The sequence below is a fragment of the Sus scrofa genome, chromosome 3 (assembly GCF_000003025.6).
Source record: "Sus scrofa isolate TJ Tabasco breed Duroc chromosome 3, Sscrofa11.1, whole genome shotgun sequence".
Taxonomy (NCBI): Eukaryota; Metazoa; Chordata; class Mammalia; order Artiodactyla; family Suidae; genus Sus; species Sus scrofa.
In genome coordinates, this window is record NC_010445.4 from 108,625,350 (window position 1) to 108,913,707 (window position 288,358).

At 41.4% G+C, this 288,358-nt stretch overlaps 1 protein-coding gene and 1 pseudogene across 1 annotated transcript; one reads left to right on the forward strand and one right to left on the reverse strand.

Annotated features, from left to right (window-relative positions):
- On the reverse strand, nucleotides 69,024-188,276 carry LCLAT1 (lysocardiolipin acyltransferase 1; the record flags this gene model as incomplete). The annotated part of the gene is given in 5 exon segments (NM_001142845.1): nucleotides 69,024-69,545; nucleotides 138,999-139,115; nucleotides 144,462-144,608; nucleotides 172,351-172,549; nucleotides 188,105-188,276. Coding segments are annotated over 5 exon segments (1,131 nt in total). The 3' UTR covers nucleotides 69,024-69,042.
- On the forward strand, nucleotides 238,415-243,936 carry LOC100515775 (annotated as a pseudogene).

The following is a 288,358-nucleotide window of genomic DNA, read 5'->3' on the forward strand; positions in this document are numbered from 1 at the left end:
CTCAAAGATGGAAGAACTTGGATGAGATTCAGACTACTTTGGAGAGAATGTGGCTGCAGCCCACTGGATGGTGGAAAAGTTCACTGGGGCTCCAGCCCACAGGTGCCCCTGGAGAAAGCACCCCTGGGTGAGACAGCCTAGGTGCTGCTGGCAGTCACGCTATAGGAAGAAAAAAAGCACACTGGAGCCAGGAAGGGGAGCCTGTCCTCTGTTAAGTCTTGCAGTGTCCCTCTAGCACCCTCTACTGACGAAGCCCGACATTACACCAGCTGGCAAAAGAGAAACGTTGACAGGGTCCGGCTCCACTATTACAAAACAGGGCAAAGAAGGGTGAATTGGAAGTTGAGAGGCAACAAATTGATAACAGGCACAGCTACTCCATGGCAGGTGTTTCTCTCACCAATCTCATATACTCTCAAGCATCATTCCTTCAAATAGGTAATAGAATTCCCATCTTAATGTTAAGAAGACACTGCAAGTGAGAAGGAAATTGAAAAAGACATGCAGCTAATACAAGTGGCTGAGCTGGTGTTTAAATGGCTGTGTGACTCTAGAGTCTGGGCTCATACTCCCAGGGGAACAGTGGCTCCATCTCTAAAGGAGGAAGGACAGTAAGATCCCGCTTTCCACACTCCTCCTCCATGAACTCACATAAACCTTCCAGACACTGCTTCTTGGCCACTGAGGCAGATGCCCTAGGGCTGCTCTAAGACAGTGATTCCCAAACCAGAATCATTGGAAGAGCTTGGAGAAAACAGAGGCTCCTAGGTTTCTCTGCAGGTCCCAATTCAATAGATTGTAGAGGAGCAGGATTCTGCCTTGAATGAGCTCCCCAGGAGTCCAGCTGCACCCCAAGAAAGGAGCAGCAGCCTCCACTGGGCTAGAGGTGAAACATGAGGTGCTGCTTGGCCTTTGCAAAAAGGAGGGGGACTTCATGCTAACAAGCTCCTCTCAGCTCCAGCACCCCCACAGAAAGGTCAGTATTGATATCTGGCTTCTGAAATGAAAATCAAATAGGGCACGTGGATCTGCTTCATGGGTGATGAAGCTGTGATGACTCTAACAGAGGCTGAATTGATTCCTACTTGTCAGTGGGAAAATGGGAAAATGGGAAGATGGGCTCAGGACCTCTGGCCCCCTGGCCTGGCAGCCCTTTAGGACAGGAGGTATTTCAGAGCTACAACATGCCAGACAGGCCCACTTGGCTCAGGAATAAGAGCCACCAGCTTTCAAGTACCTACCACGTGCCAGGAACTATGCCCAACTCTTGCCAATCCTTAACCCCACCTGCAAGGACTAACACTACAGTTGGGGGCACGGAAACTGGGGGTCTGCCCAACACCACACAGGCACAAGGGGCAGAGCTGAAATTCAGGCACCCCTGGGCCTCACTCCAAAGTCAGGTTCATGGCCTGGGGAGCGGAACCAGCTCCTGGTTTGGAGCCCCTGTGTGGGGTGAGGGGCTGAGCGTTCGCTGCCCCGGGGAGGCTGGTTCAGCAGAGCCAGCGGAAGGGCCAGAACTCAGGCCAGGAAACCCTAGGAGGGCCCCGGAGGGGAGAAGGGGCTGCCGAGGCCATGCCCTGGGCCTGCCAGACATGGGATCGGAGGTGAGAGGGGTTGTGAGGGAGCCTGGGACGGGGCCTTCCTAAGGAACAGGAATCCAGTTCAGCAGTTATTGGATTATGAATGTTACAATATCTGACCAATTCTCCCGAGTCACTGTGGAAATAGCCCCCTGTAACATCACATCTCAGAAGGGGAGGTGTTTAGAAAAGTCTTAAGTGCCAGCCTGTTTAATCCCATAAAAGGGTGAGAGGTGCTTAACTTCTTCCCCATCACAGTGCCCAAGATGTGAGAAAACTCAGTATCGCCTGCCTTAGGCCTGGTGAGCACAAAGCAAAAACTTAAAAAAAAAAAAAAAAAAATGGAGTTCCCTTCATGGCTCAGCAGAAACTAATCTGACTAGCATCCATGAGGACGCAGGTGTGATCCTTGGCCTCGCTCTGGGGTTAAGGATCTGGCATTGCCGTGAGTTGTGGTGTAGGTCACAGACACGGCTTGGATCTTGTGTTGCTGTGGCTGTGGTGTAGGCCAGCAGCTGTAGCTCCACTTTGACCCCTAGCCTGAGACTCTCCATATGCAGCAAGTGCGGCCCTAAAAAGCAAAAAAAAAAAACTAGCCCAGATGCATCTGTGATGCCCACTAGCTCTGCCTTCTCGGGTTTCTCTCCAAATGTGGGCCCACACAGGAAACTCTGTGGCCCCGTGTAGAGTCAGAAAGATCCAGGCTCAGACCCTCTGCCACCTCTGGGCTCGCGGCCCTACCCCTCCAGCCCAGCTGCCTTCCTCTGTAAACAAGCATTTAAAAATACCACCTCTTGTGCCGTATTTCAGATTCCACATATAAGTGATATCATATGATATTTATCTTTCTCTTTCTGACTTACTTTGCTTAGCATGACAATCTCTAGTTGCATCCATGTTGCCACAAATGGCATTATTTTGTCCTTTTTTATGGCTGAGTAATTTTCTGTTGTATGTTTGACACAAATGACCCTATCTACAAAACAGAAACAGACCATGGACATGGAGCACAGACTTTGTGTTGCAGGGGGAAGGAGGGAGGATGTGGGATGGACAGGGAGTTTGGGATGGGTTGATGCAAACTATTATGTTTAGGATGGATAAGCAATGGGTCCTACTGTACAGCACAGGGAACTATGTCCAGTCTCTTGAGATGGACCATGATGGAAGACAGTATGAGAAAAAGAAGGTATATACATGTATTACTGGGTCACTATGCTGAAGAGCAGGAATTGACACAACTCTGTAAATCAAGTATACTCTAATAAAAAAAATACCACCTTCTTGTCCAAATGTTATGGAACCAAGCTTGGGTCCCTGGGTCCGCTTGACCACAAGCAGTTAAGCCAATCTACTGACACCGGGTTGTGGTGAAGGAAAGTGCAGCGTTTATTGCAGACCCCAAGCAAGGAGTCCAGGGTAGCTAGTGCTCAAAAAGCCCAAATTCCTTGGAGGGTTTCAGCACAACGTTTTTAAAGGTCAAGTTGGGTGGGGGTACGGGTGGTCACAGGGTGTGTGGTCAGCTCAGGCACATCCTCTGACTGACTGATCATGAGGGAACAGGGTGGAGACACAGGAGTGAACTTGATCAATCTGAGGCTCCAGGAGGCCTGGGGACTGTGGGCTTGTGGTCTTCAAGTAGTTAACATCTTCCATTTGGTGGGGGTTTAGCATCTGTAAAACAACTTAGGAAATGTGCATTGGAGACTGTTTTCTAGGTACTCAGAGAGGAGCTAAAGCAGAGGATGTAGGGGAGGGGTCGGTCCCAGGAGGGCCCACAGGGTCCTGCTCTGTCACACAAACCCGCAGAACTGTAATAACCAAGACTGAATCCTAATACAAACTGCGGCCTTTGGGTAATGATGACATGTTGGTGTAGTTCATTGATTGTGGCATGTGTACCACTCTGGTGGGGAGATTGATGGTGGGTGATGTTGATGGTGGGGATGTAGATGGTGGGGGATGTTGAGGGGGGGATGTTGATGGTGGGGATGTTGATGGGGGGATGTTGATGGCGGGGATGTTGAGGGGGGATGTTGATGGTGGGGATGTTGAGGGGGGATGTTGAGGGGGGATGTTGATGGTGGGGATATTGAGGGGGGATGTTGATGGTGGGGGATGTTGAGGGGGGATGTTGATGGTGGGGATATTGATGGTGGGGAGGTTGATGGGGACGTTGATGGGGGGATGTTGATGGTGGGGGATGTTGATGGGGGATATTGACGGTGGAGAGGTTGATGGGGGAATGTTGATGGGGGGATGTTGACGGTGAGGCAGGCTATGGGCGGGCAGATAGGAATGTGTGGTCAAGGGGTATACGCGATCTCTATACTTGCCGCTCAATTTTTCTTTAAACCTAAAACTGCTCTAAAAACTAGTCTATTTAAAAGAGAACAAAAAACTGCTGCCTCTTAATATTGTGAGATTTGTTAAATAAGATGAGGTTGGGAAAAGGCCTATCCCATACTCGGTACACGGCAGGGTCCCTGGCAGCTGACGGAGGGACTGGTCACTGGGTGCAGAGCCAGCCGGACCCCGGCAGTGGAAGAAACGTGATGCTCATCTCTGTCATCTCATCTCCCTCAGGGAGCCCTCTGGGGTGCAGGCAGGTGTAAGAACAGAGGACCAGACCGGGCCAAGTGTTATTAAATCAGAAGACTGGGTGGCACGTACGGCCCAGGAGTGGATATGATCACAGGACCAGGTGTAGGATTTGTAAGATCAGTCCCCCCGCCCCCAGGTAAACCTTCTTGTGGCCAACAGAAGGAACCAGAGGGGCTGGCTGTTTGGGAAAAGCATAAATCTGGCTGGCCATCCCCTGCTCTAAAGCCCTCAATTGCTCCCCAGTGCCTTCGTCTGGCACATGGGCCCTCCCGCTCCTTCCAGCCAGTCTGGGCACCATTCAGTGGAGTAGAAAGAGAACAGGGGGGGTGTCCAGGGCTCCCAAATTTAGACACAGCTCTGGCAGCTGTGTGACCTTGGGAGCACCTCTGCCCACTCTGTGCCTCATTTTCCCCAGACCGGATCCCTTCCTTTCTTCTTTCTCTGCATACCCGACAGAGTGCCTACTGCAAGCATGACAGTCGTGACAGTCCTTGCTATTGTGATATATTATGTTTTCTTCCGTGTAGTTCCACTGCCTTGGGAGAAATATAAAACGCAAAGTATAAAGATGAAAATGAAGAGGTTCCCTTGATCAAGGTTCCCAGAGGTGTGCACCTGCTCCCAGCCTCTGCCTTTTAAGTCCCCACGTCTGCGCCCACCACGTGGGAAGGGAGCACTTGTTTGCAAAGTGCTTAGATGACTTCCCAGACTCCAGGGCTGTGCAGGACAAAAGGGGATACTCCTGACCAAACGTTTGATTCCCTTTGAGCCCCGCTTGGTGGTCACACGTGTTCTCCCTGCCAAATGCCCTCCCCAGGAAAGCGTCCAGAGTTTCCCTGGGGGGAGCACGGGGTGCTCAAATGAGCATGAGCTTGGCTCCAAACAGATAGTGTTCCAATTCCAGCTCTGACATTTCCTTGCTGTGTGACCTGGGAAAGCTACTTAACATCTCTGACACTTGCGGTCCTCTATCTGGTGGAGAAAATAAATCTCTCCCTGAAAAGGAGTTGTAAGATTAAGTAAAATGACACAAGTAGCGTTTCTGGCCACATAAACAGCAGTCCCACTTTACTGAATATGAGCTATTAGAGACCCTGTCCTTAGATGCGAGAGAATCCAGGTAAAGCGCCTGGATGAAACCCCCACATCCTTGTCTTCCTCGCCCTCTTCAATCGGGTTTCATTTCCTTCCCTGTGACCACCAGGTGGCAGCATGGGGCCGTGGGCGGGAGCCATCTTTCCCAGACTGTCACTTCACAGAAGGTGAGTGCTGGCAGGGACCCTTGAGTGACAATAGCCATAGACTGTATATCGAGCTTTTCCCACGCTGGGCACGCGCGGGAAACACCTTCCTTTAAGCCTTGTAAGATCATATGGAAGGAGGTTCAGTACCTGAGTGATGGGCTCAGGCAGGAGGATCCGTGATAGGGCAGAGACTAGAATCAAATGCTCCCTGGCAGGCAGCCCGGCTTCCTGGTGGGTTACGGGTTACAGGAGCCTCGCTCAGTGGGTGGGGACTGCAGGGCCCGAGGAGGGAAGAAGGGACCGGAAGCCAGGGCCCATGCCCCCAGGAGAGCACCCTTGCCTGCGGGGCCGCGTCTCCCAGGAGGATCCCATGGGCCAAGGCCCCCACTGCCATGAAGCGCAGCCTGGGCTCTCTTGAGGGTGCTGGGAGCCCCAGGAAAGTGAGCGCTTGATGTCCTGCTGTCTCGTTCTGCTCATCCGACAGGACCTCATCCGATCCCCAAGTAATCTTCACCTCCGGGAGCCACAGTGATTTGGAGAAAACTTCCTCTAAATCCCCGGCTAATCCTCTTTGGACTGAACTCTTTAGCGATTGCATTTGCAGCTGGTGGCCTCTAATCCCTGGGGGCCCAAATACCCCTGGGAAGGCACATGTGCAGACCTGTGTCCTGCTGGGGCCCCGCGGCCAGCGGGTCTGCCCTGGGCACACTGGGGACCACAGCCTTGTCCCTCAGAGTCTGCCTTCCTTCCGCCTTCCAGCGAGTCTCCCTGGACAGCAGGGCGGGAGAAGCCTAGGTGTGTGCATGGCAGGGGCCTAGACAGGCAGGTGGCAGCCAGCAGCCGAGAAGCCAGGGCCCTCCCCGCCCTCCCCACTTCACGATTCTCAGAGTGGTGCTCTTGTTTGAAGTCAGGGCTTCAGTTTCCTCCTCTTGTCAATGGGGATAAAAATAGGGAGCTTCCTGATGCTCTAGGGTTTAGGACCTGGTACTTTCACTGCTGCAGCCAGGGTTCAATCCCTGGACTGGGAATTAAGATCCCACATCAAGGCATGGCACGCTATAGCCAAAAAAGAAAGAAAAAAGTCTTGCCTTGTAGAGATGCATATGAGGATTTAAGAAGGTAACATATTTAAAGAGCTTAAGGCAGCGCCTAGACTCTAATGAGATCTAACGAGCCATCAGAGCTGGTTAGCTGTGGTTAACCTAGTGTCTCCCTGCCACCCCCACCCCTCAGTGACGACCACGCGCTCCTCTCTCTCCCACCTCTGGAGCCCTGGGCCCCAGGGCAGCAGTTCCTCTCACTGATGGAACGATACAAGAGTGGGAGAGCCGCTGCAGGCTGTGCGTGCGGGTCTGGGGGCTCCTGGCGCAGCCGCAGTTCAGGTATGGGGGAGGGGCTGAGCACCTGCGCCTCTGAGAAGGTGAGCCCCCTGCCGGAGAGATGCCAGGGCGGCCACTGTCAGGTTCGGAGCTGGAGAGACCAAGGAGCTATGGAAGCAGGCGGGCTGGGTCAGGCAGCCCTGCATCCCTGGAAGGGATGGACCAGCCCAGCGGGACAGACAGGGTGCTCCCAGATGCGCCCAGGCAGGGGAGTTGACAGAGAGAGGCTGCAGGTGTCAGTTCCATGAACCGGGATAAATGATTTCATCTTTGAGGCACAGTTGCAGTATTTTTGGTGACCCACGAGTCAGCGGGCACCGTGCCCCTGAGGAGGTAAGATGGGCTCCCCCTCCCTGGGCGAGCTGAGCTTCCTCCTGGAGATGTAAGCGCAGGGCCTGACTCCCTGCCTCTGCATGATCCAGCGCCACTCTGGGCTCACAGCTGTGCCCTTAGTGCCCCCCGGTGCTGGCTCATCACCAGAATCTTGTTTCGTTCCCTCTGTCTGTGACATACTGACAAATAAAAACACAAACTAAACTCTCTTGCACTCTTCAGGATGAAGGGTTCCAGACCTTCCCTGGGGTCCTGCCTGCTTAGCCCAAAGCACGGAAGCTCGCCCTGGGCCAGCAGGGAGTTGCCTCCTAGCAGGGAGACCCCAGTCCTGCAACACAGTCCTTCCACCACAGCCCAGAGGCTGGAGCCTGAGCCGCTGTCTCCTGGCAGCTCTTGTGTGAGATACAGAGGCCGAGGCTCACATTCCTAGAAGTGAGTTTTATTGACAGTGTCTGAAATCTCACTCATCCCTTGGCCTAGAAGTCCTCACCACTGTTCACTGGAGTTGTTCCGAGGAGCCTGGTGTCTGAGGAGACAAAAAGAATAGAATAGAGGGTCTTTATTCCTATGATTAAATTACATGGCATTTGATCAATAGTTTTCTAACTTTTTGAACATAACAGAAACATTTTACTCACAATACAATTTCATGAGGATGGAGTTCCCTCTGTGGCACAATGGGATCGGTGGCCTCTCGGGAGCGCTGGGACTCAGGCTCAATGCCCAGCCCAGCACAATGGGTTAAGGATCTGGCATTGCCGTAGTGCAGCTGAGATCACAACTGCAGCTCAGATTTGATCTCTGGCCCGGGACCTCCACATGCCATGGGGTGGCCAAAGAGGGAAAAAAAAAAATTCATGCAGGAACCCCTTTACACATAAAATAATGACAACAGAACTGTTGGGCTGACTCTGGAGGAAGCAGAGCGGAAGAGCCCTCCTGATCCGGACCCAATTCCACATCCCCCCCACCCACACAGGGGGCACAGAAAGGGAAATGAAAAGGTCTCTGTCACCAGTGTAAGGGCATCCAGCTTAACGCTTATGAAGATAGATGCAAATTAAAACTGCACTGAGATACTGCTTTTGCTCAATCAGATTGGCAGAGATCCAAAAGGATGGGAATGCTCTGTTTTGGCAAAAGTGTAGGAAGCCGGCCCTCCTTTGCTTTGTGAGTAAGAATCTGAATTGATGTCGAGGGCTGTTTGGCAAGACCTGTAATCCAAATACACCCAGAAATCCCACAAACAGAAATGCTTGCTGCAGGGAATCTCAGCACAGAAGGGAAATGACCTTACAGCCTTGTTTGTAAACAGTGTAAGAGGCAGGAAAAGACTAAATGGCCATCGGTGGGGAGTGACCAGAGATGGTAGCTCAACAGTGGGGTCCCTTATAGCCACAAAAATGAGAAAAGATCAGAAAATATTCTCCAGCACTGGTGTTGCTAGGGGGGAAAAGCAAGGCAATAGGACAGTGGGTAAAATACATGTGAAAGTAAGTGGGGAAAGAATAGTGGTATATTCTTGTAATTGCATCAGATATTTCTGGAAGGATAACAAGAAATGTGTATCACTGGCTTCCTGGTGAGAACTGGGTGGGGGAGCCGAGGAGGGGGAGCAGAACTTTTTATTGCTTAGCCGTTTGAATGTTGAACCATGTGAGAGCATAGAGACTATCCACAACTTAAATTTAAAAATACACAGAAGAACAAAGAACAAAAAGGAAACAGTGGCATGAGACAAAAATGAAGACGTGTATCCGTCTCTTGCTGTAACTATGTGGCGTGATGTGTACTCTCAAAGAATCCAAAGTCAAAATACAGATGCTATTTTTAAAGATTTTCTTACATTGCTGGATAAAGTAAGCCTCCAGACTTTGAAACGCAAAAGGCTGTTGGATTTCTGGTTCCCACTTAGGGTGCAGAACTCTGCGAAGAGCGGTGCTGTCACCCTAACCCAAAGCAAATACCAAATAATTTACAAGATGACACCTTTTCTTTTCTTTTCTTTTTCTTTTTTTCTTTTTTTTCTTTTTTTTTTTTTTTTTTTTTGGCTTTTCTATGGCCACACTCACGGCATATGGAGGTTCCCAGGTTAGGGATCTAATCAGAGCTGTAGCTGCCAGTCTACGCCAGAGCCACAGCAACGCAGGATCCGAGCTGCGGCTGTAACCTACACCACAGCTCAAGGCAATGCCGGATCGTTAACCCACTGAGCAAGGCCAGGGATCGAACCCGAAACTTCATGGTTCCTAGTCGGATTCATTAACCACTCCGCCACAACAGGATCCTTAACCCACTGAGCAAGGCCAGGGATCGAACCCGAAACTTCATGGTTCCTAGTCGGATTCGTTAACCACTCCGCCACAACAGGAACTCCAACACCTTTTCTTGAACGCATCAGAGAACTGAGATGGAAGGCAATAAACTAAGCTGAAATCTAAGGGAAAACAGGCACCTCCAAAGAGAGATGTGACACAGCTCCTTGCTTACCTGTTGAAGATGTTGGATGCCACACAAGCTGGAAAAAATGATCCAGTCAGATTTTTTTTTTTTTTTGAATTGCTAAAGCCACTTGTGGAGCCTGCATGAATGCATAGTGTCCTTGCAAGCTGCAGACTTCAGAGAAATGCACAGCCACCTGCAGGCTCTTCTCCATGGATGGGGGGAGGGGAAGAGACCCTGAAGACCTGTCTCGGTTCAGGTCTGGGGGGGCGGGGGGATGAGTGCTTCCAGAAAAGCATGAAGTTCCACACAGACCCTTCTCCCTGTGTCCCTTATGGGAAAAATATACAAACACTGGGAAAAGGGCAGCAAATGGCATCCTTAGGGCACAGGTGACAATCCGTGGCCACAGAGAGAAGGGAAGAGAGATGATCCATCACCGAAGATCCCTCTACCCTGGTGTGAAGGGAGAAATCCACACAGACCCCTGCGCCCCCAACAGATGTGGGAAGGGCAGGATCACTGCAATAGGACCCCTCCAAGACATTGCACCTGCCGGAGACGGAAACCAGAGCAGAACAGCAGAGGCTGCCCCCACCACCACCCCAGCCTAGCAAGTGTTGAGTAACAACTAACAGCAAACCATTGCCAGGGGAGGATCAAGAGCATGAAGAGAAATTTTCCCTGAGAGACAAGGGCCCAGGGAAGCCCCAGAGTGAGGGCTTGTTACTCTGAATTGAGTATGGCGGCTCAACCCAAGTTGATCTGTATGGTTGGTGCAATTCCAGTAAAACTCCCAGCAAAAATTGCTAATAGAAATTTAGTATAGATGGAACAAAGACTCTCATACTAAACGAAGCGAGTCAGAAAGGGAAAGACAAATACCATATGATATCACTTACATGTGGAACACAATATACCTCACACATGTACCTTTCCACAGAAAAGAAACTCATGGACTTGGAGAACAGACCTGTGGTTGCCAAGGCAGAGGGGGAGTGAGTAGGATGGATTGGGAATTTGGGGTTAATAGATGCAAACTATTGCCTTTGGAATGGATAAGCAATGAGATCCTGCTGTGTAGCCCTGGGAACTATGTCTAGTCACTTATGACGGAGCATGATTATGTGAGAAAAAAAATGTATATATGTGTGTGTGACTGGGTCACCTTGCTGTGCAATAGAAAATTGACAGAAGACTATAAACCAGCTATAATGGAAAAAATAAAAATGATTATAAAAAGTAAAAGAAAAAAACTCATAGAGGACACATAATAGATGCTTAACAAATATTTTTGAATGAATGAAAATGAATATAGCACTGAGAACTGTATCTAGTCACTTACGATGGAGCATGATGATGTGAGAAAAAAGAATGTGTACATCTATGTGTGACTGGGTCATCTTTCTGGGCTGTGGAGAGTTGACAGAACACTGTAAACCAGCTATAATGGAAAAAATAAAAATCGTAAAAAAAAAAAAGAAATTGACAAGTTAATGTTAATATATATATGGAAAGGCAGAGGAATTTGAATAGCCAAACCAATTTTGTAAAGGAAGAGGCAAATTGGAGGCACCACATTATTTGATTTCAAGAATTACTAGATTTTCTATAAAGCTATGATAAAGAGGTCAGTGTGGGAGTTCCCGTTGTGGTGCAGTGGTTAACGAATCCAACTAGGAACCATGAGGTTGCAGGTTTGATCCCTGGCCTTGCCTAGTGGGTTAAGGATCCGGCATTGCCATGAGCTGTGGTGTAGGTTGCAGACGCAGCTCGGATCCTATGTTGCTGTGACTCTGGTGTAGGCTGGCGGCTACAGCTCTAATTAGACCCCTAGCCTGGGAACCTCCATACGCCATGAAAGCAGCCCAAGAAATGGCAAGAAGACAAAAAAAAAAAAAAAAAAAAAAAAAAAAAAAAAAAAAAAAAAGAAGTCAGTTTGGTTTGGGAGGAAATATATATGTAAATAAATGCAAATAATACTCATGTATAATAATAATACATTAATATTTGAATGTATGGGTATACATACATAAAATATAAAAATAAATTACCTTATATATATTTTATGTATGTATACTTTTGCAGAAAATTTGCTATATATATTTATATAATATAAAGATACATTTTATATGTAACTCTCAGTGGAACAGAATCCAGAAGTCAATCCACATATTTAGTCCACTGATTTTTCACAAAAGTGCAAAGGCAATTCAATGGAGAAAGGAGGTTCTTTTTCATAAATGATGCTGAAACCGTTGACTATCCTTATGCAAAAAAAAAAACTTAAAAGCAAACCTTAAGCCATACTTCCCACCCTATACAAAAATGACCTCGAAGTGGACCAAAATGGACCTAAATGTGATGCCTAAAATTATAAAGCTTCTAGAAGGAACATAGAAGAAAATCTCTGTGACCCCAGCTGCCTGGACCTCTCACACCCTGAATCAATGCATCATGAGGTTGCAGATGCCCCAAGTCGTGTTTCCACATCTCCTAGCCGCCCCCTCCGAGTTACTTCCTGGAGACATCTGCAGGTTATTTATTTTTGCTGAAATGCAGAAACGAAAGTGTCCATCCTTGTCACGGTTCATCTTATTGTTTCTCAAGCTTGCCCTGCCCTCCGGAACCTTGCTTCGGGTTTTTCACCCCTGCACTCCGCTTCGGGTCAGTTCCAAGTCTGGTTTGTCTGCTTGGCTACTTCATTGAAGCCAGGGAGCAAAGTGCTTATCCCAGCCCCGGGACCCCGGACCCCAGACCCCAGACCCCGGCCCTGGCAGGTGCCTCTTGAGCCTTCTCTCCCGCTCTCAGCCGATTTCCATTCAACTAAGTGTGTCTTCAGTAAAGTTAGAAGGGGGAAAAAATAAATATCCAAACCCACAATTTCTCCACTGTGGGTTTGGTTACTTAATCTAATTTCTCTCTGTTCCCTCTGTCTATCTGTCTTTCTCTTATCCATCACGTTAACTGGGTCTAAGTCAACCACGGAGTCTCAGAATAGTTACTTGTTGAACCAAGGGTCTGTCTTTCTGCGTGCTTGTGTACGTGTGTGCTTGTGTGCGCGCATGGATGTGTTTGTGCAAAGGGAGTGTGTGAGAGGCAGGAGCAGAGGCAGGAAGAAATGAATAGGAATGAGAAACTTTTTTTTTTTTTTTTGGAGGGAAAGAGCCATAAATTATATTCGTTTAAAAATATCCTGCCTCTCTCATAGATAAATATAGTGACATGGGTACGTGTGTCACTGAGTGAAACTTTCAAAACAAATCTGGAAAAAATGACTTGAAGAGGCTGCCCCTGCTGGCTCTCCCCTGCTGTTCCTCTGTCCCCTGTGCTCCTGACAACCATCAGGAGGAAGAGTGAGGACCGAGAGCTGCTGGCCAGAGGGGCCGAGTCACCAGATGTCACCCCCCGCCCCAGGAAAGAGGCTGAGAGACCACTTCTCTGTGTTACCGGAGAATGAAAGCTCAGAACAGGAGCGCAGTCCCACAGAGTTGTATTGACCAGGTGGCATGACTGGAGCAGGCACTTGGAGCTAAGGACCCATGACTTGGACTCAAGAGTGCCATTAAAATTGCTTGGCAACTGGGCCACTTTGCCATACAGCAGAAATTGACACAACATTGCAAATCTACTATAATTTTAAAAAATCTAAACAATTTTAAAAAGGAGATAAAAAGAAAAAATTTCTTTGGCCACCAATACAGCAGAGGCACCTAACAGCCACAATGGACCCCAACATTTGACAAAGGGGGAGGTATGGTCATCACAGCACTGCGTGCCAGCTGAGACTCAGCTCTCTTAAACCCACATGCCATCAGTCATCCAACAGCCTGGTGAGTAGGCATTGCCAGCCCATTTTTCAGGTGGGGAGACTGAGGACAGGAGTGACTCAGTGATTGATCCAGGGTCCCATGGTTGGTCATGGCAGAGTCAGGCATTGTCTCTTCCAAGAGTGTCTGGGAAGGCCACCCCACCACCCCATGGAGGAGGGTAGAGGTTCTGTCAGCACCCAGACCAGCTCTGCCCATTAGCAGATGCCTTGGCCAGCTGTGGTCCCTAAGCCCTGTAGGAACCAAAGGTTGTCAGATCATTGCAGGTCCTCTAGGAGGAGAGATGGTGTCATTTTGCAGGTATGAGCTTCACTGCAGCCAGCACCCCCCTCACCTCCTGACTCAGCCTGGAGCCCCCATCCAGGGCCTCAAGCATCTGTCCCTCCAACTCTGCTGCAGGCTGGGGACACCTCTCACCTGGCCAAGGAAGAACATCTTCAGCTCATGGGCTCTGAGCCCCGACAAAAACTTTCTTAACATCTCTTGGACCCATAGAGTCAGATCAAACCCAGATTTAAACCTGGGTTCAAATCCCACCTCAGCCACTCCCCAGCCCTGTGGCCTTGGGAAAAGTAGTGCCTTGTATCTTAGTTTCTTACTGCTGCCGGAATGAAAGGCCACCAGCTAAGTTCCTTAAACAACACAAATGCATCATCCTACAGTTCTGGAGGAAAGGTGCCAAAATCAGTCTCCCTGGGTTAAAACCAAGGTGTCCAAAGGGCTTGCTCCTTTTGGCTCATGGGGAGAATTCATTTCCTTGCCTTTTCCAGCTTCTAGATGCTGCCTGCAATCCTTGGCCTCCAGCCCTGCATCACTTGGACCCCTGCCCTATCACTACATCTCTGTCTCCGACTCTGGCCCTCCTGCCTCCATCTAAGAAGACTCCTTGTGGTTTCACTGGGTCCCTCTGGATAATCCAGGACAATCTCCGCATCCCCACATCCTCAATCACATCTGCAAAGCCCTTTGCCTTGGATGGGAACCTGCTCCCAGGCTCTGAGAATTAGGACACGGGCAGCTCAGGCAGGGACAGGGGACACTCCCCAGCCTCCAACACCTCCGTTTCCTCATTTGTAAAATGAGGATGTTAGCCTATATGTCACAGGTCTGCTGGGAGGACCAGTGACATTACACAGTGCCCAGCCCGGTACCTGGCGCAAAGTTTAAAATGAGGTCCGGTAAGAGGCATCTCTGCTTGCCTCCCCTCTGGCTGACTTTGTCTGGAATCACAGGTACCTGTCCCCAGGCCAGGCTCTCAGCAGGGACTTCAAGAATCCCTACTGAAATAAAACGCTGGAGGTAGAGACGGATGGCTCTAACCTCCCCAGCGCGGCCAAGGAAGGGCTATTTGCAAAGTTAAAGGCTCCTGGGCAGCAGGGAGAAGAATTTGAGCAGAAACGTGGAACATGGAAACGATATGTTCAGGGACATAAAATTCCAAGTGGTTTCTGTTGGGAAAACTGAACAGAAAATCATTCCATCTGCTTTCCCAGCATTGGAACTGCTTCCCAGGTTGGCTGGGCTGAGACCCATTCCAGCACTTCTCCCCAGAGGCAGGGCTGAGACCCTCTGCTGGGGGTAGCAGGGCGTACAGGGCAGCCTGAGTGCCTCGCTCGCTGGATGCCCAGGCCTGGGGGGTGATGGCTCGGAGTGACAGGGACTAGAGCAGCAGGTAGCTGGTTCAGGAGCACAGATGGGCGGAAAGGAAGTGAGAGCACTGAGGGGACTGTGTCCCTTGTGGGGAGGCAGGGGATGAGGGGGCAGGGCAGACCCCCAGGCGGCGCTCCTGATTCTCCTGCCAGAGGCTCTCACCCAGCACAGTTTAAACCAACCCTCTTATCAGTAAAACAGCTTTCGGCATGCCCTCCAATAAATGCACATTTATTTTGGAATTAAATGGCATAAATGACTGTACAAATAGACTGTGCACATTAATTTCTTTTTTTTTTTTCTTTTTAGGACCACACCCATGGCATCTGGAAGTTCCCAGGCTAGGGGTCAAATCGGAGCTGCAGACACCAGCCTACGCCATAGCCACAGCCACAGCCACACCAGATCCGAGCCGTGTCTGTGACCTCTGCCACAGCTCACGGCAACGCCGGATCCCCAACTCACTGAGCGAGGCCAGGGATAGAACTTGCATCTTCATGGATCCTAGTCAGGTTCTCAACCTACTGAGCCACAGCGGGAACCCCTATGATGTACATTAAGGCTTTTGAAAAATATAAACATAACAAAGTAAAAGGCTAAAAATAAATTGAAATAGAAAACCAACATTTTGGTCCCGCATTGGAACAAATGAGCTGGTGGCATGCCTCCCTCTGGAGGTGATATAAACCACACTCAAATTCTGTTTTTCTTCTGTTTTCTTGAGTCTTGCTCGTTGGTGTGTCCAGTTCAGGGAGTACCTCTCCTTCCAGGCAGGGTCGGCCTCTTGCTTCCCCTCCTGGCTTATGAAGTTGTCTTATGCTCTGGATGGTGCAGAGGGCTTGGTACACAGCTGGTGCCTAAGTCGTTCAGTAAAGATTTTTCTGGGGTGTTTCTGCCGTGGCTCAGTGGTTAATGAACCCGACTAGTATCCGTGAGGACGCGGGTTCGATCCCTGGTCTCGCTCAGTGGGTTAAGGATGTGGCGTTGCCGTGAGCTGTGGAGTAGGTTGCAGATGCGGTTTGGATCCCCTGTTGCTGTAGGCCGGCAGCTGTAACTCCGATTCAACCACTAGCCTGGGAACCTCCACGTGCTACAGGTGCGGCCCTATAAAGACAACAGACAAAAAAATAAAGATGATTTTCTGAACACGTCCTTTGAGCCCAGCTTTGTGGCTGGTACTGGAGGTTCAAAGAGCAAGACACGGTCAGGCCCTCGTGGAGGGAGCTGTGCCGAGTGGCTGGTGTTTGAACTGGGCTTGGGGGTGGCTAAGCCATGCGAGGCCACGTGCAAAGGCCTGCAGAAGCCTGCCGTGTTTGGGTGTCACTGGGCAGTTCTGGCTGGAACTCAGGAAGGGACGGAAGGGAATGGTGAGAGAGAAGGTGGGCACTGGGCAGGCTGAGAAGGTTCTAGGTGGGGAAGGTGTGTGCGGAGCTTCACCTCTGTAGCTCTTCCCACCCCGGCCACACTCGGAGCACTCTTTGCTCCATGCAGCTTCAGCACAAGGGGACAAAAGGGACCAGAGAGCTGGGGAGGAGGCCCCCCAAACTGCGTAGGAACAGAGAGCTTCTCTTAGGCCTGCCCACTCTCCTGTGTGAAGGGAGCAGCAGGCCCAGGTCGAAGCCAGAGGGTCTGGAGGTCTGGGTTTTATTGGCCCACTGGCCCACCCCCACAGAGCCTCCGCTACCTGCTCTGTGAGCCCCCGCGTCTCCTGGCCCAAACAAGGGCCTTCGAGTGGCTTTCTTTTAGGACGTGCACCAGCTTCCCTCACGGCTCCACATGCAAGGCCCGCTTCAGGGCCTGTGTCACCACCCTCAGCCTCCAGGGAGGCCACAGCTCTGAACCCCTTTCCCACTCCCTGACTTGGGAGATGGGGAGCTGCTGCTCTTCCAGCTTAAGGCTCAGATCCTGGGCAACCTTCCAGAGCAGGGAGAGCTCTGGGCATGTCTGCTTGGGGTGAAGGAGCTTACAGGCTTTCATGAGAAAGAATCTCACAGGCCGGAGTTCCTGTCATGGCGCAGTGGAAACGAATCTGACTAGGAACCATGAAGTGGCGGGTTCGGTCCCTGGCCTCACTCAATGGGTTAAGAATCCAGCATTGCCTTGAGCTGTGGTGTAGGTTGCAGATGCTGCTCGGATCCCATGTTGCTGTGGCTGTGGCACAGGCAGGAGGCTACAGCTCAGATTGGACCCCTGGCTTGGGAACCTCCATATGCCGCAGGTGCAGCCCTAAAAAAAAAAAAAAAGAAAAGAAAAATAGACAAAAGACAAAAAAATAAAAGAATCTCACAGGCCAGGGAGGAGAGCCGGGAGGATGGGACCCCTGGAGCCAAGGCTGGGGGCTGCCCACAGGGAAAGAGACAGAAAGAGGGAGTCAAGGGCCCCACACCATCCTCCCTCCTGCACCGCATGAAGAACTCCTGTGCTCAGCCCTCTGCCCAGCAGAGTCTGAAGGAGCCTGAGAAAGCCGGAGAGAAGGCCCAGAGGGAGTGGCTGGGCTGCATCAGAATGGGGAGTTTGCCCCTGTCTTCAGAGACGTGGCAGGGCACAGATCTGCAGACATTTGCAGGTGACCCATGGCAGAGGGTTGGAGGAGGCGTCTCGTGTTGGAGAAATTTGAGGCAAGGGTCAAGATGAACCATATAAGCTTGGAAAACACAGGCTGGTCCCCTCAGGACTCGCCAACCCATAAAGCCCTGGGGCAAGGTCACCATCAGGAGCAGCCCTTTCCCCTGGACCAGCTCTGGGTGGTGCTGTGGCAGGGGTGGCGCACCTCCAGCGCCAAGGCGGGAAGATGCGTCAGTGCAGCACAGCAGGGGCAGACAAGCAGGGAGAGTCCCGCAGGTGGGGGAGCTACAGTCCATTTGTTTAGACCCTTGGTGGCAGGAGCTACTACACAGACCAGAGGGCTCGCTGAGCCCTTGAGGGTGAGGCCCGTGGAGAGGGGCGCAGGGCTGCTGGTGTTGGCTCTGGGCATACGGTCTAGGCTCTTCATCTGGGCACTGAGGGGGGGTGGGCTGCATGCCTTCTGGGGTCCCTTCTGGCTCTGACATCCTTGGCTCTGTCTGGGCTCATCCAGACCCAGCTCTGCCATTTGCCATCTTCCTGCCTGAGCTACGAGCCCACCAAACAGGGGGCTGCCCCAAAGGTGACTGGGCACCGCTATGGGGTTTCTGAAAAATTGTAAACACCTATCTATTCCGTCCTGAGAAGGAGGGGAGGCATGCTGAGCCCTGCTCTGAGCCCTGGTTTCCCCACCCCGCCCCTGGCGCGGGGAGAAAACCCCACCCTCTCCTCGGCTCCCTTGACCTCTGTGGCATTCTGTGAATGAGTCTGAACACCAGCCATCAGAGGGAGGAAAAGAAACCATTCGTCCCGAAATAGCTCTCTGTAGTCTGCCTAATCTCATGCTTTTGCAGCAGAGATGTTCTGTTCTTTCAACAGGGCAGAGTGAGCCACCTGATGGATGATTCTGGAGTCTCCTTCTTGAGGAGTGAGCTTGCAGCGTGCATATGGGGAAAGGCTGGGACGGGAGTGAGTGTCTGATCTTGGGGCAGAGGGTGAGGCCCATGGACCCAGAGCTGCAGGCCTCTTTTGCAGCTTTCCTTGGTAGAGAGACAGTTAAAGACAGTCTTGGGGCCAGGGGCAGCTGATCACAAGCTAGTGGGAAAAGATGCTGAGAAGCACGCCCCCTCGCTGGTTACCGGGAATGAGCACAGCATGGCCGAGCTGGGCCATTGTGCCAGCTGCTCCAGAAAAACATACCAACATTGGCATTAGGGATACGAATTTGGTTGGCAGATATGCACCATCCTGATGGATTTCCGTTAGGGGCTGCGGGGCCCACGGACAGAGTTCAAAGAATCTGAACACTTGAATGGGAAAAAATATGACATCTTTATTTTCACCAACCTTCAGCCAACATTTAACACTTCCTTCTATTACGGATGTAGGCAAGGGACCTCAGATGTTTTAGCAGCATCTGTGATTTGTCCCCAGTAGAAATCCCAGAAACTCTTTCTATCACAGGGCACTGGCTGCAGATATCCTCAATTACTGGGGAAGCTCATCTTGGCTGAGGAATTAGGGTGGTGGTTAGACCTGTCTCTAGATCTCATTAATGTGTTAACAAAGAAGCACTTGCCATACTCTATCATAGATGTGAGGTCTTAAAAAATATTTTGATAACTGTATTTCAGTGTGATTGGTTTCCTTTGTAGTCTCATGTCTTCTAATGCATTTGCAAATACTGCTCAGAGGAGGGGATAAGCTTCACCAGATTGCCTTAACAGAGAAGTTCACGGTCTGCTGGCCCCGAAGAACCTGGTGTCATCCTCCCCCTACAAAGGCAGTCTGGTGGGTGCAGGCCTGGGAGGACCCACGTGGTCCCATGACATTTGGGGGTGCAGGTCCCTGGGTCCAAATACAAAGTTTATCAGGAAGCCCAGCCCAGCCCATCAGATGAAGGTGGAGCTGCCCCGGCTGGATTTGGGAAAGGGGGTTTCTAGCAGCTGCCTGACCTCCCCCCCTTCACCCCACCCCATCAGATGCCCTGCCTCCCTCCCCGCTTCCCAGAAATCTCCAGGGAGAGCCCAGGTTTCCAGCGTGCATCTGCAAATCATCCACCCCATGTAAGGGCTCTCTGGGGACCAGAGGGGCCGTGCTACTGTGTCACCTTGTGGGCAGCATGACTTTTCATACTGCCCTGCCCGTGGGAAGTCCTGACCACGGGCAGGTCTTGGGGGCAGGTGGGGGTGTTATTTAAAAATGCAGTGTAAGGCGTTCCCATTGTGGCTCAGCAGGTTAAGAAACCAACTAGTATCCATGAGGATGTGGGTTCAATCCCTAGCCTCACCTAGTGGGTTAAGAATCCAGTGTTGCCACGTTGCTGTGGCTGTGGTGTAGGCCAGCAGCTGCAGCTCCAATTTGACCCATAGCCTGAACTTCTATATGACACAGGTGCAGCCCTAAAAAGGAAAAAAATATTACTAAAAATTCAAGGTAAGGTGTGTGAATAAAACGAGAGAGGTGGAGTTCCTGCCATGGTGCAGCGGAAACGAATCCAACTAGGAACCATGAGGTTGTGGGTTCGATCCCTGGCCTCCCTCAGTGGGTTAGGGATCCGGCATTGCCATGAGCTCTGGTCTAGGCTGCGGACCTGGCTCAGATCCTGCGTTGCTGTGGCTGTGGTGTAGGCTGGCAACTGTAGCTCCAATTCGACCCCTAGCCTGGGAATCTCTGTATGATGCGGGTGCAGCCCTAAAAAAAAAAAAAAAAAAGACAGAGAGAGAGAGGCATCTTAGCCCAGGACACTCTTCACATGAGTTCTGGGTTCAAATACTAGTTCTTCCACTTACTAGCTGGGTGGCCTTAATTCATATTTTATTTTATTTTATTTTATTTTATTTTATTTATTTTTGGCTGCTCCAAGGCATGTGGAAGTTCCTGGACCAGGGATCAAATTCATACCACAGGAGTGACTTGAGCCTCTGCAGTGACAACGCCAAATCCTTAACCTGTGGCACCACAAGAGAACTCCTTTTCTGCTAGGATATCTTATTTTATTTGTTTTATTTCTTTTTATTTATTTATTTATTTATTTTTTGTCTTTTTGTTGTTGTTGTTATTGTTGCTATTTCTTGGGCCGCTCCCGCGGCATATGGAGGTTCCCAGGCTAGGGGTCGAATCGGAGCTATAGCCACCGGCCTACGCCAGAGCCACAGCAACACGGGATCCGAGCCGCGTCTGCAACCTACACCACAGCTCACGGCAACGCCGGATCATTAACCCACTGAGCAAGGGCAGGGACCGAACCCGTAACCCCATGTTTCCTAGTCGGATTTGTTAACCACTGCGCCACGACGGGAACTCCTGTTTTATTTCTTAATGAATAATACTAATAGCCCCCACCTTAAAAGCCTGGTTGGGAGATTAAAAGAAATAATGCAGGTAAAGACCTTAGCTGGTTCAGGAAATTCTGCTGCTACCCTTTCCCTGAGCAAGAGACTTGCACCTGCAACAGCCTTGTCCCGCCACACACGCCCTGCCCATCCTCTGCCTCCGAGATGTTGCCCTGACAAAGGGGACCAGGGAGCTTCTTTTCAGCATCCAGGCCTGAAGCACTTAGTCCTTCCCATCTTTGCAGATGTGTCACTCAGCGTCCGCGGGGTATTTTGGTAGCAGCTGCAGCAGCTGACCCAGACGGCACACACTGTAGCTATTATCTAATCATCTAATAATTAGCTCGACATTTAGAAAAGGGCCTCGAGGGCCTTGGGATGACACTGCCTTTTTCAGATGCAAAGATACTGTGATTTTGCACTTGTGCCGAGCAAGATGAGAGCAGAAGGGAAAAATGACCCCAGGTTTTGCACGCCCTCATCAGCCCTGAGCAGAGGCAGATGATTGGGGAGCTAATGGAGCGTCATCTTCAGGGCCCCTCAACTGCACAGCCCTGAGTGTTCTGTGAAATTTCCGTAAGTAGTATGTTTCTTCTTCTTTTTCCTTCCAAAGATGCTTTCCAAAATTGTACAAACGTCAAGCTTCGCAAAACCGAATCCACCCCTGGGTTTAAAGCAAATTTTTTTGTTTTTTTCCCTGCCTGGGAACCACCCCCACCCCCCGCCCCGCCACCTGTCATTATATTAAGGGCCAGCAGGTGGGTTGAGGGGTGCAGATCGTAGAAAGGGTTGCACTATGAGCTAAAGAATTTGGTGATTCATTGGATCACAAAGAACACCAGGACCTAGGTCCTCGGGGCATCGCAGTGCCCTGCTCGCCACCTACTGGCCGGAAGACTTGAATGCAGCCTAGGAGCTTCTGAGCCTGGGATGTACTGTAAAATGCAAATGAGAAGCCTGACCTGCCCACAGCTAAGATTGCTATAAAGAGCAAATGGGTCAGAGTGCCCATTGTGGCTCAACAGCTAAGGAGCCCAACTAGTATCCATGACGGTGCGGGTTCAATCCCTGGCCTCACTCAATGAGTCAAGGATCCAGCGTTGACGGCAGCTGTGGCATAGGTTGCAGATGCAGCTTGAATGTGGTGTGCCTGTGGCATAGGCTAGCAGCTACAACTCCCATTCAACCCCCACCCCAGCTGGGAACTTACATATGCCATGGGTGTGGTCCTAAAGAAACAAACAACAACAAAAAAAGCAAATGGGTCATGTCAGTGTGCTGAGATGACTGCGTCAGTGGTGATTTCAAAAAACACAGAAAACAATGATTTAGGGATGAAAAAGTCCAGCGAAAAACCCTCTACCTCAGCCCCTGGCAGGTCATGGCACAAGGTACCTGGCTTATGTGTGCCATATTTGATTAAGAAATAAAAGGGGAAGCACCTATTTTATTCTCCATCATTCTCCATCATTGGCAGGAGTGAAGAGGCTGTGGAGGAGAAAGCAGCCTTCTGCCCCAACACCTGGAGCACTGCTGTCCTTCAGTTTCCCTCGATAGCCCCTGGAACAGATGACCAGGGAAAAGCATGTGATTTCAGCCAGGACACGGAGGAGAGAGGTGAGAAGGAACAGCTCTGCAGCAACAAGTCTAGGTTCTGTCCTTGCCCTGTCCGAGGCCCCACCTCCCAGCTGGGCTCAGACCCCACAGCCCTCTGAGGCCTTCTCTTCTATTTTCCCCCCAGCCAATCAGCTGTTAAGTCTAAAATTCCCACCTTCAACATCTGCTGCTTCATCTCCACCTCTCTGTTCCCGCAGGCCATTATTCCTTTCTTACCTGGATGAGAGCAACAGACATCTAGGCAGGACTCCAGACACACAGAGGGAACAGGGGGGCAGAGCATTCCATCTCCTCAGCCCTCAGGGCAGCTGGACCAGGCTTGTGGAGGCTGGAGCCTCTTAGACCAGCATCTTGCAGCCTTGGGACACCTCATCTGTTCATCTCAGGGTACACTTTGAATGTCATCATTTTTAATGTTGCTTCCATGTGGGAAATGAGGGGGGAGCACCAATCTCCTAAGTGTCGCCTTCTGCCTGCTCAGCCTCATCCTAGGCTGAATTGGTCTCTGCAGAGTCCAACTCAGCTAGTGCAGCTTGCCTTCAGAATGGCCATCAGATGCTGCCCGATATGAAATTTACCGAAGGCTACCAGGGCAGGTGAGAAGACCCAGCACGGGGTCCTTCCTACAGCGTGGGTTCCCTGGATTGAGATGTGCACAGAGACACGGCCTCTGAGGACATCTGGGAGGCTCACTCCTCCTGCTCCTTCCACTGGGATGGTGGTTCCCACACTTTACAGTGTACCCGTATCACCTGCTGCAATTGCAGAAAATGCAGATCCCAGGGCCTTGTCCTGCCCCACCCAGATTTGTAATCAGTGTGTGTTTGCATCCAGATTCAGCAGTCTACATTTTTGGGGAGAACACTGATGGGGGACACGGACCTGAATTTTCAAAATGCTTGCTCTGATGATCTCAGCTAATGCGCAGATTTCATTCAGTCCCCTCAAACCATGAAGCCATGGCACATGGGCAAGAATTTGCAGTAAAAAGCAATGATGTAGCCTCGAATCTCAAACACATTTCTTCTTCTCCTTTTTTTTTTTGTTTTTTTGTTTTTTTGTTTTTTGTTTTTTGTCTTTTTAGGGTTGCACCTGCAGCATATGGAGGTTCCCAGGCTAGGGGTTGAATCAGAGCTGTAGCCGCTGGCCTATACCACAGCCACAGTAATGAGGGATCTGAGCTGAGTCTGCAACCTACTCCACAGTTCACAGTAATGCCGCATCCTTAACCCGCTGAGTAAGGCCAGGGATTGAACCTGCATCCTCATGGATGCTAGTTGGTTTCTCCAACCACTGAACCACGACGGGAACTGCCTCAAAAATATATATAAGCATAAGGCATCTTTAAAATGTGGAAAGTGGGAGTTCCCATCATTGCTCAGTGGTTAACAAATCCGACAAGGAACCATGAGGTTGCGGGTTCAATCCCTGGCCTCGCTCAGTGGGTTAAGGATCCGGTGTTGCCATGAGCTGTGGTGTAGGTTGCAGACGCGGCTTGGATCTGGCGTGGCTGTGGCTGTGGCTAGGTCGGCAGCTGCAGCTCTGATAGCCTGGGAACCTCCATATGCCAAGGGTGCAGCCCTAGAAAAGACAAAAATAAATAAATAAATAAATAAATAAATAAAATAAAAATAAAAATAAAAATAAAATATGGAAAGTGGTTGAAAGGAAGTCCATCTGGGCAAACCAAAGTTACTCATCCCCAAGAACATTCTCCCAGAAAGGCAAAGGGCGTGGAAAGGGTAAAATGTAATCCCAAAGAAAAAAGGAAGCTTTACAACTCTCACAAGAAATTATGTATAACCTATAACCAAGGCAGCCCACTGGGCAAACACAGTAAACTGCCCTCTAAACTGTGACAAGCTGGAAGTCAGTGAAGGCAGGAATATGCTTGTGACCAGATTCTGAATGGCCCGAGGGTACACATACATATTCCTGTAGGAGCTTCCCAGCGTGGAGAGAATGCATCGATGGCATCACAGTTCCAGCCAGTTCCGGGACCTGTGTCCTTCCCCAGCGAGGTGACTCTGCTGGCTGTTGTGACTTTTTCTGATCCCCACATGGAGAAGTGGTCTAGCTCACCGGAGTGCCATGTGACTCATCCGGCAAGTGGCACAACGCTGGACATCCAGGCTGACTTGAAAATACGGTTCGCCTGTTCACTGTGATTCTATGGGGATGCTGGGCTCTTCCAGCTGCAGATATTTGCCACCAGGGTGGGGTGTTGCTGCTGCCCTCTCCACTGCCTCCTTGCACACACCACTCAGACCATTCCACACCAGTGCCAAACTCCATCCGGAGCGTGGAGTAAGGTGGAGGGCTCCGGATCAGCTCTGCATGTTAACAGGCATGGCTAAATAGAGACCCGAGAGTGCCTGGCTTCCTGAAACCAGGCAAAAGCTGCGGTCCTTCCTTTTTGCTTGAGGAAGACTCGGGGCGGGGTGGGGGGGGGGTGCGGGTTCTGGGAGGGCTAACACCTTCTGGTTGAATAGCACCTGACTTGGGCTGGGTCATCACCAGTGGGGCGGGCACCGGCTGACACTGCCTCCCCAGGGGAAATGTGGGATTTCTTGGCTTGCATCTCCAAGAGATCTCAGTGAACGGGCTTCACAACCATGATTTCGTGAGGAGGCTGAGAACCAGCATGAGGAAGTGGTTGGAGAAGAAACCTGTTTTCAGCTCTGGTGTGAGGCGCTGTTTTTAACCAGGGTAAAATATCTGTGGAGGAAAGAAATGCAAAAGACTCAACAGGGTCCTTTCACGGGTGCACGGAATACTCATCTTGGCCAAAGGTAGAGTGGCCACATGTTAATCATTGAGCTGAAGCCAAATATTGCCATTATAGATACCCTTTTGGATACAAGAAATAAAAGTTGTAAGTGTGTAATTAGTGCTACACTTTTTTATTTGTCTTTTTTTTTTTTTTTTTTTTTTTTGTCTTTTTGCCTTTTCTAGGGCAGCTCCCGAGGCATATGGAGGTTCCCAGGCTAGGGGTCAAATCGGAGCTGTAGCTGCCAGCCTATGCCAGAGCCACAGCAACACGGGATCTGAGCCACGTCTGTGACCTACACCACAGCTCACGGCAACGCCAGATCCTTAACCCCCTGAGCGAGGCCAGGGATCGAACCCGCAACCTCATGGTTCCTCGTCCGATTTGTTAACCACTGAGCCACGACAGGAACTCCCATGTTATACTTTTCTTATGAAAATATGGAATGTTCAGACTTTCAGTTTGACTCCCTAGGGGAGGAACATTATAAGGTCCAATGTGAAATGGCTCCAGCCGTCTCACTGTCACGCACGCAGATAATACTCATTGGACGCTCTTTCTTCTGCCCATCCAGGCTACTCCTGATGGCCAGGGCCCCAGGCTATCTTGAACTATCAAGGACTAAAGATAATCCCCCTTGGACTCCTGCCTGTAAAGAAATCTCCACCAGGACCTCTTGAAAGACTCATGGCACATGTTTAAATTAAATAAGAATCTGAAAGAGGACGGATATGTATATATGGATGACTGAGTCACTTTGTTGGACAGCAGAAATTATCACAACTTTGTAAATCAACTCCAATAAAACTTAAAAAAATTAAATGTAGCTTGTATGGGTTAATCTGTTTCTTACTGTGAATGCTTACCAAAGAAGTCTATCAAGATTACAACTGTAATCTTATCTCTCTCATTCTGCCTTGTGTTATCAATTTAATTGCTATAAACAGCCCTACAGGTGGCCACCATCAGAGCCCCCATTTAAGGTCATTTCCCCAGGTGGAGCCTTAGGGAGGGGCCCTGGGTCAAGACTTGGACTCAGAGTTCAGTGAGTTCTTGGAGCACAGAGGGAGCGAGACCTCCAGCCACTGCCACGGAGCAGAGCTTCTGCATGCATTTGCTGGATGATGAGTAGCTAAGTGGATGAATAAATGAATAAAGATGGAAGCCAGAGCCAAGCAAAGCAGAGTCGGCACCTGAAGGCTATTTCTGCACCAGGTAAGGTGAGGTTTGAGGAGGCAGAGGAGGGTAAGCAATCCCTTTGGGAAGCCAGAGGACACACAGAGAAGATGGGACGGGCAGGAGGCTATGACAGGCCAGAGGTGGGGAGTGGGTCTCCTGGCAGGCAAGTCAGTAGGGATCCCAAGAGCAGGAGACACGTGGAGGTCACACAGGGGACACAGAGCCTCAGGAGCAAGACTTCAGGCCACATTCAGTGGCCACTAGCACAGGAGCTGGTGGCAGGACATGGCCACCAGAATAAAGCTGGTTAGAAGACCTGAGATCAAGGCCAGAGAAAGACGAGGCAGGAAGGGATTTGGCCTTGAGCCACTGAACTTTAACTTCTCCCCGCCTTAGGAAAGCGTCCACCCAGAGCCGGCAGCAGTGGTGGTCCTGCAGGGAGATGATCAAATAGCCCCAGAGATGGAGTCGGGAGGCTTTGAAAGCAAACAGGCTGTGGCTCTCAGCAGAGGAGGTAAGCCTGCGGCTACGGATTATTTCAGGCTTTGATGTGAATTGGTAACCAGGTGTCCTGAGCCTTGAGTACCTTGCTAATCGACTGACTGATAATGATTTGGCGAGGCCTGTGACGTGCCTCGAATTGTGCTTCACCTGTTGGGAGTTGGAGGTATGAAACGGTCACCTAACAGTTGGGTTTATACTAAGTACACACAATGGGTCACAGTTTGCAGAGAAGAAGACAAGAGTGTGAAGAGTTCCCATCGTGGCTCAGTGGTTAACAAATCCGACTAGGAACCATGAGGTTGTGGGTTCGATCCCTGGCCTTGCTCAGTGGGTTAAGGATCTGGCGTTGCCGTGAACTGTGATGTAGGTTGCAGATGTGGCTGAGATCCCATGTTGCTGTGGCTCTGGTGTAGGCCAGCAGCTACAGCTCTGATTCGACCCCTAGCCTGGGAACCTCCATATGCCTCGGGAGTGGCCCAAGAAATGGCAAAAAGACAAAAAACAAAACAAAACAAAACAAAAAAAACAAGTGTGTGAAAGGCCTTGGCCAGAAAGTACTGCAGATGAGCATGGGTGGCAGAAGTCAGGGAGGGCTTTCTGGAGGAGGTGGGAGGCACCAGGGACCTGCAGGACGTGGGACAGCAGACTAGAGAGGGGAGAATATTTACCACTGATTCCTTTGTGATTCCTGACTGCTCAGAACATACCCCTCCGAGCTAAACAAGACAATTTACCAAACTGCAAAAAAGCTGCAGGAAGAAGAGAGGTCCCCCTTGCCTGGTCCATCTCCATCTCCCAGGGGAAAGCCCTGAGGCACGGCCAGGTCCAGGCTAGTTCCTGGTCAAGTCAGATAAGCGAGTCCACTAGGGCCAAGGCCCTGCCATCTCTCCTAACATAAAACTGCTGCCCTCCTTCCTCCTGCTAATGGGAGAGCTGGTTGGTTTTATGGTGAAGGTTTTGGCTAGTTTGGTTTGTTTGGGCTTTGTTTTGTCTTGTTTTGAAAGGGCCACTGAAGAAGGCAAAGGAATGGCTTTTCCTTTTTCTCTCATGATAATGCCAGTTCTGCCCTTAGATGCAGGTGAGAAGGCCCCTCTCCGGGCCACACACCAATCGGCAGGACCCACTGTGCCCCCCGGCCCCTGCCCGTGTCCCTCCCCATGGACATCATGGTGTGACTGTTGTGTTCGTTTCCTATTACTACTGAAGCAAGGTACCTCAACCTCAGTGGCTTACATCCACATAGATTTATCATCTTAGTGTTTGTTGGTCTGATGTCTCACTGAATGTCACCATCCCTCTCTGGAGACTCTAAGGGAAACTATCCGCTTGCTTTTTCCAGCTCCTAGAGGTCACCAGCTTTCCTTGGCTTGTGGCCTCTTCCATCTCCCAAGCCAATAATTGTTGGTCAAGTCTTTCTCACATCTCATCACTCTGACCTCCTCTTCTGCCCCCTCTTGGACTTTCAAGGACCCTCATGACTACCCTGGGCCAACAGAGATAATCTGGGACATAATGTGTAATCCTAAACTCGGCTGATTGGCAACTTTAATTCCATCTACAACCTTAATGCAATGTGGCATATTTACAGGTTTCCCAACTAGGATATGGAGATCTTTGGGGAGCCAGTATTCTGCCTGCTACAACTGCTAAAGTCAGAGGACAGAATATATTTTATTTAACAATCTGTTGACTTGGCTTATAATTTTAAGTACTTAAAGGCATGGCGTGTGGCCTCTATTTGTGCTCTTGCCCCAGGACCCACAAATACCAGGACCACTCTGGTGGGAGCTGTGACTGTCCACAGTGAAAGGTCTGCAGTACCCTGTAGTGGAGTGGGGAGGTTGCATACTTCTTGGTTATTAGTGTCGCCCTCTGGACACAGTTTCCAAGGTTCTTCCAGCCGGAACAGGTCACCTTCATCATCTTACCTTTGATTCAATCCCAGTTATGCCCCCTCAACACTTTGCTCTCCTTACAAAAGCTTTCCTCCCAAAGAAAGTACATTTCCAGTTCTCTTTGCTTTTTCACTTTTACATAAAAAGGCTAGAAGTGAGGGAAGAAACCTCCTACTCATCCCAGCCCCAGCAGTACAGACACATCAAAGGATACCAAGCGCCTCGGGAGACCAGAGCATGGCTGACATCACGCTGCAGCACATCGCTAAGCAACTGTGAGATCAACATCTGTTTCCATGGAGATGTCGCTTCATCACCATTCTCCAGGCAGAGCAGAGAAGTGCATCTGGGAGGAATGGATATGCTGGGCTGTGCCAGAGAATAACAAAATCTGGTGCCCTGAGCAACAAAACTATAATCAAGGTGAAAGGCTGATGAGAGATGAGAGAGAGCATTAGAATGAGAAAGAGGGAGAATGGGCGCTGGAGGGGGTCTGGGGAGAAACTGGCCACAGTCTGTGCACGTCGCTTGGCCCTCCTCTCTCCATAAGAAGAGCAGGTCTCCAGCTCCTGCCAAATATTGTACAAGGGTTCACAGAGCCCAAGCCTTGTACCTGTCTGCCCAGGATGGGTTCCAGTGGAAGGCAGACACTAAGGAGCAAGAGGCCTTTCTTCTGTTGCTTCCAGTCAAGCAAAGCTGGCTCTGGTTCCTCTAGCTCCATATCTTGCCTGGCCTGCCCAGAACTGTGACTTCCAGGGACAGCGCCCCTGCTCACCCAAACAAACCCTGTGGCTCCAAGACGTGGCTTTCTGAAGTGACCTAGCGGAAGGAAGCCGAGGGGATGGGAGGGAACTAGCATCGACTGAGTGCTCCCTCTGGGCCAGGCATCGCCCTATCTCAGCTGATTCTCAGATCCCACCCATGACCTGTTAGGGTCTCACTTTACACCAGGAACTACAGCTCAGAGGGGCAAGGTGGCTGATTCAATGTGATGAGATGAACAGCATACTTTTAAGATTTACTTTGTGAATGAATCAGACAAGCTGGAGGTGCCCAGGGGTCTACATCACCCAGGAGCACTGGGGTTAGCAGAGCGGGAGCAGTGGGGGCAGCTGGGACACGTGGTGGAGCTGTGACCCCAAGCAGGGTTTGTGGGTGTGCTTAGCTGGCAGGCAGACCCCTCAGTGGGGTTTGGGACCTAGTTACGGAAAGGACTGTGGGAGCCGACCACGAGCCCCATCTCTGCAGAGACACCACCTCATCAGCACCACCAACACTGGCCAGAACCACCTGGAACCCAATGGAAGCCAGGGACCACCCCTCTCCACCACTGAAGATGGGCCATTCCTGTGTCCAGAATCTCCTTGCCATCCTGGGGGGCCCTATGGCGGGAGGGCAGAGAGTAAGTCTTGGGGGGTTTAGGGTCTGAAGGAGGAGGCGGAAGGGAACACAGAGCAAGAACAGAAGGCAGAGTGTATGAGGAGCAGGTGCTTCCCCGCCTTCCAACCAGCTGCACCAAGGCACCATCCCCTACATGGCGGTGGGGGCTTGAGCTCTGAGTTAAGCCTGATTTGAAGGTTTAAAATAAATACAAGTGAGTCTAAAATACTGAAACGAGACTGCGCTGGTTATCAAAGGTGCCAGAAGAAATGACGTCTGGCCAAGTTATCACCAAGAGTCACTAGTTACCCAATGGGAATGGGGGGATATATAGCCCAGGGATGGGCAAACATAGTTTTCAGCCTAAGGATGATTTCAATCTCTTAAAGGGTTGAAGGGAGAAGGAGAGAGAGGGAGAGAGAGAGGACTATGTGTGGTCTGCACCACTTAAAATATTTCAATCTGCCCTTTACAGGAAAGATTCTGACCCTATTTGCGACCTAACTGGGGAGGCGGGTGCAACTATTTTAAAAAGTAAGATTTTCATATTTTCAATTCTGTATAAATCCTTTTGACAGTTGCTTCCTTCACTCAACATTGTGTTGTTAAGTCTTACCCTTAAAGAGTGGTGTCGTTGATTCATTTTCACTGCTGTGAGTTAATCATTGCAGTTAGTTGAGCTGTTCTGGTGATGAGCATTGAGATTCGTTCCAGGTATTTGCCCATTGCTGGGAACATTCTTGTTCTTATTTCCTCGTGTCCACATGCAAAGTTTCTTTGGGATGCGCACTCAGAAACAGACTCTCTGGGTCAGGACATTTGCCACATTGCTCTCCAAAAGTGTTGTATCATTTTATACCTTTACCATTAGTGTTTCTGAGTTGTCTTTCCTTCATCTCCTCTCCCATACTTGGTGTTGGCAGAATTTTTTAAATTTGCTAATCTGATGATACAAAAGAATATCCCCTGGTTCTAATTTGCTTGTGTCTAAACACATAGAGGCTGTGTATTTTTAGCACATGTTTGGCAATTTGTGTTTCCTCTTCTGCACACTAAGGGGTTGTATTTTTCTTATTGATTTGTGGATGTTCTTTATATATTCTGGATATTCATTCATTCTTAGTTTTATGAGTGGTAGTTATCCTCTCTGATATGTAATGTGTTTTGCTTTGGTTTTGGTGTTTTTTGAGCAGCAGAAACATTGGCTTTTAATGTAGTCGAAATTCTCAACTTTTAAGTTAGTGCCGTCTTATTTGATTTAATATAAAATTATACCACTTTTTAAGTACTGCTTTTTCTATTAGGATCTTAAATCCATCTGGAAATTATTTTTTGTGTAGGAAGGAGTAAATTTTTGTTTGTTTCATTCTGATAACTGAATATTTTCATCTTTTTGCCACTGATTTTGATAGGCTTTTGTGGTATCTCAGGTTCTCACTTGACTCTGGCTCTAACCATGAGCCAATGCCATGCTGCTGTAATTACTATGATTTTAGAGCTCTTGATATTTGGGCTGTAGATTTCACCTTTTCCTCTTCCAAGTACCTTTGCAATGTCGGGTTTTTTTGTTCACCCATTAGATTCTACAACTGGTTATCAGGTTCCACAGAAATAAAAAACGGGGGTGAATTTTTATTAGGACTGTATTGAAAACATAGATTAATTTGGAGATAATTAACGTGGTTAGGATATTGGCTTCTCCCCCATTGAGCATGGTGTTTCTCTCCATGTATGTCCTCTTTGGTGCCTTTCAATAACATTTTTTAAAAATAAAAGTCTTGGAGTTTCTGTTGTGTCTCAGTGGCTAACGAACCTGACAAGGATCCATGAGGTTGCGGGTTCAATCTCGGGCCTCACTCAGTGGGTTAAGGATCCAGCATTGCCATGAGCTGTGGTGTAGGTCTCAGATGCGGTTCAGATCCCACGTTGCTGTGGCTGTGGCATAGGCTGGCAGCTATAGCTCTGATTGGACCCCTAGCCTGGGAACCTGCATATGCCACGGGTGCAGCCCTAAAAAGACAAAAGACAATAAATAAGTAAATAAATAAATAAATAGAAGTCTTGTACAACTTTGATTAGGTTTATTTCTAGATACCTCTTTTCATTTTTAATACCACGTGTAACAGACAGGGGATTGCTGTGCTCCACAAGTTTGCAGTCTCCTTCCTTTATGTGAAGTTGTCGCAGAGGCGGCCACATAGCCAGAGGCTGAATGTCTCAGCCCTCTTGGTGTCCAAGTGCAGCCCTGGGAACAGGTGCTCCCTCTGGGACCTGATCAGACAAATGAATGTGTCCTCCCACTGTCCCCTTCCCTGGCTGCCAGCTGGATGCAGGGGACTTTGAGATGCTATGGGAGGGTGGACCTAGAAGTCAGAAGGAGAGGAGCCTAGGTCTTGAATCTCCAACCACCACTTTGAACTAAGACATGAACCAGAGAGAAACTTCTATCATGTTGTCACTGACAGACTGAAGTTTGTTACAGCAATTGCCTTTACCCTCCTTAATACTCAGTAATTTGAGTAAGGTTGAACCTTTTTTTTTTTTTTTTTTTTTGGCTGCCCTACAGCATATAGAGTTCTCTGGCCAGGGTTTAGATCTAAGCTGCAGTTGTAACCTACGCCACAGCTGCAACAGTGCCAGAACCTTAACCCACTGCACTGGGCTGGGAGTCAAACCTGCATCCCAGTGCTGCAGAGATGCTGCTGATCTCATTGTGCCACAGTGGGAACTCCAGGTTGAGCTCTTTCTTAATATTATCTGTTCCACTCAGTGTTGCAGATGAATATAAATGTGACATTGTGTGTCCTTTTATGTGTTGATTTCATAATTGAGAAACCATGCTAAATGTCAAATAATTTCTATTCTCAAATTCTATATACAGAGTCATGGAGTCATATTATCCATAAAAATGACATCTTTGTTTCTTCCTGTTCACTCTTTATATTTTTATTTCTTAGCTCTTCTCTGGGCAGGACCTGGCACTTTTACCTCCCCTCTGATTGTAACAAGGATCAATATTTTTTAAAGACTTTTGAAATTGAAGTGTAGTTGATTTACAATGTGTCAGGTTCAGGTATACAACAGAGTGATGCAGTCATTCAGTGTGTGTGTGTGTGTGTTTTCATATTCTTTTCCATTATGGTTTATCACAGCATGTTGAATATAATTCCCTGTGCTGTACAGTAGAACCTTATTGTTTATCCAAATAACAAGAATCGTTCGTGTGTTTTTCCATTAAGTGTGAAGTTGGCTTAAGATGAGGGATGGATACTGTTCATTGGCTTAAGGATGTTTCTTTTACTCCGAGGTAGCCAGTAATTTTTTTTATAAATGGGTGTTGAATCACAGTATGTATATTTTATGCATCTGTTGAGATAAGTCTTTCTCTCTTTTATACGTTCCTATAGCGAATTACATTGATTATCTAATATCAACTCATTTTCTAAATCCTGGGCTAAACTTGGTCATGCAGTATAATTTCTTTTATACATTAATGAATTTCTTAATTTTTTTCCAAGATTTTTGTACCTGTGTTCATAAGTGATGTTGAATGGTAATTTTCCACTCTTTTCTTCTTTCCTTGTCTTGAGGGCAGTGTTTACCAGCTTCGCTAATGAGTGAAAGAACTTATCTCTACCAGAGATAAGTTGTATTTTAAAGATGGGCCTATCTGGTCATGGGATTTTGTGTGTGTGTAGGATGGGCAAGGACTTGACTGTTAAGCCACCTGGTGAGGGATTCTTCTTTTATTTAGATCATTATTAAGTCATCAGTTTAGTTTATTTATACACTCAGGTTTTATATTTATATTAAACAATATTTATATTTTCACTAGAGTGTTTTGTGTAAAAATTTACATTTATTCACACCAAATTATTCACAATACTGATTGTTTTTCACCTGTATTTTTTGTGTTTTTTAATAATGTTTATTTGTGCCTGCCTCTTTTTTTTCTTAGTAAATCTTCAAGCGATTTTTTTTATTCCTCTGTTCAAAGAACCAGATATGGGCTTGATGAGTTCTCTCTGCATGTGTGCTCTACTGTATTAATTTCTGCTATTAATTCTATTGATCCTTTCCCACTCCTCTCTATTGGAGGACTTATTCTATTGTTCTTTTTCTTAAGCTGGATATTAGCTCATTAATTTTCAGTCTTCCTAATATATATATAATTCCCTCCAATTTCTACCTTATCTGCCTTCTAAGCATTTTTGATGGTGATATTTTTACTATCATTCAGTCATTAGAGTTTTCTAATATTCATTATGATTCTTTTACCCGTGATTTATTTTGAAGTGTGTGTGTGTGAGCACGCGTGCATGTGTGTGTGCGTATTTGAATTTCTAGGTTCATGAGAGGTTTTATGTTATCTTTTCATCCCTGATTTCTAAACTGTGCTATAATCAGATAGTATGGTTGGTATGAAATGGATCCTTTGAAAGTAGTTGAGACTTAATTGGCTCCTACATAATCTTTTTTTTTTTTTTTTGAAACACTCTCTACAGATGGATGAATGAGTGAATAGATAGATAGAAACCGAGAACAATTAATCTGTTCTAAGTGTATTTGAAAAGAATATGTACTCTCTAATTGGCCAGTGCAGAACTCTACATCTATCCATTTAAATCAAGTTTATTACTAGTACTGTTCAAATCCTCTGTATCCTTACTGTTTATCTTCATGATCTAACAGTGATGAGGGAAATGCACTAAAGTAACTCACTCTGATTACAGATTTGTCAATTCCTCTTTTGCAAGCTCTCAGGCTACATCTATTTTGGGGGGTAGTACTACAGCTGTGTAAGGTTGCTCTTTACTGCTGTTTCATTAGTATATAGTTTTCCATCCTCTCACTTTTATTTTTTGGAATACTTTTTTTTTAAAAATACGTCTCTTGGAGCCCTTATGTTTTTACATATTTCTTGTCAACAGAATATAGTGGAATATTGTTTGTTTCAATCCAACAATTTCTATTTAAATCTGTAAGTTTAAGCCATTGAAATTTAGTGACATGATTGATAACCTCAGATTGAGTTCCATAATATATACTGATATATATATATATAGTTTCTTAATTTAATTTTGTTTTTAAGTTTTATTGTATATAATTGACATATAATTAACAGCATAGATTTAAGGCGTAAAAGTGATAAGGTTTACCTATGTGTCACCCATGAGACTATCACCACAATCAAGGTAATGAACATAATCTATCACCGCTCCTCAAAGCTTCCTCATTTCACTCAGGAATTCATCCTTCTTGCCCTCTGCAATTCTCACTTACCTGTTTTCTGTCACTATAAATTGGTTTGCATTTTCTATAATTTTATTATATGTAATCATAAATTACATACTTGATATTGCTGAGCTTCCTTCAATCAACATAATTATTTTGAGATTCATTCATGCTCATTCATTTTTTATTGCTGAGTAGTATATTCCATTGTACGGATATACCTTCATTTGTTTATCCACTTACCTGTTGATGGCCATTTATTACAAATAAAGCTGCTACGCACATTTGTGTGCAGGTCTTCATTGTAGACATATATTTTCATTTCTTTTGGTAAACACCTAGGAGTGAAATGGTTGAATCATTTAGTGGATTTATGTTTAACATGGATGGATGGAATTTTTAAGAAATTGCCAAATAGTTTTCCAAAGTGGTTGTACTATTTTATATTCCCATTGGCATTGTACTTTGTTCATATTTTCACCAAAACTTGATACGGTCAGTCTTTTCAATTTTAGCCATTCTATTAGATGTGTAGTGGTATCTTACTGTAGTTGTTTTAATTAGCATCTTTAAGGCAGTTGTTTTAATTTGCATTTACCTAATGACTTATGAGGCTGAACATCTTTTCATGTGCTTATTGGCCATCTGTGTATCTTCTCTGGTGAAGTGTCTGTTCAAGTCTTTTGCCCATTTCTTAATCAAGTCATTTGATTTCTTATTATTTCTTATTATTTGGCTATCTTATTATTGGCTTTACATTTTCTGTACACAAGTCCTTTACCAGATCTATGCTTTGCAAATATTTTCTTCCAGTCTTTGGTTTGTCTTTAGGCTCTTAACAGAAAATTTTGAAGAACAGAGATTTTTAATTTTGATGAAATCAAATTTATCAATTCTTTTTCTTATGGATTGTGCTTTTAGTTTATTTTTAACAATCTTTGCCTAAGCCAAACTTAATAAAGATTTTCTAAATTTTCTTCTAGAAATTTTATAGTTTTAGATTTTATACTTATATCTGTGATGTTTTTAGTTAATTTGCTGATATGGTGCAAGGTACAGATTGAATTTTATTTATTTTATTTCTGCATATGGATATTCAATTGTTCCAGCTTAATTGAAAAGTAGAGTCTTTATTCTCACTTATTTAATTTTAGATAGTTTCTATTGCTAAGTCTTGAAGCACTCAGATACTCCTTACCATGACCCTCCACCAAGTATTTTCAAGAAACATTGGTGAAAATAGGCATGAAACCCATGTAGTCAGCTGCCACTGAAACAGCAGTAAAGAGCAACCTTACACAGCTGTAGGGCAGGCACAAAACCCCACCCACATCCTGGATCCTTCTCTTTTACCAAGAAAAAGCATTAAACCACTAGAAGGACAGGAAACAGGGCATAGGCAAAAATTCTTTACCCCTGAAGAAGATAGAAACAAAAGCCATCTGACATTGGAAGAAGGATAATAACACTTTCTTTCCCTGTGCTCTGCTAGTGAATGGCAAGAAATTAACTCAGGACCAGGGTCCTGCACTGACTGATACAAAGCAGAGGTCTACTATCACTGGAATTGGGGTGGGGGATACATGTTTGACTTCCATAAAAGTGAGAGGAATAATGAGGGCCAGGTGCATGGGACCTGGCCAAGATGAAGGCTAGAACAGAAAACCTGAGGACTCTATTTGCCCCAACATGAGTCTCACACCTAGGAGTGAGCAATAGCAGTCTACAGCTGGGAAGAATATAGATAGAGCATCCCCCTCTGTGGTACAGGCATGCAGGGTCCCTGGTAAATGGGAGAAGAACACTAAAAAAAAAAAAAAAAAAAAAAAAAAAAAAACAACCTCCTGGCACCCCATACCCCATACAAAGTGCAAGGCAGCAGCAATCCAGTATTGGAGGAATTTGAAGTCTATGCAACAATGAAGTAAACTATGACAATTACAAAACTAAAACAGCACAGCTGTTGATTGTAATTGATTCAGCCATAGATACAGCCTCATAGAAGAGGGATATTCACTTCTGGGCATATATACTATTTTCTTCAGTATTTACTGTTATTCTACTCATAATGTTTGGAACACAGTAAGATATTACAAACACACACACACACTATAAGACATGAAAACGCCAGAGAAAAAAACTTCAAAACCTATTGTGAAGAGATAAAACAATGCACAGAACCAGAGTCAGAGATGACACAATGTTGAAACTATCAGAGGCCTTAAAATAATTATGATTATTTTGTGGAAAAAAATATCTAGTGGAGAAGGTGGACAATATAGGTGAGCAAATGGAGGATTCTCAGCAGAGAGATGAAAATTATAAAGAGAGTCAAATAGGAATCCAAAATAAGAAAGATAATGAATTCCTTTGATGGCTAATAAGTAGACTGTATATTATAGAGGAAAGAAGCAGTGAACTTAAAGATTGATAAATCAATAGAAATTATTCAGACTGAAATACAAAGGGGCAAAATAATGGAAACAACAACAACATGAGATAATCCAAGAGCTATGGCCAATAGCAACATCAATGAAATAACACTGGTGTTTAGAAGGGGGAGAGATAGAGAATGGGGATGAAGAAGTATCTGAATATATCATGTGCAAGAATTTTCCAAAACTAATTAAAAGCAACAAACTATAATTCCATGAAACTAAAAGAACTCCAATAAAAATAAATTAAAACAAAAAATGAAGATCAAAAAAAACTATGTACATCACGCTCAAACTGCTAAAACCCAAAGATAAAGAGAAAATGTTGAAGGCAACCAAATGGAAGAAAAGTGACATAGGAGAAAAATATTAGACTTAAATAGACTTCTTCATAAATTCTGCAAAACCTGGAGCTAATAAAACATCTTTAAAGTACTGCTGCTGGGGGAGGAAACCTGTCAATTCATAATTTTATACCCAGTAAAAATGTCTATTGAAAACAAAGGCAAAATACTTTTTCAGATAAGCAAAACTAAGTGACTTGATTACCCGAAGATCTGCACTATAAAAAATGTTAAAGGAAGTTTTGCGGATGGAAGGAATATATCAGATGGAAATTTGTATCTCAACAAAGAAATAAAGATTACAGGAAATAATAAAGGTAGATAGGAAAGAATTTTTGTTCTTATTTTTAATCTCTTTACAAGTATGTATGACAATAGCCCAAAGGATGGGAGGAAGGAAATGGAAGTATGTGGCGACTTTCTTACATGATACATCGAATAGTATAGTATTTTGAGAGCTCTTTATGGTAAACCCTAGAACAATCTCTCCTTTTTTTTTTTTTTTTGTCTTTTCTAGGGCTGCACCCATGGCATATGGATGTTCCCAGGCGAGGGGTCGAATCGGAGCTGTAGCCACTGGCCTACACCACAGCCATAGCCACGTGGGATCTGAGCCACATCTATGACCTACACCACAGCTCATGGAAATGCCAGATCCTTAACCCACTGAGTGAGGCCAGGGATTGAACCCGCCACCTTATGGTTCCTACTCAGATTCACTAACCACTGCACCACGATGGGAACTCCCAACAATCTCTACTTTTTAACAGTGGGGATTTGAACAAATCAAAATTTAAATAATATATCCCCTGACAATATTTGGTGGATACAATTATTTTAAATAAGGGGAAGGATAAAAAAGATCAGAGGTAAGTTGCTAACTGCCTGGATGGTAACATGTGGTAATGAAAAGCTGACAAATCAAGCAAAAGAAGCCTGTGCATATTAACATGGTAAAGATAAATACAAAATGATGCTTTTATGAACCAAAATAAAATGGTAGAGGAAAGGGAGGAGAAGAGCAAGGAAGAGGAGGGTGTTAGTTCTGTCTCATCTATTGAAGGGAAATAACACATCCTATCTAGACAAAGCTAAGGATATTATATAAAGTTAATCATAAACACTAGAAAAACAAACAAAAATCTCCTAACAGGAGAAGAACCATCTAGAAGAAAACAAGGCCAAGAAGAAAAAAAGAAAGTCACAGGGTAAAAGAAGTATAAATAAGAATAAAAAGTCAAAACAAGAAACATGACATAAAAGTGTATGATAAAACTCAGAACAAATGTATTGTCCTTTCAATGTGCTACATTCAACCCTTAAGAATATTTTCAGATTGGCTCACAATGCAAAACCCAACTCTGCTGTATACAAAGACACACCTAAAACAAAATGTTTCGGGAAGGCTGGAGATAAAAGAACGGGCAAAGTTATGCCAGGCAAATGGCAGTGAGAAATTAAGAGCCATGAGGCTAATAGAAGGAACGAAGCATTCAGGCCTAAGAAATCTTTAAACAAGTCAAAAAAAAAAAAAAAGACACCTTATAAGGCCAATGCTTGTAATTCACATCTCAGAAGCATGAATCATGACTATTTGTTTTGAATCATGAATATTTATATGCCCAACATAGTTGCAAATTTCAGACTGCAGAAATGATGGGAAATAGGAGAAATTGAAAAGGCACAGCAGGATATTTTAATTTGTCTCCCAGTCCAGGGCAGATCAAGAAAATGAACAAAAAGAAGTAGATCCAGTTGTAGTCAACCTCAGTAAGATAACAAGGCAAACCCTGTACCCTAATAGCAGAGGGCACAGCTTCTGTCCGGTGCCCAAGTGTGTATGAACATCTGTGAGATCCTTAAATAGTCTACATGATATTCTCTGTGTAATAAAATTAAGAATTAGTAACAATATCAGAAAATATCCCCTTCATCTGGAAATTCATACACTCCCTTTAAAACTACTCTTAGGCTAGGAGATCCCGTCGTGGCACAGTGGTTAACGAATCTGACTAGGAACCACGAAGTGGCGGATTCGATCCCTGGCCTTGCTCAGTGGGTTAGGGATCTGGCGCTGCCGTGAACTGTGGTGTAGGTTGCAGATGCAGCTCAGAACCCACATTGCTGTGGCTGTGGCGTAGGCCGGTAGCAACAGCTCTGATTAAACTCCTAGCCTGGGAACCTCCATGTGCCACGGGAGCAGCCCTAGAAAAGACAAAAAGACCAAAAAAAAAAAAAAAAAACTACTCTTAGGCTAAAGACAAAAATGCAAACCAATAAAACTTCCAGAGAATAATGAAAAAGGGCACATATTAGATCCAGTGGGGGTACAAATATAGAAAATAATAAGCCAGAGGACAATTAATAATCATCAGTAGATATATCGGTTTAAAAAAAAGATTAAAGCAGATGAATTATGATCCAACTCGGAAAAATATTAACCTAGCTAACCTAACTGAAAAATTGTAAGGGAGAAAACACTGAAAAACAAGAAATTGGGAATAAACACAGAAGAGAAAATTCAAGCAACCATATGAAAGAGCTTTATGCAACTATTCAGTAAGTGTATCTTAAAACCTCATGAACTGGAAGCCAGTTCAGGCTCAAAGGGGCTGAGGAGTAATTGGTAGACTTGAGACTGTGCCCCAGTCTTGTAACCAGCGAGCCAAGGCTTTTCCAACAGGTGCACGGCCTCCTTCTTCCTGCCCTGAGCCTTCGTGGCCAAAGGCTGGACAGTCTAGGTCCTGCCCAGCACCTGCAGTGGGAGACTGGCAGGAAGAAGTGGTTCTGAATTTGTAGAGCCAGTGAAATAAATCATCCATCATTGTCACAGGGGAACACTGAGCCCCGCTGTTTATGGAAGCCCCAGCCCTGCCCTCCAGGAGAAAGCAGCATCCTGGCAATAAAATAAGACCCCACAGTTCACACTGTACCCCAGACCACAGCACTCTGGTCCAACTAGACTCTGACATCCCCTGCCCCACTCAGCCCTGACTGCATCCTCCTTCTGCCTGGGGTCCTCGGTAAGGCACTGGCTTCTGCCCCTTCCCCCTACCTCTTCCACATCTAAGGGTTAGAACCCAGCCCAGCCACCAAGCAGGTCTCTGTCCCTTCCAGACACAACAGCAAGAGGCAAGAGATCACACCAGGATCCCCAAACCCAAGTGTGGAGTTCCCCCAACAGAGAGCAGACTCTGAGAGATCCAGGGTGAGAACAGCGGCCCCACAGGGTACAGATCCATGCAGACAGACAAAAAAGATGTCCTCCATGTGTCACCAGCAGGAGAGAGAGGGGTGGAACAGTGTGGCTGGCATGAGCCCCTGTGTAAACTTTGGTTACGCATTGTAAGAGCAGAATGGCAAGAGAGAGAGATAAAAATATAAAGTAAAAATAGGAGTTCCCATTGTGGCTCAGTGGAAACGAATCTGACTAGTATCCATGAGGATGCAGGTTTGATCCCTGGCCTTGCTCAGTGGGTTGAGGATCCAGCGTTGCCGTGAGCTGTGGTGTAGGTCACAGACGCGGCTCAGATCTCACATGGCCGTGGCTATGGCTGTGGCGCAGGCCAGTGGCTAAGGCTCCAATTCAACCCCTAGCCTGAGGAACCTCCATATGCCACAGGTGTGGCCCTAAAAATGCCAAAAAAAAAAAAAAAAAAAAGAAGGAAAGAAAAGAAAAAAAAAAAAAAAAGAAAGAAAGCAAGAAAAGAAAATTTCCTATCACCTCAGACTCCTATCCCAGGCCTCTTGTGTCCAGGAAGCAGGCTCTGTTATGTGTCTTATGAGTTCACATTCTTCCAAAGTCAGTCCACATGTAAATAGCCTATGTGTGTATGTAACAGGTTACACAGACACACCTGCGTGGTGTGCTAAATGTTAACACCAGCCGGAGCCATTCAGTCATTTGATCATTCATTTTTATCCCACGGGCTCAATGCTCAAGACCCAGTCCCTGCTTCCACAGAGTCCGGAGGCGGGTGCAAACAGTCACGAATGAAGGAGGTTTAGAAAGAGATTCAGGGAGGAAGTAGGTGTGAATGTCTGAACTGAGGGGTCTGCAGGTGACAGCCACGTCTGACAAGGTTTGAGGGAGTCGCCAGCAAGCTGGGCGCACCCCGCCCTGGCCATGGACACATGCTCTGTGAGTCTCTAACATGCTTCTGATTACAACCCAGAGCTGTGACTCACTGCCCTCCACCACCTGCCACACGGGGCTCACATGACTCATGGCCACCGCCCCCCACCCGTCCCCCAGGAGTGCTTCAGAGGAACAGGAGACAAAATTATTCCCTGTGACTCAGGCAGAGAGAGACACAGCCTGGCCTGTTCACGCCCACTGCTCCCTTCCTGCCTGAAAGACGGAGGTGGGCATGGCTCTGGCCTCTGAGGGGCACAGCTTTCCAAAGATGCGCTGATGGAGGTTTGGTCCCCTCCTGGCAGGGGTCCTCGGAACCGAAGTTGAGCTTAATTTCCCAGCACAGGAGCTGAGCTCGCCAGGGAGGAAAGGAGGAAGCATGGCTCAGTTCCGCCTCCTGCCTGTGCAGAGCCCTCCCTGACCACATCCGTCTGCAGAGCATCCCAAATCGGGGTCTCCAGTTCTCCAGCGTGCCAATCCCAGGCTGGTATGCCCACACGGTGGCACGGGGCTGCCCTGCCCCAGGGCTTCAATCTCCAAACACCCAGGCAGAACTCAGCATCTTCTCCTGAAGTCCAACTCTGCCCCCCACATCTGCCTCCTTGAATGGCTCCATCTTTGCCCCGAATCCTGCTCCTGCGTCACCCTCATCACTTACGGCAGCCCAGCCTGCCCTTTGCTTCCTGCCTCTGCCCCAGTTAGTGCCCTGTCCCCAAGAAGCACTCTTTCAGGAAATGCCTCACTGACTCTGGGCTGCAGACTTCTCAGCCCCCTCAACGGATTTTCCTAAAGACCTCTGGGTGGCAATTCCCCACCCTCCCCTGGCATCTCCTTGAGGTCTCCGGCTAAGACCATGAACTCATAGGCCCACAGAGGGCAATCAGGTGACACAAAGGAAGGAAGCAGGCTGAGGGGGACTTGCTAATGGGCCACAAAAGAGAGTGGGGAGGACCAGGGCAGATTGGGGAATGCTTGTCCTGCTTAGGACCGGCCACCAGCCAGTCACAGCTAAGTGCCACCTAAACAGAGCCAAAGCTTGAAATGGCCAGACCTTCCAGACTTTCCCGAGCACACAGTTTTGTTTCTGCAATCTCTTAATTTATAAAAGTTGGTCACGAAGCCACATCTGAAACACTGCATAATTTCCTTGTTCCTGCACTGTGGACCTTCCTTGGCCCCAATCCCACCTCTGCTTCTAGCACCATCTCCCACAGCAGCTGTCCGCTCTGCTTGTGGCCAAAGCCGTACCGTGCTCCAGGCGCTGGGCTATTTGCCATTTCCCGACATGCCTTGTCTGTCACACAGATGCTGGTCCTGCATTGCGCTCTGCTTGCCTTTCAACATCTCCAAACCCCACCCACCTACGAACGGTCACCTTGCTGCCTCCCTCTCTTGGCCCCTAGGCTGACGACTCTGTCCCCCTGCACGTTGCCCCTTGATCCTGGTACAGGACACTCTCTGACTTGTGTCACCAGCTGTGTGTAGCCCCATCGTCCTTGCACGATCAGAGACCCTTGGGGTCCAACACTGTATCTTACTGACAGCACCTGCACGTGGTAGATGCCCCAGAGGTGTTTTAGGAAGTGTGTTCACTGGAAATGAAGGAAGCGGATGGACAGCACAACGCAACGTGGGTTGCGGAACTGGGGGGCTCCAGGTCCCAAACCCATAGCACTCCAGGTCTGCGTGCTTGCTGGCTTCCTGCGCTGCCTGCCCCCTTCCCTGGGGCTCTGGCCCTCAGCCCCTGCCCAACGTGTCACGCGAGGAGAGCAGCACCTGAGGATGCTCTGAGTCACCAACTGAGCTGCAGCCTAATGCGCTGTCGTCAGTAACCTGGACCACTTCTTGCTTCGTACTGCCCACCCCCCAGTATGTGGCTAAAAACATCTGTATGAAAATGGGCCCTGCCAAAGCGTGTGTGGCTAGACCCCCGCCCCCCAGCCCCCCACCTCCTCCTCTTGCACCTGAAGTCCTGGGCCTTTCCCCCTGTTTACGACTCTTTGCTGTGGAAACGGCTGGCTTCCCAGCCCAGGAGGGAGCAGGTGCGGGGACCCGGGAGAGCACCCGCGTTCACGGAGCCCGGGGCCTGTTTCTCATTCTGACCCTGAGCAGCCCAGAGAGGACGTGGAACGCAGTAAAACACAGGCTGCTTTTCCGGGAGGAGGGAGCTGGATGGGAAATGGGCTCCAGATGTGGGCCTGGGCGTTTAGGAGCTTGAGAGGCCCTCAGGAAGAGGGGGCTTGTCTGCCTCTTTGCTCACAGGCCTGGGCCTGTGGTCTCTCCCGCTGTGTGCAGCCAGTGGGCCCTGGGCCCCGCACGTTCCCGTGGGCCTTGGGCCCTGAGACGTGAGCATCTAGAAGGACACAGAGCCACCCTGCTGGGTCAGCTCCGCTGTGAGGGCCCCTTGCACCCCTGTGCTTGGTTCACGTTTAGATGAGAAGGGCTGTTGGGAGGACCAAGGGAAAGGCTTGATGGGCACTGGTAGGAGGGCCGCTAGCTCTGATTGGTGGTCCCACACCAAAGGGTCACCAAGGAGAGAGTTACAGCCCGCTAAGAGACAGGCCCCACCAGCAGATGCTCTTATTCCAAGCCTCTGTTCAGATCTCTCATTCCACAAGCTCTTCTTAAGCTCCTCCTATATGCAGAGCGTGGTGGTCAGCTCTGTAGGTAACCAGGTGCAGGCGTCCTTTGCAGAAGGTGTTGCAATCCATTAGGGGAGATACAACCTAAAGATCGCTTCAAGTGCTACAGGCCATGAGAAAGGAGGGTACCTGGGGTAGAATGGATGAGTTTGAGCTTGACATGCAGATACGGGGAGGAGTGTGGTAAGCAGGAGGGGGATGGGGAAACACCGTGGGCTGAGTTTGAGCACATGAGGAAGGTTCCAGAAGGCCACCCTATCTAGCACACCAGGCCGATGGCTTTGTGCCTTCAGGAGCTGGTGTGAGTCCTGCTCTGTGGGATTCCCAAGCCACAGACAGGAGCTGGTGGTCAGTAAAGTGGTGGGATCATGAAAATGGGATCTCCTCCTTTGGGGCCAAGAGGGTGTTTAATTTCTTACATGGAATCACAACCCAGACACAGACTAATGCAGGACCCAGAGCCCATCTGCACTACCTGCTTTGGAACTCCAGCAGTGCAAGTCCCTCAAGACCAGGGTGCTGACCCTAAAGTCAAAGTAAGGCCCGGTAGTGTCCTCCTTCAAGAGATGGTCAACTGCCAGGATCCTCCTCCATGACTTTGGCCTTGACATTGCCTGCTCTTCCTGCTCCAAGAGGAAGATTATTCCTCTAAGCAATCATCTGCTCCCCATAGAGACTCCATAACCTCACAACAAGTCATGGCTTTTTTGTTCAACAGCCAAGCATCTGCCTAAATTGTCCTAAAATCCTTCTACTCAAGGTCCAGGCCCTTCCTACCCCAAAGGAACTTACACAGTTTTTCTTTGATAGTTGAGAATTATCATCTTGGGTGAGGTGAGGTATGTCTCCCTCTCTACCCATACCCTCCCCAACACACTCATGATGAGTTCTGTCTTCTCTGGACTACTCCCTCTCCACAAGTTAAAGGGCTGGCTTTTGTTGGAACCAAAAAGGGATCCTTAATCCTGGCATTGGAAGGTTCATTATTGCTTCAAAGACTCTTTATCATGAGTTCCCATAAGGCCTAGGAGGTTTATGCAAATTCAATTCTCCTCCAATTCCTCATCCCTCACCTCCTGCCAGAGCTCTTGGGCAGGTTGGCAAAGACCAGGAGCGACTTTGACCCAGGGCCACACATCTAATGAGGAGCAGCTTCACATGTCGAATGGCATCCGTGTTCTTTTCCTTAATAAGCCTCTCAGTTCTACTAAAAAAGCTGTACCCAAAGGGAAGCCGCATGTGTCCTCACCCAGCACAATAGCTGACAGGCCAAAGAAGGCCTGTATTCTTTCCACACAGATTTCTTACTTGAAGCTAAGACTATTTTAGATCTTGTTTGGCTGCTTTGGTGATCAACAGCATACTTTTCCACAACACCTCAGCTGAGCTGATTAACCCCTTGGAACATTCACATCAGTGGGATGCCTTGCGCTTCTCATCCTGATCCCCAGCACCCTCAGAGATGCGAGTGACCCTGGGTTTGTTCCCCAGGTGGAGTCGTGTGTGACCAAGATTCGGGGAGGGTTTGCGCACTGTCGTGGTCGTTGCGTGAGCCAGAGGAGCCATGGACGCCGTCAGCCAGCCGTCCCCACCTTCCTGCCCTTCACACAGTCTTTGCCAGGTACCCCTTTTCAAGTCTGGGACTGTCCTACAATTCCATGTAAAACAGACCACAAATTAATACGGCAAAGTGGGCTGGACCTTTTTCTAGAATGACACCAAGGGATGATTGTCAAACAAGTTGAAGACCTCAAGTGAAAGGAGCCATCTCTTCTTTCTTTCCACAGTGAGCCAATACTCACTTTCTGGGAACATTCCATGTTTGAGCCTGGTTGACCATATGGCATAATGGGCTCCACAGTTTTATTCTCCATCATGGCAAGGAGCCTTCTATTTTCTATCCTTCTTTCCTTTTCAGGTTCTACTGGTGGACACGTTCACGCCCTCCTGAGCCAATCATATCTCACATGACTTTCTCTTACTCTGACCGTCTTCTCCCTTGTCCTTCACCTTCTCATCACCAAGGCCCTAACTTCTCTAGTTGAGAAGGTAGCAGTCAGAAATTCTCTGAGTATGTGCATCCCTAGTGGCCTTCAAAAATCTCCCTTCATCCTGTATCCACTATTCCATCTGTAACATGTTTGGGATGGGAGCAGGCAATGTCCCAGCAAGAGGTGGCATGACATGTCCAAGGTGCAGGGTGCCTGGCACACAGTAGGAGCTCAATAAAAGTCACTGCTGTGTGCTCCTAGACAAGTCTCCTCCCCTCTCTGGGCAAAGGAGTATCATCAGCTCTGGCTTCTGCTAATAATGATGAGGGAGGATGTAGAAGAAGACAAAGAAGAGAAGGATGAGAACACTAAGAGATGTAAGAAAGAAGAGAAAGTGCTGGAAGCCTTGGAAAAGGGAGGAAGTAGAGGGGGTGGGGGGGGACCAACCTTGAAATGGAAGAACATAATGAAGAGGAAGATAAGGCAGTGGCTCCCTTGATGCAGGGCCAGAGGAGCTCCGTGGGCACAGCACACCAGTGGGTTCCCTGAATTCTGTGTGTTTGCTGATTGGGAAGGAAAATCCTCCGTGCTTTCCTTCCTTTAGACCAGCAATGGACCCTACCTCCTACCCCCAGAAATGTGAGCAGTCCTGCCTCCGTGCTCTCCCTTCCTGCTCAGAGAGTGATTTTGAGATTCATGGTGCGAGAAGCTGGCCTGGGAGAGCAGCGAGAGCTCAGACATCCTCCAGGGCCCGCCCTCACCCCTTCCGTGGTCCGGGTCTCAAGGTCACACTTGTGGCGAGAGGCAGGACAACCCCAGACACCAAGGATCCTGACCCCTAGGCCGGTTCCTGAACATCTCTCCATGTGCTTTGTATCCACAAAGGACTCATGGTCAGCCCTCCCACGTGTAGAGGGCGCCCAGGCTGTGCCCACATTTACTGTCTTCACTGGTCCACCCTGGGGAATGGGAAAATGAGTCTCACCCCATTATGCAGGTGAGGACGCTGCAGTTCGGTGGGATCGATGGGTGGCTCAAGTCTGAAATTCTGCCTGGACCAGTTTTCCTACCCTGCCTCCCTAGTGCATAGCTGACCGCTTCTCCGCGGCAAACTCGGCCGTGACCAGGGCATGCTGTACTCTAAGCGGCTAAATTAGGTCTTGGCTCTACAGCAGGATGCAATTGATGCCTTCCTGTCATCAAGGCCTAACTGACTCTTCCCAGGTTTCTGGAAGTCCTCCAGCTCCAAGGAGACATTGGCTGCCGTCTTCTGGCTCTGTGCCTTGTCCCTGCCTGGAGGGCTATGAAGGAACCCAGGGCTGCGTGTTCACGCCAGTCTGACCTTGGGGAAGCAGGATGTTCCTAGGCTACAGGTTTGGGGAGCCCCTTCAGCCCTTAGTGTGCCTTCTCCCTGAATCCTGTCTCCACCCCTTCAGATCTGCCTCCTCACACCACTGCTCCCCTGGAATATGCCTCCTCGCCTCTCAGGATACAGCTGGAACCTGCCACCATGTCTCCTTTCACCTCCAGAGCCACTGCAAGCGCAAATCACGTCTGCCCCTCTGGAACCCCATGCTCACCCTCTCCAGGAGTCCTTCCCATGGATTGACAGACGTGGGTGGCAGCTGAGCTCCAAAGATGACCCCAAATAATTCTACCTCTTCCTGGACATGCTTTCTTTCACTCCCTCAAAAATTAGAACCTGTATTGTCTCTCCTTGAATAGTGGGACAAGTCAGAGTTTACTGGGAAATCCGTGTTGCCAAGCAAGCCCAGCCCCAGGAGTGGATGGACAGGAGACGCAGAGCAAGGTCTAATGTCTGCCTACCACCTCTGTGGGCTCACTGTCCACCTTCTGGCTGAGAGCATCGGAAGTCAGAGTGACGAGCTAGATATGAAGCAGAGGAGAATGAGGACAAGCTGTGACCTGCTAAATAATTTATATCCATCCAACACCATATGCAACCATGAGAGCCTTCAGAGAATAATGATGCTCCACTTCCGCCTTCTGAATCTCCTATAACCCGGAGCCAGGGAGGGAAGGGAATTCTGGGAGTGTAGCTCCCAGCTTAAGCAGTTTGACACAGTCCCATCTAGCACAATGGCCTTTAGCAAATTACTTTCCTCTGTTTTCCTTATCAGTAAAATAGGGAAAATAATACTTAGCAAACTCAGATTGCTGGAAAGATTCAATGAGAAATACATGCATAGTTGTCATACTCTAAATTCTCAATGCAGGCTAGTTATGTTCCTTGTTATAGAAGGAGCCCATTCATACTTGTTGGCTGAAAGAATTAAAACTCTTTGAGAAGCATAAAGGAGGCAGCAAGTGTCATGCCCTTGAATTTCAGGGCCAAGCTGGAGCAATGCGGATCTCTTATGGGAAGCCTGAGGTCAGAATGAATCTAGAAAATGCCTGTGCGACGTCACCTAGGCCATCCAGCTTTAAGACTCAGAGACCAGGCTCCTGCGTTTAGTCCCACTTCACATGAACCCAGCACTTTGGCTCCTCCAAGGCCAGGTAAAGGATGTCCAAGGATCAGAAGCCCTGAGTTCTAGTCCAGCTCCACCACTATTTACTATAGAAACTTAGGCTAGTCCTTTATCTGCCACAGGTCTCTGCTTTCCCATCTGTGCATGAAGCAGCTGGACCAGATGACCAGGGGGTCTTCATAAGCTCTCCTTCCACAGGGACCACTGAATGGAGATGACATTCAGTTTTCCAAACAGGCCACTCTCAAAGGGCCAATAATTCCACTTCATGGTCAAAATCAGACCACTGCATATGTGCAATTCAAATGGACCTCTGCAATGTACCCATTCCAAATTGTAACTGTAGGAATAAATCTCAAATGCAAGATGGTAGATCCAGAGCCCACGTTAGCTACCAAGGATGGAGGCAGGAAGTGATGTGGTTTCCTCACCTACCATGTATCATGCGTTTGGCAGCCATCGTTTGATCATCCTTATGATGGCCTCGAGCTCTGCATTATCATCCCTGAGTGCCAGTTGAGGAAACTGAACTCAGCAAGTTTAGGCAGCCCCTGAGCTCTGCCCAGGTTTAAGCAGTGGGGCTGTGATGACATTGAAGCTGAACCCAGATTGGCCAGTGCCCAGGGCTGGTGTGCTCTCCCCACAGCACCAGGCAGCCCTCGGAAATGTCCGAAGTTCCACCCACAGACTGGAATGAACTCAAGTCTCTGCTAAAAAGGGACAACTCAAGCTTGAGCTTTACTGACCAGGCAGAAGAAACAGCTGTTGGTCACCAGAGGTCAAGTTGTGGTGCATGTCAAGGGTACATTGACAGGGCAGGGATGCTGAGCCAGGCTTAGCTCATGACACGCTGTTGGCTAATTAGTGAACAACCAGAGTTAGGGCTCCGAGGGGAGCAGAGGGCTCTTCACCTTCTGTCTTTAGAGGCTTGAGGAAGGAAAGGGGGGAAGAAGCCAACACTGAAGCCGGCTCTGTCCAAGATAGAAGGCTTTGTCTCTCATAGGAAGTTTTGCAAATGTGGACGTTTTCTGCCCCTTTAATTCTCCAAAGCTGCCCAGAATTTTAGAGAGACCAACCAGAGCCTGCGTCCCCAAGATATATACCAACTAGTGAGTGCCATGGAGACCAGATGTGGGTGCGAGGGCAAGACCTGGGGCCTGAGAGCACATGCCTTTGCCCGGGTCTGTACCAAGCAGATATTTGACATACAGCAGAATGCTGGTTGGATTGCTGGGAGGAGGGGTGAAGTCACCAGGCTGCAGAACAATTTAGGAGAGATTGCAGAGGTTTGGCAGGGGCTGGGAGGATGTGGGCCTCTGGTGCTCCCCTTTGTAGGACAAACAGACACCTTCATCCAGTGGCGGCCCTGACTTGATAAGCTGGTCCCTCCAGTTCCACTCTTAACCCCTGCATACAGCACTAGTGTGATCTGTTCACTTACCACATAACTCAGATCCTGTGACAAAGTTCCAGGAGACATGCCACATGCAATGCGCATCTTATGCTGCGGTCGCAAGGCCCAGCCTCCACGCTGCTCTCCCCTCCACCGCTCTGCACCCCAGTACACTTGCTGCAGAATCACTGCCCCCGAACCCTCCCCATGCACATCCCAGCCCAGGGTAGATGCAGTAAATGCTGGGCGACTGCGTGTGTAGGCCACAAGCCAGATCGAGGCTGCCCCTCGATTTTTTCTCCAAATTTATGGAGCTATTGTTGACATATAACATGTGCAAGTTTAAGGTGTACAACATGAGATGTACACATGGCCAAATGATTACCTCAAGAAGGTTAGTTATGGAGTTCCTGTTGTGGCTCAGCAGGAAAGAATCTAACATCCATGAGGACGCAGGTTCGATCCCTGGCCTCGTTCAGAGTGTTAAGGATCCGGGGTTGCCAAGAGCGGTGGTGTAGGTCGCAGCCATGGCTTGGATCTGATGCTATGGTGGCTGTGGTATAGGCCAGTGGCTACAGCTCCGTTCGACCCCTAGCCTGGGAATCTCCATATGCTGCGGGGGGGGCCCTAAAAATTGAAATAATAATAGTAATCATAAGGTTAGTCAGTACCTCCATCCCTTCACATAACTTTGATTGTGTGTGGTGATAGCGTTTTCAATCTACTCTCTTTCAAATAGAAAACTCCATAAACTACAGTCACCATGCTGGGTCCTTGCTCCCCAAACACCCTTTGTCTTGCAGGTGTGTGTTTGTGCCCTTTGTACCAACTATTTCCACCCAGTCCCAGGCAACCACCATTCTCGTCTCTATTTCTATGAGTTCAGCTCTTTCAGATCCTGCATATAAGTGAGAACATACAGTATTTGTCTTTTTGGACTTATTTCACTTAGCATGATGCCCCAAAGTTCTATCCATGTCGTTGCAAATGGCAGGATTTACTTTTTATTGGCTGAGTGATATTCTGCTGCCTGTATACATCACCTTTTCTTTTCTTTTCCTTTTTTTTTTTTTTTTTGGTCTTTTTCTTTCTGGGGCAGCACCCGCGGCATATGGAGGTTCCCAGGTTAGGGGCTGAATCGGAGCTGTAGCCACTGGCCTACAGAAGAGCCACAGCAAAGTGGGATCCAAGCTGCATCTGAGACCTAGACTACAGCTCATGGCAACGCCGGATCCTTAACCCACTGGGGGGTACCAGGGATCGAACCCACATCCTCATGGATGCTTGTCAGGTTCGTTGATCACTGAGCCACAACAAGAACTCCGTTTTTTGTTTTTTTGTTTTTGTTTGTTTTTTTTTTAACGACACCTTTTCTCTATCCATTCATCCACTGATGGATAGTTAGGTTTTTCCTTGTCTGGGTTATTGTAAATGATGTTGCAATGAACATAGGAATGCTGGTATTTAAGATAGCATTTTCATTTCTTTCGGATCAATACTTAGGAGTGGAATTGCTGGATCATACGGTCGTTGTGTTTTTAACTTTTGGAGAGAATTGCATACTGTTTTCCATAGCAGCTGCACCAATGTGCATTCCCATCAATAGTACACGAAGATTCCCTTTTCTCCTCATCCTCGCCCGCATTTGTCTCTGTCTTCTGGATGATAGCCACTCAATAGGTGTGAGGAGACATCTCGTTGTGGTTTTGAGTTTCCCCTAATGATGGATGATGTTGAGCATCTTCTCATGTGCCTGTGGGCCATTGGTATGTTTTGTCTGGAAAAATGCCCATTTTTTAATCAGATTGGTTCTTTGCTATTATATGACTTCATTTTGCTATTATATAGTGCTTTTTAGGGCTGCACTCATGGCAGATGGAGGTTCCCAGGCTAGGGGTTGAATGGGAGCTGCAGCTGCCGGCCTACACCAGAGCCACAGCAATGCGGGATCTGAGCCGTGTCTGTGACCTACACCACAGCTCATGGCAATGCCGGATCCTTAACCCACTGAGCCAGGCCAGGGATCGAACCCGCAACCTCACGGTTCCTGGTCAGATTCAGTTCCTCTGCGCCATGACAGGAACTCCTGATATGATTTCTTATATATTTTAGACATTAACTCCTTATCAGAGAGAGGGTTTTCAACTATTTTCTCCCATTCTGTAGGTTGCCTTTTAATTTTGCTGATAGTTCCATTTGCTGTGCTGAAGCCCCTCAGTCTTTTCCAATTTCCTCTTTCTGAGCAAATGGGTCTCACTCTGGAGACACCCAGTTTTCCACTTTTCTTCAACAAGCTTTGACCAAATTCCTACTCACTCCCCTCAGCATGTAGAGGAAATTCTTTTTAAAATTTTTTCATGGACACACTGGTGGCATATGAACGTTCCCAGGCCAGGGATCTAATCTGAGCTGCAGCTGTGACCTATGCCACAGCTGTGCAAATGCCACATTTTAAACCCACTGCTTCAGGCCAGGGATCAAAACTATGCCACCACAGAGACAATGTCGAATCCCTAACCTGTTCAGACACAGTGGGAACTCCTCAAGGAAGTTCTCAAAGAAACTTATTCAGCCCAGCCTTTATCATGAAGCAGTGATCGCTGGAGCCCTGGGAGGGAAAGCAACTCGGCCAAGATTAGGGAGAGACAGAGCAGGACCTGCCACCAGTTGCCTCCTGGGCTGCAGGACCTGGGCTGCAAAATCAGGAAGAAAACTCCAGGACTCTCAGCAGCCATGAGGGCCTCCAGAGGGAGCCAGTGGCCGCCTCATTCCTCTGGACCCCTGCCAGGGGGATGCAGTCCAGCCTCTGCGTGCCCTGGTCACTCCCCAGCCACTTCTTGGCTGAACCTGAACCCCTGCTGCTCCATGGGCCTCTGAAAACATCTTAATTACGTCATGCCTTGCAATTCAAATCAAAGTATGTGTGGAAAAGGAAAATGGGTTTTCAGTAGTTTTCTGCAAAATTCTTTGACAGGGTCTGGGCTCTTCCCATCCCCACAGTGGCCATGCACCCTGCACAGGATAATGAGAGGCACACAATAGGTCCGTATGCCCTGCCCTCCGATCACATGGTGGCGGGGAACATCTGACACCCAGTGGTGACAGGGGAAGGGTGCCACTGGCCTGATTCTGGAGGAGCAGTGGACCGAAGCTGCCCTCGTTCCCCTAACAACACCCGCCTTTGGACAGCCATAGGCCCCACGCTCAGCTCCTATCCCCTGACCTTCTTTTCATCTAACGAAGAAAGATGACGCACTAGCCCGGCTGCTCCCACCCTTAATATTTGCCTTCTCGGTTTCAATGAAAAGATTGTGGGGATGTTTCCAGAAAAGAGAAGGCGGGGCACGTGGCTTGGTTGAATGACAGTCTCCAGCAGTGGAAAAACTGATGACATCATTGCAGGCCTCAGGGTGTCTGAATAAAGGCAGGAAGGGAACGAACAAACAAGTCCTGTGTTATCTGGGAAAGAGCATCTCAGCAGAAGGACCCCCGGGGCAAAGAATCTCGATACATAGACTTCATCCAGTTGCCTGAGACCTGCCCTCTTACGCCGGAGCACAGTCTTCCAACCCAAGAAAGGAACACGGAGATAGTGATATTAGCTAATCGATCGAGCATATTCAGAGAAATCCAATCCGGGGGTCCCCCTTTATGCAGAGTTGCCACATCTCCCTGGCCTTCCCGGTCCCCCGTCTGCCACGATTCCTCAGTCTTTCTTTGTTTTTCATGACCTTGATGCTTTTAAAAAGTACGAGCAGTTCATTTGCAAAATGCCTCTCCACTGGGGATCCTTGTAATGAGTAGATTAAGGTCATGCATTTTTGGCCAAATGCTGTGGTGCCTTCTCAGGGGTCCCCGGATGATGTCAACATGTCTTAGGCCAGATGAGGGTCACCTGGATCACTGGGTTAAGGTGGGGTGCGCCAGATGTCACTATAAAGTTACTATTTTTCCTTGTGTATGGAATTGCTATCTTATGGAGGGAGACTGCGAGGCTCCGTGGAGCCCTGTCTCTCATGCAATATGTTACACACTGCATTTCGTATCCATCAGGGATGCTCACCTGCTATGGTTATTACTGTGCCGTCTGCCAAAGGGTGATGTGTTCTTCCCGGCATTTCTTCTACGTTTATTAATTGGGATGTTACTGTAAAGAGAATGATTCCCTCTCCTCTATTTATTTATGGGTTCGATTATTTATATCAGTATGAGCTCTTGGATAGTTTACTCCATGGGTTATAACCCTTTCCTATCAGTTTATTTATTTGGTGGTTTGAATTGTCCCAGCTTTGATGTTTGGTGCCGTTATGTTGACTCCTGTGTCTTTTCTCGTGACACGTGGGAGCTACTTTCAGAAGCTGACCCCCGGACTCCCTGGGCAGAAGTCCTGGTGGAATTGTTCTGGAGTGGAGCCTGGTTTTCGGATGTTCTTGCAGCTCTTCAGGAACTTCTGTCATGAGGCCTGGGTTGAGGTCCATCACTGTAGCTCAAAGTCATCAATTTACAAGTGAGGAAACGAAGGCTCGGACTTGTTCAGTTATAGCTGTGGAGTCAGGCGGGGCTGGGACCATAGCCCTGTCTCCTGATTTCCAGGCCTGGGTCTCCCTTCTTTCACCGTCCCAGCTGCCAAATCACATGCCAGAGAAAATGGACATTCTGGACATTGGGTCTTACATCTGGGACCTTTCAGAGGTCCTTCCATTCACAGCTGTGTCATTCCCTATATGTTTGCCCTCTGATTGGGTGGTGTCTGAGGACGACATTAAAGGTGCTATTTGCCTTTTTAATTCTCCGTCTTTCACAAATGGACAACGGAGTTTTCCATAAGCTGTGTGATGGGTGATACGCAATAGACTGACCACAGAAGCAGCTATGGGAATACAGCTGTCCTATCAAACCAGACACTAAAGCAACTGGAAAGATAAAACAATGCCATGCTTCTCGCTAATTTTTTTTCTTAAAAAATATAGTGATTTGTCATAAGAAATGCATTGTATATGTTAACACATAATAGGCTTATTATTTTAAAGAATTGATAAATGTACATTTTAAGTATTTGTCGTGATGAGTATTAGATAGAATCCATACAAAGTACTTTGGGCTTCTCTTTAAGAGTTGTAAAGAAGTCTCAGAACCAAAACATTTTTCCTAGAATGTAGGAGAAAGGGTTTTCTGCTTTTCTAGAATATTCCGATCAAAGGGGATATAACAACCTAAAAAAAAAAGCCCTACCCTCTGCCACCTTCAAATTCTTTGAACACTGCTGGGGTCTTGGAAGTTCCAGCACCCCCTGCCTCACCACAGTGCTCCTAACCTCTGATTTCCACAGAAAGAAACACGAAGGAACTTCCCAGGATCCACACAGGCAAAAATTGTGTGCCTCACACATCGTGAAAATAGTAGATTTGTGTTTTTCTAAGTTTATGAGAAATAAAAGAATAATTATAATCTCTGATTACACAATTGCTCTTTAAAGGGGTCTGATACAAACGTAATTCTCCAGAGCAGCTGGGTCTCAGGAGAGCAGAATCAACGAGCCAGGAGATGAGTCCTGCTTTTTCATCCCGTCCCCCCCTGGTGCCTGGCAGGTAGGAGCAGTGCACGCTGGTGAATCCGGATTGAGTTTTAGTCCCAAGGTATGAAAAGGCAGTGATTACAATGTAGAGTCCATCTTGGTTTTTAGTTCAAATGAGTTAGGAAAAAAGTTTCCTGAGCACCAGCTCTGTGTCAGGTGCAGGGATGGACGAGGTCTGGTCCCTGACCTCAGGTATACGCCGTCTCCCTGGAGACAGAGGACTGAGGGCTGCAGAGCAGCCACGTGAGGGCCTCCCTGGAGAGGAGATGCCCACACCTTGGCCAGGACTTCCTGGAGGCTAGAGCCTGGGAGAACCGGGCCTGGTGAGCTGTGCTGGAATCACCTGGGGACGACTGACCCAACATTGTGCCATCTCTTTTCTGGAGGGCTGGGGAGGGCTGTAGTTTTAAAAAGCATCCAGGTGATTTTCATGGGCAGTCAGGGCTGAGGACCACAATTCTAAACCTAACTTTCCAGGGCATCCAGCAAGGACAGGTGGCATGGCTCACGCGGCCCCATACAAAGGGAGACTATGGGCTCCTTGTTTAAAGCACTAAGAGCTTCAAGCTGGCGACAACAGAGTGTTGAACCAAGTGTGGGATCCTTCTGACCGCCGGACCTGTGTGAGGGGTGCACACCCGTGAGGCCAAGGAGGCCCCACCTGTTTTTTCCCGGCAACCTCCTTGAAAGGACCCAGAGTGGGCTTCTCATCCTCCATGACTCTCCTGAGTAGAATCACGGCAGCCTCAAAGCAGCTGGCTCCAGTCCTGTGGGTCCCCGGATGCAGTGAAGTCCTCTCCAAAGCGGAGAGCAGGTGGGGGAGAGCTGGCCCTTTGCAGGCCTCGCTCCACCTGGAAATGACCTCATGCCTCCTCACAGCCGCGTGTGGCTGGCATCTCGCTCTGTCCCTGTGTACTCACCTCTGAGTGGCCGGTCCCCTTCCTTGCTCGCTCCCCGCCCCCACAGTGACCAAAAGGGAAACTGCTGCTGGGTCGCCCAGCTAGGGCTGGTCACTAACAGCGATTTCCCGGCTGGAGTTGGGATCATACAGGATGGAAAGTCGAAGAGAGTCGCTTCGTCCAGCCCCCGCCGTGGAATGGAAGATTCCCCTGTGGGTTGTGGTCCTTTGTCCTTTTACAGTGGTTCCAGAGGTTGCTGTACCAGCTACTGTCTGCACTGGCTGCTGAGCCCCGTGCAGTGGACAAAGTGGCCACAGGGCTGGTGCCCCTGCTTGTGTGAGGGACCCTCCAGCCCTGCCTGCCCCCAGCCTTTGGCACCAGTTACAGGCCTGGGCCTTGGACGGGACGCCCTCTCTTGCTGATCCTCTTTTCTGTCTGGTTGGCTTCTCACCTGGAAAGGAGCCCCTCATAAACAGTAGTTCTTTTTTTTTTTTTTTTTTTATTATTTGCAAGGTGGGAAAGCTTGCATGTGGGCAGGAGGGGCAGAGGATAAAGCTTCCTCATCTTTTCTCCCTCCTTAGCCCAGGGCTCCACTGGCAGTGAGTAGTTAATCAATTTACTAAATTAAATCCCCTCCTCAATCACCCAGAACATCTAAAGCCAAGTGCTCATTTTACAGACGAGGGCGTGGGGGCCTAGGGAGGGGACACTTCTATCTGGGCCTGAGAAGTAGATACACTGACTGCTTATTAGAATTAACTGGGAGGAGTTCCCGTTGTGGCTCAGCAGTAATGAACCCAACTAGTATCCATAAGGATGAGGGTTCAATACCTGGCCGCTCAGTGGGTTAAAGGATCTGGCGTTGCCATGAGCTGTGGTGTTAGTCGCAGACTCGGCTCAGATTCCACATTGCTGTGGCTTTGGTGTAGACCAGCAGCTGCAGCTCCGATTTGACCCCTAGCCTGGGAATGTCCTTATGCCACAGGTGCAGCCCTAAGAAGACCAAAAAAAGAAGCAACTGGGAGCCTTGATGGCACCTAACGCTCAGACTGTGCACCTGACCAATTAAGTCAGAATCCTGGGGTGGGACCGGGCGCAGTGTAGAAGCTCTGCAGGTGATTCAGGCCACCTGGATGGAGAGCTCTGGCCTCCAGGGGAAGTAGAGGCAGAGACTATGCCCAAGGACCAGGCCAGAGAGAGCACTGTCCATGCTCCTGTCCGCCCGCCATGAGCAGGGGGGCTGGGTGGTCACGGCTAGTGCTTGGGGGGAGAGTCTGCAGAGGGGCATTTTTGGGGAGATGTGTTGGGGGTAGAGCTCTGAGCACCTCAGTGCACGTGCATCTTGTGTCTACCTGGCCCTGCTGAGAACAGGCACTTTGGCTGGACGGCCCAGGATGGGCAGGGCAGCAACTTGCCTGAGATGACCCTGAGTCCAGACCTAGAGAGAAAGGACGAGCTCAGAGCCCCACTGTCTCCGGGGGAGCTGGGACCAGACAGCCCCTGCTCTCCACGCCCATCTTTCTCCACATTCCTGCTGCCTTCTTGTAATCAGCGCGGGAGCTGAAACATGTGTGGATCTTAAAATCTCTCGAGGCAGCAATTTCTTTTGACATTTTATTATGCCAAGTGCACACATTAGGGAGACTAGAAAAATGCAGGCTCCAGTCCTGTCAGGAGACACAGGGCCACTCCCCAGCAGCAGACATCATACCATTTCCATCAGACTCTAAAGGATAAGACCTCTTCAAAATCATAATCACAGTGCCATGTCACACCTAGAAAGTTAATTCCTTCATATCATTAAATATCCAGTTAGTGTAGCTCGTGATTTATTTTTATAGTTTATTTACTCAAATGAGGACCCAAAGAAGATTTACTCATTGCATTGGGTTGATGTGACTCCGAAGTCATTTTCAGTCTGTAATTTCATTGTTTATAAGCTGGAATACTTTTCTAGAGAGAAACTTTCCCTCGTCACTATTTAGCTTGAAACACCCTTCCTATAGGAAAAGAAGGTTAGATGCTAAATTCTTTTCCTGTAGATCCCACTTTTCAGAATAATGAATTGGTTCATTCTAGCATCCTCCACATGTAGCAATGTGTGTTTTACTTATTTATGTGTTAGTAACTCTTAGCTGTTATGTACTTGGCATGTTTCCCTCTGTTTCAGTCTTCATTCTTCCTAATGCTCCAGTTGTCCCTCTTTGGCCCGTGGGAGGTTTTTTAAGTTGGGTCCTGAGTCCTTCTGACATGACCTCCGAGGTCTTTGAAAGCTTCCTTGCTTTCTGGTATCTCAAGATGTTCAGACTCACCTTCCAGCTGTTCTGGGCCATTTGTCCAAGAATCCCTTGTTCTTTTTAGTGGGAAATTGGCTTCCATTATCTGGGTTGCTCCTTGCTATCGGTTGGCCATTATTTCTAGCATTTTCACTGGATAGGCCTACCAGTAGCTCTCTTCTTTTGTTTTGCTTTTTTTTTTTTTTTTTTAACAAATGCATCGTAAATTCATACTGATTATTTCCATTTTTTTTTTTTTTTTTAGGACCACATCCACAGCATATGGAAATTCCCAGGCTAGGGGTCCATTTGGAGCTATAGCTGGCAGTCCATGCCACAGCCACAGCCACCGCCACGCCAGATCTGAGCTGTGCCTGTGACCTACACCACAGCTCACGGCAATGCCAGATCTTTTAACCCACTGAGCGGGGCCAGGGATGGAACCTGAATCCTCATGGATACTGATGGGTTTCACTACATCTGGGCCACAACGGGAGCTCCAAGACTGATAATTTTTGGATCAAATTTAGGATTAGGGGATTAAGTTGTTACCAGTATTTTATTCTTACCAGTAGAGCAACAATGGAGAGTTTTGTGTATGCATCTTACAATTTTTTGGCCAGTGTATTTTGGAAGATAGGTCTCTCAGAATGGGACTGTGGGTCAAATTACCTTTGGCCCACAATCCATTTTACAATGCATAAGTCCACGTTTACCATGCGTAAGAATTTTGGTAGGTATTGGCAAATTCTTCTCCATTGGTGTAGCTGGGGGAAGGTGAGATTAGTTGGACAAGCCTTCAAGATGCACATTTTGAGCCAAGTTTCTACTTTTGAGAGTTCAGACATTTTGGTAAATCATATCATCAATCAAAAATGATTTGATTCCTGTCAAAAAGAAAAAAAAAAAAAAAACCTAATCATTTCCCAGAAGCAGATGAGTTTGCATTTCAAAGTTTTGTCTTCGTTATGTTGAAATGTTCAATTTCTGCAGCCAGCTTGAGTTTAGGATACTTTCTGAATGACTTCCAAGGAATCACCATTTAGAATTTATTGTGCAAGTGGAATTTGTAAGATGCTGGGCTAAACGCTGTTTGGGATCCGAGAAATAGGAGATATTCTTATCTTGGCTTTCCAGAAGCTTATAATCCAGCTGAGGCGATAAGACTGAAAAATAACTATAACGTTAAGATAGTGCATAATTCAGTCAAGCAAAAGTTGCAGAGAATATCACCACGACAGGAGGACAGTTCAAGCTAGATCGATCAGGAAATGGTGCAGAGAAAAAGTGGGATGTGACTGGGTGGGGGCTGTGAAGGAAGCACCTTTATGAGCGATGGTGAGAAAGGACTGGGGGGGCGGGGCACAGTTGAGTTTTAGGCCACCAATTGTGTTGCTGTGGAAAGGTCCACCGCTGGGGACAATCCCAGGCCCAGTGATAGGCTGGGTTGGGAAGACCTGGGATAGAGAGGGTCTGGGCTGCCTGACATCCGCAGGGTGAGGGTGGTAAGAAGGGGGTTCCGTGACTCAACTGGAGTCGTGGGGAGATCAGCACGGTCCAGTGGACAAAGAGTGGCATCAGTCTTACGGAACAGGAGAGCTGGTAAGCAGGGTCCAGACCTGCCAGATCCAATGCAACGGGAAGTGCTGCCCACTGCCCCCAGGAGGAAGGCACAGGTGGGGGTGGTGACTATCCTGGCGGGCGGGCGAGGGAGGGATGATGGCCCTGGAAGATTCCGATCCTCAGTGCTGGGAGGAAGTCACGCGCCCACCAGCAGGGGGACGAGAGAGCTGCAGGGTTTATCCTTCAGATTTTCCATGGAAAGAAAAACATGGTGCCTACTGCCTGGCTTAAGTCTGGGTGATCTGGGTGGAGGTTATGACAGAATTCAGAGGGACCAACTGCTGCTGAGATCGTCTGTGTATAGCTCTGGAGAACCCTTGGGTCCCCAAATGATACGGGAATCCTGGTTCTTGTTCACGGCAGTCCAAGAATGAACTCTGTGAACACACGAACCCACGGGGAGCAAGCCAGCAAAGTCTTTATCAAAGGAAAGCAAATAGCTCCCAGGGCTGCTGGGAGGGGGGAGAAGAGCCCCCTTCTCTATTGTCCTACGGGGATTTTTATCTCTTCAAGGTGGGGAGGGGCACCAACGTGGGGTCCAGAAAGACATGGTTTTTCTCCCATTGGCATTGCTCAATTACCGATATCAGTCCTTGTCCAATAGGGGTTTTAGGGTTGGAAATGTCCTGTAAGTTTTAGGGTTTCTTTGTCCTTTTCTTTCCTTAGACTAAGTCACCATTCTTCTCATTCCTTTTCTGTCAGTTGAGGAGTGGGCTAGAGATCCGCATTTCCTGAGTTAACACAGACTGTGGGGAAGGTGCATTTCCTATAACAAAACAAGGCCTGTGGGGAGGTTACTCCCTCGAGCCCCCCCCCCCCTTTTTTTTGCTATTTCTTGGGCTGCTCCCGCAACATACGGAGGTTCCTAGGCTAAGGGTCCAATCGGAGCTGTAGCCACCCGCCTACGCCAGAGCCACAGCAACGCGGGATCCGAGCCGCATCTGCAACCTACACCACAGCTCATGGCAACGCTGGATCCCTAACCCACTGAGCAAGGCCAGGGATCGAACCTGCAACCTCATGGATCGTAGTTGGATTCGTTAACCACTGCGCCACGATGGGAACTCCTCCCTCGAGCCCCTAAGCCACAAATGTTACTCAATAGCCATATCAAAGTAGGTATGGGAGCCCAGGCTCCTCCACGGACTACCTGAGTTAATATTCTGCCTCACAATCATCCCCTGGTGTTGATGGAGGAGGCAGCCCCTCTGTGTCACTGTGCAGGGTCAGTGAGTGACACTCTCTGGAAACCAGGCTGATTTGCTCCCCGCTTCCCTGGGAGGTTTGGAGGTTTCAGAGTTGAGGGGGACGTCTGGTGAGCCAGCACCATTTTATCCTCTTCTCAACAGCTGTCCTCTTCAAGCTCACCCCTCCCCACCACTTGGTCCCTGTGGTCCAGGGCAACAAACTCCAGCCCTGCTCCAGGGAGTGCTGCGTAACCCACCTAACGTTTCTGGGAAGTATGTGGTTCGGGAACGAGCAGTGCAATCCAGCTGAGGATTTGTGTTGAGCCCCTGGGGAAGCCATCTTCCTGGCTCTTTCCCAGTGGATTTGAACCTGAGGACATAGGGCCGAAGTGACTGTAGACCCTGGGAATCAAGTCAACAGAGCCAGGAGAGCAGAGCTTGTCTTTTAGGAATTTACTTAAAAAGCCTTTAGCATGGAGAGTGCATTGCCTGAGTGTAGGTTCTGGGATATCCTAGGGTTTATTGGCTGGCATTTCAAGTACCCTCTTCAGAAACCCATCCTCCACAGGGAGTGGATGAAGCCCTTTATATAATTTATCAGTGAAATGGGGGATGTGGAAGCACGTGGGTGGCTAGAAAGACTATGGTCTCCTCGTTCCCCTTTGCCTGAACAGAATATAGAAATCCCACCAGCTCGATGGCTCCGTCCTTGAAACCCGCTCTTCTGGTCCTTCATGCTCCTTTCCCAGAGAGTGACATTGGAAGCTCCCCTCAGAGTGAAACTTTCAAGCAAATACTCATTGGAGTCTGAAGACAGAGTGGAGCAATGCGGAGCTTAGGTTCTATAGGGACAGAACATCATTTTCTGATATTATAGCCAATAGCTACCCTTCTGAGTTCTTCGCTATAATATCAGACATTAACCAGAGAACAATCAAAACTTTATTAGCATGTATTCCTTATGTATTCATGGAGATGCCCAGGGAAAAATGAGTAACTCGCGAAGGGGCTTAGAATCCAGGCTTTAATACCATCTTAGTGAAGAAAGGGGAGGGGGCAGTAGCCCTCTTAGGGGAGAGTGAATGAGTTTCAGGAAGAATGGGTGGGGGAGGGGTAATGGCCTTTTGTGACAAAGCGTGTGAGTGTGGGGTAGACTTCTAGTCTCCTCTCTTGTGACAATGGTCAATAGCCTCTGGTTGCAGGAACTCCCAGGGAGGGAATTTATGGCAGTTGAGTTCCTTTTGGAAGCTCTGTTTTTTTGTTTTTGTTTTTTTAATTTAATTGGAGTGTAGTTGACTAACAATGTTGTATTAGTTTCAGATGTACAGCAAATTGAATCAGTTATACATGTACATATATCCATTCTTTAACTACAGAATATTGGATAGATTTCCCTGTACTACATGCTGGGTCTTTTGCCAGTTATCAGTTTTACGTATAGTAGTATGTATATGTTAACCCCATCCTCCTAATTTATCCCCCCCCCAGGTTCCCCTTGGTAACTATAAGTTTGATTTCAAAATGGTTAAGTTTTGTAAATAAGTTCTTTTGCATTATTTTAAAATTACATTTCACACGTGATATCATATTTGCCTTTCTCTGACTGACTTCACTTAGTGTGATAGCCTCTAGGTCCATCCATGTTGCTGCAGATGGCGTTCTTTCATTCTTTTTTATAGCTGTGTAATATTTCATTGTATGTATGTACCACATCTCCTTTACCTGTTCCTCTGCCCAAGGACATTTAGGTTGCTTCCACGTCCTGACTATTGTAAATAGTGCTGCAGTGAATCTTGGGGTGCTTGTTATCTTTTCAAATTACGGTCTTCTCTTGATATATGTCCAGGAGTCGGATTGCTGGATCATATGGCAGTTCTCTGTTTAGTTGTTTAAGGAATCCGCATAGTGTTTTCCATAGTGGTTGCACCAACTTATATTCCTACCAACAGCATAGGAAGGTTCCCTTTTCTCGACACCCTCCCCAGCATTTACTGTTTGTAGACTTTTTGATGATGGCCATTCTGCCTGGTGTTTTGATTTGCACTTGTCTATTATCAATGTTGAGCATCTCTTCATGAGAATCTTGGCCATCTGTCTTTGGAGAAATGTCTATTTTGAACTTCTGCCCATTTTTTGATTTTTTTTTTTAACATACAGCTGCATGAAATGTGTGTATATTTTAGAGATCAACCCCTTGTCAGTTTTTTGTTTGCAAAGATTTTCTCCCACGCTGTGGGTTGTCTTCTCATTTTTTTTTTTTTTTTTTTTTTTGCTGTGCAAAAGCATTTAATTAGGTCCCATTTGTTTGTTTTTATTTTCATTACTCTAGAAGGTAGATAAAAAAAGACATTGCTGCAATTTATGTCAAAGATCACCTATGTTATCTTGTAGGAGTTTTATAGCATCTGGCATTACGTTTAGGTCTTTATGGAAGATTTGTCTTTACGCAGATAAGGGGAGCTCAGAGATGGCTCTTCCCTGCATTTGCTATTTTTCAAGTGCCTATAACTCAAAATAATTAATATATGAATGTGGCATATTTGTGGTGGCATATTCTGCTACCCTTCATACAATTTTCATATATATCTGTTTGCTATGTATTTTTTATGTATTTGTCAGGCTTTGGTCCAAGATCTGCTTTCATAGACAAATCTTCCCTGACAGTGGGGGAGGGGTGCATAGTGGCCCATTTACCTCTGATGCTGATATTTGGCATAAGGCCTCTACCCTGTGGAATGACCACACTGGCCAGAGCAATGAGGAAAAGCAAGTTCTGATGACATTCGCTGAGCACTGAATTCTGTCACAGCCCCTGGACTTTTCCAATGATGAAGGCAGTGTATTCCCTTTTTGCTTTGGCACTTTTTTTTAACAACTATGAAAAAGAGTCCTAACTGGTCAGCTCTTCCTCAGTACAACACGTCTTAAGGCTGTGACGACATGGGCAAAGTAGCGTCCAATCACTCCTGCAAAAATGGAAGCATAACACATGTGTAAACTCTGTTTTATTCACTCCACTTTATTCTGGGATGTATACTACAGAGAATACAACTCACAAACATACCAGTGGACATTGAAAACTAAGGCCATTCTGTGAGTTATTTTTAAAACTTAGTGTTTTGCACGTAATGATCTTTTAAAAATATGAATACTAAAACCAAGATTCTCTCCTGAAATAAGAATGTAAGGTCAGCACAAAACAGCTTTAGGGCCATATCTAATCTGAAGCGCATCGTGTGACAAGACCATTTTCGTTCCCTACAGCATAACAACAGCCCTGAGCAGCCACGACCTCAGCAGCAAGCTCTCTTCCCCAGGTGTCATCACGAAGTAGCATTTACCACAGTGACCAGTGTGTTAGAAATCATTTTTCTCCCAGTGAATAGCAAAAAGAGACTTTTACCTAAGAGACACCTTGCAGAATTCTCGGAACAAGTAAAAGAAAGGGACCCGTAACTAAGGCACTGAAAGCACATTATTTATATAAAGAAATGTAAACAATTTGATACCAACAGGCTCCCTCCATTAGTCTCTATTATAAAAGTGCACGAGGGCAGCGTGGTCCGGCCAGAGCTTGGAGTCCGGGTGAGCTGGGAACGCCTCCCTTCTGAGAATTCAGTCTCAGCCGTCAATACACGACACCTGATGTAGGGCCGTGGAAGTAACATTTCAAAGCGACTCAGGTAGAAGCGGTGACTTCTCCCAGTGTTTTAGTAGCATTACAAGCACGGAAGGATTTTATTACGAGTTTTAAATTACAGGCCCTGACATTTATTTATTTCTGTATCTGCCACGGTCTACTGATTTCTACAACTACTTTGGCTTGTTTCATCAAAGACACCTGGGGGGAAAACTTGTGACTTCATCAGTAACCCTCCTTGCAGGTTCCAATTTTAAGGGTCCATGTCCCATAGAAACCACATTCATTTTATTTAAAAGGTTTCCAAACGGTAAAGACGTAACAATTGGACTTACAGCCCTGTAAACATTTCAAAGTCCACTGAGTTCACATTTGATGGACTGAAAGGGCATTAAGCCTTGGTAGGAGGTGGGTGTCCACATGCACCAAGACAAGCAGCTGCCGTGCCCAGAGTGACAGAATCAGAAGGGGTGGGCAATAATCACTCCTGAAGCAAATTATTGAAGCTGCATTAGTCTCTCCTCGACACTTGGATATTTAATTTTTTTCAATAAGAGAAGTTGTCTTGGAAAACATAATTTTAAAAGAGGCCCTACTGCAAAAAACAAAAACATACCGAAAAACAAAAACGGCAACCTTTTTCTTTTTGAAGGCATACTTCTAATTCTTAGAGCAAGTACACTGTCTCAGTTTCAGTGCTTATGAATTCTGGTGGGTAAAAAAGTTTGCATTTTATCTTAAACGTTTTTTTTAGATCAAAATAAAATGAGCTTTTAAAGGGGAAAAAAAAATATTTCCCCTTTTACAGGTTTCAGAGAGTTAAGGGCACGCTGTTAAAGTCAGACCGTGAATGAAAGGGCCATGGGTGCTGGAGGAGGGCCGAGGGGCTGCATTGCAGACACCTGCGGGGGGGAAGACACAGCCTCTCCCTCTTCCCTGGGCAAATGCAATCCTGATCCTTAAACCGTTTCTTGTTTCCAAATATAACCAAAGAAGTCTGAGCGAGATTTAAATTAGAAACCACTTTTATTAAGGGGGGAAAAAAAGGTTAAAAAAATAACCACCTTAAAAACCATGGAAGTTAAACAGCTGCGTTTAGAGCAGATGTGCATAATAACTAATTAGTAGCTCCCAGCAGGATTAAAAACAGCCTAGAGGGAGGAGTTAAATATAGGCTGGTGCTGCTCAGCACAGGCACTAGTTAGTTCTCCTCCAACAAAAAAAGATGTGCCGACACAGTGCTGCTGTTACCAGGACTTTGTGCAAGAGTCTGCTCGGTGAGTCCAGCACCCAGCACTGCGTGCTTGCCTTTCATGGCGATGCCCGTGCCCACTCTTGGGTGGAAGTCATCATCCAGCAGAAATGAGATGTAAATAAGGAGAAGGCACTCTGGCCAACGAGTATGGAAAGCAAGAAACAGCAGTTGAGGCTGGTTCAAGGCAGGAAAAAGTTTGGTTTGCTAACAGCTAAAGACTTTTAATTGCCCCATATTTTCTGCTGCTCTGACCAGCATCCCCATTACGACCAAAAAAAAAGTAGTTGCAGGGCTCCAGTGGAGTGGAAACAATGACCACACATTTCTTTCACCTCGGAAGGAGACGGGTGCTGTTGGTTTGCTGGATTTTCCATTGATTCCAAATGACAGGAATCCTTAGGCGAACAACTGGTCAAAAGTGGGTTTACATTTTACTAATGAAAGAGGCGGCCTGGGACTGAAAAAGAGAGAGAGAGCCTTCACTCTCATTAAAAAAGGATTAATTTTTGTGTGACCATTTTGGTTTTAAGAATGAAGTTTGTCAAGGCTACAAAGGTTGAATAATTTAGGTTAAACCAATATGGCCCCACCTGAAAGTGTTGCTGTTGTTTTAATGGCAGAAGTTAAGACACTACACACACACAGAAAATACAATAACCGTCCTTTTTCATGGCAGGTTTTAAGGAAATATTTCAACCAGGACACAACTGCGAAAGAGTCTCTGATGGCAATAACAGAGCGTTTGTCTACGCTTTCCTTTAAAAAGGTAAGTGACTTGCTGATACCATTTTTAATTGAGAAAAGTGACACCTGCCAACCAGCACGAAACATGCAAGGTTCCAGAAGGGGAGAACTAAACCATGTGAGTTTCTAGCTTTAAAAGTTCCAGCTGCGGTTTCTGAGTGGAGAGCCTGTGGTCGCTCCCTGAGACTCAACCAGGTCGCATTTTCCGCGTAAGAAAAGGGCACCGCGGTCTTCTGAAGTGTAGGTTGGCGCAAGGCGAAAGGCCAAGACTTCATGAATAATGAAGGGCTTCCTATCAAAGTGTTTGGTTGGCCTAAGGACAAGGGGTTTCCATTTTCTGGCCTTAAGGAAGGATGCAAGGGTTTGACTTGGCGTAGAAATGGGCCGGGACATTGTCGAGAGGAAGGGCCGGGAGGAAGGGTCCTCGCCTCCATGGTCAAGTGCCAGCACTTGATCCGGGCCAGTGCTCAGGAGCCCCAGATCAGCCTTCTGTCTGGGGAGTTTGTTAGGAAGGAGGATGGGGCCTTGAGGAAAATCTTGTGTGTGTGTGTGTTGTCTGCAAACGGCCTGATGATTGTTTAATAAACACTCTGGCCTGAGTTATTTCACAGCGACTGCTCCCTGCCACACAGTGTTGAAATTACATTCAGAGATTTAAAAAAAAAAAAAAAAAAAAAAAGAAAAAAAAATCATGTGTGTAGCAATCTTTCCCCACAAAACCAAGTGCAAATATCTTCAACAAATAAGGATGGGAGTAAGAAATATTTGACGTAGTCATGCAAAAATGCATCTCAGTTTACAAAAGCTTAGAATATTTTCAAAATATCCCCTTGTTTTTTTTTTTTTTAAACACCATGAATCTTAGAATCTTACTCATTTTTCTTCGCATTTAAATGTGGCTGTTTGTGTAAAAACCGGTAACATGCAAGTTCGATGAGCTCCAGTCCACCAAATAGTCTCTCCTGCAGCACGAGGATGACAATGATGATTATAAAATACCACCGAGCGAGACTGTAGAAATAGATGAGCAGGCACATTGCAGGGCTGAACAGGGTCCAGTACAGTATAGACAGCCACTTGACCACAAGGACCCTGAGCTCAGACTTGCAAGGTGGAATCACAGTCTGTCCCGTAAAGGCAAAATTCTTCTCCCCTCGATAGAAGGAGCGCAGCCTCGCTTCCTTCTCCTCCCACCGCTTGTGGCACCAGAGCTGGAGGTCCTCCTTGGACGCGGGGAGGGAGGCCACTGGGTATCGGTGGACGTGGAAGTGGATCTCCTTGGGAAAGTCCCCGAGGAGGAGGTGCCTCTCTGTTTGAGGAATGTTGTGAGGGTATGCCACCGTGATGTCGTGGACAGCATCCAGGTTCTTACCTAGGTTTTGGAAAAGATAAAGGTACAGGTGGAGTAATGCTCAATCTGGGCAGCAGTGCTGATTCACACCGCAAGGCAGGAGAGAAATCAGGACAGAGTGAACCACGATGAGCAAACAAGGGCTATAACTACTTGCGTTCCTGGACCCTTGAGTCAATATTTACCAGTCATTTTTAGTATTTTTATCTGCTTGCCAATTACCACAAAGACCTTTAGAAACTATCTTCATTCACAGAAACAGTAATCTGCCATTCTAGAACTAAATGAATAAACACATTAAGTCAGATTTGAGATAGGAATTAAAGAGCACAGACCAGCTCTTTTACACCAAGACTCACTGCTTTGAGACCTCCTATGAATACACCCTTCTCTATAAAAAAAAAACTTTCTCACCTTTAACCCATTATTACCATGAAAGCTACTGGAAAGACTCTGAGTCAGACTGGATAAAGTGGCCAGACATGGTTGGAAACTTCCATACGATTTTTTTATTTTTAGAAACATCAATTTGAAGTCTGAGTGAGACCCTGACCCAGTGTACCATCATCCTCATAAATCTCATGATTTAATTACTTCGGGGTTAAGTGTTTTCAGCAAAGTCATATGCCAGATGCTGGAGATAGAGACCTGACTAAAACATGGTCCTTCACCTCATGCAAGAGTGTCCAACAGAATCAGGGAGACAGGCAGGCCCAGTCCCCTGACAGGGGCGTGTATAGGAAGGCAGATAAAGGGGCAGGAGCTGGCAGGCGGAGGGAGCCTCTGGTAGAGCACTGCAGGCTGAGGGCCCTGAAGGTGGGCTTGGAGGCATTCAGAGAAGGCCCACAGCTCAAACTTTAGCACCTGCACTCAGTTCTCTATGCCACAGAGAAGCACCTTAAATGGTAAGGCACCACTTAAGGATTTTAAATAGAAAAGGGACCCGAATATGTTTGATTTTAGCTGGGGAGTGTCTTGGGGGTGGTAACAAGAAAAGTCTTGACAGAACTAGGAGCAGGAGAGGTCGGAAGAGCAGTTTGAAGGTCATTACAAGGCAAGAAGGAGAGAGGAAGCAGGGACTAAAGGAAGTAAAATGCCCAAAGAAATCACAAACAAGAACAGGCGTGACGGAGGTGAACGGGAGCGGGCGCCGAGCCCAGGCTGGATCTGCTCAGGGCTCTGAACAGGGGTGGGTCTTTAAGATTAGAAATATGAGTGGTGTGCAACCTTGAAGGGATCCGAGGATCACCTGTGGAGCCCTGTAACGAGGCCCAGGGAGGTTATGTTTTTTGCCCAAGGGCACACAGCGTGTTGATGTGGCGTCTCTGAAAGTTGCTTTCTTCCCTATCAAGTTATTTCAGCGAGAGGCTTTTGATGTGAATTTTGATTCATTACAACTGTACCATTCGGGCCAAATTCATCTGTGGTGGTGGCAATCAGAACGGTAGTTGTGTGGGAGGGTGGGAACGGACTGGAAGGGAGCATGAGGAAACTGTCTGGACGGCAGGAATATTCTATATCTTGATGAGGGTGTGGATCATATCAGAGTGTACCTGTTGCATTTCACATTTTGTTCTTTAAATCTTGCCTCAATATTTAGTAACGATAAAGATATTTCCCACCTTATCTCACCAAGTTTACCCTTCCTACTCAACGTATTAGGTTGTGTTTATTTTTTAAAAAAATGATTCTTGTGAGTCTTCTGTAAATGTTTACTGTCAATCTCCATTACTCCGTAATTTACTTTAGGGGTAAGGGCCAGGTTTCAATTTGGTTTCACAACTGTCTTATAAAATACCCGGCCCTTAATGAGACCTATGCTATAAAAGCTGAGGGTACCTATATAAACAAGGGTTAGATTTCAAGCTGGATGGAAGGACAGTCCTTTAGGGGTGCTGTACACTGTTTACATGGGAGCAGAGGAGGCGCAGTGAAAGGCTGGCAGAGGCAAGATCCAGCGCACTTGGGTGGGAAGGTCTAGACGAGGGATGAGCTCTGACCTGTTTGGCTCCAGAGGAGAACTGGGTCCTGTGGTTAGAAGCCACAGGGAAAAGCTTTTCAACAGCTGTCAAGAGGTGATGTTTTATTCACCATTTGAGAAAAGGCTCCCTGACTACTGCCTGGTTTGCTACAGCGGGAATTTACACACTGGAAGGTGGACTGTGATCAAGCATCCAAACTAAGACCTATTCTTTCACTGGTATGCTGAGCATGACACCTCAACTAAGATGGTCATATAATATGTCTTAACCTGTTAACTCACCCGCATTAAAACTTGAGCAGCCTGGTGTCAATTTAGCATTAATCATGACTATTCTACTCCATTATCGATCAAATTTTTCCTCGATAAACTAGTTTGATATTTTATTGTGCCCTCTGCCTGCAGACCTTGGAGCCCACCAACCATACCCCCAAATCCTTGTTCTACTTCTATACCTTGATCTACCCGTGCCCCACGTTCCCTCTCAATGGAGGAAAAGAGATCTTTACCCCCTGTCACTTGTCAGGCCATTTAGCCTCTGATTCAGAACTGAGGTCACATTTACTTTTAGAACGCTTCTGCTGTCAGCATTTCTGCTTCTGCCTTCTGCCCCAGCCCTTCTCCTCAGTCAGGGGCACTGTCTCATCAGCCTCACTTGTCCACAGCCTTGGACCACCTCCTTCTCTGTGCACCAACTCCCCATCTTCCTACTCAGTCTCGTCACCCACTGCTGCTCAGTCACTTCCTGCAGCTCATCTCGAGAGCTGCCCATCTGTGCCAGCCTTTCTCCTGCAGGTGGTTCTTAATGCTTCTGAGCAAATACAGGCATGTATCATTATGATGTGGTTGTAAAATGGTATATACTCTACTAGTAAGAAACTAAACTTCCTCTTTTTGCTTTCTTCTTGACAACCTGTACGGTAGGGGTATGTGTGTACATGCACACACATATCTGTTCAATATATAAAGACCACATTTTGAGACAGAGATGGTACCATTTACAGAAATGTTCCTCAGAGAAAAATTCTAGATTCACTGCACTGCAGAGTATGAGGGCTGCTGAAGCAAATGCATAGGTTCAAATCATAGCTCTGCCTCTTACTAAACGAGTGAATTAATCCCTCTGTGGCTTATTTTGTTCCTGTATCTATAAACCACCTCACTGGGTTGTTTTGAGGATCAAATGAGATCATACATATAAAACACAAAACAAGATCTGATGCATAGTAAGTGCTCAATAAATGTTAGTTTCTGCTGCTCCTGTTATTATTTCCTCACGTTAGCATGATAGGCTCTAGCCTATCTAGCTTTATTAGTCCACAGATACCAGCACGGTCAGTGGGGAGAAAACTGCATTCAAATATCGTGTCTGTATCACTGCCCAGGGCACTACTCTCCTGGGCCTGGAAGCCACCACTTGCGGACCTCTTGTCTGTTACTCAGGACAAATGTTCAAACTAGTATTTCACAAAATGGCCAAGAACATTCCTCTGCCTCAAATATTTCAGCCTCTTTCTCAGAAACATTTCATCTCCACTCTCTTCAAAGACCAGCTCAAATTCCAAGGGTTCTTAGAAGAGTTTTCCTTAAGTATCCAGGCACAGTGGCCTTGCCCTCTACGAGTGCTTCAGGCATATGCACTGACTGATGTGTGGGTTTCGGCGCTCAAGCCGTCCTGCACTGCATCATGAGACGCTCTACATCACAGGTGCTCACCTGCCCTCAAAATACACGAGGGAATTGTACTGCCTTCTATATGAGGTTGTTACAACAATTTAGTGAACGAATGTATACAGGTTCTTTGCCTGGTAGTGGCACACAGAAAGTTCTTAAATGCTAGCACCTACTACAACTTCTGTGTTCAGTTAATGAAACTGACTTGCTCCACCAGATTTTTTTCATCTTGGTTCCAGGAATTTTTGGTTCTGAAAAAATAACAACAGTCTTGGGTGGAGGTGGTGGACAAAAGGCAGTAAGTGATGATAGATGATGATGTGGACATTCAAAAGTTGAGATGTGCCTTTACTTCATTTACCAATTTATAACAGGGCAAAAGTAATGTGTAATAGATTAAGCAAAGATTCAATTACAAAGGAGTTATATTATTTTTAAATTTTTTGGTATAAAATAAAACTTTTAAATATGCAGATTAAGATGGCTGCTATCACTAAAAGTCATTTTTAAAAGGTCTCAGGGTTTTTTTTGATAGTTTAATTTACAAATCTAGATGCTATTTAGCTACTTGTCACCTGCCTATATGGACCTTAGAAAATGGATCTGTTCTGTTTCTGATACTATGTCTGTCGCTAAGTTTCATCTTCGGTATCATTTTGCAAAGCTACCATTCTGTTAGAACCAGCACACTCGGGCCCAGAGATGTTTGTTCCCTAGAAGAACAGAAAAAGCACTACCTTAGTATTTCAAATCCTACTTTTTAGTCTCAGGCTGAGACCGAGGGAATTTTTAATACTTTAGTCATGTTTAACCCACAGAAATGTAAAAGCCATGACTAGACTTTATAAATGCAGAAGGGGTTGGGGGGGGGTGTCTCCCAGCAAAGCAAGTGGGGTACGTGATTATTAGTAGAGTCCTACTCACCTGGAATGGGGGAGGGCCAAGTCTTTACACATTTTTATGTTTATTTATTTTTCTTTTTAGGGCTGCACCGGCAGGATATGGAAGTTCCCAAACTAGGGGTTGAACTGGAGCTCGTGGCCTATGCCATAGCCACGTGGGATATGAGCTGCATACGCGGCCTACACCACAGCTCACGGCAATGCCAGATCCTTAACCCACTGAGCCAGGCCAAGGATTGAACCTGCGTCCTCATGGATGCTAGTCAGATTCATTTCTGCTGAGCCACAAAGACAACTTCCATTTGTATGTTTAAAATGAAAGACTCGAGTGAAGAAATCCTGGTTTGCCCAGATCTAATGATTTAGTTCAGTGGTAAAACAACAGAAAAATAAGCTTTTTTTGTTTCTTTTAACCCAAAGTGATCTTAAATGGAGTTGATGACAACTGAAATGTCTTTTCTTTCCCCATTCCATAATCAAACACACCTAGAATATATACAAATATAATTTATTTTGGATTTCTTCCATTTTAACACCTGCATTTAAAAAATTACACATTAAGGAGTTCCCGTCATGGCGCAGTGGTTAACGAATCCGACTAGGAACCATGAGGTTGCGGGTTCGGTCCCTGCCCTTGCTCAGTGGGTTAATGATCCGGCGTTGCCGTGAGCTGTGGTGTAGGTTGCAGACGCGGCTCGGATCCTGCATTGCTGTGCCTCTGGTGTAGGCCGGTGGCTACAGCTCTGATTCGACCCCTAGCCTGGGAACCTCCATATGTCGCGGGAGCGGCCCAAGAAATAGCAACAACAACAACAACAACAAAAGACAAAAAAAGACAAAAGACAAAAAAAAAAAAAATTACACATTAAGTTTACTTTCTATTAACCAGCTCTAAATCCATACATCTAACTGTATATATTAGAGAGTTTTAGATAAAGTAGCTTGTCATCTAAGATGTTTGTGTTAAAAGATGCTGAAACTGCTGGTTTTGTGCAATATTTTTCAGATTAAAAAAAAAAAAAAAACCCAAACACCAAGAGAGTAAAAGTTGGATGTAGTAACTAAACCTTCATTCACCATGCCACTTTGACAATGACATATAATGGGTACGTGGCTGATAATAAGCATGACAAATTGGCACCAGTCAGTACACCTGAAGCACAGCTTGGAGGGAACAGATCTGGATATATTTAGACTAAAAATACCAATAAAGAAGACCCCTCTCAGCTTTAAAATAGTAAGGCATGCATAAGCCTTATTAAAATCAACTGATACTGAGGCTGAGTACCATTCTCTTTGTTAGAGAAAGTACCACTGTGTCCTACTAGGAACATTCTTCATTGCTCCTTCTGTATAAGTTAGTTGGATGCTTATGGACAAGAGGTAGAGTCACAGGTTTCCAGCCCTGCCTTTTATCAGCTCCGTGACCTTGGCAGGTTCACCAGAAGCCTCCTCTGTAAATGCAGATGGTCACAGAACGTCCTCTCATAGGGTTGGTGAAGATGAGGTGGAAAAGGCCTGCGGATGCTTAGAGGAGGGCCTGGCAGGTGGTGAGCGCTCAGACCCTCACTACTGCTCTTCCTCCGGGTGGGAGGTCACGTACGACACTTCAACTGAGGTGAGACTCAGGCTGCTACCCTTTACCTCCTCCTTGCTCCAGAGTTCCTTTTCCCCGGGGAGAGAGACAAGTCTACTGTCTAACATGCCATCCAGTCCTCTCCCGCGGTGTGGCAGCAGAGCTGTTTACAGGGGACTGACCTTGGCTCTGGGAGTAGGACCCAATTTACTTCCTGATATATATTCTTCTCCAACCCCACTAACTCATTCCTTAGACTTTTAAGCTATGCATAGATACTAAATGCTCTGATGACATTCAGAATTAGAAGCTGATTTGTGCTCCAGCATCACCGGCCTCCTTTCCCATCCTGGTTTTTGCTTTGTTTTTTAATAAGTCAAAGTCAGTGCCTACTTTTTCTAAGAAAGAAACATCTGGAGTCCCTGTCGTGGCTCAGTGGTAATGAGCCACTAGTCAGTAACAAGCCGACTAGTATCCATGAGGACACTGGTTCAATTCCTGGTCTTGCTCAGTGGGTTAAGGATCTGGCATTGCTGTGAGCTGTGGGGTAGGTCACAGACATGGCTCAGATCCTGTGTTGCTGTGACTGTGGCGTAGGCTGGCTGCTGTGGCTCCGATTTGACCCCTAGCCTGAGAACCTCCATATGACGCCAATGCAGCCCTAAAAAGACAAAACAAACAAACAAAAAGTATTCTGGGCTTCAAAAGCAAACTTCAGCTAGAAGGTAAAATAAAAAATGTTATCCTTGTGAACAACCTAAATTCAGGTCTTAGAGATAATTTTAGGGATGTATATTTTCACATTCCTACCCTAAATCTGTTGAACTTTTTTGTGTTTTGTGTAAATGCATGAGTCTTTTCAGTTATGGATATCTCTCTTCTGGTGGGGTTCTTTGGATCTTCAAAACAAGTTATATTTTCTAGTTAGAATGGAAACATGTTGACATTTTCCACAATTTGATAATACTAGTGCATTAACAGGTCAAAGGCAAGATGTGAATAACAATATGTACTTGTTAAGGCCAGATACACATATATACACATGCATATAAAACATATGCCTTGAGGAAAAAATCCATACATTTTCAAAAATGAGTTCATATTGTACATGCTGTTCTATAACTATTTTCAAGCCTTTCCCATTCATGCCATTAAAGATTTTCTAAAATAATCTTTTTTAAAAGTGTAATTTTATTGGAGTATAGCTGACTTACAATGTTGCATTTGTTTTAGGTGTATAGCAAAGTGAATCAGTCATACACATAACTATCCATTCTTTTTTCACATATAGGTTATTATTTTCCTGTGTATACAGTAGGTTCTCATTAACTATCTATTTTATACAATAGTGTTTATATATTATTCCCACCCTCCCAATTTTTCCCTCCCCCAAATGGTTTCTCCTACAGTAACCATAAGATTGGGTTTGAAATCTGAGTTTGTTTCTAGTTTATAAATGAGTTCTTTTGTGTTAAAGTATCATTTTAAAGATGTATAATATTTGATTTTCTATGTACATTAAAAATTACTTTGTTTTCAGATATTTAAGTTGTTTCCACATAAACAATATTTAAATCGATATCCTTACAATTAACGATAAGGATTTTCTGGGATAAATTCTAGTAAGTTGAATTGCTAGATCAAAGAATATGAATACTTCAATAGGCTTTTGCTACACAGGGGAAACTGACCCTGGAAACATCAATTTAATAAATGCACACACAAAAAATGTATGATGGTCCCCCTCCCTGCACACACACTTGTACAAATGCTTGCGACTGCAATTTTTAGAAGGCCACCAAAGTGTGTCATTTTTGTTTTAACTTGTACGTCTTTGATTAGATCAAACCAGTTCGTTGCATATATACACTGGGACTATCACTACCTGTTTTGGGAATTCAGTTACTTGTCATCTTATAGATGTGTAAGAGCGCTTTAACTCTTTCATACTAATTTTGTCATCTCGCCACTAGTAAGTTTATTTTGTTGGATTCGCTGCTTTGTGAATGTAGCTTCACCGTCCTTCATCCAGTTCCTATGGGATGTTTGTCTCTTCAAAGTCAATTTCCAAAGCTCCTTCTTTATCATGGATTATTAATCCCCTGTATGCTTTGTTGCAAATATTTTTACAAACTCATTATCTGTTGCCTTTTTTTTTTTTTTTTTTTTTTTGTCTTTTTGCCATTTCTTGGGCCGCTCCCACAGCATATAGAGGTTCCCAGGGTAGGAGTCTAATCAGAGCTATAACCACTGGCCTACACCAGAGCCACAGTAACTCGGGATCGGAGCTGCGTCTGAAATCTACACCACAGCTCAAGGCAACGTCGGATCCTTAACCCACTGAGCAAGGCCAGGGGATCGAACCCGCAACCTCATGGATTCGTTAACCATTGAGCCCCACGGGACCTCCTCTGTCGTCTTTATTTATGGCATCTTTCCAATACATGTGTGTGAATGCACGCATGCGTGTGTGCATATGCACGTGTTTGTATGTGTCTCTGCGTCTGTACAAGTTCATTTCTTTGTTATATCTTTTGGATTCCTACCTTTGCCTTCCCTGCCCCTATACTATATATATTTTATATTTTTCTACAAGATGAATAACATTTTTTCATTTAATTTTATAATATAGCTTTACTTTCTTTCAAAAACATCCATTTTTTTCTTGCATCATTTATTATATAATGCCTCTTTTTCTACTATTTGGAAATACCAACTTGGTCATATATTACATTCTTAAATGTAAAGATATCCAGTCTCCCTTCTGTCTTCTGCTCCACTGATTTATATGTACTCGTGCTTTCTTTAGTGACTTAATAGCTGATATAGCAAGGCTGATTATTTTGTTTTTCACAATATATTTGGCTCCTGCTGGCAACTATTTTGCAGTATAAATTAAGAGTATTCAGTTCTAAAACAAAACCCAACTCCCCCTCAGCTTAACTAGAAATTACATTTGTATTATATTTATACTTTTGAAAGAAATGACACTTTCATATTGTCTTTTCAATAAAAAAGTAGTTTTTCCATGCGCTCAAATTTTTCATCTTACAATAAGATCACATAACTTCTGTGACTTTCTTTCAAAATTTATTCCTAAATAATTTCATAATTTTTTTCATTATTGTGAATGCAATATGTGTTCCTACTTACACTTTTAGAGAATCACTGCTTAGAATATAGAAAATACATTGTTTGTTGTATTTTTATCTCATACGTAACCATCTTAACAAATTTTCTTAAGTCTGGTTGATTTTTTACTAGATTCTTTTTGACTTTTTAGATTTCCTATCAGCAGCAAAAAGACAGTTTACATTTATTTTTCTCATCTTTATGGTAAGTTTTAGTACTTTGACTAGCATTTATTTAATAATAAAAAGCACAGTTTTGACTTTAACCAAAATACAAGTTTTAATGCTTCAGCATATGAGATACTGTGGAGTTTTGGTAACATAGTATTATATTTAAATAGTTAACTTCTGGAGTTCCCACCAATCTGACTAGGAACCATGAGGTTGCTGGTTCAATTCCCGGCCTTGCTCAGTGGGCTAAGGATCCGGCGTTGCCGTGAGCTGTGGTGTAGGTCGCACTCGCAGCTCAAATCTGGCATGGCTGTAGTATAGGCCAGTGGCTACAGCTCCAATTAGACCCTAGCCTGAGAACCTCCATATGCTGCAGGTGCGGCACTAAAAAGACAAAAATAAATAATAAATAGTTAACTTCTATTTTGTTCTAATTTTTATTAGTAATAGCTTAAGTCTATCAAGTATCGTTTTAGTATCTATGGATAGGCTCAAATACATATGTATGTATATATATATTTTAAAAAGAAAATGATCAAACACCTGTATATACCAAAGTAGTAGCTAAATTTAAAAGGAAAAATTCTGAAATGAGAAGAGAAATTGAAAAATAATACAATTACAGTGTAGGCTTAAGTATCTTTCATAACAGGACAACTCCAATAGATAAAAATTAGTTAAATGAATTGAACAACTATTAAAAGTTATTCAATTTATTCTATATATTCAAAATAATTATTAAAAATATATCCAAAATATGGAGTTCCTGTCATGGTACAGCGGAAACGAATCTGACCAGGAACCATGAGGTTGCAGGTTCGATCCCTGGCCTCACTGAGTGGGTTAAGGATCCGGCGTTGCTGTGAGCTGTGGTATAGGTTGCAGATGCAACTTGGATCTGGCATTGCTGTGGCTCTGGCGTAGGCCGGAAGCAACAGCTTCGATTTGGACCCCTAGCCTGGGAACCTCCATATTGTCATAGGTGTGGCCCTAGAAAGACAAATGACAAATATACATATATATTCAAAATATTATTTAAAATAATAGACTTACACAGACCCATATGTCCCTAGAAAATATTTTAAATGGGTAATGTCCCTGGACCACTTTGATATTTGATCATTTATATAGTGGCAAGAAGATTTTATAAAAACCACATAGGCCACATTCTCACATCAAAATTCCATAAAAATAGAAATAAATAAAATACAATAACCACTCTAACAGAACATTTGGTTGACTCTGGTATGAGAGATGAAATCAGAGCATTATGAACTACTTGAAAAGGAATGAAAAAGAATCAATGGAATATAGTAAAGGCTATACTCACTAATAAATGCTTCATTATTAAAGAGGAAAAATAAAGAAAAATTACTTATGGCAACTGGGGAAAAAAAGAATCCAAAGGGAAATGGGAAAAACACTAAAGATAAACAGCAATCATTAATGAAACAAAACTAAGAAACAGTGAAAGACAAATGCAAAAGCTAATTATTCAACAAGATGAATAAAATCTTAAACTCCATGAAGGTGATTAAGGGGGGAAAAAAGCATACATATTTAAGACCACAGCAAAGGAAACAAAGTCACAGATATGGAAGAAGAATGATGAGAATGAAAATCTATACCTGTGATGATACTGGGCAGAAGATGTGCACACCACACATACACAGATCACAGTAGGAGATCCATGTGCGCATACGTTATATATAATACCGCAGATTTGCTTGGTGAAAATTTGTGTTCACTTCAAAAATCATCAAATATTATTCTTCAGTCTATTTTTAATAGAAACGCAAGCTCTTATGATATTGCTATGTAATAACAACAAAGAACACCCGTGCCAGAGTTCCTGTTGTGGCTCAGAGGGTAACGAACCCAACTAGGATCCTTGAGGACGCGGGTTCGATCCTTGGCCTCCCTCGGTGGGTTAAGGATCCAGTGTTGCTGTGAGCTGTGGTGTAGGCTGGCAGCTGTAGCTCTGATTTGACCCCTAGCCTGGGAACTTCCATATGCCGTGAATGTGGCCCTAAAATAACAAAAACAAAGCCACAGCGCTGGAGTTCCCTTCGTGGCGCAGTGGTTAATTAACGAATCCGACTAGGAACCATGAGGTTGCGGGTTCGGTCCCTGGCCTTGCTCAGTGGGTTAATGATCTGGCGTTGCCGTGAGCTGTGGTGTAGGTTACAGACGCGGCTCGGATCCCGCGTTGCTGTGGCTCTGGCGTAGGCCGGCGGCTACAGCTCTGATTCGACCCCTAGCCTGGGAACCTCCATATGCTGCGGGAACGGCCCAAGAAATAGCTAAGAAATAAAGAAAAAAAAAAAAAAAAAAAAGAAAAGAAAAACCATAGTGCTAATTTTACAGGAAGGCCAACAGAGCTCATGTGCCATGTCTCCTCAACCCCCGGGCTTTTCGTGTAGAATTTACAAAGCAAAAAATAAACAGCAATGAATAGAATAACATAATATGCTATGAAGGGAAAGGGACAAGGGTTCTAGTTCCAAACTGTTCTCATTCCCAGGACCTACTAAACATAATTGCTGCTTGAGCATCTGCAGACTGTTAATGATGACAGGAACTTATTTTGCCTATTTGTTCAAAAATTCATACTCTTTATTTTCACTATTCTTTAAAAGAAAAATGTGCTAAAATGATGTTTAGAGAAGACATTCAAAATTCAGTGTAAAAAAAACCAGAGCAATAGCAAAATATGATTCAAGTACCTGTTGCATTCAACAAATTTGTTTAGATGTTTCAAAACCCTTGACACGAATCAATACCACATTAAAAGATTAGAAGTGTCAGCATATGCACTCTAATTTGCTGGTCTTTGAATTAAATGAGTTTGGATGTCATCATCACACAATCATTACAGTCTCCATGCTCTGAGGTTAGGATTGAAGATGACTAATGATGCACTTGGACATAACCACGTATTGAGTGCCTTCCTAACTGCTAGGCATTATTAATTCAACAAGTTCTCGATGGGAGTGTGTACTCACTGTGCCAGACAGAGCTACAGGCATTTGGGGTACACTGGTAGACAAAAGGAAGATCCCTCCCTTGTGGAGTTGTCAGGACACTGTCATTTTTGATCTTTAACCACCCTTGTGATGGTATCCCTTTTTTGCAGTTGTAGGAACGGAGGCACAGAGAAGTTGCCAGCTGCTGAAAAATCATAGTTGGTTAGCAGTCTGTTGTGTCTGATTCCAACGTCTTTCCACCGTGCTGCTCTACCTTCTAAGAGCTACATGCTAAGGTCAGGAGCTGCAGAGTCACACTGACCTGGTTTGTGTCCAGGCACAGTTTATTAGCTGTGTGATCTTGAACAAGTTATTTAACCTCCCTTAGCCTCAGGCTCCTCATCAGCAATCAGGGAATAATGCTTCCTTGGAGGGCTAGAAAACAAAAGGCGTCTGTCCATCTGTAAAGGCAGTCTCCTGTGCCTTTGTAAGGGCATCAATTCTATGCAATTGAAAGATCCTGGTGTTTGTATTCAAGTTTCTTTTAATTTTGCACTATATTATTCTCATATGTTAAGTATATCATGCACATGTTCTGAGTAACAGAGTTTTGTTATAGTTTTATACAAAGTATAAACTAATAGACGTTATATAAATTTCTGTTATCTACTCCTGGGATGAGCTTAATCCATTAGTCCACCAAATCACAAGCCAGGCCCTGCCGTCTACTTTGTGGCAGCCATGTAAACTGCAGTGGAATGTCGAAGTTACAATCTTGTACATCTAAAAAACTGATGGAGTAACAATACAGTTTAAACTTGTAAAAAGTTTAAAGCCTACCCTCTCTATAGCTTTATGGTGTATGTGATTTTTGCACATAATACAGAGAGTTCTCTGTAAATGTGGTGGGTTGAATAACATGTCCGCCAACATTTACATCCACCCAAACTTCAGAATATGACTTCAGTTGGAAATAGAGTCTTTGCAGATGTACTTAAGGTCAGGATTGAGAGGGGATCACAGTGGATTAAGGACAAGGGGGCTGTCCTTACAAGACAGAAAAGGGACACGCAGTGATAGAGGGAAAGATCAGAGTGATGCAGCTTCAAGCTAAGGAATGTTAGGAGCTAACAAGCTGTCAGAGGCCAGGAAGGATTCTCCCTCAGAGCTTTGTGAGAGGGCGTGGTCCTGCCAGTACCTTGTTTACAGACTTCCGGCCACCAAAACTATGAGATTTTATATATATATATATATATGTATTTTTTTAGCCATCAAGTTTATGCTGATTTTTAATGGGAGCCTAGGAAACTAAGAGAATATACATTGAGAAATATCAAATGTCAAGGATTGCTCTTTTTTTGAAGCTTTGTTTTGGGGAAGGACGTTTCTTCTTTTCTATACTTTTTGAGTTTATAAAGTGTCATTTTGAGACTGAAGAGCAAGGGCACCTGTTAGAGCTGTATGGAAAATGAAGACTTCAGTTTCTAAATTTACCTAAAGAGGCTGATTACAGGTTCTTAGGAAGAAAGCAGAATTACCATTTCATGGCAGTTCCTATAGAATGCTGAGAGCCATTCCTCAGTTCAGAAGGAGAGGCTATGACAGTGGCTCTCAGCTTTCAGTGGCCTCAGATCTACCTGGGGAACCAGCTGAAAATGAGTTGTGGACCTCACTCCCAGAGATTCTCATTTAGACTGAGTGGGTGGGATCAAGAACTGCACTGTAACAGGTACCCCAGGAGATTGTGATCTGATGTAGAGGGCTAGAGGGCCACACTTTGGGAAATGTTAGGTTAGAGGAACAGCTCTAAGCAGAGGAGGCCATGGAGAGTTACATTTAAGAGCTGGGTTCTTAGAATCAGATGAGACTGTGGGTTCTTCGTCTTAATTCCACTCCTTCCTAATGAGTGGCCTTGGGAAACATATGCACCTCTGGGAGCATTATTTGAGACCATCCTAGCAAGTGATCAATGAATGTTGCCTATTAAAATTATTTTAAAATTTAAGGTAAAAACAACTTCCTCTAGTTCACATTATATAGTGACTGACTTAATCAGAACAGTAACTGCCACAGCTGTGCTCACATAGTGGGAGATTTCATTAGGGTGTATTAAAAAGAGTTTATCGCCCCTTTGGGACACTGGAAGAGAGATCTTGCTGGATATGATATCAGATAGCCGTTTGGAAACAAGATAGTTCAAAATGATTAGGATTGAGAAAAGAAAATTTAAAAAGGAGAAGGCAGAACCTAGCTCTTCCAACACTGCAATTTTGCCTAAAAACCCTGGTGGCTTCTAAGTTCACCACTAAAATCATTTCTTGCGTATTTGGCATGTTCAGTGTCATAGCTATATGCTTGGGCTGGAATGGAAGGAGTTGCCTTCTTGACCTCTAAATTCAGCCTGGTTTCTCACTCAGGCTTAGTTCTTTATATACTAGGAAAAGAATAGAAAAGAAAAAAGAAAAAAAGGTGCTTGAGTAAAGTCCCCTTTTTATTAGTACTAGAATACTTAAGTACAGTTTCATATGTGTAGAAAACTTCATCAGTGGGACTGGCAGGCAAGGTGGGGAGGGGGACTGAACGTGAGCAAGACTGCAGACACCTAATAGAAGTTCACTGACAGATGCCAGGGGGCAGAAAGCCTAGTGGTCTGAACCCTGAAGGTGAAAGACAGCTATGGCCTGAATCCTAGAACCATGTGGGACAGTAAATTGCATATTACCACTTTTCCATGCCAGTAGTCACCCAGCTGAGGCTATACTTAATAGCATGTTTCTGTTTTTTAAAAAAATTTTCCAATGTTTAAAGCAGTGTATAAAGACATAAGGTTAATTATGATTAAAAAAAAAAAAACAGTGGTTCTCATCTTTCTTCCTATTCTAAGCAGCTCAGTAGAGCAGAGATGCTCAATAAGAGGTTAGGAAGGAGATGTATTTGAAAAATTAACCCAAGTCATTAGATGGACTATCTCTGGTCTCTCAATTCCACATACCTAAAATAACACTAAGTAGCATATATCTGTACTACATTAATATGACAGCATTTATTACCCTCAGGTGGTATTAGAGGTCCTAGTAATTACAACAGGCAAGAAAAAGAAACAAAAATCATACAGGTTGAAAAGGAAGAGGTAAAACTGTGGCTCAGCAAGTTAAGGATCCAGTGTTGTCACTGCTATAGCATGAGCTTCATCCTGGGCCCTGGAACTTCTGCATACCCTGAGTTGGGTGGGGGGGGGTGCGTGGTGGGGAAGGCTACTGGAATAACAAGTGGATTTAGCAAGGTTGCAAGATATAAGTTCAATATAAAAAATAAAATAATTTCCATTTATTGAACTGGAAATTCAAATTTTAAAGAATATTATTTACATTATCATCAAAAATATAAAACCTTGGGGATAAATTTAACAAAATAATGCGTAAGACTGCAAACTACAAACCATTACTGAGAGAAATTTAAAAGATCCAAATAATTGGAGAGATTAAAGGCAGACCCTGGAGATTGTGGGTTCGGTTTCAGACCACTGCAATGAAGGGGATATCATGATAAAGTGAGTCACAAATTTGGGGGGGTTCTAAGTGCATATGAAAGTTATGTTTACACTATACTGTTGCCTCTTCTTAAGTGTGCAACAGCATTATGTCTTAAACCAAAGCGTATACCTTAATGAAAAAATACTTTATTGCTATAAAATGCCAACCACCATCTGCTAACACAAGGTTTCCACAACCCTCAACTTGTAAAAAGTACAGCATTTACAAAATGCAGTAAAGCAAAGCACAATGAAAACAAGGTATGCCTGTGCCATGCTCATAGATTGGAGGATTCAGTATTGTTAAGCTGACATCTGTCCTCTAAACTGATCTACAGATTCAAAGCAATCACAATCAAAACTAGTCTGCAGTGTATAAACTGATCCTAAATTTTATACAGATATGCAGAGGATCTAAAATAACAAAACAACTGTGAAAAAGAATAACAAAGTTGGAGGCCTTACACTAGCGAATTTAAGGACTTACTCTAAAGGTTCAAGTAATCAAAACAGTGTGGTGCTGGAGGAAGGAACAGAATAGAGTCCAGGGACAATTCACGCTTGTGCTGCCAAATTTCAACAAAGTTGCCTGGGTGACTCAATGGCGAAAAGATGGTCTTTTCAACAAATGGTACTAGAACAATTGGATATCTACAGGCAAAGAAAGGCAAAGAAACAAATCCAATGCTTATCGCATACCATATATAAATTTTAACTCAAAGTGGATAATAGGCCTAAATGTAAAAGCTAAAACTATAAAATCTTTGTGACCAGGGCTAGGCAATAATTTCTTAGATACGTCACAGAGAATAAAAACAAGAAAACAAACAATGGAGAAATTGTACACCATCAAAGTAAAGCACCTTGACTCTCCATAAGATAATATTAAGGAAATGAAAAGGTAAGCCACAGATTGGGATAATAATTGCAAACCATTCATACAATAAAGGATTTGCATCCAAAATATTGGATCCAACAACTCAATAAGAAGACAGCCTTTTTTTTTTTTTTTTTTTTTTGTAGCATACAGAAGTTCCTGGGCCTTGGATCGAACCCATGCCATAGTTGTAACCAGAGCCACAGCAGTGACAACACTGGATCCTTAACCCGCTGGGCCACGAGGGAAATCCAACACCCAGTTTTTAAGAACAAGTGGAAGAAGAGAATTGACATCACCAAAGAAGGTGTATGATAGACAAGTAAATTTAGGAAAAGATGCTTAACATCTTTAGTTTTAGATAAATACAAACTGAGACCGCACTAAGATAACACTGCATATTTAACAGAATGTCTAGGAGTTCCTGTCCTGGCTCAGTGGTTAACGAATCTGACTAGGAACCAGGAGGTTGCGGGTTCGATCCCTGCCCTTGCTCAGTGGGTTAAGGATTGGCATTGCCATAAACTGAGTTGTAGGTCACAGACTCGGCTTGGATCTGGTGTTGCTGTGGCTCTGGTGTAGGCTGGTGGCTACAGCTCCAATTCAACCCCAGCTTGGGAACCTCCATGTGCTGCGGGTGCAGCCCTAGAAAAGACAAAAAAACAAAACAAACAAATGAAAAAAACAAAACAAAACAGAATGTCTAGAATTAACAAGGCTGACAATATCAGGTTTTGGTGAGGATGCTGAACAACTGGAACACTCCAAAGCAGGTGATGGAAACATTATATTTCAAGACAGCACAGTGGCTCAGCAATCACATTCTTAGGTGACTGCTCCAAGAAGACATAAGCCCACAAAAATTCTTGCATGCAAATGTTCATGACAATTTTATACATATATTCTAAAGCAACTGGAAGAAACCTCAATGTCTATTAATCCAAGAATGGGTAAACAAATTGTGGTATATTCCAGACAATGGAATACTACTCAGCCATAAAAAGGAATAAACTGATACACACATGGATGAAACATAAAAGCATTATACTAAGTGAAAGAAGCCAGATACAGCCAATTACGTACCATTTAATTTCACTGATATGAAAATCTAGAAAAGGCAAAACTACAGGTTTGACAGAAAGCAGATCAGTAGTTTTCTAGGGACTAGGAGTTCAGGGAAGAGGTCTCACTGTAAATGGAGTCATACAAAGGATCTTTGGGGGGTGGGTGATGGAACGGGCAGTATTTTGACTATAATAACAGTTATATGACTATGTATTTATCAAAACACATCTAGTTGTACACTTAAAATGTACCTGCATTTTTAGGCAAGTAAATTGTACCTCTAAAAGTTGTAATTTTTTTTTTTTTTTTTTTGGTCTTTTTGCTATTTCTTTGGGCCGCTCCCGCGGCATATGGAGGTTCCCAGGCCAGGGGTCCAATCGGAGCTGTAGCCACCGGCCTACGCCAGAGTCACAGCAACGCGGGATCCGAGCCGCGTCTGCAACCTACACCACAGCTCACGGCAATGCCAGATCCTTAACCCACTGAGCAAGGGCAGGGACCGAACCCGCAACCTCATGGTTCCTAGTTGGATTCGTTAAGCACTGCGCCATGACGGGAACTCCAAAAAGTTGTAATTTTTTAAAGCTTCTCAAATGTTCACTCTAAAATATTTAAGTGATATAACATTTATATTATCTGCTGCAGTCTAAACAGAGCTTTATTTAGGCTGGTTGGAGTCTCATGAAAGTAAAGTGTTAGAAAACATAGTAATTAAAGTTTGAAACAAGTCCAAAATTTATTCGCATGCACTAATTTTTAATGATTTTTTGATATTAGCATTTTATTGGAAATAGAACATTTTCCTAATCACTCAAATAAACACTGACATACTCATAAGCTTTGTATTATTGTTTTGCACTATTTTTTCCTTTCTTGGCTAATACAATTCCCTAATTAAGAAATTATTAAGCACAACCTGACACTAAAATTTCTACCACCCTTATTTCTTTCAGGGTCACAGATAATATCTAAAATGTTTTCTTGCTGCTATCTAGAAAGGAAAAGGATTGAATCAACATACTTCTGAAACAGTTACGAATAATTCGATTAGGATTGACAGAGAAAAGAATAAAGACAAGACAAATGGGAGACAATGTGTCTTGAGATCAGTATTTTTAAGGCAGATCTAATTTATTAGATTACCACAGTGGGAGCAGGGCTTCAGGTATATCAAACAAAGCACACACACACAGTTTTATCCCCTTCAGTATTACAGTAACTGTATAGCATCTAATCTGTTTAATAGTTCAGATTTTGGAGGATATATTTCTGCTTTTAATCAACACTGTGACATAGAAACTTATAAGACATTTGGGAGCCAGTTTAACACACCCATTGTAACCTTTCCCCCCACCAAACACTTGCTCTACCACCACCCAAAGCAGAGCCATGATCCCCTAAGGACCGGCAATTCAACAGCAGCATTCTTTTGAGGGACAGGAGATGTGACACCTGTGTCAAAATTGCCTTGCATGGCTTCGAATCACTCCCCCATAGCGGCAGTAGATGAGGCCAGGCCTGGACAGAACTGTGCAGAAGGCTGACAGGGAGGGGTCACTACTCTCCCTCTGCTTGTCCAGACACTCCTGCTCTGTCATCTAGTGCCATGTCCCCCTTTCCTGCACAAGGAAGGGTCTCATTTCAGTACTTTACACAAGCTGCTCAACTGACTGTTTATACTTTGATATAAATAGATTTCAAGAAATCTTAACCATTCAACCTGTCTTAAACATAACCAGAAAGAAATCTGATTTGGTCCTCCTGACAAAGAATTTTACTTTTCCTGGTAAGAATTCTCCACCAGAGCTCAAAAATCCAAGAAAGGAAAGTGCATTCAAATGCTCAGTTCCTAAGGTTTTATACTCCCTTTCACTTTACCCCTTTACAAAACCCTCTGGCTGCTGGAGGTTTTTCAGTTTGCAGTCTCTCTCTTGCTCAGAAACTCACTTGAGTCTACTGGATGGGTACAGGTGGTGCTGTGGGTACTGTATGGGTACAGTGGGAGAATTAGCTGTTTTGCCTGGGAATGGAGGCTAGCGGGAGACCTTGATAAACAGGTGATTACTACCTAAAAGTTGGCCCTTCGTACTGCTTGGCAATCATACAGATTTCTTTAGTCCATTCTGTACCCCAACCGCCCAGATTCAAATATCTCATGCCTTTGTTTTTCTTTCAAACCCTCCCTACTTCATCATCCCTCACTCTCATCCCGTTTCTCTGAGAAAATAAATCATAAGAAACTTCCGTAAGCTCTTATGACCCATCTACCCACCTAACCTGGATGTAAGTCAGTCCATCCACTTTGTCTTCTTTAATATGGATGACCTGCCCCTATGCGATTTGAGGGCCAATTCCTCCATCTATGAGCTCTATCTTCTTGTCTACTCCAGTGATATTTGATGATGGTATGACTCCAGCAATAACCAATCATTCCTGTCTTGCCTTTCAACATACATATAATCCCTCCCATCGTTCCCTCTGGCCACATGTCCTCCCAGCTACCGCTCGGTCCTCTGCTCACCTACAACAAAGCTAAATGTCTTGAGCTGTCTATACTCACCATCTCAATCATCCTCTCTCATCTCCCTCATGGACCCATGCCCGTTAAGCTTAGCCCTCACTACTCCACCAAAACTGTTCTTATCAAAGTCATCAGTGACCTTCGTAAAACCAAATCCAACGACTCTCTCCCTCCTTGAAAAACCACGTTACCTTGTTTCTTGCCCATATTAATCTCTTGGTGCTTTTCCAGCCTCACTGGCCACTCTCAAGTCTCCTGTGTGGGCTGATATCTAAATACTGGGGCACCTCAGGCTCTTCTTTATCTGCACTCATTCCCTAGGTGATCTCTTCCAGTTCTAAAGCTTTAAACACCAATCATGCACTGATGCCTCCCCAATCAGCACCTCCAGCCTGCCTCTCTCTCCTTGCAGACTCAAGTATCTGATTACTAACTTCACATTTCTTCTTGGGTGTCTAATTTGTATCTCAAGTTTACCATGGCCTCAGAGGAAATTTTTGTTGGCCTCCACCTCAAAACCTGTGCTTCCCACAGTCTCTGTCTCAGTTAAAGGCAAAACTGTCCTTCCTCCAGTTCAGGCCAAGAGCCGTGACTTGATCCTTGCTTCCTCTCTCTCTTATACTCCTCCACTTGCCTTCCATCACAAGGTTCTATTGGTTCTACTTTAAGGTCGATCCAAGGTCCAGCCAGTGCTTGCTACCTCACCAATTTTATCTCAAGCTTCCACTTCTCAGCGGGATGGCTGCAAATCTCTTTCTAACTGGCTTCTCTGTTTGATCATCCTCATTCCTACAGATTGTTTCCAACATAGCAGCCAGAGTAATCCTTTCAGAATGTTGGTCATTGTATCATAACCCACAATGATCCCCTCACCCCATCTCATTCAGAGAGAATGCCAAAATCCTTAGGATGATCCACAAGCCCTACACGCACCTGGCAACCTGTTTACCTATGAGCCCTGGTTTTCTTCTGCCCACCTGGCTCATTGGTCCCACTGCATTGAGTTCTGTGTTCTCCTTTGCACATACCAGGCACACTCTCATTCCACGACCCGAGCTGTTCCGCTACCTGAGATGTTCTTCCCTAAATTTATCTTTCTAGGAAGGCCCCAAGGACCCTATTTAAAAAAATGACAGATTTGGAAATTCCCTGGTTAAGGATCTGGCATTGTCACTGCTGTGGGGAGGGTTCAAACCCTGGGCAGGGGACTTCCACATGCCACAGGTGTAGCCAAAAAAAAAAAAAAAAAAAGGCAGCCTCTCCTCTTCCCTGGTTTATTTTTCTCTATAGGCCTTATCATGAGACATACTATATGTTTTATTTACTTGTTTATGACCTGTTTCCCCCCTGTTAAAATGAAAGCACCACAGGGTAGTAATTTTGTCTTCTGCTCACTGGTGTATCCCCAGTGCTTCTTCAATGAGTTCGGTAAATAGCTGTTTACTGAATAAACTGAATGAGCACAAAGAGAAACAGAGCTGAGTTTCCCTCTGTGGTCTAGTTCTGCTTGGAAGAGCTCTTGAGAATAGAGCCTCTGTCAACAGCCTGCAGTAGAAAGGGGCACTGTGAGGCTGTCGCTGGAGAGTAATTGTGATTAATGATCCTCCAGACCAGAGGAGAGAAGGCAGACAGGAATTTATGCTTCTGCTCTTCCGTGAGCATCGGACACTCCTGGTTAAGCCTCAGACACTCTGTGGTTCTGCCCTCCTCTACCCCTATTTGTGCAATCACTGCTATTATATATATTATTGTTAAAGCACCTCGAGATAATAAAAGGTTCGGGTGACATACTGGGAAATCAGCATCATTTGTGTGGGGTGTGAACAGTAGGTCAAGGGAGTGAACTGATCACATCAGGATATCTACAGGGTGCCACAAGGATAGGAAGCTGGGGGCCTATTCAATGTGGACAGGTGCCTAGTAAAGGCTCAGAGAGCTAAGGGGGGTTGATATTTCCCCTCTCTCACTACCTTCAACCCCCCAGATGAACAGTTTGTAGTTTATGGCATACTTGACAATGCTAATGATATAATGCTATTTTAAAACTGAAATTCTTTCCTGAAATTCTGGAATGCAATACTAAGTGCTTTCTGTATCATTACTTTCTAACAACAAAAGACGCCTCATTAAGCATGCTGGAATGTTGCCTCTTCATTAACTGAAGTATTACAGTAGAAGTATTTGTTTCCTAATCAATTCCAAAAATATGTCTTTAAAGAGAACCATCAACCTCCTCAAAGAAAGCCTTGTGATTCTCTACTGTGTTATTTGTCTTTCTGTCCACAAGACACAGAGGGTTCCCACTAGCTTGGAAAAAATCTCGCAGAGCTGGCATTTCCATCAGTGGAGACGTTACTCTGAAACCAGTGATTGCTGCCTTACTTTCATGATACACTGCTTCTACTCTAACCTCTTCCCAGAGGGGTCTCCTCTGCAAATGACCACAGTGTGACATCCTGTTACTTCACATGGCCTGCTGACTGCTTCATCAACCGCCTCCCCCTGCTGACCCAGACATGCTGCTTAGGCTCCTCCAACCATGTCTAGACCTTTAGGAATCTTAGCCTGACTAGGTCTGAGATCCCTCCACTTCTAGTTCTGACTCCAAAGGACCTTCTTTCAGCTTCCGCCCTACTGACTCAGTTCCCACCACCATTTTCAAATGGAGAATAGTTCACATGGGGCAGAGGAGGGAGCTGGGGAAGAAAGGGAAGAGTCAGCAACTCTCAGGAAGCTGGTAACTGAAGGGCTCGGGCAGGAAGTGGGAGTTCAGAAGGTTCGGGACACTGGACTGCCTTTCCTCCCCCCATGGCCCGCCTGCCCTCCCCCCCTCAGCTGAGAATGTGCGTGCACACAAACACACATTCTCACCCTGCCCTGGGATTTCCAGAAACTGGAGCTAAATTATCATCAGAACACATCATTTAGTTTGCTTCACAATGGGCTTTCTTTATATCACAAAAAAGGACAGTATTTTCAGGGGTTTTTGTTTGTTTTGGCGGCAGTAAATTAGAATATATGCTTTGGCTTCATATAATTAATTCAGGTAGCTCACATGCAGACAGCAATGTAAACTTTCTCATACACACATAGTGGAGAAGAGGAAGGGCTAAAAGGACAAAAAATAAAAATAAAAAGCTGGACAAAAGGGTCAGAAGAAAAGGTTATAAGAGCAAGTGGTGAGGCCAGACTTTAATAAGGGAGGAACGCTGGGGGAAAGATGATTAAGAAAGAAGAAAAAAGACCACAAAATTTCAGTTAATATTAATATCTATGAAACATCCCTCACTGAAAAATAAAGAGGAAAAGTAGAAGGAAGCAGTAAAGAGGCAATAATGGTCAAGTCCATGGAGTTAAGAAAAAAACCCAAAAACCAAAAACCACATTCATGTCCACGGAGGCCCTCATTTCGGACTACTTGTTTCCATTAATGCTGAACTGCTGGTAAAACAGAAAATGCACATTAAGTGTGGTGAACCAACTAACTAGGATAAAAAATTGATTCCCAAACCAAAGGAACGTAATATATAACGTTACGGTCAATATTTTAGTATAAAACAGCATCAGTCTACTGTTTTCACTGACAGACTGTTACAGCAACTGCGATACTCTTAACTTTAGCAGCGTGACATCAGACCTAGGTTTACAGAAATATTCAAACAGCGAGGTCTTAAATACCTGAGAAACTGTGAATATAAAGATGATCTTAATGTTCCTAATGCTCTGGTGTTAAAAACAATTTCAACCAGACCTTGATACACAAGTGGATAAATCATATTAAATTAAATCAGCCTGTATTTGGGGAGCTATCTTAATCAGAAAGGGATTTAATGAAAAGCCTTAGCATAGATGAATTCTCCAATTATTACAGGCAAATATTTGTCCACAAAGAAGAATTTGTTTCAGAATTAGTCAGAGACCAGGAGAAGCCAGAGCCACCAATTCAATAATGGAATGCCTAATTAAATGATAATGAATCCTAATTATAATATATTGCTTTTCCCTGCACATGATTTATTTACCGCAACTGTTTTTCACTTGGTTCATTAAAGAAAACTAAGCAAAATGCAATTACTAAGAATAAAAAGAGAAAAAATAGGTAAATTAAAACTTTTTTTAAATAGGGAGAAAGATGTAACAAAAAGTCTAATGATGGGGCAGGGGCAGGGGGGAGTCCTGTTGCAAAAGATATGGCTATATTCAATTATTTAGAACTGTCTCTAGAAATTGGATGCCTATTCTACACCCTTTAAGTCAGTCATTGCAATTCAATTAAGACAGACAGACAAATGAGAGGTACAGATGAAAAATGCGGTAAGTGCTCAGAAAATCATGGTGACAAAGATGATGGCAGATGTGTGCTAGCTACAGCTGGACAATGCCAAATGTTGGCAGGAGTGAGAGGATACAGGTACCCTCATGACTGCCCGAGCAAGTCTAGAGGGGAGTAGCCATTTTGGAGTTAATCAAATTAATTAAGGTTACCTGATCCTGGGACTCGGCAATTCTACCGCTGGACATATATCCTAAAGGAATTCTCACATGGGTACAAAAGAGAACATCGGAGTTCCCGTCGTGGCACAGAGGAAAGGAATCTGACTAGGAACCATGAGGTTGCAGGTTCGACCCCTGGGCTCACTCAGTGGGTTAAGGATCCCGCGTTGCCGTGAGCTGTGATGTAGGTCACAGTCGTGGCTCGGATCTGGCGTTGCTGTGGCTCTTGTAGGCTGGCAGCTATAGCTCCAATTAGACCCCTGGCCTGGGAACCTCCATATGCTGTGGGTGTGGCCCTAAAAAAAAAAAAAAAAAAGGAGAACATCTGTAAGATATTAACTGCAGTGCCTTTGTGATGGTGAGAGTTAGATGGTAGAAAAGTCTCCTTTTCGACCTTGGATATCTATCTTAGGGACTCTCAATAACTGAGTTGTGGAAGGGATATACCACGGAGAAGGCAGTAGTGAGTGGCCAAGGATTAGATATATGCATAACAACATGATGACAGGTTAAAATTACAATAGAGTTATCACAGTTCAGGCATACAAAAATGAATCGGGCAGCCATTGAGGATCTGGTCTCAGATATGTCTGAGAACTGGAACTTTCTTTGAACTATACCAGACCCAAGAATACCACCAGCCATATTCAGTCCTACACCTGCCAGCTGCACCATTGTGGTCTCAAGGTCTCTCCCTGTAACTATGCAACCACTTCGGATCCCAACCAACCCTTACTTAACAAGCACCCTTGCTTCTTGCCAGCTCCAATTGTAATTCTTGATAAACAACTCATGTAACTAGCTGTAACCCTGCAGTTTTTACCCTTATAAACCTCCCCCATTTTGTAGTCTGGCAGAACACAATTCAAGTGCGTCCTGAATGCATGTTTCCTGAACTGCGGTCCTAATAAACCCCACACGAACACCATCTTATTTTAATCAAGTCTCCTTTTCTAAAACTTGGGTTAACAAAGAAGAATTATTTTAAAAGCAAAATGCAAAGTGAAAAAGCAAGAAACAATGAGATATCTAATAGGCCCATTTGTGTAAACTTAAAAATAATGGACTATAAAATATCACAAAAACTTTACAGGAACACATAGAAGCAAAAAAATACAAGTATATCAGAATGCCTATGCAAGGAGGAAGAAATGGAACTAGGGTACAGGGAAAAGTGGAATAAATAAAAAATAATAAGAGAAGGTTTGCCCCAAACCAATGACAATGTCTTGTAAACTGAGGAGTATGATTAACTCAATCCTCTGGATCCCAGGTATTCATTAAGTAATAAGTGCTCTTAAATAATTAACAGACATGAGAAAACACAAATCAGGCCCTTTAAAAATAATTGCTGCTCCCCCTACTGTTAAACCTAAATTAGCTATCCTACCTTTTCAAATAATAGCACATTTAGAAGGGAAGAGCTAACAAAATTTTTGAGGCAGGATTTAAAGCTCAATCATGGAACATCACAATTTTAACACATCGTGGGATGGGGAGGAGAGGAGATGGTGCGTCTTGGACAGTAATACCTAATTTAAACTGGAAAACCACAAATTCTGATGGTGAGACTATCTAGATCTCTGGTTTTTATGTGCATCATTTTAGTTTTGGGTTGTGGATCAACTGAAACCTGGCAAAATATTTTACAATTTAGAAACAGCTTTGCCGTGACAGCTCATGTGTGACCTTTAATTTTCACATATGAATCTACAACAGACCTTTACTGAAGCCATCTTCACCTGCAAAGGATTTATATCCAGGTCTATTCTCTTCATTTTCTTTTTAAAATTTTTACTTTGCAACATTTTTATAAACCTGAAATTATTCAAAGTACCAAAATGACTTCTAGTCCGCTTCACCCAGCTTCCCCAAATGTTAAGGTCTTACAATGACAGTACAACTAAATACACCAGGAGATTAACACTGATGCTTTACTATTAGCTAATCTATTGATCAAATTTTATCCAACTGTGCCAATCCTTTTTCTGGTTCAGGATCCAATCTAGGAACCAATGTTGACAGTTATTTTCTGGAAGGTCACTCAATTTGGATTGTCTGATGTTTCCTTGTGATTAAATCCTAGTTATACTTTTGGCATAAGTACTTCAGAAGTGATAATGTGCCCTTCTCAGTGAACCACGTCAGCATCCAGTACCTTATTTTAATACAAACTGACGCAACATGGATGGGCAACATTCACTTCCTATGCACACATCACTGTGGTTTGTGTTCCCACAACATTCACAGGTTATTGTTTTATTTTCTCCCAGTCATCTGTTCTTTTTGTTTGTTTTTAGCTTTTGTTTTTGCCATGGGGTGCAGTGGCTTGATGTGGGATCTCAGTCCTGAGACTAGGGAATGAACCTGGGCTGCAGTGCTGAAACTGCCAAACCCTACCCACTTAGACCACCGGGGAACTCCCTCTCCCAGGCATCTGAACTCTGGGATTTGATGACAATGTATACATTGTCTCCATTCTCTAAATTCCACAGCTCTAACTTCTCTTACAGCATTAACCATTCTTCTAGTTTATACGAAGTGTTTCTGTCAACATCATATTTCTTAGATTACATCATATACTCCTCTAGGCAGGCTACATGTCCTTCTCTGTATTCTCCATTGCTTTGGCACACTATTCATACAAATATCTGTTAGAGAAATGATTCCTCTGTGTTATGAAGATGTGTTATGAAGACGAAGAAGAAAAAACAAACACACTAAATGCCAAACAGTACTTTCTCACATAATAACCTCATGAGGTAGGTATGGAGATCCAGGTTAAGGAAATGTGTACAAGGTTACAAAGCCAGTAAGAGACAATGTGATAGTTTTATTTATTTACTTATTTTTTTCAATGTGACAGTTTTAACATAGGTCAATCTGATTCTAAAGCCCTGGGGTTAGTATCAAGAATTTAATATAGGGAGACAGTTCAGGATTTCTCATTTTCAGTTGGGTAAACTGAAGATCAGAGAGATTAAGTAATTTTTCAAAGAGGCTTAGTGTTGGCTGAATAAAAGGACTAAATTTAGAGGCCAGGTTTCCTGCCTCCCAGCTTCAGTTAGCTCTTTCCATTGCATAAAAGGAGTGTAGCACAGGTCCTCAAAATGTATTTTGGTATTCTTAATAAGCACCATTTTTAAAAGTTAAAATCTGGAAGAATATAATTGGTCTTTACATTATCTTCCTAAAAGTCTCTCAAAAAGTTAGGTTTGGCAGCAAAAGCCTTTTAAATAAACTTAAATATCTTAATTTTATTACACTGCAAATATAACTAAAATTCTTTCCATTTCTGAAACATATTACCAACCAAACATCAATTAATCGACATTTACCCACAGCAGAAGCAGCACGCTGTTCTAATTGAGAACGTGTTCAATGGGAAAGGCTATGGTATATTTTCTCGCATGTATTTCTGAACTGGAAACGCTTTCCATTACTCTTCTAGGTATGGTTATGAATACCTAATTCTACACCAGAGAATTAGGGACTTGCATGGGAACTTTTAAATGGTTCCTTCATTGACCTGTAATAAAGTGAAAAACAGTACATGGTCTATCACATTCCTAGAGCAAACTAGCTTATCTTTTATTCCAGTGACTGTACATTGCCTGGAGTAAATCTGCTACCTAATATAAAAAACCTCATTTTTAGTAAAATATCTCATATCCAGCCTGACAAGGAAAACTAAAGGTTTATAAGTGAGTAAGATGGCCATATAAATGAGTATTCTCTTGTGGTTCATTCATCTCTGTCTATAGTTTTATCTCTGAGGTGGTGCTACTATCCATTATTCTCACGGAAACCCATTAGTGACTCTTGGGGCAACACTGCCTTTTCTCTCTAAAGGAATAGGAATACTCTGTTACACCTGGCTCATCTTGAGTTACGGTATGACTTTGGGTCTCTCTGACTTGACTCTCTTCAAGTCTCTCTCTAGATTTGGCCTCCACCTTTCTTAATCATAGGTATATATACAAAAACACTGCCCACATTGAGGAAGTTAGCAAAGGCAACTTGATAGCAAAATACATTCAATAAGACTCACACAGAAACACTAGCTTGCTCATTTTAAATTAAGGCTAAACTTACATCTCAGTGTATCTTTCACTCAAAAAAAAAAAAAAAATCAGCCCAATCAACTTAAGCTATGTGTCCCATATGCTGCTATAGATGAAGCTTATTAGAGCTCGCTTAACTCTGTGTCTTGCGGGGTGGGGGTGGGTATCCTGGACTTAAGTTCCAAAGTCAACGTTGGTTTCAAAGCTGAACTAAGCTGTTCCTGCTCTTGGGGAGACATCCCAGAGGAGACATCATTCCTGATCCTACTAGTGTCTACAATGGCTTAAAAGTAGTCATATTATCAGCTCTAGACCCCCGTGAATATACTGAAAAAAGAACCCATGACATATGTCCCAGTCATCTGGGGCCGTCAGTGATAATGGCAGCAGACTGGCCAGAAAATTGGATGCTCACGTTTCTTACTGGATCTGAATTACAAGCTCAGTTGTATATGATCCTCAGTCACACAGCTGAGAAAAGAGCTGCATGAGTTACTTATCCAAGAAACACAAAGTGGAACGCCACTGCTATTTTAAAAAGTCACTGCAGCAGATCTATTTATAGCCAACAAGCAGCTATAAGTCTATAAGTCCTGGGGTGATGACTTGAGCTACTTTCTATTTTATGAAGCAAAAGAACAGAGTAATTTCAGGACCCTCTGGGAATTATGTTCATTTCAATAAAAACTTCAAATGACTTGGAAAGCCTTGATCAAATTAATCCCTATCCTCTAATTGCCTAAAGAGGAGTAACAGAAGTCTCTGCATGGTGGCCATGGTGGAGGCTGAGGGTACACGACAGAGGAAAAACTCTAATCTCACTGGGTCATTGACGAGACTCGTGGGTATGCTTGGGCTGAGAATTACTTAATTCTATTCAGCTGGTCTAGAACAAGACAAATTTTTGGCGTTCATCAAAAGGAACAGATGAACAATGGTTTTCTACATTAAATCTTTGTTGGCCACCCTGCAGAACATTTCTAGCTTGACGAGTATATAAAAATGGTGGCACTGATGAATAGAAATGGAGAAGTTGAGGAGAAAGTGAGAAGTTTGGTATTAGAAATTTTATACATGTGGTGATAGAGACATATCTAAAAACAATGTCTCTGCTTATTGGCGATCCAGGTAGGTCAGACCTGGGGAGACAGGTCAATCAGAAGCATACATTTGCGGATCATTAGCAAACAGATGATGGTGGCAGTCACAGCACTGAGAGATACTATACTGAGAAGAGAGCTGTCTGCAAAGGACAAAACTTTGGGAAATGGTCTTTCCACTGGAAATCAGAAAAGGAAAGGAAGCCAGTAAAGGAGACCCAAAAGGAGAAAATGGCTGTGAGGAAAATCAGCAAGATGTAAAGGTAATAGCACACGTGTGTAAAGGAAAGTGCAGGATACAAGGGACCAGGCCTTAAAGCACTGCCACCTGCATTTCTGTAGAGCAATCACTCTGACGACAGGTTTGGGTCACTGAGTGGAAGGAAGAGCCTTGGTTTTGCCAGGGCAGCAGCAGCCTCTTGGTTATCTTTTTTCCTTTTTTTTTTATGGCCACATCTGCAGCATATGGAGGTTCCCAGGCCAGGGAGTGAATTCGAGCCACAGCTGTGGCAACGCTAGATCCTTTAATTCACTGCAGTGGGTTGGGGATCGAACCCACATCTCCTCAGTGACCTAAGCTTTCGTCGGGTTCCTAACCCACTGTGCCACAGCAGGAACTCCTTGGTTATCTCCCGATTAACCTCCCCTCAAGATTTTGAGGAGTGAAAATGTGAACTTGGCATTTAAATTGGCACAAAGATAATTAAGAGGACCTCATATGACAAAAGATTGTGCTCATCCATATTTCTACCTGGCACCATCTGGTTCATTCTGAATGTCCACTAAAATTGCTACAGATCTTTCTTTAAAGGTGGAGATTCAGAGCTAAAGGGGAAAGGGGGGATGTGTATTTCACTCTAAGAAGTGAGATTTGTTACCGATGAGGAAAATAGCTTTCAGAATTATTTAAAAATTAATTTTGCTAGGCTGAAATTGCCTTAAGTATCTACATATTTTAGACATTTAAACTTTTTTAACCATGAAAGCAATTCCTAAGAATAGCAATACACAGAGAAATCTGGAGCAATAAATACACTAAAATGTGACATGCAAATTGGTCTGCTTTAGAATAAATCTGCATAGAGTGTCCTGCAGTGGTACATTTTACAAAGAGAATTAAAGCCATGAAATTAACATTTTAATGAACCAGACAGACTACTGACGTCAAGACTACTTGCTGATTGCAGCGTCCAGGTGGCCTAATGAGATGAAAATGAAGTTTATACCTTAGCTAGTCTAGGCTAGGGCTGTTTGGAGATTATGATTGAATTTAAATTAGAAAATACTGCTGTGTGCAAACATGTTTAGGCTAGCAAGTAGTCTTTGCAAACCTTGGCACAATAAAAGATTAATTTAAAATACTTAAGGCTTCCTCCCACCCTTACCACCCACGCACCTATGCTGGTCTAACTTTTTCTAAGTACAGCCCTAAAACCTGGGAAGTAACCGTACTTTGGAAAACAGTAAAACAGCTTTGTCAGAAGATCCATCTTAACTGTATTATAAGGCCATGAAATATAAGAATGAAAGGGGCTGAGCAGAGAGAGAGGGAAGCCTCCCATTTCTGTGTCAACATTAAGCACAGGGAGCCCTGGAAACACCTTTTGCAATGCAGGAAGCTCTAATTTTGTGGGGAAATTTGAGGCTGAAATTGATCCCCTGGGGACTCTTTAATTTTGTCCCCTAAAAACAAACAGTATGATACTATTAGCTTTTGTGTGTAAAAATTCTTCAAATATTTAGAGCAGAGGTTGGCCAACTATGGGCCAATTTCACCTACATTTGTGCAGCCTGTGAGCTAAGAATTTTTTTTCTTCCATTTTTAAATGGTTGGAGAAAAAAATCAAAGACATGTTTTATGACATGTGAAAGTCATGAAACTCAAATTTCAGTGTCCATAAATAAAGTTTCTGTGGAACACAGACCCTATTCACTCGCACTCACAACAGCAGAGGTTGCGAAAGAAACCATATGGGCCTCCCGGCCTAGAATGTCTACTATCTGGCCCTTTCCAGAAAAGTTTGCCAAATCCTCTCTTAGTCTTCTCTAAGCTCAGAAGTCATAGGCTAAAGAACACAGGAGAGACTGCCAGGCTGCCGATGTGCTGTCCCCTGCAGGGTGCCCAGGCACGGGAAGGACAGCGGAAGGGTCCCACTGCTGTGACACGTTATTTCAGTTCTGCCTGGGCCCGAGCTAGTTCTATGGTCCTGACCAGCTGGAAGGATGCTTGGACACACAGGCTCCTCTCCACCCAGGGATGCGAGAAGAACCTTACTGATGCGTATTAGTGATCACCATGGCTTCTAATCAATACAAAAAGCAACCTGCCCGGTTCCTCCATAACCTGCAATGCCACTCCCCAAAGATAATCATTTCCAACACTTGAGCTGTTTCTGCTCATGTTTATCTCCATATAGCTACGTAAAATGCCGACACTGACATTTCCTCAGTATCTTCAAACCTTTCCTGATACCTATCAACTTCCTACAATGAAAAATGAGGGTTTTGCTCTTTCAGCATTTCTCCCTATTATCTCTCTTACTTCATGGTCCCAATAGCATTACATCATAATTTGATAAGTTAATATTTAGGGTTTACATTGAAAAACAAGGCAGATATTTGCAGTGAAGTTGTAGAGTAGCTATTACATTTTTTTTTCTTGTGCTATTAATAATTTCCCCTGGAGTTAATAATGGCCTCATTTTTCTCTTCGCTTAATTTCCTAGAGACCTGCCACTAGCTCATTCCCAAACTCAGCCAGAAGTGCAAATGTCCTTCCAGTATATTCCCACACATCAGACAAGGACAGACTGTTTCATCTTCCTGGAGACATTCTCCGGGGAACCCTCCACTCCTGCTTTGACCAAGTCCCTAGTCTTAAAGGCTGTTGTACAGCTACCATTCTAGATCTTTCTTCATCATCATCCTGACAATCCCCTCCCTAGGCTGCTTTCCTTGTTTACTGAATCTTCTATCTTTCTTGGTTAACTTCTTTATTTTGCTAGAATTCATCTACCAGTAACATTCTAAAAGTGAATGGGAGGTAAATTTTGAGACCTTAAATATTTGACAGTGCCTATTCTGCCCTCCCACTTGATAGGGAATTTAGCTGTATTCAGAATTCTTAGTTAAAAACAATTTTCCTCTGAAAAATTAAAGGACTTTCTCCACTTTTTCCAGCAGTGTTGCTTTGGACAATGTGATGCCATTCTAATTTTTGATCTTTTGAATGTTATTTCCTTTCTTTGGAAGCTTTTAGAATCTTTGTTCTGCTGATGGTTTTCTGAAATGTAATAATGATTATGATATGTGGCAGGTGTTTTCCTTTCATTATCTTGTGTACTCACTGGGCTTTCTCCACCTAGACACTCACCTTTCTAAAAAAAAATTCTGGGATCATTTCTTGAATAATTTGATTTATTCCCTGTGCCAAAGACTAAAACTTTCAGAAAATAGGGGTGTTTTTTTTTTGAGTTGTTTACTCTGTTAAGATACTATTTCTTACAAATTTTGTTTCTTTTATATTTTGCATTATATGCTAATGCTAAGTTCCTTGTATATCTTTTATTTCACTGAAGCAGCACACTAAGTGTTGGGTAAAAATTTATTATTCTCATTTACCAATGAAATGTTAAATAAATCACCAAGGTCACACAGCTAGGAAGACATGGAATTATGATTCTAGCGCAATTCTTTCCTAAATGAAATACTCTAAATTATTATGTTTCTGTCTCTGAAAGAAAGTTGTAGACATCTCCAATTCTAAAGAGCTCATCCTTCTCCAAATTTATATGTGATTTAATCTAAAGACAAGTGATGGGAAACATACGCTGAGTTCATGGGACTACGAGAGCACCATTCAAAGATCAATGGGCTGGCAAAGCCTCCTGAGTAGAGGCCATAGTGCTTAAACTTCCTGCCACTAGATCACTCCAGTATTTCAGAGAATTAACATAAAAGCTCTTTGTTACTGAAAGTGCATGACACATGTAAAGGAAGAAAGAGAAAGACATTAGGGAGAATAACTGGTTAGATTAACTGGTTGTGGAAAACTCTTACATAAGAAAAGCACTAATGATTTTGGACAAATCCAGAGTTTAGAACAATCCCCAATGCAAGTGTGCCCAGGTAGAGGCCTAAGAAGAGCAGGATCTCAGTCCAGGATGGGGAGTACAGAAAGGGCAGGGGAAGACCTCTGACACCAGCCTCACCTCTTTAACCCTTTTACTAAAGGCTGGTTTCATGAAAGAACTTCAAGGCTCTCTTTAGCTGTTGGGGGTGAAGTATTTTGGATCTAGTTGTCTGGTACAGAAGGAATGAACCATATACTCTTCAGAGGGGCATTTTCCAAGTTGCTGGTAATATCCAGTAAGATCCATCATGGCAGAAAGTGTAGTTTTAAAAGGTCAGCAATCTACTCTGCTATGTTGTTAACACAGCTGCAAGGATAATCTCTCTCACACGCACTCATCAGCCCATCATTTCTCAGTAAAAACCCTACAGGTTCTCTGTTTGTCTATTTGATTAAATCCAATAATTACTATAGTCTAAATTGGAGACCCTTTTGAGGAAGAAGCTGAGTAGTCCCCCCACCTAACAAGCTGCCCCTTCCCCCCTCATCACCATATTCACCCTAACAGCCCACTGCTGAGATGGCCCCAAATCTGTCTTGTTCACAGCTTCATGCTATTCCTTTCTTCTGCCTTTAAAAATGTTTAATTTATATGATATACCGACTGAATTATACTATTTATGACAACTTATACACAATATTTAGATCACTGTGTTGGCATGTCTCTGGCATTGCATTAAAAAAACCAGAAATCTTGCCCAAATAACTTAACTGCTTTCATTGAAATGCATTATTTTCTGCATCTGCTAACCTTAGGATATGAAGCTTGCATGATTGACCATGGTAAATGGGTCTGTGCTAAATTAGTCTTATTCATGTGAATACTGAAAAATATTTGTTGGTGGGAAGTTAACTGGCCCACATAGGATCAAACCCACAATCTTGGTCTTACTGGTCTTTAACCAAAAGAAATAATATGCTTAAGTAAAGTTAGAATTCTGCTTTGGTTGTTTTATCACTTCAATAATTATCTTCACTTACTGAGCAACTTTAGTGTTGAAAAATTGCCCAGAAATACTACAACAGTTCTTGGCACGTAAGTGAAAATATTTGAAAAGCGATAGCAAGCCATATTCAAACTTAGAAGTCCCAAATTCAGGCTCTCTTCTAGAAAACTGTGCAGACCTATTATTTGAAACGCTTGTTATAAATATCACCTTGATATAAACAAACCTTTCTAACATATTGTTTTTAAACGTATGTGCTAAGTTAGCAAAAGCTCAGAGTTGCTGAGCCTAGATGGATGCTGGTTAAGAAGGAAGTAGGGAGGGTGGGTCAGAACTGCATTATAACAAGGGCAAATGTTTGAGCTGAGAAGGAGCACTATGTGTTCAGGAGGCACCGGGAATCCAAGCATCGCGGAATGAAGATAAGACGGGGGTGTCAGTGTAGCTCAAGTTAAAGCTGGCACATAACTGTATTCCATATATTAGCAATGGGAATGAATGATGAAAACCTAAGAAACATTCTGGGTCTACTATAAAAATCAGGATGAGAGCGGGCCTAAGAGAAAGACAAGGAACAGGAAACCAGACAAGCAGGGAGAAGGTCAAGAGGCTTGCTGTACACCAGTAATACTATATTACAGAGCTGTGCTGAGAAAGAAAACAGCAGATGGGAGAGATTCGGTGCTAAAAAGTGGATGGACACCAGACAACACAATGAAAATGGATTCTAAGTTTCAGGGAATAAAAGATACATAATAAACCTCTTATTCGTGAAAAGGCAATGATTAAAACTGATCTTTAAAGAACATAAAAAAGAGACGGAAAAATAGTCAAAGCAATCAAATTTATAGGTAATCATTTCTGAAAACCAGAATAATCAAGGTGATAGCATTTAGGTTCATGATTTATGGGAAAAATATATATGTATATAATGATCATTTTTTGCTTCATTAAAATAGTTGAGGATTAAATAATAAGATTTCAATACAGCATAAACTTTGCAGACTTCTTTAAAAATATCCAATAATTTATTTCATCGTTTTTTCCTAGGGAAGTATTAATTATGCACTGTTTCAATTAAAATGGAATTCCTAATACAAGAGTAGAAAGATGGGAGTTCCTTTTGTGGCTCAGCGGTAACAAACCCGACTAGTATCCATGAGGAGGTTTGATACCTGGCACTGCTTAGTGGGTTAAGGATCTGGCATTGCTGTGGCTGTGGTTTAGGCCGGCAGCTGTACCTCCGCTTAGACCCCTAGCCTGGGAACCTCCATATGCCAGGGGTGCGGCCCTAAAAAGCAAAAAAAAAAAAAAAGCCACAAAAAACCAACTAGGGGAATCTGTAAGATTATCTGAATACAGAAAAAAACACGTATTCTGGCATGAACACATTTTTGAAACTTTTGATTATTTTGCCTTAATTTTTTATTACAATAACATATACACATAGATTAAAAAGTCAAATAGCACAATAAGGCTGATAATGAAAAATAACAGGTCCCTACAATATCTCCAAGTTTCTAGATTCTAAAAACATAAGGGTGAAATTATAAGAACTTCATTAAAATATATAATCTATATTTATTGCGTAAGTTTTTTTTTGAAAAGGGGTGTGTGTGGGGAGGGAATAAAACAGAGACTCAAGGAATGACAATTTTAGAATCAGGCTTTTACACGTTCTGACGAAACTCATAGGAAGTTGTCTTCTAAAATGATATCACAGCAATATCTTATGCATGTAACAGGAGAAGGACTGAAGAAATTACAGTGAGACCAAGCGAGCTTCATATAGCAGTGGTTTCTTAGTAGTGCTGCTTATACCTTAGGCAAGAGAAAGAGGAGAGAAGCTCAGCTGACTAAGAAACCAAAACAATTTAATTACTGAGGCCTGAAAAGTTATATCATTGTCCAACCCACTGATTAAAAGCCCATCCTTGGAGTTCCCTTGTGGCTCAGGGGGTTAAGAATACAGCACTGTCACTGCTGTGGCTCTGGTGACAGCCTGGGAACTTCCACATGCCATGGAAATGCCACCAACCCTCCAGGAGGAAAAAAAAAAAAAAAAAAGCCCATCCTGAGGGAAATATTACATGAGAGGATTGGATTATATTTCCTTGGAACTTATTTCAGGCAAAACTTTATTCTATTCTCCAAGTAGATAGATGCTAAGATCAATCCCAAGTAAAATATAAAGGCATTATGCCATTTTGCCAGATTTCTTTACATTTTCATATGGAGTTTGCAGATGTGCTAAAATATAAGTAGTATGTTCAAATTCTTGATTAGCTGGCCAGGGACACTCTTTTTAAAACGTGATGTTAAATTCTCCTTAAATCATTCTGCCAACAATTAAAATGAACAGTTTACCAAGCATAGGAAAAGTATTTTCTTGAATAAGACTTTCTTGGGAAAGACAAAATATAATCAGTCATATTTTACTCAAATTTCAATATAATATTCTTTTAATAGTGTTTGTATGCTCTTAGTATTTTTAAGCTGAAGGCAGATTTCATTTTGCCTTAAGTAATTTAGACAACTGGGCATGGGACTGGATTTCTTGGCTGTGAACATATCTGAACTGAGAGTTAAAGAGAAAGGTGGATGAGGAGATGATGCACAGGCAGGTGGACTGATGTGCAGTTAAATAATGCTAATCAATGTCCATGAGATACAAAATGTATTCCAGCTCTATTAACTTTTTATCTAGTCCAAAAAGTTATCATGCGAAACAAACTTCATTTTAGTATCAATGTAAACAAACCTCAGTTTCCAAATAGAAAATACGGTCCACCAGAAAAAACTTATTACAGACTTGGAACATTATTCTAAAATATTTAATTTGGTTGTACAGAATCACAGAAAGGTCAAGAGAGGGAAACATTAAAAAAAAACCAGCGTAAGTAATAAATGTAATTCTATTTCCAAATGGAGGCTTGGACTTAGCTCATTATTTAGTTTCATCTCACAAAAAAATAAATTTTCAAGTGTTGAGAAGGATTTTTGAACAATAATAGTTATATAAAATACATCTATTAAAATTCTTAAGGTAAAATTAACCACCAGGAAACGCTTTGTCATAGATAATGAATATTTAGTTTCGAAGGGCTATATGGAATCTATGATCCATGTGCCAGGATATAATGATCTATTTGATTTGACTTTAAATTATAAAGTCCTTCAACTAAGCCTTCATTCTATAGCTATTCAACAATGATGGCAGGGAATTCAAGAGCTCTTTAATTTGGATTAACTGGGAAGAAGATCCATTTTCCAGTTCAGATTACTTCAAGAACAGCATTTTTGTTGTTTCAAGTATATTTTGTTAAAGGAAACTGCTAGTAGCAGGTTGGTAAATAATAGTTCCTATTGGAGATACTTTCATAAACAGATGACTCTGTTATCATTAGTAATCAATCTGGTAACAATGTATATTTATGGACACTATTAAAATGTATGCCACAGATTAAAAAATCCTCAGCAGTTTCATTCACACTGTTCTCTGCTTGGCAACCCCTTTCCTCATACATGAAATAATAGTCCTATTTTATAAAACAATATAATTCATTCTGAATTAAGAAAGTCACGTGAATAGGGCTTCACTAGATATAACTATTAAGCTAGGAAAGAAAAATGTTTTCCTATTAATCAAATTGATGATTTAGTACTCCTCTCTATTAATGAGCTTCTGTTAATTTCTTCAGTGTTCCATCACCTCTTTCAAGGTGCATGTGAGAAAAAGGGGAAAGAGATCAGAGAGGGAAGAGTAGACAGCATCCTTTCATCTACATTTATGGAGTGCTCGGTGGGTGCTAAGCCCTGCGCTGAGAGCTAGGATGGCAAAGGTGGACAATACCTCTGGTGACATTAACATCTGGTAGGAGAGACAGGCATGTAAATAAACAAATGATCACACCACTGATGTAAGGATGTATAAGACACACACTCAAAGGAAGGAAGGACTATAGTGGAGGGGGTGAGGTAGGGAACTTTCTAAGAGCAGCAGCCCTTTGCAAGGTGTCTAAGTGTTCACCACTAGCCTACATGGGGTATTTAAGGCAATGAGAAAGACAAAGAAAGATGAAATGATGTAGTGTGTTATTAATTGTTTGCATGTCTGTCTCCCTTAATAGCCTGTGGGCTTTAGATTATTGAGGAGGACAGAGCTATGTTTTTTATTAACTGTTAAGAGTTTCAGGGTCTGGTTTTAAGAGGTGCTCAATACAACTTTTGTAGCATTATTTCCTCTGCTACCATAACATTCTAAATATAACACATGGATTTTAAACGCTTGTTTTTTTAACATTTGTATACAGTAACCTAAATTTTAAAATTAAAGAAATACATTGTTTTACTTAATGCCATAAATATAGTTCCCAAAGGACTTTCATAAATATTCTTTTTTTTTTTTTTTTGACTTTTTAGGGCCGTACTTGCGGCATATGGAGGTTCCCAGGCTAGGCATCGAATCGGAGCTGTAGCTGCCGGCCTAAGCCACAGCCACAGCAACACCAGATCTGAGCCGTGTCTGCAACCTACACCACAGTGCACGGCAATGCTGGATCTTTAACCCACTGAGCAAGGCAAGGGATTGAACCCTCAACCTCATGGTTCCCAGTTGGATTCGTTTCTGCTGCACCACGATGGGAACTCCCAATAGTCTACTTCTTAATTCAATGTTAAACTCAAAATTAAGGTGCTGAAATCTGTACTTGAACTTATAATTAATAATAATTATGATTGTTTATGGAACACTTAAGTATGGTCCAGATATTGAGCTAAATTCTTTACACAAATTAGGTCATTCATTCTTAATCCTTAAAGGCAGGTATCCTCACATTATAAGTGAGATGAGAATAGTTAAGCATGTTGATCATCAGACTCTAGTTTGGAAAGTAACATTTTTTTTCTTCTATAGTTGCGATACATACACTTAAATTAGACAAACTGTTCTTTACAATACCCTAATCTCTGAAAGTAGCACCCTTTTATCTGCTAATTGATGAACTGCATGTCTGCTATCCAATTTTACCTCTAAATTAAAGGACTGAAAAGGGAACATTTTAGAACATTAAGTTTGTGATACCACAGTATGCTTTGACTTACAAATCATACAGTGTGGTTATTTTTATTAAAGTATACTTGATTTACACTGTTCTGCCAATTTCTGCTATACAGAAAATGACTCAGTTATATATATATATACACATTCTAGTTCAAATTCTTTTCCATCATGGTCTATCCCAGGAGATTGGATACAATTCCCTGTGCTACACAGTAAGACCTTGTTTATCCATTCTAAATGTCATACTTTGCATTTACTAACCCCAAACTCCCCTTCCATCCCACTCCCTCCCCTCTTCCCTTTGGCAACCACAAGCCTGTTCTCTAAGTCCACGAGTCTGGTTCTGTTTTGTAAATGGGTTCATTTATGTCACATTTTAGATTCCTCATATAAGTGATATCACATGTTATTTGTCTTCTTCTCTTCCTTCCTTCCCTCAGTATGAGAATCTCTAGTTGCATCCATGTTGCTGTGAATGGCATTATTTCATTCTCTTTTATGGCTGAATAGTATTCCATTGGGTTTATGTACTACATCTTCTTTATCCATTCATCTACTGATGGATATTTAAGCTGCTTCCATGTCTTGGCTACTGTGAATAGTGCTGCTATGAACACTGGCACTTTTGTCCGGATATATGCCCAGGAGTGGGAGTTCTGGATCATATGGTGGTTCTGTATTTAGATTTTTTGAGGAACCTCCATAACTGTTTTCCATAGTGGTTGTACCGATTTACATTCCCCCCAACAGTGTAGGAGGGTTCCCTTTTCTCCACACCCTCTCCAGCAGTTGTTATCTGTACACTTACTAATGATGGTCATTCTGACTGGTGTGAGGTGGTTCCTCACTGTAGTTTTGATTTGCGTTTCTCTAATAATTAGTGATGGTGAGCATCTTTTCATGTGCCTACTGGTATGTCTCCTTTGGAGAACTGTCTACTTAAGTCTTCTGCCCATTTTTCGATTAGGTTGTTCTGCAAATGGTTCCTCAGCTTCTTCATTTTGCTTATATTTCTCTTACTCTGTGAGTTTAGGGGAAAGTTACCTCCTATAGTTTGGGAGGGCTATTTATATAAGGGAGTGAATATCCCTGGGTAGCTTGTGTGGGTTTACTATTTTTTTTTTGGTGTGACAGCTGCTTTTGATATGGATGCTTGCTGTCTCTTTCCTCAGCATGTGTGGGCCATTATCCTCTTGCTGGGGGTGTGGGAGTGTGCAGGTGCTCAGCCCACACATCACCCAAGGAGGTGGGGGCAATGCCTGGACAGGTGGTGCCCAGTCAGGGGACCCTCAATGGTGGTGGGCCACAGCCAACTCTGGTGACTGAGATGGCTGCAGTGGCTTGCACCCACCCTCACAACCCACTCAAGAGGTGCCCTGCTGCCTGAGAGCCTGTGCACATAGATAAAGTCCCCATGGCAGTCTCGGCCCCTCCTTTCGCACTCCCCAACAATGGCGCCTTGCTCCTCTGGTGGGCCCAGGCCTCCTCCCGCACTCCCTCAGCTGTGGTGCACCATTCCCTAGCCCTCGCAGGCTGTCTCCATGCAGCCAACCCAGTCCTCTCCCCAGGAATGACCTCAGAGGTCCAAAACCTCAGCATCCAGATCTCGCCTTAATGTCTCAGGCTGGGGTGCGCTGGGCAGTCGCACTGACCACCTGCGAGGCTCTGGCTGTGCTCTGCCTCCTCAGACGGGCTGGTGCACTTTTCTTCTAGGCTCTGAGGCTCTCCGTCCATCCAGGCTGATCTCCCTGCCAGTCATGGGGCAGGGCCTCCCAGTGTGTGGAATCCTTTCCTTTTCCACAGCTCCCTCCCAGCAGTGCTGGTCCTGTCCTTTTTATCTCCTCTCTCTCTCTTTTTTATTCCTTTTGTCCTACTCAGCTATGTGGAGGTTTTCTTGCCCTTTCTGAAGTATGAGGTCTTCTGCTAGCATTCAGCAGATGTTCTGTAAGAATCGTTCTACATGTAAGTAACTTTTTTTTTTTTTTGATATATTTGTGGGAGAAGGTGAGATCAGATCCTACTCTTCTCCCATCTTGATCCGATCCTCGCAGTGTATTACATTAGTGATATCTAGACAAATAACGGCTGGCATATTCATTAGCCTTGGCTAGGCATGTCCTTGCTGTTTTTTAATTTTTTTTCTTGTTTTAATATATTTGGCACCACTGAACTTGTTTTGTTTGTGTAAAAATAAATTGATCTGGCCCTTTTGCATGCTGAAGTATCAAATTTTCTATGTATATTTAATATTATTTCCATCTTATTACCTGCTGCTAGATAATTAGTCCCTGAAACTCTGAGTTTCAAACAGTGAAACGAGATGATATGTTTTAATATTGTTTCAGTTCCAAATCTGTATTTTGCCTATTAATTTCCCTCCTCTGTGTAGAAGTCATGCCCCTTCACTGCCAAAATATATATATTAGGCTCATCTTCACATAAGAGTAGCTAATAAATAGGTTGACTGCCTCTTAGTAGGAAAAATAAAATCTCTTATTCTTTCTCATTCATTCTTCACTTCTTTTTAGAAATCAGCTGATTTCCTTGCCACCTATTAATGTGTTTCAGCTAAAGGATAGCTAGGCAATGACTTTTTTTCCTATCTAAAAAGCAATCTCTCAAATGCCCTAGTAAGAGTATTAAAAGATCAGTGATAGAAGTTTAAAGAAAGTAGCTGACAAAAACTACTTTTAAGTGATGTCTGAAGTCACATTTTCTTCACCCCCGAATGTTCTAGAACTACTAGGAGTTTGGATGAAGGCCCCTCCTAAGCAGAAGGATCCAGAATTCTTATAGACACACCAGGTTCCAAGGATCTTCTTTAGATAGTCTAGGAATAGAATAATTATGAGTGAAATCAAATGCACCAGAAGGGCAGAGCAGAAGGCGGATGTCCTTGAACTCTCATCATGAGGAAACAAATTATCACCTGTGTTTCAAAAAAACATAATTCAATAAAACTGAAAATGCCATGTAGAAGGCAGAAAACAGAATGAATCACCTCTTGGCTGCTGGGATTTATTACAAGGGATCCTTTTCAAATGCTGGACAAACAGCAAGAAAGAATCTGGCCTGCTACTAAATATTTGTTAAAGCAAAAGAGACACAAAAGCTTGTAAGAGCAATGGCAGACCCAAAGGAACCCAAAACCACTGGGTGAAAGTTCATCCCTCAGAGTAGGCTACTTTGATGCAATAACAAAGATAAAATAGCTTTTATTTATGGTTGTATCTACCTAAGGGTGTACAAGTTTGTATTTTGTTGCTTTGATTTCTAGGGTGTGGTTCATAAACTCAGTTCCCTCTAATAATACTAGTGTTTAAAGAACAGACCTCCAATTTCAATAGTTTTATAATTTGGGAATTAGGTGAACAGGGGGAAAATACGTTCTTATTCAGCTGTTTGTCTAACATAACCCTTGAGTAGATGGCCATAAACTACCCCCTTACTTTTTCGCTTCAACATGGCACCCTCAGTGATTCTCCAGGAGTGGGATAAAACACACACTCCAGTACCACTGCGTCCTCACTTCATCCAATTAAGAATAAATAAAAGATCAGCATCCAGCTCTGCTGCAGAGAACTCTTAACATGATATCCTAGAAGAGCTCTTGTCATTACGTTTGCATACACTGATTATAAACCCCAGAGAGATGACAACATTTTGTTCTCAATAAAACTAAATGTAGAACAATACTTCAATTTGAAGACATAATATTTGTTAAGTGTTCTGAAGCTCATTGTCATGAAAGAGCTATGGCAGCAGGAAGTCCCCAGTGAACCTAACTGAGATTTAATATCTGATGAACTGGAAAGCGGGCCAATTTGCTAGAGGTTTGATTTGCCAAATAACCAATTTGCAGAATTTACAAAATGTACTGTTTACCAAAATCTTGTTTAACTATCAAGCTTATAACAATTCATATTGGAAAGGAAAAAACATTTTAACAAGTTTTGAAGATTTCTGCAGTTCTGATTGGCTTTCATTGGGCATTTTATTAATTTGCTTCAGCTGGGCAAAACTGGGGGTTGAGCAGAGACTGAAAAGTAAGGGGAAGAGTCTGAAGCCTCAGTATCCTGGAGCTCCAGCTCCCAAGAGCTCTATGGCCCCCTCCCCGCCCTCATGTATGTGCACAGTAAACAGAAACTCTGAGGAGGATGTCTGGGGCCCAGACACAGGATCAGAAACTGGCAAAAGGGGGCAGAAGCAGAGGGCAAGGTGCTGTTCTCTAAGGATTGAGTCCCCAAGGTCTGAGTCTCAGGGACAGAGGAGATTCTGATTACAAGCTCAAGGCATTCTTTCCTCGAGGGACTTGTATCAGGATGAAGGAATACAGGGCTTCTGGCCCTTGAGCGGTTGACAGCTTCGGGAGAGATCGGATGGTGCTCTAGGCAGCAACACAGTGTCTCATGGCCCATGCCAGCTGTGTGATGACCTGGTCACCGTGTCTTCCCAGCATCAACTGCAGAGCAGACTTCTACCAGAAGGTCAGAGCCCATGAGACAGCAATATTTGGAAATCCTTGGTGGACAACTGGAGAGAGATGCTGAGGTTCAGCAGCCAGGCTGGAGGGGGCTCCTAGATGAGACTCTGATATTAATGTGAGCTCATCTGCATCTTTAGGCTAGGAGGACAGGAACTTTTGGAATTATCTTTTAAACATTGTTCTTGAATTAAAATCAAGTTGCTCCATTTCTAATAGATTCAAACTACTTGTCTAAAGAGAGAGTTATTCAAAAAAAAGTTAGCAAAACAAGTGAGTTCTTCATACGATAAATATTATTGGGAGAGGGAGGAACTTATAAACTATTTAAGTTTTGCTTAATTCCTTTATAGCATTTAGGTTCCATTTTCTCTTATAGTATTTGTCATCCTATTCTTTGAAAAATTAAATTAGATAATAAGCCTATTTTTATAGCTATAAAAACTTTATATTACAAGAGAACTCAGACTCCAGAACTTAAAAAGATAACTTAATGCATCAAAGTCTGTAATCTCTGGATCTCAGAATTTCAAATTCAGTACAGCCAGTTTCTATTTAAAGTTTTCCTAATGTGTTTTCTATTTCTGAGAAATTGTATAATAACAAATAGTTACTATAAATAAGCTCTTTGAAATTACAGTAACCGCATGAGAAAGATGTTGCATCTGTAGTCTCAACATTTTTTTAAAAGCACTACCATGTTTTTAAATAACCACAAATTGCCTAGGAGTTTTATAAACAAAGAGAACTGAAGATCCTTGCAATCTCAGAAAATCATCAAATCTTAGAATCGGGAGAGATCTCAGAAGTCTTCCAGTTCTATCTAGTTTATCTTCTTCCTCAATCCTCCCCAAACTACCCACAAGGCAGGGGCTGTTTCTAGAAAGGAATGTCCATCAGGGTCAAGTGTTGGTGACAGGGGAGGAAGAGACAAGATCTGGGTTTTACAACACTGGGGGGACTGTTCTGGATCAGCGGGATACAAGGGCTGACTGACTGCAGAGCTTGTAAGGTTGTTAGGGGTAAGGCTGCGGCGACCAAGTCCACAGCTCTTCTAAGACGCTTGCGTCTAAAGGGAGGAGAAAGAGAGGGAAAGCTGGACTGGGGGAGGGGCCTTTGAAAAGGTGTGCGATTGTGTAGTTTTTTCCTTTTTCTTTTTAAAGACTGAAGACATTTGAAGGAAATGCTTAAGACAAGGAATCATTAGTAAGTTAAAGTTTAAAGATATGGTGAAGAGAGGGGACAAAGTTGAGAGTAAGTTTCCTGAGGGGGCAGGAGGGTAGGGGATAGAGCGTGGAGGTGGAAAAAGGTGAAATGAAAGTTTAGGCAGGAGCACGAGCTCTTTGATCAGGACAGGAAGAAATGAGCGCAGACGCAGGTAATCCACAGGTCTGAGGACAGGAAGAGAAGGGAGTTCTGATTTGATGGTGTCTAATTTCTTTGTGAAAGAAGTGGGGGCAGGAGGGTAGGCGCCTGGAGTACTGAGGATGGTCAGGGAAGGCCTGAAATAGCTACTGTGGAGAAAGGGAAAACTGACTAGGGAAGTAGAGAAAAAGAGCCAGCACTCAGGGTCCTTCTGAGATCTGCCAACGGTACTGGGTAGAGGGTGTCCATCCCCACAAACTCCTGTCCGTTGGAATCTAAGACTGTGATCTCATTTGGAAACAGGGTCTTGCAAATGTAATTAAATTGCTGATGAGGTTGTACTGGATGAGTCTGGGTCCTAACCTCAAAATGAGTGGTATCCTTATAAGAAGAGAGACCCAGGAAGAAGGCCACGCGGACAGAGGCAGAGACTGGAAGGAATGCCGAGGACTACTGGCAACCATGAGAGGCCATAAGAGTCAAGACAGGATTTTTCCCTAGAGACTTCAGAGGGGGTGGCTGCCGATACCTTTGTTTCAGGCTTTTAACTTCTAGATCGTGGGAGATTTAAGTTTCTATTGTTTTAAGCCACCCCAGTTTGTGGTGATTTGTTACAGCAGCACTAGAAAACTAATACAGCAACCAAGGATGTACTTTGGCAGTAATCTGCAGGGTCTGGGGGATTTTCTCCAGCAGAGCTCAAAGCCAGTGCAGGTACCTTGGAGGAAAGCAGCTGGCAAGACCTAGGACTGCACCTCTACCAGGTGTGGGCAATAGGGCTAAGGTGTTGAGGATACTGGCAAGAATATGGTTTAAGGGATGGGCCACAGAGTGCAAAGAAAAGAGTACAGGAAATAGGACAACTACAAATAGGAAAAAAGAATACAGGCATTTAGGGAAGAGAGATCTTTCATGGGAGTAAAAAACAGTTGCAGGAGGGAAGAACTTACTGACAGCTGTATCATATGAGATGGTCATCAGAGAATGAGATGTTTAAATTTAATATTTAACAGGTGGAACAATTCCAGGATTCAAAATTCAAAGTATGAAGTAGGGTGGATAATGGGGGAGATCAAGAAACTGAGCCAAATGTGTCACCATGTAGATGAAGTCACCTATGAGGATGCCTAGACAGGGACAGTATAGGGGTCTAAGCTGGGTCTCTCTCCACTGCAGTGAGGGCTGAGGCCGAGGATGGATATTTCAGAAGAGTAAAAGTTGCTGTATTTAGACAAAGGCTCAAAGAAGAATCAAGATTTTTTTTATTTGAACTCCAGCATGCATTAAGTCACAGGGGAATTAAGAACGTAAGATGTGACAATGAACAGTTTTTGCTTAAGAAGGCAACAGGCAAGTACCTAACACCCTGATGATTGAGGTAGTTTTTCTTATTTACCTTATATTTCTCTTACAGAGATTATAACTCGGCTATTACAAAGTCACTCTGATGTTTAACACTTTACTTCATTCATGTCCTTTAAGGAAGCCCAGAGTTTCTTAAATACAGTGATGTTGGTTCCTTATCAGGACACAGATTGGGTCTTCCTTTCCCAAGCGCATCAAAAAGCATTGCTGGAGAGATTGCCGATACTTCATGATGTGTCTGAGAAACAAAGAACATCACCGAAGACACAACACCTTAATATCAGGTTCTGAACTAGCTTTGCCAGTTCTTAAGATTCTAATCATTACAAAGGTTTAATGACTGTAAAGCAGAAAAAAGTCAGACTAATTGTCATTAGGGAAAGATTTCTAAGTCTCATCATCAACTATGACCAAATTCTGCTACTTGGAAAAGACACGGTCCAATCATAGATAAGTAACTAGAAAATTACAAGAAGAAATTACAAGAGGAAAGAGAACCTTCCAGAATACTGTTCGAGTATGGCCATATGCCATCAATCTCTACACCATCCAAAGTCCAAAGTAGTGCTCCTCCTTAACCTTCTTTAAGACTGTGGCATCTGTACCTACAAAACATATTATATCTTGTGGCACAACGGGATTGGCACCTCGGGAATGCTGGGATGCAGGTTCAATCCCAAGCCTGGCACAGTGGGTTAAGAATCCGTCTTTGCCATAGTTATGCCTTTGGTCCTGACTTCAGCTTGGATCTAATCCCTGGCCTGGGAACTCCATATGCTGGGGGGAGGCCAAAAACGGCAAACAAACAAACAAAACGCATATCTTGAATGGATTCATTAAAGTCACTAAGAAGTCCTTTTTAAAATTAAAGCCATTCTAGGTATGAATCTCCTAACTATAATAATTAGCAATGAAAACAACAAAGCTTTCTTTGGCTATATGCATTGAGGGCTGGAAAAAAAGTAAAGAAACAAGAGCAGGGTAGTCAATAGCCTAATAGTGTCAAAACTGAGGTTCATGTATGCAACTATAACACAAACTGACATGTCTTTTTTTAAAAACTGAAGTACAGGAGTTCCCGTCGTGGCGCAGTGGTTAACGAATCCGACTAGGAACCATGAGGTTGAGGGTTCGGCCCCTGGCCTTGCTCAGTGGGTTAACGATCCGGCATTGCCGTGAGCTGTGGTGTAGGTTGCAGACGCGGCTCGGATCCCGCGTTGCTGTGGCTCTGGCGTAGGCCGGTGGCTACAGCTCCGATTCAACCCCTAGCCTGGGAACCTCCATATGCCGCGGGAGCGGCCCAAGAAATAGCAACAACAACAACAAAAAAAAAGAGACAAAAAGACAAAAAAAAAATTAAAAAAAAAAAAAAAAAAAACTGAAGTACAGCTATTTATTATATTAGTTTCAGGCTACAACATAGCTATTCCATATTTTTATAGATTTACTCCACTTAAAATTATTATAAAATATGGGCTGTATTTCCTGTCTTGTACAACATATTCTTGTATCTTATTTTATACATAGTGGTAACATTTCTTAATCCCCTTCCCCTATGTTCCCCTACCCCTGCCCTCAACCCCGCAGGTAACCACTAATTTGTTCTCCATATCTATGAGTCTGTTTCTATTTTGTTATATTCATTTGTGTTATTTTTTAGATTCGACCTCTAAGTGAAAACAGTTTTTGTCTTTCTTTGTCTGACTTATTTCACTAAGCATAATACCCTCTAGACCATCCATTTTGTTGCAAATGCCAAAATTTCATTCTTTTTTATGGCTGAGTAATATTCCATTGTATATATCTACCATATTCTTTATTCATTCATCTGTTGATGGAGATACTTAGGTTGCTTCCACGTCTTGGCTAAAACTGAGTTGTCTTAATATGGCAAGAAATAACAGGTTCTGGTTTCTAAATATAGAAATTTGGGGAAGGGAGAGACTACTTCTTGCTGATAGATTCAGGAAGCTTCATGGACGAGATGGCTGTAATTAGTAATGATCCTTTTTCTCTCATCTTGCCCATTACAAATATCTCTATGGAATAATTTCAGCATGAAAACAAATAAACAAACCAAACAAAGCTAAAATCATGGGCTAATAGCCAAAGAAAATACCATACGGATATATACACATCAATACATAGGAGCCTGAAAAATTCAATGAGTGGAGATTTAACACTATAGTCAGAAACTAACATAGAAATGATGGCTGTTTTTGCCAAGATTTTTTTTTCTTCTGTATTTTACTCACCTCATCTGATAACACACTGGCCTACTCTGGACAGTGCCAATAAGCAGACTTGGAATTTGAGGGTTTTATCTGTTTTGACCACTCTTCCCCAACTTGAGAGTATGGCATTTTAGCACCAGCTTGGGGTTGAGGTGGGAAAACCTGGCTATAAGTGGACTGGAAAAAGGGAAAAATTCAGGTAGGTGCTCTTTGGGCCTTGGGTGGGAGCAAAAGCAATTAGATGGGAAATGCTGCTCTTTGTGGTAATGCAGAAGATGATTTTTTACTGCTCTTCAATGAAACAATAGAGCCTATGACCTTGGGGTTTGTAGAAACGGAATTTGAATTATGATAGCTATTTGTATTTCTATAGCCATATGGCAAAAGAGGCAATTAGAAGCATCTGAGAAACTTCTGGTTTAGCTCCTCAAATGAATAATGCCAAATAAAACTCTGCAATACAAATTAGGATCTAAATACTTAGTTTTATTTTAATAACAAGCCACAACAATGTCCTTCTAATTAATCCTCAATAGATGACTAGTTATATCTGCTAGCCAACTTAGATATATCTTCAATTTGTGTGGGCCAACACTTCAGATACACACACACATACACACACACACGGCTAGTTAAAGCACAAAATAAAATGAACTGGTTAAGAGAACAGAGAAAATGGTCAACAGAATAAAAGATCTGAATTTAAAATTCTGAACTAATATAAAAGAGAGTGATTTTTATAAAAGAACAGCAATCTGCTTTAATTTATGTAAATGCTATAAACTCCTAGCCAATGGGAATCAAGGCTTCATAAAGCTAAGAATTTTCGGGCATGCTCCATCATACTTAACCTAACACTGCCATTTTTTGTAATTGCTTTGCTGTTTTCATCCTAAGTCTTGCCTGTCTTAGCCAAACCTTGTAGGGCTAACAGCATGAGTTGCTCAAGTTGGTACACACACTTCCTTCAACACAGCAGTGAGTCACTGAGAACATTAAAAAAAAAAAAAAAAAAAAAAAAACTTAAAAGTGAAGCCCAATCGTTGCGTGTGTGGTACATTATGGGGTTAGCATCCTTACCATTAGAAAAGCCAAGGTAAAAGCTGCATGATGAACCAAGGTGGGCACCACAGAGACTGGTCTTGGTGAGAGCTCTTAATGCCAAGGAGAGTACAGATAGGCTGAATGCTAAATAGTAATTTGAGCCACCAAGTCAGACTAAGCACCTACAAATACAATATATTTTATTGCTATTATAAAAAAGAAGTAAAAAGAAGTATAACATAAAATGATAATTCTCCAAGTTGATGCCTGGAGATTACGAGCCTGGTAAAGAAGTCTGACAAACCTGACCTTCCTGGAAAGGTCCACCTACCACTCTTATATAATTTGGTGGATCTGCTTCATTCACTAACTTACTCATTCAAGATTTACTGAACAACATGGCAGCACTGCCCTAGGCAGAGAGAGAAGAAAAACAGACACTTGCCCCCAAAGAACTTATAATCTAGAAAAAAGACCAATATACATTTGCAAGTTACATGATTCTTAGGAGGGACTCAGCTGTTGTGGAAGACTGGAGGGAGACCGAGAGCACTGCCAGCTGTAAAGAGAGAGGAGGAAATGATCTTCCGGAACAGGCCATAAAGAACAGGAAGGTCTGAAGAAAGGCACAAGAGAGGAGGGTGTTGCAGGAGCTGAAGGGAAGGAATGGGGCCAGTGCAGGCAAAGGGCACCTCCACTTTGGACAGAGCTTAAAGCTACAGTAGACGTCAGACCGGGCCTACAGCACGAGGTTGGAGAGCTCCGCAACGCTTTTACTTGTTTTTATCAGCTTTTTTTCCTCATTTGCCACAGCAACTATTCCAAACTCTCAATAATAATAATCACCTCTGACCCCTCTCATCCCCACCATCATCTTCATGTTACCACCTACCCTCTGATCTTTTATCCAAACACCCCTTATTTTCTAACCCCTTACTTCCCAAACTGAAATATATATTGAAGCTCAGCCTTGCTTCCTGCCTTGAAATGAGGAATCCCCTTTGTTTCTGTTTCTATCCCCTCCTGATTTCTCAGAAAGTCTGCTCTATCATTAATCCATTTCTCTTCCAGCTTTTCCTCTATTAAATTTTCTCAGCCTTTAAAAATACTCATCTCCTCTAGTCATCTTTGATGTGGCTTCCCTTTCTATCAGCAGACTCCCTGTAACAATCCTCTAAACTTGCTGTCTGTCTCCACTCACTCACATCAATCATCACTCCCTTCCCATCTGGTTTCTGGAACCCCCATTCCTGTGAAATTATTCCCTCTAAGATGAACAAAGACATCCTAGTTGCTGCACCCAAAGGACTCCTCTCAGTATTTTCATCCAAAGATTCTGCTGGCACCTAGAATTTCAGATAGGTTGATAATGTTTTAGAAAATGAATCCATCAAATTCCATGAGTACTGAACCTTGCAAATAGGCCAACTACTGCTGAAAAAGACTGATTTAGGTGAAATAAATATTCGTTGATATCTATCAAGGGACTCCCTACCTGGATTTCCATGATAATGTGAGAAAAAAGAATATATACATGTGTGTATAACTGGGTCACCTTGCTGTAGAGTAGAAAATTGACAGAACATTGTAAACCAGCTATAATGAAAAAAGCAAGAATCATCATAAATGGAAAAAAACAAAACATAGTTTTAAGCACAGCTGTTAAAGTATGAAGCAGGGTAGAAGAGGTGGAGGTTTAGGTTTTATGGCTAATTCTTTAGGTCACTAGCAGTGACAGCACTAAGTAAATGGTTCCAACCCCCCACCCCCCAACACACACACACACACAAAACCAAAAAAAAAACAAAAAACAAAAAAAAACCCCAAAAACCCTGCCAATGTAAAATTATGGCCATTTACAGCCATATACAGAAAAGGCAAGATTTTTTAAAGTCTCAAAACCATTTGTAAAAACACAAATAAGACATTTTTCCGATGATTCTTTCTTAGGAAACAGCTTTGTAATTAGGATGAATCATACTTTTTTCCTACTATATGCCATCATATGGTCTGCAAATACCTCACTCATAGATCAAAAGAGATGTAAAAAACATGAGATGCAATTACTTTACTGAGTTTCCCTTTAAACTGAACATAATTAATGCAGAAATCCCAAAATAAAAGACTATTTTGGGATGACTATGATGATGGAAAGCCAATAGATCTTATTTTATCTGAGAACAAGTAGTACACTGCTTAGGAAGATAATCAACCCTCTTAGAATACCAAGAAGGGAACAATTTACTCACTAGTCCCAGAGTATTTATAGTCATAAATACTACCTTCACAACTCCCACCATTTCTGACCCTTTTCTTTTTCACCCTGTCAAAATAGAGGCTTCAAGACAACTATGACCACCTCTCTAATTTTAGCTCTTACCACTTAAAAAGATGAACTATGGGCCCCAAGCAGGTCAGTCTCCATCGCTGGATCTCCAACCCTGACTGTCCTCTCTCGCTATATCTTTGCCAAATCAAATCCTACCATTCCTCAAGGTCTGGAACAAGTCCAATTCAAGGTCTGGTTTCCTAAACTCTCCCCCTGCTCTGCCAGTTCTCTAGGTTCCTTCTCTCTCATACTGCTATAATGTCTCCATGGTAGCTGATCATACACTCATTTTCCAAATGTGAGCACAGGAAGGGGCCCATCATGAATTTTTACCAACATGCCTTGATCAAACAGCATTAACTATAAAACATGGGCCTTACTCCAGATTCAGATTATATGCATTTACAAAGAATGTTATTTTCCTTAGAACATTTAAACATAAGTGTGTTTAATAAGCATAATTTTAATGACCATGCATACAGGACAAACTTCTTATATCATGATGCTTCCCAATGCCTAAACTTTATTCATCTGTCAGTACTAAAGAAAAGTCAGTATTTCCCAGCAAGTCTTTCCTAATTTCATTCTTGCCAATACCCATCCCTAAACTATTCAAATATAAGCCTTCATTATGATTTTAGTAGCATAAGAGGTGGCTACAGTCTACTTGAATTATTAAGGAAACTAATATTGGAACCAACATATCAATGATATTTTTACTGATCAGAAAGATTATTAACAATTTCTTTAACAAAAATTCATAAACGATTTGGAAACTTTGTTTGGATTACTTTCATGAACCTATTTGTGGTTGTTATAATTCTATTCTGGATGAAAGCAACTAAATCCCGTGACCCAGAAAAGAAAATGCAAAGTAATTTCCATGTACTCACACCAGCAGTGCTAAGTTCCCCTCCTGACTGGAAGCCTATAATGGCCAAGTGGTATAGATCTTTTTTAATAATGATATCTAAGAGCAGCCTGCAGGAGTTCCCTGGTGGCTCAGTGGGTTAAGGACCTGGCACTGTCACTGCAGAGGCTTGGGTTACTGCTGTGGTGCAGGTTCAATCCCTGGCCCAGGAACTTCTGTACGTTGCAAGTACAGCCAAAAAAAAAAAAAAAAAAGCGGTCCGCAAAAATGGGAATAGTTTGTTATCCAGCTTTGAGCGGTGAACTCAGATCTGCTACCCAAGAGCTGTGATAAGAAAAGACACTAACACTTCTTTTTCTGCTATAAACTAGCTCATGACTGTTGTAAATCGCCAAGAACTTAATGCAATGAGTTAAATATAGGAAGACTCCTCTATGCCTCAACTCCTAAGAAGGTCACTGCTAAGGTTCATGTTTGACTAGAGCAGTTTTCCTCAGCTTGGATAAGGACATGTCTCGCCCTCAAGCCCTGTGCATACACATGCTTTAATACCTGACTTAGCAACGTGGACCATGTTTTTCTTATTTTATCTTCTGGAAAGGCCATTTCAAATCCATGAGGAAATGGGGAAGATATAAATCATAAATAAACTATGGATACAGGATATTTAACTTCTGTACAGCAGTCTCAAAAGTTCTGTCAAATTTTCCACATGGAACCCCAAACTATTTTCAGACTACATTTATACAATGCAAAATTAATCCAAAGAATGCAGAATTTTTGGAGATAAAAAATCTGTCTAAGAAAGCAGCTGTTAATCTACAGATAAAACAACTCTCAACACAAATCTCTCATTTTTAACCTCTAAAAAATTGTGTAGCACCCACACAGTATCAAAGCCTAGTTGTTTAAGTTACAAATATCCATGCACCACAGATTCTTTTAAAATGTGTCCTATATAATAAATAACAATGAATGACAGACAGAAGTTTACTTACCAGGACTCATGTATTTGTTAGAGAAATATTTAGCCACCAAACAGTCATGAAATAGGAGCAACAAAGAACAAAGACAACAAGAGCACAAACAGGACACTTGCTGTTCAAAAATTTCAAAGGAAAATTTTTATTCACTTAATATATTAGGACGAAAATAATTTAACATATTATGGATTACTATTAGTTGTCTACATTCAACTGAGACTATACCTGGAAAAGGTACTTTATAAAGCAAGATTAAGAAATAAAGTTGTTATATTTCATTTCTCATTCAGTTATTACTCCTTATGAAAATAACCTAGCCACAATGAAAATTATAAGTTACTAATTATCACAAGATAATCACACTGAAATAGGCATGCTGTGTACAGATGCATGCTCTAACAGATTCTCCAAGCCAATATACTTACCAGACCGAGAATACTGGGAATTTGCTCCATATGGTCAAATATAACACTTAAGTACGGAGAGAATGAAAGCCATTGAGAATGTGTGTGTTTTCCTCTCTCCTTTGACTTTGTTATGAGAAAGCAGGGGAATTAGAAAGTTAACTAACATGCTTTCAACCTCCATGCCTCCTGGAATGCAGAGGGGCCAGCTTAGGAATAACTGCACAGGACTCGTTTGGCTCAGTTCAGATTCTATGACAAAGTGTATTTGGGTGCTCTTAGAAATCACATGATAAGTACAGGGATACCTACATTATAAAACATATTACATATAATTTTATATTATGTAAAATAAAATGGAGAAAATGATCCGTTCATTTAGAACGCTATTCAATTTTCAACATTAATAAGTAATTTCTAGGGAATTCCCATTGTGGCTTAGCAGTAATGAACCAGACTAGTATCCGGGAGGACATGGGTTCAATCCCTGGCCCTGCTCAGTGGGTTAAGGATCCGGAGTTGCTATTAGCTGCAGTATAGGTTGCAGATGCAGCTCAGATCTGGCACTGCTGTGGCGCAGGCCGGCAGCTGCAGCTCTGATTCAACCCTGAACATGAGAACTTTCATGTGCTGTGGATGCAGCCCTTAAAAAAGAAAAAAAAGAAAGAAAAAGTAATGTTTATATTTAGTTTCATGTTATTGTGGGGCCAATTCTTGATCAGAATCTGTCTTTAAAAATCAAAGGCACATGAACTTGGTTTTGTATGTACATAGGCATAAGCACACACACACACTGACAAGATCAGTATTGTTCTAACAATACCTTTGCAATACTCAAACATTATTTAAAAAAAGAGAGAGAGAGAGAAAAGATCCTAGCAACTGGAAAAAACGTAGAAAAAATATTGTGAATAAGGAAGAAAAAACTCTATAAAGCTGAAAGAGAAAAAGCATAAGCTTTAAAAATAATGAAGTTGACATATGCCCAGAGAAAAGGAGAAACAAGTTAAAGCTTTAAAGCTTTTTTGGACAAAACCAAAAAAGAAAAATAACACATCCACAATGAAATTACATACTATATAAAATGAAAAGTCAGGCATTATTTCCTGTTCAGATGAATGTCTGGATTGAAGGGTCCACAGCACAACATCTCAACTTTGGTGAGAATAAATTTTGATTTTCATATGAACAGGAAGCTAAAGTATATTGTTACATACACTGTGCATATGCACTGAAAGCCTTATTCTGCTTCCAAACAATATTATCAGGACATAAAGATTTAGTGCTTTGCTGCCACATGGAGAGTTAACACCATGATGGCAAAGCTACCAGCATTATCTGCTGTTGTTTCATCTTTCTCACTTAGGCCTTCACAGTGAAAACTGAAAGAACATTGTAATGTATGCAACAATATCCTTTATAATACGTACACAGTCTATAGAAAGTTGTCAAAGGCAATTCCACACATTTTACTTACAAAGCTTCTTCCACAATTCTAAATTTTAAAACAAACATTTTGTAAGTGTCACATTTATTAGTATTTTTCAGTATTTTACTCTTAAAATAACAAACGTTATAACAGAGTATTATACCTAGGAAGAGACAAACCTTTTGAATCAGTAAAATACAACTTGTATACATAATCTTCACTCATTTATGAAAATGATAATCTAACCAAGAGCATAATATATATTTTAAGAATTTTTTATTAATGGTGCCATACATACATTCATCATCCAGACCTACCTTTCACACTAGCTGGCATTTATTACAGTTGGCAAGTGTTAGAGAAATAGTACATAGCCCCAGAACAAGATATTTCTCCTACTGAAGTCAAATGGTATAAAGAGGTACAAGGCTGCAATGACTGTCTCATCAGGACTATCTCTGAAACTGAAACTCATTGAGTAGAAATACTAATAAACCAAGGAAACATTTAAGAATCACAATTCTATACTGATTTTTACATCATCAATGCCAAGACCTTGTTCATGCAAGTTACAGATAATATGCTTTTGTATGTCCCTTCTTAATAGTATAGATAATCTGAAAAATAAAAAAACCAACCTTGTATTCTTCAATGGTTTAAAAAAAAAAAAAAGATAGCCATTTTTTTTTAATCAGCTGTGCACCTGCCTTCTGTGGCCCTCTTGTACTGCCATACATCTCTTATTTATTTATTTATTTGTTTATTTTTGTCTTTTTTTTTTGCTATTTCTTGGGCCGCTCCCACGGCATATGGAGGTTCCCAGGCTAGGGGTCTAATCGGAGCTGTAGCTGCCAGCCTATGCCAGAGCGATAGCAACGCAGGATCCGAGCCGCATCTGCAACCTACACCACAGCTCACGGCAATGCCGGATCCTTAACCCACTGAGCAAGGGCAGGGACCAAACCCGCAACCTCATGGTTCCTAGTCGGATTCGTTAACCACTGCGCCACCACGGGAACTCCTGTACTGCCATACATCTCACCTCTGCTGTAGTAAAGGGGTCCATGTGGGTTCCTATCTGTGGAGGGTCTGATCTCTAGACTGAAGGTGGTAGGGGGCATTACCAATCACCAATGCATTAGTAAGCATGGGAGGTGCACACATGTGTGTGAGAAGCTGAAAATAGTGTCTATAAAAATCTGTACAAACCTACACTGAGTACATAAAATATTCAGTGTAATATAAAAACAAGATACAGTATCTACCCTTAAGGAGCTCAGAGTCCAAGGGAGAGAAGGACTGAAAAGAAAAGAAGTGATTAGAGTATGATGAAAGTAAGAAGGAAGAACCCTAATAATCTGGTCAGGAGATTGTTTGAGATGGAAAAGGCATCTGAACTATCTTGAAGGATCAATAAGAGCTTCCCAGATAACTGGGAACAGTTTAGCAAAAGGAATGGCATGAGAAGAGCATAGTCCATGCGGCTAGAACAAAGAGAGGGCATGGAGTTCCAGCAAGAGACAAGACCAGAAAGACCACACAGACAGGGACTGAGCTTTAGGCAATGGTCTGTTGACTAGGCGCAAGGCATGGTTTTGCTAAGCGTTGCAAATAAAAACACATCTCAATTGTTTTCTGAAGACCACACTGGCCAACCTCAGTTCAGAGGTAAAGTCGCCTTAAGTTCCTGTGTAAAAATCTGAGTGGGCTCGACTTCCTTAGAAGCAGCCTGTTCCCAGCTCCACTGGACCTGTACTTCACTTATAATACAAATTATCTCTTCAATGGATGCTTCAAGAAGAGCAACCAATCTGTACAAACCAATTCTCACCCAACTCTCAGGGAGTGAAATACCACTTGCGGAGAACGGTTTGCGGGACACGCAGTCTCTCCGTAAGTTTAGAGTGAAGACAATGTTTTCACCTCTTATGAGACTGCTTTTACCAAAGCACTCTTGCTCATTCTGCCATTAGCCAACGTGAACAAGCACTCTGAGGCTACATGGAGCATTTAACAGAAAGATGCCATGAGGCTGCTGGTCACGGCAGTGCACGATGTCCTCTGAAAATGAAAGATCTTTCAAGTCTTTCAGAAGTGGTCATGCTTTTTCTGAACCTGTGGTTTGCTTTAATCTTAATGGCCTTTGTCAATGATACAATTCAGTTCCCCTAAGTAAAGGTTCCAGAAAGCTCAGGGCCAATTTACAGACCCATATTTTATAGGCATATAGAGCTAATAACATACATTTTATATATTAACCTTATTATTATTAACCTTGTAACATATACTTTGTCTATTAAACTCATACTTTTATTGTCCCTTTTTTTTCTTATGTTGTGGTGCTGCTGTTATAACATACACATTTACGTTTGCCACTTTAAATCTTTATTGAAACATAGCAAGGTATAAAATTACATCAACCAAGTAGCTGATTGGTTCAAGAATTTTAAAGAGCATCTTTAAAGAGCCAGGCCTGTGCTGAAGGTTGGGATAAAAACTGTCAATGAGACTGACTTGATGCTTACAGCTAGAAAACTGAGAGTTAATGGACAAAGTAGGTAATTAAACAAATGATAATAACATAGGAAAAACATTTATACAGGGCAAATATAGTAAGAAAAGCATCTATCCCTACTATACAGGAAATAAAGAAGTCTAGATTGCTGGGAAGGCTTCCCAAATGAACTGTTATCTAAGCTTTGACCTCCAGGCTGAGTAGGAGACGTCATGCCATAATGGGGAAGCCTCCGAGTACTGTACACTCTGGGAAAGGAAAGAAGTTCAAGGATAGGATACATGGCACAGCTCAGGAGATGGGAGACAGGCCAGGGAGGTAAGCAAGACCCAGGTCACAGAGGGCCTGGCAAGATATATGAACATACTTTAACAGAAGTAGATTTAACCTTGGGGCAGCACTGTGACACCCAGGAGGAGTGTGCCGGGAGCTACAGTCAGATATGCACTACAACGTTTACTGAGTGCTTGCTATTTTCCAGGCACTGGGCTACGTGCTTCATGTCCCTGACTATCATGAATCCTCAGAGTCCTACGAAATCATATAACCTAAGCACTATTATTAATCCTACTTTACAGAAGATGAAAATGAGGCTTAACGAGGAAAAGGAATCTGACCAGCCATCCTGCTGGTCCTGGTGAAGCCAGGATTCTAACCCAGGTCTTCCGACTCTAGGGCCCGAGTGCCTAGTTTAGTGTGCTCTGACATTCATTTAGAAGATGGCTTGACTGACAGTCCAGCAAAATGGAGAAAGAACTGGTTAAGGTGAGACCAGAACTAGGAAGGCCAACTGAGCAGCTGTATGTTAATTCAGGAGAGAGAAGATGGCAGTATGAATGATGAAAAGGATTAGAGAGACAGTGAAGAGACAGATCAAAAGACTTCACTGGGATTTCCTGTATGTTACAAAAGCTGACAGGTAGGGGAGGGAGGCAAGAATGACTCCGAGGTTTGTAGCCTGAGCAACTGAGTCAATGATACATAGTGGTGAAGATGAAGGCTCTGCAGCCAGATACCAGGTCTGCCATTTAAACGGTGGGAATCTTAGATGATTATTTAAGCTCCCTCTACCTCAGTTTCCTTATGTTAATAATACCTCCTCCAAGAATCAAATGAACTAATTCGCATGAAGCACTTAAAATAATACTGGCATATAAGCACTAATTAATCCTCACCATTATCGGTGTTCCCGTCCTGGCTCAGTGATAACAAACCCAACCAGGATCCATGAGGATGCAGGTTCGATCCCTAGCCCCGTCCATGGGTTAAGGATCCTGTGTTGCTGTGAGCTGTGGTGTAGGTTGCAGACATGGCTCGGATCAGATTCAACCCCTAGCCTGGGACCCTCCATGTGCTGCAGGTGCTGCCCTAAAAACAAAAAGCAAAAAACCAAACCTTGGCCATTATTGTCATTATCATCATTATCACCACCACCATTCAGTGGTGTGGGGAATACAGGAGGAAAAGTAGTTTAGGGGAAATGATAAATTCAATTTTGAACATATCGAAGTGCTCACAGAACCTCCAAATGGCAAAGGTCACATATACAATTCTAAACTAAGAAAGGGCTTTGGGGAGTTCCCGTCGTGGCGCAGTGGTTAACGAATCCGACTAGGAACCATGAGGTTGCGGGTTCGGTCCCTGCCCTTGCTCAATGGGTTAACGATCCGGCATTGCCGTGAGCTGTGGTGTAGATTGCAGACGCGGCTCAGATCCCGCGTTGCTGTGGCTCTGGTGTAGGCTAGTGGCTACAGCTCCGATTCGACTCCTAGACTGGGAACCTCCATATGCCGTGGGAGCGGCCCCAAAGAAATAGCAAAAAAAAAAAAAAAAAAAGAAAGAAAGGGCTTTGGCCTAAGCCCATCTGAGCCACCAACCTGAGTGACATGTCCCAGAGAGAATGTGTGGAGTGAGGGAACAAAGGCGCCTGGGAGAGCCTTATGAGGAACACAGATAGGAATGAAGAATCTGCAAAAGAGTCTTGAGAAGTGGCCAGAGAAGTAGGAGAAAAAAGTGAAAAGCCAGGACAGAGTATATTTCAAGAAGAATCTACAGTGCCAAATGTTGCTAAGAGAGAAATAAGAATAGAAAGGTATTCATTAGATTGTGAAATAAAATCTTTGTCCATAATGGTTTAGGTGACATGGCTGTTGCTGTCCTTTTAGGAAGGCAAGAAGTGAAATGTACTAAAGTGGCTATTAATATAAGATCTGTGCTAGGCCCTATTAGAGAAATAAAAGATATTCAGTCCAGATGACGGCCAGCTGGGGGAAATGAAAATGGTCTTGTAGGAAATCATGAAAGAAGGACAGCGTTAGGAGGTTGAAGAAAAACAAAGCCTTGCAGGTTTTAGCCTGGACAGAAATAACTAGAGGCAAAATTCAGAGAGCATAAGGCATAGTCAGGAATAGTCCGTTAATTCAAATAGGTTCTCACACTTCACGAGTGGTAAAATTTTAAAAATAGATTAGAACCACATTATAAAAAGCATTAACCCAAAAATATGGAAGTGGGAAACTCCCATTTTGGCTCCATGAGGATGCGGTTTTGATCCCTGGCCTTACTCAGTGGGTTAAGGATCCAGCATTGCCACGAGCTGTGGTTTAGGTCGAAGATGCAGTTCAGATCCCGAGTTGATGTGGCTGTGGTATAGGCTGGCAGCTGTAGCTCCAATTTGACCCCTAGCCTGGGAACTTCCATATGTCACAGGTGCAGCTCTAAAAAACAAAAAAATAAAAAATAAATAAAAATATGGAAGTGATGCAAATATTTAAATGTCTTTTCTTCCTGGAATATTCCTAATTATTCTTTAATTTTCAGCTCATGTGGCACATCCCCAGTGTCATTTTAGGAAAGACGAGGCTTTCTGTATGTGCTTAAGTTACTTTCTATTCATATATCTCATGATAATGCATTTTAATGTTTCTTACACCTGATGACACTCAAGGGAATCAGGTGTGTCTTGGTATCTCAGCAAGTTAAATAACGTATGTGACCAAGAACATTTTCTGAACAAATAAACATACGCAATTACATCAGAGTGGTACTTCTTGAAGACTGTCTGTTAGCTGTGTGCAATATGGATTGGCAAAGAAGAAACCAGAGGCAGACCAGTGAGACAGCCAGGAAGAGTGAAAAGGAGAAGTAATGGGGTCCCCATGAATGGGGCTATTGTAGAAATGTAGCAAGTCTCTCTAAGAGATGCTTCCAAGACAATATCAATAGAATTTGGTGGCTGAATGAAATGGGGCAGAGCATAAGACCAACATATTTAAAAAACTTTTGAGAAATATACTCTTGACTCAGTAATTAGATTTGGAAATGTATTTTAAGGAAGCAGAGGTTTACACATACTTTGGCATTAGTATTTATAAGGGTTGAAAACTGGAAACAATTTTAATTTTGAATAATAGAGATAGATAAATAACAGCACTTCTAGCTAATGGACTACCATACATACATATATTAACATATCATACTTATAAAAAATTATATAAGGACAGTAAGAAAATGTGCACACTACAGTAAATTTTAAAAACTTTACTAAACAAAATAGAATCTGACCCAAATTTTGTTTGATCTGCATAAAAACAAATGGAAAAACACAAACACTGTACGTCAAAAGGCACTGGATATTTCTGAGAAGCGACTGACAAGACTATGGGTTTAATTTTCCATTTGCATAAAACACATAGTACAGCCAAGGATATCAGGGAAAAATCTGGGTAAGAGAGTGGAAAAAAAAAAAAAAAGCCTACAAAGATGGCATCATTTTCTGGAATAGAAAAACTGTTAAGTCATCACATAGTGGGAAGGACACAGCCTTTGGCATCAAAGAGAGCTGAGTTTAGATCAGGTACTTCCAACACAGCAGCCATGTGACCCTGGGCCAACTGCTGATGTGAGCCAGTCTCTTGGGGTGTAGCACGGGGCTCACCACCACTAGAACTGCTAAGGGAACTAAGTGATGTGTGAGAAAGTGGCTGGGGGGCTGGCTATGAGCCCAGGAACCCACCACTGGATTTTGCTTCAGCAGGTCAGAATCTGTTTTCAACAGCATCCTGGGTGATTCTACCACATGGGCAGCCACATGTGAGCAGCTCAGTACCTGCAGATGGCAGGTATTTGATAAATATTAGATGGTTGTCTTATGGACAGAATACAGGGCTTCTATCATTTTTTCACTAAGGCTGTCATGATTTTCTTCATTAAACACAATGACAAGATCTGTCTCAAGTGAGCATCTCAAAATTTTTGCTATGACAAAGAGAAAGAAAATGAAAATCAACAAAGGAAAAAATAATAACTTCTATTTATGATCTAAAAGCATGGCATTCAAAGATTCGATGTTAACTCCAAAGGTTTTTAAGATGGGGTCATATACAATTTTTCTAAGGCAAATTTGAATCATTTCTGCCTAACAGAAATGACTAGGACACCAAGTCATTTCGTTGATCCGTGTGCTTTCCCACTGATCAGTATCCAAATATCCTTTAGTTTTTGTTATATTTTATTCATCACCATAAACAGATAAAAGCTTTTTGTTCTTTGTAAAATGGCCTCAGAAGAGACTCAACTGCTATGCTACAAAGATATCTGCAAATTTGGGGAAATATAAAAGATCTCAGAAATTATTCTAGTAAATGTCAAAGACCTACTTCCCAATTACACCTTTTTTTTTTTTTTAAACATAAGAGAAAGGTCTCATCCTATTTCATAAATAGTTTCCAGCAATAAGTCATGTGAAAAGGTCAGAGTATATGGCACTTAATGCACCCAATATTCCAATAGTTTGTCTGCCTTTCTTCCTGGCCTCCTAGAACATGCCGTTTGTTAGGAAGTCATCAAAATGCAATCCTGGGGGAGGCTCACCGATTAAGATAAATGCAATGTGATGGTTCCTGCTGGCCGTCTTTACTTCCCAGCTATATACAGCCACTACAGGCAAGAAGAGGCTAAGTTATCAGTAGGTAGTTGTGTACTAAGCAAAAAATCCCAGACATTCAAATGGTCTAACAACAGCATTGGAGACTGTTTATGATCAGTATACTTCTCCTGCTTCCTAGGAAACCACCAGCTTTCTCAGAATAATAGAGAACTACTATAGACCAAAGTGAGGAAGCCAAACAGAGGACTATATATGTAATCTGGGTGTTAAGTTAGTGATCTCTATCCCTGAGTATAGACTGAAGAGTTCTGATCAGGTGTGCTGATCCAAATTATCTAGTGGGAATTTACTTATTTTTTTAGTGGTTAACCCTATATCCCCTATATTAGTGGAAAGCTAGTATCCTTCATTTCTTCCTATTTAGAATTTAGGCATATGAGCTAAAAATGGATTGAAAGATGGATTATTTTACTTTGAATTCTAAAACACCCAAACTTAAATATATCTATATGTTTTAGTCTTTACACATGAGCTGTTTGCTTGAGTGACTAGATCTAAAAATGGAAAAAAATAAAAAACATGACTATTTGTGGGCAGGAATTAAGTTTTTCAACAATAATGGCTCCGCACAACCTTCTTAAATATTGTCTGTTACTCCACAACACAGGTCTTCAACTCAGTCACATTGGTTTTGCATAGCTGACTCCTCAACTTCACTCTGGCCCAAAGTCTGTGCCCTTCCTTGTTCTCTTCCTTTCTTGCCCTTAGCCATCCTTATTTTTCTACTTATCCAAATCACATATAGTCTCTAAGGTTCAAGGGGAATTCAGTTCTTGAAGACACCTTAACTAAGTATTTCAATACTACATGATCTCTCTTGACTGAAGACATCCCTAACTGTGGAACGTAATTCAGGATAATATTTTATACTGTATACCAGGAAACCTAGCATGTAATTACACTCTCATCCTAATTTTTAGATTTTTCCATGTGTACTATTCTTATCTATCTATAAATACTGTAAACTTCTTGACGGCAAGGTCACATTGGAGTGGAGTGTCTGATTTCAAGTTGTCTCAAATATGCACACTTGTGCCACTTAAAGGTGAAGGTAATTATTGCATGGTTACAACCCAGTAATTGGCTTACAAAACAGGTAACAAAACCAAATAATGATTGCCCCAAATCATTATTTGTTTAAAATCAAAAAAGAATAAAGCTACTAGTGTTAAAAAATAATATAGCAGCAGAGATTATAATAAATATAACTAAATTTTGGCACATTAAGTTAAAACTTTAAAATTACATGATAAATTTATTAATGCTGTGTAACTAAAAAACAAAGAATTTTCTCATGTAAAAGCATCTTTAAGTTAGCAACTTCTTTTTGGGAGTTTATCTAGTACTAAAAAAAGTTACATAATCTGGAGTTCCAGTCGTGGTGCAGTGGTTAACGAATCCAACTAGGAACCATGAGATTGCAGGTTTAATCCCTGGCCTTGCTCAGTGGGTTAACGATCCAGCGTTGCCGTGAGCTGTGGTGCAGGTGGCAGACACGGCTCGGATCCCGCGTTGCTGTGGCTCTGGCGTAGGCCGGTGGCTACAGCTCCGATTGGACCCCTAGCCTGGGAATCTCCATATGCCGCAGGAGCGACCCAAGAAATGGCAAAAAGACAAAAAAAAAAAAAAAAAAAAATTACATAATCACATAGTGAAATGTCCTGTGATTTGAGATACATATCAAATAAATGATCCATGACAGATATTGATCAGTATAATATATAATGCTCTGGGAAGATAATGGTAGGACACTATGCTTATTTTTTAAACAAAAAAAAATATTCAACTCGGAGTTCCTTTCATGGCTCAGCGGTTAACGAACCCAACTAAGATCCATGAAGATGCAGGATTGATCCCTGGCCTCACTCAGTGGGTTAAGAATCCAGCTTTGCCTGAGCTGTGGTGTAGATTGCAGACATGGCTCGAACCCTGCATTGCTGTGGCTCTGGTGTAGACCGGCGGCTACAGCTCCAATTGGACTCCTACCCTGGGAACCTCCATATGCCAGGGGTACGGCCCTAAAAAGACAAAAAGTCCCCCCTCCGCAAAAATTCAACCTAACCAATACTGATTCTCTATTATGTGCAGGACATTCCATATCCTTAAGAAGGTTACACTCTAGTAAGAGAATAAAAGCTGGTATAAAAATGATAGAAATCAAAGTGCTTAGGGTATCTTTTTGCAATTATTATTACTATAAGAACAACACATCTGTATGATGTTATATAATGGATGTTATATTTCAGGTTAAGAGTGTGTTTTCTAAACATGCTTAATCTCAGTGAAGTATATTCTAAACAGAAGCACAGAAACTACTTTCCTTGTTTTGTATTTTCTCTTATGCAGTGCTTCCTGTTAAGACTTACCCTTAACTTCTTAATGTCTTGAACTTCTTTATCATCTGCCTGAACTTGTGCTATTAAATTATCAGCAATAACAAACTCAGTTACATGCCTGAGTAAGCCGAAAAGATGTTACCTAAACATAACTGGTTTTAATATGTAGTCTCCAACTGGAATATTAATTGTCATTTGTTTTAACAATTAATATTGAAGCTTCTTTTTCACTTACCTGATTAGTAAAAGCAGAGATCAGAAAAGATCAGAAAGTTGTGCTGGGCCTTTCTGAGTCCTAGGTTCCTTTTCTAAAAGGATATTCTGACTAGACAGTCTAAGATCCTCTTCACCTCTGATTCTTGAAACTTAATCTCTTTCTATTTGCTTAACACCTCTCCTCACCCCCACCCAGGCTGTGCCTACTCTCCCTGTCATCTTAGGCTGCATCATAAACACTTCTCTTGCGACTCCAATCTCTCCATGATCTGGCCATTTAGCCTCTTTTTGCTTTTTTAAAATTTTCCTTGAAGAAAACCATCCAGCTCACTCTTATTACAAAGGTGCTTTAACTAAATGTCACATTATAAATATAGGAGACATCAAGTTACAGTAGAAAGAATGCAAGCTATTCAGTCACACAAACCACGTTCCAATAATTTTGAGCTTCTTCACCTCAATTTCTGTTTCAGTTTTGCCCTACAAGTTAAATACTGGCAACTACCAGTATGGTGGTTGTGAGGGTTAACTAACCTTATGCATATAGGATATAATGCCTAGTACTCAGTAAATGCTCAATAAATGTTGGCTGCAGTTACTGTTATAATTACCATCATTATACTTCTTGTTTCCATTATTACAGTGTATAGGCCCCATTCTACTTTTCAAACTGATGTAAATGGAATCATCTAACTGTTTTTTTTAGCTGAAGCACTAGGTCATCTGTGTTTCTTTTTTTACTGATACAGAAAGGGAGGGCAAATCAGTTGGCAGTTCTGGTAGGAAAAATTGTATACTGTGGTTGTTGACTAGTGCTCTGAGTGATGACTAAGTAATGCATGTTCCCCAAAGTTATAAATCAGTCTGCTACTAAAATATTTTCCAGATTTCAGAACAGAGAGCTCTAAAGATATATCCTTATCCTCTATAAAATAATCTTAACTATCCTGCCTACAATTTAAAAAGATCTTCATTAGCAAAAGATATTTTCCAAAAACCTATTCCATGATGTCAGAAATACTTTAAAGGCAATCCTTAAATACTATAAAATACCAGGTTGTTGGGAAATAAACATTGCTGCATGAGAAGGGTGAATCTACACTGGCCCTGGTTTAGAATGTGGTACCATGTTAAAAACAAACCAACCAATCAGCAGCAGCATCACTGCTTTAATGTCTTGGTGCCCCCCTGTCCCATTCCATAGGCATAAAGAATTGTGTTCTCCATGAGCTTTTATGGGTAGATGGACATTTGCTATTCATATACAATATGAGCATCAAGCCCACGATTCCATTTCATATTAGTTATAAACACAGAATTCCAAAAGCAAGCCAACTAACAGGAACAACATTTTCAGTTAACTATACCAATGTGATTTGGGACTGGCTATACATTTCTTTTAAATGATGAGTACTCAGTTGTAAAGATGCTTCATTTTAGCAGGGTTCACTAGGAGAGGCTATATTTCATATCTTAGACTACATTAAACCCTAAAGGAGCAACAGTGATGTCAATTAGGGAAAGAAGAACTTTATATCTTTCCTTACATAATGTTTCAAGACCTTTCATGTTGGGCACAAGCAGTTTTATGACACTGTAGCAATTACCAGATGAAAGTGATAATTTGTTCATTTACTTATTTTTGTCTTTTGTCTTTTTAGGGCCCAACCTGAGGCATATGGAGGTTCCCAGGCTAGGGGTCCAACTGGAGCTGTAGCTGCCAGCCTACACCACAGCCAAAGCAACACGGGATCTGAATGGCATCTGTGACCTACACCACAGCTCACAGCAACGCCGGATCCTTAACCCATTGAGTGAGGCCAGGAATCAAACCCGCAACCTCATGGTTCCTAGTCAGATTTGTTTCCACTGTGCAACAATGGGAACTCTGAAAGTGATAATTTGTCACAGCCATCACCTTTACACAATATGGCTTGTCAGAAATCAGAATGGAAAGCAGAAACACGCAAACAAGATTGTTCTTCTGCTAGGTGACCCTGTACTTTGAATTGTTCTTGTAAAATTAATAACACTTGGACATGTTTCTGGATAATTCCTTTTTCATATATACTCATCTCTTATTTATTTGTATATACACATGTATGAATATATAAATATACAAGTGTATAACAAAAAGTACGATTGGGGTTTTTTTTTTCATAAAAATATCAAAATGTAAACATTTGAGTGTGACATCAATGGAATCACCTCTCTCTATATCCTTCAATAGACATGGCTCTGAAGGGGTAGCATGAGACACAAAGTAGGAAGCGGAGAGTCTAACTGTGACCTACATAAATCTACTAACCATCCTGGATGCTAGTTTTTTTTAATATAAAATAGAGGTAGCGGCACTTGCCTTCCTACCAACCACAACCAGTTGTTGGCATGAGTGAAATAATGAATGTAAAAATATTTTCTTATGCTATGAATAACTAGAAGTGATAAGATACTTTCAAGACAGTATTGCTGCTTTGAGAAACATAGGGAATGATAGTCTAACTGTATGTATCATTTTCTGTCTGTTCCAAAAAAGGAGAAAAAAAAATAGTTTGTTTTTGACAAAGATTCTTTTATATTTCTATAGAACATATAATAATAAAACATTTACTGCATGGGATCATAGTATAAAATATGCTGTCTCATTTCTTGAGATAAAGTATGAAAAAGTTCTTTGTAAATTCTAAAGCGCTGTACATGAAGTTTAGCAATTTTTGTCTCTTATATAAAAAAGTACACTTTGGGGTGGGTGCTTACCTTCTCTTAGACGGTCTACGACAAAAGTAAAGCCTGTAGTTCTTGGATGTAAGACATACTCATATTTCTGAAGTCCATTCTTTTCAGCAAATTCATTACTTCGAGCCGTGCTATTTTCTAAACAAAACAATGGACCATTTAGAAGCCACAAAATAAGGGAAGATAAGTGAGGTAAGGAAATAGTGCAGAATTTCTTTGGTAAAAAATAGCGGTTAATATTTCTGTAATTACTAGCATACTGAATCAAATGAGAAAATATAAATACTTGAGTAAATCCCTAACAAAGATCCCAGAGTTACCTACTTAGGGGAATTTGAAAAATTTTACAGTAAGGTATTAAAACATGTTTTATAACAGTTTATAAATTCAAATCCTTAAAATTCTAGATTTCATAGTCAATACACAATGAAAACAGAAATACAAATAAGCTAAAATGTTCATAAGAGCATTGTTATGTAATAAAAATTGAAATACTAAAACATAAAGATGAAATAAAACTAAAAGTGATAAAATACAAGGATACAGACATCCAGAAATACTAACAAATTGCCACATACATCAGATCAACATTCTTTAACCCAATTTCACTTCAATGCAAAGTGAAATATCTGCCTTCCCAGGCACAGAGCATGCTAACATCACTAACCAAAACCACTCCACAGCAGAATGGGCACATGATTAGCACATCATGTACAAACATCTGAACATGGTTTGGCTGAATATAGTTACAGAGTCAAGTACATGTTCCAATTGTTGGCAAAAACTTCTTTTTCCATTCCATGAGGTAACTTTATAAGTTCCAAGAAGAACCAAACCCCATTATTCAGCAATTATATTTGGAAAAAGTTAAATGTTCAGAAATTTGGCCTCAGCTGCTGGGGGAGATCATGAAATACCTTCTGATGACAGCAGATGTTAGAACCTGCAGTCCTCAGCTACATCTTGAAATCTATAGGTTATTCCAAGTCACCAGGGAAAAAACATATACATACATACATATATACATACACACATACACACACATATATACATATATACACATATATACATACACACATATACACACATGTATATACACACACATACATACACATTATATACACACACACATATACACATATACATACATATATATGTGTGTGTGCACACACATAATATAAACACAGCTTTCCAAGGAGTAAATTTTAGACATGGAGACCTCAAAATCTCAAAAAAAACTACAGATGGAGTCCACAAGACCAAAATATTCAAAGAACACTCCTATAAAAGGTGTTACATTTTATAAATGAGTAATTGAGTCAAAGAATTAAAAAATGCTCACAGATCCCCAGCACATCAAAAGTAAAAGCCCTAAACCAGAAAAATAATGAGCTCCTCTCACATTCATTTGAGGGGAGTATTCTGGGCATAGAATAATATAGAACAACATTTCAGAGATTGTGGCAGGACCTTCCATGGGACGGGGAAATCCCAGAGACACCAAAAGATGACTGGTTAACTACTCTTCAGTTCGCTCATTCAGTTTGTCACAAACTTGGGGGATCTGAAGACGAAACTGAACTCTGTTGTAGAAGGTGGATACAACAAGTAGAAGTAGTTCTGAAAGTACGGTCATGATGTGGGAAGGCAGAAATCACCAGAGATCCAGATTCTCCTCTCCATCCCCACTTTCTCACCACAGCCTCCTGTCCTGTTAGCCTGCTCCCTGTAATACTCCAAGGCCAGCAAGTCTGCCACTCCAGTGGAACTACTTTCTGGCGGCTCGAATGTTCTCACCTCAGGGTCTGTGCAGTAGTTCTTCTCTCTACCCAGAATGTCTTCTACCCAGACATCTGAAGATCTTTTGCTTTGTTCCTTTCGACTCTACTTAAATAAAAACTTTAGGGGCCTTCTCTAACTACCTCATATAAAATAGCACCCCATCTTTTATTATTCTCTCTCTCCTTATCTTTTTCTGTACACCATTTATGAGTATCTGGCATATTTTATTATCTTATTAGTTTTTTTTTAATCTGTCTTTTCTTATAGAACACATGCTTCATGAAAGTAGATACTTTGTTTTGTACCTAAACCTCCAGGCACGCATACATTAAGAAGTTTTATAGGCAAGATAGTGTTTAATTGCAAGTCATATTATAATTGTTAAAACAGAAAAGCTTTTCCTTTCTAAATCAGCAAAACAAAACACAAAACCATAGTATGCCAACTGTGATCGTTAATTTTATGTGTCAAATTGGCTAGGCTAAAGTACCCAGATATTGATCAAACCTTACCCTAGATGTTGCTGTGAAGGTGGTTTTTGATGAGGTTAATATTTAACTCTGTAGACTGTGAGTAAAGGAGATTATCTCCATAATGTGGGCAGGCCTCATCCAAGTCAAAGGCCTTAATAGAAGAAGAATAACCTCCTCCCCCAAGCAAGAAAGAATTCCATCCACAAACTGCCTTTGGACTCAAACTGCAACTCTTCCCTGGGTCTCCAGCCTGGTGACATACCCTATATAGTTCTGACTTGCCAACCTCCACAATCATGTGAGCCAATTCCTTAAAATAAATCTGCCCCCCACCCCTTCTCTCTCTCTCATTTTGTACTCCCTTCTATGTTTATAAATCTCCCCCAAATTAACATATTATTTCCATAAGCAAAAAAAAGGTTATAAACAAAAATATAAGAAAATAGAATGTATTTAAAGTTACATTTAAATGCAATAATTTGAAAATGTGCAAACAAGCTGGATTCAGAGCTTAAAGAGGATTATAAAACATTCTCTTTGGGCTTAAAAACCCAAGTTTAAATTTAACTGTGGTAGATAAAAACACCTTTAACAGATAACTCTTTTAAACCAAATGTATTTTGCTATTTGCTAGCCTACTTTAAAAAAAAACAATCATTTGGGAGTTCCTATTGTGGCTCAGCAGGTTATGAACCCGACTAGTATCAATGAGGATGTGGGTTCAATACTTAGTCTCACTCAGTGGATTAAGGATCCAGTGTTGTCACTGCAGCAGCGTGGGCTGTTGCTGTGGCGCGGGTCCAATCTCTGGCCTGGGAACTTCTGCATGCTACAGGTGTGGCCAAAAAATAAAAAACAAAAAAAAACTTTTTAAAGCTTCTGGATCGGTCTATTTCCTCTATCTGGCAATAGCCTGGTTTTTGCAAGTTGGCCTTAAAATGTAAATACTGTTTTAACCTTAAAAATATGCAAATATATCATATAATTGTGAATATTCCGGACCCTGAAAATACGCAACTAAATGTTACTTTCATCACTTTAAAAAGACACTTCAGAAAAAATACAGACTGAAAACGTTTTAAATATATTTACTTTATAGGCTCTGAAGGTCTAAGGTATGAACATTTTAATACCAATGTACCAAAGTAATACCAACCCATGAACTTTCATTCCATTTATTTTTTAATGATTAATTAACTTCCAAAGTTGCCAATCTTTAGTGTACATTTTGGCATTTGCAAACATAAATCTATCATTTTAGTAAGTGACTTTCTATACTTTAATATAGCTGATATTTCAATACTCAAATTTAAGTATTATACATCCTGAGTATTAAAAAATGTAAATATGGCTGCTTGTCCATCATAATTCCCCAATGATAGTTCAGCTCTGGGAATCAATCAACTTATAACTTACAATATATTTTTAAGCTTAGACAATATGCAGCCAATATTATGCTCTATATTCCAACTCTGTGATTCTAACACTGTTAGAATTTTAACTATAAAAAATCAAACATATTATAAATCAAAAAATTTAGTACATAATACTAGTATATAAAAATTGTCATGCTTCATTTAACTCAGTTCCAATCTGTCAAAGCTTAGTCAAAGATCTCTTCCTTGGTATCAATGGTAAATGTTTCCCACAATATTTTAACTTCCCTAAAAACATATTATGGCTTAATCACCCATTCACTTTCTTAAGTAGTTGTGTACTTTGTATTTTTCACCTTAATCTCTTTTTGGGTACTGGGTTCCATAAATTACTATGTCCAGAGAATGATTCAGTATGTTCGTTTACATGTTCTCCTCTCAGGTTCTAAGAGTTGCCCTTCTTAGGAGCTCTTCGTTGCCTCAATCTAGTTTTGAAGATTTGGAAGACAAGGTCATGGGGTTCTCTCCATAGTAGCTGTGATTTTTAGATTTGTTCTATCCTGCTTCAGTCTGTCTCCCCTCATAGAGCAGATTTCCATCCACTGGGTCCTCCTCAAATTTTGCTGTATTTTTTTAGAGTAAACAGGGTCCTAAAGTTCTTGAATTTTACTCTTTTGAACTGAAGGGTTCTACAGGACTACTTCCTGTCCAAGCTTACTCCCTCCCCTACCAATATTCAACCAGAGCAGTTCTTCTCTCTGTCTTAAATCCCAGACTGCAATAGAAGGCTTCATCTGCAGAAATGACCTGTGGTTCAAAAAGATGCGAAACTCACTGGTTTAGTAAGAAGGAAAGACTGTATTTTGTTTTCAATCAGTTAAAGAATTCCTAAAGATCCAATGGCATTCTTGACCAGTGTAATGTGATATCTGAGAAGGTACAAAAGTCCTAAAGATACTCTCCTGTGTCCCCTCTACAACTCAATGAGGGCTGGCAGAATTTTTTTGAGGGGGGAAAAAAAAAAAAAAGCCTTCTCTGTTTATTTCGGAAATAAGGCTTTAAAATACCAGACAAAAGGTAACATACTTACTAAAACCACCATAGGTGAAATTGGTTACTGGTGGATTTGTTTCTCATAAGAAAGAAGTTGGTGGGGGGAGTTCCCGTCGTGGTGCAGTGGTTAACGAATCCGACTAGGAACCATGAGGTTGCGGGTTGGGTCCCTGCCCTTGCTCAGCGGGTTAGGAATCTGGTGTTGCCGTGAGCTGTGGTGTAGGTTGCAGATGCGGCTCGGATCCCGTGTTGCTGTGGCTCTGGCGTAGGCCGGTGGCTACAGCTCCGATTAGACCCCTAGCCTGGGAACCTCCATATGCCGCGGCAGCGGCCCAAGAAATACCAAAAAAGCCCCCCCCCAAAAAAAGAAAGAAGTTGGGGGAAAAAAGGGATCTAATGGATAAATGTGGATCCTGGAAGAGGAAAGAGGATAGAACAGGAAGGGGATTTTAAAAGTAGACTTTGCTCTTCCTTCTCAAGATGGCTCTGGCTATTTGGGGGTGGGGTGTGTGTGTGTGTGTACTATAGAAAATAAAAGGCTGATACTTAAAACATACACTGAGACTTTAAGTTCTAGGATGGCAAGTATAAATAATACCCATCATAAATTCTATGAGCTGGAAACCAGGAGATCTGGGTTTTTCAGCGTTACCAATTAACTGAGTGACCCTAGGAATGGGCCATTAATCTTGTTGGTGTGCAGGTACTTCATCTGAAGACTAAGAAATTTAGACTAAATAGCTAATTTCTAAGCTCCGAAATGTTTTAAAATTCTGTGATCCAAACAGAGGCTACCTTACCTGTGAGATCAGTCCCTTCTGGGAATATGAGCAGTTGAAGTGGTTCATGGATGTTACAAAAATAATCAATCATGTCTTCAAAATGGCTCTTGTCATCCTTCCATTTCCTCTGAATGAAGATATAGGCAGCAGCCTGCATGGCCCAACCTAGAATCAATTTAACAAGTATTCTCATAAAATATTAATACCAATATCCACATATTACTGAATATAATATTTCAGAGTTTTTTGGTTTTACTATAAATTATTTACTTTCACAATAAGCATCCCATGATATACTTTAAATTCAGCACTGATTTTGGATTAAATAATAGATTATACCAGTGAATTTTTCTTTTTTTTTTTTAATCTTTTTGCCTTTTCTGAGGCCACTCCCATGGCACATGGAGGTTCCCAGACTAGGGGTCTAATTGGAGCTGTAGCTGCTGGCCTATACCACAGCCACAGCAATGTGGGATCCGAGCCGCATCTGTGACCTACACCACAGCTCACGGCAATGCCAGATCCTCAACCCACTGAGCAAGGCCAGGGATTGAACCCACAACCTCATGGTTCCTAGTCGGATTCGTTAACCACTGAGCCACGACAGGAACTCCTACCAGTGAATATTCTTAAAGGAGTTTGCTAAACTCTGGGATTTGCAAAATTCTCAAGAAACTTTTTTTCAAGTCAAACCCAGCTGTTATAACACCAAGGGGAAAAAAAACCTTTCTTAGTATTTATCAGTAATTCATCCAAAGCTTTAACAGTCCTAACAAAACAGACATTTTAACCAAGTTACCTACAGGAGATATATAAAACTGTGTCATCAGGATGCAAAGCAGGAAGCAAAGGACTGTTGTCAAGCCATTTATACAAGCATTCTCTTAAATATTTCCCTTTCTGTATTAATCAATATCTAGATTCAATTGGTATTTTCAATACAACCTCTTATTTCAATTTCATTTAAAAGAGGAAATAGGAAATGGATACTAAACAGGTTAATCAGAGCACACACTGTGATCACGTTCCCTTTCTCTAAGGTGACTGATTCGACCTTGCTACTGAAGAGGTAGCCTTAGATGAGCCCTCTTTTTCCCAGCTGCCATCCCTCCCTAGCCAGGCATGACCAGAGCTATTGTGGTAGATACCTGACTAAAGGCAACCAATCAACAATCTATCCAACAGTCCCCGGAAGCATGAAACTGTTGACACAAACAACAGTGGTGGCCAACCAAACGTTCACTTTCAGAAATTTTTCTTGGAGCCATAGAGAAACAAGCTGATATATAAGACGAATGGATGGATGAAAAAGCAGATAATAGGAACAGGAGCAGCTGAGGCAAAATAAAGGCAGCATACGATAGTGAAAGATCTAAACAACTCTTGCTGCTGAGGCGCCTAAAGCTAATTCTGACCTAGAACAAAGGCAGTTTTCTGTAAGTGCTGGCCAGGCACTGGAGTCGCTTCATAGATATCCACCAGAGTCCATTTCCCTTACTTCCATGTGTATCTTTAAATGCACTTTTATTATTTCAGCTAGAGAGGAAGAGTGGTAGTGCCATGCAAAGAAACACAACTAAAACAATAGTAAACACAGCAATACTCTGAGAATATATAAAATTATCATTAAATCATTCGTCAATGATTTAAAAAATGTAGACTTTATTTGGTTTGAGTAAGTCCAAACTAAAATACTATATTCTACAAATATAAATAAGCATATACCAAAAGAATCCATTGTAATATAGGTCTTGCTGATATGCATCCAATCATTACTCACACAGTGTATTTATTATCAGTCACACCCACCTGTACTGGAATTGACTGTCCCCTCTCATGTCTTTCCTCCTTCACCCAGACACCTACACCCACAGTACAGTTAGTAGGCACTGTAGATCTGGAGTGAGACTGCCTGGGTTAGAATCATAGCTCCACTGCAAACCAGCCATTCAGGCTTAAGCCGTTGTCCCTCATTGATCCCAAATGTAAAAAATAAGCAAAATGCTGCAATAGTATTTACCTGATAGGAGCTGTTGTAAGAATTAAGAGTATTTATTAGCACAAAGTACTTAATAAATAATAGCTATTATCATTATTGTGATTAAGAAGTAACAATATAAAGGAACATAAAAACGTAACCGAAAAAGTTCCCATTCACAATTGCAAAACAAAAATGTGCAAAAGTAAACAACTTGCAGAAGCCACATGAAGACCAGTACACAACTGGAAGGAAATGGTGAGAATGTTTTGAACCTGACCAACATGGCAATGCTCTCAAAATTTTTGATTAGTTTCATGTAATTACAAGAAAAATTCCAATGAGATGAGGCGTTTGAGAATTTGAGATTTGCTTCTAAAGATTATCTGTAATAATAAGAAGGTGATGGAGTTCCCGTCATGGCGCAGTGGTTAACGAATCCGAGTAGGAACCATGAGGTTGTGGGTTCAATCCCTGGCCTTGCTCAGTGGGTTAAGGATCCAGCATTGCTGTGAGCTGTGGTGTAGGTCACAGATGCGGCTCAGATCCCACACTGCTGCGGCTCTGGCGTAGGCTGGTAGCAACAGCTCCGATTGGACCCCTAGCCTGGGAACCTCTATGTGCCGCAGGAGTGGCCCTAGAAAAAGGCAAAAAAGACAAAATAATAATAATAATAATAAAATAAAATAAATAAAAAATAAAGAAGGTGAGAATGTCCAAGATAATTCTAAAATAGAAAAGTAAACAGGAAAGACTCACACCACTGAACATATTATGAAGCAACAGTGATTAAATCAGAACAGTGCTTCTGCAAAAGCAGATAACTGAAAAGAATGCAAGACCAAGAAAAAGGCACTTAAATATGCTAAGAATTAAATATGACAATGACAGAATTTCAGATCAGAAGGTAAAGAATGAATTGGGTTTTTTTTTTTTTAAACATCTTCTTTTTTAAAATTACAATTAATTTAAAATGCTGTGCCAATTTCTGCTGTACAGCAAAGTGACCCAGTCATACACAAATATATATTCCTTTTCTTATATTATCTTCCATCATGGTCTGTCCCAAGAGATGGGCTATAGTTCCCTGTGCTATACAGTAGGACCTACATTTATCCATTCTAAATGTAACAGTTTGCATTTACTAATCCCAAACTCCCAGTCCCTCCCACTCTCTACTCCCGGCAACCACAAGGTAGTTGTCTATGTCTGTATGTTTCTGTTTTGTAGGTAGGTTGATTTGTGCCATATTTTAGATTCCATATATAAGTGATATCATATGGTACTTGTTTTCCTCTTTCTGACTTACTTCACTTAGTATGCTAATCTCTACTTCCATCTACGTTGCTGTGAATGGCATTACTTTGTTCTCTTTTATGGTTGAGTAGCATTCCACTATATATATGTACCCCATTTTCTTTATCCATTCATCTGCCAGTGGACATTTAGGTGGTTCCCATGTCTTGGCTACTGTGAACAGTGCTGCTATGAACATAGGAGTGCACGTATTGTTTTAAATTACAGTTTTCTCAGGATATATGTCCTAGAATGGGATTGCTGGATCATAAGGCAGTTCTATTTTTAGTTTTCTGAGGATTCTCCATACTGTTTTCCTTACATTCCCACCAACAGTGTAGGAGGGTTCCCTTTTCTCCACCTCCTCTCCAGCATTTGCTATTTATAGACTAACTAATGATATTTATAGACTAACTAATGATGGCCATTCTGACCAGTGTGAGGTGGTACCTCATTGCAGTTTTGATTTGCATTTATCATATAATTAGTGATGCTGAGCATCCCTTCATGTACCTACTGACCATCTGTATGTTTTCTTTCGGGAAATGTCTATTTAGGTCTTTTGCCCATTTTTCAATTGAGTTGTTTTTTGTTGTTGTTGAGTTGTATGAGTTGTTTGTATATTTTGGAGATTAAGCCCTTTCCAGTTATAACCTTTGCAAATATTTTCTCCCATTCAGTATGTTTTCTGTTTGTTTTCTTTATGGTTTCCTTTTCTGTGCCAAAGCTTGTAAGTTTGATTAGGTCCCGTTTGTTTATTTTTATTTCTATTGCTTTTGGGAGACTGACCTAAGTAAACCTCAGAGAATTTTTGCCTATGTCTTCTTCGAAGAGTTTTTTGGTGTCATGACTTATGTTTAAGTTTTTAAGAAGCCATTTTTGAGTTTATTTTTGTGCATGGTGTGAGGGTGTGTTATAACTTCACTGATTCACATGTGACTGTCCATCTTTCCCAGCACCACTTGCTCAAGAGTCTGTCTATTTCCCATTCTATAGTCTATTCTCCTTTGTCAAAGATTAATTGCCTGTAGGTGTCAGGGTTTATTTCTGGGTATTTTGTTCCATATGTCTGTTTTTGTGCCAATACAACACTTTTTTGATGACTGTAGCTTTGTAATATTATTTGATGTCAGGGAGAGTTATGGTTCCAGCTTTTTTCCCCCCTCAGGACTGCTCTGGCAATTCTGGGTCTTTTATGGTTCCATATAACTTTTGGGGTTATTTTTATTCTGTGGAAAATATCATGGGTAATTTGATGATGATTGCATAAAATCTGCAGATTGATTGGGTAGTATGGCCACTTTAACAGTATTAATCTTACCAGTCCAAGAGTATGGGATATTTTTCCATTTCTTTGAATCCTCTTTAATATCCTTTATTAACGTTTTATAGTTTTTAGCATTTAAGTCTTTTACCTCCTTGGTCAGGACTATTCCTAGGTATTTTACTTTTTGGGGGGTGCAGTTTAAAAAGGTACGTTTTTTTTTACATTGCCTTTAGGATATTTCATTGTTAGTATACAAAATGCAACTGATTTCTGAATATTAATCTTGCATCCTGATACTTCGCTGAATTCATTTACCAGATTGAGTGGTTTTTCTGTGGAGTCCTTAGGGTTTTTTATATACAGTATCATCTCATATGTGTATAGTGACAGTTTTACCTCTTCACTTTCAATTTGGATACATTTTACTTCTTTTCTCTTGTGTGACTGCTGGGGCTAGGACTTCCAATACCATGTTGAATGAAAATGGTGAGAGTGGGCATTTTTTCCACTGGAGGACATTTTGACCATCACTTGAATTTCTCAGAAAGGACTGGGGGGTCTACCAGCTTTAGTGAGACAGATTCTGTGGAAGCTGGCATGGCTCTGCTACCACTACCTTCTTTCAAAAACCCATTTACATCATTAGCATTACCTTCTCAAAGCAGATGGGGTAGTCTCTGAGTATAATCTATTGTCCATATTATACTCCATAATTTTAGAAGCTGGTTTTCCTTGGCTTAAATTTTATTTTTTCTTTTCTCAAGCTTTAGAGGTGGCTAGGGGGAAAAAAAAAAAAAAAGAAAAACTACTTGGGTGTATTTTTAACATTATCCATTCTTCCTCCATAAAAAGTAAGCCCTTTCAGCATTTTCTTTTTCCTTTTTTCATTTTAGTGCTTTTTAGAGCAGCACCCACGGCATATGGAAGTTCCCAGGCTAGGGATCGAATCGTAGCTACAGCTGCTGGCCTACACACAGTCACAGCTACCTGGGATCCAAGCCATGCCTGTGACCTACACCACAGCTCACAGCGAGGCCAGGGATCAAACCCACATCCTCATGGATACTAGTCAGATTCATTTCCATGGTGCCACAATGAAAACTCCCCCCAAATCCACTTATAGCTTTACAGTTGTCCCCTCCACATCCATGGTTACATATCCACAGCTTCAACGAACCAAACCATATAGTACATAGTTATTGGAAAAAAAAAAATATACCCACATATAAGTAGACCCATATAGTTCAAACCTATGCTCTTCAAGGGTCAACTGTAGTTAAGGTAATCACAAAAATATCTATACCATTCACCTAATATGACAAAAACTAAACTTCAAAGGCAGATTAACTTATCATTGTTGGACAATGTATTTATTAATTCATTATGGTATCTACTATGGAAAATAAATGCACCAGAAAAAAAAAAAAAAAAGCAGGGTGCAAGAGAAAACTGTTCTCTTCAACATATTTTTCAATCCTGAACAGAGGGTGTGGATGCAAGCAAGCAAATGCTACCCATAGGTGTCTATTAAATGAAAATGAGTGATAATATGAACAGATGAAAATTTTATATAAACCCATATCACAAAAATCACAAGCAAATACATATTTATTGAGTGTGTGGTTGTGTATAAAAATGGCTATACAAATAAATTCAGAACAAGTAAGTTCTATTTCTTGAAATTTCAGCCTATGTCAGGGTGCTGAATATTACACCAAGTTAGGGAAGCTCTGTCTTCTTTGACTCCCGTTTAAAATTAGGTAATGCGCTCTACATCCCTTCTATAAAATGATTAACTTTCATGAGACTCTAGCTTTTAAAAACATTGAGAGGAGGCAGATAATCAATTCTATGACTTTTTCCTATAGTATGTCTCTATCATTAGGTTTCAAATGTGCCTATGCTGAAAATACATGACAGAAATCAAAGTGTAAAATATGAGCAGGCAATTAATTAATATCCTAAAGCAAACTAAATATAATCTTTAAATTTGAAAAACCAAAATGGAGAAAATTCTAATAAAACCACCCTTACTGCAAATCTCATTGGACTCCATAAGGAGACGACCATATCTGCCTTCAGAGAGTAGAAAGTCTTGGTTAATGTTGAAGAAAAATCTATTTATTAATGACTTTTGGTTAGCAAAACCTATTACCCTCAACTAATCATGAGAAAACATCATGAAAAACAAAAGCAAAATAAACTTCAAAAAAGAGGACCATTCTACAAAATATCCAACCAGTTTCTCCGTGAAAGCACTAAAATAAAGACTGTCAGAGCATAGAGGGAGACCAGGAGACATGGTGAGTAAAAGAAATGGGGTCCTCAACTGGCTCCCAGAGCTGAAAAAGGACATTAGTGGAAACACTGGTGAAATCTGAATAAAGTCTACAGTTTAATTAATAGTGCTGTTTTTTTTGGTTGGTTGTTTTTGTCTTTTTGCCTTTTTCTTGGGCCACTTCCGGGGCATATGGAGGTTCCCAGGCTAGGGGTCTAATCGGAGCTGTAGCCACCGACCTACACCACAGCTCATGGCAATGCCAGATCCTTAACTCACTGAGCAGGCCAGGGATCAAACCCGCAACCTCATCGTTCCTAGTCGGATCCATTAACCACTGCGCCATGACGGGAAATCCCTAATAGTATTGTACCCACATTAATCTCTTGTTTTGACAGATGTCCCATGGCTGTTGTGTAAGAGGTTATTAACATAAGAACAAGATAGGTGAAAACAGGAAGATCTTCTGTACTATCCTTGCAAATTTTCAATAAATCTAAAAATACTCCATATAAAAGGTATCTTAGAACATCTAATGTTAATACAAACTTCTGTTTAATTAAAAAAATACATAAATAACAGCAACTTTGAATTCTAACGTCAAAGACCTAAGTGTTCCTACTTGGAATTCACTTACTATGCCATTTACTTGATTCTAATAGTTGAAGATTATTACGAACAACATTTCTAAGATACGGTTTGGGCATATTTTTATTGTGGAAGAACATTTTGAATCTTGGCTACATGATATGTCCTTGCCTGGTATTCATTAAACAATGGTATAATACTCAGAAATAGCTGACTTCAAGCATAAGGAAAATATTTTCCATTTGATTTATGACAAGGAATAAACAAGAAAAAAAAGGCCATATTGGTTTTTGTGAACTCCCCTAATAATGAAATGTATAATAAAAACAACAGCTAGTTCATCTCTCCCAGTACTGCAATGTTGCCTTTCTCTTTAAAAATACCATTATAATTTACAGGTATCTTACTTAGCCACTAGCGAAAGGATATCTGAAGGCACAAGAGTCAAGTTATCCATTGAAATCAAGATTGAAAAATAAACTATAAAGTGCATTGAGTCCATCTCGCCTATCTTTTTACTATTATTATAAAGTGCCCTTTTCAAATTTGGCTCAATGATGATTTTTTTTGTTTTTTGTTTTTTTATCTTTTGTCTTAATAGGGCCGCACCCGTGGCACGTGGAGGTTCCCAGGCTAGGGGTCTAATCAGAGCTGTACCTGCTGGCCTACACCACAGCCACAGCAATACCAGATCCTTAACCCACTGAGCGAGGGCAGGGATTGAACCCGCAACCTCACGGTTCTTAGTCGGATTCATTTCCACTGAGCCATGATAGGAACTCCTCAATGATGATTTTAAGACTGATTTTATTTATGCTTTTATACTAAACACAAAGCCCACAGAAAATTCTAAAGCTCCCTCCAAATTCTCTTCCTGCTTTCTCCAAAAATTGCCCAGTGATAAAACCATTTGTTTTAGGTAGTTTTTAGAATCTACTTATTAATTTAGGCAAAGAAATTCCTTAATTCGCAGCAGACCTGAGAGTAGAGGAAGGCCTAGAGTCAAAATGTGCTCTCTAGCTCACATGTGGGATGCCTCACAGCATGAAGCAATGCAGCCGACTGAGGTGTTAGAGATGGTACACCAATGGGATATCCAATTTGGGTAACCAACTGTATTAACTTCAGTAAATAACTGACTGAAGAACCTTAACACCCAGAACCACTTCCCCCACAACTCAGGACTTGAGCTTTGTTAAGATGTAGGCTAACGCAGTCAAAACAAAGGCTTCTTTTTAGTATTTAGATTTCAGTGCAATACTATAAAATTACTTAGTTTTCAATGTAACTCTAGACAGAGGTATGATCCTGGTATATACCACCTGGCATGAAATTTAACAAAATTAAACCTTTGTTCCCAATGGGTTTCCTTCCTTCCCTGGGGGCGCGGGGGGGGGGGGGGGGGAAGGCATCAAAACTCTTTCCAGCCAAGCAACTCTAGCAACTGAAACTATAAAATCAACAATTACAAGAACTTATTTTTCAGTCAGCAGTAGAGCAGCAAAGATGGAAATGATCTGTGTTATGTACCTGAAAATACATAGTTTTATGTGGTCTCGCCATAGAACTAAGTATTTTAATATACTGTCTACTATATTTCTTTTGAAATATTAAGATATTTTCATAAAAATCTTAATTCATGATAACCATTTAATAAAATTTCCTGAATGAGTAAATCAATCATTGCATACTTTTCTTTGTAGGTTGGTGAAATGCGGTAAAGTCGTCATATCAGGATGCTTTTGGCTATAAAAAACGAACACCAATTGGAAAATCATTTAAACACTCTGGGTTTGTGTGTTTCACATAAAATGAAGTCTGGTTCTGAACCAGCCTTGGGGCCAGACTTCATTTTATGTGAAACACACAAACCCAGCGTGTCCCTTCATGGACCTCTATTCTTTTCTTAAGGAGGAAAATCTTTCCTCAAGCCTCCTGACAAGGAGTCTAACATTCTATTCTGCCATCCTCTTGGATGCAAAATGGCTGCAGCAGCTCCAAGTATGACATGCTCTCACAATAATGTCCCAAAATAAGGAAGAAATGGCATCGTCCCTTCATGGACCTCTATTCTTTTCTTAAGGAGGAAAATCTTTCCTCAAGCTTCCTGACAAGGAGTCTCCCTATGTCCCTTTGGTGGGACTGGCTGAGGAAGGCAACATGAGGTATTTTCATCCTCTGGCGTGGGATGTATGTATCACAGAGATTCACTGTTAAGAATCATGAAACACCCTCTCTGACCTTTAGGTATTTAGTAATAAATACAACACAGGAAAAAGGCTGCTATGAAACCTTCTGTGATTTAAACATAGCATGAAGCAACAAACTCATCGATCTCTTGTGGCCAGGTGACAAGAACATTTGTTGTCAGTGCAGCAACTACAGGACAGTCATTAAGTAGGTAGAAATCCTTAACTAGAAGTCCCTTTGAAGAGAGAGCTTCAACATATATCTGCCATAGAGAATCCTTCCAGAAATCCCAGGCAGCTGTTACTCAGGGTAACTAGGCTCACTTACCCAATGTAAGAAAACTGATGCCTTGGGTATACCAAAGAAACTGGCAGGAGACGGGTGTTACCGATACCAACTCTTATGCAAAGTCTTCCAGTCTAGAAATGTATTCACCTTACTCTTCTGAATTGTGAAACAGAAGAGAGCAGCATGCAACTTTGTTAGATTAAAAAAAGGGTCCACCAAACTGGATGGCATCAAAGATATTCACGGTTCTAAACGCAGTGAATATCAATTTTAAATAGGAGGAAGCTGGATAGGAGAATTTTCCTTCTCACTGGAGATAAACTTTGGTATTATAAACTGCAAATATCTCAAATGGGAAAACATCCATTCTTTGTACTTAATATATTATAGTTAATAAAATTAAGATGACTTCAATTTAGTGATTCTTAAAACCGTGTGAATAACAATATCTTTAAACGACTTTATACCTAACACTTATAAATACATTACTGAAATACAATTAAAACTAAATTTGGCCACTTGAAATAGATGATTTTCCCAATCAATGTATGATCCCTGCTTTGTAGTATATTCATGTATAATAACAGCATGAGCATAATCACTGTTACCCCGGTGTATTGGGTGAGGTGTACTATAGATTTAAATCAAGTGGTTTTATTCATGATCTTCTCAAAAAGAGAAAAATGCTTAAAAACACCAAGGGCATATTTTTAAAATTCCAGTTATTTCTGTAAGTCAGATTTGAGCCCAAATATTTCAATATTTTGGGGTGTTTTTTTTTTGTTTTTTTTTTCCATTTTTTTATTACTCAAATGAACTTATCACATCTGTAGTTATATAATGATCATAACAATCTGATTTCACAGGATTTCCATCCCACAGCCCAGGTACATCCCCCACCCCCCAAACTGTCTCCTCCGGAGACCATAAGTTTTTCAATGTCTGTGAGTCAGCATCTATTCTGCAAAGAAGTTCCGTCTGTCCTTTTTTCAGATTCCACATGTCAGTGAAAGCATTGGATGTTGGTGTCTCATTGTATGGCTGACTTCACTTAGCATGATAATTTCTAGGTCCATCCATGTTGCAAAAAATGCTGGTATTTTGTTCTTTTTAATGGCTGAGTGATATTCCATTGTGTATATGTACCACATCTTCCTGATCCACTCCTCTATCAATGGACATTTAGGTAGTTTCCATGTCTTGGCTATTGTAAATAGTGCTGCAATGAATACTGGAGTACATGGTTCTTTACGAGTCATGGTTTCCTCTGGATAGATGCCCAGGAGTGGGATTGCTGGATCAAATGGTAGTTCTATGTTTAGTTTTCTGAGGAATCTCCATACTGCTTTCCACAGTGGTTGCAACAGTTTACATTCCCACCAACAGCGTAACAGGGTTCCTTTTTCTCCACACCCTCTCTAGCACTTCTTGTTTGTAGACTTTTGGATGACGGCCATTCTGGCTGGTGTAAGGTGGTACCTCATCATGGTTTTGATTTGCATTTCTCTACTAATGAGTGATGTTGAACATCTTTTCATGTGTTTCTTGGCCATCTGTATGTCTTCTTTGGAGAACTAGCTGTTTAGACCTTCTGCCCATTTTTTTGATGGGGTTGTTTGTTTGTTTTTTTTTTTTTTTTTTGGTATGGAGCTGCAGAAGGTGTTTATAAATTTTGGAGACGAATCCCTTGTCATTTGGTTCATTTGCAAAGATTTTCTCCCATTCTGTGGGTTGTCTTTTCGTGTTGTTTCCTTTGCTGTGCAGAAACTTTTAAGTTTGATTAGGTCCCATTTGTTTATTTTTGTTTTTATTGCCAATACTCTAAGAGGTGGATCTAAGAAGATGTTGCTGTCATTTATGTCAGAGAGTGTTTGGCCTGTGTTTTCCTCTAAGAGTTTTATAGTGTCTGGTCTTATATCTAGGTCTTTAATCCATTTTGAGTTTATGTTTGTGTATGGTGGTAGGGAGTGTTCTAATTTCATTCTTTTCCATGTGGCTGTCCAGTTTTCCCGGCACCACTTATTGAACAGGTTGTCTTTTCTCCATTGTATGTTCTTGCCTCCTTGGTCATAGATTAGTTGGCTGTAGGTGTGTGGGTTTAATTCTGGGCTTTCTATCCTGTTCCACTGATCTATATTTCTGCCTTTGTGCCAGTACCATGCGGTTTTGATGATTGTTGCTTTGTGGTATAGTCTGAAGTCCGGGAGCCTGATTCCTCCAGCTCCGTTTTTCTTTTTCAGGATGTCTTTGGCTATTCTGGGTCTGTTGTGCTTCCAAACAAACTTTAAAATATTTTGTTCGAGTTCTGTGAAAAATGTCCTTGGTAATTTGATAGGGATTGCATTGAATCTGTAGATTGCCTTAGGTAGTATAGTCATTTTGATAATATTGACTCCTCCTGTCCAAGAGCATGGTATTTCTTTCCATCTATTTGTGTCATCTTTGATTTCTTTCATCAGTGGCTTATAGTTTTCAGAGTATAGGTATTTTGTCTCTTTAGGTAGGTTTACTCCTAGGTATTTTATTCTTTTAGAGGTGATGGTAAATGGGATTGCTTCCCTAATTTCTCTTTCTGATTTTTCATTGTTAGTGTATAGAAATGCCATCGATTTCTGTGTATTAATTTTGTATCCTGTGACTTTGCCAAATTCATTGATGAACTCTTAACAGTTTTCTGGTAGAGTCTTTAGGATTCTCTAGGTATAGTATCATGTCATCTGCAAATAGCGATAGTTTTACTTCTTCCTTTCCAATTTGGATTCCTTTTATCTCTTTTACTTCTCTGATTGCTGTGGCTAGGACTTCCAGAACTATGTTTAAGAGTAGTGGTGAGAGCGGACATCCTTGTCTTGTTTCTGATCTCAGCAAGAATTCATTCAGCTTTTCACCATTGAGAATGATGTTCGCTGTGGGTTTGTCATATACGTCCTTTATCATGTTGAGGTAGGTTCCCGTTATGCCCACTTTCTGAAGGGTTTTTATCAGAAATGGGTGTTGGATTTTGTCAAAGGCTTTTTCCACTTCTATTGAGAGGATCATATGGTTTTTATTCCTCAGGTTGTTAATGTGGTGTATCACACTGATGGATTTGCAGATATTGAAGAACCCTTGCATCCCTGGGATAAATTCCACTTGATCATGATGTACAATCCTTTTAATGTATTGTTGGATGTGGTTTGCCAGTATTTTGTTGAGGATATTTGCATCAATGTTCATCAGGGACATTGGCTTATAATTTTCTTTTTTTTGTGGAATCTTTGTCTGGTTTTGGTACCAGGGTGATGGTGGCCTCATAGAATGAGTTTGGGAATATCCCTTCCTCTGCAATTTTTTGAAATAGTTTCAGAAGGAGAGGTGTTAGCTCTTCTCTAAATGTTTGATAGAATTCGCCTGTGAAGCCATCTGGTTCTGGACATTTGTTTATTGGAAGTTTTTTAATCACAGTTTCAATATCAGTTCTTGTGATGGGTCCATTCATATTTTCTATTTCATCTTGGTTTAGTCTTGGAAGAGTGTATTTTCTAAGAATTTGTCCATTTCTTCTAGGTTTTCAATTATATTGGCATATAGTTGCAAGTAGTAGTCTCTTATGATCCTTTGTATTTCTGTGATGTCCGTTGTTACTTCTTTTTCAAATCTAATTTTATTGATTTGAGTCCTCTTTTTTGCTTGATAAGTCTGGCTAGGGGTTTATCAATTTTGTTGATCTTTTCAAAGAACCAGCTTTTCATTTCATTGATCTTTTATATGGTTTACTTTGCTTCTACTTCATTGATTTATGCTCTGATCTTTATGATTTCTTTCCTTCTGCTAACTTTAGGTCTTGTCTGTTCTTCTCTCTCAAGCTGCTTTAGATGTAAAGTTAGCTTGTTTATTTGGGCATTTTCTTATTTACTGAGGTGGGCTTGTATTGCTATAAACTTTCCTCTTAGAACGGCTTTTGCTGCATCCCATAGGTTTTGGAGTGTCGTGTCTTCGTTGTCATTTGCTTCTAGGTATTTTTTAATTTCCTCTTTGATTTCTCCAGTGATCCATTGGTTTTTCAGTAGCATGTTGTTTAGTCTCCACGTGTTTGTGTTTTTTTGCAGGTTTTTTCTTGTTGTTGATTTCCAGTCGTATAGCATTGTGGTCAGAAAAGATGCTTGATATGATTTCAATTTTCTTAAAGTTACTGAGGTTGGATTCGTAGCCCAGGATGTGATCAATCTTAGAGAATGTTCCATGTGCGCTTGAGAAGAATGTATATTCTGCTGCTTTTGGATGAAAGGTCCTATAAATATCTATTAAGTCCATCTGGTTTAATGCTTCATTCAGGGCCTGTGTTTCCTTATTGATTTTCTGTCTGGTTGATCTGTCCATTGCTGTAAGTGGGGTGTTAAAGTTCCCCACTATGATTGTGTCATTGTCGATTTCTCCTTTTAAGGTTGTTAGCAGTTCCCTTATATATTGTGGTGAACCTGTGTTGGGTACGTAGATATTTAAAATTGTTATATCATCTTCTTGGATTGATCCTTTGATCATTATGTAACGTCCTTCTTTGTCCCTGAAAATATTCTTCATTTTAAAGTCTATTTTGTCTGATATGAGTATTGCTACTCCAGCTTTCTTTCAATTCCCATTTACATGAAATATTTTCTTCCATCCTCTCACTTTCAATTTGTATGTGTCCCTAGAAGTGAAGTGGGTCGCTTGAAGACAGCATATATATGGGTCTTGTGTTGGTATCCATTTAGCCAGTCTATGTCTTTTGGTTGGGGCGTTTAGTCCATTCACATTTAAAGTAATTATTGATATGTATGTTTTTATGGCCATTTTATTAATTACTTTGGATTTGTTTTTGCTGCTCTTTTTCCTTTCCTTCTTCTCTTCTGTTCTTCCTATAGAAGTTCCTTTAGTATTTGTTGTAAGGCTGGTTTAGGGTTGCTGAATTCTCTCAGCTTTTGCTTATCTGTGAAGGTTTTGATTTCTCCTTCAAATCTAAATGAGAGCCTTGCTGGGTAGAGTAATCTTGGTTGGAGGTTTTTTCCTTTCATCGCATTAAGTATATCATGCCACTCCCTTCTGGCCTGCAGAGTTTCTGTTGAAAAATCTGCCGATAACCTTATTGGGGTTCCCTTGTTTGTTATCTGTTTCTTTTCCCTAGCTGCTTTCAGTACTTTCTCTTTGTTTTTAATTTTGGTCAGTTTGATTAGTATGTGTCTCTGAGTGTTCCTCCTTGGGTTTATTTTATATGGTACTCGTTGTGCTTCCTGGATTTGAGTGAGTGATTCCTTCCCCATGTTAGGGAAGTTTTTGGCTATTATCTCTTGGAATATTTTTTCTGTCCCCTTCTCTCTCTCTTCTCCTTCTGGCACCCTATAATATGGATGTTGGTGAGCTTCACGTTGTCCCAGAGTTCTCTGAGACTATCTTCATTTGTTTTCAATCTTTTTCCTCTTTTCTGTTCTGCATCCGTTATTTCCACTAATCTGTCCTCCACCTCACTTATTCATTCTTCTGCCTCCTGTATTCTGCTGTTAGCTGCTTCTAGTGAATTTTTTATTTCTGTTATTGTATTTTGCATCTCTTCTTGTTTAAGTTTTATATCTTGTATCTCTTTGGTCAATGATTCCTGTAAGTTATCCATCTTTGCCTCCAGTTTATTTCCAATGTCTTGCATCATCTTCAGCATCAACAGTCTAAAGTCTTTTTCCTGGAGGCTGAGAATCTCCTCATGGCTTAGCTGTTTTTCAGGGGTTTTTCCTTTCTCCCTCATCTGAGTTATAGTTCTCTGTCTTTTCATTTTTATAGGTTTTTGGTGTGGTGACCTTCTTACAGATAATAGAGTTGTAGCCTCTCTTACTTCTGATGTCTGCCCCCCTGTGGCTGAAGTCAGTATGGGGGCTTGGTGTAGGCTTCCTGATGGGAGGGGCTGATTCCTGTCCCCTGGTAGGTGGAGCCAATTCTAATCCCTCTGGTGGGTGTGGCTTAGTCTCTGGATGGGATTAGAGGCAGCTGTGTGCCTGAGGGGTCTTTAGGTAGCCTGTTTACTGAGGGGTGGGGCTGTGATCCCACCTGGATTGTTCTTTGCCCTGGGGCTTCTCAGCAGCTGGCTGACAGGTGGGGCCAGATTTTCCCAAAATGGCCACCTCCAGAGAAAGGCACTGCTGCTGAATATTCCCGAGAGCTTTGCTTTCAATGTCCTTCCCTCACAACAAGCCACGTTCACCCCTGTTTTCCCAGGATGTCCTCCAAGAACTGCGGTCAGGTCTGACCCAGATTCCGTTGGAGACTTTGCTTTGCCCTGGGACTCAGTGCATGTGAAAATTTGTGTGTGCCTTTTAAGAATGGGGTCTCCATTTCCCCCAGTCCCGTAGAGCTCTTGCACACAAGCCCCACTGGCCTTCAATGCCAGATGCTCCAGGGGCTCTTTCTCCCTGTGCCAGATCCCCACACGTGAGAGTTTGATGTTTGGCTCAGAACTGTCACTCCTGTAGGTGAGTCTCTGTGAACCAGTTAGTTTCCAGTCTGTGGAGCTTCCCACCCAGGAGGTATGGGGTTGTTTATATCACGAAATCGCCCCTCCTACTCTTGATGTGGCCTCCTCTTTTTCTTCTGGAGTAGGGTATCTTTTTTAAGGTTTCCAGTCCATTTTGGTGAAGAGTGCTGTCTTTAGTTGTGAATTTTGTTGTTTTTTGGAGAGAAGTTGAGCTCCAGCCCTTCTATTCCGCTATCTTAATCCCATCTATATTTTAATATTTTGGCAGACAGGTAATATGCTCAGAGAGGCTGGACTTTAACAGCCTCTGACCCAGTTTCAATTATTTCTGTTAAAGCAGGACTACTACTGGCCTTTGAGTATACACTCAGACTTTGCATGACTGAACAAACTCAGAGTAGACAAAAGCATCCATCAGAGGCTACAGTGTTACTTCTGACTTCTCCCTGATTTCAATTCTGAACCGTCTAGATATACTGCACAACTTGTGACTGTTCCTAGTTTTTGCCACTACCTTCTGTTGCAGTTTGAGAACTGCACAATTATGACATTTTACACCTTGAAATCATGAGGTCATATCAGGGAGAATTTTAGTGGAATGGCCACTTTTTCTTCTTTTTGGTCTTTTGTCTTTTTAGGGCTGCACTTGCGGCACATGGAGGTTCCCAGGCTAGGGGTCTAATAAGAGCTCTTGCTGCTGGCCTACACCACAGCCACAGCAATGCCAGATCCAAGCTGCATCTGTGACCTACACCACAGCTCACGGCAAAGCTGGATCCTTGACCCACTCAGCAAGGCCATGAATCGAACACGCAACCTCATGGTTCCTAGTGTGATTCATTTCGGCTGCACCAAGACGGGAACTCCCTGAATGGCCACTTTAAAATCACTATCTCTAATGTTTACTCCTCTTGTGCTTTCTAAAAGTTTCAAACCCTTTAATTTAATGATAAATTAACAATCGAAGAAAAGCCAAGAAGCCATGAGCTGGGTGGGCCAAATGGCACACGAATTTTCTGGTGCAGGAGCACCATGCAAACGAACTTTTTATGACACCTCCGGGTTTAGTATCTCCTTCATTGTTACTAAGTGGTTACAAAATTGACTGAAAATAAAAAACTTTGTGTATATCCCCATTAGAAAAAGCTAAAATTTAACCATCAGACTTTTTTCCCTTAAAACCTACTTTCAAATACCTTAGCAGACTCCAAAAAGTTTAATTAGCTTACCAAAACTCTTTATAACTTGAACTGGAATCTGAATACTTCTTAATGGTTTCTTTACCAATCTGTTAGGTAAATCTGCTAACCATACTTTAAGAAAAAACTTTCAAATTCTAAACTCTCCTCCATTCGCCAAACTGGCACTACATACATAAAATATTATTTCCCTTTAGTCATTCATAAGTGAACTAAAACAACCAGATTATTTTAATTCCAAACTCCGGTAAGCAAACATTTAGTTAGAAATAATTATAAATAGCAACATTAAGTACACTGAAGATCATGCCAAATTGTCAACAAGCTAAGTCTAGCATAGTCTGAAGAAGGGCAGAGCTGACCACTAAGACATATCCATTCTTTTCTCTTTCTTTCATTTCCCCCTGCAAACTCCCAGCTTCAATGCTCCACTTCCAAACACTTTTGTTTTTCCTGTCAATGCTTTTGCTTTGCTTAATTTACTTTGCACTTATTCTCTTTAAAGGTTCTAAACTCAGTCTTTTTTCTTCAATCCAGAATCTCTTCTTATTAATCATGTACATTGTCATGAAATACTATTAAGTCTACAAATAATAAGAGCCTATAATGTGAAAGACAGTCTGTAAGGAGATTTTTAACTCTTGGGAACAGAAAATGAGAAAATGGGAAAGCTAATTATGAAATATTTACACAAGAACTCAAGACAAGAAAGGAGACAGTTTAACAATGTTAAGAAATTATTACTATACCAGTGCAGAGTAAGAGGAAGTAAAGCTCAGGTGGTCAGAGAAAGAAAAGGAGGGTCTGTGAGACACTGGAAAAACCAGAAATCTAATATGGATCCCTGGAAGGTGAAAGGTGGGAGGCTAGATGTTCCAAAGGGAACTACAGAAATAACTGGCAGTAGCAAATAACACTCTACTAGCACTTACTTTAAACCTCCAACCGCCCAATAAAGCTGTACTACTTTTTTAAAAAAATTGAGATGTAACTGATACATAATATTAGTTTTAGATGTACAAGAAAATGACTCCATTTCATGATGTATCTGTCACAAAATGATGACCACAATATGTCTAAGTTAACATCCATCACCACACAGTTACAATTTCTTATGTTGAGAACTCTTAAAATCTACTCTCAGCAACTGTCAAATATGCAATGGTTTTATTAACTATAGTCACTTAGTGTATATTATGTCCCCATAACTTGTTACATTTTATGACTGGAAGTTTGTGCCTTTTGACTAATTTCACCAAGTCTGCTCACACCCGAATCCTGGCCTATGACAACCACCATCTGTTCTCTGTATCTATTGAGTTCAGATTTTTTGGTTTTGTATTGTTTTATTTTACTTTGGGAGACTCCACATATGAGATCACATGGTATTTGCTTTTCTCTGACTCTTCACTTAGCATGATGCCTTCAAAGTCCACCTATCTTTTATTCTAAAATTTTTAAGGTTTCAGGTCTTATGTTCAGGTCTTTAATTCTTAATTTTTGTATAAGGTATAAGACAGTTTACACAACACCATTTATTGAAAAGACCATCACTTCTTCATTGTATACTCTTGGCTCTTTTGTCATGAATTAACTGACCATACATGGGTGTGGGTTTATTCCTATGCTGCACTGACCTATGTGTCTGTTTTTATGCCAATGCCATACTATTCTGATTACAATTGTTTTGTAAATAAAGTTTGAAATCAGGAAGCATTATACCTCTAGCTTTGTTCTTCTTTCTCAAGACTACTTTGGCTATTTTGAGTCTTTGTGGTTTCACACAAATTTTAGGACTGTTCGTTTCATTTTCATCAAAAGAAGCCATCAGAATTTTGATAAGGATTGCACTGGATCTGTAGATTACTTTGGATAGTATGGACTTTTAAACAGTATTAATTCTTCTAATCCATAGCACAGAATATCTATTTGTCTTCTTCAGCTTCTTGCATAATATTGTATAGATTTCAGAGTACAAATATTTCACCTCCTTGGTTAAACTGATTCCTGTTTTATTCGCTGATGCAACTGTAAATAGGACTGTTTTCTTAATATCTGATAGTCTGTTATTAGTACATAACAATGCAACAGATTTTTGTATATTAATTTTTTTATTGTGCAAGACACTGAATTCATTCACTAGTTCTAATAGGTTTATGGTGGAGTCTTCAGAGTTTTCCATATATAATATCATGTCATCTGCAAATAGTGACAGTTTTGTTCCTTTTTTTCCATTTCAGATGCTATCTAATTTTTGTTTTCACCTCATTGCTCTGGCTAGGAGTTCCAATATTACAGTTAATAAGAGTAGAGTGTGGGCATCCTTGTCTTGTTCCTGAATTTAGAAGAGAAGCTTTCAGCTTTTCATCACCATTAAGTCTGATATTAGCTATGGGTTTGTTATAAATGGCCTTTAATATGTTGAAATATGTGCCCTATTGATACCTTCCTTGTTGAAAGTTTTCAACATTTATGGGTTAAATTTGTTCAATTGCTTTTTGTTATTGCATCTACTGAGGAATAATTTTTATTCTTCCTTTTGTCATTGAAGTATTTCTCACTGATTTGTAGAAGCTGAACTGTTTTACATTCCTAGGATAAATCCCATTAAGTTCACAGTGTACTATCCTTTTAATGTATTGCTAAATTCGGTTTGCTAATATTCTGTTGAGGATTTTTACATCTATGTTCATCAGGATACTGGCCTGAAATTTTCCTTTCGTGTGACATCTTTGTCTGGTTTTGGTGTCAGAGTGATGCTGGAATCGTAAAATAACTTTGGAAATCTTCTGTTTTTTGGAAGGGGTTGACAAGGGTAAATATTATTTAATTGTTGGACAGAATACACCACCGAAGCCCTCTCCTCCTGGACTTTTATTTGCTGGGAGATTTATGATTACTGATTCAATCTCATTAGTAGTAATGCGTCTGTTCAGACTTTCTATTTCCTAGTGATTCAATCTTGCCAGGCTGTTTGTTTCTAGGAATGTATTGATTTTTTTTTTAATGTTGTCCAATTTATTGGCGTATGATTGTTTACAGCAGTCTTCTTTGGATTTCTGTGGTGTCAGTTGTACATCTTTCATTTCTGATTTATTTATTTGGCTCCTCTCTCTTCCTTGATGAGTCTACCTAAAGGTTTGTCAATTTTGTTTATCTTTTCAAAAAACCCATTGGGTTTTCACTGGTCTTTTCTATTGTCTTTTTAGTCTTTCTTTCATTTATTTCTGCCTAATTTTTGTTATTGCTGTCCCTCTAACTTTAGGCCTCATTTGTTCTTCTTTTTCTAGTTCCTTGAGGTGTAAAGATAGGTTGTTTAAGGTGTAAAGATAGGTTGTTTATTTGAGATCCTATCACTATGAACTCTCCTAGAACTGCTTCTGCTGTATCCCTTAAGTTTTGATTTGTTATATTTCCATTTCCATTTGGTTCATGTTGCTGTTTAATTTATCTTTTGATTTCTTCTTTGACTCATGGTTTTTTGATAGTATGTTATTTAATCTCCACACACTTGTTTTTTCCAGTCTTCTTCTTGTAACTGATTTATAATTTCATAACACTGTGATTAGAAAAGATTCCTTGGAGTTCCCGTCATGGCGCAGTGGTTAACGAATCCGACTAGGAACCATGAGGTTGCGGGTTCGATCCCTGGCCTTGCTCAGTGGGTTAACGATCCGGCGTTGCTGTGAGCTGTGATGTAGGTTGCAGACGCGGCTCGGATCCTGCGTTGCTGTGCCTCTGGCATAGGCTGGTGGCTACAGCTCCGATTAGACCCCTAGCCTGGGAACCTCCATATGCCGCGAGAGCAGCCCAAGAAATGCCAAAAAAAAAAAAAAGAAAAGAAAAGATTCCTTGACATGATTTTAATTTTCTTAATAAAATTAAATTTGCTTGTTTTGAGGCCTAACATATGACCTATATTCAAGATGAACCTGAAAAAAATGTATTTTGTTGTTTTGGGGTTTTGTTTGTTTTTTGGTTTTGTTTTTTTGTTTTTTTTGTTTTTTGTCTTTTTGCTATTTCTTTGGGCCGCTCCCACGGCATATGGAGGTTCCCAAGCTAGGGGTCGAATCGGAGCCACAGCCCCCGGCCTACACCAGAGCCACAGCAACGCGTGATCTGAGCCGTGTCTGCAACCCACACCACAGTTCATGGCAACGCCAGATCGTCAACCCACTGAGCAAGGGCAGGGACCGAACCTGCAACCTCATGGCTCCTAGTTGGATTCGCTAACCACTGCGCCATGACAGGAACTCTTTTTTTTAAGGGCTACACCCATGACATATGGAAGTTTCCAGGCTAGGGGTCGAATCAGAGCTGCAGCTGCTGGCCTATGCCACAGCAACATGGGGTCTGAGCCATATCTGCAACCTACACCACAGCTCACAGCAACACTGGATCCCCAACCCACTGACTGAGGCCAGGGATTGAACCCACATCCTCATGGATACTAGTCAGATTCATTTCTGCTGTGCCAAAATGGGAACTGCCTATTTTGTTGTTTTGGATAGAATGTTCTGTACATGCCTATTAATCTCAACTACATATCAGACCTTTTGGATTTAAGATCCATGTTTCCTTATTGATATTCTCTCAGGATGATCATCCATTCTTGAAAGTGGCCTATTAAGGCCTCTACTATTACTATATTGTTATTTCTCCCTTTAGGTCTGTTAATATGTGTTTATGTATTTAGGTGCTTCTATGCTGGGTACACAACTATTTACACATGATATATCCTCTTACTAGATTGACTCCTTCATCATTATATAACAACCTTGTCTTCTATCATAGATTTTTGTCTTAAAGTCCATTTTGGCTGATATTAAGCATAACTACCTCAGCTTTCTTCTGGTTTTCATTTGCACGGAATATCTTTTTCCATCCATTCACTTTCATTCTGTGTGTCATTAGATCTGAAGTGGGTCTCTTGCAGGTACCATAAAGATAGATCTTGTTTTTTAATCCATCAGCTGCTCTATGTCTTTTGATTGAAGAATTTAATCCATTTACATTTAAAGTATTATTGATAGCTATGTATGGTACTGTCACTTGGTTAATTGTTTGTGGCTGTTTTGCAGTTCCTTTGTTCCTTTCTTCTTCTCTTGCTCTCTTTGTGATTTGATGATTTCTGTAATGGCATAGTTCTATCATTTATACATCTACTACAGTTTTTAGCTTTGTGGTTATCTTGAGACTTACCTAACACAACATATTTATAACTGTCAATTTTAAGTTGATAATAACTTAAGTTGGAATAAATTCTAAAGCTATACATTTTTAATACACTCCCATGTTTTATGTTTTCGATGTCATAATTTACAACTTTTTATATTCTGAATCCCTAAAAAATTATTGTAGTTTTAACAATTTTTTAATATGTTTTTCATTTAAAGTTTATCCCAGCCTTAGATTAATACACAACCTTCACTACACTAGATTATTCTGAATTTTACTATATATTTACCTTTAACAAGGATATTTATACTTTCGTATGTTTCCTGGTACTAATTAACACCTTTTCTTTTCAGCTTAAAGAAGTCCCTTAAACATTTCTTTGTAAGGCCAGTCTGGAGGTGATTAACTTCTTGAGTTTTTACTTGTCCAGAAAACTCTTTCTCTCCTTTAATTCTGAAAGACAACTTTGCCAGGTAAAGTTTTCTTGATTGGCAGGTTTTTTTTTTTCTTTTTTTCTTTCAGTATTTTGAATAGGGCATGCTACTCACTTGTGGTCTGCAAAGTTTCTGCTGAAATATATGCTGATGTCTTGTGGAGGATTCCTTTATATACAACAAGTTTTCTCTTACTGTTTTTAAAATTCTCTTCATGTCTTTATATTTTGATACTTGAATTATGTGTCTTGGTGTGGGTCTCTTTATGTTCATTTTATTTGGAATGCTCTGGGCATCCAGGGGTAGTTTTTAGCCATTGTTTCTTCAAATAAGTTTTCTGCCCCTTTCTCTTTCTCTTGTCTCTCTGGGACCCTTATAATGCAAACATAAGATCAGTTGATATTGTCCTATAATTCCCTTAAGTTATCTTCACTTTTTTTTTTTTTTCTGTTAGCTGCTCTGATTGGATAAGTTCTACTGCCCTGTCTTCAAGTTCACTGATCCTTTCTACTTCTGCATCTAATCTGTTAAAACATCTCTGTTTTTAGTTCAGTTACTGTATTCTTTAGTTCTATATGACTTCTTTCTTATATTTTCTGTCTTTTTTAAACCTCCTCACTTTGTTCATGTAGTATAGTGTCTCCTCAGCTCAATGAGCATCTTTCATACTGTTATTTTGAACTCTTTAATCAGATAAATCATTCGTCTCTGTTTTATTAAGGCTTTTTCCCCTAAGGTTTTATCTTGCTCAGTCATTTGGAAAATATTCCTGTTTCTTGATGTTCCTTGACTCTCTGTGTTGGTTTCCATGCACCCAATCTTGGAGGAGTTTCCTTCTGTAGGAAATGAAATTTATTATTCAACCCTGTCCTAGTTCTTGGTTGTCTCTTAAATCTTTGTGATTGTTCAAGCAGCCTACTTTATGCTTAGCGGCTCCCAGTGGTTGAGGATGTGCCCATGGGGAGGATCTTGGCACCCTGATTCATGCTGACTGGAAGTCATATCCTCAGGCAACTGCTTTTAAAGTTTTCAAATACACTTCTTTCAGGAGATGGGCTTTTTGTCTGTTCCCTCTGTGCTGAGTCCTAGAGCAGCAGTTGGTTAAAGATTGTTTTTTTGTTTGCTACTATCCTACTAAACACATGAACACAAGCCCTATGACTACAAAAGCCAGATTATCAAGAGATGTGTTCTCTGGGTAACAGCCAGAAAATTCAGAGTACCAGACAAGCGTACAAGCTCCTTTCTTGGACACGTAGAGTAGGCCAGGGAGACTGCAAGATACACCCAATTCCAGCTTTCTGGAAAAGATTACAATCTGCTCTTAGATATGTGTTTAATTTGAAACCTGCCCCTCAGGCCACAGTCAGGAATATAGACAAATAGCCCTCTTTCACAGAAAGACTGGGCATTTTTCAATCAGCTGCCTCTGCACTGGGTCCTAGAGTATAGCTAGGTGAGTATACAGGAGCCTGTAAAAACTATTTCTCGGTTTGCTAAAGCCTGTGGATCTTGTGGTTGCAAGCCCCTTGGATTTCAAACCTAGATGTTTTGAAGGTTTAGGTATTAAAAGTTGAGATTCCAGATGTGGGGTTCAAAACTTTCAGTCCTGAGGGAGAAGCTCAGAGTTGTCAGACTCCTCCTGATGGTGGGTCACCCTGTGTTCTTGGCTGCACCATTGTGGAGCTGAGTTTCTGTCTGGCTATACTAGGAGGTGGGAGGAAAGGAGTGTGTCTTATTTCAAATACCACAGATTTTCTTGTTCTTAACAAATCTTGGTAAATATTCTGGAATTAATGTTTCCTCATTGGTTATATGTCCTTGGGACCATTTTCTAGAGCTTTTAAATGACTATTATTTTAGAATTTTTACCAGTTTCTCTGGGGAGTAAGTCTAAAGGTTCCTCATGCTGGAAATGCACCTCTAGTCATCTTTTATGCCTAAGATGTTTTGCTGGCTTATACTTTGAAATGCCATCCTTATTTAAGTTACATTGTTTTGATTGTCTTCTTTAGCAGCTCGAGTTATATAGATGTTACAGTTGAAGTTCCATTTCAACTTTCTTTGACAATTTTTTTCCTTCTTTTCCCTCCTTTTCATTCTGTTTTCCAGTAATGCTCTTTAATAAATTTTCACTTTATCTATTTCTGCTTGGTCACCTCATAATTTACTCTTCATTTCTCATATGATTTTGCTTTTATTATTATTTTTTTTTTTTTTTTTGTCTTTTTGCTATTTCTTTGGGCCGCTCCCGCGGCATATGGAGATTCCCAGGTTAGGGGTCAGATTGGAGCTGCAGCCGCCGGCCTACGCCAGAGCCACAGCAACGCAGGATCTGAGCTGCGTCTGCAACCTACACCACAGCTCACGGCAACGCCGGATCGTTAACCCACTGAGCAAGGGCAGGGACTGAACCCGCAACCTCATGGTTCCTAGTCGGATTCGTCAACCACTGCGCCACGACAGGAACTCCTGCTTTTATTATTCTTTTCTTGAATTCTATTAACTGTTATTACATTTCTTCTTGTTGTCTTGTCCATTACTGTTCTTTGTATTTCTCACTCAAAAGTATCTTTCTTAATATCTCCAAATGCTTATTTGATGATAATTCATTGAGGTTTGAGTGCTGTGTTATAGCTTAAGTTTTTGGGTTTTGTTTTTTCAGTTGTAGCCTTTACTTAAGTATCTTTTATCATGATAAAATCCTTTTATGGTTATTTTTGAGTGGGTAATTTGGGGCAATGGTTGGGAGAGCAAAGATTTCTTGCTTCTCTTTTTATTCTTGCAGGATCTTTAATTTCCTTGTTTTCCTTCACTGCCACACTTCTAAAGGGAGTTATCCCTTCACTATACAGCTGACTATCCCTCAGATACAATGCTTTTTAAGGCTGTCACTTCAGGTCTCATTGTCTTTATAATCACTATTCTACGTCTTGTGCCATGAACTACTACATCCTCAGCTGTGTTCAGTATTTTGGCATTTAGCATTAGATTTTAATCTTTCTGGGAATGCTTTTGTGTTTCTTCTAAATTGTTCATACCCCTCTACTCTTAAGGCTGTCTCTATTCTGAGAACCCAGAGGTATGCAATGGTGCAAGGGAAAAAAAAAAAAAAACTCTTTTAGACTTAATGTCGCTACTTAATACCATAACCTTCTAAATGCTTTGTCTTCTAGTCATGCTGAAGAGATGAGTGATATGTGATTTCATTTCCTCTGCTTTTTGATTTTTTTTAAGGATGAAGAAAATCAGGCAGCTGCCACTGTCCTCCCAAAACCTTTGTAAGAAGGCTTTTAAATTATGGATTCAATCTCTTTATTAGACATAGGCTATTTAGATTCCCTTTTTCATTTGTTTTCATTGTTCTCAGATTTTGTCAGCTGCATTTTTATGAATGTAATTTGATTTCATATATATTTTCAAGCTCATTTACATAATGTTCATAATATTCTCCTATATTCCACTATATTTTTCTTATTCCACTATATTTTATATAATATCAGGAGTAATAAACAAGACATCATTTTTGATCAGTCTTTTAAGGAATGTGGCAGTTTTAAAAATACTAAAAATCTTGGGCAAGCCTGCCATCAAGAACTGAGGTCTATGCTTTCTCCTTTAGTATCTTTAGGGCAATGACTACTTCCATCAATAATGTACTGTGGATGTGATGCCATATGAATTCTGTGACTAGGTCATTAAATGCCTTTACCTTCCTTCTGGTTCTATAGGGATGTCTCCTCTAGGGAATGTCAGTTGCCATTTAAGAAATCTGACTTATCCTGAGACCACAATACTGTTAAAGTACAATGGCAATTCTATAAGCATGAAGGCAACTAAAACACAAACACTCAGCACTTCTAACTAGTCTATCCAGAGGATAATACTTGACTTTTTTCCTTCACAAATCCTAAGCAATTTCAGCACACTGACATGGGCATGATTTCAAGGGCAAAGAATTCAAATAAGAAATATTACATAGGAAACCACAGAAGTACAGATGTAATAGATGAGGTTCTGAGGGAGTACAGTGGGTATTTTATACACTCATGTGTGAATAACTGGTTGGAATATATTTTTAGTCTGTTCCTCACCCCTACTTCAAATTAAGGAGTGGAGGGCAATTAAGATTTAAGATGCAATGAATGCTGAAATATCTCTACTGTTTCACCATTCAGCGAACATGCTGCATTCCTAACTATGGAAAGTAATTCTAGGAATTTTAATATTTTCATATACAACAAGCACAGTGAAAAAACTTTTAAAGTGATGGATTAGGTAAGTTCAGAAACACTAGCACCTAGTATAATGCTTGGAACCAATAGTTATTCAGTTAATATCTAGTAGATGAATGTGAATGAAGCAGTTCCTTTCAAGTACCTTATCAGCACAAACCAGTTTCTGGTCTAAATTACTACAAGCACGACATGCAATAAAAAGTTACTAAATTATTAATTCATATCCTTCCAATTTGTGGTCCCTCTGGGACCATATCTACTTCCTTGAGAATGGTTTATTCTCTTTCAACATAAGATGTTTCAAAAAACAGATTAAAATGATCTATTATGCCCTAAGAAAAAAAGAAACTGGTGACTGATTTTAGGCTAGGTAAGAAAAAATGTAAGTGGTTTTAATATGTAACTGGAGTTAAGTAAATAATTCTGTAGATTTAGAGTACGTACATCACATATAAAATAAATTAACAACTTAAAATAATTTGTGAAGTAACCTACCAAATCCAGGAACACTTTTGAGACTGGCTTTGAGGCAAATTTTCTCTAATCTGAGGTAGCTATATCTCATCAGACAATTCCACAGGAACATCCAGTCCATTCTTGTCCGATGATTCATGATAATGACACTTCTTTCTCCAGGAACAAACGCATCACCTGTTATAATCACTTTTACACCAAACATGGTTTCCAGCAATGCCTACAGAAAAAAAACAGTATAGATATGAGACGATTTAAAATCATGATTTCCCATAAGCAAATTTTTTCACAGCCTATAAATAAATCTGATTTCTATTAAGTCAAAAAGCACATTGCTTCCCATTATTCTTGCTTTTAAAATATATGGGGAAAAAGTAGTTAATCTGGAAGAATGTGAAGACACTGTTTCTATTTTCAGTTCTACTAATTTAAGTTTCTGCCAGTTTCCTAATTTAAAAATGATAACTTTCATTGAAATCTTCAAGACAGATTACTAAAACAAGATGAAAAAAGTGCAAAAGGCATATAATAAGATTCCACCATGTAATATTTTTTTTTCCTTTTCCAGCTGCACCTGCAGCATGTGGAAGTTCTTGGGTCAGGGATCAAATCTGAGCTGGAGCTGCAACCTATGCCATAGCTGCAGTAATGCTGGATCCTTAACCCACTCTACTGAGCCAGGGATCGAACCAGCCCCCTCCACAGAGACAACCCAGATAATTAACTCATTGTGCCACATCAGAAACACACTCCACTGTGTAATTTTTAAGGTTATTAGATATGTAAGATTATTATTTCTTTAAACAAACAGGATAGTCAAGGAATTTAACACTGAATATAGGGCTGAGAAAACAAAGTCAAGTTTTTCATTTTATACCTTTCTGTACTATGATTTTTTTAAAAAAACAAATATATGTATGTATTTGATTTTTAAGTATATAAAGAATAGGGAGTTCCCATTGTGCTGTAGTGGAAACAAATCTGACTAGGATCCATGAGGATGTGGGTTGGATCCCAGACCTCGCTCAGTGGGCTAAGTATCCAGCATTGCTGTGAGCTGTGGTACAGGTCACAGATGCGGCTCAGATCTGGCTTTGGTGTGGCTGTAGAATATATTTTTACTAAAGTGCTGCACCCCTAATAGCTACAACAGTGCTTGACACATAGAAGATGTTCAAGCAGTAGTTCCCATTGTGGATCAGAACGTTAAGGACCCAGTGTTGTCTCTCTGAGGATATGGGTTCAATCCCTGGCATTGCTACAAGCTACAGTGTAGGTCATAGATGCAGCTTGGATCCAGTGTGGGTATGGATGTGCAATAGGCTGCAGCTGTGGTTCTGATTCAGTCTCTGCTCCCAGAACTTTGATATGCCACAGGTGTAGCTATAAAAATAAGAAAAACAAAGGGAGAGAGAGAGATGGCCAGGTAGAAATTATACATGAAATATTTTTTAAAAGTACATTACTGAAGCTCTTGAAAGAGTAATAAGAGATAGTAAGAAGTTCTGATTACTGATTTCAAAACCCATTTAAATTTTCAAATAATTTACAAGTAATACATTTACTAGTTATTATTTGACTAAGGGAGAGAAAACTATTCCATGGAAGATAAAAGACAAGAAAATCAAAAGTTCTCTTTGGTAATACAATGAAAACCTTGATCAAAGTATAAAATAAACTATGGTATAGCCATACAATGGAATATGACACAACAATGAAAATAAATGAACCATGGGTATCTAAAGCAATCTGGGTAACAAATAAGCACATTGATAGAAACAAAACAAACAAGCATACATACATTGTCCATATATAAAATTTTCTAAAACAGACAGTAACTATGACATTCTTAGGGTAAATACATAGGTAGTAAAATTATAAAGAACAGCTAAGAAATAACTGTTTTACAAGATAATTAGTAGCTACCTCTACTAAATACGAAGGTGTTGTGATTGGGAAGCTAGAGGACCTTCTGTTAATATTATATTTCTTGACCTGGCTGACAATTACACTTTAAAATTATTAAAGTGCCTTTACATTATATTAATGTTTCAGTGTATTTGCTATATTTCCAAAAGGAGAATTTTTTAAAAAATATATGACACAAAAGAGCAACAGGACTTCAAATAGGACCAAGAAAAAAAGGCCCACATGCCTATTCTGGAGGCCAAGCTAAAAAGAAGGCCAGTCCTTAGTTCATTCTTAGCTTTCAAATTCTGCTACCTTAGATATTCTCCTCTGCTCAGTTTCTGTTGTCTCCACAAAGTGGGGAGAAAGATTTTCTATGCTACAAATTTGGTGGAAGATATGGAGACGATCCTCAAATTAAATACAAGCTCATCATATGAGATCAGATCAAGATCGTGAAGGAGGAGGACATGGAGTTCACCTCCTCCCACAAATAAATTAAAAAAAAACTATGTATGGAGGTCCCATTGTGGCACAGTGGGTGAAGGACCTGGCATGGCCACAGCTGCAGCAACGATTTTATTCCTGGCCCAGGAGCTTCTATATGTCATAGGTGCAGAAAAACAAAAACAAAAACACCCAGAAAAACAAAACAAAACTACATATAGAAGAATTCTCACAGAATATCTACCAAACCCTGGGAGAAGACTTCAGACTTCCAAAATAGCAAGACATCCTACACATAGCTGGGTAAGACAAAAAAAAAAAAAAAAAAAAAGAGAGAGCAAAGAGAGAAAAAGAATCAGAACAGGACCAGGTCTCTGGGGAGAGAGCTGTGAAAAGGGAAAGGATAAGGCTCCGTGATGTGGGGAGCGGGGGAAAGAGATCAGCTAGGATGGAGAGGGAACCTCAAAGTCTCGAAGAAAAGTGCAGCAGCTGGTCAGAGGAGGGCAGGGCAGAGCAGAGAGCCACACAGATGGTTAGTGCCACCACCCAGCACACTCCAGCTTGAGCCACTTGGGTGCTGAGGCTCAGGCTTCAGAGGTCAGTCCTGGGCAAAGGACTAGGGTTGGCTGTTTGGAAACACCCTGAGATGGCAAGGGAATGGTACACAGTAGCCTAGACAGTACAGGAAGAGGCCTGGCACCCCCACCCCACCCTGAGGCAAGATGCCACCATTGGGGAGTACAAGAGATGGGGAGTGGGACTACCATAGGAACTTCTTTCTCAGCAAGCACATGGGATATGAAGCAGCAGGGCACCTTACACAGGCTATGGGGGCAAGCACAAGCTACTGCAGCCATCATGGACTTCAGAGGTGGGCATGGCATGCCAATGCTGAAGGTCCCTGTGACAGGGCGCAAAACTAACTTAAACCAATTGAATAGGATAGAAATTATTTCAAATGTCTTCTCTGACCACGACGGAATAAACTAGAAATGAACCACAGGAAAAGAAATGAGAAAGAATTGACTACATGGAGACTAAAACATGCTACTAAAAAAAAACAATGGGTCAACAAGGAAATTAAAAAATACCTAAGACAATGAAAACACAATGATACAAACTCTATGGAATGCCACAAAAGCAGTTCTTAGAGGGAAATTCACAGTCCTCAAAAGACAAGAAAAAAATCTCAAATAATCTAACCTACCACCTAAAAGAATTAGAAAAAGAGGAACAAACAAAACCTAAAGTCAGCAGAAGGAAGAAAACCATAAAGATTAGTGAGGAAATAAATAAAATAGAAATTAAAAAACAATAGGAAAAAAAATCAATAAAACCAAGAGCTTGCTCTTTGAAGGGGTAACAAAATTGACAACCCTCTGGCCAGGCTCACCAAGAAGAAGAGAGAGAGAATGTAAATAAACAAAATAAGGAATGAAAAAGGAGAAATCTGAACTGATAATGCAGAAATTAAAAAAAAATAATTAGAGAATACCATGAACAATTATATGCCAAAAAACCTAAAAGAAATAGACAATATTCTAGAAACAAACCACTGAAATTGAATCAAAAAGAAATAATTTGAATAGACCAATCACTATAAGTGGAGTATGTAATTAAAAAAAACGAACAAAAAAACTTCCTACAAACAAAATTCCAGGACCAGATGGCATCACACATCAATTCTACCAAGTATGCAAAGAACTTACACCGATCCTTCTCAAATTCTTCCAAGAGACTGAAAAAGAGGGAACACTCCCAAAGGTATATGAAGCCACACTCACCATGATACCAAAAGGAGACAAAGATACCACCAAAGGAGTTTCCATTGTAGCACAGCAGAAGCAAATCCAACTAGTATCCATGAGGATGCAGATTTGATCCCTGGCCTCTTTCAGTGGGTTAAGGATCTGGCATTGCCATGAACTGCAGTGTAGCTCACAAACACAGCTGGGATCTCACGTTGCTGTGGCTGTGGTGCAGATTGGCAGCTGTAGCTCTGATTCAACCCCTTGCCTGGGAACTTCCATGTGCCGTGGGTGTGGTCCTAATTAAAAAAAAAAAAAAAGACACCACCAAAAAAGAAAACTTTAGGCCAATTATCTTTGATGAATATAGATGCAAAAAATTCTCAACAAAGTTTTAGCAAATCAAATCCAACAACACATAAACAACCAAGTAAATTAATCAATGTAATACATCACATTAGCAAAATAAACATCAAAAACCACCTGATCATCTCAGTCGATGCAGAAAAAGAATTTGACAAAATTCAGCATCTACTCATGACAAAAACTCTTACCAATGTAGGTATGAAGGGAACCTACCTCAATAAAACCCACTTATGACACACCTGCAGCCAATATAATACTTAATGGAGAAAAGCTGAAAGCCTGGAAGTCCTGGCCACAGCAATTAAAGAAGAGAAAAAAATAAAAAGTATCCAAGTTGGAAGGGAAGAGGTAAAATACTATATATAATATTCCATATATACTATAATGTCTATAATGTCTATTATAGTATAGACACACTATATAGAGAAAACCCTAAGGACGCCACACAAAAACTACTCTATCTGGTAAACAAACTGAGCGAAGCAGCATGATACAAGATTAACATTCATAAAATGGTTGCATTTATTTATGCTAAAAATGAAATATCTGAAAAGGAATGTTAAAAAAAGAAAAAACTGGGAGTTCCCATCGTGGCGCAGTGGTTAACGAATCTGACTAGAAACCATGAGGTTGCGGGTTCGGTCCCTGCCCTTGCTCAGTGGGTTAACGATCCGGCGTTGCCGTGAGCTGTTGCAGACGCGGCTCGGATCCCACGTTGCTGTGCTGTGGCTCTGGCGTAGGCCAGTGGCTGCAGCTCCAATCTGACCCCTAGCCTGGGAACCTCCATATGCCGTGGGAGCTGCCCAAAGAAATAGCAAAAAGAAAAAAGAAAAAAAAAAGAAAAAAAACTTTATTAAAATAGCACACACACACAGAAAAAAAAAAAAACCAACGGAGGAATAAACCTGAGCAAGGAGGTGAAAGACTTATATGCTAAGAACTGTAAAATATTAATAAAGGAAATTAAAAAGGACTCAAAGACATGGAAACACATCCCATGCCCTGGGATTAGAAGAATTATTACTGTTAAATTGGCCATCCTATCCCAAAGCAATCTGCAGATTTAGTGTGATTCCTATCAAATTATCCATAACATTTTTCGCAGAACTAGAACTAGTTAGTCCAAAATTTTATATGGAACCATAAAAGACCCAGAATTGCCAAAGCCCTCTGAGAGGGGTTTAAAAAAAAAAAAAAAGAAAGGAAAATGGCAGGCAGCATAACTCTCCCAAACTTCAGACAATACTTACAAAACTACAGTCGTCAAAATAGTGTTGTGTTGGCACAAAAATAGACACGTGTATCAGTGGAACAGAACGGAGAGCCCAGAAATAAATGCATACACCTATGGTCAATTAATCTTAGACAAAGGAGGCAAGGCTATATAATAGGAAACAGTCTCTTGAGCAAGTGGTGCTAGGAAAGACGGACAGCCACATGTAAATCAATGAAGCTAGAACATATCCTCACACCATGCACAAAAATAAACTCAGTCACTTCCAGACTTAAACCTAAGACATGACACCGTAAAACCCCCAGATGAGAACACAGGCAAAACATTTCTTTGCCATAAATTGTACAAATAGTCTCTTAGGTCAATCCCCCAAGACAATAGAAATAAAAACAAAAATTAACAAATTGGACCTAATTAGACTTACAAGCTTTTGCACAGCAAAGGAAACCATAAAGAAAACAAAAAAGACAACATACAAAATGGAAGAAAATATTTGCAAACAATGCAACTGACAAGGGTTTAATTTTCAAAATGTATAAACAACTAATACAACTCGACGACAACCACAAACCAAACAATTTGGAAAATGAGCGGAAGACCTACATAAACATTTCCCAATAAGCACATGAAAAGATGTTCAAAATCACTAATTACTAGAGACATGCAAATCGAAACTACAGTGAGGTCCCACCGCACATTGGTCAGAATGGCCATTATTAATGAGCTGGAGATGCCAGAGAGGGTGTAGAGAAAAGGGAACCCTCCTACACTTTGATAGGAATGTAAACTGGTACAACCACTATGGAACACAGATTAACATTTCCTCAGAAAACTAAAATTACCATACGATCCAGCAATCCCACACCAGGGCACATATCCAGACAAAACTATAATTCAAAAAGATACATGCACCACTATGTTCGGAGCAGCAGCACTATTTACAATAGCCAAGACATAGAAACAACCTAAATGTCCACTGACATATGAATAGATAATAAGATGTGTGTGTGTGTGTATACTTCTTATATATATCTATGGTATATATATTATCTTATCTATCTTATATATGTATATATACCACAGTCATGAAAAATAACAAAAGAATGCCATTCATAGCAACATGGATGCAACTAGAGATTCTCATACTAAGTGAAGTAAGGAAGAGGAAGACAAATACCACATGATATCATTTTTATGTGGAATCTAAAATATAGCACAAATGAATATATCTACAGAACTGAAAGAGGCTCACAGACATAGACAACAGACATGTTTTCCAAGCGGGAGTGGGGAGTGAGTGGGATGGATTGCGGGTTTAGGGTTAGTAGATGCAAACTATTACATTTAGAATGGAAAAGCAATGAAGTTCCACTGTACAGCACAGGCAATTATATCCAGTCTCCTGGGATAGACCATAATGGAGAAGAATACAAAAAAAGAATGTTGGAGTTCCTGATGGGGCACAGCAGGTTAAGAATCCAATTGCAGAGGCTTGGGTTGTTGCAGACGGCCAGGTTCGATCTCGAGCCTGGCGCAGTGGGTTATTGGATCTGGTATTGCAGCAACTATGACACAGGTCGCAGCTGCAGCTCAGATTCAATTGCTAGGTTGGGACTTCCATATGCCACACGTGTGGCCATAAAAAAAAAAAAAATTAACTTTCCAAAAATATCCATAACCACTCGCTTATAACCCCCAGTCCAAAGTCTGGGAAGTTAAGCTCCAATGGAGAAGACAATGGAGGAGTCCTCGAGACTTGAATCCATTTTTTTCCACTTACAAGTATTAAAAAGCCATCAACTACCAAACTGAATCACTGAATTACATGCCTTGGCCTGGATAATAGGTCTGAAATCACCATCCTAGGTTAATTTGGATCAGTCCTACTCTGCATTCCAAATATGATATACTTCTCAGATTTTGCAAAGAATTAAAATGCAGGAGACTTCCTTGAACTGGTAGAAAGAGGAAGCTGACTACTAATTGTGTGTAGTACTACAGAAAGGAGTTAAAAATCTTAAGCCTATAAATCCCAAATCACAACTCTAAACCTTCCATGTGCAATTTCTAATACATGCTTCCTATGGATCCAAAACAGTCTTTAACTTTTTATTATAGGAAATGTCAAAATAAAAAATCCCAGACTATTTGTCGAGGAGCATATCGTAAGGTATTCTCTTCCCTGCCATCCAGCACTCTATTAGAATGTGCCTGAAAGTTATATATAACCTTCTGGGCAGCCTAGATATCTGGCTCACATTAATCATTTTTAATAGCAGACATTTCTAGTCAACATTATTTACAGCTCCTGCAAATGCAGAATAATATACTACACAGAGATGAAGTTGTAATGTCTATAAAGAACTCCAGAATTCAAGTAATCCAGATCAAAAACTGCTTTTTAGAAAAAAAAGGCACTATTGTCATATGTCTCATATTTGCCCTATTTCTAACGTAGAAGAACAATAAGAGACAAAGCTTAGAAAATTTTATGTACTATGTCTTATCCTGAACCAAGAGCTATAATTCTCATGACTTTTACTTAATTGTTTGAAGATTTCTCATAGAATTAGAAATACAGAAGTACATTCTACGGATACTATTATTTCTCAGAGAATTAGAAATAGAGAAGTACTTTCTACCACTGTTTACTACTTCGAAGTGTTCTACTGGACATGAAAATAAAGATGAGAAGTTCCCATGGTCACAGGAAGTCAGTTTTGCCATCATGCCCCGGGCTCCCATCTGTCACTCCAGTGAGTCTTTACTCAATCTGAGGTAAGAACAATCTATGACGTTCCTCACCTCCAAGTCTCTCTTGGCTTTTCAGACTTAGGCCTGCCTCCTCAAATTGTTATAGTTATTTAGGGACATGTAGTTCCAAGTCATTCATCAATGACTGAGACCCCCTTTCTTAAGAGCAGCAGTCTAGACAGAAACTACATTCAGTCATCTATGTTTGGTGAACACCTGCTGTGTTCTAGGACTGGAATGGAATCAGCAGACTGCAGAAGGTAACGTGTGTCCTAGATGAGGAGTTAGAAAATGACCTCTAAAATTCCTAAACCATGATTTATGGTGAAAGGACAGAACTCCTTCATAATCTCAGGTAATTAACAATCAGCTGTTGAAAAGAGACTCTGGGCACAAGCAAAGTTTGACCCTGACAGTAATGATTATGTTAAACAGAACCATCCAAAAATGAAATGAACAAAGACATGTGCTCCTCATTACAAAAATATTCCAAGGAAGAATGAAGAGTCACTTTGCAGACTAGAAGTACTCTGTAGACTTGTGAAAAGGATTCTTACACACACAGGTAAGCTAGACTGGGTGACCACCAAGTCTCTTCTAACTTTATGATTCTAAAAGATTTATTGTGGTACCTCATTAACCAGAAAATAGTAAGATAAAAAAAAAATCCTGCCAATGAAACATTTGTGATTATTTCTGTGAAGCAATAATTAGTCTAAATGGATTTACCCTATTTGTAGTGAAAAATGATTTTTAACTCTTTGGGATTGCTTAAAAGAAAGCACACCTACAGGGGAGAGAAGATTAAATTCCTTCTGAATAAAAAAATGGTCTACTCTTCCATTTGCTTCAAAATAAAAACTCCTTTAGCACCTCCTAAAGGAATGAAATAAAAGGTTGTAAAAGACACCCTAACAGTTTTTCTCCATTTCTTTGAAGAGAGATTTCACTTTCTCAAAATAAGAACGTCAATTTTCTGTAATCTAGCTATAAAGGATTCAACTTCTATAAATTTCTAACTGAGGACTCTGCTTGATATGCCATTACTGGTGAGCAAGGCAGTGCATTAAACAGTTTGGTAACAGTTTTTTCAAATATATACCAATTTAACACCACAATGGTGGTTGAATCTTGTTTATATAAGTTCTCAAGACAAGTAATAAGGCCGAAGTCAAGAATAGTTGAAATTAGCCTCAAAAATCGCTTAGAAAGTACTTATAAGAGACTAGCACCTATCAATAAGTCTAGCTCAACCATTTTTTTCTGGATGTTGGACCAGATTTCTCCAAGTGACCATCAGATGAAATGATTACTTTGCATATTGTTTTAAACACAAGAATCATACTCAGCACTGGCCCACTCACATTTCAAACATTGATTCTTCTCTCTCCACTCTCCCCTCATCCATCCTAGTGTGTGTAATTGAAGTTGTAGAAGTTAATACTATTGGTACTAGTAGTAATAACAGTAGAAGCAGCTATGGCAGAATTTGTCCAATAAAATCCAGCATTTCTTCCAGAGTAACAGATTTTAATTGTGTACATGGCTGCCCAGAAAAAAGACTACACTTTCCAGGTTCTATTAGCGCTTTTAACTGTTCTCACCAATGGGTTACACAAGAGAGGTTAGGTACAACTTGTAATTCACTGATCTAAAGGGAAAGCAGTTGCTCTGGACTTGCTTCCTTCCCCACTTCCCACTGAGTGAGGCAAAGAAGTCTTGCCCATACAGAAGAGGATATTATGCCAAGCTGGGTGGAAGGAAATCTGAGTCTTGAATGACAGCACAAAGCAGGGCTACCCTGCCAATCTGAAACCAAAGGTGAATAAAGTTCGGCCTTACTCGAGCTACTATGTTTTGAATTTTCTTCACTAATGCAGTTTAAGAGTTCCTGTTGTGGTTCAGTGGAAACAAATCTGACTAGCATCCATGAGGATGCAGGTTCAATCCCTGGCCTCACTCAGTGGGTCGGGGATCCGGCATTGCTGTGAGCTGTGGTGTAGATCGCAGACATGGATCCTGTGTTGCTGTGGCTGTGGTGCAGGCCAGTAGCTACAGCTCTGATTCGACCCCTAGCCTGGGAACTTCCCTATGCTGCAGGTGCAGCCCTAAAAAGCAAAATAATAAATAAATAAAAAATAATGCAGTTTAGCCTACCCCCTAAAAGTAGTTCTATGTACTACTTACATAGTAGCAAACATTTACTGTTTATTCTATAAAGGCTACATTCATTATCCCATCTAGTCATCACAATAACTCTCTGTGGAAGGTGGTATTTAGATTTCCTTTTTGTTTTTTTAAACAGATGAAGAAAGAGAATTTTAGAGAGGCTAAGTAGCTTAGCCAGGTTCAAATGACTAGGAAGTAGGGAGGATGACAGTAATAAAAGTCTGTCTCTAATATCTGTACCAATAAGCACGCTGCTTACAACGGCTCTCTAAAGAAATCAGACTGATTAGACAGTAGAAGCATAACAACTGTAATGATTTCTACCAATGTAGTAACTCAAAATTCTCAAAACTCTTCAGGCTTTGGTAGAGAGGATCAGCCAAAAGCATGTAATTCATAATCAAAAGATCATATACTATGACAAATTTATGACATTACAGAAAATGAAGTACAGTAGCAACTGTTATAAAAAAATTACTTCCTTCTAAATGTTTGCTTTTAGAATCAGATTACACTGCTGGATCTGAAATGGATCTCAAAAGATCATCTACTCAATTTCCTTATGTTAGGTGATGATATAAAAATCTTAAAAAAAAAAAAAAAAGATGTAAATGACCTGAAAAATTTTAACTTTCAAAACGATAACTGCCTGGTTTTATAATGACTATAAATGGAATTATTTAACATTTAGGCAGTTTGTAGATAATATTTTAGAAATAGCTACTTGTGATGGTTCATGTTATGTGCACTGAACAATATGTCTCTTCTACTTAATATAAATATATTTCATGGAGAAATGCTACGTAAATAAGCGAGTAATAGCAATTAAAGCAATACCACAAAAAAATTTATATTAAATCATATGTTTGAAGGCTGCAACAAAGCACTGAGCTTCCTATCTTCAAAGCCGATTTTAAAATCTAACTCTGGAGTTCCCGTTGTGGCTCTGAGGCTTACGAGCCCAACTAGCAGCCATGAGGATGCAGGTTTGATCCCTGGCCTCTCTCAGTGGGTTAAGGCTCCGGTGTTGCTGTGAGCTATGATGTAGGTCGCAGATGCGGTTGGGATCCCATGTTGCTGTGGCTGTGGTGCAGGCTGGCAGCTGCAGCTTCGATTCAACCTCTAGCCTGGGAACTTCCATACATTGTAGGGGGCGGCCCTGAAAAGCAAGAATAAAAATAAAAATCTAACTCTAAAAAGTCATGGCCTAGGAAATCAACTTCTGTCCTCTAACAAAGGAAATTGCCTTTTAGTCAAACAAAAGCCAGAAAAGAAACTAGTCAAGCTGTGTAAATCTACCCGTAGGAAAGACAGTTTAGGTAGAGAACTATTATCTCCACAAGGACAGAGATCATATCTGTCCTGTTCATCATCATATCCTAGAAACATACTGGGATGGCAGCTGCTTGATGAATGTATAAGGATCCTGCTGCTAGTTTTCCAATAAACACAAGTTAAAAAACAAAACTCCGGAGTTCCCGTCGTGGCGCACTGGTTAACGAATCCGACTAGGGACCATGAGGTTGCGGGTTCGGTCCCTGCCCTTGCTCATTGGGTTAACGATCCGGCGTTGCCGTGAGCTGTGGTGTAGGTTGCAGACACGGCTCGGATCCCGCGTTGCTGTGGCTCTGGTGTAGGCCGGTGGCTACAGCTCCGATTCAACCCCTAGCCTGGGAACCTCCATATTCTGCGGGAGCGGCCCAAGAAATAGCAACAACAACAACAAAAAGACAAAAGACCAAAAAAAAAAAAACCTCCTTCTATTAAGAAAAATAAATTTTCCTTAAAAGAATAAGGAGGAGCCCCCCTGATAAGGTAGGACTTATACAAATATTCAATGCAAAGTATTCTCTACAGGAGAAATGAGGATGAGGGAGACTGCTACTTCCAGCCCTCACAGAGTAAATAGTACTACACTTACCACCCAGTGGACTTAAAGGGAAATAATTCCTCAAAATTACAACATGAGGAATCTCAAGAAGGTAATGAAACCAAAAAGAACCCAATCAAGATCTAGAACTTAACAGTATAGTATTTTAAATAGAAGTCACTGTAGGAGTTCCCATCGTGGCTCAGTGGGTTAAGAATCCAACTAATATCCATGAGGATATGGGTTCAATCCCTGGCCTCCCTTAGTGGGTTAAGGATCCGGTGTTGCTGCAGGCTGTGACACAGGTAACAGATGTGACTCGATCTAGCGTTGCTGAGGCTGTGGCTGTGGCCAGCAGCTACAGCTCTGATTCAACCCCTAGCCTGGGAACTTCATAAGCCATGGGTGCAGCCCTAAAACAAAACAAAACAAAACAAAACAAAACAACAAAGAGAAGTCTTAAAAGCAACCAGAGGAAAATGATACATTACATAAAGGGAAGCAACAGCATGTACGATGGCTTACTTTTTATCAAAAACACTGAAAATCATAAGGAATTAGAACTTTACAGTATGAGGGGAAAAGTTATTCCAGACATTTTAGAGCCAGCAACACTATCTTTCAAAAACAGAGGCAAGCAATTTTTAATTAAAAACAGAATTCAGGGAGTTCCCACTGTAGCTCAGTCATAATGAACCCAACTAGTATCCATGAGGATCTGGCATTGCCGTCAACTGTGGTGTAAGTCACAGACGTGGCTAGGACATGGTGTTGCTGTGGCTGTCACGCAGGCTGGCACCTGCAGCTCCACTCTGGACCCCTAGCCTGGGAACTTCCATATGCAGTGGGTGCAGCCCTATAAAGAAAAATAAATAAATAAATAAAAACAGAATTCGTCTACAGGAGTTCTCACTGTAAGAAAAAGTTTAAGGAAGTTCTTCAGGATGATTAGAAATAACACTAGATGGAAACTAACATAGAAGAAGAATAAAGAACACTACAAATGGAAGATATTTAGATAAAACACTGCATTATAGAGTTTATTACGTAAATAGAGGCAATATGAAACAGCAGCACAAAGAACGTGAGTATAAATCCACCACAAACTGTTACAAGGCTCTTTTTATACACTGTAGTAAAAACTAACTCTAAGTGGACTGTGATGCACTAAGGATACATTATGTAATCCCTAAAGCTATGCTTTTATAAAATTTATATACAAATTTTTCTTTTAAAAAATGCAGGAAGGGGGAGTACTGTACAAATCTTGATACTAAAGATTGAGCTGGTTTGACCCTGAAACTTCTTTACGTTTATCCACTCATCCAATGAGTATTTACTAATAATATACCTTGTCCCGGCAACCTATGTCTTTGGCTCCTCTAGCAAAAGAAAAGGCTTTCTATGAGGATTTCTTGCCAACTTTCCTCCTGTACTACAAGAGAATCATCGCACTAGTAAGACTGACTTTATTATGAGTTGTCAGTTCCTCAGATTCTTTTCTCCCAAGTTAGCTATTCTCTGGCTGGAAAGAACTCCAAACCTTCTTTTGAAACAATCACAAGGTGCCAGTGAGCTTCTTACCACTGGGAACAGTTTAGGCACTAGGTGGCTCTGACCAATCCTTGAAACTTCTTTTATCACCTTAAGCTCTAATAGCAGCAAACTGGATTTAATCTCAATTCTGCTTAAATAGCTTGCTTATGAGTGCCAACTTGGGGGAATTAGTCAAGTTTTCAAAACTTCTACTTCTTTTTCTGTAAAATGGGGATAATGGTGGCACCTGAAGTAAAGCCATCCCCTTAAAGCACTTAACATAATACCTGCCACATAAGTGGATAACAGCTATAACCATTACCCTTGAGCTTTTACCTTCATTTTTCCTCTTAACAAAACCTCTTAATTCTTCTCCTTATAGCTGAATTAAATATGCCATCCCATTCCACAGCTATCTATCCACCAGTATTCTATAGTCCTTTTAGTTTTTAAGTCCAAATATAGAAAAGAAAGGGGGAAGAGAGAGGAGACTACTTTTAGTTTAACAATATCACATTCATAAAACAGATATATCTGAATAAAATATGTTTAATTAACCTTGCAACAAGGGAGGAATGCAATCTGGAAAATTATTCATCACAGGATTCCTTTCTAAAATACAAGAAGGATCATTAGAATTAAAAAAAAATTAAAATAGGAGAAGGAGGGTGCATGGTAAATGATGTCTTAAAATTCAATTTACAGGAAACTTTCTGAGAAACAGCTATTCCATCAAGGTAGGTACACTCCCACCAACCGCTGTTTCTGGAAATCTTTCCCTATTAACCTCCACCTGAGGCATCTATAGTGTGAGCATCATACTTTCCTCTCTTCCAACACAACAACGGCAATCGGCCTGAGTGGGAAGAGACAATCATTCAGAAGAGGCAGGTAAAGGAGACCCTTCAACAACTGAAGAAAGAGGACTCCCTCTTTGTTGTCCTTGTCACGTATGATACTCATCACCTCCACCACAACAGGTCTATAAGCCCAGAAACCTTAAGTTCGAGGGGTTGCTCAGGAAAAAGAAGGAACAAAAGACTCAGAAAATACAACCTGATCAAGGTAAAGGCGGCTAAATGCACATCACTTCATTTTCGGAGAAGGCACTTCAGCAGCAACAAAGAAGGGCTGAAACCTCCTTGGTGCCAGAGAAGGGAGGGGTGGGGGCTGGAATCTGACGGGAAGTAACCAGTTCTTAGGGTCAGAGGGAGATGTGCTCAGACCTTGCAGCAGATACCTGGCTGCTCCAAGAACTTATTCTACATTTGGTATATGCACTTTTACCTCGCGTATGTTGTCAGCCTGGCCCACAGACATTCCTAAATTCTACGGTAACTGGCAGGACTTGAGCTCATCAGTGTCACAAGTTTTTAAAAGTCTGTTATCTGAATCTTATTTTTTGTCATTTTATAAAATAAATAGAAATGTAAAATAAAATTAAAGATGTAAAAGTTTTTCAGTCCATATCTTTAGATTTGCATATTTTACTAAGACAGACTTCAATGAAGGAAAATAAAGAAAATTCATGAGAATGTGGAAAAAACTCAATCTTGGAATATAGTTCTTTATTAGATATTTCTCTCTAGCATTTAAAGGGGAACTATAAAAACTATTGTGCTGCCTATGCAATAGGAAGGACTTATACATTTTCTTCTAACTTTTAACTAAATCTGGCTCTAACAAAATACAAATCAGTAGGGTGAGCCACTTTGGTCTCGTTTCCTCTGCTTTGTAACTTACCACAGGTAGCGTGAGCCAGGTGGCCACAAGGCGGTTGTTGATCCAGCGATACCAAGACGGATTTATAAACATCAAAGGTAAAAAAGGACCCAGCATGAAAATGCTTCCAAAAAAGCTTCCCCAAAACAAAGTGAGTATAAAGTAAATCCCTCTCCATGACACCATGATTCTGAAAGATAAAAAAAAGGATATTTTTTTATTATTATAACTGCCCAAATTCAACTTCAGAATTATACATATAATAATATTTAATTATAGAGCTACAGAATAGGCTCTGATAAAGGATATGAGCTTGAATACTCTCTTACACGTCCTGCAGGTCTAACAAGTTGTTAGTGCATTCGAAATGGATACTCTCCACAAACAGACATGGATCAATGAAACAGAACAGAGGGCCCAGAAATAAACCCACACACCTACGATCAATCTATCTTAGACGAAGGAGGTAAGAATGTACAATACAGAAAAGACAGTCTCTTCAGCAAATGGTGCTGGGAAAACTGGACAGCCACAAGTAAATCAATGAAGTTAGAACACACCCTCTCACGACACACAAAAATAAACTCAAAATCGCTTGAAGATTTAAATATGACATGACACCATAAAACTCCTAGAAGAGAACACAGGCAAAACATTCTCTGACATAAATCACAGCAATGTTTTCTTAGGTCAATCTCTCAAGCAATAGAAATAATAGCAAAAGCAAATGGGACCTAATCAAAAAAGCTTTTGTATAGCAAAGGAAATCAAAGGCAAAACAGAAAGACAACCCATGGTCTGGGAGAAAATATTTGCAAATGATGCTACTGACAAGGGCTTAATTTCTAAAATATATAAACGGCTCATATGACTTAGTAATCAAAAACAAAACAAAACAAAAAAACCACAATCAAAAAAATGCCCTTAACAGAAAAAAACCTAGACATTTCTCAAAGAAGACATACAGATGGCCAAAAAAACACATGAAAAGATGATCAGTATTACTAATTATTAGAGAAATGCAAATCGAAACTGCAAACGAAGTACCATCTCACACTGGTCAGAATGGCCATCATTAAAAAGTCTACAAATAACAAATTTAGAAAGGGTGAGAAGAAACGGGAAACCTCCTACCTGCTGGAAGGAATATAAATTGGTGCAGCCACTATGGAAAACAGTATGGAGCGTCCTTAAAAAACTAAAAATAGAATTGCCATATGATCCAACAATCCGACTCCAGAACATATATCTGGAGAAAACTTTAATTTGAAAAGATACATACACCCCAATGTTCAGTGCACCACTATTCACAATAGCCAAGACATGGAAACAACCTAAATGTCCATCGACAGATGAATGGATAAAGATGATGTCGTGTGCATACACAATGCACTATTACTCACCCATAAAAAAGAATGAAATAATGCCATCTGCAGCAATAGAGATTATGATAAGTGAAGTCAGTCAGAAAGAGAAAGACAAATACCGTATGATATCACTTACATGGGGAATCTAAAATATGACACAAATGAATTCATTTATGAAACAGAAACAGACTCATAAACATGGAAAATAAATTTTTGGTTACCAAAGGGGGAGAGGGATAAAATAGGAGTTAGAGATTAGGAGATACAAACTATTACATATAAAAAAGATAAACAACAAGGTCTATTGTATACCATAGGGAACTATATATATAAACTTTACTACTTTGCTGTACACCAAAAACTAACACAACATTGTAAAATCAACTAACTTCAATAAAAAAGAAAAAGAAATGGATACACAACAAAGTAAATGTTTGACTTCAAAAAAAAAAAAAAAAGCTGTTTAAAAGCTTTTGGTTTTTTTTTTCTGGTTATTATTATTAACATAAAACTATATTTTCTTTTCCAAGAAATCATCCAACACAAAAATTTTAAATATTCCAGGTTTTTTTTTTAATCTCTTACTATAAAAAGTAGATTTAATGAACTAAGAACTGCAGAACAGCTTCCTAAGGGTGACCATGTCTAAAAGCGATGGCAGTTTTACAGAGTGTACTAAGTAATTTTAATCTGGACAGATTGATTCTTTGCATTAGAACCTAAAACTTATCTTTGGGAAATTGGTCTTTATGAGCTAAAAGTTTAATTAGAAGTCAGACTCCTTACTCATTTTCCTAAATTATTTGCCAAAAGATTACTTTTGAGGGTTCCTATTATTATGAACATAATATTGATGTTTTAAAATAAACTCTTGGAAATACAGTCTAAAATGAATAATCAAACATTTGACTCTACAAGCTAAACTATATTAGAGCAAAAATATTATTTGCCTCAGGATAGTAAAACCATAGAAAATATTAAAACCATGAAAAACAATAATGGCCTTACAATTTATATATTTAAAAAGGTCTTTCAGCAATCAAGACCTCTGAATATTTGCAAAGAATCACAACAGGAAAAAGAAATACAATTTCAAATGTCATGGTGCTTTTAAAAATGTCAGTCAGACAAACAAAACAGGTCAAATCCCTTAGCAACACTAAATCAAGTTTATCTGCGTATTCAGTATAGTTTAAAAGCTCTTCCAAAATCCTTTAAAGTACAAACAGAACAAATATCTGCTAAGAATCAGTTTTATGCTAAACTCTAGATCTGAACTTCTAAAAAGTGGGTTGAGGAAGTGGGAGTAGAAAAAAAGAGCACTGGAAAAGAGAACCCAAACAATTTGCTCACACTGGGCCCAGGATGTTCTGTTGGCTTTGCTTTCTCTGAAGCTCAGCTCCTCCTCTGCATTAAAAGAAACTATAGGCAGCTTCTTTCCAGGCTAACCTAAAGTATTTATAATAAAAACATTAAAAAGGTTCTAGGAGTTCCCACTGTGGCACAGTGAGTCAAGAATCCAACCGCAGGTTCTATCCCTGGCCCAGTACAGTGGGTTAAAGGATCCAGCTGCATTGCCACAGCTACTGTGTAGGTGGTAGTTGTGGCTCAGATTCATTCCTTGGCCTCGGAACTTCCATATGCCGTGGATACAGCCATAAAAATTTTTTTAATTAAATTTTGAAAAAATTGGAGTTCCTTTCATTGCTTAGCAGTTAACAAACCCAACTAGGATCCATGAGGATGCGGGTTCAATTCCTGGCCTCGCTCAGTGGGTTAATGATCCAGCGTTACCTGAGCTGTGGTGTAGGTTGCAGATGAGGCTTGGATCCCGTGTTGCTGTGGCTGTGGTGTAGGCCGGCAGCTGTAGCTCTGATTAGACCCCTAGTCTGGGAATTTCCAAATGCCATGGGTGTGGCCCTAATTAAAAAAATTTTTTTTGAAAAAATTAAATATAATAAAATGAAAGCTTCTAAATTCAGTCTTCTCAACCTCTATTTCCTTTCATAGTCTCCACCCCCAAAAATACACCTGCAATGCTGCTACTCTGTTTGACCCTCCCCACCCCCCATAACTGCCTTGTTTAATCTACTATTTGTTTCTGGCATTAGCTAGCTCTGTTTCCACACTCACCCTGAACTCCCTGAAGGGCTGTACTTACTTTGTATCCATACACAACTACCTCCCATCAAAGATCCTGACATGCTTCTTCCTCACTTACTGAACTATTTCTCATATGATGTCACTAAAGGGAAAAATTATACTTAAAGGAGCTTAGATATCATCTAATAAAATCTTTTCTATTTACAGTGATGAAGCTGAGGACAAAAAGAATTAAGATGACAATCCTAAGTCCACATAACCCGTTGGTAGCATCAAGTCTTTTCTGCCTCTGCTTCTTCTCCTAAGAGGTTGGGTATCAAAGAACTGAGTCAACTTTTAAAAATATATTTAAACATAGACTTAAACAGATATAAAGAGATGCATCACATGAAAATACCAAGATTACTCAGACCAAGTCTAATCTAAAATTTCTTTTCCATACTGCTTGTTTCTTCCCTCTCAAACATTTGTTCAATGATGTAATAAACATGCAAAGAGATTCCCACTGTATGTCAGGCACTGTGTTAGTCATTTGGGAATATAACAGTGAACATGACAGATATACCAAGCTCCCACAAAGTGAATGGTCTCTCTATCTCCTCATGAACCCTGCTTTTAATCTAGCCCTGTTCTATCTCTTCTTCCAGGTCTCAAGGATTTGACAAAAAACTTGGTTAAGAATTATGCTAGCTACACACTTATTTAGAATAGCTAAAATTAAAAAAAAAATGACAAAACCAAGTGCTGGTAAAGATGCAGCACAATCAGAACTCACATACATTGCCAGTGGGAATACAAAATGGTATGGCCCCTCTGGAAAACAGCCTTACAGTTTCTTAAAATGTTGAATGTTAAATATAACCCAGCAATCCGACTAATAAATATCCAGGACAAATTAACAACTTATGTTGACACACAAACCTATACATAATTGTTTATAGCAGCATTATTCATAATTGGGAAAAATGGGAACAACTCAAATTTCAGTCAGGGGGATACACACACTCTAGTAATATCCAGAGATCAGAATACTACTCAGCAATGAAAAGACATATGACTGATACATGTAGCACCTGGGGTTAACCTCAAATGCATTATGCTGAGTGAAGGAAGCCAGGTTCAAAGGCATGAATTTCTTTCTAACTGTATAACTGATTTCACATGACAGTCTAGAAAAGGCAAAACTATAAGGAGAGAAACAGATCAGTGACTGCCAAAAGTTAGGGGTGGGGAGAGGATCTGACTGTGAAGAGGCAGCAGCACAAAGGGAAGTTTTAGGAGTTGAGGAAACCATTCCATTTCCTAACTGCGTTTCTTGAAGACTATGAATTTCTTGAAGCTCAGAGAAAGTATTTTTACTGATCTTTACTATATGTGGATTTTAAGTTTAAAAGATTATACTATGTGAGATAAAATCTGACAGAATATTCATTAAGCTCTTATGACTTGGGGAATTCTACATGTCTGGGTTATTTTGATTATAATAATATAATAATAATCTAAACTATTCTATTTAGATATAATATCTAAACTATGTCAAGCTTTTAGAACATTCCAGGCACTGTGTCATGTATTTTAAATGCGTAAACTTAACACTCACAATCCCATTGTGTAGGCATTTTCATTATCCCACATTTTATATATAAGGATATTGAGGTACAAAGTGGTTAAAATAATATGCTCAAGACTATACAGCAAGTAAATGGCAGAGCTGGGATTTGAGTCCAGGTAATCTGATGTCAGAGTCCACTATCAGTCTAAAAGGCAACACTATGTTCTTTTTCCAGAATATATTGTTCTTGTAATTAAACTTACACACTATAAAATAATCAGTACATAAAATCAAGATGTCACAAATCTAAACCAAATGTTTAACACCTCATGCAAAAATTATTCTGAACATTAGAGGTTTACAGGGATTTCGTGAGGAAATCTAATGTCTTTCTTTCTTACCTTACTATTCCCTAGTACTTAACACACAAAAATTTGTGCAAAGCCAAGGATGCCAGCTTCTGCTGGAAGTCTGATTAAATAACTGGTAAATTAAATATCTAAACGTTTAAAATCATTTAAAATAAAGGCCACATCATTGAAAAGTAATCACAAACACCATAATTTAATACTGTTGTACATTCTTTGTATAATATTGATAGCATTCTCATAAAATAAAAACCATTTGGAAAAGAAACAGTCATAGTTTCAAAATGGCATATCCATTTTATTGCCAAATACAGAAATACAGAACTGAACTGTGATCTTGAAAAGCTATGCCTACTTCAGTATAATCCACCAACCTTTTCCCTGAAGACTACTGTCCCTTCAGTAAATTAATACGATCTCTCATCTCACTTCCTAACTCATAATCTGATTCCAATTCTGATGCTTGCCTATGTCTACCCATCTGTGATTCAAATGACTGCAATGCCAAGCAAAGGCAGGAACCAAAACACAGCCCACCTGGACTTCTTATTCAGTTGCATATATTATTCCTGGAGTATGACAATGTGGGAGGACACTCCCTGACAAGGACTAATGGAATGCATTAGGGACACTTACAGTTCCTTGCTCAGGAAGGAAAGATGTATTACTTCATAAATCTCCTTAGTTTTTTAATTCATATAACGATTCAAATATTAACAAGCGTTGCTCTCACAGTCTAGTAGGGAAACTAAGTGTGCTAAGAAATTATTGCCATTTGGTATGGTATATGCTGTAAAAGAGGTATGCCACAGGTGAACAGGGGAGATCAAAGTAAGGCAAAATGAACTCTGCTAAAAGCAACTAAAGAAGGCATTAATTAGACTTTTAGAGCATCAGAGACTGAGGCAGAGGAGAGATTAGTCCAGGCAGTAAAACAAAACAGAGAGAGTCACAAAAATTTGAAACAGCATGGCTTAAACAAGGAATGGTAACTCATTAGATAGTAATGAGGTATAGAGTATATATTGGGGAGTCACAAGAAATCAAAAAGACACAGGTCGTTGGGACAAAGTGCACACACTCAGACCAGAATGGCCAAGAATCCCACCTTTATTTAGCATGTCACCACAGATGGGAGAATACTTCAGGCACATGACTCATGTTTCAGGACAAATGTTAAAGTGACATGGTTCATACAACTTCACTCAACCAACATGTAGACTGATTGAGAGCCATAAGAGCAAAAAGTTTCTATGCCCCCTAAAACAGTACATGGGATTATCGGCAAAAATCCCAGCACCAGAATTTCCCACTGTGGCACAGTGGGTTAAGGATCCAGAGTTGCCACAGCTCTGCCCTAGGTTGCAGATGTGGCTTGGATTTGATCTCCAGCCTACGAACTTCCATATGCCCCAGGTGCGGCCAAAAAAGAAAAAAAAAAAGAGCTTGCTAAACCTTGCTAATGTCAAATGTAAAATAGGCAATTTATAAAATATTCTTATCCAATCCAAACAGAAGCCTCAAAGATAAAATATTAAACTATGTCAGTGATACTTACAGGGGAAGAAATATGGGCCTTGGTTCTCTTAATGAAAAGTCCCTAACACTGTTTATACTGAGTGGGGTAAGATAAAGAACCTATGAAGAGGGGCATTCCCCAAAAATGTAGTGGAGAGTTCACAACTGGGACCAGTAAAAGCTGTAAGGGCCGAAAAGTAAAATAAGGCAGGAGTTAACAAGCACATCGTTTAAGCCATTGTTTTCTCTGGAGAGGGTAAAGCAGAATTTCTGGCCTAGGGGACCCACAGCAGAGGGTAGTCACTGCTCTGAGAAAAGTGGCATTAAGTGAACATATACCTACTCAAGGGTGAATGCTGAGACCCCGCAGAGTCTTCCCCCACTGGGCTCTCAGATGGCTGCAACAAGATTTCAGTCCTAGTCCCGTGTCCACCAATCCAACTTTCTGCAATGATGGAAATGTCCAATAACTATATTGTCCAATATGGTAGCCATTAGCTACACGTGGCTACAAGCACCTGAAATGTGGCTGGTTCGACTGGAGAACTGGTTTATTAATTTAACTGTATTTAAATTTGAATAGCCACGTATGGGTACTGTATTGACCAGGAAGAGCACAGCTCTAGGCAAACTTACCAGAGCATACTTCTCTGTGGAATCTGACCAGACCATGAGGCAAGGTGAAAATAATGAAACACTGGGAAACATTAGGGTTCCCTAATAAAGTCCACTTAAATCACCCTACCGTGCAGCCCAAAGTTCCTAAAAGCCTATATGCAAGCTTCTTATTGGCTTTGTAAGTCCTCTATTCTTTGAGTAGATAACGAAACATCTGAGAAAAGACACGACACTGGACATTATAAGATAAATAGAAAGGAGCTCCCGTCGTGGCGCAGTGGTTAATGAATCCAACTAGGAACCATGAGGTTGCCGGTTCGGTCCCTGCCCTTGCTCAGTGTGTTAATGATCCGGCGTTGCCGTGAGCTGTGGTGTAGGTTGCAGATGCGGCTCGGATCCCGCGTTGCTGTGGCTCTGGCGTAGGCCGGTGGCTACAGCTCCGATTCGACCCCTAGCCTGGGAACCTCCATATGCCACGGGAGCGGCCGAAGAAATAGCAAAAAGACCAAAAAAAAAAAAAAAAGATAAATAGAAAAAAAGTATACTTGAAGGAAACAAACTATTCGGAGAGAAAAAAAAAACTAACATTTTCAGAAAGGCAAGAAGTACTGCAGTTGGTAGACAAGTAATATGGGGAAATTTTTTTTTAAATAAGATGAAGAATGCAAATACACAGAGTACAAAAGAGCTCTCAGAAGTTTAAAACACAGCTAAGGTTTAGTAAAAGCCTTAACAAAAATTAAAAACTCAACAGAATAATTAGAAAATAAAGCTGAAGATCTCTCCCCAAAAAAGTCAAGCAGAAAATAGATGGAAAGAAGAAAGAATATTAGAGGACCAAGACAAAGATACCATATGCAATCACATAAACTCCAAAAAGAGAGCAGTAAGAAACTTGAGAGGAGGAAATCAGCAACAAAATAATTCAAAAAAAAAAAAAAAAATCCCCAAAACCAGAGAAGGCGACATTCCACATTAACAGAGCCTGCTGAAAGCCAGGATAATGGATGAAAACAAATGCTCCCACGGCACCTCACCGTAACTCAGAATACAAGAGACAATGGACATTCTACAAAACCTCTGAAGACAATAAAAACATATTACATACAAAGGATCAAAAATTAGACTGGCTCTGAGCTTGCCAGCAATACCAGAGGCAAGATGAAAACAGCACAATGCCTACCAAATTCTCAAGAATATTACTCCATCCAGTTACTCAAATAATCAAGTGTAAGGATAGGAAAAACACTATGGCAAGGTCTCAAAGTTATCTCTCATACAATCTTTTTCCAAGAAGCTACTGGAAAATGGGCTCTGCTAAAACAAAATAAAAAAAACTGAGGGACACTTGAAATACAAGAAACAAGAGATCCAACATACATGGGACAACAAGGGAACCTTCAAGATGATCATGAAGGGAGATCCTAGTCATGTGCAAAACAGAGAAGGCATTCAGTCTCAACAAACTAGGGGAGGGTGACTCAAGAAAAAGACTCTTTGAAAGCTGTATTACCAAAATCCTTGCCGCTAAACAGATCATCTTTTTGTGCCAAGAACAGAATGCCCAGGTGAACCTGGCACAGATTCTAATCTGTACTTGGCTTCTTGAACACGTGCTGGTAAAACTGCTCTCCCTTCCATACCCAGCTGCCAGATCAACTGATGACACTCATTTTATCTATCTTAAGTACTCAGCTCTGACCCACTCTCCCCATGGATGGAGGGAGGGCATGGTGAAGCAAAAAACTATATTCCTACTGACAGCCAACACCTGCAGAGTTCTGCCAGATGCCTGAGTGTGGGAAGCCCTCCACTGTAGTTTTCCAGGACTCATTTATGCATGAACCTACCCACTACCTTTCTCTAAAAAAAGATCTATCTGGTCAACCCTCTGGGAAGCTGAGGTCTAATGGCCGCTGTGTTTGGTAGATTATGCTTACTTCTCAAATTCTCAAAAAAAAAAAAAAAAGATTATAAATATATTGTATAGAGATACATACACAGGCAAAATTTTATTTATTTACTTACTTACTCATTGGCCACACCCATGACATATAGAAGTTCCTGGGCCAGGGATCAAATCCAACTGTAGCTGCGGCAACATGGAATCCCTAACCCACTCCACTGGACTGGGGATCAAACCCGTGCCACTGCAGAGACAATGCCAGATCCTTAACCTGCTGTGCCATGTCAGCAACTCCCAAAATTTTAAAGTAAAGAATGACTAACATAAAAGGATAACAGCTGTTGTGGGCGGGGGGTGGGGGGGGTGACACGACAAAATAGGAGGCTTCTAAGGTACTGACAATATTCTATTTCTTAAGTACGGTGGCTCTATGTTCACCAGCAACGACTTTTAGAATATTCTATCAATAGCAATTTTTCCTAATTCCAGAGACAAAATCAAATACAAAAAAAGGAGAGCATGAACACTAATGTCAATTATTGCATATATATGATATATATAATTATTGCAAAATGATCACTCCACAGTAAAAATAAAAATGTTTTATCAGGCAGCTAAACCAATCATAGACTGATTACTGAGATTATTCCACAACCTGAAATAAGTTAACTCTGTTCATTATTTAAATAATTTAAGCAAATTCTCTTTATGCTCTGCTCTTCTAAGTTGGATGAATACATCATTATGTGATACAATCACACTGGTTGAGTTTTTCCACAACCATAAGTGAAGTATTTATGAGCTGACTGATTTCTTTTAAATTCACCAATATAGGAGTTCCCTTCATGGCTCAGTGATTAATGAACCTGACTAGGATCCATGAGGACGCGAGTCTGACCTCTGATCTCGCTCAGTGGGTTAAGAATCCGGCGGCATTGCTGTGAGCTATGGTTGTAAGTCTCAGATGCAGCTCAGGTCCCCTATTGCTGTGGCTGTGGCATAGGCCAGCGGCTGAAGCTCCAATTGGACCCCTAGCCTGGGAACTTTAATATGCTGCAAGTGCGGCCCTAAAAAGCAAAACACACAAAAAACCCACCAATACATTTTTTTTTTTTTTTTTGGTCTTTTTGCCATTTCTTGGGCCGATCCCGCGCCATATGGAGATTCCCAGGCTAGGGGTCCAATCAGAGCTGTAGCCACTGGCCTACACCAGAGCCACAGCAAGCGGGATCCGAGCTGCCTCTGTGACCTACACCACAGCTCACGGCAATGCCGGATCCTTAACCCACTGAGCAAGGCCAGGGATTGAACCTGCAACCTCATGGTTCCTAGTCGGATTCGCTAACCACTGAGCCTCGACGGGAACTCCTCACCAATACATTTTTAAATCCCTGGATGCACGTTAATTTGCATGACCTGATTCTGATGAACAATCCTACATTCTTCAGGACTTGGTATCATAAACACATCTGTCTTGCCTGATGAAATGGGATTCCCCAATGACAACTGTATTTGTTTTCCTTTAACTAAATTTAACATTTAATTCCAGAAGCAAAGATTATGGTTATTGTTAACTCTTTCTCCTCTTACAATCCTAACATTCTTATTCTTTTTGGCATTACTGCATATGTCTTTTATTGTAAATCACTTTAAATTCTTTTAGGAAGCAGATTATTAATTAAAAATAAATTTAAACAGTGTCACCTATAGTGACCTTATTCATCTATACATTAATTTACTAATTAAAAAAACAAACAAAACTAAGTTACTATTAAAGCATAGTGTCAGGAAACTACCAGAAATTTGTATTTAACAATTTATGTTCAAGATACTCTGAAAACAAAAAAGTATACTCCTAGAGTGCCTACTATGGTTCAGCAGTAATGAACCCAAACAGTATCTATGAGGATGCAGGTGCAATCCCTGGCCTCACTCAGTGGGTTAAGGATCCAGCATTGCTTCAAGGGTCTTGGCGATGCTCTGTTTCTTATTTGGGTACTGAGCTTTATGGTGGTTTATGCACTCTTCTATATGTATATTGACAGTATCCCAGAAGTTATCATTTAACCTGGGTACTTTATAAGTAATCCAATTTAATATATGCAGTTTATAGGAAGAAAATACAAATGGGCAAGTCAATAAACATAAAGTTCAGCCTCACTATTTCCAGGAAAATACAAAATAACAAAACACCAATTCTTCCCAAAGACTGGCAAAAATATCTGAGTCTTGCCTTTAATATTCTAAAAATTATTTGGTAGTATCTTTGCCTTCACAGCTGGAAGGAACATAAACTTCAGAGCACAAACTAACAAATAGCTATTATAACTTTGAATGCCTACCACCATGAATGCTTTCTTAGTATCTACCTAGAGAAACATTCAACTGCAAGTACAAAGATGTTTCACTGTAACATTGTAACAAAAAAAAAAAATCAAAAACATAAATGTCCATCAATGAGGGAAGGGATAAATAAACTGTGGTACATTTAACGTTATGAAACACAACCCAGCAGCTAGAGAGAATGAGTTCAAGCTATATTTTCTAAAATGAACAGCTCTCCAAGAGGTATTGCTAAGTAGGGGAAAAAGAAAAAAAAAGAATATAATTTTGGGAGGGGGGACCACTCCCTCCAAAAAAAACCCTATGCTATATATGCCTTACAAAAATAAATGTACGTACACATAAATCTGTCTAGAAGGATATACGCCAATGTTACTATGGTTACTTAAGTGAAGATGGAAGACGTTACCACTAAGGATGGTGGTCAAAGAGATGTATCTTTTGTATAATGTTTCAAAAAGAGAACGTATCCATTTGATACTCATATAATAAAAGAAGAAGGAACAAAGGGAAGGAGGGAAGAAAGAAGGAAAAAAGCAGCTTAGGTATGGCCCATAAAAAGTCAGCTTGTCAATAATGACAGTTTTTCCATGACCCCATAATCAAAGTAAAAAATGATTAAATATTAAGGTAGTTAGAAACAACCCACACCTCTTAGCCAAATTACTGTTTGCCATACTTTAAACTCAAATTAAATTTTTACAGATAAATTAAAAACCACTTAAAACATAAATTGAGATAGGAATGATAATGCTAAGTAAACTAAAAGTACACTGGCACCCCCAAGGATCCTTGGCCTAACAGAGGTCAGTCAAAACCACCAATGAATTTACTTCATAGCACTTATCTACATTAACTTGAAGTTTAAAAGCCCATGTTTTACTTTTCCCTTCATAAGACACAGAGCAAGATAGTAACATATACAATTAAAGAATTAGGTGATGGAGGTACACAGTCAGAAAGGCAGCAAGTTTATTGAAATTATTTTTTTTTATTTTTAGGGCCACACCTGCACCATATAGAAGTTCCCAGGCTAGGGGTTGAATCAGAGGTGCAGCTGCTGGCCTACACCACAGCCACAGCAATGCAGGATCTGAGCTACATCTGTGACCTATACTGCAGCTCGTGGCAATGATGGTTCCTTTATCCACTGAGCAAGGCCAGGGATCGAACCCACATCCTCATTGCTAAGAGTCAGGTTCTTAATCCACTGAACCACAACAGGAACTCCCTGAAACTCTGCTTATACACAAGATATGAACCCACGAATATATGCGTGTGTGGGTGTGTGTGTGTGTGCGCATACATATTAAGTCTCATAAGGATAAAGTTCTAGCAGAAATGTTAAAAAGTTATCAAAAACAGAATGTTCATTAATGACTATAACCATATCTACTTTAGTCAAAACTACACTCTTTTTTTTTTCTTTTTGTCTTTTTAGGGCTGAACCCACAGTATATGGAAGCTCCAAGGCTAGGGGTCAAACTGGAGCTGTAGCTGCCAACCTTCGCCACAGCCATGGCAATGCCAGATCCTTAGTCTATTAAGTGAGGCCAGGGATCAAACCCTCATCCCCATGGATACCAGTTGGGTTCTTAACCTGCTGAGCCACAAGGGGAATTCCTCAAACTATACACTTAAAAAGAGAGAAAAAAGAAAAAGTTTAAAAGTCTAATTTTACCAAGTTTTTTTAATCATTTCGCTTAAGCAGAGAATACGTACCAATTAGAGACATTTCACAGTCACTGAAAACTCATGACATCTGCACTATTGAATACTAGCCATCTTCAGGCAAGGTACTATAAAGATTTTTCTCTGTTACTATTAATGGAGTCTCTGCCCTCCTAGGGTATATCAATGTGGAGAGAGAGAGCAAATTTGAAAGGGAAGGATGGAGGGAGGCAATGCAAGGAAGCATATGTTAAATGCCAAATTCATGAAAAATCAATGAGTGTGACAATCAGTTTGTAAGGCCTTAGAGGTCTAGAGATAGAATTAAGATTACCAAGCTTTATAAATCTCTGGTTTCACAGATGACTGCTGTTTACACTAATGAAGAGAGTGAGAAGCAGGAAAGTGCTTCCCAGTGGCACAGCCGGTGATGATGGAGCAAGGCTAAGACCTCCCATCTCCAGGTACCAGCTCAGCGTTCTTTCCACTAGAAAAGGATCACAGAGGTCTAAGGCGATCAATTAAAACATGCAGAAGGAATCAAGATCCAAACGAGGCCTGGGCCTGCAGAATGAAGAGTACTCAGTCAAGGCAGGCCAAAAAAGACAAAGAGGCCGACTTCTTGACACTATTCTTTACAGTGCACACTGCACAGTAACTGGTTAGTCATGAGGAAGTTTTTTTCCAAAGTCTCAGGATATACGTTGGGTTTTGTTTCTTTGAAATTGTTTCAAACAATATGAATTATTAACAGCAAGCATTTTTTAAAAAATGAAAATGTCACCAATTTTTTTTTCTGTGTAAATGGCAGGCACACACTACATTTCAACAATTTCCTGTTATTACACAAGGTTCCCTTATAAGATGTAGAAGTTAAAACCACACACACCCACACTAAGTGGAACATTACTATATGAAATCACTTCAGAAAGACTGGCTAGAATAACTGTACTATACCTCTTACCTGTTATTCAAAAGATTACCTTCTCTATTCAGATTACTTATTATATCCTCAAAATGTTAAATAAGTATAGGGTACTGTATAACCCAGCAATTCCACTCCTAGATAGATAGATAGATAGATAGATAGACAGACAGACAGACAGACAGATAGATAGATATACCTAAGTGAAATGAAAACGTCTTTTAAGGGACGTTAAAGGACATCACTTGAAACCAGTGGCCCAGCAAACCCTTCATATTTGCAGATGAGGAAGTAAGAGACCCAGGGTCACTGAGACTGCCTAGGGGTTCGTTCACTCCTCAGATGATTTTTGCATCAAGTCAGTCACAAACTCACGTCATTTTTGAGATATAAGGGTAGAGCTGGCCAGGACTCTTTACTCTCTGTGTTTCCCTCTCTAGTTTACTCCACCTCTTTTTTCAGAGGACATGGGTGAGAGAGAAAGAATGTACAATATTAAAGGACATGGGTGAAAGAATGTACAATATTACATACAATATTCCTAATCTCACAACAAAGCAAAGCCAGGTTTAAAACAATGAGGCACAGCTGCCGACTGTAAAGAAAGTTTCGGGAAGTCAACAATGACAAATGGAATTGTTGTACTTAAGCAAAAGCAAGAAGACCAAAAATATCGGAGAAAAAAAGTACAAAGTCAGACAGCTGCCACAAAAGAGTAAATTACACTCTAAACAAAAATATTTACCAAAGAGTATTAAACGTCTTTCAAATGTTTTACAAAACACCACAAAAAATTAGTTCTTCACTACTCTTTGGTTTTGATTACCTGGAATCTTGATTTTTTTTTTTAAATCAGTACATAAGGCTAAAGTCAAAAATATCAAAGTTAAGTTACAAAAGAATTCCACATAATTGGTAAGCTTCAGAAGCAGCATTCTAGAAGCTATAGAAGACAATGTTTCCTCTAGGGAATTAAATGAGTTAATGAGTTGAAAGTAAAAAGGAACTTGAATAACGTGGTGGTGCTTCATATTGGGAAACACCAGAATATCAGAGAGGACTAAGACTGGAAGCTGTGTCAATATTACTATATTTTGGAAATAATACTTTTACCTTCAACAAAAGCACATAGGTAGCCTACAAAATTCTCAGGGAACCTACAATGGAGCAAGGGAATCAAAATTTCAAATAAGAGCTATAGTGTAAGAAAAGCTATGGAAGCATCTAACAAGGGCTGCATGCTTTTTTAGAAGGTGTCCTTGACTAGTAATAGTAGCGGTGCTGAAATAGAAAGGATCTGTCTTGACTTTGTGTCTGTGTGCTTACTGGAGGATGGAACCAACAGGAGGTGATGAGGACAAGGCAGGTGGAGGTAGTAGCTGCGGGAGGACAAAATGTGTGACATCCCACAGGTAGGTGTTTGTTTCCATATAAATTTTTAGAAAAACCATGAAGCAACATTTTGTACCTACTAACTACTTAGAGTAGCACCCCTGGACTCGCTGCCCATTGTATTCCTTCTCCTCTTGTAAAAGGCAGCTTCAGAAGCACTCAATAACAACAGCAACAGGGCAATCACAAAACCTGCCCCGGCTCTACTACTAACTGTGTTTGCGTAACTCTGAGAATTCCAAGTCCCATCCATTACTTTCTTTACCTATGAAATGAGAAAACCGGGTCTGGACAATGGTTCTCCATGGGAGGCAGCCCAGGAGCATTTTAGAAATCTGTTGGGTTGTTCTTGGAGTTTGTTTTTGTTTGTTTTGTTGCTGTTGATTTTTTGTCTACTAGAATAACCATACCTCTTATTTTCAATTATTTTCCTTCATATTACTGTTAAGGAATTATATTGACATATTTAATTAAATGGGTGAAAAAATTCATTAGTATGAATTTCACTTCAGGACACTAAAGAGATTATTACAAAATATTTATTAAGATAAAGGGGCTTTGGGTTAGGCAGAATTAAGAATTAATTGACTATAAGATCTCAAAGGTCTTTCTAGTCCTATAATTTACTGATTCTATTAATATGTTGAACACTAATAATTAGACAAAAACACACTGGTAAAGAATACAGATGATGATTTGTGGGCAAGAACAAAAAAATGCTAAATCTGCTTCTATACTTGATTAAATAATTGAATTTGTAGGAAAGCAATTAACATCCCACTGTGTAGGATGTTATGTATCAGAATACTGTGTACTTTACTTTTAAGGATAAAATGGCTAGAAAAGTCACTATTATAGTAGAAGCTTAAGAATACATGTTAAGGAGTTCCTGCTATAGCACAACGGGATCAGAGGCATTTCTGCAACGCCAGTACACCGGTTCAATCCCTGGCCCCACACAGTGGGTTAAAGGATCCAGAGTTGCCACCACTGAGGCATAGGTATCAACTGTGGTGCAGATCTGATCCCTGGCCAGGGAAATCCATATGCCACAGACCAGCCAAAAACAATGACAAAAAACTACATGTTCAAAAGGGGGCCCTGAGGTTGGCAAAGATTCAGCCCCTAAGTCCATATGTCCCAATCATCAGTTTCAAAAATCACATTTTATGAAATCCGTATGTGAAATAACCCTGAAACATTAAGACAAAGTTAAACAGACTTGGTGTTCTTTCCTCCAACTCCAAAAGAGAGAATAAGATGAAATATTTCTGAAAAACTTATGGAAAAGTATTAAAACAGAAATGTGATGTTTTAATGATCAACTTTCCTATTCAAGGAGTTTTTGGGATGGTGGAAAGGTGGGAATCTAAATAAAATGACATAAATATTCCTACCACGCTATTCCAAAGTTACTGTAAACTATATTACTTATAAAAAAAATTTAATTGGTAGAATGCCTATAATGAGCCATGCCACATGCATATATATACATACATACACACACACTTATATTCATAGATTTATGTTTATGTATGTCATCACATTTGATTATCATAACAACCCTTCAAGGCAGACATTATCTTCCACTTTTTCTTATGAGGAACATGAAGTTAAACAGCACGGAAATGTCCAGCAATCAAGACCATCTGGAACAAAGCCTTTCAAAGATAAGCCTAAAAGCCTCTGAGAGCGGAGAAAAGAGCTGTCAAAGATTATGCAAACTTGATTCTATAGAAGAGTCCAGTTAAGCTGCACCTACTGACCTGAAATGTATGAAATTATTTTTTATTAAGTCCTGGTGCCTCATGCCAAGACTTTCATATATGTTATCTTGCTTGATATTTCTCATATTTTATCAAATTTGATAAGATATTTATCATTTGAGAGCCTCACCAATCCATCCATAAAGGAAGAAATGGAAAGTGGCTGCCAGGGAAGAGGACTGCAAAGGGACAGCACAAGGGAGTTTTGGGGGTGACAGACTACTCTGTTCCCTGGCTGTGGTGTGGGTTACACAAATCTATACAGATAGGAACGCTCACTGATGAACACCAAAAGAAAAAAAAGTCAGTTAAAAAAAAAAAAAAAAAGTTGAACTGCATTTCCTTAACAGCATGATATAGAAAATGATTTGTACAAAGTATTTCTCCTGGACTTCATTTCCTTTCAATGCCACCGTCACAGTATGCTTTCAGCTCATGAAATAACTTGGTAGGAACACTTTGGTCCTTTAATAGCTAAGGATTTTTTGGAGATTCTAATTAATTAACTGCCAATTTATCTTTTTAAACAGTTAAGTTCTCTTGGCATAGCAGCATTTTTAAAAATTCAAGTTATTGTACAACAAATAAAGTCAGACTTTACAGAAGTAATTGCCTTCCAAATTTCTTTATAAGTTCTGTTCTATGAGCCCGTATTTCAATTAAGAAATAAGCTTAATTTAAATTCCAAAACTGGAAAAGAGGGAGAGAAAATTTACTCAATATAGACCTCCACAGTGTGCCAAACATTACTGCATTCTCTTTATACTGTCTTATCTCATTGAACAATCTCTGCGCCCCTGGGAGAGAGATATTTTTCCAATTCTACAGAGAAAGAACACAGGGTTCAGCAGGTTAAACAGTGTAGCCCACAGTTGCTGGGCTAATGAGATAGTGGGGCCATGACAAGTCAGTTTTAAAATAAGAACAAGTTTTAGTGTGCCTGTAAATAGGGTATAAATTTACGGTATGTGGAAATTTATAAGCAAAATTAACAGTCAGTGCAAAATACTGATTTGTCATCTCTAAAAATAGACACCTGTCAAGTATTTGCTATGTGATATAAAATTCTTCCAATCAGGCTAGCAAGCTAATTTTAAGCACTGGATTTGACTAGTAACCAAGAAAGCAAGCTCATTGGTATTTCTTGTTACCAACAACTAAAAATACCTAGCATTTTAAGTCAAGAATATAACTCATTAGGGTGATGTCCATCACATCAGCAATAACTCAGGATAAAATATATCCCCAAAGCTTTTTTTCTCCCCTCAACTCTAAACTTAAGGAATCCAAATTCCTACTCCTGGAATTCAAGGTTTTCTACTGCCTGGCCCGAATTAATTTTGGAAAAGTTCTCTGTCTTCATCTTCCTAACACTCTACTCTAGCCAAGGCTGAATTCTTCCTATTCCCTAAGGTCACCATGTCCTTCCTCACGTCTAAGTTCTTATTCATATACCCTCTTCATTCCACTTAAGGAAATTCAACGTATCCTAGAGGACCAACTCAATTCTCTCCTCCTCCAATAACCCTTCCCAAGCTACTAGTTCAAAACAGTTTCCTCCTCTTCTCAGAATTCCTAAGTCTTATGATGTACACAGTGTTACTGTACTGAACTGGTATTTATTATGTGTGTCTCATTTCCAAGGACAGAAACCTGTGGCATCTATTCTTGCATCATTTACAGCATCTCACACCTATTCAGTAGCCAGAAAGAAGTGTTTTTTAATTCTAGGTTACAGATTAATTTAGAATTGTACTTAAATATATTTATGTGATACATGTGACAAAAATATCTAATATATGCTGAACCTAGACATGGTACTACAGTTTCCCCTTCAGAATAAAAACATTTTTTTTCTTTTTTTTTTTTTTTTTGTATTTTTAGGGCCGCTCCCGCGGCATATGGAGGTTCCCAGGCTAGCGTTAGAGTCAGAACTGTAGCCACTGGCCTACACCACAGTCACAGCAACGCCAGATCTGAGCCACATCTGCAACCTACACCACAGCTCATGGCAATGCCAGATCCTTAACCCTGAGCAAGGCCAGGGATTGAACCTGCATCCGCATGGGTGCTGGTCAGTTTTGTTTCCACTGAGCCATGATGGAACTCCAGAATAAAAACATTTAAAACATATGTTATCTTTCCTAAGGCTAATGCCTAAATGATAGCTTGAAGCTGAGAAAATCCAATGGCAAATTCCTGTACTTCCTTTTGATACCACTCATTTAAATTATAGCAAGTGTACTGGTTATCATTTGGCCATATATATTTCTCCCTGAAAGCCCAGGCAGGCTTTTTATGATACACAAAATTTATAGAATACTACTACAAATGAAATTAATAGGCTAAAACTAAGGCATAAACAGCCAGTCTTTCAAGGGAAAGTGAACAAAAACTATTCCCTCTAGGAAATTAAAAATAAAACTACAAACAAAATATAAATACAAGTTGACAGCAAGGATATCTGCTAAGCTTAAAAAAAGAAAACCCATGGGATATCCACGTACATACTACCATAGTAAATCATAAGGTTCAAAAATAGAGCAATCATAAAGCCATGTAAAGAGGCAATACTATGGAATTGTTAAGAGTATAGGCTCTGGAGACAAACTGTATAGACCTGAACAAACTCTGTTACTCAATACAGTAACTATGTGGCTTTAGCCTAATCTCACTACACTCCCTTCAGTATCTGTGTGATAGTGTTACTATTAGTATTAAGAGAGTTAATAATACAGGTTAAAGTGCTTAAATGAGTGCCTGGCATATGGTAAGTACTTAATAAATATATTATTGACATACATGTTGTAAGTTAACGTATTCTTTCAATTCATTTACTTTACCAAATATATTCAAGATATCATAACAAATATATATTATTCATCCAAGGCCAAGTAGGAGACAATGTAATTATTCATGTACTTAGATTTACCAGATACGCACCATTTTTCCTGTCTACTTCACTAAATCAGTTTCCTATCCATAGGAAAAAAACCTTCTTTCTCATTTAGGACTCTCTATAACAGTATTGTCCAACGGAAATGTAATGTGGCCACACAGATGATTTGAAATCTTCTAACAGCCACATTAAAAAAAAAAAAAACAGATCAAATTAAGTGTAATAGATTTACATATAATTTCAGTACATAACCAGTTTTAAATAGATTACTAATAAGATATCTTACATTCATTTTTTCATAAGAAGTTTGTGAAATCTGCTGTGTATGTTAACCTTACAGCTCATCTCAATTCGCACTAAACACATGGCAAGTGCCCAGTGCCATGGTGAATACCATCTTGGACAGTTCAGCTTATTAATACACTTCTGCACACAGGAGTGTATACTGCATACTGACGGCTACAGGTAAGATTAAAGTGATAATAAAAACGTCGCTGTATTAAATTTATTGAAAAGCAGTGTTTAGGCATTATAATGTATGAGTACAAAATCTTAAGACTTCTCTAAGAGGAAGAACTTGAAAGGTCTAATTTCTTTTTTGCATGTCTTTTTAGGGTTGCACCCATGGCATATGGAAGTTCCCAAGCTAGGGGTCAAATTGGAGCTACAGTTGCCAGCCTACACCACAGCCACAGCAACATTAGATCCAAGCTGCATCCACGACCTACACTACAGCTCTGGGCAACATCAGATCCTTAACTCACTGAGCAAGGCCAGGGATCCAAACCTGTGTCCTCATGAATACTAGTTGAATTCATTACTGCTGTGCCACAATGGGAACTCCAAAAGGCCTAATTTCTTGAAATTCTTTACTTTACAGATAAAGAAACTCAGAGAGAAGTAATTTGGTGGCATCAGGATAGTCTCCTTTTTTAGTCCTAGGCCTCTACAACGAATCTTAACTCCTCTTGCTTGCCCCTAATTAAAATGAAGCCTGTGGTCAGACAGGCCATGGGTTTGAATCCCGGCTCTGCCACTTAATAATTATGACTTCCTAAATTTTAAAAATAGGGATAACAGCAGTACTAAGTCAGGTCAACAGCAACTCTTTCAGGAGTTGTAGTAAAAATCTGATATTACATGCAAGTGGTTGCAACAACTGGTTCCCACTATACACTTAGTAAATATTAGTTTTTATTAGTGTTATTAGCAGCAGACTGATGGAGCTAAATTAAGATGCGCCTGTTTGAATTTAGATACAACTGTTTCATCTGAAAGGTGAGAGCATGACCAACTTTTTCCAATGTTCTAAGAGTAATGGTGGGTTTCTTGTACACAAGCAGCGAGAGCCCTGACTGGCTCTCTTCAGGCCAGGCTGAGGCCACAGTGCACTCCCTGACCCCTGCCTTACAAAGACCAGAGGGCAGAACTACCCTTTCTTCTTTGACCAGATGACATGAAGGTGCGATCCTTTTCCACCATGACTTGCCTGTGAGGTAAGAAGCTGTGAAGTTCCACTTCTTCTTTGAGTGGAAACCCCTTCCTGCCCTCCCCAGAGGGTCTAGGAAAGTAAAATCGTGACATTACATTTGCTTTTCTTTTACTCACACCTTCTGAGTTGCAATCTCGCATAAAACCCATCTCTTGGAGGGAGGAAAAATCCTGCTTATGAAATCTACCTCTGAAATACAAAATTTGCCTTTAATCAGATTAAGCTACTTGCCAAGGACACAGAGTGAGTCAGTGGCACAGCTACGCCTAGAATTACAGTGGAAGTCAACTGTCCAACTCCAAACTACAATGAAGTCATTTGATAACTTAGTAGGACATGGGAAAACTAGTCCTGTAGCAAAGAGTAATTGCAAAAATGATTTGATGCTTTATTTAATAAAATACAAGTTCAGAGTCAATAATTTTAAACACTGTATTAGAGACTAAAGAATGTCCTTACAGTCAATGGGAAGTACCTTTATGAGCATTATTTATTAATTCCTTACAGAAATACAGTAATGGTACTGGAAAAATATCAAAGACAGAATTCAGGATTATTCAGAATCTAATACAAGCTTTGCAGTGACTATATAACTCTGGACTCAACTTTTAAGAATCTAAGATCAAACTAAATAGATGCTGCCTAGGTGGGTGGGATCTAGGTGGACTTATGGTACAAAGTTAACATGGAGTACTAAAAGTTACTTCCAGAGAAAAAATGGAAAATAGTATTTAAGAGCCAGAATCTGAAAAAGCAAGAGCCACAGAGGCAGCCTAAGACAGCCAAGACGTTTTGAATGTAAACCATTAAAAGGAAACAAAAAGCAAGCATGACTCCAAGGGCAAGGCTTTCAGGCAGCTGCCATGTTGGTGAGGGAAGTGGCTGCAAAGCCAGCACAGTCTCCATCCCAAATCAGTAATTACTGAGCATGAAGCCAACATTACCATTTTTCTCCCAAGTTATAAATGGATAATAATCTCCTGTTACTTCAGCAGCAAGCTATGAAGGTTGCATATACATGACCGGATTTTAGTGCTGGAATTTTTTTAAACTTACAGCCAAAGTAATCTGATAGGAATTTGCTAATATTTGTAATAATGGTTGTTGTGCTTCCCAGTACCTGGGTCTAACCAGACCATAAATCATGTGATTCACGGCAATAACTACTGCTACACACCCAAGCATTTCTAAGGAGAGCAGTAAAGAAAAGAAGGGTTTTCCCGGGGTTGAGGCTGAAAATCTCTGAAGCTTGATAGTTTTCATTTTAACAGCTTTACTGAGATATAATTCACATACCATAAAATTCACACATTTAAAGTGTACTTTTCCGTGGTTTTTAGTATATTCACAGAGTAGTATGACAATTACCACAATCGACTATGGAACATTTTCATTACTCTCACCTCAGGCTGAAGAGCACTTGTGGTCTCCTGTATTTAATAGCTCTTTTTCCAGTTAGCCACACAGGTCCCGTTCACTTGGTTCAGGCTGGAGCCCAAACGGCACTTTTTCGGAGAGGCCTTCCCTGACCACCCAAGTTAAACTTGGAACGCGAACCCCGTGCAGCACACACCTGAAGCATCACATCACCTGCCACTCTTTCCCTCACCTTCCCCACCTTTTTCCCCTAATTCTGACCACATTTAGCATTCTAAATTTTTTTACATATTGTCTGCAAAGTCTAGGAGGGCAACAATTTTTGTCTGTTTTATTTACTGCTATACTCCCCAGGTCCTAGAACAGGATATTGTAAATAGTTCATGTATATAGAAGGGGAAAAGGGGGAGGGAGAAGGAAGCGGCTTCACTACTATAAATTTCACCAGCCCGTGAGAACTTTGTTTTAATTTATTAAATTATGGGGATTTTTATAACATTTTTCTCCCTTAGAATAAAGTTCTAACCAGAGAAAACGAAAGTAAATGAAATTAACTAAATTTAGCACCACTGCAGACACCATATCCATGCCTTATTTTATTTATTTTCTTTTCCTTTTAGGGCCCCACCTGTGGCATATGGAAGGAAGTTCCCAGGCCAGGGGTCGAATCAGAGCTACAAGCTGCTGGCCTGCACCACAGCCACAGCAACACCAGATGGGAGCCACATCTGCAACCTATACTGTAGCTCAAGGCAATACCAGATCCTTAACCCACAAGGCAAGGCCAGGAATCGAATGTGGATCCTCATGGTTACTCCTCAGGTTTGTTTCCTCTGAGCCACAACAGGAATTCCCCAAGCCTTATTTTAAAAATTCATTCCCAACTTTTCATTCCTTCCAGTCTTGGGAGTGCCTAAACTTTTTTTTGTTTTGTTTTGTTTTTGTATTCTCCAGGGTACAAAGTCACTTTCTTTCAAAAGCCTACAGTCTATATGAGCAAGACATGCACAAATTACTGCATGCTGCCTTTTTTGTTTCTTTTCTGCTTTTACTTTCGATTATTAAAAAAAAAAAAAAAAGTATGGGAATAGCAAATACCTAATAAGAACCAAAGAATTTGTAGAGAGAAAAAATGGCAAGGTAGTTATAAAAGATGAAGGTGAGGTAACAAATAGAACCAAACATGTAATGGCTTAACACACAGTTTATTTCTTGCATATGTAATAGTGGCAGGGTTGGTGGGAATTTCGGGTTGGTGGATAACTCTCCTCCATACAGTTATTCAGGGATCCAAGTTGCTTCCACTGTGGCTCTGCATTCCCCTAGTTCCACCTTATGACCAGCAGAAGAGGTAACAAAATGGACAGCCACAATGTATCATCTCTACTGATGTTCAGTGGCTAGGACCTAGTCATGAAAACAAGAACTAGCTCCAGGCTTGGGAAGGAGAAGAACAAATTTTGGAAGACAGCTAGTAGTCTCTGACACACAGGATTTGAAATGAACCCTGAAGGGGAAGAGGAAGTGGAATGTAACCAAGAATGAAGGAACCATATGAATAAAAACAAGCCAGTCAAAACTAAGAAGTATAGCAGGAGAGTATGAGAGGACAAGTCTGGCTATATTCTAAAGAGTAGTGAGAGAAGATGAGCTTGGTTAGGTCAATGGTTCCCAATATAAACTGGAGACCAAACCCAATATATGTCAAAGCTTCTACCAGTCTACAATGAAGTGAGAAAAATAAGTGTAAGTTGATAACTTGGTAACAGTGCTAAATTAATTTTATTATTATAAATTTGTAATTCAATTTCCTATGACTTCCATATAACGTGATATCATTAAATTAAAATTTCATGGTTTTTATATTAATAATGTTTTTAGGGGAGTTCCCATTGTGGCACAGCAGAAACAAATCCGACTAGTATCCATGAGGATGAAGGTTCAATCCCTGGCCTCACTCAGTGGGTCAGGGATTCAGCATTGCCATGAGCTCTGGTGTAGGTCGAAGATGTGGCTCAAATCTGGTGTTACTGTGGCTGTGGTGTAGGCCGGCAGCTGCAGCTCCCATTTTACCTCTAGCCTGGGAATTTTCATATGCCTTAGGTTCAGCCCTAAAAAGCAAAAAAAAAAAAAAAAAGTTTTTAGGGAGTTCCCTGGTGGTCTAGTGGCTAGGACTCAGCACATTCACTGCTATGGCTCAGGTTCAATCCCTGATCTGGGAACTGAGATCTCACATCAAGCTGCTGCACACTGTAGACAAAACAAAAAAAAGTTTTTAAACACTGAAGTAAAGCTATCAACAATTCTTTCTAAGATAATGCCCTTTCAAACAAATTCAGTCTTTGTCCTGTAGGCAGTGGGGAATTACTTTCAGTTTCCAGTTTATTATATAATTTTAATTTTTTAATATTTCCTAACAAATCTTATTGTTTTGGAAATTAGTAAAGACTTATTATTTCTAAATAGGCATTAGGGTTTAAATAAAAAAACAACAGTTACCTAAGAGTGGGCAAAATGTTTTACATATATACACTATGCTCAAAATACATGCCCTAAAGACTGAAAAAAAACAGTTGACTCTTTTGGACTGAATTTCATACCCTTACACAGACATGTAACATATAAGGCAAATATTAAGCTCAAGAAGGGAATTCAAGGAAGCCATAAACTAGCAAACTGAAAAACAATCTGCCAAAGTATTAACCCAAAATTTCCCTTGCTAAAATAATTACTTTCATTCTAAAAATGATATATTAATTTCCAAATTATTTAAGTTAGAATGGGAAAGTTTAGTTACCATTAAAAACAACAATAAAAACTAAAATGCTCTTTTCACTAGAGAAAATCAAATGTCATCACTCAACTCTGAGATAAAAATAAGAATTTTATTTGGAATAAAGGAGTGTTAAACAGTAAAGTGAACACATAAGAACTCCTTATAACCAATGGAAAACTGCACTAGTATTAAAGACAGTAAGCTAATTCCTATCTAAAAGAACCAAGCTCTATAAAAATCACTTTTTCTACCTTTTCTCCTATAAATACTAAAGGCAGGGCTTGAAATGATGCCACTGCACAGCACACCTTCTCCAAATAGAGAGAAAAAAGATGTCTGAGAAATTAAAGTGGTGCAAATTCCATTTATTGGAACCCCTGTGTATCTGTGCGTCGGTAAGTTCCAAACACCATGTAAATGTTAGCTATGCACCTTGCCAGTCAGTTTAGAATTATTTAGCTCAGAGGTGATGCAATCGTCCATGCAAGGAAAACATCTGCTGATAATTTCTAAAGTTAACAGTTTCCAATCGTAGTGTGTGCCTCTTATCATAATGCTTTCCATGGAAAATGCTCAAGTATTCATTGGTGAAACATCAGCCGAAGTGGAACTACTATCAATAACTACTTATACCACATAGCAGTCTGTTAATGATTGGATAATTTAATTACTCAGGTTCGAAAGAACTTTCTGCTTAATTGAGAGTCACTGCTTTTTAAAACTTTAACGCACACATACCGTTACCAGCATAAAAGATCTGAAAAGTTATTTATGCAAATAAAAAGAGTTTCAGTTCGCTGAAACTCAATTTACCACATATTTGGAAAAATGAAGTAGTATTTTACAAACAGTTCCATTTAATTACTTAAAAATGGAACAACTTTTATAAAAATGTCTGGCAAACATGTTACCAACTGTTACATACTTAGACAAACATTCACATGTGTGTATACACATTGATCACACCAGTTTTATTCATATGAAAATTTGATGGCTAAGATTTATTACAGGTAGGGACAAGCTGTAACTTGTCCCCCCCCCCACTATGAACAAAAAAAACAGACACTAGAGCTACATTGGGCATTTTATTCTGCACAACACAGCTCTTGCTTATAATACTCCTCTAGTGCTACTATCCAAAAATGACAACAATATTGGATAATGGGAAAGCTAAGAGTTATATGACATTGAAATAACATCAGAAACTTAAAACAAGAATCTCAAATCTAGGATCACAGAGACCAACGGGAAGTCCCATAAAGTAAATGAACTTAAAAAGATATACTAGTCATTATTTCCAAATGATACCTATACACTTTAAAACACTAGCTTGGGAAGCTATAGCACTTACTCCAACAAACAATGCATCAGTGCTTCTAATATGTTTAGAATTCTTTCTGGAAATCCCCAAAGAACCTTTAGCACATTCTACTGATCATCCTTAAGGAATCTTTAAACTTGGAAGCAGATTTAAGTTTTTAAAGCAATTAAAGAATTACATAGGCCTGCTATAGAGAATATGATGGATCATCAAGCAGAATAATATATATTTGATCAAAAATGAAATGTAAATATAAGGCAATGATAATTTTCTTGTGAGGCAACCCTGGAAAAGTAAAGCATCCCAAAGTGATTGCTCCAAGCACATTTCTCACTTGTATGTCAACGTGAATCGACTTTTACAACCCAGTATCGTTTAGTCCAACTCTCTCATTTTACCAGTAGGAAAACTAAGATTCTAAGAGGTGAAAGAAATTACCCCAGTCACCTAACTAGTTAGAGTCAAACTAGAACTGAAAGTCCTAATTCCTGCTGAATATTCTTTCTCGCACACTACATTGCCTGTGGTCTTCAAGGCTTGAGAAAAGTAGAATTGCCCTTTAAAATCCACTGAGTGTTTCAAATGAAGGCAACTGAGAATCTCCGAAATTCTCTAGGAATATGCAATTTAATTTTAAAACTCAAACACATTTAGAGATCTCAATTCCAACTGCTGTATGGAAGAGTCACGGACTACAGAAAACTGCAGAAAAATCAACTAAAGAGGTGAGGTCCTAAACGAGGTCCAGTCTGGCAAGGCTACACTTTCCACAGCTCAATCAAAATGTATGAATATGCTTTATTTCCCATGTGGACCTTTTTTAATTTAATGAGCTGTCATCATGACTGTTTAATAGCATTTATTGAGCATTTACAGGGCCAGACGGTATGCAAGGCACTTGCATTACCTCATTTAATCCTCACAACAACCCTATGGAGGTAGACATTATTATTATAACATATCCTCATTTTAAAGATAAGGAAACTGAGATCCACAAAGCTTACATAACTTAGCCAGTCATAAAGAAGCATGGCAGACTGTATTTTCCAGTGATGGCTACAAAAACATCTCCTATCCTACATGTTTTTTTTTCCTTAATAAACTTTTGTTTTAGAACAGTTTCAAATTTACAGAAAAGCTGTGTTGACAGTATAGAATTCCCATTCACCCCACACCCAGCTTCCCCTATTGTTACCTTACATTAGTACAGTACATTTGTCACAATTAATGAACCAATATTGACTTATTTTCAGTAACTAAGATCTGTATTGAAATTTCCTTAGAGGGGAGTTCCCATTGTGACTCAGTGGTAACAAATCCGTTTAGTATCCATGAGGATGCAGGTTCAATCCCCGACCCTGCTCAGTGGGTTAAGGATCTGGCGTTCAGGAGAGCTGTGGTATAGGTCGCAGATGAGGCTCCGATCTAGCATTGCTGTGGCTGTGGCATAGGCTGGCAGCTACAGCTACGACTGGACCCCTAGCCTGGGAACTTCCATATGCTCCAGATGTGGCCCTAAAAAGACAATCAATCAATCAATCAATAAATGTATGTATGTCCTTAGTGTTTATCTAATGTCCTTCTGTTCCAGAATCCCATAAGGACACCACATTACATCTAGTTATAATGTCTCCTTAGGCTCCTCTTAGCTGTATCATTTTCTCAGATTTCCTTGTTTGTGATAACCTAGGAAATGAAAACACAGAGACCCAGACATGTTTCTTAACTCTTCTAAACAATTTCCTATAAACCAAACTGCTTGTCCTTAGAATTTTAAAAAGGTTCATGTGTTAGTCAGTGCAGTGGGCCTGAACTGGCAGACCAAGCACATTTGGAAAATAAATCCTACAGTAACATAAACTTCCAATGCCAGTAACTACATTAATACATACTATACTCAGAAGAATATATGAAAGAGCTGTCAGGGTTTATAAGACCATGTGATCCAAAATATAAGGAACATCATTCCCAGTGACAGGACCAAGCAGGTAATATGTCAACTTCTTTTTAAGCAGCCATATATGCTTTCCACACTGTTACAGAAAAAGTAGAGAATTTTCTAAATATTCAAATAATTCCTATCTACTTTCATTTAATAGCAGGAGTGCTTATAAAATATTATTAAATTTATTATGCACATTTTAGGATTAAGTTGTAGCCAGTGCTAATTATAACACGTCTGAAAAAAATTTTAAGCTAACTAGATTAAAATTCTATTTATAAAAGAAAAGTCTAAACCACAGAAACAGTGCTTAGTTTAGAACAAGAACATGTACATAACTGCCAAATGCAATCCCTGTTTAGATGTCGCTCTTAACTAAAACTCTATAATTACAAAAAACCAAAATGAATTTCTAAGTGTTTCAAGATGAAATAGTCTTGGCATAATCTCCAAGGCTTGTAATTACTTTCCTGAAAAGGTAAATACTCTATATTTTAATTTAATATAATATTAACTCTGGAAGTTAACATAGATTGAACATTCGATGTTACTCTAAAATGGCAGGCACCTATGAAATTCAGAACCTTTTAAATTAGCAAGCAAATGCTAACCAAGAAAAAATTATTGGAGGCAAAGGCCAATGCTGACTCCCTCCAGCCATGTATGGAGAATACGAACCTCCAAGCTGACTGAGTGGATTTTCAAGATTCCTCATGTACATCAAGTGAACATCTGGCCAACAGAGAAATGCATCAATGTCACTCCCTCTTCAATCATCTACAGACTGGCTTGTCTCTACCACTCCCCTGAAACCAAATCAGCAAAAAAGTCGACGCGCACACTGGCAAATCCACTGGCTGCTTCTCTGTTCTCATTTCACTCCACCTCTTGGCAGCACGCCACATGAATGGCCACTTCCTCTTTGTACTGCTCGCCTCTCTTGACTTTTGTTGACATACTCTCTGGGTTTCCTCTCTCAGGATCTGCATGGTTGGCTCCCCCTCCTCTACTGGACCTTTAACTGCTGCTGGGGCTTCCTACCCCTCAGACATTGGCTGTCCTCACTATTCCTTTTCCCCTCCCTTCCTCCTCTATGTTCTCCTCGGGCTGACCTTTCTGTCTCCAACACAGTCCTCTCCTCGGAGCTCGATGCGCAGATTCAGTGGATTACCTGACACTGGGTGTCTAATAGTTCTAGCAAACTGAACACTTCCAGAATAAATGGCATGATGATCCCTCCCCCTTCCTCCGCCCCCCACTCAGCCCTTGTTTTTCTCCATCTCTGTGAATGGTATCAGCAACCACCCAGATTCTCTGCCAAGAAACCTAGAAATCATCTTTCATTCTTTCTTTTCCTTCCCCTCCCTCCCAAATCCAACAAAATTAGCAAGAGACTTGTCAACTGTATCTCCATAATATATCCTAAATCTACCACTTTCCATCAATTTGCATTGCCACCACCTTAACCCGAGCCATCCTCATCTTAAGCTTGGACTACTACTGACTTCCTTTCTTTCACTCTTGGCCAAACCATACCGTCACCTACCCACTCACAGCCACTCTTATATTCCTATCCCATAAACAACTCATTGAGATTGTCACTGCTAGAAAAACCTTTGGGAGATGTAAGAGAAACAGAAATAGGAAAAACAAATTAGGGGGTGGGTGGGAGGAATCACAAAATCTCAAGAAACCCTAAAAAGTAGTTATTCATTTTCAAGATATGCCAGAAGTCACATGGTGTCACATGAGATTCTTCTAAGCTCCAGCTTTCATTGAAATAGTCTTCTCTAGAGTCCCACTCAATTCTTCTAGACTTTTTAAAAATCCTAAACTGGGCACTTCTGAGTATCATTCCTTCCATTAGGAAAGCTGCTATTTTACTCCTTCTCCATTCATTTCTCACTTAGCCCCTAAATGGAAAAATAAAGGGGCATGTTGTTAACAAGTCTTTAGGTAAACACAGAACTGAAACAAGGAGCCTAAGGAACAGTCTGGTCGCTAAGGTCACCATTAATCTGGAACTTACTAAATACAAATTAGGAACTATATACAAATGATTTGGAACAAAGAAACAGTTTCATAAATGGACACCAGACAAATTCCCAGAAATAAGAAAAACCTACCTTATATATCACAAAACAATATTTCTTTGTCTTATGGTTCACCTTATCCTTCTAATAATCATACTGAAGATGAACCCCTTACTGTCTCTGTATGACTAACAATGACCCAGGGACAACACAAAAAGTTAAAATCCAGGTTATCAAAAAGCCAACACTCCCAATCTGATTAAATAATTTACCAACAAATGGAAATCACTTTCTGCTTGGTCTAGGTATTGAAAACCAAAAGGACAGAGCTATCATACAGCCTTCAAATCCAATGAAGTTGGTAACTGACTCTGAAAGCCAAAAGAAAGATGAAAGTCATAAATGGCCCCAAAGAATTCTTAGGCACAGGAATGAATACCGAATTCTCCAAACTTTAAAGAACTGATGTTTACTGAAAGTAAACTACAAGGTAAGATGGTATCATTCTGTCTCTTAAATAAGTCTTTAAAATAAGTATCTTATGGGCCAAAACACTGTGGGTTTTTTTGTTTGTTTGTTTTTTTCCTTTTTTTAAGGGCCACACCCCAGCACATGGAAGTTCCCAGGCTAGGGGTCGAATCCGAGCTACCGCTGCCCCTCCATGCCACAGCCGCAGCAACGCCAGACCCAAGCCAGGTCCGTGACCTATACCACAGCTCATGGCAATGCTGGATCCCAGACCCACTGAGGAAAGCCAGGGATCTAACTCACATCCTCGTGGATATTAGTCGGACTCATTCTGCAGCGCCACGAGAGGAACTCCCAAAAATTTGTTAATGGACTGAAAAACTTAGGTACATATTAGTAAACTACCACTTCTTGAATGAAATGAATAAGAAACCACACATTTAAGTATAGCAATATAAAGATAACATATCCAAAAGTAATATGAGCTGGCGTAAGAGACAACTAATCACTCCCTCAGAGAGCTGCCAACCTGTAAACAATTAAAAATTACCTTAACTTAATCACGAGTATTGTATATAAGTCAGTCCTGGTCCCACCACTTACCACATGAGTTTGGGCAAATTATTTAACCTCTCTGGGTCTCAATTTCTATACTAGTAAAATAGAACTAAAGATGGTACCTACCTCATGGTAACTATGAGGATTAAATGACATAAGGTAAGCTGTTTTGAGCAGCTCCAGGAACAGACTAGGTATTCGATAAAAACTGGCTACCATTGTTTTTTCCAAAAGTTACTTGAAGTCACACCCATGACTTAACACTACCTCTGAAAGCTTCACAACCCTCAGGACAGTGCTAGGACACTGTGGATGCTCAATATTTATTGACTGAAGACTAATAACTTATATGAAATATAGACCTTGAAGCTGAAGGAGATTTTAAAAGTCATCTGGAACAATTTTGCTTAACTCAACAATAAGACTCGTGGGAGATTATCAAATCTCTGCTTAAACACTTCCAGGAACAGAAACGTGCCTTCTCAACAAGACGTATAAAAACAGTTCTAATTACTAGAATGTTCCTTTTGAAGATTTCATTGTACTGATTACTACCTCTCATAACTCCTTATCTGAAAGGCTGAATTCACTAGAGGGCATCACAATATTAGGAAAAATGATCTATCAGAAAAAAAATCATGAAAAGGAAAGAATCATTCAACATTTATTCTGGCTAATATGAAACATCTCACCCAGCTGTATAAAACATGTATGTTAAGTTAAAAACTATTCAGTTTAAACATACATTAAAATGTACAGAAGGAACTAAAAGGAATTTAGGTTATAAAATCATAAATTACATGTCTTTGTATACATATAAGGTAACTCAAATTATTATAAATCTTGGGCTCTTTCCAGGCCCATAATAAGGCCTCCCCAAATTTTTCTGCAGTTTCAATAACTGTATGTTTATAAGAGAAAAGCATACAAAACCAGAGTGATTTACTATTGCTCTTTGCAGCCATATTCCATGTCATCACCAGCTTTCCATAAAAAGACCCAGTCCTAGAGAGAAAACTAACAACTTCTTACAAGAAAATTCAAAGATGGATCCGTGTATAACCAGTTATTTAAATGATCCAAAACCAAATTATTTTAATACATCTACATTCATTAATAGCATGATGATAATAACTGTAAAGTTTTCCCAGGCTCCAAGAGGATCCAGAAGAACTGCCCTGGAATAGCCTCTCACTGCCACTGATGGAGAGAAAACACCACGGAAAACCAGGCACTGTTCATAGACCACCCTTCCAGCTCAGCACATCCCACTTCTACGTGAAATTTTACAAATCTGTAAATTGTAGGTAACTGAGAGACATGCAGAGACATCCTGTCAGGAAGAGGGTTCAACTGACTTCATCACTGCTCATTGCTCCTCCCCCACAAACCACTCATCTCTACGGGCACTCCATTTCAACATTCTCCATACAAATCTGTGGGATTTTTCTTACTTTCCTTTGAACCGATTACATACCATCTGCCTGATTCCCTCACTAATTATGAATTAAATAAAATCCTTAACACATTTACTTTTATATCTGTATAAGTCATTATACTGTCGTTTAACACACTAGTTCAAACTAATGCTGCTAATGTCACATGAATGAGAAATCAGTCACTGTTCCTAAAAATTATTGAGATTTGGGGGGCTCCTCATTGCCACAGTTTAACCCAATGTACAGTGACTGATAGACTCATTTCCTTGAAGTTAGATGTGGCCAGTGTGACCAGGGTTTTTTTCCCAAAAGTACTTAGCAAAAATTGAAAATAAATGAATATGGGAGTTCCCGTCGTGGCGCAGTGGTTAACGAATCCGACTAGGAACCATGAGGTTGCGGGTTCGGTCCCTGCCCTTGCTCAGTGGGTTAACCATCCGGCGTTGCCGTGAGCTGTGATGTAGGTTGCAGACGCGGCTCGGATCCCGCGTTGCTGTGGCTCTGGCGTAGGCCGGTGGCTACAGCTCCGATTCGACCCCTAGCCTGGGAACCTCCATATGCCGCGGGAGCGGCCCAAGAAATAGCAACAACAACAACAGACAAAAAGACAAAAAAAAAAAATAAATGAATATGAAAAGTAAATCACCTTCTATCTCTCTTCAATAAATGTCTTTCTAAGACCTGCTCTATCAAAAGCATTTTAGGGAGTTCCCATCATGGCTCAGCAGAAATGAACCTGACTAGTAACCATGAGGATGCAGGTTCGATCCCTGGCCTCGCTCAGTGGGTTAAGGATCTGGCGTTTCTGTGAGCTGTAGTGTAGGCTGCAGACACGGCTTAGACCCTGTGTTGCTGTGGCTGTGGTGTGGGCCAGCAGCTGTAGCTCTGATTCGACCCCTAACCAGGGAACTTTCACATGCCACAGGTATGGCCCTAAACAGACAAAAATATATATATATTTTACATCAAACCTATCTGAATGCCATTAAAATACCTTTACGGGAGACAGGTATTTCTCCCTTATAGTAATAAGACAGTTTACCAAATGCAAGACGAATGTGCACTCTGACTCTGGCAGCACTTCTAATTTTATAAGAAAACAGGTTACCACTTTTCTGAGCAACTTCTGAGACAGCCACTGGTCCATGGTTCTTTCCTCCCGTATAGGCCTCAGAAAAAGAAACTAATATAGAAACATTTATTACAAATCCAGAAAGAAATTAACATATTTTTTTAATTTTAAAAGGCTCAACCTGGGCAAATTTTGTTTTTCCACACACCTTTTTAAAAAAGTGAAGCCTTAGAAGAAGATGTAATTGTCAACTGCAAGAGTTGAGAGAGTAAAAACCTTGTATTCAATGAGATCTTTAAGTCCTGTCTCCTATTCTCCTCTTTTCCATAAATGCTCTCTATATATTCTTGACAATATAAGCACCAGGCACAAAAATTATTACCATACAAAAATTTCTTCTGTTCTCAACTTGGAAACTACGTCCCATAAAATGGCAAAAGTTTTAAATTGGCTCGTTTAAAGTTTTGCAATTAACTCCATTTAGAAAAATTTTAAAGATTTAAAAGAAAAATAAGGGCATTTAAGAAAAATCCACAACTAACATCAATAGTGAAAGACTGAAAGTTGTCCCCCTGAGATAAATCTAGAGATTTAATGAAATTTCTATTGAAATCCCAATGGTTTTTTTGCAGAAATGGAAAAGCTGATCCTCAAATTCATATGGAACTGCAGAGGGCCCCAAGTAGCCAAATAGAAAAAGAACAAAGTTGGAGGACATGTACTTCCCAGCTTCAAAAACTACCACAAAGCTTACAATAATCAGAAGAGTGTGGTGGCGGTAAAAAGTGAAAAAGACATGTAATGAAAAGACAAGTAGATCAAAGGACTAAAAGTGAGAGTCCAGAAATACACCCATACAGAAACATACCCACACATCTATGGCCAACTGATTTTTGACAAGGGTGCCAAGACCATTCAATGGGGAAAGAATAGTCTTCAGGTGGACAGCCACATGCAAAAGCATGAGGCTGAGCTCTGCATTACACCACAGACAAAAATTAACTCCAAATGGATCAATGACCTAAATGTAAGAGCTGAAGCTAGAAAACTCTTGAAGAAAGTATACGGGTAAATCTTCACAACTTCAGATTTGGCAATGGATTCTTAGATATGACACCAAAACCATAAGCAACAAAAAACATCTATTCGAATGGATCAAAATTTAAAACTTCAGCTGTACAGTAGAAATTAGCACAACACTGTAAATCAACTATACTTTAAAAAAGAAAAAAGCTGAAAACTTCTGGGAATTCCCTGGTGGCCTAGCTGTTAAGGATTCTACATTGTCACTGTTGTGGCTGGAGTTCAGTCCTTGTCCCAGGAACTTTTGCATGTCTTGGACGCGGCCACAACAATGAATAAAAAAACCAAAATTTCGTACATCAAAGAACACCATTAAGAAAGTGAAAGGACAACCCACATAATGGGAGGAAACTTCTAAAAAATAAGGGGTCTAATAACCAGAATATTAAAGAACTCTTACAATTCAACAACAAAAAGACAACTTTTTTTAAAGTATGCAAAGGACTTGAACAGACATTTCTTCAAGGAAGATAAACAATAAGCACATGAAAAAATACTCAATGCCACTGTCATTAGGGGAACACAAATCAAAACCACAATGGATACCACTACCTACCCAACAAGAAAGGCTATAATTTTAAAAATGAAAAATAGTAAGTATTAGTAATTAAATTCTGGAACCCTCATACATTGCCAGTAAGAAAGTAAAATTGTGCAGCTGCTGTGGGAAAACAGATTGACAATTACTCAAAAGGTTAAACATAGATTTACTTTATCATGACTTTCCACTTCTAGGTATATACTCAGAAGAACTGGAAACGAGTACTCCAATACTTGGTCACAAATGTTTATGTATAGCAGCACTATGTACCACAGCCAAAAGATAGAAACAACCCAAATGCCCCTCAATGGATGACTGGTTAAACAATAGAAAGCCCAGAATTAAACCCCCATGCACCTACAGCCAACTAATCTATGACAAAGGAGGCAAGAACATACAATGGAGAAGACAGCCTGTTCAATAAATGGTGCTGGGAAAACTGGACAGCCACATGGAAAAGAATGAAATTAGAACACTCCCTAACACCATACACAAACATAAACTCAAAATGGATTAAAGACCTAGATATAAGACCAGACACTATAAAACTCTTAGAGGCAAACATAGGCCAAACATTCTGACATAAATGACAGCAACATCTTCTCAGATCCACCTATCAGAGTATTGACAATAAAAAGAAAAATAAGCAAATGTGATCTAATCAAACTTCAAAGTTTCTGCACAGCAAAGAAAACCCTAAATAAAATGAAAAGACACCCACAGAATGGGAGAAAATCTTTGCAAATGAATCAATTGACAAGGGATTCATCTCCAAAAATTTATAAACACCTCCTCCTGCTCAATACCAAAAAAACAAACAACCCCATCAAAAAATGGGCAGAAGATATAAACAGACAGTTCTCCAAAGAAGACATACAGATGGCCAAAGCACACATGAAAAGATGTTCAGCATCACTCATTATTAGAGAAATGCAAATCAAAACCATGATGAGGTACCACCTTACACCAGCCAGAATGGGCATCATCAAAAAGTCTACAAACAAGAAGTGCTGGAGAGGGTGTGGTGAAAGGGAACGCTCTTACACTGTTGGTGGGAATGTAAATTGGTGCAACCATTGTAGAAAACAGTATGGAGATTCCTCAGAAAACTAAAAATAGAACTACCATTTGATCCAGCAATCCCACTCCTGGGCATCTATCCAGAGAAAACCATGACTCGAAAAGACACATGTACTCCAATGTTCACTGCAGCACTCTTTTCAATAGCCAAGACATGGAAACAATCTAAATGTCCATTGACAGAGGAGTGAATCAAGAAGATGTGGTACATATACACAATGGAATATTACTCAGCCATTAAAAGGAATGAAATACCAGCATTTGCAGCAACATGGATGGACTAGAAATTATCATGCTAAGTGAAGTCAGCCATACAATGAGACACCGACATCAAATGCTTTCACTGACATGTGGAATCTGAAGAAAGGACAGAATGAACTTCTTTGCAGAACAGATGCTGATTCACCGACTTTGAAAAATTTATGGTCTCCAAAGGAAACAGTTCGGGGGGTGGAGGGATGGTGCTGGGGTTGTGGGATGGAAATCATATAAAATTGGATTGTGATGATCATTGCACAACTATAAATGTAATAAATTCATTGAGTAATAAAAAATAAATTTAAAAAAACCACAAATGTTTATTTATAGCAGCACTATGTACCACAGCCAAAAGACAGAAACAACCCAAATGTCCATCAATGGATGACTGGTTAAACAAACTGTACTATATACATACAAGAGACTACTACTCGGCCTTAAAAAGGAATGAAGTACTGATACATGCTACAACACAGATAAACCTGAAAACAGTACACCAAGTCAAAGACGTGAGACACAAAAGGTCACATATTGTATGATTCTATTTATGCAAAATATCCAGAATAGGTAAAGCATAAAGACAGAAAGCTGATTGGTCATTGCCAGGGACTTGGAGAGGCAGGGGTTGGATGTGGAGGGAATAACTGCTTAAAGGATGAAGGGTTTCCTTTGCAGGGTGACAAAGTGTTTTGGAACTAGACAGAGGTGGTGGTGGCACAACAATGGAAATGTACTAAATGCCATTGATTTGTTCGCTTTAAAATGGTTAATTTTATGATTTGTGAATTTCATTTCAATATTTTAAAAAATCAATATACAAAAAGCAAATGTCATAGTGTTTTTTTCAAGTATTCGTAGTGGAGGTTATTTACAAAACTCAATTGTCTGTTAAGCCATAATGGCAATCTCAATTAATTTGCAGGGCATATTTTCTGATTATAACACAACAAAACCAAGAAGTAATAATAAATTCAAAACAAAGAATCCTAATGACTTGAAATTTTTAAACTTCTAAATAATGATTCATTAAATTTTTCAAAATTAAGGATAAACAAGACCTGAAGTTCTCAAACTTTGGTGTGCATTCAGATAACCTAGGGATCTTGTTTAAAGTACAGAAGCTTAGGCCCCACATCAGAGTTCTCATTTAATACATCCAGATTGAAGTCAGAGCCCCTATATTTTTATCTTAAAAAAGTAAGTCCTATACACCAAAGTTTAGAAACAATAATAGAATATTAAGAAAAAAAACTAAGATGTTTTGAATATCAAAAGCTATGGAATTCATACAAAGCTATACTCACATACATTGTCTAAAATAATATTTAAGAGAACATAAACTAAGCAGTCAAATTAAGATTTTAAAATAAAGTTATTATTAAAGAAAACAGGAAAATAAATATGAATGAAAGTAAAACTACATGATTAGGAGACAAAAAAAGCAAAACTTTAAAATGAGGTTGGTTACTGAAAACTAACAAAATAAAACATTCTCAAATAGACAGGAGAATTGGAAAAAAAATTAATCATCTTTAAAAAAACATAAGGAAAATAATAAATTTTTCAGAAAACGCTGAAAAAACAGAATTCTTCTAATAACTAAATTTATATGCATGGTTTAGTTCATCAAAAATATGAGAAATTATTTGTTGACAAAAAGACAAAAAAATTTGAGAAATTATTTGTCAATGAAAAAGTCAGAAGTTTAATTATAGCATTAGTTATAATCTGCTACTTGAGTGAAAAAAAATAGAACTTGTAAAAGTAAGAGAAATTTTAGCAAAATGCTATGAACTTGAAATTTCCAGTGCAAGAAAAAAAATGTATCAAACATTCAAACTGGTTAATAAGCACCCAGTGACTACCATGCAGCTTCACCAATAAGAGAAACAGACTTTATTCTCCTCAATTCAAAAGCAAATCTAGGGAGTTCCTGTTGTGGCTCAGGGGAAATGAATCTGACTAGCATCCATGAGGATGCAGGTTCAATCCTCGGCCTCACTCAGTGGGTTAAGGATCCGGCGTTGCTGTGAGCAGACGTGTAGGTCACAGACACAGCTCGGATCCCAAGTTGCTGTGGCTGTGGTACAGGCCATCAGCTACAGCTCCAATTCTACCCCTAGCCTAGGGACCTCCACATGTTGTGGGTGTGACCCTAAAAGATGGAGGGGAAAGCAAAAGCAAATCTAAAAAGAACCTCCTGACATAACTGATTCTAAATTACTCAGTTTTCATGGGTTTTTTTTTTTTTTTAAGTCAAAGTATGTCACCATCAACTTTACAAATATCATTGTGGTTAAATTTTCATTTTTAAAGTCACTTTGCTAGCTTATTTAACTTTCACCTGGCACTCAACAGTACGAACTAATGAATGATGGTCACTGGCAAAGAAAAGCCAAGAGCCAAAGGTTATTACCAATAATTAATATGAGAGTCAATAAAGTGAAATTTTCTTGGCTTAATAAAGGGGAGAGAGCTAATCCCCTCCTGTCATTAGGGGACATATCCCCACCCCCCACCATGGCTGCTGTAACAAATCACTTGGTTTCTGAGAATACCAGAAATTTATTCTTTCACAGCTCTAGAGGCACGAAGTCTGAAATCAGTATTAGTAAGCCAATACTGAAGTCATGGTGTCAAGGCCACGCTCCTTTCAGAGGCTCCAAGTCTCTGCTTCCTCCAGCTGCTGATGGCTGCCAGAATAACCTGACTTCTGGCCACATCACTCCAATCTCTGCCTGCATGGTAGGTCACCTTGCCGCCTCCACTTCTGTGTGTGTAATTCTGTCTCCCTCTCAAAGGATATATGTGACTGCACTTAGGACTAAACTAAATAATCCAGGATAACTGCCCCACTTCAAGATCCTCATTTTAATCATATCTGCAAAGAACCTTTTTGGCCAGATTGCCATATGAGGTTACCAGGGATAAGGACTTGGCTCTCTTTTGGAAAGCCATTTTCAGTCTACCACAGATGTATGTCTCCTTAAAAATATAGGCCAGGAGTTCCCGTCATGGCTCAGTGGTTAACGAACCCAACTAGTATCCATGAGGATGTGAGTTCAATTTCTGACCTCACTCAGTGGCTTAAGGATCCGGCACTGCCATGAGCTGTGGTGCAGGTCGCAGACGTAGCTCGGGTCGATCTGGCATTGCTGTGGCTGTGGTGTAGGCCAACAGCTGTAGCTCTGATTAGACCCCTAGCCTGGGAACCTCCATATGCCGTGGGTGCAGCCCTAAAAAGATGAAAAAAAAAAAAGAGTCCAAACCTTTGGGTGAGGAATTAGATAATATTACTTTCCAGATTTTATAAAGCAAGGTCACAGGCCTTCTGACTCTCAGAACTATAAACACCCGAATATAAGTGAGGAATCTATCGCCAGGTATACAGGAGACTATCACAGGGGGCATCCATTTGCCTCTCAAAAATATAAAAGAGGAGTTCCCTGGTGGCTCAGCAGGTTAAGGATCCAGTGCTGGAGTTCCCGTTCCAGCTCAGCAGTTAATGTACCCAACTAGCATCCATGAGGATGCAGGTTCAATCCCCGGCCTCTGCTCAGTGGGTTAAGGATCTGGTGTTGCCATGAGCTGTGGTGTAGGTCACAGACGTTGACCAGATCTGACGTTGCTATGGCTGTGGCATAAGCTGTTGGCTCTAGCTCGAACTAGACCCCGAGTCTTGGAACCTCCATATGCCACAAGTGTGGCCCTAAAAAGACAAAAAAAAAAAAAAAAGATCCAGTGCTGTCACTGCTGCGGTGTTGGTTCAATCCCTGGCCTGGGAACTCCTACATGCTTCAGCCAAAAAGATATATATATATACCCACACACACACACACACACACACACACACATACACATGAAATGTCTATTTTATTGTCTATTTTATCATAAAAGATGAATGAAATTCTACACAAATTTTGTAGTCTCTCCTGAACTACCTACAAGCAAGTATCTCACAGGCATACCCAATAAACTGAGTTTTTTCTCCCTTTTACATTTGTAAGGAGGGGATCTTTTTGTTGGCAGGATTTTCTTATTTCCCCAACACACTTTACAGAGGTGGGTAATAATAAACTAAGTTTTTAAATGAATTCAAAATGGACTACCTTCCACAGGCAGCAAAATTTATTTTTATTGTCTAAATTTTTCCAATACACAATCTCAAGGCCCACTAGCCTTTGAATCTCCTCCAGAATCAAGAAGTTTGCATTCCATAAACTTAAAATAAATTCCAGATGAATTAAAGAGTTACATGTAAAAAATGAAAGCATTAAGAATATAACAATAGAAAAAATGAGCGAAGAATTAAAAGTCACATATGAAAGAAACACCAAAAAAAAAAAAATCAAATTAAAGCAACGTTAGTCCATGTTTCCAACTACAACCTTTTCATTTTGACAATGATAATACCTACCAAAAGCGAGGGTATGTTGGTACACAGAGACTCTTATTAAACACACCATTACAGAGACAAGGAGCTTCTGGGGCCCTTCTAGAAGGGACTCAGCATAGCTGGAGAGATTGAAAAGGCAAATAGATTTTTACCCAACAATTCTACCTCTAATCTTCTGACCTACAAAAGAACTCATAAAAGTGAGAGTTCCCTAGTGGCTCAGCAGGTTAAGGATCCAGTGTTGTCACTGCTTTAGCTCAGGTCACTGCTGTGGTGTATGACTTCAATTCCTGGCCCAGGGAACTTCCACATGCCATTGGTGTGGCCAAAAAAGTAAGAAAAAGATTTATGTATAAAAATGCTCACTGGCCAAAGCAATCTTGAGGGGGAAAAAAAAAAAAAAAAACAAAGCTGAAGGTATCATGCTCCAGTATGGAGGTTCCTCAAAAAACCAAAAATAGAAGAACAACACAATACAGCCAGGTTCACTCTGGGTATTTACAACCCTCCCCAAAGAAAACCAAACACTAATTTGAATAGATATACACACCCATGTTCATTGTGGCATTATTTATAAAGTATACACCAATAGATGAATGGATAAAGAAGATATGGTATGTATTTTATATATATATGTACATGTATGTGTGTATATATGAAATATAAATACATAAAATAAATACAATGGAGTATTACTCAGCCATAAAAAGGATTAAATTTTGCCCTCTGCAACACCATAGATGGACCCTCGCCTTATTATGGTTAGTGAAATTAGTCAGAGAAAGACAAATACTGTATGATATCACTTACATGTGGAATCTAAAAAAATGATTCAAATGAATGAATATAACAAAAGAGAAACAGACTCACTGATGTACAGAACACACTACTGGTTATCAGTGGGGAGAGGAAAGGGAGGTGGGGCAAGATAGGGGTAGGAATTAAGAGATACAAACTGGAGTTCCCACTGTGGCACAGCAGGTTAAGGATGTGGCATTGTCTCTGCTGCAGCCCAGGTCGCTGCTGTGGCTCAGGTCCCTGCTGAGGTGAGAATTCAATCCCTAGCCCAATGCAGTAGGATAAGGATCCAGTGGCCACAGCTGTGGCTGGGAGTGGATTCCTGGCCTGGGAACTTCCATATTCTACAGGTGCAGTCAAAAAAAAAAAAAAAAAAAAAAAAAAAAGGAGAGGGAGAGAGATACAAACTACCGTGTATAAAATAAATAAGCTACAAGGATATACTGTACAACACAGGAAAGACATATTTTATATATTTTATAACTTTAAGTGGCATAAATTTGTAAAAATATTATCACTATGTTGTATACCTAAAACTAATAATATTGTAACTCAACTATAAATAATTGTTTTTTCCTTTTTTTGTCTTTTGCTTTTTATGGCCTCACCTGCAGCATATGAAATTCCTGGGCTAGGAGCTGAATCAGAGCCTCAACTGCAGGCCTATGCCACAGCCACAGCAACAATGGATCTGAGCCGTGTCTGCGACCTACACCATAGCTGACGGCAATGCTGGATCCTTAAACCAGGTGAGGCCAGGAATCAAACCCACATCCTCACAGATGCTATGTCAGGTTCTTAACCCACTGAGCCACAATGGGAACTCCAGTAAATAAATAAAATTTTACATCTCACCAAAATACTACTTGAAAATTAGAAATAGTATAAATGTCCATCAAGAGAGAAATAGCTAAATAATGGTATAAGCCTACAATGGAATACAATTCAGCCAGTTAAAAATGAAGTACAACATTAGAAGTTGTCATTTAGACAGCTAGCCATGATACAGTAAGTGAAAAAACCACTTAAGTTACAGTAAGTACGGAGTTCCCATTGTGGCTCAGTAGGTTATGAACCTGACCCAGGATGCAGCTTCGATCCCTGGCTTTGCTCAGTGCGTTAAGGATCCCGTATTGCCATGAGCTGTGGTGTAGGTCGCAGATGTGGCTCAGATCTCATATTGTTATGGCTGTGGTGCAGGCCAGCAGCTGCAGCCCCAATTCAACCTCTAGCCTGGGAACTTCCATATGCTACATGTGTGGCCCTAGAAAGCAAAAAAAAAAAAGCAAGCAAATTATTATTTTTACTTAAAGGGAAAAAACAAAATAATATATATTGTAATATGTTTACATATTAATAAAAGCCATACTTTCCAAAAAAATCATGATGTGGGAAAATTCTAATAAAGAATAAACTACAAAATTGTATATGCAACTACATAAATAAAAGCAGAGCAATATTAATAAAGGTGATTATCTCTGAGTAATGTGATTTTGATCTGCTCTTTACTCATTTTTATTTTTCAAAATGCATGCTATTTACATAATTAAAACAAAAATCAATTAAAGTTGTTTTTTTTTTAATTGGGGGCCCAGATGACCAAAAACATTGTTATGCTTTAGAGTCAGGAATAGTTTGAATCCTATTCTGTAGGATTCAAACCCTACAGAATACAAGAAATTGAGTATAAAATGATGTAGTGAGTTCAGGCGCAAAGAAAACCTTTTAAAATACATATTTACCAAAACTTACTCAATACAAAGAATGCCATCTCCTTCATACTGGTTATTTGGAATATTACATTCATTCTGATGTTGCAATACTAAAAATATTTTTGAACTTTTATAGTTTGAAATGTCCTTTTATCAGCTCAAGTGACATATAAGAAGGTAATTTGCAATTGTATCCCTACCCTTTTTTTTCATTTTCTTTCTAGGGCTGCACCAGCCACATACGGAGGTTCCCAGGCTAGGGGCCGAATTGGAGCTGCAGCTGCTGGCCTATGCCACAGACACAACCTAGCCAGATTCGAGCCATATCTGCAACCCATGCTGTAGCTTGCAGCAACACCGTATCCTTAACCCACCAAGTGAGGCCAGGGATGGAAACTGCATCCTCAGTTACCAGTCAGGTTCGTAACCTGCTGAGCCACAATGGGAATTTCACATCTTATTTGTAACTAGAACTGGCATTAACCAATATGATCACCTAACTTTATCAGCTGGCTAGGTCCTTAAATAGTTTGGGGCTCATTTCAACAACTCTACTTTCAAAAAACAGAGATCTAGCACAAATTCAGTTAGGTAAAACATTATGCAGCAGCTTTTGAAGACATGTTTTGAGACAGGGGTAGACCCTAAACTTGAGAAAAGCTTCCTTCCAGATACCTATTCCCTGCCATCAACACCACATTTCCATGCATGTTCAACAATCTCCTCCATTCCTTTTCAGTCACGAGCTTCCTGCCTAGAAGCGTCCTCTCCCCAGATGTGACAATTATCAAAATCCTACCATCTCTTTAAAACCAAGTTCCAAAATACACCTGCTCCATGAAGCTGCTGCTGTTTTGAACTCCAGAAGCATTTCAGTATCTGTACTGCTCACTTGATCAGCATGTGCTATTTTTATACTGATGTTCTTTTAATATATTCTGACTTCCCAGTTATAGTTTATAGGGAACTGGAAGAAATGTCTTCCATCTCCAATGCAGTACACTGGAGATACATATTGAGCAGCCCAAACAGATGTTTGTTTTCTTTGCTTCTATATAAAGACTGGGACAGTATTATTATTACTGTCAGTCTGATGGATTGTAGTGAGCCTTGAATGGCTGCTTAAAGAATGTGGGTTTTATCCTGTAGTAATCTAGAACTGAAATATCCTGGGCTCAAAAATGATGAGATAAAACTATTAAAAAAAAAAAAAAAAAAAAAGGAGTCCTTAGTCCATAGCTGCCAGATCTGGGGAAGGGAGGTAACATCTAAAGCAAGGAAGGCAGTCAGCTGAGCATAGACAGCTAGAAGTCAGAAAGCACTGGGTTCTCCAATACTTCTAGCCCTGGGCAACTGCCAAGGCTTCTTAAAAGCTTCATTTTCTTTACCTATAAAACAAGGATGATAAAACCAGAACCTACCTAGCTATAGTGAGTACTACAGAAAATCACACACACCATAATGGCCTGACAAGGGGTAAGCACACTGCATTCAGACATCTATTCTCTGACACCCACTAGGTGTCTGATAATTAAATTTTTTTTTTTTTTTGTCTTTTTGTCTTTTCTAGGGCCGTACCCGAGGCATATGGAGGTTCCCAGGCTAGGGGTCTAATCAGACCTGTAGTCGCCGGCCTACACCACAGCCACGGCAACGCGTATCCAAGCCAGGTCTGTGACCTACACCACAGCTCACGGCAACGCCAGATCCTTAACCCACTGAGTGAGGCCAGGGGTCAAATCCACAACCTCATGGTTCCTAGTTGGATTCGTTAACCACTGCGCCACGATGGGGAACTCCAGATAATTCAATTCTTATACTTACTATCTGGAGTGAGCATCAGATCCCACAAGTGAAAGGGTAAGATACCCAAAAAGACTGCCCTTGTTTCAGACATCCTGAAGTTACTAGAATCAATGTCCAACTTGGTGACAAAATCAGGAGTTCCCACAAACCTCCGTTCAAGTGCAGTAATTTGCTAAATGACTCAAAGAACTCATTAAAACACTATACATACAATTTAGGAACTGCCAAGTGTAAGACACATGTAGGGCAAGGTCCAGGGGGAGATGATGGAGAATTCAAAGTTTCCACGCCCTCTCTTCAAGAAATTCAGGTGTCACCCACCTAGCACATTGATGCGTTAACCAACCCAGAAACTCCAGTGTCCCAGAGTTTATAGGAGGGGTTTCATTACGTAGACGTGATTCTTCAAATCACTGGCCACATGACTGGACTTAATCAGCAATCCCTTTCCCCATCTCAGCTATCAAGGGGTGGTAAAGTTCCCACCCACCAATCAAAAGCTAAATCTTTCTGAACATCAAAAAAACAAACAACCCAATTCTGAAAATGGACAGAAGACATGAGGATATTAAGATGGCCAACAGGCACATGAAAAGATGCTCAACACCGTTAATCATCAAGGAAATACAAATCAAGACCACAATGAGACATCACCTCATGCCTGTCAGAATGGCTATCATCAAAAAGAACACAAAACTAGAACAAAGAATCCAAAAACTTATATGGAACGATAAAAGACCCAAAACTGCCAAAGCAATCCTGAGGAACAAAAACCAAGCAGGAGGAATAACTCTCCCAGACTTCAGGCAATATTACAAAGCTACAGTAATCAAGACAGTGTAGTACTGGTACCAAAACAGACATACAGACAAACAGAACAGAACAGAAAACCAGGAAATAAACCCAGACACCTATGGTCAATTAATCTTTGACAAAGGAAGCAAGAATATAAAATGGGAAAAAGACAGTCTCTTCAGAAAGTGGTGCTGGGAAAACTGGAGAGCTGCATGTAAATCAGTGAAACTGGAACACACTCTCACACCACGCACACAAATAACTTCAAAATGGCTTAAAGACTTAAACATAAGATACCATAAAACTCCTAGAAGAGATCATTGTCTGACATCAATCATACAAATGTTTTCTTAGGTCAGTCTCCCTAAGCAATAGAAATGAAAACAAAAATAAACCATGGGACCTAAGCAAACTTAAAAGCTTTTGCACAGCGAAGGAAACCATTGGGAAAAAAAAAAAAAAAAAAGACAACCTACAGAATAGGAGAAAATAGTTTCAAATGATGCAACCAACAAGGCAACAAGGGCTTTATCTCCAAAATATACAAACAACTCATACAACAGCCAAAAAAAAAAAAAAAAAAAAAAAAAAAACCAGTTGAAAAATGGGCAGAAAACCTGAATAGACATTTCTCCAAAAAAAAAATATACAGATAGCCAACAGGCATATGAAAAAAATGTTCAACATCAGTAATTATCAGAGAAGTACAAATCAAAACTACAATGAGGTACCACTTCACACCAGTCAGAATGGCCATCATTATTAAGTCTACACATAAATACCAGGAAAAGTGTGGAGAAAAGGGAACCCTCCTACACTGCTGGTGGGAATGTAAATTGGTACAACCACTATGGAAAACAGTATGGAGGTACCTCAGAAAATGAAATATAGAACTACCATATGATCCAGCAATCCCACTCCTGGGCATATATCCAGACAAAACTTTCACTGAAAAAGATACATGCAGCCCCATTCACAATAGCCAAGACATGGAAACAACCTAAATGTCCACTGATAGATGAATGGATTAAGATGTGGTACATATTACCATGGAATACTACTTATTCATAAAAAAAGAACAAAATAATGCCATCTGCAGCACCACTGACGGAACTAGAGACTCTCATACTAAGTGAAGTAAGAAAGACAAACACCATATGATACCACTCATATCTGGAATCTAATATATGATATAAAGGAATCTGTCTACAGAAAAGAAAGAAACTCATGGACATGGAGAACAAATTTGTGGTTGCCAAGGGGGACAGGGAAGGAGTGGGATGGACTGGGAGTTTGTGGTTAGTAGAGACAAACTATTGAATCTGGAGTGGATAAGCAATTAGATCCTGCTGTATAGCACAGGAAACTTGTGATGGAACATGATGGAGGATACTGTGAGGAGAAAAAGATCCAGGTGTGTGTGTATAGATATATGTGTATATATATATATATACCTGGATCACTTTGCTGTACAGCAGAAATTGACAGAACATTGTAAATCAAGTATAAAAAAATTTTTTAAAAACAGAACACAAATAACAAATGCTGGTGAGAATGTGGAGAAAAGGGAACTCTCACAGACCACTGGTGGGAAGGTAAACTGGTACAGCCTGTGGAAAACAGTATGGAAATTCCTCAAGAAACTAAAAATAGAACTACCATATGACCCAGCATTTCCACTTCTGAGTATATCCGAAAAAAAAAAAAAAAAAAAAAAAAAAAGCTGATTCAAAAAGAGACATGCAGAAGTTCCCTGTTGTGCCTGAGGGGGTTAAGGATCCAACTAGTATCCATGAGGATATGGGTTTGATCCCTGGCCTTGTTCAGTGGGTTAAGGATCCAGAACTGCTACAAGCTGCAGTGTAGATCCTGGACTGCTGTGGCTATGGCATAGGCTGGCAGCTGCAGCTCCAACTAAACCCATAACCTGGGAACTTCCATATGCTGCAAATGTGACCCTAAAAAGAAAAAAAAGAAGAAGATACATGCATGCCAATGTTAAGGGCATCATTATTTACAATTGCGAAAATACGGAAGCAACCTAAGTGTCCATCAAGACATGAAAGGATAAAGAAGATATGGAATAAGTCAAAGAAAGACAAGCACTGTATGATATCACATATGTGGAATCTTAAAAAAACAATAAACTAGTGAATATAAGAAAAAAAAAACAGACTCAGATATGGAGAACTAGTGGTTACCACCAGCAGGGAGAGGGAAGAGAGGAGGGGCAATGTGGGGTAGATGTGCATAAAACAAGCTACAAGGAAGTTTCCCTGTAGCTCAGCAAGCTAAGGATCCAGCATTGTCACTGCAGTGGCTTGGGTCACTGCTGTAGTGAGGGTTCGATCCCTGGCTGGGGAACCTTCACATGCCGTGGGTGCTGCCAAATAATAATAAGCTACAACATTGTACAACACAAGGAATATAGCCAATATTTTATTATAACTATAAATGAAGAATAACCTTTAAAAAAAAAAGTATTGGCTTCAGGATAGATTAAATAAAAATGACAATATCATTAAAAATTTAAAAGAGCTAATAAATTTTTCTGTGTGGCCATCCCCTCCCTAAAACTAAGGGCCCACTCTGGGTCACTTCATTAGCATAAATTTAGGTATGGCTCAAAAGGGCTTACTATGAATAACAAAAGATACTCCCTATCACCCAAGAAATCCCAAGGGTTTTTGAAGGTCTGTGTCTGGAACCAGGAACAAAGATCAGTATATTCTTTATTATATCACATGCGCAATAAATGGAAGTTATTATTTTAAAAACCAAGTATTTTAAAATAATGCAAGCTTAAAGATGAGGAAGAAAAAAAAAATCAGAAGCTTTATAAAATCAGCAGCAAAGGGGGAAAAAAAGGAGGGGAGTGTCAAATTGACTATGAAGGTTCAAACCCAGATGACTAAATAGAAACAGACAAATCCAGGAAATGAGGATGGGATTGAGAATGGATTTCGCGTTAGAGATGGAAAGCAACGACCAGGGATTTCAAATGCACACTGGACAGATGGAGAATGTGAGCCTAGTGCTGCAGGAGGACATGGCCATAATCAGCTGTCAGAGTTATCCACCTACATAAAAATACCCCACTCAACCGGCCCCTCAAAAAGCCATCACTACTCAAAGGAGGATACCAGATAAAGGCATCATATAACCATCCTCCCAGGTCAAATAAAAGCAACTTACCACACATGGCAGAAAATGTAAGGGCTGAACTCTAGAATATATTTGATTTAGTATTTTGAACTCTAAATAAAAGGGTACCTCATTTTTAACATGAAGATTCAAAAAGAATCATATGGCTAAGTGCCAAACAGAAATACTGGGTTTTGTTCTTTGACAGAAAAGGACCGTTTTATTTTTTGCCAATAGGAAACTTAAAATACATCTCTTTAACAGAAATGCTTATTTTTTGTTCTTTGACAGAAAAGGACCATTTTATTTCCTATCATAGGAAACTTAAAATACAATCTCTTTAACAGAAATGCTTATTTTTCAAGGAAAAGTTTATGGAACAACCATAGAATATCTCAACAACACAGCATAACTAGAACAGCTATGATCAATTCATAAAAGCTTCCTGTTCAGATACATAAAGGAGGATGAATACTTCAAGCATGGAAACCACTACACAGCCTTATTTAAAGCTTTCACAGTCCAGCTTTTAGAAAGTACATTCAATGACTAGAAACTGCCTTGTTAATTGCCCATAGTTCAGAAGCATCACAATTTATTTTTCCCTACAATGTACACATCACCTTATCCTTTTGTTGCTAGCTTCTCAGAAGAGGTCCCAACTCTTTCAGCCAGTGAAGGTGACAAATGGGAGAAGAAAGGCAAAGCAGAGCTGCTGGAATCCCAAGGGTAGTGTGCTATTTGAGGGCAAGTTTTCCATAACACCACAAGTGTCTCTGGCCCAACGAGTGGAGCTGGACAGTAATACCTGCTACAAGTATGGTTTTAATGTACGAGTGCTTTAAGGAGAAATGTAAACATTTTTAAAATTTCCTGTGTTTTCTTCTGCTTTTCTCCATTATTTCTCACTCTTCTTGGGCCTCTCAGGCATTACTTGGCCTTTCTGTTTTCAGACCAACTTGATGTAGCCTGCTATAAGATCCTAAAAAGGTGGGGTGCATATGGTTTAAATTGGTCCAATTTGTCACTGGTCTCAAAACCCTGGCAAAGACATTTTGTTTTGTTTTTAAAAACAGTTTTCAGGCATTGATCCCAAGTAATTCGTTTTGTTGCCTAGAGTGGAGTCTTGATTCATCCCATGATTCCAATGGCAATCAAGGTTGAGAACCAGAATTACAGAATAATCTTGTTATAAACAGTTCAAACTAAAAGACATGTCTGTTCTCGTTGTACCAAGGGACCTAGATGATGTGGGGGCAGTTGTTATGGGGAGTGGGAGGTGTTCGCTCATCGGGGTTGGCCAAGGGTCACTTTATAATAATCTGGCACTCTTGCAAAAAACAGGAAGGAAGGGAGGGAGGGAAAGCAGAGTGTGGGCTACTCAGATGGTTTATAGTGTAAAAAGGCTATGCCATGGCTAACGGGCCCGTGGAAATGAGACATTCAAGTAGTGATTGGATTAATGAACAGGCGACAGGCATATTAACTCAGGAAGCCTGGAGGACTGTACTGTAGTAGAACTTAGGAGAGAGATGCCAGAAAAGCTGGGTGCGAGCCGAATGTGCCCCACGCTCCCAGGCTCCACAGAGAGAGGGAGGTAGCAATGTCAAAACTGGCCAGGTCCTTGGAACTTCAGCTTTCCCCTAACAGCAATGCTCTGAGGCAAAATTTGAATAGCAAAAGCATAATCTGAGCCCAGATCTCCAGAAGGAATGGGGAAGGGGCAGCCCCCCTCCTCATACTCTACAACACTTGGGGTTTTCAGGCTCCAAAGATGGCAAGAGGAGCCCCAAGACCTTCCTTAAGAAAGCAAGCAGGAATGGCACACTCTCCCCACTTCCTGGACCCTGTGTCTAAAGCCAAATTACAAGAATTATTTTATTCTGCATAAAACTTCAAAATGTTGGTATTAGACTCTTGTTTATAGTAGTACCTAATTCTGCTACATCAAAATCAATGTATAAACCAGCTCTAACTATGGTTATCTACCAATGTGTAAACTCCTTGTTGTTCATGCAGGGGTTCAGAACGAGCTTCCTCAAAATGTGTCACTTTAGCAAGAAGACTGCTTTGAGCTAAAGGTAATGCAGATCCTGCGGGTTCAAGAGCCACGACTGCCTCTCCCTTAACTGGAAGAATTTAAATTGGGGATTCCCCCCAAAAAAAGTTACTACTACAGATTAATTCTATCTAAGTTGCCCCATCTGTAGGCAGGGCACACATCTAATTACCAAACATCTGTTCCTCTGTTCTGTGAACGACCCTCCCGTTCTGGAAGCCCCAGGACCCTATCCCATTCCTTAGCTTGGGAAGGGCACACATACCTCATTTGACCTTTCTGTCTCTGCACCTCTCATGTGTGTGAAGTCTCTGACCTTCTTATGTATGTGAGATTTCCATACATACAAAATTAGATTTGCTATCTCATGTTAATCTGTCTCATGTCAATTTAATTCTTAGACTAGGTAGAAGAATTTACAAAGGTAGAAGAAAGTCTTCTTCCTCCCCAATATTCACAGGTAGTGCAGTGAGACTTATTTTCATTATCCTGAGCTAATAGAAGCTGAGGATGCCCTTGGCTTGAACTCTCCCCCAACTTGCTCCAATTATATAACCCACAGAAGGCCAAGGTCTTTCCCAGTCCAACACTAATTTCTGAGGGGCTTAAATTCTCTCAGCTCTGGACACTCTCTTTTAATTCAACAAATTCACCAATTCTGTCCTGTTTCCATCTATCGAAACCTAAAAACCCTTAGTTTTGAAAAACCCTTGTAAATAAACACTGAGGGTCAGTCAGAAGGAGGAATAAACAGTCATTTTAAATAACAGATATCCTTGAGCCATCTTTCCAATTCCCTCACTTTTTCAATGACCCTACATCCGTACTCACTCAAACATTGCTATTAAAACTCCCTTGGAGTTCCCAACATGACGCAGCAGAAACGAATCCAGTTGGAAACCATGAGGTTTCAGGTTCGATCCCTGGCCTCACTCAGTGGGTTAAGGATCTGTCGTTGCCATGAGCTGTGGTGTAGGTCGAAGACGCGGCTCGGATCTAGAGTTGCTATGGCTGTGGTGTAGGCTGGCAGCTATAGCTCCGAATGGACCCCTAGCCTGGGAACCTCCATATGCCGCAGGTGCGGCCCTAGAAAGACAAAAAGACAAAAAAAAACTCCCAATGGTTATCCCTGAATAAGCAAAATTCAGCCCTTTCCACTTGGTCTCACTGGTGAGTGAGCCCACACCAATCAAGGTGCTGAGCTCTGAAGCCTTTCTTCTATCAGGATCCGCCTTCCAAATTTTTTTAAGGCAAAAAGAATATTTTTGCTACCTTAGAAAGTCACCTTTCCAGCCCTAGTGCTTCTTCCTAGTACAAAGGCAAGCACCTCAGTCAATGTCAACTGAGTTGAATTACCTCCTGGGCTGCTGTTCTAAGGAACGGCTCACCACATCAAACTCTACATTTCCCTTCCTCAGAGCAGCAGGGTCCCCTGCATGTTTCAAATGTCCCCCCATCCACTACTACTGTCAGTTATTTCTTCCACTCTTTCCAATTACAGCAGCGAAGCTTATGACCTAACAACCAAAGACAAAGCGCCCTTATTTTTTTTTTAATATAGATTAAGAAATTAAGTCTCAGGAAGGTAAAATTAATTGCCCACAACCTTCCAATAATAAAAAGCGGAGTGTTTAAAATGTATGAAATACTGTGAGAAAGGTGTTGCTTGCAACATCTTAGTCCTCACAAAAACCATAGCAGAAAAGTAGCACTGTGGTGCCTTTTTATAGTGGGTAAACAGACATACGTTAAAAATAAAATTCGGCTGTTAGCCAGGCCAGGCAGTGGACAGGTAGGCCCACTGCCCTGCCAGCCTGGTCTGAGGGCTGGCAGCCAGTGACAGAGCCAGGTATCCACGGCACTGGGCCATCATGATGAAGCAAGTGGCAGGAGGAGGAAGAGGTGGACAAGATGATGGGAAAGAAGATGAAGGAAGCACAGGAGAGAAGGGGGAGAAAAAGGAAATAGCAGAGCAAATGTCACTAGAGGAGACCAAGGAACAAATCCTTAAGTTGCAGGAGGAACTTTCGGCCCTATAGGAAGAGAAGCAGCAGCTTTTCCTGCAGCTCAAGAAAGTTTTACATGAGGAAGAAAGACAGAGCCAAGGAGCAGGGTGACCTGACCACTGTGCCATCAGAGGCATACCAGCAAGGCCTGACTGTTCACACAGGAAGTCACCTCCTCATCATGCAGGGGCGCCCTGGAGGACCCAAGCGGCCAGGCACCCCACGGCAGCAGACAAAGCCAAAGAGATGTTCGGACTCCAAGTGCTTACGAGCTGGTACTAGGTGGGCTCAGCAGCTGCTTTCACGGGGACCCCTGAGCAGGGCAATTCCGAGGCAGCCCAGGCAGCGCCTATTGAACTGCTCAGCCCTCACCTCACTATGGACCCAGCAGCCTCCCTATAGTCCTAGCTCAGAGCGTCTTCGGCGTTTCCTGCAGTACAGTACCTGTCTCAGCCACAGCTCTATGCTGGGCACAGGCATTCTCAGCCCACCCAGACAGGCTTCCTCCAGCCCGGTGGTGCCCTGTCCTTACAAAAGCAGAGGGAACACGTTCACCAGCAGACTAGCTTCTCTGACTCATCCTCGCTGAGTCCCATGCATCCCCAAGCTCTGCATCCAGCCCCTGCACTGCCTGCCTCACCCCAGCTCCCTGTACAGATGCAACCAGCAGGAAAGTTAGGCTTTTCAACCACTAGCCAGCCTGGCCCTCGGCTCTCCTTCATCCAACACAGCTAGAACCCACAATTCTACCACAAGTGACCATCAGGTTCTATCGACCTTGCTCCCAGCCCCTACCCCCCTGCTGTGGGGGAAGATTGCTGATATGCCTTAGTCCTAGGCCAATAAAATTTACCTAACACTGAAAAACTAAACTAAACTAAAATTCCCTGCTCCAAATCACAATGTAAGTAAGTGCTACAGTGGGACTCAAGCACACTAGAGTTCAAGCTGTTAAAAGGATAATTCAAACAAAAAGCTAACAGTGTGTCTCCTGTGCAAATATAAAATGAAAACCTGTCTATGAATTTATCTAACTCTTTAATTAATTATGCAATAAATAAGATGTTTCATTTGGTTCAAAAGTGAATCCAAAGAACACAAACATACAGATAATCAGGAATGGTGAAACAGATTTGCTTAATGCATCCAACAGTGGCTTGCTTCCCCCACAAAAGAGGAAATCAGTAGTACCTCCAACCAACCAAATTCATTTGCAAGCCTAAGGACAAGAGTAATCTGTAATGCTGTCAGCTATTCACAACCTACAAAGTTATGGAATAAATTAAAAAATAATAAAAGCTTCAAACCTCACAGATTAGATCTCCAGGAAAAATGCTCTAGACTATCTAATGTCCACTGAAGACACCCTAATCTTTTCTGTACATTTCGAAGACTTTCACAAAATTTCATTACATAGTTCTTAACCACCATGCACAAAGCCATTTTCTTCTTTTAGAAAAGAATCCACAGCTTCAAGATCTCTGATAACCACTGGAAAAACTGAATTAGTCCTCTCCGTAAAACTAAGCTTTCACTATAATAAATTTTTTTCAATTGCATACTAAGCAAGAAATAAGAATTTATGATGTATTTATACATAAACAAAAATAAAGTAAGCCATTGGACTGTCAAGCCTCTTAAGAGATCCAACACTAATGAGGGTTTGGTTTTACTGAACAATGACAAACAGAATTACTCTCTGGAGAAAAAAAGACAGTTAAATTGTCACTTCCAAGTAACTGACCCAAAATTAGCTTAAGTGTCTAACTGGCCGATTCTATATATCTTAATTTCCATCCTACAATTTCCTCTATTTAAAAAAAAAAAAAAAAAAAAAAATCCCAGCCCCAACTTCTGCCTCCAATAAAACTGAGCAGATATACTGCCTCTACCATTCCAGCTAAGTGCAACTAAAAACCCTGGACATTATATATGAAATAAACAAAACAAGACTGAAGGTGGAGAGAAGGCACACTAGCTAGGGAGGGTCCTTGGGATCCACGGAACAACATGCTGTGACTTCCCTGGGTTGGCCTTTGTCCTAGTCTACCACGTGGACACAAAGCTGAAGCAGTCAATAGTCCAGAAATGGGGACAGCCAAAAGTTCCTGGTCTTTCAGAGGACCAAGAAAAGAGTGCATAACAAAACAGAAACCTTGCAGTTAATAACCATTGCCACTCCAGCCAAAAACCGTAGGAAAAACTGTGGCTCGCCCCCAACAACAACAAGCAGGGAGCCAAAATTTTCACTCTCACCAAGCTGTACTATTGTGCCTCAACACTACAGGTTACCCCCGGACTCCCTCTCCTTACCCCCCATCCTCGCCCCCATGACACCTAAGGCAGAACTTTCTTCCCTCGCCAGGTAGGTGTAAGACTCCCTTCCCCTGCCACACAAAGTCTACGAGGACCACGTGGAGGGCCTGGACTTCTACTCCCATGACAGTAATGAGGCTCCCCTTCTCATCTCCACCGGGATGCTATGAAACAAGGATTTTCTCCACCCTCCAGGGGTCAGGAGGCCATCCCCTTCCAGTGGTGTCAGTAGAGGCCATGTGGGGATCAGCAGAGTAGTGTCAGCGGAGGCCCAGAGAGGAGCTGAAACTCCCACCTCTGCCCAGCAGCACTAAGTTCTGCTTTGTGTGTCAATGGACCAATTCCTTGAAAGCACACAACTCACCCAAAATGAAACAGATAATCTGAATAGTCCTGTAACTATTAAGGAAATTAAACTCGTAATTAAAAACCTCCTGAAAAAGAAATCTCCTGGCCCAAATTGTTTCATTACAGAATTCTACCAAATATTTAAAGAAGAATTAACACAATCTCTTCCAGAAAACACAAGAAGAGGGAGCACTTTACAATTCACTTCATGAAGGTAGTACTACCCTGATGCAAAAACCAGGAATAGGCAGTTAAAAGAAAGAAAGAAGGAAAGAAAAACTACAGACCAATACATGAATATACACTCAAGGGTTCTGGCCTTAGCTCAATATTCAAGAATCAATGTAATTCACAATATTAACAAACTGAAAAAATACATATTCACATGATCATACCAAATTTTTTTTTGTCTTTGTTTTAGGGCCACACCCACGGCATATAGAGGTTCCCAGGCTATGGATCGAATCAGAGCTACAGCTGCTGGCCTACACCACAGCCACAGCAACACCAGATCTGTGCCGTGTCTTCGACCTACACCACAGCTCACAGCAATGCTGGATCCCTAATCCACTGAGCAAGGCCAGGGATTGAACCTGCAACCTCATGGTTCCTAGTAGGATTCATTTCTGCTGTGCCATGATGGGAACTCCAATCATACCAATTTACATAGAAAAAATTATCTGATAAAATTCAATACTGTTCATGAGAAAAACTCTCAAGGAAATAAAGGGGGGGAATAAAGGGAAACTTTCTCAATTAGATAACAATCCTCTATTAAAACATACAGCAAACAGTATTAAACCTAATGATAAAAGAAAAAATGAATAATGCACTGGCCCTGTTATCGAGAACAAGGCAAAGATGTCCATTCTCACCGCTCTTATTCAATGCAGTTCTGGAAATTCTAGTCAATGCAAGAAGGCAAGAAAAGGAAATAAAATCCACACAGAAAGAAGAAATAAATCTGCCCCTCTTTGCAGATGACACAATGGTTAACACAGACAAGAAAGTTACCCAAAAACCTTCTAGAATCTCCTAGTAAGTGAGTTCAGTAAAGCTGCAGATACAAGATAAATTAAAAAAAAAAAAAAGAAAAAGAAAAAGAAAGAAAAGCAACTGCAAACTGCACTTTAACTGAAGAGACAACTTACCAAATAGGAAGAAAATTTCTGCAAATCATATATGTAAGGTGCTTGTACCTAGAATATATAAAGAACTTCTATAACTCAGTAGTAAAAAGGCAAATAATCCAATTAAAAAATGGGCAAAGGGACGTTCCCATCATGGCTCAGTGTTAACAAATCCAACTAGGAACCAGGAGGTTGCAGGTTTGATCCCTGGCCTCGCTCAGTGGGTTAAAGATCTGGCGTTGCCATGAGCTATGGTGTAGGCCAGCTCAGATCCTGCGTTGCTGTGGCTGTGGTGTAGGCAGGCGGCTACACCTCCGATTCAACCCCTAGCCTGGGAACCTCCATATGCTGCAGGTGCGGCCCTAGAAAAAAACCAAAAAAAAAAAAAAAAAAAAAAAGGCAGGGGGGAGGAATCTGAATAGACATTTCTCCAAAGAAAATATACAAATGCCTAAAAACCACATGAAAAGATGTTTGACATCATTTGCCATCAGGGAAATGCATATCAAAACTACAATGAGACATCACCTTACACCCACAAGAATGTTTTATTATAACTTCTCTAGAATGATGATAATGAAAAAGACATATAACAAGTGTTAGGTGAGGATGGAGAAATATGAGAACCTCCAAATACCATGATGGGACTATAAAATGGTACAACCTGGAAAACAGTCTGATGATTCCTCAAAAAATTAAATATGTAAGTTATCATATGACCCAGAAAATCAACCCCTAGGTATATACCAAAAAAAAAAAAATTAAAATGATACATCTGTACACACACACATAAACTGGTACATGAATGTTCAGAGCAGCATTATTCATAATAGCCAAGAAGTGGAAACAACACAAATGTCCATCAGCTGATGAATGGATAAATAAAATGCGGCATATCATACAGTGGAGTATTATTTGGTCATAAAAAGGAATTAAATATTATTACATACTCTAACAGGGAGGAACCTTTAAAATAGTATGCTAAATCAAAGAAGCCAGTCACAAAAGACCACATATTGTATGATTCCACTTACAGGAAATAGCCAGAAGAGGCAATTCTATAGATACAGAACATTAGTACCTACCTAGGTCAAAGAGGGGAGGCAGGGAGATGAGGTGTCACTGTTAACATACACAGTGTTTCTTTCCGAGGTGATAAAAATGTTCTCAAATTAATTATGATAATGGTTGTACAACTCAATGAATACAGTATTAAAAATCACTGACTACCAGGAGTTCTCCTGTGGCTCAGCACGTTAAGGATCCAGCACTGTCACTGCAGCAGCTCAGGTTGCTGCTGTGGTGCCAGTTCGATCCCAGGCCTGGGAACTTTCACATGCCACAGGCGTGGCCAAAAAGGAAAAAAAAAAAAATCACTGACTACCAGATACACGCTGACTTCTTTGTAGAAACAAAGCTGATTCTAAAATCCATAAGGACTTGCAAGGGACCCAAAAGAGAAAACACAATTTTGAAAAAGAACAACAAAGTAGGAGTTCCCATCATGGCTCAGTGTGTTCGATCCCTGGCCTCACTCAGTAGGTTAAGGATCCAGCATCGTCACAAGCTGTGGCATAGGCTGCCAATGTGGCTGGGTTCCCAAGTTGCTGTGGCTGGGGCATAGGCCCCAACCACAGCTCCGATTCTACCCATGGTCTGGGAATTTACATATGCTGCAGACACCGCCCTAAAGAAAGAAAAAAGAAAAAAAAGAACAACAAAGAACAAAGTAGAAGGACCCATACTTCCCGTTTTCAAAACTTACCATAAAGCAACAGTTATTAAGACAGTTTGGTACTAGCATCAGAATAGACATATAGATCAATGAAAGAGAACTGAGAGTTCAGAAATAAACCCATATCTATACAACTACCATATGGCCCAGCAATTGCATTCTTGGGCATTTATCCCAGTGAAATGAAAATTTATGTTCACACAAAACCTGTACATGAATGTTCATCGCAGATTTATTCATATTAGCCAAAAAGTAAGAGGGAAAAAAAAAAGAAACCCACCAAGATTTCCTTCATTGGGTATATCCACACCAAAGAATTCCAAGGACCATAAGGAATACTAAGCAAGAAAAAAGAACTACTGATACATGCAACGACATGGATGAATCTCCACGGAATTATGCTAAATGAAAAAAAGATAATCCCCAAAGGTTACACATTGTATAATTCCATTTAAATAAAACTCTTGAAATGACTGAATTATAGAAATGGAGAATGTATTGGTCACGGCCAGAGGTCAGAGAAGGGAGTGTGAAGCTATGAAAGGACCACATAAGGAATCCTTACAGTAAAGCTGTTCAGGATCTTGGCTGTATCAATATCAATATTCTTGTTGTAATATTGTACTATAGTTTTCCAAGATGTTACCATTGGGAAAAACTGTAAAGGGTACATGGGGTCTTTCTGTATTATTTCTAACAGCTGCATGCAACTCTACGAGTATCTCAAAATATGTCTTAAAAAAAAAGGAGTCCCTAAACTTGGCTGTAAAACAAATCCACATAAACATAGAATATTACTTCCTTCCAAACGGAAGTAAGCAGTAGAGAAACATATATATGAAGAGAGAGAGAGAGAAAATGATTCTAACTTTGTGATTTTAAGTAATTAATGTCTTCATCTGTAATGCATAGATTAACAAATACCATGGCTACTTAATGACCCTCTCAAAAGATACCTATGTAATGCATAAATTCCCAGAACCTGTAAATGTCACTTTAATGGCACACACACTCAAACTTTGTCGATATGATCAAATATTTTGAGATGAGGGGATTATCCTGGACTATCATGGTGAACCCTAAATATAATTACATATATTCTTTTAAAAGGGAAGCAAACAGAGATCTGACCACAGACACAAGAGAAGGCAGGGAGTGATGTTGCCACAAGCCAAGGTCACCTGAAGCTAAAAGAGGCCAGGAGCAGATTCTCCCCTAGAGCCTCCGGAGGTGGCAGAAACTGTACCTACTCAACTCTGTCTCCATCACCAAGTTCATGTTAAGGTATGCACAAATATTCAAGTTAAGCAAATCAACATTTTGGTGTTCAAGCCACTCCTAGTTCCCATCATTCTCCTCCATAACCCCTAAAAGGTAAAATTTTATTTAAAGGTTACACAGGAAAAAATAATCCTAAGAAAGCATTTGTATTACAACAGGAAGCCAGAATTAGTAACAACCACAAACATACTTTCCCTGAGTTACCTAAACTTTTCAATGCGGAAGGAGTCACTGAGTTAAAAACAACCCTTTCACGCAACATCCCCAACTACACAGAGCCTAAGAATGGCTGCCACCACTCACTTCTCTTCCCTTTTCACTGTCTTTATTCCTATTTCTCATTCATCATTTGCTTTGGGACACCACTAGACATCAGCTCCAGAGGGGGCTGACATTCACTTACAAACATAAAATGGAGATGATCTCTTATTTGAAATGGAAAAGTAAGGGTTGCATCAGTTTTCGCCTTATCATCCTTAGAACAACAATCCCCTTCCTATGAGGAAGTAAGCAGTTTTCAGAAACCTCAAATGTGGCAGATAAAGTGGTGAATCTTCTCCAGTCTGCTTTCACTGGTGACTGCCCTCAGACTTCCTTTGCATCTGCCTCTCAGGTCATCCAGTAGGATCCCCTTGTCCCTATGGCCAGTTAGAGGACTAGATGGACTACAGACATGTGATGAACACTGTCAAGCTCCCAAAGGCTTTTTTTGAGCTTGACCTCATTGCTACAGGGAACTCACCAAAGGCTAATCTTAGCTCCATCACTACACTGAAAACCTCACAGGTGATGGGACTACAGCTCAATGCTCATTAACAGAGAGCAATTGGTATAGATGGGGGGGGGGGGTGCGCAGTGATGTCTCTAAACAGGGACCACATTTTGTATTAATGAATAAGAGATTTGATCAGAATTTTCTCCCCAAGTTAAACAAAATACAAATCAACTTATTTTCAAAATGTATTTTCTATCTACCAAAACTCAGGTTACACTAAGTCTCAGAACAAGGAACTAATCAATTGGTAGAGGTTGGAACTTAATTTTGTGACCAAATTATAAAACAGCATGAGATGACAGCCTTAATTTCACATCTGTCTTTTGCGAAAGAATTATATGAAAGATATATATATATATATATATATTTTTTTTTTTTTTTGCTTTTTTAGAGTTGCACCCGTGGCATATGGAGGTTCCCAGGCTAGGGGTATAATGGGAGCTACAGCTGCCAGCCTATGCCAGAGCCACAGCAACACAAGACCCGAGCTGCATCTGCAACCTACACCACAGCTCACAGCAATGCCGGATCCCTGGCCCCGCTCAGTGGGTTAAGGTGCAGCCCTAAAAATAAATAAATAAAAAATAAATGAAGTCACATAGTATACAATCTTTTATCTGGCTTCTATTAAGCCCATGAGATCCATCCAGTTGATGTGTGTATCAGCAATCGTTCAGTCTTTTATTGTTTTTGTAATGTTCCCTTTTATAAATACACAATTTATTCATCCTTTCTACTGCTGATGTACATTTGGATTTTATCTAATTTTTAGTTATTCTAAGTAAAGGTGCTATGAACATTCTTTTATTGGTTCCTCTCCCTGCCCCCCTGCGCCTTTGGTAGACATGTGTATCTATTTCCTTTGGCTATATACCTAAGAATGGAAATAATGAATCAGGTAGGACTAGATACAGCCAGTTTTCCAATATAACTGCACCACTTTACACTCCTACCAAAACATGTGTGAGATCAAGTTTCTCTACATCTTTGCCAGTAGTGGCACTGACAATCCTTTTTAATTTTAGCCATTCCAAAAGGTATATAGTAGTATCTCACTACTATGTTGATTACTTTGCATTTCTCCATTGACTGATAATGTTGAACAGCTCTCTCTACATGCATACTGGCCATACAGAGGTCCTCTACTAGAAAGTGCCTATTCAAAACTTTTGTGCATTTTTCTATTCAACTGTCTTTTTCTTAGTAATTTTACACAACATGCATACATTCTGGATACAAGTTCTTGGTCAAACGGATGAATTAGAAATTTCTTCTTCCAGTCTGTATTTTGCCCTTCATTCTCTTAATACTGTCTTTAGATGAAGAGAAGTTCTCAATTTTAATGAAGTGGGAAGTCAAATTTAGCAATCATTGTTACAGTCATTGCTTCAGAGTCTTTTGTGTGTGTGTGTGAGATATATATTTTTTATTTGCTGTTAGCAACAGAGTCTTTTTTAACAAACCTGTGCCTACCCTACTCAGTAGTTCTTTAATTTATGCTTAAGGTTTGAGCAGTTCTTGACCTTGCTCTGAATTCATGAATTCCTGCATCTTTGCAAGGTTTGCAGTTTCACCTTGCATCTGGAATGCATTCAGGTTATGCTGCTGGCGATAGACAACTCTCGTGTTATGAATGATTGATCAGAGATCAGTTTTACAACTAGAAAATTCATTTGTGACTACTTCCATATTATAATGGCTTCTATACAAATACATTAAAAACGGTGTTTTTTAAAAAAGGGAGCCCCCACTATGGAGCAGTAGGTTAAGAATCTGACTGCAGCAGCTCAGGTTGCTGCAGAGGCACAGGTCTGATCCCTGGCCTAGTGCAGGGAGTTAAAGGATCCAGCACTACCACACTGTAGGTCACAGCTATGGCTCAGATTGCATCCCTGGCCAGGAACTTCCATATTCTGCAGGTGCAGCCATTAAATAAACAAATAATTTTTTAATATTTAAAAAGGGGGAAAAAACCTCTGACACCTGTTATTCTAACATTTTATCCCAAACATACCTTAGATGATTCTTCTCACGCCCTCTGAGTGGCTTTCCTCCAGTGGGGTACATTTACACTAGACTTTGCTGACTTTGACGGTATAATTAAGCATTCAATAGTCTCAGAAATCAGAAACCTAGAAGCTTCAGTTAAGCTTGGTTCTACTGCACCTTATTTGACCCAACAACCTCAGTGCTTACAATTCTCTGGAAACCCAGTAACAAAGAACCCTCTGTCCTATCCTTTTTCCTGAATTAATAATACCTCTCATCTCCAACCATATAGTTACAAAAAAAAAAAAAACCACACACACACCTTAGTCTTCTCCTTACTTGCTCAGCAGGGGCTCCCCTCCCCCACCCCATTATTCTTCACACCCAGTCAATCTTCCATTCTGCTCCAATGTGTGTGGCGGACTCGGAACTTTGCTCTGTCACAGCTGATGCCCTGGCTCACTCCCTTATCGTCTCTGGTCTGAAGCATGGAAACTGTCCTTAACTGACTGGTCTCTTCCTTACATTCTGTCTGTGACCCTGGCACCACCAAAGTCCCCTCTCCAGAACATAAAGTTGATCACGTTACTCATCTGATTAAGATCCTTGCACAGGTCTCCCTGCCCTGAGGATAGTCACTCTCTTAGCTAAGAATTCACAATCTGGCCCTAACCTTTCCCGGATTCTCTCTCAACAACTCCTACAAAACTCTGGTCTGAATTCTAGGCACCCAAACCCTCTCGTTCACCCTAATTCTGCACAGTGTCCTCCTCTGGCTAGAAGCCCTTTCTCGCTTTATTCTGCAATCAGGTCCCTTCCTTTCTTGCACAGGACCACCCCTGCAGAAGCAACTGTGTGTTCCCGCAGCTCTCTGTACCCACCACAACAATAGCTGAGTCTTTATCACCTGCATTAGTGAACCACTTACTTGTTTTTCTCATTCACAAGTCTACAAACTTCTGGACCTGGGGTTTCTCCCCCAGTCTCCTCAAGGATAAGATCAGGAATTAATCTTTACACCCAAAGGACTTGGCAGGGCAACTGCACAATCAATGAAAGAATGAATGTTCCAGCCACTTTTATTTATGTCATTTTTTTCTATCAATAGACTAGAAAAATCAGTACTACATGTCCAAAGCAATGAACCTAACACAAATTTTCGTTTATTTTATTGTATTGTATTATATTTATTTTTTGTCTTTTTAGAGCCACACTGGCAGCATATGGAGGTTCCCAGGCTAGGGATCGAATCAGAGCTGTAGCCACCTGCCTACGCCACAGCAACATGGGATCCAAAGCGTACCTGCAACCTACACCACAGTTCACAGCAATGCCAGATCCTTAACCCACTGAGCCAGGCCAGGGATCAAACCCGCATCCTCATGGATGCTAGTCGGTTCATTAACCACTAAGCCATGACGGGAACTCCCAAACTTTAAGGGTCACCTAGCAAATCATTATTTTAAAGAGTTTCCTAAAAACTAAAGTAAAAACCTTCCTCAATTATTGATCTGTGCTTCCTGTTAGAAATTAGAAACAACTCTTGTTTTGAAAAACTTTTAAAAATAACGGGCATCAAAGGTAAAATGAATATATCACTTAACCAAAGTAACTAGTTATCACCATATAAATCACTACTGGATGCCAATGGAATGAATCTTAGCTATTATCTACACAACTAAAAGACCACAAAATGACTTCATTGAAAAGTCTGTCCATATATATCCCCTTAACACATAAGACACCTGTGTGATACAGGAAGATGGCATGCAGGATGGTTAAGAACAGAGACTGGCATCATAATGCAAGCTGTGCACTTTGGAGCAAATAACTTAAAACTTCAATATGCCTCAGTTTCCTCATCTGTCAAACAAAAATGATAAAGCACTCACTTCACTACATGGCTGGGAGAATGAGACCATATAAGGCTCCTGGAACACTGCCTGAGGAGTAAATGTATAGTAATAAAAGTCAACTGTTATCAAAGGGCTTTTAACTTTTTCAAGCCCTTTTACAAATTCATCTTTTTTTTTTTTTCTCACAACAGCACAGTGAGACTGTTTGGAGAAAAAGCTCTTAGTCTATTTCAGAGATAAGGTACTGACAAAAGAAATCATATCACTTCCCAAAAAGAGTTTAAGTGGCAGAGTAGGAACTAGAAACCACACCCATCCCCAGACTAAACTGACCAAATCTTCAAGGATGCTATGTGCAAAAAAGAAAGATTCTTTTCAGTTTTCCTCATTGTTTAACCGTGGTCATCAGCAACAGCCACACTAAGCACCTCTAGGAAGAGATGAACCACTATTTGCTCAAATTAAAAGGCAGGAGAAGCCTCACTTTCACAGTGCCTGACCCACAGCAGGCCCTCCATAGACAACTACTGATGACTGAAACACAAATGCCACTATGCTTTCTCAATAACAGAACAAGGCTTGCTACGAAATCAAGACTGCTACCAAAAATAAAAGTCACTTAAGGAGTTCCCACTGTGGTGCAACAGGATTGGTGGTGTCTGTGGCGCAGTGGGATTCAGGTTCCATCCCCTGCGCAGCACAGTAGGTTAAAGGATCCAGCGATGCCGCTGAGGTGTAGGTTGCAACTGGCTTGGAACTGATCCCTGGCCTGGGAACTCCATATGCCGCAGGGCAGTCAAAAAAAAGGAAAAAAACAGAGTCACTTAGTATACTTATCTGTCACATCAAAGTACAATGTGGCAATAAAAACTTTTTTTAACGAAAGGGGAAAAGTCCAGGATGAAACCTTATCTGAGTGGACAGCTAAGAATGATAAATGCAGATATGAGACTGAGATCAGCTCTTAGAAGATGCCTGGGTGGCATTAATTAATTGGGGGCACTACTAACACTTAGTACTGGTTTACACTTCCTTTTCAGGAGAGAAACACCTCAGGAAGTGGCAAACAAAGAGACAAGAGGCTCTTTTAGGTGTAAAAACTGACTTTTTGCTGACGTTGGTACTTGGCATATAAGTGACCAATAAAAGACTCCTCGATGTATAAAATAAATAAAAATAAACAGGAGTAAAGGGAAAAAAATTCTAAAACAAATCATTTCTTTTACTCTCAAAAACACAAGTGCACAAAAAGGACTTACATCAAAACAGGTTTTTTGTTGTTGTTTTTTTTTTAATTTTATGGCCACACCCAAGGCATATGGAAGTTCCCAGGCCAGTGATTGAATCCAAGCCACAGCTGCGACCTACACCACAGCTGTGGCAACCCTGAATCATTTAACCCACTGCCAGCAGGCTAGGGACGGAATACACACCTCCACAGCTACTGGAGCCGCAGCAGTCGCCCAGGGTAGGAACTCCAAGCCAGTTTTTTGAAAACTAACCCAACTAGTTATGTTTCATGACATATCCTTGCCCAAATAAGTCACTGACGTGAGTGGACAATATTTCATCTCTATAAGACCTTCACCAATACTTATCTTCATTATATCCCTAGGCTTAAACCGAATGTCAATGCTCAGTCTTACATGCAGCCCCGTGCACAGAGAATACAATTAATGAACTTCGAAGGCAGAGGCAATGCTCCAGAGGAACCACTCTAACCAAAGACGGTTCAAGAAAGCAAAATGTCTCCCCGACACCTAAGCACCCTATTTCCTCTTTTCAAATGGACAAGGCGGAGCTAAGACACACCTTAAATATGAGGTGACATCAGCCCCAGGCTAGGGCCTACCGTTCCTTTCGTGGTACTGCCACTCTGGCACCTACAGGCAGGCATCTGGGGCCAGGAGGACACACAGGTAAGACAGCTCCAGCCCGTGCCCTCGACAGCTCAAGTCCAATCTCCGCACGTGGCGGCCCACTGGGACCTTTAGCGCATCTGATTTGATGGTGGCAGAGCTTAGACTGTGTACGGTGCTGATCCTAGGCCCGCCCAGGTCAGGAGCACAAAGGTCTTTGTGCCCTTCGGTAAACACCGACCAGATACCTGGCCCTCCTCCTCCCGCGGCCACGTCCGGCCGAAGAGGCCCCGAGGGCCCCGACGCCTCAGGTAGCCCCCGGGAGTCGCTTCCCCGAGCCTCCTCTCACCTGACCCAGCGGTGCCGCCATCCGCGTGGGGACGCCAATTCCCAGTCAAGTGACTGTTACCTGGGCCGCAGCCGGGAGAGGCCCGCGGCTGGGGGTTAAGAGTCCGTGGGGCTGCTCCCCCTCCGCCAACCCCGGGATTCCCCGGCCGCCGCCGCCATTTTCCCCCGCGCCGTAACCTCCCCCTGGCGCTTCTCTAGCCTCCCACCTGTAGCCAGTAGAGGACAACCGTGACGACGTAGGCAGCGCGTGGGCGAGCTGGAGAGCCCGTGAGGGTCACAACCTCCTTGCTGAACCCGCCGCTAATTCATCCCGAAGCGGGAGGCGTCCGGACCGTCGCCCTAGTAATGCGTCCAGGCAGGCTCCATCCCGATTGGCTGCGAGCTCAGTTACGCAGCGGCGTCCCCGGCTGCGTGGGAAGCCCGGTCCCCCGAGCCCCGCCCCTGCTCCCCTGCCAGGGGCTCCCCAAGAGCCGCAGACCTCTAGGGCTCCCTTAAAGGGGCCAAGCTCATTTCTCACTCTAGCGTTTAGGAAAGGAGGGATCCAGAGAGTGAGAGGGTATGTAGGCGAGAAACAATAGAAATAGGAAATATAACCAGGGCGTTCTCCCAGGGAACCCAATGGTATAACTCCTGGAGTTTCGGAGTGAAAATAAAATAGAGATCTGGAGAGTTTAATTTACAAACTGAGTTTAGTTTCCACTGAGGAGGGGAAAAAGTGCACAACCTGAAAATTGAGAATTGTTTTATTCTGTGGACAGAGTAAAGACTTAAGCCCAAGAGACAGCCTCTCAGCTCTGAGGCACTGTTCCAAAGAGTTAAAGAGAGGAAGCAGGATATTTAGGAGCTTTTGCAGCAAAACCCGAGTAGTGGGAACATTGTAAAATTACTGTTAATTGAAGAAAAAACAGACATCTCAAATTAATGAAGTTAGCACTCCTTTATATATGGGAAGGCAAGTGCGTCTGGGCTCACTGAAATCATTCCTTTGATAAGCACCTGAACGGTCTAGTGCTAGTATCCTATTTTTCCGCATCCTGAATTGTGCCGGGGAAGTTGTAGCTGCTTTAGCTGATGGCTTATTGGCTGCAATACTCTTTGTTTATTGGCATTGCAGGTGCAATCCTTTGTCCATGAAGCCTAAGTTACCGGGCAAATCTGTAGGAGAACTAGTTCTAGAACTCAGGTTCCTGACTTGCAGCACAAAGCTCTACCTAGCACCTAGCACACAGCGTTTCTCCAGTCCTAGAGAAACTTTCTGTCTTCTGAGCATCCACAGCACTTTCATCATAACCCTCATAAAGGGCATTCACCACTTTCTATCATGGAAAGAAAGATTCTAACCTACTAGATCCTAAAGCTCCATAATGGTGGAGGCTGTGGTTAAACCTCTTTTCATTTCCTACACAATGCCTTCCTCCTGCTAGGTTTCAACAAAGATTCACTGAATGAAAATCCTAAAAATAATAAACATAGCCACACATCACACACATAGCTGCTCATCAGTCATTTATATATGCTTATGTATTTTACTCATTTATTCAGCAAAGTTAAAAAGAGGATGAATTTTTTTTCCAAAGTGCAAGATTCCTGTCCTCACAAAAGCTGTAATGCAATAATAATGAACTTCTAGGTTTTGGATACATAGCTTCAATATAGCTAAATTATACCCCAGAATTCTCGTTGCACCAAAAGTTGCTGTGTTCTTTTCTAAATCAGCTTCGCAGCCTCTCCAATTTTGTTCACACATGTTGAAATATTTAAAATATGCTGAAATGATGTTAGATAAAAAGATAACAGGGAAACGTCAATACAAAAACCAACTCTGTCAATTACCCATGACCTTATCTTTAAAATAATCTCTAAAATCTTTTCTTTTCCCCCACTCCTATAAGTTTATAAATTTCTTGATGTCAGAGTCCAAGTGAAGGCACACTGGAGATGGGATTTGAAAGGAGGGATTATGTAAGAGTTTATCTCTGTGTCTCCTAGAACAAAGCCTGCCCACAAAGGAAGAGAATGCTATAGATCTGAATACAGCAGAAGTTGAATAAAGAACAGTTAACCAACTTGATGAATCATGATGGTTTCTTCTCTATTTTGCCTTCTAGCCTTAGGCATTTTTTTTCCTTCCTGAAGGGAAGGGTTCAAAACTGTGGAGTCTGAAGTTATTAGCTCTTTTTCACCCAAAATACTTCTGACACCCACCGCATGTGTGGGGTTTCCATAGCAAGCCATTCTCTAGGTCTCTGTGGACACCAACTGGGTGTCCTTCAACATAATTCAGTGTTGACACCTAACTATTTGGAATTGGTACAACATACATTAAGGGCTTAGTTCCATAAAACTGCTGCCCACTTCACGCCTTGGGTACTTCTAGCAAACCTACTGCAAATCGGAGCTTTCCATGATTCCCTGCCCAGGGTCTAATTTACTAGAACAGATCACAGAACTCAGGAGAATGCTTATTATGAAGGATACAATTCAGGAACAGTCAAAGGGAAGAGATGCATAGGACAAGGTATGCATTGGGAAGAGGAAATAGGAGCTCTCATGTGCCTCTGGGCTTATCACTCTCCCAGCTTTGCAATGTTTACACCAGCTCAGAAGCTCTCAGAATCCTGTGGTTTAGGATTTTATATGGAGATTTCATTACCTAGGCATGAATGATTAAGTCATTGATCATGGGTAAAAAACTCAACCCCTCTTCCTGGAGGTTGAAGTGTAGAGTTGAATTCTAATCTCAGGGCTGGTTCCCTTGGGCAACCAGCCTCCACCTTCCCAGAGCAGAGTTAACTCATTAGCAGAAACTCGCATTCAAACTGGCTTGTTTTAGGAGTTCCCATTGTGGCTTAGCGGGTTAAGAACCTGCCTGTACCCATTAGAATGCTGGTTCGATCCCTGGCCTTGCTCGGTGGGTGAGGGATCCTGTGCTTCTATGGGTTGTGGTATAAATCACAGACTCGGCTTAGATCTGGCATTTCTGTGACTGCGGCGTAGGCAAACAGCTGCAGCTCCGATTCAACACCTATCCTGGGAGCTTCCATATGCTGCAGGTGAGGCCCTAAAAAGACAAAAAAACAAAACAAAAAACACCCAAAAGAGGCGTGTTATAAATAACCAAAGACTCTCTTATCCTCCTTCGCTCAACAAAATACTACAAGGATTTTAGTACTTCATTGCCCTTTTTATACCTAACTCTTCTACCAAGCTGTGTTGAATGTTCTCTGGGGCTCACTAGCATGTGATACAAAGATTCTCACAATTTGTGCTCAGTTCCTTAGGTCTCTGCCCCCAGGTTTTCTTGTCTCTAGTCTTCCAAGCTTGCTCCTCCCAGGCTCCCTGACCAGCCAGCTAAGCCATTTGCCACTGCCAGTGTCCATGTATATCCTTCTCTTGAGCCCCTTGTCTCCCATACAAAGTGTTCCTGGATCACCAGTAATTCAGGCCCAAACACCACCCAATGGGAGGATTACTTTCACACTGAGTAGGTCTGCAGTGATGCAGCCATCCATTTTCCCCTTGTATCCACAGACCAAACCTATCAATCTTCAACCAAGCTCAAGTTTTTCCTCCTTCATCAGCTAGTCCAGAGAACTCTCCATAGACTAAGGAAGAGGTGTGGGTGCCACAGTGGTGGGAGAAGTGGTGATCTGAGCCATCTGTCCTTGCAGCATATGCGTGTCCTCTGGGCCTGTTCAAATTCATTCCTACTGTACCACTTCCATTTGAAAAGATTGTTGCCAGGCCAGATTTAAGAGGAGATAGGTCTGGAGTTCCCTTGAGGCTCAGCAATTAATGAACCCAACTAGGATCCATGAGGATGCCAATTCAATCCCTGGCCTCGATCGGTGGCTTAAGGGTCTGGTGTTAGCGTGAGCTGTGGTGTAGGTCACAGACGCAGCTCAGACCCTGAGTTGCTGTGACTGTAGTGTAGGCCGGCAGCTGTAGCTCCAATTTGACCCCTAGCCTGGGAACTTCCATATGCCGTGGGTGCGGCCCTAAAAAACAAAAATAAAAAGAGGAGGTGGGTCTGATATTACCTAGTTCATGACAGGCAATTTGGGTTGCATGGTCACTTGATTCCCCATGAAATAGTCAGCTTTATTTTTTTTTATGGCTACACCTGCAGCATATGAAAGTTCCTGTGCCAGGAATCAAATCTAAGCTGCAGCTGTACCATAGCTTCGGCAATACCAGATCTTCAATCTGCTGCACCTTAGCAGGAACTCTGCCAGAAGATGCATTTCAAATGTGTATGTTTCTCTCTCATAGCTCGCGTGGCCATTCTCCAGAACCATACTGGGCTGCACTGTGATTCTTCTTTTGGGTCTTGCTGGAGACTCACTTGGCTTTTTTCTATCACAGATACTCTAGTATCATAAGGTGTGTCAGGTGATACAGCCCAAATGGCAGGATGGCTTGCACTGAGGCTGGACTTCCTACAGAGTCCTTTATGGATCTGAGCCCTTCTTAAAACTAGCTACCTTCCACCTCAACCTGGAGAGATCTACCAAGTATTATGCTTCTTTCCTAGTGACAGCAGACGCAAAGGTCTGTAAGTTGTCCTTTAACTTTGGAGGAAGTGCCCTGGCATGTCCTAGATCATTGGACCACTTCACTGTCCACATAAGATCTGTGCTTTGATAACAGTATTGTGCCACGGGCGTTTTCTTACTTTTGATATATATTCTAGGCTTATGTAAGATGTCAACATAAGAGCAAACTGGTTAAAAAGTACGCAGAAAATCTCAGTTTTCTTCTTGCATCTCTCCTATCGATCTAAAATTATCACGAAATGTTTTAAAGTAATTATTGTCATTTAAATTTTTCATCGAGTGGAGTTCCCATTGTGGCTCAGCAGTAACAAACTCGACTAGTATCCAGGAGGTTGCGGGTTCGATCCCTGGCCTCGCTCAGTGGGTTAAGGACCCGTAGTTGCTGTGAGCTGCGTGCAATCGAGGTTGCAGCCGCAGCTCAGATCTGGCGTTGCTGTGGCTGTGGTGTAGGCAGGCAGCTGCAGCTCCCATTTCACCCCTAACCTCGGAACTTCCATATGCCACAAGGTGCGGCCCTAAATTTTAAAATTAATTAAAGAAAATTTTCATCAGGGTAGCAGGCTTGTGAATTTTTATGGGGTTTACCCACCCTCTGGAAAGTATGTGTCCCATCAGGACATCCAGATTACTTGCATTTCTTGCTCATCAGATCCAGGTAACATGATATTTCACTATGACAAACAAATGTGATGTTCTGTGGAATGGCCAGATGGTCTGGGTCCCTTTGGAATACATTATGACAGAAAACAGGAAAATAAACAGAGTCCTGGAGCAAGATGATAAACCTATAATGTTTTCTGTCCCATCTGAATGTTATTTCCCTCTGGATGCGATAGTGTTTGGGTTTACTATCTTGGCTGGGGCAAGAGTGAGGCAGTTCCAGGGGTTTCACTTGGCTCTTCCTACTGTAATAGCTTTTACTCTATAGGCAGGCTTCTGTCCACTGCTAAGTACATCCACTCCAGTCATTCACTTGGGAATCAAGGAAATGACCACTAGGTGTGTAAGAGAAGCCAATGGACTCACTTCGAGACAGACCTGGGTGGAGATTCCATTTATCATCTGAATCTAATGTGCCCCTCCTCTAACAGGAGAGCCTGATGATGCTTTGGACACCTGGGGATCCCCATCAACTTAGACCCTATATCCCACATCCCTTAAAATATCAGATTATCCCCTTTTCTGCCGTCTATGGTTATCTAAGGAAATAACCATAAATCATTTTGGAGGACTAAAGAAACTATATTCTTGCCCTGGTGTTCCAGCTTCTTCCTCATAGACACCCAGTCTCCCCTCTGGTCCATGCATTCTAAGTCTGAGAACAGGCTCAGGTTTTTAAACGGGGCAAGTTATTGCGACTTTTCATTGGACTGATGTTGACCTCGGCCTTCTCCTATATTTTCTTAATCTCTTCTTATTAGGTATTAAGCAGTACCCTTTCTGGATGCCCATGTATCTTGTCCCTAGAAATACTGTGTTCTACTAGACATTGTCTGGACTTCCCGTGTGGATCACAGAGTAACGACTAGACATTGCCATAGGTCAGATCAGTCCCCCGGCTGCTGCTTCAGCCTTACTACCCATTATGGTAATTAGGTCACCATGGCTTCTCATGGTTGTCACTCCTATTCTAGGATCCTGTCATCTCCATTGCTGCTAGAAGATCCTGTTCTGTAACAGCATGAGCCCTGGTCTGCAGAGGACAAACACCACTGGGCTTCTCAATGTTGCTGATGCCCCTTATGGAGCATTTGCTATCCCCTTAATAGTCGTTGAGGAAGACTTAAGAACATAGCTGAGAGTTTTCTGGCCTTGTTTGGTCCATGCATTTTAGCATGACTTACTTCTTGGAGCTTCTTCTTCTTCTTTTTTTTTTTTTTAAGGGCTGCACCTGCAGCATATGGAGGTTCCCAGGCTAGGGGGCAAATCAGAGCTGTAGCTGCTGGCCTACACCACAGCCACAGCAACACAGAATCCAAGCCGATTCTGTGAACTACACCACAGGTTACAGCAACGCAGGATCCTTATCCCACTGAGCAAGGCCAGGGATCGAACGGGCATCCTCATGGATACCCATCAGGTTTGTTAACCACTGAGCCATGACGGGAACTCCCTCTTGGAGTTTCTTGATGCCTACGTCCACATTCTTCCATGATGGTTCTGGCATCTCTGTTTTATTTACTGTCATCATTTCTTTTCCCTGCTTCCAAGAACCTTGCTAGCAGTTTATTAGAACTAGGTCCCAAAGCTCTTACCATGTTATTAAATGCTATGCCTCGGGGATGTGCCTCTTACTGGCAAATTTCCTAAACCAGCTTTATATTCTCGGCCCCCTTAATCTAATACCTCAGGATCTGCACATAGACAGACTCTCTCTGCTTTGAGTCAGGTCCTGCAGCCTGTGGCATACAATCCTTTCTCTCTATATAACTCTAGAACTTCCTCGGTCAGGTCAGGGTGTGATTTGACCCATTTTAAGTAAGGGTTACCTCTTTCTTCCAACATGTGAAACTGAGCAGGACTTTGGGGGGGCTCCTGGACACAGCTACATGTAATAATATCTTTGAGCTCTTCTGCAGAACTAAAACCCCCAACAAATGGAAGATGTCAACTACTTGATGAGGTAGTCTTCATTCCAGAGAGTTGATAACCTGGGGCCCCATCAGGGGACCACCTGAGGCCAGATTAAAGGAATACAAGCCCTGTACATGCTCTGATCCTCATCATCAATCCCGCCCTTGAATCACTGTTATAAAAACAACTCACCAAATCCTCCTGGGTGAGACAGACAGTTTTTGAAAACATGAGCCCACTGTGTCCCCTTCAGCCTGGCAAAGGAATAAAGCTATTCTTTTTTCCTTCACTCAAAACTGTCTCCAAGATTCAGTTTGGTGTCTGTGTACAGAGGTCGGGTTTGGCCACACAAAGAGACCCACTTCTGCAGGCCTAGATGGTTCAGGAAATCTGAAGACTCAAGGTTCTCAAGCGCAACTACTCAGCTATCCCAACTCTAAGTCTCAAGGGGTTTTTTTTGTTTGTTTTTTTCAGTTTCGTTGAGATGTAATTGACATAGAACTTTGCGTAAGTTTAAGGTGTGCGATGTGATGGTTTCATATACATATAGATTACAAAATGATGACCACAAGAAAGTCAATTAACATTTAAAAAAATTTTTATTTATTTATTTATTTAGTCTTCTGTCTCTTTAGGGAGCACATGGAGGCTCCCAGACTAGGGGTCTAATTGGAGCTACAGCTGCTGGCCTACACCATAGCCACAGCAACGCAGGATCCGAGCCGTGTCTGCGACCTACATCACAGCTCATGGCAATGCCAGATCCTTAACCCACTGAGTGAGGCCAGGGATCGAACCCTCCACCTCATGGTTCCTAGTTGGATTCATTTCTGCTGAGCCATGATGGGAACTCCTATTTATTTATTTTTATTTTTATTTTTTGCTTTTTAGGGATGCACCTGCAACATATGGAGGTTCCCAGGCTAGGGGTCCAATTGGAGCTACAGCTACCAGCCTACACCACAGCCACAGCAACGCTGGATCCTTAACCCACTGAGCGAGGCCAGGGATTGAACCTGCAACCTCATGATTCCTAGTCGGATTCATTTCCACTGCACCACGATGGGAACTCCGACACTTCTATCTTACTTTTCTGTATGTGTGGTAAGAATTTTACAAATCTACTCTCTTAGCAACTTCCAGTGCACAGTACAGTATTGTTAACTATAGTCACCCACCTGTTTGTTAGATCCCCAGAACTTACTTATAACTGGAAGTTTGTACCCTTCACCAGTTTTCCCCACTCCACTCCTCTCCCAACCTCTGGCAACCACCAATAAAATCTCTGTTTTTATAAATGCAGTGATTTTAGAGTCCACATATAAGTGAGATCATGCAATATTTGTCTTTGTCTGCCTTGATTATTTTACTTAGCATAATGCCTTCATCTCTGTTGTTGCAAATGGCAGAATTTCCTTCTTTTTATGGATCGATGCTATTCCGTCATACACATAGATGATGTTTTCTTTATACATTCATCTCTTAGTCGGCACTTGGGTGGTTTCCATTGTTTTGGCTGTTGTAAATAATGCTGCAATGAACATGGGATACAGATATGATCTTTGGGATGCTGACTCATTTCCCTTGGATATATACCCAGAAGTGGAATTGCTGGATCTTATGGTAGTTCCGTCTTTCATCTTTTGAGGAATCCCCATGCTGTTTTCCCGTAATGACTACATCAGTTTACATTCCCACCAACAGTGCACCAGGGTGCCCTTTTCTTCCCAACTCGGCCAGCGCTAGCTATCTATTGTCTTATTGGGGTTCTGCTTCTTCCCTACCAAGGCCCTGACCTTGACCCTGGTGATTTACCTAAGCTGAGAATTCAGCCTTCTCTGATGTTCTGCCACTCTCACAGCTAAGCCTTGAGTCTGATCTTTGGTTCTGGCTCTCCTCTGGCTGCAGACGATGAGACTCTCTTTAAACACTGCTGAAGAAGCCTTTGGACTCCCACACATTACTTGCTTAGCAATAGTCCCTCAATTTCACAATCCTTATGGATACTAATTTGCCCCATCGCTCTCAAACCCCAGAGACATTGCACCAGCTAATACATCCTCTATCACCTGCATCCCTTCCTGGCTCACCAGAAGTAAACTTCCACACCACAGGATTGGTGTGGATTGTTGTCAGGAACAATCAATCTTCTGCCTACAACTGGTGAAGGGTGCATCCTCACGCCATCCTACCATCAAATGATTTATCTTCAGAATCCCATGTTTAGAGTCTGTTTCCTAGAACCAGCTCCCTTAAGGAGGCTTCTAAGAAGCAGCACCTAAGCAAGGACCGTTGTGGAGATCACCCTTTGAAGCAGTGCTCTCAAGAGAAGGAGAGTAATAAAAGCAGGTTACAGAGCAGGAGAGAAAAATTAAGAAAGGCTATCGTCTCAGCTAGAGATTGGCTTTAGCCTGACCTCACAGATGCTCTGGAGCATGAATTATACCACCGGGTTAGTCAACCTTGAGACAAGGGGTCCAGCCTCTTACTTTCCTATATTAGTCAGTTACTGACTGCAGTGCTGCCTGGGGGTGAGGGTGCATAACCAGCTGGGTAAGGCTGCTCGCATTTGGCTGAGGGGAATCCTTGCAGAAAGGAGGAAGCTGTGAGCCCTCAGCTGCCGTATTCACGGCAGCTGGGCGATGAGTGTCTCATCTGAGTGGGGTACCAACAGCAGCCATGGTAGACACAACATAAAGATTAAGTAAATGTTAGCTTTTTAAAAGAGTGCATAGATGATCATACATGCCTAGAAGATCTGGGAAGGCTATGCAGGAAGACATTGCTATCATCACCTCTGGGAAGAGAAACTGGACACCAGTAAACTGATATGTCAGCAAAGTCCCTTTCATACTGAACGCATTTCAGCCAGATGTACATATCAGCATATTAATTTGAAGGAGGAAAAACTTAAAAGCTCCTTTTGAAACCAAAACACCTCTGGCTCGAACCTAGCCAAAACCCAAACTGGGATTTGAACCCATGGTTTTTTAATTAGAATCACTCACCTAGTGTCTGGACTTACTCAGGCTCAGGTTCTTTGTGTCTCCGCACAGAAGGAATTCAGCGAGAGACAAAGTGATAGAAAAGAAATAGATTTATTAAGCTAGGATGCTTGTGAGCGATGCAAGTGGGCAGGCAAGGAGGTTCTGCCCCTAGAATTAGGTGGGCTACAGTTTATAATCCAAGGAAAGTGGGAGTGGGAAAAAACTGCCTTCTTCCTCATTCTTTGAGTAGATGGCAAGCTTACATCACTAGCTTCTCCTTTTTAGGGTAGAGAGTGTTTGACCCTATGAGGTCAAACTAGGACTGGCATCGTGCCTATTCAAATCAGCAAAGGTGGTGACATATGCTAAAATGTGTTGAATCATCTCAGGTTTCTCTATGATGAGGGGTTCCTACTGTCAGGAGAATGTCCTCTTTCCCTTAATTCCTGTATTAAGCAACCTGCTTCATTCCATGATGTTCTGATGGCTTTCTTGAGCCATTGTTAACTTACAGTGGTCTCCCAAATTTCCCTAGGATTCCCTCTCTATCCGTGATTCCCCTACTGGGATTTCTATTCTACTCTAGCCCTATCGCTTTTTTTCCTTTTTCTTTTTGTCTTTTTAGGGCTGCACCCATGGCATGTGGAAGTTCCCAAGCTGGGGGTTGATCTATGCCACAGCTATTGGCAAAACCAGATCCTTAACCCACTGAGTGAGGCCAGGGATCAAACTCACATCTTCATGGATACTAGTCAGGTTCTTAAACTGCTGAGCCACAATGGGAACTCCTATCCCTATCATTGTGATGTGCCTATAGCTTGGGACGTAATGTTAACCTGCTCTGCTGTCCAGAAAGGTAATTTTCCCACAAGGTCTGCTGGTTTTTTTGTTTCTGTTTTTGGGTTTTTTTTTGGGGGGGTGGGGAGGGCATTGGGGTTTAGGGCCCACCCACAGCATATGAAGGTCCCAGGCTAGGGGTTGAATCAGAGCTACAGCTACCAGCCTACATCACAGCTACAAGCAACATGGGATCTGAACCACATCTGTGACTTACACCACAACTCACACAACACTGGATCCCCCACCCACTGAGCAAGGCCAGGGATCAAACGCACATCCTCATGGATACTAATCAGATTCGTTTCTGCTGAGCCACAATGAGAACTCCAACAGTCACATGTAATAGGGCATGCTGTAGTGCTCAAGGAGACTCCGGGACAAGCTGGACATCCCAAGTTCTTGTTCTTATTGCACTTGTTCTCTCTGCCTGTGGAATGGCTTCCTCCTCTCCAAAATGTGACAGCAATCAGGTAAAACATGTGCTCAGTAATAGAGCTCAGAAAAGAGCCAAGTGAGCTGCTGCCAATAACACTGGAATGACTCTCATCAGTGGGAATGGGTGGAAGGAACACTCAGGCCAGTGCTGGCAGAGGCCACAGATTCATTACTGGAGGCCTAGAGCTACCCACTTCTTAGAGCCTGCAGTTCCCTTACGGCTGAGACTTAGCACACTCTCTGTTACCCAGAGATATTCTGGAAAGATATTTGGAGACAAAGGTTTCGATTTCCTGAGAAGGGAGCCTACTCTTTGCTAGTTCAGGAGCCTTGGTGCTAGAATGAGTAGCTTAGAAGTGATGAATTTACATTCACACCAACCAGTGTTGGAATTGAATTCTGATTTATTCTCTTTTTGCTCCTTTAACTGCCCCCATCCCTTTAAGCTGACTTGTCTAGCTTGCATCTCCTGGCTTCCTGGCCTTTTGTCTCTGGCAGAGTTCAGCCAATGGAAAGCACTGGAAGGAAACAGCAGGGTGGACTAAACAAGAGAGCAAAGTGCTCGTCCCCTCAGCTCCCTCCCTGTGGGATTACAGGGTGGCGTTATACTCCACCTGAGGCTGCGGCTCCTCTGCTACAGCTCAGCTTTCACTGAGTGCTGGGACCCACGCCTCCCCTGTCCCCCAGGCAGGGCCCACTGTGTGGCAGTCTAATTTATCACATCTACCCCTGGGGTGCTTCATCGTCCTCTGATTCCACCTTCATAATAATCTCTTTATCTCTCTAATCATTCCTTCTGTTTCTTGCCAAAACCCGGATCCAGTGATGAGCCAAAATTTCACTTAGGCTAAAAAGATTAAAATGCAAGAAAGCAAATCTATCCACTCATCCAACATAGACATAAACCTTTCTCCTATTACTGTTTAATGAAAACCCTCTATATCAGTAAAGGATGCTTTCAGCTCTATGTATAATAGAACACAACGTGTAAAGCCCTAAACCCCAAGGATATTTAGTATTACTTAACTTGAAGTATAAAGGTAGGCAGTCTCAGACTTTGTCCTGTAACTCAAGGATGACACCAAGGACCAAGGGTCTTAGTATGTTGACTTTACATTTTCATGCTAGTTGCCTCAGCACCACAAGGTGGTTGACACAACTCCAGGCATCACAATTAAATCCAAAGGCAGGAAACAGTAAACACAGGAAAACTGTTCTCCTTGTGAGACTTTATCTTTTTATCCAGGAAGAAAAATCCTTCCCAGTAACTCCACCACACATGTCCCCAGTTGTCCCATTGGCCAGAACTGGCCACCTTTATAAGGACTGTGGGAAAGCAAGCACCTGACTCTCTAGACTTCGTAGGAGGAGGTGACAAAGGAAAGGCAGGGTTGGCAATAGAAACTGAAGAACTGGCCCAGGGTCTGTAGCATTCTACGCTGGTGAGACTTCTGTCCTGTTGTCACTCTCTGAGAAATTGCATATGCTGTCTTTCAGAGATGATGAGAGACAATGCTCACAAACGAATTGTAGGCACGCTTGCTGAAGCTGCCCCATCCTTATTAAAAAAAGGTACAAATAGTGATTGTTGTACCCAAAGTCATGAAGCCCTTTTGATTGATGTACGCTTGGTCCAAAGTGATGAAATAAAACAGAATGGTGCTTCTACCTGGCTAAAAAACCCAAACCTGTCTCCAGGGTTTCCCGAAAAGAAAATGTACCCATGTTTCCCTCATTTATGTGTTTGCGTGTTTAGAAGACAGCATCTTCTATTCCTAGATAAATTGAAAATGTCTTTTTTTGGCTTTTGTTTTTGTTTTTGTCTTTTTGGGGCTGCACTCACAGCACATAGAAGTTCCCAGGATAGGGGTTGAATTAGAGCTGCAGCTGCTGGCCTACACCACTGCCAGAGCAACTCAGGATCCCAGGCGCATCTGTGACCTACACCATAGCTCACAGCAACACTGGATCCTTAACCCAATGAGCAGGGCCAGGGATGGAACCTGCACCCTCATGGATACTAGTCAGGTTTGTTACCACTGAGCCACATTGGGAACTCTGAATATGTCTTGATAATGGGGTCTGCTGGAATTCTTCATGGGTTACTGTATCCTTCATGGGGCAGTCCTAGGCTTTTGATTCACTTTTAGAGTTCGCCTTGGATTCGTTTTCTATTTCTGGATCTTCCCATGAACTTTTCCCACCTGAGGCCATGTATGTTAGATGATCATATTCAGCTTATGTTGGTCACGTCAATCAAATTGGGGAAATTGGAATAAATAAATCAAAAGTATGATGAGAAAGAAAAGAGGAAAGAGAACAGCAGATGCTGCAAGCCTCAGTTTGTCCCCATAAAGCAGTGACCAGGTCATAGACCTGCAGGCAAGCCGGTGAATTTAAGGCCTATGGTCATGGTTTGGTAAGTGGTAAATATAGTAAAGAGAGCCAGACACAGTTGAGTTCTCCATTGCCTGTGATCAACTCCATGACTGGAGGCAAAAATCATTTAACTGTGCTATGCCTCAGTTTCCTCATCTATCAGATGAGAGTAATTGTTTCTGCCTCTTGGCGCTGCTGTGAGGCACAGGCACATGCACCAGATGCTTAGTAGAGGAATGTTGCTTTTTTTCTTTTTCCTCTCCTGTCCACCTTTATCTAATTTGGCTTATGAATTGTCTCCAGCTCAGTGCCCCAGGGGAGATGAAAATGGGACTGTCAATCAACCTAGAAAGAAAGTGCTAGTACACCACAGCCCACGGCCAACCATTAGCCCTCAGAAGCACTGAGAGTAGGCAGGTTTGGCCGGCAGCCATGTTTGGGCACTGAATCATGTTCTGTTTTGCATTGTTTCCTAATTTCAAGTCAGTTCCCCTCTCTGGGCTTCAATATTCCAGCAGCTTAAGGCCTGAGGTTGGACAAGATCTTTCTTTATGCCCCGTCTAGTTCTTCTCAGCTCCTTCTTCTACCTCTATATCTCTACTTGCATAATAAAAATACAGAAAATGTAAGGGTGATAGAGAGCTAAGCAAAGCCCTTTATTTAAAGCAAGTTTTGGGAGTTCCCATCATGGCTCAGTGGTTAACGAATCCGACTAGGAACCATGAGGTTGCAGGTTCAATCCCTGGCCTTGCTCAGTGGGTTAAGGATCCGTCGTTGCTGTGAGCTGTGGTGTAGGTTGCAGACACAGCTCAGAGCCCGCGTTGCTGTGGCTGTGGCATAGGCTTGGCAGCTATAGCTCCGATTTGACCCCTAGCCTGGGAACCTCCATATGCCACGGGAAGCAGCCCTAGAAAAGGCAAAAAAAAAAGACAAAAAAATTAAAAAAAATAAAGCAGGTTTTCTCCAGCATGAGGTTGAGGCAGGATCGGGGCCCCTGGCTGCTGCCTGGAACACTCGATGTCCCAGTCCAATCTATTACCAAATCATCACCCACCACACTCAACTCAATTCCCACTCCTCAGAGAGCATCCGATGACAAAAGAGGCATCTCTGAGCTCGGGAGATTCGAGACCAGAAATCGGAAGAGACCAGTTAGGATCAGTCGGTTCACAGATAGTTGCAGCTGCTGCTTCCCACAAAGGAACTGAAAGGGTCAGGCTTTGTGCTTATTCCCGTGAACTGCAGTTCTAAACTTTGGTGACACATTAGAACCACCCGGAGAACTTAAAACAGCAGAGATTATAATTGTATTGGTTTGGGATGGGGGCTGGGCGCTGATTTTTTTAAAAGTTCCCCAGGCAATTCTAAGTGCTTTGAAGATTGAGAATCACTGATCTCGGTTAGAGGCTGCAGTGTAATTGTTGGGGCCCATACCTGAGTTTCTGAACACACTTGCTATAGCACAGGTATGGGCCTGAAGTCATACGGTTGAAAGAGTCAATGACTGTATCTGAATCCGAAGTATCTGGCATGGTGCCTCCCATGTAGTATGTACACATAGATGTTTTCTGGACAGATAAACACATGAATGAACAAATGACATAGTATGATGGAATGAGTGTTGGACTGAAGCAGAAAACCATGTTCTCAGCTGCAGTGTTATGATTTTTTTTTTTTTTTTTTTTGGCTGCCCCTTGGCACAAGGAGCTCCCAAGGCCAGAGACCAGATTCAAGCCACAGTTGCAACCTATGCTACAGCTGGGACTGCAGCAATGCCTGATCCTTTAACCTACTCTGCTGGCCAGGGATCGAACCTGTGTCCCAGTGCTCAAGAGACACCACTGACTGTGCCACAGCAGGAACTCCTAGTATTATGATTTATAATAAGAAATGTTTGGTTTTCGTCCCTATATCTGAGACCACTCCTAAAACCTTCTGAATTTCCTAAGAGCTGAGAGCTATGTCTTCAGTTATGTAGTTGAGATGATTTTTGGAAACCCTAGGTAACCTAAGGATGAGGGCTTGTTGCCAGGAGAAAAACCCTCTGACTAGAGACTGGAACTCTCAGTGGGACCTCTGGAGAGGAAGAGGAGCTGGTGATTCAGCCCAATCACCAATGGCCAGTGATTTAATCAACATGCTTTTGTAACAAAGCCTCCATAAAATCCAAAAGGATATGGTTTGGAGAACTTCTAGGTTCATGAACCGATGGAGATGTGGGGAGAGTAACCCACTCAGAGAGCATGGAAGCTCCACTCCCCCTCCCACATACCCTGCCTTATGTGTCTCCTCTATCTGGCTGTTCTTTTCTTGAATTATACCTTTTAATTAATTTTTTTTTTGTCTTTTGTCTTTTTAGAGCTGTACCCATGGCACATGGAGACTCCCAGACTAGGGGTTGAATCGGAGCTACAGCTGCAAGCCTACACCACAGCCACAGCAACGAAGGATCTGAGCCACGTCTGCAACCTACACCGTAGCTCACGGCAATACCGGATCCTTAACCCAATGAGTGGGGCCAGGGATTGAACATGCGTCCTCATGGATACCAGTCAGGTTCTTAACCTGATGAAACACAATGGGAACTCCTAAGTAGTACCCTATTGTAATAAACCGGTACTCTAGTAAGTAAATTTTTTCTCTGAGTTTTGTGAACCACTCCAGCAAATCAATCAAGCCCAAGAAGGGGGTCATGGGAATCTCCAATATCTAGCCAGTGCGTCAGAAGCACAGGTAACAACCTGGACCTGTGATGGGAGATCGGCATCTGAAATGGGGGGCAGTCTTATGAGACAGAGCACTTAGCCTGTGGGATCGGATGCTGTCTCCAAGCAGATAGTGTCAGAATTTAGCTAATTGCTGGGTGGCTTTGAGAAAAACACATCAGTCCTGCCCTGCCCCGACCACCATGTAAATATGGGCAATTATTTTCTCTAAGCCTCGATTTACTCTCCTGTTAAGTGGCAGATAATAGTACCTCCTTTATCCTATTCACATCATGGCAAAGATAATGTAACTGCCTTCCGTATTTGTACATTGTACAGATTTAAGAAATGTTTAGAAATCAGTCTTCCTAGCCAACTGGTTTTTCTATCAAACCTGGAAATGTAAATTACTACAGAAACTGCTTGGGTGGAGGCTTGATGGGGGGCATTCAAGTAAGAAGCAGATCCCCCACTCCAGGCAATTTTTTTTTCACATTGGTTTTGTTTTTTTAATTTTGGAAAATTAATATTAATTAATAAAATTAATTTTCATAGTGATAAGTTTATATGTATGAGTTTATTATAGTTAGTTACTTTAAAATAAACACAAAAGGAGTTCCCACTGTAGTACAATGGGATTGGCAGCATCTTGGGGGCACTGGGATGCAGGTTCGATCCCCAGCCCTGTACAGTGGATTAAGGATGAGCTGTTAAGGTTGCCTGAGCTGGTTGCCTGAGCTGTGGCTTAGATGGTGTCTGTGGCTCAGATCTGATCCCTGAACCGGGAACTCCATGTGCCTCAGGGGAGCCAAAAAAAAAAAGGAAAAAAGTAAAATAAATTAAACACAAAAGTATTATACTATATTATTTGATAGGTAATATTATCTGCCTGTAGTGTTGGAGCCCAGCACGGCTATTCTTCTTGGAGATCTCGAAGCCATACTGGCTGACCCACATCGCAGCAAGCCTTGAGCAGCAAGCCCTGCCTGGGCGGTTCTTGGTTGCCTTTGCTCCCATCTCCCTGGTTCTCAGCACAGTGCAGGCCCAAAGTGGGCGCTCAGTGGGTGAACAAATGAATGTGCCTGGATTTCTGCCTCTGTCTCTTTTGTCAACCCTCCAGCCACCCATCTGATGGCTGTGGACTTGATTTCCTGAAAGGGTGTGAATCTGCTGGCCCCTCTGGATGTCCCCTGCTGACACATGGGAGAAGCCCCCCACCCAAAGCTCTTTAGGCCCCCCCCACCAACCAGCCCAGGCCTTGGCCCTTCATGCAGGGGTATTTGGAATTCAGACAAAACATATGGTGTTTGCCCAGGATCTTGCTGGTTTTATTTATGTTTTTAAATAACTTGTTTTTCTTATTATTACAAAATAACACATGTTCATTCCAAAAAATTTGGAAAAAACCAGGCAAGCAAAATTAAGAAAGTACAGATATTTCATAAATCTCTCAGTCTTAGAAAATCATCGTTTAATGTTCCTGGTTTTGTGTATGCATGTGTGTACACACACACACACACATTTAGAAAAAATGGGATCATCCTATATTTGGTGATTTGTCACATGCTTGGTACACATAAAAATGTCTCACTGCCTTAAATGGTCATCTTGCACTATTACTTATCCCCACTAGTATTTATCTTCTTCTGCTCTCATTAGTTGCCTACAGTTACTTACAAAATGATCAACATAAGTCAAAACAAGCCAAAGCAGCGGCAATGTGGAGGGCTTTCCTAGCTAACTGATGCAGTGGTCATCTGTGCTTTGACGAGTGGTGTCCGCCCAGAGAGAAAACCTACATCCCATGACATGTTTGTTTCATCAAGAGCTCAGGCTATAATCGAAACAAAGAGTTTTCTGAGCAGTCAAAACCCTAAAATTGCTACAGTTTCGATGAAACTGGAAAATTCCACCACCACAGCCAATGTCAACAGCACAGGCAAGAAAGGAATGTAAGAATTCAAAGGAAGGGAAGAATTTGATTAAGCGAGACTATGGTAACTGGCAAAAACTCTATGAAAATGACCAGAAGGTGCTGGCTTCCAGCATCAGCGTCCAGAAATTAGATTACAGGCACTGGCTCTCCCTGGAGTGGATAAGGTAGCAGGCATGTAACACGTATTTGGGCAAAGAATGAACCTGGGATAGGTTTCAAGTTCTGGCAGCAATGCAGCTGGATAACAGCATCCTGGGACACCCCCCTCACCCCCGCCCCCTGCCTTGGGGCCTGGTCCCCCATCTCTCAGTGCTGCTCTGCCAAGGGCTCACACATGCACACCTAGGGCACCTCCTGTAAGGGCTGTGCCTCCGAATGAGGAGAATGATGGCTGGCAGAGGGGAGGGCATGGAGGTTGCAGGGGGAGTGATCAGAGTCAGATTGAGAGAGAAGAGATGAGGTATCACTCCCATCATATATCAAACAGGGAAAGGTTAAGTTCAGATAACATCTAGATTTATCCTGCTCACCAAGGATACTGCAAGGGCATCTGAACTGCAGTCCTTGCTTCTGAAGCCATTCATTTTTTTTTTTTTTAAACTTTTTGGCTGTGCCATGCAGAAGTTCATGCAAAACTCCTGGGCCAGGGATCAAACCAATACCACAGACCCAAACCAGAGCAGTGACAATGCTGAGTGCTTAACCACTAGACAACTAGGGAACTCCCCTCTGATACCATTCTTCACCATGCACGCACCAAAAACGCCACCCAGAGTAATTTTCATTGTCTAATTATGTACCTTCTTTTTAAAAATGTTCTCTTCTGATATTCATGAAAAGCAAGTACTACCTGCTTTTTTTTTTTTTCCTCCAAAAATCAAACAGAACCAAAAGGCCCATAATGGAAAACATCAGACCCTTGCTTCTACTCCCTACCCAATTCTCTATTGCCCCTGCCTGCCCCAGCTCTGGCCACCACAGGCAGTTACTTTTTCTTCTTCTTCTTCTTCTTCTTTTTTTTTTTTTTGTCAATTCTTCTGGCACTTAGCTCTACATTTCTAAAATATTATGCTTGTATTGTTATTTCCTGATCCCTCAATTATAAAACTTATAACTGTCTCCTTTCTACGTAGATGTGGGCTCTTTTAAATTTGTAAACATTTTATTAATGTGTAATAGACATCCAATATATTGCACATATTAAAGTGTATAATTTGATACATTTTTACATGTTCTCCCCATGAAACCGATGGAAGAAATTTTTCACATATTTAGGTATAGGGAAGTCATTCTGGCTTATACATGATTTGGCTTAAATTTTAAGCTAACTAGAACAGCCTGCCTTATGGCCTGTCAAACATGCATTGTACATTTGCTTTAACCATTAAAGAAAAGAATGCATTTAATGATGTTCCCTGGTGGTGCAGTGGGTTAAGGATTTGGTGTTGTCACTGCTGTGGCTCCGGTCTCTGCTGTGGCACAGCTTCAATCCCTGGCTTGGAAACTTTGGCATGTCATGGGTACAGCCAACAAGAAAAAAAGAAAAAAAAAGAATGTGTATTTAAACATCAAATGCCAAATTGTGGTTCAAGCATTCAGATGGAGCCATTCAAATGGAGTGGCCATTGTCAGTGTGGTTTCAGATGCATGCCTGTAACACCGAGAACTGGAATTTTCTGAACTCTACCAAACTCATGGACACCACTGGCCACTTTCATGGCAATACCTGCTTGTAGCTTCCAGCTGCAAACTTATGGTGTCAAGGTCTCCTTCTGTAGCTATGCAACCATTTTGGATCCCAACAAATCCCTGCTTAACAAGCACTCTTCTTACCAGCTCTAATCCAATTCTTGACAGACTGCTTATATAACTTGGTGGGGTTTGCCTCTCTAAGCCTCCCGCATTTTGTAGTCTGGCAGAACACAATTCAAGCGCTTCTTGAATCTGCGTCTCCTGGGGCTGTTGTCCTCAGTTAAAAACTATTTCCTGTTTCTATTATAGGTCGTTTATTGATTATTTGCATTGACAAAATTATCAGCACCATCAAAATCATGAATGTATCCATCACCCCTAAAAGTTTCCTCATCCTCCTTGGTCATTCGTCTTTCCCACTCCTCCTTCCCCGAATTCCCACCCCAACCCCACCCTCTCCAGAGAAGATGCAGAGAAGAATCATCGATCTTCTTTTCTCTCTGTCACTGCTGGGTAGTTTGCGTTTTTTAGAGTGTTATACAATGAAATCCCATGGTTTATAGTCTTTCACCTGGCTAATTCCATTCAACACAGTGGTTTTGAGATTCGCCCATGTTGCCGATTACATCAAGAGTTCATTCCTGAAGTTTCCTTTCTGGATCAGCGGAAATTAATCTGACTCTATCCATGAGGATGCAGCTTTGATCCCTGACCTTGCTCAGTAGGTTAAGGATCCTGAGTTGCAGTGAGCTGTGGTGTAGGTCTCAAATGCAGCTTGGATCTGGCATTGTGGTATAGGTCAATGGCTACAGCTCCAATTCAATCACTAGCCTGGGAACCTCCATATGCCACGGGTGCAGACCTAAAAAGACAACAACAACTACAACAACAAAACAGTTCATTCCCTTCCTTTGTTGAGTAGGATCCCATTGTTTGGATACACCATCTTGTGTCTGTCTATTCACCTGTGGAAACATTTGGGTTGTTTCCAGTTTGGGGCTATTGCAAATAAGGTTGTTTGAATATTCCTGTCCAAGTCTTCCTGTGGACATCTGCTTTTATTTCTAATGACTAAATATCCAGCAGCGGATAGCTGAATTGCATGGCAGGTACATGTTTAAGTTTTAAGAAACTGCCAATTTGTTTCCTAAAGCAGTTTTACTACTTTCTATTCCCATCAGCCGTGTGAAGGTTCTAGTCCATCCATATCATGACCAACATTTCATCGGTCTATCTTTTTTTTTTTTTTGCCTTTTTTAAGGTCCTCATCTATGGCATATGGAAGTTCCCAGGCTAGTGTTGAATCAAAGCTGTAGCTATTGACCCACACCACAGCCACAGCAATGTAGAATCCAAGCTGCGCCTGCAACCTACACCACAGTTTACAGCAACGTGGCATCCTTAACCCACTGAGGGAGGCCAGGGATCAAACCCTCATCCTCATGGGTCCTAGTGGGGTTTGCTTCAGCTGAACCTCAACAGGAACTCCCATAGGTCTGTCTTTTCAATTTTAGCCTTTCTAATGTAGTAGTACCTATTAGGTTTTAATTTTCATTTCTCGTGGCAAATGATGTTAACTATCTTTTATTTTCAATGTCTTTTTCTTTTTTGGCTCAGCATATGGGAGTTCCTGGGACAGGGATGAATTCAAGCTGTGGCTGTGATTATACCACAGCTGTGGCAACGATGGATCCTTAATCCATTGAGCCACAGTGGGAACTCCCATTTTTTTTTCTTTTTTTTTTTAGGCAGGTCAGCAGCATGTAGAAGTTCCTGGGCCAGGGACTGAACCTGAGCTACAGCAGTGACCAGAGATACAGCAGTAGCAATGTCCGATCCTTAAACCAGTGAGGGAACTCCATTGAATATCTTTTCTTGTGGTTATTTGCCATTCTATATCTTCTTTGAAGTGTTTATTAAATATTTTGCCCATTTTTAATAGTTTTTACCCCCTCACTATTGAGTTTTCAGTGTTCATCACATATCCTATGTACAAGCCCTTTATCAGATAAACATTGTGCAAAGATTTTTCTATGTGGTTTGACTTTTCTTTTCCTTCCTTTTTTTTTTTTTTTTTTTTTTTTTTTTAACAGCTGCACCTGCAGCATATGGAAGGTCCCTGGGCTGGAAGTTGAATCAGAACTGCAGCTGAGGCCTATGCCACAGCCACGGCAGCACTGGATCTGAGCCACATCCACAGTCTTAGCCACATCTTACAGCAACGCTGGATTTTTAACCCACTGAAGGAGGCCAGGGATTGAAGCTGCATCCTCATAGAGACAATGTTGGGTCCTTAAGCTGCCAAGCTTCAACAGGAACTTCTGCTTTCTCTTAAGAGTATTTTTAGAAAGCAGAGGTTTTAGCATTTGATGAAGTTCAATTTATCAATTTGTGCTTTTAGTGTTGTATCTAAGAACTGCTTGCCTAACCTAAATCTATGGAGTTTGCCTACTATGTGTTCTACCAGAGTTTTCATAATTTTAGCTTTATGTTTAGGTCTGTGATCCATTTTGAGTTAATTTTTGTATATAGTATGCAGTTTGGATTAAAGTTATTTATTTAGGCATACATATAACCAGTTGTTCTAGCCTTATTTGTTGATCAGCTAGACTTTCTACACTGATTTGTTTTGGTAACTTTGTTGAAAAGCTGTTGTGGATCTATTTCTGGACTCTATATATTCTGGTCCATTGATCTACCCATCTATCATCACACTAATGCCAAATTGATGTGATTACTGTAACTTTATAGTTAGTCCTAAAATTAGGTAATACTACTCATCTAACTCTGTTCTTTTTTCAAAGTTATTTGGGTTCTTCCAGGTCCTTTGCATTTCCATTAAAATCAGCTTGTCATATGTATCAATGGAACAGAATAGAGAGCCCAGAAATAAACTCAGACACCTAGGGTTACTTCATCTTCAACAAAGGAGGCAAGAATATGCAATAGGAAAAATTTCTTCAGCAAGTGGTGATGGGAAAGTTGGACAGCCGCAGGTAAACCAATGAAGTTAGAACACACCCTTTCACCACACAGAAAAATAAACTCAAAATGGCTTAAAGACTTAAACATAAGACATGACACCATGAAACTAGAAGAGTTTAGGCAAAAATTTCTCTGACATAAATCATACCAATACTTTTTTAGGTCACTCTCCTAAGGCAATGGAAATAAAAACAAAAATGAATGAATAGGACCTAATCAAACTTACAAGCTTTTGTACAGGAAAGGAAATCATACACAAATGAAAAGACAACCTACAGAATGGGAGAAAATATTTGCAAATGATGTGACTGACAAGGGCTTAATTTCTAAAATATACAAACAGTTCATCAACAACAAAACAAACAGCTCAATTGAAAAATGGACAGAAGACCTAAATAGACATTTCTTCAAAGAAAAAATACAAATGGACAATAGACGCATGAAAAAATAATCAATTTTTTTTGTCTTTTTTTTTTTTTAGGGCCACACCCACAGCATATGAAAGTTTCCACGCTAGGGGTCTAATCAGAGCAGTAGCTGCTGGGCTGCACCACAGCTACAGCAATGCCAGGTCCAAGCCACATTTGTGACCTACACCACAGCGCACAGCAATGCTGGATCCTTAACCCACTGAGTGAGGCCAGGGATCAAACCTGCATCCTCATGGATCCTAGTTGGGTTCATTACCCCTGAGCCACAATAAGAACTCCAAAAATGCTCAATATTGCCAATTTTTAGAGAAATGCAAATAAAAACTGCAATGACATATCACCTCACACTGGTGAGAGTGGCCATTATTAATAGGTCTACAAATAACCAATACTGGAGAGGAAATGGAGAAAAGGGAGTCCTCCTACACTATTGGTGGGAATATAAACTGGTACAGCCAGTACAGAGAATAGTAATGAGGTTCCTCAGAAAACAGAATAGAGTAATCATATGATCCAGCGATCCCAACCCAGGGCACAGATCCGGACAGAGCTACAATTCAAAAAGATACATGCATCCCTATATTCATAGCAGCACTATTTGCAATAGCCAAGACATGGAAATAACCTAAATGTCCATCAGTAGAGGAATGGACAAAGAAGATGTGGTACATACATACAATGTAATAATATTCAGCCAAAAAAAAAAGAATGAAATAATGCCATTCAAAGCAACATGGATACAACTAGAAATTGTGATACTAAGTGAAATAAGTCAGAAAGAGAAAGACAAATACCATATGATATCACCTATATATAGAATCTAAAATATGACACAAATGAACCTATCTATGAAACAGAAGCAGACTCATGGACAAGGAGGTTGCCGAGAGGGAGAGGGTTGCAGCAGGGTTGGAGTGGGAGGTTGGGGTTAGCAGACATAAGCTATTATACATGGAAAGGATAAACAACAAAGTCCTACTGTATAGCACAGAGAACTACATTCAATGTTCTATGATAAACCATAATGGAAAATAATATTTTTAAAAATATACAAGTGTAAATACACCATCAAACTCCTGGAAGACAACATAGGCAAAACATTCTCTGACATCGACCTTGCAAATGTTTTCTCAGGTCAGTCTCCCAAAGCAACAGAAATAAAAGCAAAAATAAACCAATGGGATGTAGTCAAACTGACAAGCTTTTTGCACAGCAAAGGAAACCAAAAAGAAAACAAAAAGACAACTTACAGAATGGGAGAAAATAATGTCAAATGATGCAACTGACAAGGGCTTAGTCTCTAAAAATATGCAAACAATTCTACAACTCCACAGCAAAAAAGCCAACAACCCAATTGAAAAATGGGCAAAAGACCTGAATAGACATTTCTCCCAGGAAGATACACAGATGGCCAACAAGCACTTGAAAAAATGCTCAACATCACTGATTATTAGAGAAATGCAAATCAAAACTACCACGAGATACCACCTCAAACCAGTCAGAATGGCCATCATCAATAAGTTCACAAATAACAAATGCTGGAGGGGTTGTGGAGAAAAGGGAACCCTCCTGCACTGTTGGTGGGAATGTAAGCTGGTACAACAACTGTGGAGAACAGTATGGAGGTACCTTAGAAATCTATACATTGATCTACCATATGACCCAGCAATCCCACTCTTGGGCATATATCCAGACAAAACTTTCCTTGAAAAAGACACGTGCACCTGTATGTTCATTGCAGCACCATTCACAATAGCCAAGACATGGAAACAACCCAAATGTCCATCGACAGATGATCGGATTAGTAAGATGTGGTATATATACACAATGGAATACTCCTCAGCCATAAAAATAATGAAATGATGCCATTTGCAGCAACATGGATGGAACTAGAGACTCTCATACTGAGTGAAGTAAGTCAGAAAGAGAAAGACAGATACCATATGATATCACTTATATCTGGAATCTAATATATGGCACAAATGAACCACAGAAAAGAAAATCATGGACTAGGAGAATAGAAGTATGGTTGCCAAGGGGGAGGGGGAGGGAGTGGGATGGGTGGGGTGCTTGGGGTTAATAGATGCAGACTATTGCCTTTGGAATGGATTAGCAATGAGATCTTGCTGCATAGCACTGGGAACTATGTCTGGTCACCTATGATGGAGCATGATAAGGTGAGAAAAAGAATGTATACATGTATGTGTAACTGGGTCACCATGCTGTACAGTAGAAAATCGGCAAAACACTGTAAACCAGCTATAATGGAAAAAAATAAAAATCGTCATACAAAAAAAAAAAGTAAGTGTAAACACACAACACACAACTGAATCATTTTTCTGTACAGCCAAAATTAACACAACATTATAAATAAATTGTACTTCAACTATTGACTGAAGGAGAGGAGCATGTTTGGGGGCTGCTAAAATTTACCATTACTTCAATTTGATTTAGAGAGGTGGAAAGTTCTAATCTGTCGGAACACCTTCAGCAGAGCAAGAAGACAGAATTGGAACACTGAGTTCTGATGTGATACAATTACTTCACAGATACTATCTGGTACTAATCTCTCCCAAGAACCCAAGTGATGGCATCAGAGGGAAAGGAGTACATAGAAAAAGGCAGGGTGGAACTCTTGCTGATTTCAGGTGTGGAAAACAAAAGCATCAAGCACTGCTTCTGAAAATGCAACCAGAGAGGAGAGTGAATGAAAATAACCTAGGAATTTCTCCATTATCTGCACTAATATGTAAATAACCAAACAGTTCTCTCCTGTTTCATCAGATTTTGAAGCAGACAAAAACAACTCCCCCCCTCCAATCCTATCAGAGAGAATCTGACAAGAGACACAGCACTGAACATAAACAAAAGCATTTCTACAAGTGATAAAGAGATGAAGGACTCAGATAACATGTGCAGTGCAGGAGTGTTCTCTGCGTAAAATAGACAGCTCTGGATCTAGATAAAGAAGGCAGAGTGGTTATTGCCTGGGCTCGGCTATCAAGATAAAGGCTGGTGGGGACATAGGGAAATTGCAAGCAAAACAGTGTAGCTCCTGGAGGGTCCTTGCCAGAAAGACAGGAGCTCAGAAATGCAATAACCTTGTGACTTACATATCAGAGCCTGAGATGACAGTGGCTTCAAAGGTTGGGTCTGAGGGGCAAGAGGAAAATTGGCACCAGCTGAATGTCAACTGGCCTAAGGGCAGGAAATAAAGGGGAGCAATAAAACCAAATGTTTCAAGGTAGGAAGAGACTGTTGGTGATGAACTGCCGGAAAGAGGCTGGGCAGAGCAATTGTTTGTTACTTTTGGATGCGGGCAACCAATGTCTTATATCCAAGTTTCATAGTAATAAGAAAGGCAAAGCAGTAATAAAGGACAAAACAATCAAATTAAAAAAGATTTCTTTTGTATAGTTACTACAGTTGGCAAAGGCAGATGTGGTGCACGGCAAAGGAACAGAGACCAAGGTGATGGAATAACGGGGGGGGGGGGGAGGATCTGTGAACCAAATAGGAAATCCAGTTACACGAAGCAGAATGAAGAAAGACAAGAGGTTAGAATGAGTCGTTTGAACAGGGGATCAGAAAATTTTGTAAGACATTGGAAAATTGGAAGCATTCTGGGGTCTTGATTCTTCTCCTGAAAAGAACCCTATTGTTCTTTATCACTATGTCTGCGAACACAGGTGGGGGCCCATAAGCCAGGGAGGACTCAGAGGACTCAATGACAGCTTTCCCAAATGCCACAGAGGACCTCAGCTTCTGAGATCCCAAAGCTTGGCAGTTCCCACGCAAGGGCACTGAGGAATTACTGAGCAGCCATCCTCGGTGCATAATTTAAAAAGTGGCCTTTTGAGTTCCTGGAAATTGAACCTGTGAGATTTCACACAGTCTTGAACCCTGTCTTCATCTGACTTAGTGTTTTCCAGATTCTGATCTTCATGTCCTCTTCATTTAGGTCTGGACCCCTGGCTAGATGCTGGATGTGGCTTTCCTTCATCAAGCCTAGACCCCATATTTCTAAGCCTGCCTTCCAGATTCAGCTCTCAGTCGACTCATGGGTGTCCCATTCCAGGGTCATCAGTTCAGCATCTCCATCACCAATAAATATTTCCTGGATGACCACAGAAGACAAGGATATAGGATTGAGAAAAAATATATTTGCAAACAGATACTGCTTCCACGTTTCACATAGAATCACGAACCTCCTCCTCCTTTTGTCATCATCATCTTCCCCACCATCAACACCATCCAAACAGATATGGATCGCTTATGATTCAGCTGGGCTAAGAGCTTCAAATTTGATATATCATGTAAGCTTTATCTCAAGTCTATGAAGAGAGCTCTGTTATCATCCCCATTGCACAGATGAGGAAATTGAGGTTTAGCTTGCTCAAGACTAAGCATCTGGGGAGTGGCAGATCTGACAATCATATCAAGAGCATGTACCTTATCCATTAGACTCACTACTGCTCATAATTTTCTACTTCTCCATATCATCTTACTTTTCGTAGCCCCCCCCAAAAAAGTTATAAATTCCCCTACAGGTTTGGGCTAGGTATACAGTAAGTGCTCACCAAATGTTCAATTGGATTGAAACAAAGGAGCCCTGAGCTCATGGGTGCTCACAGTTGCATGAAGAATCCATGGGCCCCACAGATCCTGCTTTTGAGGTTTTATCTTGGTCACTTGTTCATCAGTTTGTGTCGTTTAATCAGCCGGCCAACCTTGTGTTGTGTGCACTAACACTTTTGAAGCCTCAAGCCCTGGCCCACTGTGACCCAGGGAGGGGAGAAGCCCAGGGTAAATTGCATTATTGGCAACTCTACTTTGCCCACAGCTGGAGAGAGAACGCTGAGGCTAGGATCCTAGGAGGCTGCCAGCTTGACTCGGTGTCTTGGCATCCTTAGTGATTGTCGTGGAAAAGCTGAATCCAGAATGAACATCTGCCCAGGCTCGTCAGAGAGGAAACAGCTTTTGGTTAGCTAATTAATCGCTTTTTCATCTGCATCAGATGATTCCCTTTTAGCATGGTGGGTTGAACACAGGGGCCTCAGAGCCTGGAGTCCCTCTTTTTACCTTTCTTAGGTAGTGCTTGTAGGTCGTTGTACCTCCTAGTACAGATGCCATCCTGCATGACTGGGGCTATTAGAAGAAGAGGACCTCACATCTGTGTGGGCTAACTCAGGGATTGGCTTATTCTTCCTTAAAGGCATGGGCATCAGACCTGGAGGCCTTTCTAGTCCATGAGTTTGGGGACTGGGACCCATATGTGCCTCTCACTATCCTCAGATGATCCCACCTGTGATGTCGCAGTGTTCTTCATGCTTGTGAGGGAGACTTAATATCGGGGCTGACTGCATAATTTGTGGGGTCTCTTGTTCAGAGAGTAGGAAAAAGTGCTGTGAGAGATACACACTAATAGTTTTTCCTTTGTTTCCTGCAGCCTCCCTCCCTCTTGACTTGTCATGGCACTGTTTATGTACTGTTTAATGGCATTCCAAGAAAATAGTCATTTAAAAATTATCTGCGTGAACTTTACCATTCATCTTTATATTGTGCAATGCCTCTTTGAAGTACAAGGGCATTTAACTCTCATGTGTCATCATGAAATTACATGATGCCTATTTCAGAGCTCATCCTATTTAGTTTTTTCTAGTCGGGTGGAAATGCTACATAAAGCTCATTCAATTGTTTCAACTTCATTTCTTGATACAGGACATTTTACCAACACTCTGTCCTCAGCTTACTGAAAAAAGGACTGCTGGTTGCTCTATGAGTCGCTGTCCTTCTATGTCAACGAGTGTGTGCGCGTGCGTGTGTGTATAGAGTATGGACAGTCCCCAGAGGCCACCCCAGAACTTGCTTTGAATGCAGAAATAAGGCACGGGTGTTCTCTAGAAACACAAATGCCATCACATCCTTTCCTACTCATGTTACTTCCCTGCACTATATTAAGATTGGGTTGGAATGTGCCTTTCTAGAAGCATCGTATATTTTTTAAAAACCCACAAAACCTTTGACCCTTTTTCCACTTTGTCTTTTCCATTATGCTTCCTCACAAAAGAGGTCTCTATAGGCCTTGCAGATGTTCACTAGAAAATCTTAGACCCAGAATATACACTCACTCCCATGGCCCAGTGGTATAGGAATTACATAATTCTTGATTAAAAATAACGTGTGTTTGCCTTTGCAACATCACTGGAGTTTTCTGGAGGATGTGTGCCCTTGTGTGTGGGTGGCGAGTGTGTGTTGTGTCTCGGTGAGGTTTAGATGGCGTGGGCGACATTTGTTCGTGTGTGTGTGTGTGTGTGTGTGTGTGTGTGTGGTTTTTGTGGCACATGTTTTGTGTGTCTGTGAGATTTGTACGTGGGGTTTGTGGTGTGTTTATCTATGTGTGCCATGTGAAATGAATATTAGTTTAAGTTTTCTCAGCAAACTTTTCCTCTGGGCTGGAGAGCGCAGATCTTTTGCTTTCCCCTGAAACGCCAGTCTGTTCTCATGTTCTTCTAAGTAAAATAACAGGCAGTTTTCTGACATTCACAAACAAAACCCAGTGGTTTTTATCTGAGTCAAGTGCTCCCTGGGGCTTTGTTTTTTTTTCCCTCCTCCTTCCTGTAAATCCATTTTATGCGTTGGAGTTAGAAGATGACATCTTGTTACATCATGTTAGACAGCACCATAATTTTTTCCAGCAAACCATTTCCAATCTGGTGAAGCAGACAGAACTGAACAAAGACAGACAACCCAGCATAAATAAAGGATCAGCTCACGGCCTCCTGCGGGACGGACTCAGGGAGCCTTGTCCCCAAATCCCAGGCCAACTTGCCGTTTTACGTTTTAACGCTTAAGACTGGAAGGGAGAAATCTATCCAGGCACACAGCCCTCCCCGTGACAGTGTGCAGCCTCCCTCTGCAGGAGATGAGGGTGCCCAGTGGGGGAGGGGTGCACATACGGGGGAGGGAGCAACCAGCAAAACCGAAGGCTTTGCCTGAGGTCCTGTCCGTACCATGCACAGGTCAGGCCAATCTTTTGCTTTCCAGCCGCAGCTGCTATTTATAAGCCCGTCTATTTGCCATTCTGCCTCTGACCCCTGCGGTCAGCTCAAGACCTGTGTTTAAAAAGAGCTGTTCTGTGCTCAAGTTCAAGCCCACCACGGCAGCTTTCCTCCACAGTCTGAGATCTGAAACTCTGTGATGAGGGCTCCCCAAGTGCCCTCCCCACAGACCCACATGCCATGTATCAGATTGGGTGTCTGGCTTCCCTCACCCCTTGTGATGGGTTGGTACCGGCAGCCTGTGCTGTGGCCAGAATTAGTTCTGGGTGGGGAGTGGTGCTGTGTCTCTCCCATCTTATTATGGGTGATCTGCCAGAATGTTCTTTCCAAACATCTCATCATACTGACTGGCTCGAAAGCTGTATGGCCTAGGTAACTATGGCCCCAAACAGAGATCTACAAAACCTATTAGAAAAAAAATAAAAGATGACAGGATTTAGAACCAGATGATCTAGGTCAAGCCGCAGTTCTAAGCTGTGTGAGGCTGGGCAAATAGTTAAATTCTCTGAGCTTCCTCTTCTTTTACTCAAAGAGAGTGCCTGCCTGCCAGGGATGCTGTAAGCACTAAAATGAAACCATGCATGTGTGCAAGAAGTCTGGAAACTTCTCGACTCTCGTATTCATTATTTCAACTTCTCACACTTTTTTTTTTTTTTTTTTTTTTTTTTTCCCTTAGGGCCCCACCTGTGGCATAGGGATGTTCCCAGGTTGGGGGTCAGATCAGATCTACAGCTTCCAGCTTCCAGCACAGCCACAGCAATGCCAGATCTGAAGCATGTCTGCGACTACACCACAGCTCATGGTAATGCCAGATCCCTGACCCACTGAGCGAGGCCAAGGATCAAACCTACATCCTCATGGATACTAGGCAGTTTCGTTTCCCTGAGCCACAGCAGGAACTCCTCAACTTCGCACTTTTCAAAAGGAACATGGCGAGGAATGAAGGCAGGAAGGAACCGAGGTGTTCTGGAGACAACAGAGAAGACACCCAGGTGTGACTCAATCACCCAGCAAAGAGGGGTACGAATTAATTTTTTGTTTTTTGTTTTTTTTTTGTTTTTTGCTTTTTTAGGGCCACACTCACAGCATGTGAATGTTCCCAGGCTAGGGGTTGAATTGGAGCTACAGCTGCCAGCCTCTGCCACAGGCACAGCAACACCAGATCCAAGCAGTCTGTGACCTACACCACAGCCCATGGCAACGCCGGATCCTTAACCTACTGAGCGAGGCCAGAGACTGAAACTGTGTCCTCGTGGATACTCCTCAGGTTGGTTACCACTGAGCCATGACGGGATCGTCAAGAATTATTGTTTTTTTAATTAAAAAAATATTCTGGATGAAAATGTAGGATGGTATAAGTATAGACTATAAATTTAATACAAGTCAATAAAGATTAATTGAACACATGCTACATGGCAGTCAATATTGTTGACACCAGAGATACTAAGAAAAATAGACAAATAATTAAAAGAG